This window comes from Pinus tabuliformis, chromosome Q (genome assembly GCF_031772625.1).
Source record: "Pinus tabuliformis cultivar Carrire ecotype Pingquan chromosome Q, CPIR1, whole genome shotgun sequence".
Lineage (NCBI taxonomy): Eukaryota > Viridiplantae > Streptophyta > Pinopsida > Pinales > Pinaceae > Pinus > Pinus tabuliformis.
In genome coordinates this window covers 1,210,454,022-1,210,742,379 of record NC_142296.1, presented here as the reverse complement: position 1 = coordinate 1,210,742,379, position 288,358 = coordinate 1,210,454,022, and the positions used below count along the sequence as shown (strand labels likewise).

Sequence of the window (288,358 nt, the reverse complement as noted above, 5' to 3'; positions counted from 1 at the left end):
CTATTGTGATAACACAAGTGCTATCAATCTCAGTAAAAATCTAGTGATTCACTCAAAGACCAAACATATACCAATCAAATATCATTTTCACCGTGAACAAGTGGATGAACAAAACATCAGGGTGGAATATATCAATGCAAAGGAGCAGATTGCAGACATTTTCACCAAACCCCTTCCTCGAGAAGCATTTGAACATCTTTACCAAAAGATGGGGGTTATTGCTCTAACATCACACTGAGCTGATTCTTAAGATGTCGCATGACAGGGGGAGCAGTTCGACAGGGGGATTCCTTGTGCACTCCTTTTCCATTGATGTCAAAGGGGAGAGAAGAAAAATATTGCCATCCAATGAAAAAGGGGGAGATTGTTAATCTAGTTGTCATTGATGTCAATATATTGAAGAAGGCAGGGACTTGGTGGCAATCAATGAAGGAACCAAACGATGAAGAAGCCCAACACTCAAAGACACTCTGCCCTGCCTCCATTTCTGCACTAATGATGATCAGTCACATTAAATAATATTTTTCTCCATCTTAGAGGAAGAATATCATCATGAGACCCAGACCATATTTTAGAGCATATTTTTAGCTTTCTAATGAGCTATCACATGCCTCAAAACTCCAAATATTTTAAGAGATATGAATTTTTAAAGATAAGGGTATAATTCTGGTCAGTGAGCCAACCAGAACTTGTCAAACTCATGTCGACTTAGCTAGGAGACACGTACCTTCATTTTTCATGCACAAAAGAGTACATATAAAAGGAACTCCGCACTTTTGACAAAAAGAAAAATTCGGTGAAAAAAAATAAGAGATATACATTTCACATCTCGTGAACTAAGGGACAGAGCTAGCCACCTTATGAACTGATCTGCGGATTGTTGTGATTGTGGCTTAAAAACTGGAGTGCGGATAAGGGTCTATGTTTAAAACTCTGTTGCAGTGCATCTACACTTGATAAGGGTCTGCATTAACTCTCTGTTGCGGTGACTTTATACTTGATCAGGGTTTGCACTTATACTTGATAAGGGTCTGTCAACCATACTTGACTGTGGGTCTTGTTAGTGTCAGTCTTTCCAGCCTTCCTCCAGTGATCAAATATGCTCTTACAAAGTGATTTTGAAGTGTCAAGGTCAAATTTTGTCATTTCAGTGAGTCTTCAAGTAAAATTTGGTCACTAGGCATTAGGTCTAGGGTTTGCTCTCACTCTTTTCAAAGTTGCCCAAATGCCAATCTATGTCACTATTCAGCTAAGTCTATCATCGTTCATAGGGTTTTCATTGTCATGTCAGTGTCTAATGAGTCATTTTACACCTTGTTCATGCTTCAGTTGCGCCCAGGCAAGGTCATTTTCCTCTCCTAAGGTTTTGAAGCCAATTTCTCTTGGATGGTCAAATCATTAGCAAAACTTGTATCCAGATGTTCATACAGCTTCCCCTATCCTTCATGTACTTTATCAAACACTTCCCATCCCTTAGATCCGCCAAATTCCTCATTTTTGCACAAACCCTAGTTTCTAGCTACAACTTGGCAATTTTCTAGGTTTGGCCTGTGTTTTGCCCTTTTGGACCCCTTCCCCTCGCTCAATCTCTAAGATTCCACTTTCCCCTGCTTCCTAACATCCCTCCCCACTCCCAAAAATTTCCCCAAGAATTTAGAAGCCCCCTATCCCCTTCATTTCGCTCCATTTCGACAAAATTCCTTGTTTCACACATCGGGATAAGTTTCACTCAAATGATGTTTCAGAGCAATAAAAGATGAATTTTGGAAAACTGAGAGAGGTTTTTGTCTACAACATGCCAAAGAAGAAAAACCTCCTTCACTTTTTGCACAGGTGTCATGGTTTTAGAGAAATGTCAAAATTACAATCCCTAGATCCAAGGAGGTTGGCCAAGGCACTAAAACGACGGAAAAGGCCCGATCCACTCCAAATTTTGGCCAAAGCCTCTTTGAATGAGCATGGTACTTGATTGGGGACTCCCAGCCCAAATTTCAAGAAATTTGGAGAAAATTTTGTCAATTGTGAATTTTTTGTGCCATACACAGGTTTTCTTCCCCAATGGGTCGCGCGCCGCGAGCGACCCTTTCGTTGGGCAACTCCATTTTGGGAAAACTCAGCATTTCTAGATTTTTCATGAAAAGTTACACTTGCTCAGCCATTGCCAAGAAATTTCACCAAGTTTTGGGCCTCCAGAAAGTCAAAAAACAAGCAAAAAATGACTTTCTGCCACATTTTTGACACACAGGAAGCAGTCTTGGGAGATTGCAATTTTGGAGGGGAAAATTACCACCAAATTTAGAAATTCCACTTGATTTGGAAAGTAGACATCCAGACCTTTCCAAAAGACCACTTTTGCCTCATTTGGACACCTGGAAGTGCCTCAAAGGTTCCTCCAAAGGTGCGTGACCCATTCAGGAATTGCGCGCGACCCATCAGGCAGTTTGCACAGGGATTCAACTTATAGCTCAGCAAAACGCAATTTTGAGTGGATTTGACTTTTTGGAGTTGATTTTCATCCTCCTTGTTGTAAATGATGTAATTTTATGATATTTTGACACTTATTTATCTCTTCTAGAAGATTCATTCATAAGATAGGCAAACATTTAATGAATGAATTGGTTTCCTAGCTTATAGAGGCAAGTTGTTTTGACTGCCTAGATTTTAGTGCTCAGTTTAGAATTGGTTGAAACAGCTCCTAGAAGGATGAGCTCGACCCCTAGAGGCAAGGAAAGGTGTTATCTTGCCTATATTATGTATTTTCTTAGTCATTTTCAGAGGTTGGAGAGTTGAACTCTTGAGGGATAAGCTCTATTGTATTACTCATTGTATCTCTGCAATTTTTGGCAAAGGAAGACGAGGGTTTTGCAGTCCTTTTTGGGATTCTTGTGGACACATGTATTGATGGTGTGTTTCTCTTTGTACTTGTAAGTGTGTTATGTGAATCATTTCCTTACTTTTCCTTCTGCAAATTAGGCAAATGAAGTGTTAAAGTAGAATTCATGACTGTCATGCTCTGCTTTTAAGTTTGCTTAATATCAATGTTTTCAACTGTTTAAGGGGAATTCAAGGTTATTGCTTGCTCTCCTTAACTCCTCACCGGTCATTCTCATCCATCCACCTCTATCAAAGGCATCAATACTGTCTCCTACCTCGCCCCAAAGAACCCCCTGCAGAAACTGTGTCCAATCCCCGCACCCAAAATTGCCATTCCCCAATTTTCCACCAAAAACCTAAAAATCCCAAATCAAACCTCTTGATCAGTTTACTAGCCTAAAATCAGTGTTTCCCTATTAGTTATCTCGCCCATTGAAGATCTTTACCGAGATAAACCGGAGAGAGCCCTCTCCTGCCCCGTAGGGCTAGCTACGAGGCTAAGTGGTTTGATGTTGCCTTGGAGTTTGCCTTTCTCAGCCTGAGGTGAAATTTCAAGCGCTAACATATTGGTGACCATACTGGGGAGAACAAACTTGTCTATTGATTGATGTGTTTGTTTCATAAGTCTTAGACGGAGCCTGAAATTATGCCAGGTAGCCTTCGAAACGCTTTTTCTTTGCATAAGCGGAAGTAGATAAACGCTGCTTCAGTCAATCTCCGTGAGCTTGTGAATACAGCACTTCGATTGCATTTTACCCCAGTACATGTATCAAGTTCAGATCTGATTGTTGATGGTGGACAACGATCAGACACTTGAAAGGCTGAAATCATTCACTTGGCGACTCTAAATCATTTTAGAGATCAGATCCAAAGACTCCACTGGAGGATGATCCCGACCAGCAAAAACATGAAAGGACAATATGGACAGATCAGGTACTCAAGCTGGAATTTCATCCAAGACATTTTGTTCTTTGTCATAAATTATTTCTTCTCTTTTCCCAAGAATGTCAAGAAGGCTTTGCAAAGTATACTATGCTTGAGAAGAGATCCTCGGTCTGCAGTTGATTCTTTCCCTTTGAAGATTGTGAATACCAAAGATTTGCATGCCTTTGAGCTTGATCAAGATCCTTTTTCCGAATTTTGTGATGACCATCTTCAAATTGATGCGCCTCAAGAGACCAAGACTGATCCTATACCTTCTGTACATACCCCTACACCTTGTAAAATTCCAGATCGGTATAAACCTCTTGTTTTACCTTCTGTTCTCCATGATTTCCCCAAAAACTGTGATCTATACTTGCCGAGGTTTGATGGCGAAAGTAAGAATGTCAACGCTGAGCAACATGTGCAGAATTTTGAGACTTTTCTAGATCTTTTTGAAGTTGATGATGAAGATGTTAGTATTAGGCTTTTTGCTCTTTCTTTGCAAGCCAAAGTGAAGAGTTGGTTCAAAGCCCTGCCTGATGCAAGCATTTCAGATTTCCAGCAGTTTGTCAAAGTTTTTCTCGACAGGTGGATGATCGGGCAGAACCTTCTCTTGATTGTAGAAGAGTATAACTAGCTGAAAAGACTACCAGGGGAGACAGTACAACAGTTTTCAGCCAGATTTAATCAAGTTTATTATTCGATGCCGGTTGATATAAGGCCTACTCCTAGATCCGCTCTCTTGCACTATCCAGGTGCCTTTGATCCGGAGATGGAGTTTCAGCTGAGAGAAAGGGATATTGCAACACTTCACGAGATGCAAAATAGTGCAGTAAATGTAGAAGCTCATCTGTTGATCCGAAGGGCAAGGATGAAGGAAGAAGAGATGAAAAACATAGATCCGGCTGAATCAACATCTCTAGAGGTGAAGCTCGACATTTTGGTAAGTGCAGTGGAAAAAATGATAGACAAGATCAACGCAAGGAATGATTACGATGTTCAAGTTCATGGCTCGCTGATTGAAGAAGAACAAGTTGCTGATCCAAAATATTTTGTTTCTTATCCTAGTTGTCATAGATTTGATAATGATTGTTTTGTAGATCACCTTGGAGAAGAGAGTGTAGAAATTTTGAATAATATGACACATATTCAATAGAGATTATCCTGATCATACAATTTAAGCGGAACATGTATAATACATAATCTCCTCTACGTTGATCATCAAATTACAGAAGCAGAAACATCCACAGGCACACATAGAAGCATCAATCAAACTCATAAACACAGTATGTATCCCGGGGAAAGCATCTCGCTAAAAACCCCACACTATCTGTATATTATATTGATTGAATCATGTAACAATACAAAGCATAATACTTCTCACAAGTATCTCCACCTGTTACACACAATACAGCTCAGATTTGATCTCCAAATCTCTCCCGCTGCTTGCCTGCCTCCACTGCTCAAACCTGCTCGAGAACTCATGAGAATAGCTTCCCAAACTCGTTTTTCACCTGCAAAATAGTCACTCACTCTTTGTGGACGTGAGAAAAGGCTAAAATGTGGGCCAACTCATTGGCATACTCAATCCTTTGATTGTGCAATCATCATGCACAGCTATAGTCACAACTGATAGCAATCTGATCCTCTAACACCTGTCCCTGCTGAACTGAACATGCACTGACATGCAACTGAGTTAACTGATGTATTCTATAGTTGCATTATGAGTTAATAACTTGTGAATTAATTAATAACTAATTCACCCAACTTATCTTTAGTCTATTGATCAGTTAGACTAAATACAACCAGTTTAACAAAGCTAAACTGAACACAACTCCATCAACTGTACCTCCAGTCCACTAAACTCAACTCACTTGAGTTCTAACTGAAGTCATGCATGCAACAACTCAACTGACTCATAAGAAAAACGAATTTCCTTCTGACAGCTGCATGTGCCACTTCCGTAGCTCAAACTGAAGTGCTCCAAGAGAATAAGATTAAGTTTATAGTCCAAATATTATTGTGAGATAATAATATTTGACTTTTCTATTTTTGACTTTGATCACTCACATTGTGATCACTCACACTGTAATCACTCACACTGTGATCACTCACACTTTCATCAAAAATAGAAGTCCATGTATTTTTCCCAACTTGATCAATCATCCATAGACATGATCCATATGTCTAAAAATAGACATAGTCTAAAAATAGACTTGCGCCAAAAATAGCCTGCGGGCCCACTTAGTGAAGGCGACTCTTTTCACTAAGCTCCATCATCTTGTTGCAATCTCAACAAGAATTTCTTGTTGCACACTTTTCAACAGAGAGATCTGGTGATATGACCTGCATGCTTGATGATATGTTTTATACCGATGATTTACCTCAGTTTGATCAGTATGATGATGATTGTGTTCTCCAAAAAGAAGCTAATCTTGCAGACGAATCAGCAGCTAGTTTGTGCGAGGAGGAAGTTCATTTTCAGCAGCTTGAATACAATGTTCAGCCCTCACATATCAGCTATGACATTGGTGAAGAAAGTGCAGAAAATATTGAAGTAAGTGAAGGATCTTTGCCTTTTTGTTTTGATTCGTTTCAGTTCATCAGAGATAACTACCATGCAATCAGAAATCAAATGTCAACAAGTCTTGATTTGAATCATCTTGAGAGCAAAGGAAATTTTGTTCAAGACTTCTCATATTCAGATTTGCAACCCTCGAAAGCCATTGATTGTCAAGTTGCAGATGAAGACTTGGAAGTGCACACACATGATTTAATGATTCAAGGTGACTCCGTACCATTCTGTTTTGAATCATTTCAGTTGTTGAAGGGTAGATTGCATAGTAAATCTTCAAATGAACAGCCTATCACAAATCAGCAATTTCTCAGTGTTAATGTTGAGGATGAGACAGATAACAAAATTCTTGAGCAGCCTGTAGCATCAGATTTGCAGCCACCAAATGAAATTGAAGGGTAGATTACAGATGAAGTTGTGGAAGACGAAATACATGATTTGATGATGCAGGAAGATTCTATACCCTTTTGTTTCGAAGCATTTCAGTTTATAAGGCAGAATCTTCATACTATCTCTAAAGAAAAAGATGAGCAGCCAGTAGGATGTCATACAGTTTCAATGGATACATTGCAGCAGTCTTTTCAAGTTTTTCATGATCCAATAGCTGATGTTTTGGATGAGGTTTGCAGTCAAAGTTTTTCTCCATTGTCTATATGTGAGCTTGAAACATGTGCTGATATGAACTTGATCCGGCAGCCGGTTTCTTTGTCATTTTCAGCAGAGGTCTCGTCACAAGGCTCAAATCAAAGTTTGCATTCATGGTATGAGGAAACAAGAAGTAATCCATTGGATGAGCTAAGTTCCAGTGTGATTGAATTTCATGATCCTTATGCAGTGTTTTTGGAGGCGGATAGAGAATTCATATCATTCAACGGATCTGTTTCCAAGTTGTCATGGGAGTTGCCTTTCAGTAGTTCTCTCTTGTTGGTCATAAGTGAGCACTTGCGGAGAATTCGAACAGCAGATGGGATACTTACTTGGTTGCATTGGTTGTTTCATTTCACTTGATCAGGTGATGAATGAAACTGTTAGAGTAGGTTTTGATGAATAAGCTCCCCTTTGAGCATCATTTCCAGATTGTCGGTTGTGTTTAAGTATTGAGTGAGAGTCAATTTGTGTTTTCAAGTCATCAGTTTTCAGTCATGCATTTCAGCTTGAGTTCTTGACTCCATTGCCCAATGGATGAAGGCACTGTCTAGCTCTTACAGAGATCTACGGTTCTTGGCACCTCCAAGGAGCTACCATCCCCATTGGAGCCAATGTTAGTGTCAGTCTTTCCAGCCTTCCTCCAGTGATCAAATATGCTCTTACAAAGTGATTTTGAAGTGTCAAGGTCAAATTTTGTCATTTCAGTGAGTCTTCAAGCAAAATTTGGTCACTAGGCATTAGGTCTAGGGTTTGCTCTCACTCTTTTCAAAGTTGCCCAAATGCCAATCTATGTCACTATTCAGCTGAGTCTATCATCGTTCATAGGGTTTTCATTGTCATGTCAGTGTCTAATGAGTCATTTTACACCTTGTTCATGCTTCAGTTGCGCCCAGGCAAGGTCATTTTCCTCTCCTAAGGTTTTGAAGCCAATTTCTCTTGGATGGTCAAATAATTAGAAAAACTTGTATCCAGATGTTCATACACCTTCCCCTATCCTTCATGTACCTTATCAAACAATTCCCATCCCTTAGATCCGCCAAATTCCTCATTTTTGCACAAACCCTAGTTTCTAGCTACAACTTGGCAATTTTCTAGGTTTGGCCTGTGTTTTTCCCTTTTGGACCCCTTCCCCTCGCTCAATCTCTGAGATTCCACTTTTCCCTGCTTCCTAACATCCCTCCCCACTCCCAAAAATTTCCCCAAGAATTTAGAAGCCCCCTATCCCCTTCATTTCGCTCCATTTCGACAAAATTCCTTGTTTCACACATCGGGATAAGTTTCACTCAAATGATGTTTCAGAGCAATAAAAGATGAATTTTGGAAAACTAAGAGAGGTTTTTGTCTACAACATGCCAAAGAAGAAAAACCTCCTTCACTTTTTGCACAGGTGTCATGGTTTTAGAGAAATGTCAAAATTACAATCGCTAGATCCAAGGAGGTTGGCCAAGGCACTAAAACAACGGAAAAGGCCCGATCCACTCCAAATTTTGGCCAAAGCCTCTTTGACTGAGCATGGTACTTGATTGGGGACTCCCAGCCCAAATTTCAAGAAATTTGGAGAAAATTTTGTCAATTGTGAATTTTTTGTGCCATACACAAGTTTTCTTCTCCAATGGGTCGCGCGCCGCGCGCGACCCTTTCGTTGGGCAACTCCATTTTGGGAAAACTCAGCATTTTTGGATTTTTCATGAAAAGTTACACTTGCTCAGCCATTGCCAAGAAATTTCACCAAGTTTTGGGCCTCCAGAAAGTCAAAAAACAAGCAAAAAATGACTTTCTGCCACATTTTTGACACACAGGAAGCAGTCTTGGGAGATTGCAATTTTGGAGGGGCAAATTACCACCAAATTTAGAAATTCCACTTGGGTGGGAAAGTAGACATCCAAACCTTTCCAACAAGCCCACTTTTGCCTCATTTGGACACCTGTAAGTGCCTCCAAAGGCGCGCGACCCATTCAAGAATTGCGCGCGACCCATTAGGCAGTTTGCACAGGAATTCAACTTACAGCTCAGCAAAACGCAGTTTTGACTGGATTTGACTTTTTGGAGTTGATTTTCATCCTCCTTGTTGTAAATGATGTAATTTTATGATATTTTGACACTTATTTATCTCTTCTAGAAGATTCATTCATAAGATAGGCAAACATTTAATGAATGAATTGGTTTCCTAGCTTATAGAGGCAAGTTGTTTTGACTGCCTAGATTTTAGTGCTCAGTTTAGAATTGGTTAAAACAGCTCCTAAAAGGATGAGTTCGACCCCTAGAGGCAAGGAAAGGTGTTAGCTTGCCTATATTATGTATTTTCTTAGTCATTTTCAGAGGTTGGAGAGTTGGACTCTTGAGGGATAAGCTCTATTGTATTACTCGTTGTATCTCTGCAATTTTTGGTAAAGGAAGACCAGGGTTTTGCAGTCCTTTTTGGGATTCTTGTGGACACATATATTGATGGTGTGTTTCTCTTTGTACTTGTAAGTGTGTTATGTGAATCATTTCCTTACTTTTCCTTCTGCAAATTAGGCAAATGAAGTGTTAAAGTAGAATTCATGACTGTCATGCTGTGCTTTTAAGTTTGCTTAATATCAGTGTTTTCAACTGTTTAAGGGGAATTCAAGGTTATTGCTTGCTCTCCTTAACTCCTCACCGGTCATTCTCATCCATCCACCTCTATCAAAGGCATCAATATTGTCTCCTACCTCGCCCCAAAGAACCCCCTCCAGAAACTGTGTCCAATCCCCGCACCCAAAATTGCCATTCCCCAATTTTCCACCAAAAACCTAAAAATCCAAAATCAAACCTCTTGATCAATTTACTAGCCTAAAATCAGTGTTTCCCTATTAGTTATCTCGCCCATTGAAGATCTTTACCGAGATAAACAGGAGAGAGCCCTCTCCTGCCCCGTAGGGCTAGCTACGAGGCTAAGTGGTTTGATGTTTCCTTGGAGTTTGCCTTTCTCAGCCTGAGGTGAAATTTCAAGCGCTAACAGGTCTGTCCAACTGCCGATTAGATCAATGAGTTGTGCACTGTGAAGAAGGTTGCGGAGAAGTATTTAAGGACTGCGGACAAAGTCATTATCTTAAAACAGAGCTATATATAGTTTAACGATGGACCATCTTATGGAATTCTAAGCTACAATTTCTCAAGTTTAGTGCCTTCCCCCATTGTAACCAGTGTTGTAAAAAAGTGTAGTGCCTATCAAACAGTGTAGTATCTTGTATTTGTATGTGTACTTTCATATACGCAATATGTTATGGACTGGTTCATAGTTGTTGCATGTATGTTTTGTTTTCGAATCTGTGTTTACTTATTTCTTGCCATGTCAGTGATCTATTGTGAACTATTTTGCAATTAACTTATGGCATGTACTTGTTTATGTATGTCTAATTAGGTTTTGGCTCACTAATCCCTCTCATGACATACCTCTTCTTATTGTTGTTGAGACTTGTTTGTACCTCTTTCTGCAGTTTGTCAATCTTGGGTTGATTTTGTTTCACTTTCTAGGCATTTCGTTCGTGTACCCACTCTGACACCTTCTCATTTGATAACCAAGAGTGAAAACATTCATGGTGGCATCTGGGGCCACATACCGGATGGGGCTCCTATCCCAAACGATGTGAGGTCTAATTGGGACTTCACACCAAGGAGACCCCCTAGTTGTTGGAGGTACATTTCATCCCGTCAACAAATTGGCGCTAGAAGGAGGGCCAAATGACAAGTTGAGCCCTTGGAGCCTGCAGTTTAGTCTCATATCTGTAAATGGCTCTGTCCCAAATCTCGCTCCTGGGGTGCTTCTCTGACTTATCCATTTTTCAATGTTCAATCCCCGATGAGCATCTCTATCACTTGTCTCAGTTAAAGTTTGATGGTGAGGATGGAACATCCATAACCAAGCACATTTTTTATTTCCTTAAGTTTTGTGAATCTTATGAGATCAACGATGAAGAGTTTGCTTGTGTGCTCTTCTCCCTCACCCTTGAAGGTCGTGTCAAGCGATGGTGCCACACATTTCCAGCAACTTCCATCCATTCGTTCGAGCAACTCATCGGTAAGCTCCAACAAGCACTTCATATGTACGATTTTCAAGATACGTTTAGAAGGATAAATAAGCTTAGGATGAAACCTGAAAAATCATTAGAGGATTTTTCTACTAGATTTGTTCATCTTTGTTTTGGATTTCATGAAGGAGATGTCGATTGGGTGTATCTGAGTGAAAAATTTCAACTGTTGGTTCTCGTTTATCTGCAACACCTTCAATTTGAAACAATTCTCTATGCTTATGAGTATCATGATAATCAGCAAGTTACAAGTTGCCCAGATCTTATCCCTAATATTATCTTGCCTATCTCTCTGAGTCGAGAACAACCTCAAGCCTCCGAGGAGGAAATTACTGCTTGTGAGAGTTCTCACCCTCCTCCTGATTTGTTACATAATGAAATTTTGGTCGTCAATAGTTCAAATGATGAAAAGCGCTTTCAGGGAAATGTATCAAATTGTCTTGCCTCCGAAGCTCTCGTACATCCTTTTGAATTTGAATTGGAAAATTATGTTGATGCAACATATTTCCCTGTTGATGAAACCTAGCTCGAGCCCGTTAAACATATGCCTAGGTCTATCCTTGGATTTCATTCACTTTTTGACAATGACTCAAGTCTTTTCTTAGATAAAGTTGATTGTCCTATCGAATCCTCGGGCCATGACATGCATGAAAACCAATTTCTCCCTCTAGCTGACACTAATGTGCAGGATGTGACTTCTGGTCTGACTAGTGCCCTTCATTTGACCATGTTTATCCATAATACCCCAACTTATTTCATGAGCCTACTACACCAGCGATTTCTGCAAATCATTCAAAACTTTATCCTGTTGTTTTTGGGTGCCATCGTGTACATGGGGATGATGTTCCACAGTCACGATATGGGGATCTTGAATCTCTTGTTCCTAACCCCTTCCATCCGCAGTCTTTAACAGGTGAAGAAGAAGGCCTTACATCTTGGCCAATCCAAGATGGTTTTCTCATTGATTCCTCTTCACTTTCAATCCAAGAAGAGCCTTATATGCCAGATACCCAACTTGATCAAACTGGTGGCTTCAATGATTATCATTCCATCGAAAACATATTCGCCCATACCTCTGATGATTGTCATTCGTATCCATATACTGATCTTACGAAGCCACTATAATTTGATGAATCGCCTTGTGAAGGTTCAGGGACTCGTCAAGAAGTTGAGGCACTTCAACTTCAGCTGATGGTTATGTTAGGTTCTCATGATCTTTATGAGACCCCTGAACCTAGTCAAATTAGGGTTTTTGCACATCACTCTCTTCTCAAAATCATCTTGTTGTATGCAAACTCATCCCAGAAATCCTCTGATTCGGGTGAGGTTTATTCGAAAACATATTTCCACCCCCTATCATTTGATATGCATCAACCTCTATAGCCTATTGTGTTTGTTGAAGGGAGTACTCTGGCCATTGTCTCAAATCTTTTTTATTGTTGCCCAACCAGTATGGATCGTGAACAAGTACAAGTAAGATGTATTACAATCCCATATATATGAAGCTACCAATCGCCTAACTTCTTCTTTGCCTTAGACTCTTTCGATTGATTCACCTCATTCTTGGGTTTCTAAAGAATCTGATTTGCTTAACTGCCAATCTATTAGTATTCAAACATCTAATCCAATCAACAATATATTCAATGATAATTGTCCTATTACAGCTAATGATGACCATATGCATTCACCTGTTAATCTTACGAAACTACAAATGTTTGATGGCTTGTCATTTGAAGGTTCATAGATTTGTTAAGATGGTGAGGCACTTTAGCTTTCGTTGATGGTTATGTCAGGTACCCATGACCTCGACCAAATTCATGGACAAATTCAAACTAAGGTTTCCGAAATTAGGGTTTTTGCAATTGAATCCTCTGGTATCTCAGTTACACCCGATGAAAACCCCTCTTTTCAAAGTCATCAAGTTAATCATCCTCCATATCATGATAGGTATGCTAATTGGCTTGAAGAATCTTATCTGACGGATTTCTCTACTAGTAGGGAACATCTTGCCTCACTTACATTGGATTTAGGGTTAAGCATGAATGGATATATGTCATGGTTAGATGATTATAAATTTCAACTTTGTGTTTCATTTTACCGGGATTGGATTGTAGTTTGGCTTGAATGGTCTTTTCTGGCACGTTTCCCTGTAAGTAGACGTGACTTTCTTGTTGTTGTGCATGATTCATAGGTGAGAATTTTGGATTTTGCACAATTCTTATTACAGATTCTAATCACTGACATATTTATTTTTGCAGGTTGAGAACTATTGCAGTGACTACATTGGAAATTTGATTTGCCCTGCCCTGACCTCCTCTCTGGTTAAATTAGGAATAAGGGTTTAGACTAGTTAGGTTTTAGGTTTTTCTTATTGATTTGTTGATTAAGGTTTTCTCCTTAGCATTTGCTTTATGTTTTAAATTTGTTATGTTTTGTTTTCCTTACTATAGGTAATTTAGTTTCCTACATTTTGATTTTCCACTAGCTTGCATTCATATTCTTGTACTACTCGTTGTTGCATAGCATGCATAAAATATTTGCATGGTTATTTTATCTGCAATTAGTTGATCTCTTCCACACATAGCATTGCATTTCATCATAAGCCCTGCTTGTTGCATTACATCATGTATTTGTCTTCTTGCATAGCATACATTGGTTGTTGACCCAACCTTGCATTTTCCCCTATGTTGCATGCCATTGCACGGGCCTTCACGAACCTAGAGCCTTTGATCCTTTGATGCTATGACTATCTTTCTTACACCTCTTCGCACATGCTGAAACCCTAGAAGAGCTTCCTTGGTCACCTTCCCCGAACGTTAAAACTCTAACCTTAATGGTTGTGTGTCGTTGTAATGGTTTCTCCGAGAGGTAGCCTCTCATAGAACCAGCAGTTGAAACTACGTCCGGAACATGTCTCCTATCAGTGTGTCTCATTAGCAAGGAAAATACGAACAAGTTGCATTTGGGGAACCCTAATCAGTTTGAATGGCCTATATCCATAACCTAAACCTTGTGTTCAGCATGGCCTTGAATAGTTCAATGAATTGTTTTCTTTGCTCACCTGTTAACTGGAGATGAGATGTGGAAGCTTGGCATGAGGGAAAACTTAGATTAGAATATCCTTTAGTTTTTGTTAAACAAGAAACAACCTCTCTTTCCTGTAAAATAAGTTTGGATCCCTCATCCACCCTGACATAATAAACGTCCAATAATAAGTGCTAATTTGCACATGAATGAAAATCAAATTAAATAAAGGGTAAAGGATTGAGAAAGGCATCTTGCGTAGAGAGGTAATCCAATGACTCTGCTAGGGTACTAACCAGGCTCGCTAGCACCAGAGAAATGTTTGTGATTTCTTGAAGTGACTCAACCAGGGTACTGTCCAGGCTTACTGGCAGCGAAGACCAGAGCCTATTTTACAATTATGAAAACAATAAGCCCTCTACCTTGTCCTTTGCATCATCATTAACCACTGACATGCGTGAACTTCTAATTGGGTGTTTACTAAGTAGCATGACCTATATGAGATACAAGGGAAAGACATATTTGTAAAGGTTAAGCTAATGCAAGAAGTACCCATAATGATTGTTCAATACTTCCCTACATCATTATCTAGACTCAAGTTGTTATAGGGACATAACCGACATGCTGGATTCCACCAATGGTTCATATTAGGGGATTTTTGAGGTCTAAAATGGGCCTCCTAAGAAAAATGTACAACCAAAATAAACTTTATAACAACCAATACGATTCAAGATGATGATGTCAACCATGAGGGATGATTCACCATTTTTGGAGTAAAAAAGAAAAAGATTAAAAAAATAATAAAATAATAAAACTACTTTTTCAACTTGTATTTTCAACTTATCTCCCTAAGGTTTTATTCAAATTTCAAGCGGGAGTACTCGTTGGATGAAAAAATTGATTCCTCATCCAAGGAGTACCTATGTTGCATACTTTCGATGGACTCTTCTACACGAAAAATGAGAAATACATGAAAAAACGTGATTGCAATCATGTTTTTCATGTATTTCTCATTTTTCATGTTGCGGGGTCCATCAAAAGTATGAATCATGGGTAATCCTTGGATGAGGAGTCAAATTTTGCATCCAACGAGTGTTTTTGCTCAAAATTTGAGCAAACCCATAGGGAGATAAGTTGAAAATATGAGCTGAAAAAGTAGTTTGTCATTTTTTCCCTCTAAAATTTGATGATGTAATCTAATATTATTTTATTATTTCCACTATTATTTTATAATTTCCTTAGGATGCCCATTTTAGACCTCAAAATTCCCCTAACGTCAATTGTTGTAGCTACTACAATAGGACCCAAAATCTTAGGCATATTCAAAATTTTGGGTCCCCCTCCGCTTGCTCAGCCCATTAGGGTTTTAATTGATTACTCTCCTTGCTACCCTTCCTATCAAACCCTATTGTTGTGCACATTCACGTGTTACATGTTTCACCCATGCATCATGTCATTGACTTTATGATTGCATTAGGGATTTGAAACTTTGTCACTTTAACGATGCACTAAAAGTCTCTCGTAACTTTGAAGCTTATCTTTCTATCATGAGCATTGCAATAAGCCATGGCATTGTGTATGGATAAGCAAGAGTTCAATCTCGCCTTCATTACGTTGACCATTTAAGGGTTTGAGTGAAACCCTAAATTGACAAAAGAATCTCAATATCACCGTTGGATTGGATGCTCCTGATGTTTTAACCTAATTTGTATGCCTCTACGGGCACATTCTCATGGGAATTGCATGGCATTATGGAAAGGGTCATTGCATTTCATATTCCCCTAGGATCATCATTGGTTCCCCATCCCAATGCATGCATTAGGGTTTGAGGTAATTACTATCTTTTTCAAAACCCTATGCCATCATGAGTACCTTTAGTGCCCTTTTCAAGGTTTAGGCTGGTGAAGAGAGTCCACTTGTATATCGCAAGCTAATTCTCGTAAGCCTTATGTTCTGGCTTGTATACTTGACTTAAAGAAACATTTGTGATATTTTATATATACACATTGATGGGATGAATCTCTTTGCGACCTTATGGGACTCACTTATACCAGTCTTCAAATTCCTTATTTTTATTTATTTATTTAGTTATTAAGGCTTTATGGTTGGGATGCATGTTATTGACTCCACTGACCTATATGTTATTTTGACATGCATGGAAATCGAAAGGATCACATCGTAAGCGCCAGAACAAACTATAGGAGCCATGGAAAATGTCTCATACACTTAAATTCCCCATTAATTATAATTTGCTTGGGAAAATGTATCGCTAGCATAGCGTTATACGAGATCAAATGGTGGGTTCCCTTCACATGCATACACATATACACTGCATAGGGGAGGGGATAGAACCTTGTTTCCAATTGAAGTGTGATATGGTAACTTTAATCAGGAACGCGTCATATCACAAGCATATTATGGGACAATGCAAGCTCATTGTGGAGTGGCCTATTAAACATGTGGTAGAGGGACGTTTAAAATTTATTCAAGTTGGAACACCATATCCATGGAATTTAATTCCATTGTAATAATTTGAAGGACGATGTTCCTTTGAGCTATCGTTCAGGAATCGAGCACTATTGGATGCATTGGCCCACAAAAGCAAAAGAGAGAGAGTGTACAGCAACACAAAAGAGGCAACGTCATGCCACAAATCACCAGCTCATGTTAACACTGGATGAAAGACGTTTAAAAATGCACATAAATGATGATGACACACTTCTCACAGGATTTGCTAAGGTCTTTCTTTCAACCATTAAGAGGGTACCACCAGTTAAAAAGGAATAAAGATGTTTTGGTCGACATACATGAGGGCTCTCGACCATATAGGTGACCTGAATTTTCTATATGTTTTGCTGCCATATAATTGCTCGGGTCCTACCCACGTTTTGAGAATACTACCCTGGATATAATTGGGTTTGGCCTGGGTCAGATTAGATCTGAACCAAATCATGACCATAAGGACCCAATGCGTAAGGAAAGGTTGTATGCCAACTTATATCCTTTCACAAAATAAAGAATAAATTGATAACCCATACATGCGGTTTGTCTACCAATCCCTCCGATGACATTTCTAACCATGAGGTAATAATGTGTTATCTCCTTCAGCCATAACATCTGCCTCATGGCAAAGTGGTCATTAGTTTGAGCAGTCGACGACAAAGTTGCCTCAGATAACCTGAACAACGATTTTCTTGTAGGTTAATCTGATTGTGAAACCTCAACAAACAACAGGGCCAACTTGATTTTGATGTAGAAGTAGAAAACCCCACTCACCAGCACAATGAAGACCATGATAGAGAAGGTCAATCAAGCTCAGGGTTGGAAACCCACCAACAATTTGCCTCACATAGTCACGAAATGGCTCGAGTTAAAAATGCAATGGTGCTATCACACCCTATATGGGAGGTTGAGCTATGAGCATGTTAACAAACCATCTTGGATCTTCAGTGGAAACATCACCAAATTATTGCATTCCAAAAGGAACACCAAAGGGAAGAAACGAAACAAGGAGAAAAGGTATTTAGTGTCACATTTACTTGTGGTTCTATGTGAAGTGGCATGCTCTCAAATGCGTATGAGGGAAACACGATGAAGGCGGTCAAGAGTATCGATAAAAGCAGGTGCCTGCAGGGAGTCAAGGGGCGAACTCCTCGAAAATACTAGAATTCCCCTCCAAGATTGATGGAGTGGAGGTGACTCAGCATCTAAAATATTTGGTGAAAGACGTGAGCCACCATCTAGAGTTTCGAAATGCGACCTTCCCAGAATCGTAGTTAAGCGATTTTCATAAGTCGCAGTGTCGCATCCCATTTCACTGGTCACCAGGTCGCACCCCATGGCTTCAACACTTAACCGAAAGATGAAATCCAACCCTCAATGTGACTATGCGACCTCTCCCAAGTCGCTGGATCACAAAATCGCACCCGAGAAAGCTCATAATGTGTGTGAATTTCCTTCTGTTCCAACTACGCGACCTCTCCCAAGTCGCTGGGTCACAAAATTGCGCCTGAGAAAGCTAATATCTGGTGCATCCCATCGTCTTCAGCCATTATGCGACCTCTCCCAGTGGGTAGACCGCAAAATCACACCTGGGGAAGCTAATAACTGGTGCGACCCATCTTCTTCAGTGACTTTGTGACAACGCAAGATCCTCTTGCCACTCTCTTCAAGAAGGAAGGATATAACGATGGATCAGTACAATGAGCAACTTGCCAAAGTGCAGGATGGTGTGAATTGGAGGAGGCATTCAATTCATAGCACCCATAATCATGTACGCCACAAGTTATATTAATGCAAGGACAGGTCGATATCACAAAATGGACATTGGATGTCGTGTGATATGCTATATTTATATTTTGACTCAAATTCAGGCGATGAAGCTTCCATCATTTATCAAGACATCAATCCATAAAAGGATTCTCCATTTCGAATGCATATAAAACTTCACAGCAGGGAGACCCTTGGACAAGACCGGGATTACTTCGAGGCAACAAGGCATGATACTTGTAACGTATATAGCAAGGATAATGATAGTTTTAGAAAGCTAAGGTCTAAGGAAGAAATGGATGTTTTTCTAAAAAAGTTCACGAAAGAGGTAATTATTTTGAACAAGGTTTTTATCTAGATGGGAAGGCCTATACTACCAATTCAATTAATGGGAATCTTATAAACTACCACAGTTGATTGAGAAAGCCACAAAATCAAGCCCACTGTCAAGCCAGGCAATAACTCTCCAAAGGCAGTAAAACTGATTCGTTTATTATTCCATAGGTAGGCTATTGTTATATACAATAGGAGTGATTGTTCAGTTCATCTCCCGATGATTGTTCACATTCCTAATTTATTTATTTACAAATTCCCCCAATCATGAAGATTAGGTGTCAACATTCCCCCCCTTAATCTGAAGGGATGTTGGTGAGTCCAAGCATCATTCTGAATCGTTCAAGCTTTTCCTTTCCAAGTGCTTTGGTGAAGATGTCTGCAATTTGCTCATTTGTGGAACAATGACGGAGATGGATTGTTTTGGCCTCAACATGATGTTGAATCAGATGATATTTAGTATTGATATGCTTTGTTCAATCATGGAACTTTGGGTTCTTGGCCAACTTTATTGCAGAGGTGTTATCAATCATGAGTGGAGTTGATTGTACTTGTTTTACCTGCAAATCTTCAAAAAATTTCCTGAGCCACACAATTTCTTTCGTTGCTTCAGCTGCTGCCACGTATTCTGCTTCTATTGTGGAATCTGCTGGAACTGATTGTTTGCGTGATCTCCAGGAGACAGCTCCTGATCCAAGACTCATATCATATCCTAAAGTAGATACCCCAGTTTCTTTGTCTCCATCGAAGTCTGAATCAGAGTATCCAATCAAGTTGAAGTCGTCCACCTGTGTATACTTGATTCCAAGGTCTTGAGTTCCCTTCAAGTACATTAGAACTCTTTTTGTAGCAGACCAATGTCCCTCACAAGGCTTTTGCATGAACCTGGAGAGGATTCCAACAGTAAATGAAATGTCTGGTCTGGTAGTAGTGAGGTAGATGAGACTTCCTACAAGTTGTCTATACTTTGTTGCATCCTCAAATTCCTTTCCTTCAACAGATGTGAGCTTTAAGTTTTGTTCCATTGGAGTAGAAAGAGGATTGCACTCTGTCATGCCAAATCTGTTTAACAAATCTCCAATGTATTTCTTTTGAGAAAGAAATATGGATTTTGGATGTTGGGTTACTTCAATGCCAAGATAGTAATGAACATAGCCCAAATCAGTCATTTCAAAACTTTTCCCCAATTCCTTCTTTATGGATGCAATGTAGCTTTCATTGTTCCCTGTCATTAAAAGATCATCTACATATACCACAAGATACACAACTGTTTTGCCAACTTTCTTGACAAATAAAGTTGCATCATCAAGATCAAAATGATTGAAGTTGAGTTTCAGAAGATGCTCAGTTAGTTTTTCATACCAGGCTCGCGGTGCTTGTTTGAGGCCATACAAGGACTTCACAAGTTTGCATACTTTATGTTTATGTCCTTTCACAGCAAATCCTTCAAGCTGGGACATAAAATCATTCTCTTTTAGATCTCCATTCAAGAATGCAGTTTTTACATCCATTTGATGGAATTTCCAACTGTTCTGAGCTGCTAGTGCAAAGAGTGTCTGGATGGTGACCCATTTTGTTGTGAGGGCAAAAGTTTCCTCATAATCGACCCCTTCCTTCTGTGAAAAACCTTTTGCCACAAGCCTAGCTTTATGCTTGTTAAGTGAGCCATCAGCGTTGTACTTGTTCTTGTAGACCCACTTGCAGCCAATTGGTTTGGTTCCAAATGGAGGATCAACCAGCTTCCAAGTGTCGTTCTTTATCAGGGCATCATACTCCTTTTGCATCGCTTCTTTCCATTCATCATGAGAAGCAGCTTCTTTGAAGGAAGTTGGTTCAAAATCTGTATACAAGTTCAATTCACAATCATAAGTAACATCCATATCAACAGGTGAATTAGAGTCATCTACATCACCTCCATTTTGTTGGTTTGAGTTTCTGGTTCCTATTTTCCCAATTTCATCAGGATGAACACTTTCAAGTGTCTTTGTCAGCCACTTCAGGGGACCTTTCTGAGATGGTCCAGGCTGCTGTGTTGATTGAGTTGGGACTGAATCAAGATTGAGTCTCCCAATTCTATCAATTACATCACTTAAAGCATCATCCGTTGTTGGAGTTTCATGCAGGGGAGATTGTTCTTCAGAAGAAGATTCCACATGTTGATCTAATATAGGAATCCCCCCTTCAAGATGTGGAATCTGATTATCAAACTCTTGAAATGATTTCATTTTTGAGAAACTATCCAAGCGATCAAGTTGCCGCTCAACAACATTGTCAGATTTGGATGATTCAAGAAAAATTACATCTCTAGATACAACAAACTTTTTATTTACTTCATCATAGAGGCGGTATGCTTTGGAGGTGTTTGAATACCCCAGGAAGATACACTTACGACTTCTAGCACCAAGTTTGTTTTTATGTACCTTTGGTATCAAAGCATAATAGGTGGAACCAAAAATCCTGAGATGTTTTACCGAAGGAACATGTCCATACCACAATTCATAAGGAGTCTTGTTTATTATAGCATTAGATGGACATCTACTCTTTATATATGTAGCACATAGAATAGCATCAGCCCAAAACATTATCTTTACATTTTTGAAGAAAAGCATGGATCGTACCATATTCAAAATTGTTCTATTCATTCTTTCAACTACACCATTCTGTTGGGGATTATAAGGCACAGTTGTTTGATGTTTGATCCCATGTTGGCGAAGATAGTTTTCAAATTCATTTGATGTATATTCTTTTCCATTATCAGTGCGAATAGACCCAATATGAGATTGTGCATCATTTTCAATCCATTGATGAAAATTCTTGAATGTTTGAAAGGCATCAGATTTGTTCTTCAATAAATAAACCCAACACATTCTGGTGTAATCATCAATAAATGTCATGATATATTTATTTCCATTTGCAGAAGGAACGGGCATTGGACCACATAAATCTGAATGAATGAGTTCAAGCTTCCTATGTGCTCTTGAATGTGAATCATGAAAAGACAGTTTGCTATGCTTTCCTAGAATGCAAGTATCACATTGCTTATGTTTCCTAGGAATTGTAGGCAAACCAGCAACACCATTTTTCTTCAATAAGCGGAGACTGTCATAGTTTAAATGTCCAAATCTAGCATGCCATAATAAACTTGATGGAAGTGTACCTTCTTCATGATGAGAAATATATGAGAAATGTTGTGCATGAGCAGAGGTTCCTTGCAGTTTGAGAAGTCTTTCTTATTCTATTCTCCTCATGACAAGTGAGTGGTCAAAAGCTTTTCTTACCTCAAGCTTACCATCAAACATATGAATGGAGTGACCTTGCTGGCGGATGTGGACCAAGGACAGCAAGTTTCTCTTGAGCTGTGGGAGATATAGAACATGATCCAGAAGAAAGTCTGGAAGACCGGGCAGTTTAAGCATGATTGTGCCAAACCCTGATGGCTTGATTTTTGATTGATCTGCAAAGTATACTGCTCCATCAACATTGTCAGTGAAATCTTCAAAAAAATCTTTTCTATGAGTCATATGACAAGTTGCTCCTGAATCAAGCAACCAATCATTTAGAAGGATAAATAAGCTTAGGATGAAACCTAAAAAAATGTTAGAGGATTTTTCTACTAGATTTATTCATCTTTGTTTTGATTTCCTGAAGGAGATGTCGATTGGGTGTATCTGAGTAAAAAATTTCAACGGTTGGTTCTCGTTTATCTGCAACACCTTCAATCTGAAACAAATCTTGATGCTTATGAGTATCATGATAATCAACAAGTTACAAGTTTCCCAGATCTTATCCCTAATATTATCTTGCCTATCTCTCTGAGTCGGGAACAACCTCAAGCCTCCGAGGAGGAAATTACTGCTTGTGAGAGTTCTCACCCTCCTCTTGATTTGTTACATAATGAAATTTTGGTCGTCAATAGTTCAAATGATGAAAAGCACTTTCAGGGAAATGAATCAAATTGTCTTGCCTTCGAAGTTCTCGTACATCCTTTTGAATTTGAATCTGAAAACTATGTTGATGCAACACCTTTCCCTGTTGATGAAACCCAGCTCGAGCCCGTTAAACATATGCCTAGGTCTATCCTTGGATTTCATTCACTTTTCAACAATGACTCAGGTCTTGTCTTAGATAAATTTGACTGTCCTATCAAATCCTCGGGCCATGACATGCATGAAAACCAATTTCTCCCTCTAGCTGACACTAATGTGCAGGATGTGACTCCTGGTCTGACTGGTGCCCTTCATCAGACCATGTTTATCCATAACACCCCAACTTATTTCATGAGCCTACTACACCAGCGGTTTCCGCAAATCATTCAAAACTTTATCCTGTTGTTTTTGGGTGACATCATGTACATGGGAATGAAGTTCCACAGTCACAATATGGGGATCTTGAATCTCTTGTTCATGACCCCTTCCATCCACAGTCTTTAACAGGTGAAGAAGGCGGCCTTGCATCTTGGCCAATCCAAGATGGTTTTCTAATTGATTCTTCTTCACTTTCAATCCAAGAACAACCTTATATTCCAGATACCCAACTTGATCAAACTGGTGGCTTCAGCAATTATCATTCCATCGAAAACATATTCGTCCATACCTCTGATGATTGTCATTTGTATCCATGTACTAATCTTACGAAGCCACTAGAATTTGATGAATCACCTTGTGAAGGTTCAGGGACTCATCAAGAAGTTGAGGCACTTCAACTTCAGCTAATGGTTATGTCAGGTTCTCATGATCTTTATGAGACCCCTTAACCTAGTCAAATTAGGGTTTTTGCACATCACTCTCTTCTCAAAATCATCTTGTCGTATGCAAGCTCATCCCAGAAATCCTCTGATTCGGGTGAGGTTTCTCCGAACACATATTTCCACCCCCTATCAGCTGATATGCATCAACCTCTATATCCTATTGTGTTTGTTGAAGGGAGTACTCTGGCCATTGTCTCAAATCTTCTTGATTGTTGCCCAACCAGTATGGATCATAAACAAGTACAAGTAAGATGTATTACAATCCCATATATGTGAAGCTACCAATCGCCTAACTCCTTCTTTGCCTGAGACCCTTTCGATTGATTCACCTCATTTTTGGGTTTCTAAAGAATCTGATTTTCTTAACTGCCAATCTATTAGTATTCAGACATCTAATCCAATCAACAATATATTCAATGATAATTGTCCGGTTACAGCTAATGATGACCATATGCATTCACCTGCTAATCTTACGAAACTACCAATGTTCGATAGCTTGTCATTTGAAGGTTCAGAGATTTGTTAGGATGGTGAGGCACTTCAGCTTTCGTTGATGGTTATGTCAGGTACTCATGCCCTCGACCAAATCCATGGACAACTTCAAACTAAGGTTTCTGAAATTAGGGTTTTTGCGATTGAATCCTCTGGTATCTCAGTTACACCCGGTGGAAACCCCTCTTTTCAAAGTCATCAAGTTAATCATCCTCCATATTGTGATAGGTTTGCTAATTGGCTTGAAGAATCTTATCTGACGGATTTCTCTGCTAGCAGGCAACATCTTGCCTCACTTACATTGGATTTAGGGTTAAGCATGAATGGATATATGTCATGGCTAGATGATTATAAATTTCAAGTTTGTGATTCATTTTACCGGGATTGGATTGCAGCTTGGCTTGAATGGTCTTTTCTGGCACGTTTCCTTGTAAGTAGACGTGACTTTCTTGTTGTTGTGCATGTTTCATAGGTGAGAATTTTGGATTTTGCACAATTATTATTACAGATTCTAATCACTGGCATCTTTGTTTTTGTAGGTTGAGAACTGTTACGGTGGCTACATTGGAAATTTGATTTGACCTGACCTGACCTCCTCTCTGGTTAAATTAGGGATAAGGGTTTAGACTAGTTAGGTTTTAGGTTTTTCTTATTGATTTGTTGATTAAGGTTTTCTCCTTAGCATTTGCTTTATGTTTTAAATTTGTTATGTTTTGTTTTCCTTACTGTAGGTAATTTAGTTTCTTGCATTTTGATTTTCCACTAGCTTGCATTCATATTTTTGTACTGCTCGTTGTTGCTAGCGTGTATAAAATATTTGCATGGTTATTTTATCTGCAATTAGTTGATCTCTTCCACACATAGCATTGCATTTCATCATAAGCCCTGCTTGTTGCATTACATCATGCATTTGTCTTCTTACATAGCATACATTGGTTGTTGACCCAACCTTGCATTTTCCCCTATGTTGCATGCCATTACACAGGCCTTCACGAACATAGAGCCTTTGATCCTTTGATGCTATGACTAGCTTTCTTACACCTCTTCACACATGCTGAAACCCTAGAAGAGCTTCCCTGGTCACCTTCCCCGAACGTTAAAACTCTAACCTTAATGGTTGTGTGTCGTTGTAATGGTTTCTCCGAGAGGCAGTGTCTCATAGAACTAGTAATTGAAACTACGTTTGGAACATGTCTCCTATCAGTGTGTCTCATTAGCAAGGAAAATACGAACAAGTTGCATTTGGGGAACCCTAATCAGTTTGAACGGCCTATATCCATAACCTGAACCTTGTGTTCGGCATGGCCTTGAATAGTTCAATGACTTGTTTTCTTTGCTCCCCTGTTAACTGGAGATGAGATGTGGAAGCTTGGCATGAGAGAAAACTTAGATCAAAATATCCTTTAGTTTCTGTTAAACAAGAAACAACCTCTCTTTCCCGTAAAACAAGTTTGGATCCCTCATCCGCCCTGACGTAATAAACGTCCAATAATAAGTGCTAATTTGTACATGAATGAAAATCAAATTAAATAAAGGGTGAAGGATTGAGAAAGACTTCTTGCGCAGAGAGGTAATGCAATGACTCTGCTAGGGTACTAACCAGGGTCGCTGGAACCAGAGCAATGTTTGTGATTTCTTGAAGTGACTCAACCAAGGTATTGTCCAGGCCTGCTGGCAGCAAAGACCTGAAACTTATTTTAAAATTCTGAAAACAATAAGACCTCTACCTCGTCCTTTGCATCATCATTAACTACTGACATGCATGAACTTCTAATTGGGTGTTTACTGACGAGCATGACCTAGCTGAGATACAAGGGAAAGGCATATTTGTAAAGGTTAAGCTAACGCAAGAAGTACCCATAATGATTGTTTAATACTTCCCTGCATTATTATCCAGACTCAAGTTGTTATAGGGACGTAATTAACATGCTGGATTCTACCAGTGGTTCATATTAGGGGATTTTTGAGGTCTAAAATGGACCTCCTAAGAAAAATTACAACCAAAATAAACTTTATAAGAACCAATACAATTCAAGATGATGATGTCAACCATGAGGATGATTCACCATTTTTGGAATAAAAAAGTAAAAAGATTAAAAAAATAAAAAAAATAATAAAACCACTTTTTCAGCTTGTATTTTCAACTTATCTCCCTAAGGTTTTACTCAAATTTTGAGCAGGAGTACTCGTTGGATGCAAAATTTAGTTCCTCATCCAAGGAGTACCCATGTTGCATACTTTCGATGGACCCTTCTACACAAAAAAATGAGAAATACATGAAAAAACATGATTACATTCACGTTTTTCATGTATTTCTCTTTTTTCATGTAGCAGGGTCCATCGAAAGTATGAATCATGGGTAATCCTTGGATGAAGAATCAAATTTTGCATCCAATGAGTGTTTCTACACAAAATTTGAGTAAACCCATAGGGAGATAAGTTGAAAATATGAGTTGAAAAAGTAGTTTGTCATTTTTTCCCTCTAAAATTTGATGATGTAATCTAATATTATTTTATTATTTCCACTATTATTTTATAATTTCCTTAGGAGGCCTATTTTAGACCTCCCCTAATGCCAATTGTTGTAACTACTACAATAGGACCCAAAATCTTAGGCATATTCAAAATTTTGGGTCCCCCTCCACTCGCTCAGCCCATTAGGGTTTCAATTGATTACTCTCCTTGCTACCCTTCCTATCAAACCCTGTTGATGTGCACATTCATGTGTTACATGTTGCACCCACGCATCATGTCATTGAATTTATGATTGCATTAGGGATTTGAAACTTTGTCACTTTAATGATGCACTAAAAGTCTCTCGTAACTTTGAAGCTTATCCTTCTATAATGAGCATTGCAATAAGCCATGGCATTGTGTATGGATAAGCAAGAGTTCAATCTCGCCTTCATTACGTTGACCATTTAAGGGTTTGGGTGAAACGTTAAATTGACAAAAGAATCTCAGTATCACTGTTGGATTGGATGCTCCTGATGTTTTAACCTAATTTGTATGCCTCTAGGGGCGCATTCTCATGGGCATTGCATGGCATTATGGAAAGGGTCATTGCATTTCATATTCCCCTAGGATCATCATTGGTTCCCCATCCTAATGCGTGCATTAGGGTTTGAGGTAATTACTATCTTTTTCAAAACCCTATGCCATCATGAGTGCCTTCGGTTCCCTTTTCAAGGTTTAGGCTGGTGAAGAGAATCCACTTGGATATCACAAGCTAATTCTCGTAAGCCTTATGTTGTGGCTTGTATACTTGACTTAAAGAAACATTTGTGATATTTTATGTATACACATTGATGGGATGAATCTCTTTGCGACCTTATGGGACTCACTTAGACTAGTCTTCAAATTCCTTAATTTTATTTATTTATTTAGTTATTAAGGCTTTATGGTTGGGATGCATGTTATTGACTCCACTGACCTATATGTTATTTTGACATGCAGGAAAATCGAAAGGATCACACCGTAAGCACCAGACCAAACCAAACTATAGGAGCCATGGAAAATGTCCCATACACTTAAATTCCCCATTAATTATAATTTGCTTGGGCAAATGTATCGCTACCATAGTGTTATACCAGATCAAATGGTGGGTTCCCCTCACATGCATACACATATACGCTCCATAGGGGAGGGGATAGAACCTTGTTGCCAATTGAAATGTGATGTGGTAATTTTAATTGGGAAAGCATCATATCACAAGCATATTATGGGACAATGCAAGCTCACGGTGGAGTGGCCTATTAAACATGTGGTAGAGGGACGTTTAAAGTTTATTCAAGCTGGAACACCATATACGTGGAATTTAATTCCATTGTAATAATTTGAAGAACGATGTTCCTTTGAGCTATCGTTCATGAATCGAGCACTCTTGGATGCATTGGCCCACCAAAGCAAAAGAGAGAGAGTGTACGGCAACACAAAAAGAGGCAACGTCATGCCACAAATCACCAGCTCATGTTAATAGTGGATGAAAGACGTTTAAAAATGCACATAAATGATGATGGCACACTTCTCACAGGATTTGCTAAGGTCTTTCTTTCAACCATTAAGAGGGTACCACCAGTTAAAAAGGAATAAAGATGTTTTGGTCGACATACATGAGGGCTCTCGACCATATAGTTGACCTGAATTTTCTGTATGTTTTGCTGCCATATAATTGCTCGGGTCCTGCCCACGTTTTGAGAATACTACCCTGGATCTAATCGGATATAATTGGGTTTGGCCTGGGTCAGATTAGATCTGAACCAAATCATGACCATAAGGACCCAATGCGTAAGGAAAGGTCGTATGCCAACTTATATCCTTTCACAAAATAAAGAATAAATTGATAACCCATACATGCGGTTTGTATACCAATCCCTCTGATGACATTTCTAACCATGAGGGAATAATGTGTTATCTCCTTCAGCCATAACATCTGCCTCGTAGCAAAGTGGTCATTAGTTTGAGCAGTCGACGAGAAAGTTGCCTCAGATAACCTGAACAACGATTTTCTTGTAGGTTAATCTGATTGTGAAACCTCAACAAACAACAGGGCCAACTTGGTTTCGATGTAGAAGCAGGAAACCCCACTCGCCAGCACAATGAAGACCATGATAGAGAAGGTCAAATCAGGCTCAGGGTTGGAAACCCACTAACAATTTGCCTCACATAGTCACGAAATGGCTCGAGTTAAAAATGCAATGGTGCTATCACAGCCTATATGGGAGGTTGAGCTATGAGCATGTTAACAAACCATTTTGAATCTTCAGTGGCAACATCACCAAATTACTGCATTCCAAAAAGAACACCAAAGGGAAGAAATCAAACAAGGAGAAAATGTATTTAGCATCGCATTTACTTGTGGTTCTATGTGAAGAGGCACACTCTCAAATGCACAAGCGTATGAGGGAAACACGATGAAGGCAGTCGAGTATCGATAAAAGCAGGTGCCTGCAGGGAGTCAAGGGGCGAACTGCTCGAAAATACTAGAATTCCCCGCCAAGATTGACGGGTGGAAGTGACACAGCATCTAAAAGATTTGGTGAAAGACGTGAGCCACCATCTAGAGTTTCGAAATGCGACCTTCCCAGAATCGTAGTTACGCGATTTTCATAAGTTACAGAGTCGCATCCCCTTCCACTGGTCACCAGGTCGCACCCCAGGGCTTCAACACTTAACCGGAAGATGCAATCCAACCCTCAATGCGACTATGCGACTTCTCCCAAGTCGCTGGATCACATAATCGCGCCCGAGAAAGCTCATAATGTGTGTGAATTTCCTTATGTTCCGACTACGCGACCTCTCCCAAGTCGCTGGGTCACAAAATTGCGCCTGAGAAAGCTAACATCTGGTGCATCCCATCTTCTTCAGCCACTATGCGACCTCTCCCAGTGGGTAGATCGCAAAATCACACCTGGGGAAGCTAATAACTGGTGCGACCCATCTTCTTCAGTGACTGTGTGACAACGCAAGATCCTCTTGCCACTCTCTTCAAAAAGGAAGGATATAACGATGGATCAGTACAATGAGCAACTTGCCAAAGTGCAGGATGGTGTGAATTGGAGGAGGCGTTCAATTCATAGCACCCATAATCATGTACGCCACAAGTTATATTAATGCAAGGACAGGTCGATATCACAAAATGGACATTGGATGTCGTGTGATATGCTATATTTATATTTTGACTCAAATTCAGGCGATGAAGCTTCCATCATTTATCAAGACATCAATCCATAAAAAGATTCTCCATTTCCAATGCATATAAAACTTCACAGCAGGGAGACCCTTGGACAAGAGCGGGATTACTTCGAGGCAACAAGGCATGATACTAGTAACGTATATAGCAAGGATAATGATAGTTTTGGAAAGCTAAGGTCTAAGGAAGAAATGGATGTTTTCCTGAAAAAGTTCACGAAAGAGGTAATTATTTTGAACAAGGTTTTTATCTAGATGGGAAGGCTTATATTACCAATTCAATCAATGGGGAATCTTATAAACTACCACAGTTGATTGACAAAGCCACAAAATCAAGCCCACGAGTTTTAATCAAAGTCAGCCTTCTTTCCATGATACATTGAGAAAGAGCCTTTCTCATCTTAACAATCATGGTTCTCAAATGATGCAGCAATTTCCGCGGTACAACAATAAAAGGGAAAGCTCTAAACCTACTCTAATTAAAATCCATGGATCTGGACGAGTTGGGATGACAAATAGAGAAGGCACTCTCCAAAGTTAATGCATTCCGGGTTGCGCAAAGACGGAGATTTCCCCCATTGGGGGATTATTCAATACCTTTACAAAAACAGCTGGAGGTAGAGCAAAATGGGTGTTCAACAAACTGAAAGGAAAAATGCCCAAATCATTACCGAATTTACTATGGGATTATGTGCTCCCAAAGAAAAGTTATATCACTCATAACACATTTATATATGTCACAAATTCAATAGTGGGGTTATATTATGGTTTCCAAACACCCTAACGCAACAGACAATTGATTTGTGGAATTATATTGCATGAAGAGAGTATGAGGACATGCTAGCTCAACTTGAGTGAAATCCATGCATTGTAATAATTTTATCAAGTGCCGTTTCCCCTAGTCGCATGAAGTAATTTGTTGAGTGACAAAACAATACCAGTGCCCATGAACAACCGTTAAAGACTAACATGTATCATCAGTGTGGTAACGGAACCAAAGAAGAATGAACCTAGCAGTAGCATATCAACTCCTCAGGACTTTAAACCCTCACTCTTTTAATGTTTAGTTGTGCTAATTGCTTTATATTTCATTAAGATGTATTCATTCTGGTTCCTGACTAATATATATATGTATGTTGTTTGCAGGATCGAAATATGGAAGAAGATGATTGTTATGCATGTGGATGCTCGACCAAAAGTGATGGAAAAGGAAATCAAGTGGAGAAAAGGGACGAGAATGTTGGTCTATGTGAAGAACCCAGGACTTCTCACTGGATTTGTGTGACTACCTAGGAATTATGTCAATCTCAATGGAAGATTGTAGAGAAAAGCGAGAGTCTCGACCTAGAAAAGGGAGCTAGAGTTTCCACAAAAGCTACATGATCAGGGTTTCAACGAGATCAAAACTGGAATCATTCAAGCTCCTAAAATGTGGTGGCAATGTTAGGAACATAATGACATAAGATGACTGGATGCAAGTGAGGCACAGTGGAAAGAATTTCAACTATTCATGCAGGTTTTCATGGTTTCACGACAATGTTGGAAACAAGAACCAACCCTAGGGTTTCTCGAGACTTCTCTTTTCTCCTCACATTTTGTCTTCAATGAGTGTGCAAATCTTCTCATCATGATGTCAGCGATTATGTTGGGATCAATTCAGCATGTACTAAACAATAGGCATGAGAGAGCAGTGAGGAAGTTCAAGAGTCATGAGGGGAGGTCAAAGGTCACAGTAGGTGAATAGTCACCTCATCTCTATAAATGTGCCCTCATGCCTCATGTTTAGGGGACTTTTAGCACTTTAGTTGAGGCTAGGATTAGATATTTGATTTATGCTTGAGAGCTAGAGGCACTCAACTCTTGGCAGCTAGTAGAGTGGAGTTGCAGTGAGGCTAGGGTTTTGCATTGGGCAATGGTATGAGTAACCCATGTTCCACTATTAGGTTTTGACCAATTGCAAGATATGTACTTGAAGTTGCAGCAGCATTAATAAGATTTTCTTCATGTTTGGCACTGATTCCCATGCTTATTCATGGTGGTTGTATTGGTTGTCTGGTATTTTCACTGTATTTTTATGTGTTATTTCATATACGCAATATGTTATGGACTGGTTCATAGTTGTTGCATGTATGTTTTGATTTCGAATCTGTGTTTACTTATTTCTTACCATGTCAGTGATTTATTGTGAACTATTTTGCAATTAACTTCTCGCATGTTCTTGTTTATGTATGTTTGATTAGGTTTTGGCTCACTGATCCCTCTCATGACATACCTCTTCTTATTGCTGTTGAGACTTGTTTGTACCTCTTTTTGCAATTTGTCAATCTTGGGCTGATTTTGTTTCATTGTATGGGCATTTCGTTCTTGTCCCCACTCTGACACCTTCTCATTTGGGAACCAAGGGCGGAAACATTCATGGTGACAATCGGGCCCACATACCGAATGGGGCTCCTATCCCAAATGGTGTGAGGTCTAATTGGGACTTCACACCAGGGAGACCCCCTAGTTGTTGGCGGTACATTTCAACCCATCAACAAATTGGCACTCGAAGGAGGGCCATATGACAAGCTGAGCCCTTGCAGCTTGCAGTTTAGCCCCATATCTGTAAATAGCTCTATCCATCTCGCTCCCGGGGTGCTTCTCTGACTTATCCATTTGTGAATGTTCAATCCTCGATGAGCATCTATCACTTGTCTCAGTTAAAGTCTGATGATGAGGATGGAACATCCATAACCAAGCACATTTTTTATTTCCTTAAGTTTTGTGAATCTTATGAGATCGACGATGATGAGTTCGCTTGTGTGCTCTTCTCCCTCACACTTGAAGGTCGCGTCAAGTGATGGTTCCACGCATTGCCAACAGCTTCCATCCATTCGTTTGACAACTTATCAGTAAGCTCTGACAAGCATTTCACAAGTGCCATTTTCAAGATGTGTTTAGAAGGATAAATAAGCTTAGGATGAAACCTAAAGAATCTTTAGAGGATTTTGCTACTAGATTTGTTCATCTTTGTTTTGGATTTCTTGAAGGAGATGTCAATTAGGTGTATCTGAGTGAAAATTTTCAACAATTGGTTCTCATTTCTCTACAACACCTTCAATCTGAAACAAATTTCTATTCTTATGAGTATCATGATAATCATCAAGTTATAAATTGCCCAAATCTTATCCCTGATATTGGCTTTCCTATCTCTTTGGGTCGAGAACAACCTCAAGCCTCTGAGGAGGAAATTACTGCTTGTGAGAGTTCTCACCCCCTCGTGATTTGTTACATAATGAATTTTTGGTCATAAATAGTTCAGATGATAAAAAGCGCTTTCATGGAAATGAATCAAATTGTCTTGCCTTCGAAGCTCTCATACATCCTTTTGAATTTGAATCTGAAAATTATGTTGATGCAACATCTTTCCCTGGTGATGAGACCCAGCGCGAGCCCATTAAACATATCCCTAGGTCTATTCTTGGATTTCATTCACTTTTCGACAATGAATCGGGTCATGTCTCAAATAAAGTTGACTGTCCTATCAAATCCTTGGGACATAACATGCATGAAAACCCATTTCTCCCTCTAGCTGACACTAATGTGCAGGATGTGACTCATAGTCCAATTGGTGCCTCTTCATCTAACCATGTTCATCTATTATACCCCGATTTATTTCATGAGCCTACTACACCAACGATTTCTGCAAATCATTCAAAACTTTATCATGTTGCTTTTGAGTGCAATCATGTACGTGGGGGTGATGTTCCATAGTCACAGTGTGAGGATCTTGAATATCTTGTTCCTGACCACTTCCATCTGCAGTCTTTAACAGGTGAAGAAGAAGGCCTTGCATCTAGGCCAATCCAAGATGGTGTTCTCATTGATTCCTCTTCAGTTTCAATCCAATAAGAGCCTTATATGTCAGATACCCAACCTGATCAAACTGGTGGCTTTAGTGATTTTCATTCCATCGAAAACATATTCGCCCATACCTCTGATGATTTTCATTACAATCCACCTACTGATCTTATGAAGCCACCAGAATTTGATGAATCACCTTGTGAAGGTTCAGGGACTCATCAAAAAGTTGAGGCACTTCAACTTCCGGTAATGGTTATGTTAGATTTTCATGATCCTGATGAGACCCTGAACCTAGTCAAATTAGGGTTTCCACACATCGCTCTCCTCTCAACAACATCTTGTCGGATGCAAGCTCATCCCGCATTCAGGTGAGGTTTCTTCGAACACATCTTTCCACCCCCTATCAGCTGATATGCATCAACCTTTATAACCTAATTTGTTTGTTGAAGGGAGTACTATGGCCATTGTCTCAAATCTTTTTTATTGTAGCCCAGCTAGTACGGATTGTGAAAAAGTACAAGCAAGTGATGTATTACAATCCCCTATATGTGAAGGTACCAATTTCCTAACTTCTATTAATCTAGTTGTCATTGATGTCAATAGATTGAAGAAGGCAGGGACTTGGTGAAAATCAATGAAGGAACCAAACGATGAAGAATCCCAACACTCAAAGACACTCTGCCATGCCTCCATTTCTGCACTAATGATGATCAGTCACATTAAATAATATTTTTCTCCATCTTAGAGGAAGAATATCATCATGAGACCCAAAACATATTTTAGAACATATTTTTAGCTTTCTAATGAGATATCACATGCCCCGAAACTCCAAATATTTTAAGAGATGTGAATTTTTAAAGATAATGGTATAATTCTGGTCAGTAAGCCGACTTGAACTTGTCAAACTCATCTCGGCTTATCTAGGAGACACGTCCCTTCGTTTTTCATGCACAAAAGAGTATATATAGAAGGAACACCGCACTTTTGGAGGAAAGAAAAATTCGGTGAAAAAAAAGATAAGAGATATACAATTCACATCTTGTGAACTAAGGGACATAGCTAGCCACCTTATGAACTGATCTGCTGATTGTTGTGATTATGGCTTAAAAACTGGAGTACGGATAAGGGTCTATGTTTAAACCTCTGTTGCGGTGCATCTACACTTGATAAGGGTCTGTGTTAACTCTCTGTTGCGGTGAATTATACTCGGTCAGGTTTTGCACTTATACTTGATAAAGGGTTTGTCAACCATACTTGGCTGTAGGTTTGTCCAACTACGCATTAGATCAATGAGATGTGCACTGTGAAGAAGGCTGCAGAGAAGTATATAAGGACTGCAAAAAAAGTCATTATCTTAAAACAGAGCTATATACAATTTAACGATGGACCATCTTATGGAATCCTGAGCTGCAGTTTCCCAAGTTTGGTGCCTTCCCCCATTGTAACCAGTGTTGTAAAAAAGTGCAATGCCTCTCAAACAATGTAGTATCTTCCTATGGTGCAGTACCTTCCTTGATTGTTGACTGAGATGAGTTCTATGTACATCTTCTAATTCAAAACTACAAGAGGATTGGTGTCCTTGGAGTTGGTTCTCCTAAATTCAAGGTTGGTGCCTTGGATAGATAGGGTCAAAGCCCTAGAGTTTGGAACCTCATCAAAACCAAGTTGGAGCTTGGGAACACATTTATATTGTACACAATTCCTTTTTCCAATTAGTAATACGATTATTATACATTGATTTGATTTAAATTGTGAAGAATCTAACTGGTAAAATAACAATTGAAAAGAAATATTGATTCACCCCCCTCTCAGTATTTCCAACAATTAGTTTCAGAGCCAATTTCTTCATAATCAGCCTAACAGCAGGAAGAAGGATTCTTAGTCACAATGAAAAATCAAGAAGTGACAGGAAGGATTCCTTTGTTCGATGGCACAAGTTTTGGTTTTTGGAAAAAAAGAATGTCCTACTACTTAATGTCCCTTCGACTTGAAGTTTGGCATTTGGTTTTCAATGGGTACACTGCTCCTTGCACTCTTCCAACTAACCAAGACAAAAGGAAAGCTTACATTACAAATGCCAAAGCCTTAAATTCCATCACTAGTGGAATCATTGATTTTGAATTCACAAAAGTCATGAATTGTGACTCGGCCAAAGAAGTATGGGATAAGTTGGTTAGCTTCTACGATGGGGACTCCAAAGTTAAGAAGGAAAAGATTCAAACTCATAGAAGGCAATTCGAAAGTATGAAAATGGATGATGAAGAAGATATTGCATCATACTTCCTCCAAGTAGTTGAAGTAGTCAACTCTCTTAAAGGATTGGAAGAAAAGATTGAAGAAAGCACTGTTGTTCAAAAGGTCTTAAGATCTCTCCCAGACAAATTTGACTCCAAAGTAAGTGCTATGGAAGAAATGAAGGACCTAGATACTCTCAGGATGAATGAACTTCATGGAATCCTCATTTCCTATGAGATGAAAAAAGGAATCCTAAGTTCCAAAGATGCAGCATTCAAGGCTTCAAAATCAAAAAAGGGGAAAGGATGGAATACCAACAGCGATGACTCTGATGTTGAATCCAAATTGGCGCAATTTGTACGAAGACTAAAGAAAGGATACAAGCTAAAAGGTAAGTACCCTCCTATTTGTTTCAAATGTGGAAGAATAGGTCATTATGCTGCAAAAAGTCCTCATAAGTATGATAGTGATGATGAGGAGGATTCTAAAAGGATGTTATACAAAAGAAAGAGTTTAACAAGAAGAATTTATTCTCTAAGCAAGATGAGTCTAATGAAGATGAATTTGTAGTCATAAAAAGAATTCAATTAATCATTTCTCTCATCACAAAGGAGGAAATGATGAATCAAATGACTATGTTGGAAGCCAAGAAGTATTATTCATGGCATTCACAAATGATGATGATTCAGGACTAGAAGAAAATGTAGATGAATTGTTAATAAGTGCCATTGTAGAAAATGAGAAATTATGAAATAAAATCATTTCTCTCAAGGTAGAAAAGAAGGGAAGCAAAAAGAAATGAAGACCTCTTCAAAAATAAGCTAAAAGAAAGGAAAAAATCTGTGAAAATCATGACGCTGAAATAGTATCTCTGAGGAAGGAATTGGAGCAAGTCAAAAAGAGTTGGGAAATCTCTCAAACACTTGACAATATCCTTAATGCTCAAAAACCTCAAAATGACAAATCCGAGATTGGTTTTAAAGGAGAATCATCAAGTACTAAGGATAATGCAAGAAGCTATGCCAACATACTTTCTAGCAATCCAAAAGAAGAAAAATCATCTCATCAAAGGCCCATCTCAAATCCAAAGAATGAAGAAAGAGTAACTCCAAGGAAGAATGTTGATTCAAATCATGGCTATTACAATAGGTACCAAACTATCTTCTCTGGGCATTGTTATTATTGTAAAAATTTTGGTCATCAAGCTAAACATTGCATGGCTCGTAAGAATGAAACACCAAGATTGAAGGATCAAATAGACAAACCATGTGGTCTCAAAGGGCAAGGACAAATCAAAACCTACAACTCTTTTGATCCTTTGGCCAAATTTGATCCAATTTGCTCATTATGTAATGATAATGGGCATAGTGAACAAAATTGCCCCCTCAAAAGAAGAGAAGCAAAAGATGAAAATCCCAATACAGATAAATGTGGCCTAGCTCTATGTGCTCAGAGTGATGAAAATCATTGGTTTGTGGATAGTGGGTGCTCTAGACATATGACAGGTGAAAAAAGGAAGTTTGTCTCATTGAACAAAAAGGAAGGAAATGTATCCTTTGGAAGTGGATTTGCTAAAATTGTTGGAAAAGGAACCGTTACCCTTATTAATGGAAAAGGAAAGGCTCAAAATGATTCGTTGGTAGACGAGCTCAAACACAATCTCTTGAGTGTTAGCCAAATCTGTGATCAAGGACATAATGTTGTCTTTAGCACTAAAGATTGTGAAATAAGGAACTCTTCCTCAAGAGAACTTGTGGCAAAAGGAGTTAGAACATCAAATAACATCTACATTCTGAACAAAATTCAAGAAGATAAATGTTATCTAAGTCAAACAAATGAAAGTAAATTTTGGCACAAGTGACTGAGGCATACAAGTTTTGATAACTTGATCAATATTAGCAAAATTAATGCAGCAAGGGACATTCCAAATATGTTCAAACCAGATCAAGTTGTATGTGGCCCATGTCAACATGGCAAGCAAACTAGAACCAGCCACAAGACTAAGGAGTTCTCAACATCAAAACCTCTGGAGATCATTCATGCATATTTATGTGGGCCGACTAGAACTCCAGCACTCCAAGGAGAAAGGTACTTTTTTTAATTTTTTGATGACTATACTAGAATGATGTGGGTATATTTCATAAAATGTAAATCCAAAGCATTTAAATGTTTTAAGAATCTTAAAGCTCTTGTAGAAAATGAAAAGGACTCTAAGATTAAATGTCTTAGAACGGATAGAGGGGGAGAATTCACATCACAATAATTTGATGAATTCTGTAAAATACATGGAATCAAAAGAGAAATATCCGCTACTAGAACACCCAAGCAAAATGGGGTAGTTGAAAGAAGAAACTGAACTATTTAAGAAATGACAAGAACAACGTTACTAGCAGCTGACTTGCAGCCAAAATTTTGGAGGGAAGCAGTTGGGACAATAGTTTATACCTTGAATCAAACTCAACTAAGACCAAATAATGAGAAGACTCCTTATGAATTATGCAAAGGAAGACCTGCTTCAGTAAAATACTTCAAGATTTTTGGAAGCAAATGCTTCATAAAGATCAATGATGACTCACCAGGAAAAATTTGATTCTCGGGTTGACGAAGGAATATTCCTTGGATATTCTACTGGAAGCAAAGCTTACAAGTGCTACAATAATCGACTATGGAAAATAGTAGAAAGCATTGATGTGAAGAACGATGAAGACCTTCCAGAAAAGGAAATTGAAGATCATGAAGTTGACCCCCTCATTGAAGAAAGCGAAGAAGAACCTAAAAAAGAGGAAAAAGATCAAGAAAAACAAAAGGAAAAAGAACCATCTAAAACTCCTTCAAAAGTAAAATTCCTCGAAAAATATCACCTAGAAGAGCATATTATTGGCAATGTAGATGAGGGGATACAAACCCGAAGAAGGATAACAAGTACACCAAGGAAAAATGATGTTGCTCTCCTATCTATGATAGAACTAGAAACTTTTACTCAAGCAAATAAGGATCCTCATTGGGTAGAAGCCATGGAAGAAGAAATGTCCTAGATCGAGAAAAATGAGACATGGGAGTTGGTATCTCGTCCAAAGGATAAAAATATAATTGGAACCAAGTGGGTGTTCAAAAACAAAATGAATGAAGATGGACAAATCATCAAAAATAAGGCAAGGTTTGTCTGTAAAGGTTATTCACAAATTGAAGGAATCAACTTTGAAGAAACCTTTGCACCGGTAGCTCGTATGGAAGCTATAAGGATGTTCTTGGCATTTGCTTGCTCAAAAGGATTCAAAGTCTATCAAATGGATGTAAAATCAGCATTTCTAAATGGGGAACTCAAGGAAGAAGTCTACATGAAGCAACCAAGGGTTTGGTCTAGCAGAAGTAAAAGACTTTGTATCTAAGTTGAAAAAGGCATTATATGGGTTGAAACAAGCTCCTACAGTGTGATACGCAAGATTGGATCACTATCTACAACAACAAAGCTTCAAAAAGGGGGTGGCAAGAAGTAATATCTACATGAAGATGGACGAGGATAAGTTACTAGTCACTCTTGTCTATGTTGATGATCTGATTTTTGCTAGTAATAATAATGAGATGAGCCATGTGTTTGCTAAAAATATGTCAAAATAGTTCAAAGTTTCAATGATCTGCAAGTTATCTTACTTCCTTGGACTACAAGTATCTCAAACCACAATAGGGATGTTCATATCTCAAGCAAAATATCTTAAAGACATGCTTAAAAGTTATGGGATGGAAGTTTTTGCACCCATGAGCACACTTATGACCACATATTGCAAATTAAGCAAAGACGATGACTCTCCTCCGGTGGATGCTACTCATTACAGGTCAATAATTGGTGCCCTTCTATACTTAACTGCTACTAGGCCAGATATTATGCATGCAGTAGGAATGGTGGCAAGATTTTAGTCAGCTCCTAAACAATCCCATCTTGCAGCTGTGAAGAGAATTCTAAGATACTTACAAGGAACCCTTGATTTTGGTCTTTGGTACCCTAAGAGCTCAACTCTTACTGTGACTGCATACACCGATGTTGATTGGGCCGGAAGTATCGATGATCGAAAAAGTACTAGTGGAAATGCATTCTTCATGGGAGATTGTCTAGTATCTTGGCTCAACAAAAAACAATCATCCATATCACTCTCTACAGCTGAAGCCGAGTATATAGCTGCTGCAGATTGTTGTACTCAAATATTATGGATGAAGGAAGCTTTGAAGGATGTCAATATAGATACCGACCAACCAATCACCATCTATTGTGATAACACAAGTGCTATCAGTCTCAGTAAAAATCTAGTGATGCACTCAAAGACCAAACATATACCAATCAAATATCATTTTCTCCGTGAACAAGTGGCTGAACAAAACATCAGGTTGGAATATATCAATACAAAGGAGCAGATTGCAGACATTTTCACCAAACCCCTTCCTCGAGAAGCATTTGAACATCTTTACCAAAAGATAGGGGTTATTTCTCTAACATCACACTGAGCTGATTCTTAAGATGCCGCATGACAGGGGGGAGCAGTTCGACAAGGGGATTCCTTGTGCACTCCTTTTCCATTGATTTCAAAGGGGAGAGAAGAAAAATATTGCCATCCAATGAAAAAGGGGGAGATTGTTAATCTAGTTGTCATTGATGTCAATATATTGAAGAAGGCAGGGACTTGGTGGCAATCAATGAAGGAACCAAACGATGAAGAAGCTCAACACTCAAAGACACTCTGCAATGCCTCCATTTCTGCACTAATGATGATCAGTCACATTAAATAATATTTTTCTCCATCTTAAAGGAAGAATATCATCATGAGACCCAGACCATATTTTAGAACATATTTTTAGCTTTCTAATGAGCTATCACATGCCTCAAAACTCCAAATATTTTAAGAGATATGAATTTTTAAAGATAAGGGTATAATTCTGGTCAGTGAGCCAACCTGAACTTGTCAAACTCATGTCAACTTAGCTAGGAGACACGTCCCTTCGTTTTTCATGCACAAAAGAGTACATATAAAAGGAACTCTGCACTTTTGACAGAAAGAAAAATTCGGTGAAAAAATATAAGAGATATACATTTCACATCTCGTGAACTAAGGGACAGAGCTAGCCACCTTATGAACTGATCTGCGGATTGTTGTGATTATGGCTTAAAAACTGGAGTGCGGATAAGGGTCTATGTTTAAACCTCTGTTGCGGTGCATCTACACTTGATAAGGGTCTGCATTAACTCTCTGTTGCGGTGAATTTATACTCGATCAGGGTTTGCACTTATACTTGATAAGGGTCTGTCAACCATACTTGACTATGGGTCTGTCCAACTGTCGATTAGATCAATGAGTTGTGCACTGTGAAGAAGGTTGCGGAGAAGTATTTAAGGACTGCGGACAGAGTCATTATCTTAAAACAGAGCTATATACAGTTTAACGATGGACCATCTTATGGAATTCTGAGCTACGGTTTCTCAAGTTTGGTGCCTTCCCCCATTGTAACCAGTGTTGTAAAGAAGTGTAGTGCCTCTCAAACAGTGTAGTATCTTCCTATGGTGCAGTACCTTCCTTGATTGCTGACTGAGATGAGTTCTATGTACATCTTCTAATTCAAAACTACAAGAGGATTGGTGTCCTTGGAGTTGGAGCTCCTAAACTCAAGGTTGGTGCCTTGGATAGATAGGGTCGAAACCCTAGAGGTCGAAGCCTCATCAAAACCAAGTTGGAGCTTGGGAACACATTTATATTGTACACAATTCCTTTTTCCCATTAGTAATACAATTATTATACATTGATTTTATTTAAATTGTGAAGACTCTAACTAGTAAAATAACAATTGAAAAGAAATATTGATTCACCCCCTCTCAGTATTTCCAACAACTTCTCCTTTGCCTAAGATTCTTCCGGTTGATTCACCTCATTCTTGGGTATCAAAAGAATATGATTTTCTTAACTGCCAATCTATCATTATTCATACATCTATTCCAATTAACATTATATTCGTTGATAATTGTCATGTCACAACTAATGATGACCATATGCATTCACCTATTAATCTTACAGAACTACCAATGTTTGATGGCTTGCCATTCGAAGGTTCAAAGATTTGTCAGGACGGTGAGGCACTTCAACTTCCATTGATGGTTATGTCAAGTCCTCATGGCCTCGGCGATATTCATCGCCAACTTCAAACTAGGGTTTCTAAAATTAGGGTTTATGTGATTGAATCCTCCAGTATCTCAATTACACCTAGCGAAAACCCTTCTTTTCAAAGTCATCAAGTTAATCATCCTACATATCATGAGAGGGTTGCTAACTGACTTGAAGAATCTTATCTAGCGGATTTCTCTGCCAGCAGGAAACATCTTGCCTCACTTACATTGGATTTAGGGTTAAGCATGGATGCATGTATGTCATGGTTGGATGATTATAAATTTCAAGTTTGTCATTTTGTTTACCAAGATTGGATTGCAATTTGACTTGAACAGTCTTTTCTGAAACGCTGAGGTCTAAGGAAGAAATGGATGTTTTCCTGAAAAGGTTCACAAGAGGTAGTTATTGTGAACGGGGTTTTTATCCAAATGGGAAGGCTTACATTACCAATTCAATCGATATGGAATCTTATAAACTACCACAATTGATTAAGAAAGCCACAAAATCAAGCCCACAAGTTTTAATCAAAGTCAACCTTCTTTCAGTGATACATCGAAAAAGAGCCTTTGTCATCTTGACAATCATGGTTCTCAAATGGTGCAGCAATTTCAACAGTCCAACAATAAAAGGGAAAGCTCTAAACCTGCTCTAATTAAAAGCCATATATCCAGACGAGTCAGGATGGCGAATAGAGAAGGCACTCTCCAAAGTTAGTGCATTTCAGGAAAGACAGAGACAGAGATTTCCACCATTGGGGGGTGATTTCAATCCCTTTACAAATATAGTTGGAGGCACAGTAAAATGGGTGTTCAACAAACTGAAAGGCGAAATGCCCAAATCATTACCGAATTTGCTATGGGATTATGTGCTCCAAATAAAAGTTATATCACTCATAACACATTTATATATGTCACAAATTTGATAGTGAGGTTATATTATGGTTTCCAAATGCCCTAACGCAACATACACAATTGATTTGTGGAATTATATTGCATGAAGAGAGTATGAGGACATGTTGGCTCAAGTTGCGTGAAATCCATGCGTTGGAAGAATTTTATCAAGCGCCATTTTCCCTAGTCACATGAAGTAATTTGTTGGGTGACAAAACAATACCAGTGCCCATGAAAAACCATTAAAGACTACCCTATATCGTCAGTGTGGTAACGAAACCAAAGAAGAATGATTCTAGCAGTAACATATCAACTCCTCACGACTAAAAACCCTCACTCTTTTAATGTTTATTTGTGGCAATTCCTTTACCACAAATAAACATTAAAAGAGTGATTTTCTCTATTGACAGTGGCTCGATAAACTGTAGCACAAAGGAGGAAAACCATAGGAGGATTCAAGGGCATATCCAGGGGGTCGAGACGCTGGAGATCACAAGGGTGAGTTGTTGAAGAGATGGAGGTTGGAGAAGTTGATTTGCTCAAGACTGAAATTCCTGAGGCACAAATGTAGCTTATATGGAAGGCACAGGGTCGATTTGCTAGCAAATTTTTGGGTCAAATTTCTCCTTGTTGAATTCCTTTAGAGACTAAATTCATCCAGTAGGGTCAAGTTATAGGTTCGAGTAAATATATTTTTCCTTGTAATACTCTGTGGATCGAAAACCTCGATCTTCCAGATTAATGAATGATGGAGAATTGTTGTGGGTATTTATTTGTTGCAATGTGTGATTGATCCCTCCTAATTCTTATTTTTTGTTGCATATATTTCTAAAGGTTAAAATACCAATGATTTTATTTTTTGATAGTTCAGAATTTATTTGGTTAAATTAATAAATTGTTGGGAATAACTAATTAATGTGAGAAAATAAATAAATATGGGTTGGTATTGGGAGATTTAACAACCTTAAGTTACCAAATAAAGCCCTCATGGAATTGAACCTTGGCCAATGGTGAAAACCTCTTCATTCTTCACCTTTGGATCCAACCCCTTTGGGCTTTGGTTTGTTATTTGACCCTCAAATGTTTTGGAGGCATAACCTCATCTCTCTCTCTCTCTCTCTCTCTCTCTCTCTCTCTCTCTCTCTATATATATATATATATATATATATTCGAAATACAAATTACAGAATGTTCAACAGGGTACAAATATATGGTTATTCAATGACACTAACAAATAGAATTTCTCCAAAACATTTGTTTATTATTACATCTTACGATTTATTGGCCATGACCATGAGATCCTTGAAATAGAAAAAGACCTACAATGAAAAACGAAAAACAATAGTAACATAAAATTTTAACTATTGGTGTGGAAGCATTTGATTATCTAAAAAGATCATTTACAACTCGAAAACATGTAAAATAGAATCACTTCTAGTACTTTTTCATGAAGCCCCATTGTGTGGAAAACACTAAACTAATTAGTTATTGAATAATGTGCAAGAGAATAGTTTACCACATCCAACATAAATTGACCATTAATGATCATTCTTATTAATAAAACATGTTCTCCTTTGAGAAAGAGAAAAAAAATCTTATCATGGGGAGACCTCTGCAACATCATATACAAATGCAAAGAAGAGAAAGAGGAGTCCATAGCCTAAAGAGAAACATTACATATGCTTAGAAGAAGATATCGTGCACCGAAAGAAGGAGATAATAAGCATTTACACAAGTTATTCGACTTCATTGAAAAATATATGAAAATGTATATGTACATATGAATATGAAAAATTAGTTGGTAACAAAGATAAGTTATGTATACCTATACTTCCAAAAGGTGATTCGTAATCTTACACGTAAGAGAGATGCATAGAAGGCAAGTGAGAGAAGCTTCCAAGGCAAGGAGAAACTCTTTTGTCACTAAGGTACAAAATCAAAGAGATGGTTCCCACTATTTTTTATCCTCATAACCAAAAGAATTTTATTTCAAAAAACACTCAGATCATCAACAGGGGTGGTGAGTTCCCCCACCAAGGTTTGATTCCCCTATTTTAGGCTAATGGGTCATCATGGCCATGCAAGCAGGTCAAACGTGGTGATGGACAAAATTCCTAATGAAGTGCAATTGGCTTTCCACTTCAGTGTTGATCGCAAGATACTCATACTCAAAGGATATTCGGAAAAAGCAAAACAAAAGAACACTTGGATCAGGAAACTAATCTTCACTAGAATTCAACACACTTATCAACATACCTGCTTGGATGGTTTCACCAAAGAGAAAACACTTAGGTACCAAAATATGCAATTTCTTTTTCTTTTCAATATAAAATGCATTCGACCTAAATACCATAATAGGTACCAAAATATGCAATTTCTTTTTCTCTTCCATATAAAATGTATTTGACCTCAATACCATAAAGGAGTTGAACAAGGAAAATGAGATGTTCAAGGTTTTGCAAGTTTTCTAAAACATATGCCCACGACTATTATTACAAGTATAGCTGTATGTTTTTTTCTATATTTTCATTGCATAAAAAGTGGAAGCTTCAAAATTGTTAAATCTCCAGCAACATAAAGTGCAAGCAATAAACATTAAAGACCACTAATCCAACTGAAATAGATCAAACGAAACCCAATAATTTCAAGCATTCTGATTGAACTTTGTTTAACAATTCCTTTTACAGCAATACGATCTAAAAAGGATGTTTGGTTCAAAAATTCTGTCCCTGTTTAAATTTGTTCATTACAGCCTACGAAATATGCATACCACATCTAGTATCCAATTCATTAGCCGCAATTTTATATCAATTCAACAGAGAAAAATCAAACAGAAAACTAATAATTACAAGCAAAACGACTGGAGTTTTTTAAACAATTCCTTCTACAGTAAGACAATCTAAGAAGGATGTTTGATTCAAATTTTGTCCCTGTTAAAATTTGTTAATTACAGCCTACAAAATATGCATACTAACTCTGGTATCAAATTCATTAGCAGAATTTCCATATCAATTCAACAAAGCAGAATCAAACATTTGGTGGTGGCCAGATCTTGGTTAAATATGCTTCCACACGCTTGCTTTGATTGATGTAGCCCTCCAAGCCAGCAGCTAAAAGCTCTTCAGCTGCAGGACGTATGGCTGATGCAAAGGTGGCTTGATCCCATTTTACTAGCTGCATTTTGGAATAAACATCAGCAGTTGCTACACGATATATATATATATATATATATATATATAAAGACTGCAAAGTCCAAAAATGAAGTATCTTGGAATGTCATCCACCTTATTACAGAATTTTATTCATCAATTAAAAAGATTAGAAAAATATATTGATTATCACTCACCTCTTCAGCAGTAAAGTGGTATGCCTGTGCTGTATTCGGAGATAGTCGCCTTATAAAGGAATATTTGTCATCTGGAAGTGTCTTCGAATCTTTAAGTGACTCTAATATTTTCAGTGGTACAATGATGTAGTCAATCCTACAAAGAATAATTTTGCATTAAGATGGATCATTGACAATTAAAAGTAAGGCCTAATCATCACATAATATAAAACACAAGCCTCTAAACAACACACAATAAAGAATGAAAATGCTTGGTATTTGGAGTCGAAGCCAATTTGAATGTTTCCATCCTGGGTGGAACGCTTGCATTCTCAAATCTGAATTCCCCCACAAAACACTGGCTAGAAAAGGTCTGTTCTTTTGGGAGGATTTGTAGAACCGTGATCACCAACAAATGGCAAACTTGGTGCAATCTTAACCATGCTCAAAAGGTAAATTGTTCAGACAAAGTTGTGTTAGAGGGCATCCACCTTATGATTCCAGAGAAGCTGTCTCTTTAAAATGCAGCTTCATGGGTCAGGAACATTTTCGAGGGGCTGGTGATGGTATGGGAAACCTACATGTGTTTGTGTGTGTGTGTGTGTGTGGAAGGGGGCCAAAGCACCTGGATCTGGTACAGGACACCTCTGACATTGTCCCACACCTGAACAAAAAGTGGGGATTGAGGAATCCGGAGGCCCACAATGGTTGTGAAAGTGCCAATGCATTTGGAAATCTCATTGGCATACTTCTTTCAAACACAAATTATGGGGATGGCTTCTACTTCATCAAGGATTGGCTGTCAAGACCAGACTTCATAAAGCCTGTGTTACAAATACTACATGCGCATTGTGCTGTAAGGATGAAACAGTTGAGCATATTTTTTGGAGATGTCCATTTGCCAAGATTTTTTGGGCATGGGTTCCGGCTGAACTCACTTCCTTTCTGTCATCCCACTTTCATGGAAAGGTGCTCTTCTAGGGGACACATGGATGATTCAGGATATCAGGCACACAGTGTGACAGCTCAACTGACCACAATTAGCTTTCGGTGAAAGAACTACCTTAAAGGAGGAATCAACCCTACTTAGCCTAGGGGAATCGAGGGTTTTAAAGCAGGAATTGGCTTTGCTTATCAAAGGTTAAGTTTAGTGTTTTCTGTCAAATATTGAGTCCCTTCCTCTTGGGGTACAGGTCCATATGCTTGCATTTTTGTCCTTTTTAAGGTAGCAACTTCCAGGTTCACTTGCTGTTTGTATGTTATAACTCTTTTTAGTCCATGATGTAGTTATTTGTTCTATGAAGAAATATATTACACATTTCCGCAAAAAATTATTATAACAAAAAAAAACTTCTAAGAACCTTACACAAGGAACATCATTGTTAAGTGCAGAAGAAAAATAGTTAAACAATAAAGCCTATAAGTCATCATAAATCTAGTAGGCAAAGCCTCACCCAAGAAGGCTGAAGAGATCTTGCTTGTTCCGAATTGCAGCTGCCATAAGTTTGGACTTGTGACCATGCTTATGGATGTAATTGAAGGCCTTAGTTGCCTGCAGAAAACAGTGAGCTGCTACACCAGTTATATCATAAAGATGAGAACACAAGGTTTGCAAGAGAATATAACATATTTTTCAGCTACAAGAAGCTTAAGTTCACTCTATTATTCAAGATAGTGGTTAGTGTGAAATAATCAAAATTATGTGAAAACAACCCATGTTACCCCTCATATAGCACAAGGATTTTGATCCAGGATAAAGAGCTCAAGCAGGCACAGAGTATGATGTTTTTCCAGCCATAATTTTTGCTATTTGGAGGCCTTTGCATCATGTTTCAGTTTTTTCATTCAGTTGCCATCTTCATCACACATCAGACAGATACAGGTTGATATGATGGATCATTTGGCTTGATGAGTAACATACCACTTGTGTACATGTTGTTAGACACTTCCCTTGTGACAATTTATCTGTTGATCACTATGTGGTGCTGTGGTGTTCCAGTGAGAGTTATTCACTTGGTTATTTGTTCATCTCATGATTGGTTCCTAAAGCACATGGATGATGTGACATGCTTTGTTTCTAGACCCATGGTGGAGTGAATTGACTAGAGGAGACTTCTTGGTTACAAATGTGGATTATGTATCTTAATCTATGGTTCATAAGGTGGAATGCTACTCTTCACACACAGTTCTAGGAGATCTAGCCTTCCAGACTCCAGTGGCTATTTCGATTGATTTATCATGTGATCTTTACCTTGATGGATGAGCATCCATGTTCCTATGAAGACTTCTAGTGCTGGGATGACCTCTTGATGATGTTTGACCCTTGCATGGTGGAGCTCTCCCTTGCTCATGGCTTCTTGGAACATTTATTTAGGAATGACTTGGTTCATATTTGTCTAGAGCACACTTGTTCTCTTGCCGATGGTTTGATCTGAATTGATGGTTTCAGTAAAAGGTTTCATGTGATGGCACATGGTTTTGATTAATTTATGATTACCTTGGGAAAACATGTCACCATTCAAACACACAATCCTAGGCCACTCCACTTTTGGGCTCATATTTTGTTGAGAATTGACGGTTTTACACGTGCTTCCACCTTGTAGCATGTGAGGAATCTTCTTGGAGATAATGTCATAGGCCATTTGCATTACTGTGGGCATCTTTTGGTCCCACTAGGGTGTTGACTCATCATATTAGTGGAGTGCTCCCCTTTTTATATTGTTTTGGCACACATATTGAGGGAAGGGCGGTTGTATTAACCTATTCTTCTATCATATCCTAGCCATTTGGACATTTTATGGCAATATATCCCTAGCTTGGTGGACTGCTTGTGGAGTGCTCCCCTATATGGAGTAATTTGGCACATTTTTGGAGGTTATCTTGGAGGACACACTCTTGGAGGTTAATCCATGTGGCATTGTAAAGAGTTATACATGGTCAAAATACCCAATTCAAGGAGCACTTGCTACGTATGTACTTTGAATACCACAAAAATGTGAATATTTTATGAATCTATCAACGACCACAAAAATAGAATCTTTATAAGGAGAGGCCTTCATTTATATTGCTCGAGGGCTGTCTATGAAGCCAACATAACCTGCCTTTTAGCCGACTTGAAGCCGACATGAACATTCATTTATAGATATATATTTATGCTGAAAAATACATTGCTTCCTTTTTGAATTCGTTTGGAGTCAGTTGTTAGCCTTTTGATCTTGATCTTGAAGGATGGAAAAAGTCGAAGTCGGGATTAATTCGGCAAGGGTCCAAAAGTTGAAAAACTCGTCAAAGTTGGGAGTTTTTTTAAAAAGTCGGCAAAAAGTCGGAAAAATTAAAAAAACACAAAATTATTATTATTATTATTATTATTATTTTTAACATCTAGAGTATCCACAACATCAAATAAATGCATTTTCACATAAACATGTAAAGAAAGCTAATATATAATATGTATATGAAGTCTAGTGCTACATCACATATCAAAATAGTGAATCAACTCCTGAATTTTGAAACCTGTCTAAGTCTCAACTCTCAAGAGTCAAAATATCAACAAAAAATATAATAAATGTATATTATGAGTCATCTAAAGTCATCAAGTAATCAGTCACTGAGATCCTCTTCCCCTTTTAATTTTTGTTTTCGCTAATTGTATTAAGAAATAAGTCATGCATTTATTCAGTAGATTGTAATCTGCTTGGGTAATAAGGTGTCAAGTGGTAGGTCCAATGAAAATTAACCGTGAGTATCACAGTAGATGTGAAAATTAATGCTTGGTGACTCCAAGCTGCTTATTTTCTGAGAAAACAGTAGATGTCAGATTACTAACCTAGCCTTGGCATCTATTATTCAAAAACTCTTGGAGGTAAAATCCACTTCTGATACATAACCTTTCCCCACATTTACAAGGAGTTCACCACTAAAGAAGATTCCCTTTCAAAACATGCTCTTATTGCAGGAAGGATCTTTGCTGTCACAAGATTTCACAGGTACCTTGTTCCTGTCTGAAAAATGGGTTCTTTTTTGAGGCACTGGTTTTGTTTTTTTTGGACAGGTTGTTGCTATTTGATCTTCATGACCTCCTCTTTGTTGTTTCTTCTGGAAGCATTCAACAACTGTAACAATGTTTTTGATGGTGTGGGGTTCTTTCTACGGAAGACTGTTGTATGCCTGTCCTTTTGGTACTTTTGTAATCTTTTGAAGGGGCAGTGACTGTTAGAGTCTGGATCATTGAAAGCTTGTAGGTTTAGCCAATGTATACTTTGCTTTCTAACTAGAAATATGATGTATAAAGATTTGTTTTTCCTTGGAAAACAAAAACATATCTTAACCTCAAAACTAACAGCTAACAAATGAGACTGCTATGCTCGCAAGAAGTATGACAAACAATACAATGCAATAACTTGAAAACGCATGGATGGAAGCTTCAATGTACAGTTTTTTCACCTTTGCGGCCTCTTTATCCATGGCCTAGGAAGGGAGGCAGACTTTTTGGGTCGACTCCCGATTAAATCAAGAGTATAAGGAAAAAATCGCGATTCTTTCCTTTGTGAAAAAGTCTCCAAAACGTCGGGGGATTAAATCGTTTAGTTCAAAAAATCGGGATTTTTTGCAGACTTTTTCCACATTGATGCTCTTGACACATGATTCTGCCCTTGATCTTGGAGTCATACATTGTACATTTTCAAGTGTAAACATCTACATCAATGACACAAACCTATCACCTAGCCTAGAGATCATAATGAGAGCTACTAAAACAAATACATTTTTGAGCATGAAACCCATGACTCAAATTCACAAAATATTTTGCTAGATACAATTTACATCATTTACATTTGAATGTGTCATTATGAAGACTGAACCTAGTTACACTTTTTTCAACACAAGTCCCTTCACTTCCTTGGGCCAACTTGAATTTCCTAGGCCGACTTGATGCTCCAAATATAATTTTTATTTTTATTTTCTTAGGCCGACTTCAAGACCTCTTTAGCCATTTGGGAATACCTCTCGATGCTACAAAAAATCAACAATCCCTCTTAGCAAAGGAGGTATTTTCCATGGCTGCAACAGATTTCTCCTTAGCGGAAATTTCTCCTCCACAAGAAAAATTCATGAGCTTGCTATGTTGATGTAGTATCTTTTCACATGCACATCTATAGATCACTCCATCTTGGAGTAGGCAATGTGACTCCTCACATGCACATCTATAGATCACTCCATCCTGGAGTAGGCAATGTGAATATCCTGGGCCATTTACCCCTGGCCAAATCAGCATGGCCCCTCAGGTAAATGTATCAATCTCCTCTAGTCAAATCAGCATGACCCAACCAAAGTCCTTCATGGCTTCTCAAGAGAGGATTTGCCCCTAGACCATTCATCCTTGGCCAAATCAGCATGGCCCAGCCAAAGTCCTTCATGGCTTCTCAGGTGAATTACATCAATCTCCTCTAGTCAAATTAGAATGACCCAACCAAATGAACGTGGCTTCTCAGGAGATGGTTTATTGAAGTTTCGCAGCTCAGGGAGAAATTCCCTCCATCGCGAACCCTTCCTCATCCAAAGAAGACCCTAATAGCCCTTGGAAAAATTTAATTTGGTAAAGGAAAAATATTATTTTTAATATGAAACTCACATGTGCACAAAAGTTCAAGTCGACATGAGCAAGAAAAAGCCACCTCATCAACCTCATATAAATACACATCACGTCACATCATTTGGAGACATCACATCCATCACATCATCTTCTCTCTCTTGATTTGATTGGTTCGTAAAGGTTTGAAATAGGAGGTATGAGCTCACACGTGTGAAGGGAAAGAAGCCTTTTCAGATTGATGTGTTGACTTTCTATTGGGACAATGTTGACTAGCCTTTCACTATCTTTGACTTGGGTTCGTTTGAATTGGAATTATCTCTGTTTTGGAAGGCCGAATTGATTGGACAAGAGGCCAAACTTTTCTAGGCTATTTGACCAAGGCTGACCACAGACTTTGACCACAGTTGACCATAGATTTGTTGAGGTTTGACTGCAGGTTCTATCTCTCCTTTGACTAAGTTTTTGGAGGCTACTTTGACAGGGTTTGACTAAGGCAAGAAGGCCGATTTTTTTTATTGTTTGACCGAGCCTTTTGAAGGTTGATTTGAGCATTGACCATCACTGTTTAGGGCACAACTGACTATTGTTGACTTTGACCAGAATTTGCAGAATTCAAGTTTGACTAGATTTGACTTTTGGGCTCATCTTTGATTGGATATTGGAAGGTTAAATTTGTCTAGTCAAGGATTTGACCTTTGCCTCTTTGTTGATGTACTTGGACATTGTATCTCTTGGTTGAACATTTGATGACAATCTAATAGAAGAAAAAATTGGAAAGGGTTTTCCCCCTTGTGGGGTTTTTCCCTAGTCTTTGACCAAATCTTGTGTCTCTATTGTTCTTGGTTGTCTTCTATTGTGCATTAAAATTATTGTTTATCTAAAATTGCTTATTGTTGTTGGAATATTGAATTCATTGGATAAAGTGATTTTTAACTAAAGAAGAATTGTAATAAGTGATTGTGTTGAGCATAGAACACTGGAAATTAACATTGTATCAAAGGTGAGTTGAAGAAAAGCCCAAGGAGACAAGAAACAAGCAATCCCTTTTTGAAAGGATTTGAAGAAAGCTTATTTGACTTGTTCAAGATGTCTACCTCATACTTCAAGGAGGGAGATAAGCTAAATGACTCATCAAATTTTGCTACTTGGAAAATCAGGTGACCTTGGATGAGAATGATGTCTTCGAATATGTGGAAGGAAAGGTGCTTGAGCCTCCGGAGAATGCTTCTGCTGCTATCAAGGTCAAGTACAAGAAAGGTGAGATCAAAGCAAAAGAAAATCATTATTGATTCTTTAAGAGATCATTTGCTTACTTATATTTCTAAGTTGAAGAAGTCTAAGGAAATCTATGATAAGTTGGTTGGGATGTATGAGGTCAACAATTTGAACCATATTCTCTCCTTGAAAAATCAACTCAAGGACATCAAAATGAACAAGGGAGAGACTGTGCAATCATACTTCATGAGGATATCCCAACTCAAGGATCAACTACTGACTGTCAGAGAACCTATGTCTGATAGAGAGTTGGTTCTCGTTGCACTTGGAGGCCTTCCTCCAATTTGGGAGACATTTATTACTACTATAAGCAACAATGACAAGTTCTCGACATTTGATGAGCTCGTTGGCAAGTGCACTCAAGAAGAGACCAGGATGATATCTAGAGGAAGGATTCAAAAGCATGAAGAAGGAGAACCCTCTGCATTTGCTGCACAGGACAAGAAGAGGAAAGGAAGAGGAAGACCATCTAATTCAAGAAGGTTAACACCAACATCCAGGGACTCTCAAAGAAGATTTAGAAAGGACAAAGTTGAATGTTTTAAATTCCATAAGTATGGTCACTTTGCCAAAGACTATCTGGAAAATGAAAATTTCTTAGGTCCTACAACAACAATCATGGCTTCAAAAACAGTAGGTTCAATAATAGAAGAAGAAGAGATGCTCCTGATGATCGTGAAGTAGGCCACCGTCCTCAAAAGAGATCCAAGAACTCAAGGTATGGAAATAATGCAGCTGCTACTCAATCTAAATATTTTCTTATTTTTGCTCTTTCTAGTTCCTCTCCTTCGGATTTGCTTGATAGCTGGTTGGTAGATAGTGGGGTCTCAAAACATTTCACTGGGTATCATGAAGTCCTCCCAAACCTGATTGAGAGGGAGACTAATTTGAAGATCATTCTTGGGGACAATTCTACTTATCCTGTGAAGGGCTTTGGTTCTGCTTCATTTCATTTGGACTATGGTGAAATAGTACACCTACGTGATGTTATGTACATATCGGGATTGAAGAATAACCTTGTATTTATATCTGCCTTAGAAGATAAAGGGATGAGAGTTGCCTTCATAAGAGGGAAGGTTCTTACTTGGCCTATGAAATCTCGCATGAGGGATGCATTCACTTTGGGATCAAGAATTGAAGGAATCTACAAAGTCAATGAGAGACCAATCCGAGCATTGGTACATGATAGCAATCATCAAAGTGAGCTATGACACTGAAGGTTAGCTCATCTTCACTATGAAGCTCTTCCTAAAGTAAGAAGGATGGTTTCCAGAATGCCTGAGGTTCAAGCAAATCATTATGGGGTCTGTCTGGGATGTGCAAGTGGAAAGAAATCAAAGCGACCATTCCCTTCTAGCAGGAGCAGGACCAGTGATATTTTACAACTCATACATTCTGATCTATGTGGAACCATGCCAATGAAATCTCTTAGTGGCTACCTATACTATATAATCTTTGTGGATGACTTCTCGTGAAATTCATGGATATTCTTCTTGAAGCATAAGGACGAGGCATTTGATATGTTCAAGGACTTCCATGTACTAATAGAAAATCAAACGGGGAAAAGAATCAAAGTCTTCAAGTCTAATAGGGGGAGAATTCATTTTAAATGAGTTCATTGACTTTTGCAAGAGAGTGGGAATCAAGAAGGAGACTATCATACCTTACAACCCTCAACAAAATGAAGTGGCTGAAAAAAAGAACAGGATCATCATGGAAGTTGCCCGAGCCATGTCACACGATCATAAGTTATCGAAATTTCTATGGGGAGAAGCTGCTAACATTGTGGTCTATGTTCAAAACAGGACCCCTCATCAAGCCTTGGGTGACAAGACCCCCGAAGAAGTCTTCACAAATGTGAAGCCTGATGTTGGACACTTGAGGATCTTTGGTTGCCCCGTATACTTTCATGTGCTGAAGGACAAGAGGAACAAGCTGGAAGCTTCAAGGAAGAAAGGTATGTTTGTTGGATATTGAAAAAATAAAGTTTTTAGAATATATGTGCCTACTCAAAGGAATATCGAGTTTAGTAGGGATGTAACATTCGATGAAGATGTTGCCCTTGGAAAAGCAGGGGACATTCCTCCTCCTCCTCCCAATGTTGAGAAAAAGGAGGATGACATGGACCTATTACCGCTCAAACTAGCAGGGGTTGTAAAAGGGGATCCTTGAAGGGTTACTACTATGCTAAGGGCAACAATGGAGCGATAGCCACTGTCACCTCGGCTAAGGCTCCCTACTCTTTACGGATTTTCACTGATGGGAGGAGACCCGTTATTACAAGGATCATGAAATGGATGGACCAATGATAGGACGACGGGTAATCCTTGAAGCCTATTCACATGAGAGGCTCAAATATGTGGCTTGCTTGTCTTGGAAGACAAGATGGAAGGCTCTCAAGGAAGGGCTTGGGGAATATTTCCAGGGTTAGGTTTTGAGTATGTGTCTTATAAAGGAGATCTCTAAGCCCTAGAATTCTTGTGGAAACTTGGGTTCCAGGTGATGTTTGAAGAATTAACCTTGATAGTGCATGGGACCACACGGGACCAAGTGAACCCGAGGTTCGATCAAAGGGATTGGATTTAGCAACCAATGATATGCTTGACCTAATTAGGAAGGGGAAAGGGATCAAGGAATCGATTTTCAATGAAAGGCAATGCAAGCATCCCAGTGAGGTTTCTAGCCTAAGGGAAACCAAGGCCATGAATTGATCTTCGAGCTAGGGCTTGTGATATCTCAAGATCCCAAGTTCGAATCTCATGAAATTTGGAGGGCTGCTTGAGGACACACTAACGCAATTGTGGACCAAAAATCGAAGTATTTGGATGGCTAAATCGTGAGATAATTAATGTCCTAGGTGACTTAGAGGACTAGACTTAGAGAACAAGAAAGGGGAGAAGGAAAATAGGTTTAGGGTGATCACTTTTGGGTGGACTAGTGCCTAATCCTTTGGGGAGTTTAGAGTCAGGTACAATTATGACTATGGACCTTTGAATTTTCTAGGTCAAGTAGGCCTCAAAGACAACTTTGATTGGCACTAGGGCAACAACAAAAGTAGCTTCAAAGACTTTATACTCCGTTTTGCAAGGTAAATGGCTTGTCGAGATGAATTTTAGTAATGAAACATCCATAGGAACATTCATTAATTATACATGATCCATACATGAAGCATTCACTATCCAGAAACAAAATTTCCACAACTTCGCATAAGAGATGCAGCGAATAAACCCTAGTATAGTGAAATCCCAGCAACAATGTATGTGACAAAATTAGAAAGAAAGAATAGCATTAAAATGTACTTACATGTATAAGAATATATCCAACCATCCAAAAACTTGCCATCAAGAAGCTCCAAGACATATGAAAATTATCCAAACATCAAAATTCATTCCATGCTCCAAAAATTTGTCCTCCAAGAAGGATAGTGAAAATCTCTAAAGAGATACTAGTTCCAAATCCAAGTGATGATGCTAAAATGAATTCACATCACTTGTATTTATACACTTCTAATGAGTTTGATTTATCTAATTAGGCATAAATTAGCCCCTAAAATAAAATAAAGTGCAAAACAACTAATTTTTGGTGACAAACCCACCAAACTAGCTCATAAACAAAAGAATAAGCCTTTCAAGACGTCGAATAATGAATGTGCATGTCGTTGGGCCTCGGAGGAGGCCTAATGTAGTCCATATGTGCCATAATGTGTAGTTGAACTCCCAAAAGGAGTGGACAAGGGGTTGGCTGCTTGTAATAACCTGTGGACCTGTGGTGGTCCAAATGACATGTGGGGGCACACAAGTGTCCTCATGGGTCTCCAAACAAATCGAAGATGCATGTAGATCGCCTGCAAGGGCTAGGATGATGGTGTAGGTGATGCCACATCATCGTGCAAGTCTTGGATCATCTGCCAAGTGTATGGTGCAACTTTGGGGCCAGCTGGGCATGATGGATCAGGTGCATCTTCCTCGTCCAATAAGTGAACCACGAGCAATCTTTGGAGGTTGTCGGGATCCATGGAGTGTTGTCTGCTGCTGTGGAGGCACATGGCTCTCTATACACACCCTACATGTGCCAATGTAGCCCTCTGGGGTCAGGACCCCGTATAGAGAGACCAAATGCAAATGGAAACCACCTGCAATCCTGCATAAGATCCAATGCGTCCTCGTGCCTTCCAGCACACCAAGTCATTAAAGAAATCAAGTAAAATAGTTTATAAACCATGGATAACAAGTGAGCACTTCATAATGGCATGCCCTTCCATAGTGGGCTTTGGCATGTGTTAATGTCTTCCAGCTCCAAATAGGGTTAACCAGGCATCTTATTAGGTGGTTTCTACCTCTAAAGGGGGTGGTATGTCTGTGGTACATCCTTCAAATGGTGGTGGCATGTGGCATAATGATGGAATGGAGTAGGGAATGAAAGGGGGCAACCTGGATCACATGCCATGGTACAAGGGTAGCTAATAAAAGGGAAGCCCACACTTGGGTAAATAATGTGTAGGAGGGAGCAATCGTGGTGCATGAGTTACCCTAGCCTTGATTTTTTGTTAATTTTAGGTATGTTCTATGCTTAGAGCAATTTATTTCAATTTTCACAGTTAGCTCAATATCTTTTCCAGATTAGCAATCACATCAACATTAAAGTAAACTGTAGATAGAACATAAACATAAATCACAGAGGACGAGCCAAGATAAGAGGACACAAGATGTGGCACTAGCCAGGGACAAACCCCAATGTGGGGAAACCCTTGATCAATTCTTCTTATATGTTCTTCAATAGTTCAGCAGAGAGAGAGAGATAGTACGTTTACAACAGAAGTCAACACTTTGACTTATCTAGATAAGAGCATAGATCATCTCTAAGAAGATGATACATGAGATCAGTTGAAGACATGCTGCTTCAACTGATTCTCCAAGGTGACTCCTTCACCTATCGTTGTGCTGCATTTCGTCATCATGTTGCACCTCACCACGCTGCACCATGTTGCACCCATCATCACTATGCTGCATCTCATCACGCTTCATTAATCATGATTGTACCCATCACTGTACTGCATTATGTGCCATTGCTACACCATGTTGTCGTACTAACCTATGCTCTGGCTACACCTTGCTTGCTTGTTGTACCTAGCATGCTTATTGTCCCTAGCATGCTTGTTGTCCTTAGCATGCTTGCTGCCGCATGCTAGTTGTCCCTTGCATGCTAGCTATAACATTGCATGCTTGGTGTATTTGTTGCTAAGTACCATACAACTGTCCGAATGTTATGCTTGGTGTATTCGCTGCTAAGTACCATACAACTGTCACAATGTTAGTTAGTTGTCCCTTGCATGTTGCTCTCCTTCGGAGATAGATGCTCCGACAATTCCCAGCAGTTCCAGTTGTTCCTGGCAGTTCCAGCAATTCCCGGTAGCTCCGGCAGTTCCCAACAGTTCTCGCAGTTCCGGTTGTTTTCGATAGTCCCCAACAGTTCTGGCAGTTCCGACTGATCCTGGTAGTTCTGGCAGTTCCCAACAGTTCTGACAATTCCTGACAATTCCGGCAGTTCTCAGCAGTCCCGGCAGTTTCCCACAGTTCGGGTAGTTCCCAATAGTTCCGCGTAGTTCCCGACAGTTCCTGGCAGTTCCGGCTTCTACCCTCTGGGTTAGGGCAGCGTTATCACTTAGGATCTCTCCTCCTCCTAAAACCCAAAGACAAGTAGAAAGGAAGAGATCCCAAGTGTGTTGAAAATGACTTGAAGGCCACCTCTATTTATACTAAAACATTGAGCACAAGTGGGGTTTATTTGGTTGCTGGCCGACCTTGATGAATTGTCCCATAACACAAATAAATTCATATCTCCATGAATACTTATCGGAATCGGATGATCTTTAGATCAATCCTACACCTCTCGATGAGAGGGATCCAAGAAAAATATCAGCTTCCATTAATAAGATGACCCACATGGAGTTTGGCCCTAGTTGCCAATTTTAACATTTTCCACCCTTCTTCATATGACTTTTGCCTTTTTATGATTTTCTTTGGTTAACTGCTCAGTTCTTTAGGTAATGAGAGCATGATGCGTAAAGTATAGCAGTGGATATCCACTTATAAGGTGGGGTAGTTCATCGCCCACCAAGGGTTGGGGCAATCATGGATTCTTGAATGATAAAGGAGACTCATCAAGGGCCATGTAGGAACCAAGGTGATAGCCATGGAATGGGTTAGAGCTCATGTCATGGATTTTTCCCACATGCTAATGCGTTTGTCCCGACCATATTTTGCATTTTGTGGTACAATTTCCTATTGAATGTGGCCAATTATGGTTGTTTCCTTTTTATTTTAGCTGCATCAACCTTCAGGCATCATTCCAGGCCCAACCCAAGATGTGGGGCAAGGCAAGGGGGTGGCTAATGTGAAAATTCCAAAACCCGGAATCCTACTGCAACAACTGATAATATTTCTTCTATTTGTTAAATTAATTAAACAAATTATTTGTAGTTTCCTACGGCAAATATCGAAACATATACACTGCAGCCTTCACAAAACAAATACCGCGGAAGAAAATAAATGTTGGAAAATTAGAGAAATTCTAGCACACACATAAAGATATTGACAGTTATTTTTGGACAATTGTTCCTGGACAAACCCAATGCGGGAAAACCAATGCAGCAGATGAGGGTTTCTTTATTAATTCTTCAGCACTAATTGAAGTACAAGAATTCGGACAACAAGACAAAGGAAAATACTGAGAGAAATTAAGAAACAAATTTCTCACTCTCCACAATGACTCCCTGACCCCAAGATGGACCCTCTGCCCATATGCAGGTGTTTCTGCGTCCCCCTCTACGCAGTGACTACGCAGTTCTCTAGTGGATTGTGTCTCTCCCTCTCTCCTCACGTTGTCTCCCCGTGAATTCATCCTGCACTTCCCAGACTACTACTGATGCCCTCTCTCTCTCCCTCCAACTCACCCACTGGCTCTATCTCCTCTGTTGAACTTCATCCACTGAGAAAATCAATCTGCCTGGGCAACTGAGTAACTACCTTGGTGTCTCAAGTGTGTTCTCTAACCCCCATCGAATTTCTTCTTATAATCTCTCGTTGAGACATCAACGGCCAAGATTAAAACATAATCGATGGGTAAGATTAACTAGAACTCGATCCATGTCTTCTTCTAGAAGATTCTCACCATGACTTAATTAATACCCTTTAATTAATCATATTTCCTAAGTTTACACTTAGGAAACACTAAAAAATGATTAGTTATTTTAATTAAGTAGTCTCTAGGTAGAATTTCCATAAACGATTTCTGGGTTTTGGAGAATACATGTATTCTAGCCTCTCCACCGAATTTCATGGTTAGAACACATCTGATGCTACAAAAACTAACACTCCCTCTTAGCGAGGAATGTGTTCTAGCACTGCAACCCACTGAAGCAACAACCTGTCTCTGTGCCACCTCTTGTCATGTTGTTGATGTCTGCCTACTGTTGCCCACCAACTACTGCGCAACTTTGATATGAGCTACATCTGTGTTGTTGTTGAGCCAATGTCAACTACTGCATCTACACTGCAACTCCCTCTCATCTACTGCTACTACAACTGAGAATCCATCTATTTATGCTATTAAAACGGGATTTCCACCATACCCATTTGTTCCCTAAACTGGATGAACTTAGCTCTCCCTAGAGCTTTCGTGAGTATGTCTACTACCTGATCTCCTGTGGGAACATACTGCAGTTGGACTGCCCAACGCTGAACATAGTCTCTAATGAAATGACATATGATATCAATGTGCTTCGACCTATCATGAAATATTGGATTCTCAGAGAGTTTTATGCAACTCTGATTATCATAGTAAACACTGGTCGCTCCCATCCTCTTCCTGAACAAACTCACGAGCAGCTTCCTAAGCCATATAGCTTCACACATAGCTATGTTGGCTACAATATATTCAGCTTTTGCTGAGCTCAGTGCTACTAACTTTTGCTTCCTGTTGCACCAAGAGACCATCCCTGATCCAAAACCCAAAGGTACTTTTCCTATCCACTGAACTACCTGCCCAATCTGCATCTGTGAGTCCACATAATCTGAGATCATCTCATTGAGTGTATTTCAACCCATATCCGACTGTTCCACGCACATATCTAAGAATGTGCCTAGCTATTGTCTAATGTACCCTGTTCGGTTCTACCATGAATTGACTAAGGGTATTGATAGCGAAACAAATGTTTCGCCTAGTGTTCACCAGATACATGAGCGACCCAACGAGTTGTTTGTACAAGGTGGGGCTTCCTTGTCCCCTGATGCATCTATCTTCTTCCAATTGGTGATCATGGGCGTCGTCATGGGCCAGCAATCCTATATTCTGAACCTCTTCAAAATATTTGTAACATACCTCCCTTGCCCAAGGAAAATCTCCCCATTCTTCTGCCATACTTCCAATCCTAGAAAATAGTGCATTAACCCCATATCCTTCATATCGAATTCTGCGTCAAGGTTCCTTTTGCAATCCTTTATAAGCCTTGATGATCCTGTCAGAAACAGGTCATCTACAAACAAAACCAAAATGAGAGGCTCATCTCCACCTTCAAATAGTAGAGATTGGGGTCTGCATCACTCTTGATGAATCCCGCCTTGGGTACCTGTTTGAGCCCAGATAGAGCTTTCTTCTACCTGCATACACAAGTGTGCTTCTCAAGAGTTTCGAAGCCTTCGAGCTTCCCTATATACACCTCTTCTTCTATCACCCCATTCAAAAATGTTGTCTTGACGTCCATCTGGTGAATCTCCCATCCTAACTGCGTTGCTAGGGATATAACAGATCTGATAGAAGTATATCTGGCAACTGGGGCAAAGGTCTCCTCATAGTCTATCCCTTCCTTTTGTGCATACCCCTTTGCCATGAATCTAGCCTTATACTTCTCTACACTACCATTTGCAGCGTACTTGATCTTGTAGATCCATTTGGAACCTACAATTGATTTGCCTTCTGATTTAGGCATTACCTCCTAAACATCATTTGTCATGACAGAATTGTATTCTTCTACCATGGCATCCACCCACACCTAATGTTGTGTTGCTTCTTGAAAGTTGGAGGGTTCTGTAACCTGAGCTACTAAAGCTTGATATTTGTCAGGTTGCCTGTGTTGTCTCTTGTCTGTCCTAGGAGCTCTGACAAACCCCTCTGCGTCCCTCAAGGTTTGACGCACTTCCCTACTGGCTCTACCATTGATGGTGGGAGGTTCAATCAGCTCCTCAACCTGTTCTTGCTACTCTATCTGTTGAGAACTACCTAGATCTCCTACCCCTGAGGAGACACTGTTACTGGTCACCGTACTCGATCCCTGTGACTGTCCTCCTACTTGTCCTACTTGCTGTCCCTGCTGCTTGACTAACTGAACTTTTGTTGACTGATCACCTATAGGCATTTCTCGAGACCTTTTGAAAGCTTTGTCTTCCATAAACTTTACATCTCGCCTCACTCCAATCTTCCTGCAACGAGGAATATAGATCCTATATGCCTTTGAGGTCTCGCTATACCCTACGAGGAATCCCTTTTCTGCAGTTTGATCCAATTTACTGCACTTTTCATCTGGTATGTGACAGTGAGCCTGATCCGGGTCCGGGTGTGACAAAGGACCCTTCCAAGACCTTTTACTTCCATGATGTGTTAAATTGCATTTTTAAAAGAACATAAATGAATACATCTGCATGCTATAAAGAAGAGGAACATGACAATCATCAGCGCATGAAATAACAAGATGTTGATAACGGAGTTCGTCCAGGAGGGACTACGTCTCCGAGCCCCAGTGTCAAGATGGTGTAGGCCGCTGCATTAAGTGTTGTCAATAGTGATGATGTACATAAGCGGTGATGTCGCTATCATACAAGGAAAATGCCCTCACGCAGGAGTGGCGCCAAGAGATGTTCCACTACAGGAACTCTTAGTCAAAAGGACTCCTATCAGTATGACATAAACTCATGTATGATGATCATGAGCATCCTGCCAACATGGCATAAAAGGAATCTCAATGCAAACATACATGGCAACACATGAGTATCCTAGCAACATACAACAAAGGGATCTCAAACACAACATGATGAATCATGACAACAAGTACCTCCCACAAATGATTCCGCATCACATCAAGCACGAATCACAGAAACAAGTAAGAAAACAAGATCCCACATCAAACATCAAACAGGGATCTATACAGCACAATGCATAGCAAAAAGAAGTACATGAACACACTACATATACCTCACATCCCGGGGCCATCTGAAGAAAAGGATGTCAAACTACTGAAGTTGGTCGTACCATCAATCTCGCGGCGTCGAATCTCATGGAATGGTTGCTCGCATGTTGAATGCTAACACCTGCACTCCACTTAGAAAAGTGACCGAAAAATGAAATGAGCAAATGGAAGATCTGAACACACCATTAGATTTGTGGCGTGGAATAGTGCAAAATAGACTGTCAAATTTCTGAATTCTGAGAAAGTGGAAATCTGGGGTTGAATGAATCTTTTAGATTCCCCCTAGATTCCTCAAAGATTCCCTCCTCCAGGTCCTCTGCAAATCTGCTGCTAAAATCAGAAAACTGACTGCGCCATCGGGTTCGTGTCGCTAAGAGGTGTAAGATCGACATAAACTTTGTCCAATTTGGACACTTGCAAAAATTTCACCCTCCTGAGAATTTTGCTCAATCATGGTTCCACCTACAATAAATTAATTAAAAAATTATAGTCTCGATTTCTGTGCCCGCTCCTGGTTCCTCCATGCCTATGGGTGCACTGAAAAATGAGGTTTATATAAATTTCAGGGCGAAGACTTCCAAAGAAACCGTTGACACATTGGTAAGTTTAGGAATTCGTTGAGGAGGGGTTGGGGGTCAAATTCTGCCCCTCCCGAATTAACCCACGCATAATCTTTTTTGGTTAAGTCTGGGGTGGCAGGTCCACTGTTTTGGGTGGCCCGCCCCCATTTCGCACTACACACTTGTTTAAACATTGAATGGCACACGGTTTGTTGGTATATGATTTAGGGGGTGCATTAAATGGGTGGTACATGGTTTGGTTGCCACCACATGCGGCCCCACCTTAATACTTGTGCACGTGTTGTTTGGTTGGGGGGGTGTGGGCCGGGTCCACCAGAGGTGGCCCGGCCACCCCATATAACAATATGGATTAATGTATAAGGGTAACGGGATTGGTTGGAGGGCTCGGCGGGGTAATGGCCACCGAGCCACATAAAATTTAACTTTTGTTGTTAAGTGGTTGAGGGAGGGCTGGCGGGGGTCATGGCCCGTCGGCCTATAATTAAAATTTTGTTTTGTAATGTGATGTGGTTTGGGGTGGCAGGGGTGGTGGCCTGCCACCTCACATATCTATTTTTTTTTTGTTATTTAAAAACAAGTAGTCTTTTTTGAAAATTCAAAAAATGACTGAAGGAGACAAATTAATCAGGCCACAAATTCACCCGGAATCTGGCCCAGGTTGGCCGAAATTCGGTGGCCGGATTTTGTCCAAAATGCTGCCTCCTTAAGTCTGCCCAGTCACCCAAGTCAACCTGAACTTTGACTGCTCCTAATTTTCGCATACGAACTCGGTTTGACAAACCGTTCACACCATCGCGATCAGGATGACGAGATCTACGCTCTGGTCCTGGTTCGAAACCATTCCGATCACTTTGATTTTTGAGCTCCCATAAGCCCTCTTTGTCCTGTGTGTGTCTCTGGAGCCACCTGGATCAAAGCCACACTCCCGAATATCCTCAAATGACTTACTTCAGGGTTCTTTCCTGTGAAGACCCCCTTTGGCGTTTTCTTCCCCAATGCTCTATGAGGCGTTCTATTTTGAATGTACACCGTCATGTTGCATGCTTCTGCCCATAAAAATCTAGGTAAATCCTGGTCATACATCATAGCCTTTGCAGCCCCAACTATTGTTCTGTTCTTTCGCTCTGCTACTCCATTCTGCTAAGGATTATATGGAGTTGTCCATTCTCTTTTGATGCCTTCCTTTGCGCAGAAGTCTGTGAAGTCTTTATCTGTGTATTCTCCACCATTATCTGAACGTATCACCTTGATCTTTTTCCCTGTCGTGTTCTCTACGAGAGCCTTGAACTCTCTAAACCAATCAAAGACCTCATCTTTGGTCTTTAAGAAATAGATCTAGGTTTTCTTGGAATGATCATCAATAAAGGTGAAGAAATATTCGCCATCGCTAAGAGCTCTAGTGGACATAGGACCACAAATATATGAGTGTATCAATCCCAAAACGCCATTTGCTCTACTATCACTTTTAGGAAATACTGCCTTTGCGTACTTCCTAAGTACGCATCCTCTACACACATCATCATGCTCTGTGCTGAGAACTGGAACTCCTGTTACAATTTATGTGAGCATCCTAAGTGCTCCATGGTGTAAATGCCCCATCCTCCTGTTTCATAGTTCGTTCAGCTCCTTCCCACTGCTATTCTCACTGCCTATCAGTGCCATTGGAGAATCGAGCTGCATCCTGTATAACCTGTTGCTCCGAGCTCCAATCTGTCTCACCCTCTTCCAACTAGAGTGTTTGACATACACTTTCTTCCCCACGAAGTGTACATCGTACCTCTTGTCCTGCAATTGGGACACTGAAATTAGGTTCATACCCAATCCTGACGCATGCAATACATTAGTAGCGTTGGTGCTGGTTCATGTTTCTGTCTGAAATTCTATGGTGCCTCTCCCTACCAAAGTACATTTAGTTTTGTTACCTATAGTGATCTAGAAGTCGATCTGCTCCTCCTGATAGCTAGAGAAATATTCTCTAACTCTTGTCATATGAGCTGAAGCTCCACTATCAATATACCAAACACTAGATGATGTTGAACCTGACAAGCACGCGAACTCATCCTCCAACCTGGAAGATAATTCTGAGGCTTCCTGACTGTTGATTTTGTCCATGATTTTCTGTGTTATTTCTCCTTTTCTTCCTGACGTTATTTTGTACGAGCAAACTGCTACAAAATAACTACATCCTAGCTGAAGATCTGCTCTGCAAGGAAAATATTGTTGCTCCCTCTACCTCTGGTAATCTTTGATCTGGAAAATTTATTCTCTATCAACTCTCTCAGAGAAATAATTTTTTCCTTAAAAAAAGACCATGACCAAAGGAACTGCGCTGCTTCTAAGGGCTTTGAACTGTAGCCTGCACAAAGCTTCGAAATTCCTCTTCCCTTCTACCACTGAGCTCTTCGGCTTCCAAGTTGTGCTCTGACACCATGTGAAAATCCCGAAACCCGAAATCCTATTGCAGCAACTGATAATATTTCTTCTATTTGTTATATTAATTAAACAAATTATTTGCAGTTTCCTACGGCAAATATCGAAACATATACACAGCGACCTTCACAAAACAAATATTGTGGAAGAAAATAAATGCTAGAAAATTAGAGAAATTCTAGCACACACATAAATATATTGACAGTTATTTTTGGACAATTGTCCCCGGAAAAACCCAATACAGGAAAACCGGTGCAACAGAGGAGGATTTCTTTATTAATTCATCAACAGTAATTCAAGTACAAGAATTCAGACAACAAAACAGAGGAAAATATTGAGAGAAATTTAGAAGCAAATTTCTCACACTCCACAGTGACTCCTTACCTCGAGATGGACCCTCTACCCATACACAGGTGTTTCTACATCACCCTCTGCGCAGTGCTCTAGTGGATTACGTCTCTCCCTCTCTCCTCATGTTGTCTCTTCCTGAATTCGTCTTGCACTTCCCATACTATTGCCGATGCACTCTCTCTCTCCCCTGCAACTCACCCACTGGCTCTATCTCCTCTGCTGAACTTCAGCCATTGAGAAAATCGATCTGCCTGGGCAACTGAATAACTGTCTTGGTGTCTCAAGTGTGTTCTCCAACCCCCATCTAATTTCTTCTTATAATCTCTCGTTGAGACATCAATGACCAACATTAAAACATAATCAATGGCTAAGATTAAATAGAACTCAATCCATGTCTTCTTCTAGAAGATTCTCACCATGACTTAATTAATACCCTTTAATTAATCATATTTCCTAAGTTTAGACTTAGGAAACATTAAAAAATAATTAATTATTTTAATTAAGTCGTCTCTAGGTGGAATTTCTAGAAACGATTTCTAGGTTTTGGAGAATACATGTATTCTAGCCTCTCCACTAAATTTCGTGGCTAGAACACATCCGATGCTACAAAAGCTAACAATTGGGCCTATGTGACCCAGTGGAGGGAAATGGACCCAGTTGGGAGGAGAAATGATTGGGGGTGTAATGAGTGGAAGGGGAATAATATATGTGAATCAGAGAGCAGGACCACGCAACCAAAATTAGGGTTTCTCATGTAGTACCATCCCTAAAACTAATGGGTGAGTAAAAGAGATCCCATGGGACTAGGGTGCAAGGTTAACATACCAAAAGAGACCTAGGGGACAAGAGCACAAACCTAGACCACTCTTTCTGCTGAATCCCCCCATTAATCCACGCCCAAAGTTTTCATGATAAATAAACTAGAATACTCAATTACCAAATAACAATGCATACCCTTAGGTTTTGGAAATCGACCTTCAAACATACGATCATCATAGATGGGTGAGGGACAACATGGCTGGCTCTAGTGGCGAAGAAATGGCACATCGAGCTAGTTGGTGGCTGCAAGGGGTTGCTCGCTGCCAGCTAAGGACCATCATGGAGAAAAAATTTCTCCTAGGGATATCACCCACAAAATGGTGGATAACATCTAGCTCCAACTAGGACATGATCTCTCAGAAAAGTGCGCAAAGCTACTCGAACGAGAGGTCATGAAAACACCAGTAATCTCTTGGTTACCGTAGACCTATTACCTGCACATATCAAAGACTAAACCCATGGCACAGCAAGTTTTCATGGTGTCTTATGATCACCCATGCTTAGTGTTAGGCCGTAAAATCATCAGAAAATAAAAATATGCAAATTTTAATCTAAATGCAGCGAATCTACCATGAGAAATATCATGTCATTAGTTCTAATGTGAAAATCAGCATGCAATGCATCCTACCCTAACATGCATATGGTACAAAGCTAATACTAAGTGTAATCATAAAGCTAGTGCAACCAACATATCATCAAATTAATATAAATATGTCGACCTATATGATTCCTCATGTAGCAAATGCCAAAGCGAATGTGAACAAAATCGCATGGATGATAAGGCGGGTGGGGGGTAGGAAAATAGAATGCCTACACATAGATGATCACGTGAGAAGAGGAAAGAAAAGGATGTAATCTAGTCCATGAGATCCTCTCTTCTAGCCAAAATATAGAGATGTCAATGATTAGGCTCATAAACTTTTGATAGATGGCAACCTCGAGCATATTATTTCCATTATGGTCCTTATCATTTATGTCATATTTTATGGCCTCTATAGGATTATGATTAGTAGGCAAGGGAGACCGATGAGATAGAAAAACACAAGTAGGTTGCCCATGGTGATCATACCGAAAAGGGGGGATTATAAATTGGTCGTGATCTTGAGGGTGTGTCAAATGAGAGAAAGTATAGTCAATCACTGATTCTTCCTTGACACCATACTCAGAAGGGGGAAAGGGCTTCTGGTTACTCGGGATGAATGTTACCAAACTCAGAATCGGCATTAAATCGGCAAGGCAAAAGAGCAGAGAGTTTTAATCAGATCAGGAAAAAAAGGAGAAAAAATCGGTGAATACAATAAACAAAGATATACACATTGAATTTAATTAAAAAAAAAAAACATTTTTCGTTGATATTCAATAAAGCCATGTCCAAACAATCCATAATATCAATAGATGTCCAAATATCATGAATGAATAAGTATCTCATATATGTTATGAGTCCAAACCTGATCCAAAGTACTGAGTCCTAACTCCTAACTAGTGACCACATAGAACCAGAAGCATCTGCTTCTAAAGTTTATAAAATATTGCATATTAATCAGTAAAAAAGCAGTAACTGAAATCTCTTGATTGTTGTTGAAAGGATACGATAATGGTTTGTTACTAAAATCTCTGACAGAGCACACGCTGAAGCACACTACACACTATGCCTCTATTACGCAGAGTAAACTGAAACTGAAACCATGCCTCTATTACCTTCCTGGCATATGAGTTGCCAGGTCTGAGCAGTGAGAAGTAAGTTACAGACCAACGTTTAATTTTTAACCTAACTAAACCACATGGCGAACAATGCAACAACCCTGAAAGTTAAAACTCGTGCTCATCGAGTAGAGGGCTGAAAATCACCTCAGTTGCCTAGATCGCAACTAATTGATGAGTCGAAAGTCAAACTTGGTCAACGTGAGTTTGACTCGCCTAGAGTTTAATCAGATCGTTTGAGGGAAGAGCAGAGTTTGACTCGTGATTAATCGTGAATGATCAGAGATTCATGTTTCACTGCTCATGATCATTTGAAAAGGGGCGAGGGAATCACTTATGGAAGACTTGAAGTGATGAACAAAAGGATAAGGCAATTCGACGGGTTTTTCCTCCTCAAAATCATCCTTTTCATGTAAAGGAAAATAATGACCCTTCTTCTCAAGGGTATCGATGGATATGTCATCATAAATAATGCCTGAGAAAAAGGGGATACCACTCTCAACCTCATCTTCCTTGTCGGTATCATAAATGGGAGCACAATCAAATTGAGCACCAACAATTTCCCATTTATCCTTCCAATGTTGAAGTAATCTTCAATGTCATCTTCCAAGGCGCTAATGGGGTCACCTTCTTCAAGGTTCTCAAAAGGAGATTCATCGAGAGTAATATCCTTGAGAAAGGTAAAGTTAGTCTCAACTTCACTTTCCATGGACTCATCCTTTCCAACACGTGTTCTCAAAATCATTCTTTTCATCTTTGTGGACCCAAGGAGGACTCATCTTCCCATTCGTCACTTAGATTCGCAAGGTCTTGATGATGCTCGATGAAGCCTTCCTCTTGAATACTCAATGCGGGGCATACTTGAAAATACCTAAGAAAGCCATCAATGAACTCCTCAATAGATGAGATTCTCCTAGGTTCGTGATCTTACAACCATAAGTTATGACCATAGAGAGAACTAAAGAATAACAACATAAGGACATCGCGGTGGACCACTTTCTCCTTTGAAGTATGTGCATTAAATCTTTCCACATGGTCAATTGCGGATCACGGGTCACCATCAAACATGGGTACCCCACATACCATCATTCTTATAACCTGATTTGAGTGTCCAGAGACGATAGCGATGTCCAAAACGGGAAAATCATCAAAGAAAGACACCCTACTTCGGGTATATATGTATATTTTGTAGGAGTCGCTAGAGTGATTTTAAAGATACCTAGAAAATCGCTTGCTTCACCCTACAAGTATCGACCTTAAAGTTCAATGAAGAACTAGGGCTTTGTTCTTTCAATGGAGTCGCCAATAATGATATGTCAATGTGCCGTATTGGGAACAAAACACACGTTTTGTGTCCCCGACAACGACGCCAAGAATGTTACCACTCAAACTACTAGGGGTCCTATATTTTGTAGGAGTCGCCAGAGTGATTTTAAAGATAGCTAGAAAATTGTTTGCTTCACCCTACAAGCATCGACCTTAAATTTCAATGAAGAACTAGGGCTTCGTTCTTTCAATCGAGTCGCCAATAATGATACGTCAATGTGTCGGTATTGGGAACAAAACACACGTTTTGTGTCCCCGATAACGGTGCTGCCAAAAATGTTACCACTCAAACTACCAGGGGTCCTAAAAGGGGATCCTTGAAGGGTTACTACTAGGTTAAGGGAAACAATGGAGCAATAGCCCACTGTCACCTCGACTAAGGCTCCCTACTCTTTACGAATTTTCACCGATGGGATGAGACTCATTATTACAAGGATCACGGAATGGATGGACCAATGATAGGGCGAGGGGAGATCCTGGAAGCCTATTCACAAGAGAGGCTCAGATATGCGGCTTGCTTGTCTTGGAAGACAAGATGGAAGGCTCTTGAGGAAGGCCTTGGGGAAAATTTCTAGGGTTAGGTTTTGAGCATGTCTTATAAAGGAGATCTCTAAGCCCTATAATTCTTGTGGAAACTTGGGTTCCAGGTGATGTTTGAAGAATTAACCTTGATAGAGCATGGGACCACATGGGACCAAGTGAACCCGAGGTTCGGTCAAGGGGGTAGGATTTAGCAACCAATGATATGCTTGACCTAATTAGAGGGGAAAGGGATCAAGGAATGAATTTTCAATGAAAGGAAATGCAAGGATCCCAGTGAGGTTTCTAGCTTAAAGGAAACCAAGGGCAAGAATTGGTCTTCGAGCTAGGGCTTGCGATATCTCAAGATCCCACCGTCGGAATCTCATGAAATTTGGAGGGCTTCTTGAGGACACACCAACGCAGTTGTGGACCAAAAATCAAAGTATTTGGATGGCTAGATCATGAGATAATTGATGCCCTAGGTGACCTAGAGGACTAGACCTAGAGAAGAAGGGGAGAAGGAAAATAGGTTTAAGGTGATCACCTTTGGGTGCACCAGTGCCTAATCCTTTGGGGAGATTAGAGTCAGGTATAATCATGACTATGGACCTTTGAATTTTCTAGGTCAAGGAGGCCTCAAAGACAACTTCGCTTGGCACTAGGGCAGCAACAAAAGCAGCTTCAAAGACTTTATACTTCGTTTTGCAAGGTAAATAGCTTATCAAGATGAATTTCAATAATGAAACATCCCTAGGAACATTCATTCATTATATATGGCCCATACATGAAGCATTCACTATCCAGAAACAAAATTTCCACAACTTTGCATAAGAGATGCAACAAATAAGCCCTAGTATAGTGAAATCCCAACAACAATGTATGTGACAAAATTAGAAAGAAAGAATAGCATTAAAATGTACTTACATGTATAAGAATATATCCAACCATCCAAAAACTTGCCATCAAGAAGCTCCAAGACATATGAAAATTATCCAAACACTAAAATTCATTCCATGCTCCAAAAATTTGTCCTCCAAGAAGGATAGTGAATATCTCTAGAGAGATACTAGTTCCAAATCCAAGTGATGATGCTAAAATGAATTCACATCACTTGTATTTATACACTTCTAATGAGTTTCATTTATCTAATTAGACCTACAGTAGCAAGAAAATAATGTGCAACTTAACTAACTTTTGGTGACAAGCCCACCAAACTAACTCATAAACAAAAAAATAAGCCTCTCAAGAGGTCGAATAATGAATAGGAGGTCTAATGGAGTCCATATGTGCCATAATGTGTAGTTGAACTCCCAAAAGCAGTGGACAAGGAGTTGGCACCTTGTAATAACTTGTGGTGCTCCAAATGACATGTGCGGGCACACAAGTGTCCTCATGGGTTTCCAAACAAATCGAAGATGCTTGTATATCACCTGCAAGGGCTAGGATGATGGTGTAGGTGATGCCACATCATCATGCAAGTCCTATATCATCTGCCAAGTGTATGGTGCAACTCTGGGGCCAACGGGGCAAGATGGATCAGGTGCATCTTCCTCGTCCAATAAATGAACCCCGAGGAATCTTTGGATGGCTGTGGGGATCCATGGAGTGTTGTCTGCTGCTATGGAGGCCCATGGTTCTCAATACACACCCTACACATGTCAATGTAGCCTTATGGGGTCAGGACCCTGTATAGGGAGACCAAACCCAAATGGAAACCACTTGCAATCCTCCATAAGATCTAATGTGTCCCTATGCCTTCCAACACACCAAATCATTAAATAAATTAAGTAAAAGAGTTTATAAACCATAGATAACAAGTGAGCACTTCATAATGGGCTTTGGCATGTGCTAATGTCTCCCAACTCCAAATAGGGTTAACCAAACATCCTATTAGGTGGTTTCTACCTCTAAAGGGGATGGTATGTCTATGGTACATCTTTCAAAATGTTGGTGGCATGTGGCATAATGATGGAATGGAGTAGGGAATGAAAGGGGGCAACCTGGATCACATGCCATTGTACAAGGGTAGCTAATAAAAGGGAAGCCCACACTTGGGTAAATAATGTGTAGGAGGGAGCAATCATGGTGCATGAGTTACCCCGACCTTGATTTTTCCACCCTTGTTCATATGTTTTTTTGCCTTTTTATAATTTTCTTTAGTTAACTACTCGGCGCTCTAGGTAATGAGAGCATGATGCATAAAATATAGCAATCGATATCTCCTTATAAGGTGGGGTAGTTCATCACCCACCAAGGGTTGGGACAATCATGGGTTCCTGAATGATAAAGGAGGCTCGTCAAGGGCCATGTAGGAACCAAGTTGATGGCCATGGAAGGGGTTAGAGCTCATGTCATGGTTTTTGCCCACGTGCTAAATGATTTTGTCTCAACCATCATTTGTATTTTCCAGTACAATTTCCTGTTGAATGTGGCCAATTATGCTTTTTCCTTTTTCTTTTAGCTGCATCAACCTCCGGGCATCATTCCAGGCCCGACCCAAGATGTGGGGCAAGGGGAGAGGGTGGCTGACCCTATGTGGACCTAGTGGAGGGATATGGACCCAGGTGGGACAAGAGATGATGGGGGTGTAATGAGCGGAAGGGGAGTAATATATGTGAATCGTGGAGCGGGACCACACAACCAAAATTAGGGTTTCCCATGTAGTACCATCCCTAAAACCAACAGGTCAGGTTAGCGGGACCACGCAACCAAAATTAGGGTTTCCCATGTAGTACCATCCCTAAAACCAGTAGGTTAGTAAAAGAGATGCCACAGGACTAGGGTGCAAGGTTACCATCCCCAAAGAGACCTAGGGGACAAGAGAAAAGACCTAGACCACTCTTTCCATTGAATCCCCCCATTAATCCATGCCCAAAGTTTCCATGATAAATAAACTAGAATACTCAATTACCAAATAACAATGCATACCTTTAGGTTTGGGAGGCCCACCTTCAAACATACAATCATGATAGATGGGTGAGGGACCACAAGGCTGGTTCAGGTGGCAGAGAAATGGCACATCAAGTGATCCGAATAGAAAATGGCATCAACCCATGGTATTGTAAGTGGCATCCACCCATGGTATTCATTCACCCATGGTATTTGCCCATGGTATTGTAACATCCACCCATCGTATTCATTCACCCATGGAATTTACCCGTGGTATTGTAACCAAAAAAGGTTATAAGTAACAAGTTGCATTTTGTAAAAGGACATATTGTCCACCACAATGTAGCTTTTACAATTATTCTCCGTTTTAATAAATAGTTTCTTTGTGGTTTTATTTACTGTGTGTTCTCTCATTTTCTTTCTAGCATTGCAATTTTTTAGATCTTGGGGGCCTCCCCCCAAAGATTCGGATCAGTGGTATCAAAGCAGGTTACGATTCCATGGGAATGAGGGTTTAATGCATATTTCATTTTCAAATTTTTGCAGCAATATTCAAAAAACTTCAACACGTGCTGCGACCTCCACACCGCAATTTCTTGGGCCAAGCAGGAAGAAATTTTATTTTTTTTATTTTTTTGCAGGAATTTGTTTTTGGGCGGCGAGTTTGCAGATCAGATCTGAAACATTTGGTACAAAATTTGCAAAAAAATAAAAACAAAAAAAACAAATCTGGATTCCTTGCGAAAAAATATCAAAATTCAAAAAAAAAATTCGCTGAATCGGAGTTTAGATGAGGGAGATATCGCGGATTTAAAATCAGCTATGTTGTAGAATTTTTTCTAACAACAACTAATGGACAAAGACTCTCCCATCATATTTTGTAGTTTTTCTGCATAATTTCAGAAGAATGATTACAGATCTGCGCTCCTCTTAAAAAATCACCCAATTTCAAAAAAAAAAGGGGTCGAATCGGAGTTCGGATGTGGGAGAATAGTTGCAGCGCGAATCTGAGATTCCAGAGTGTCCAGATAAGGATTTCCAACACATGAGAAGATGCAAAATGGTCATTTTGTTTCCAAAAACAGGTTATAATAAAGATTCTGAGTTATATTGATCAAGTTATGTCCATTTTAAATATGGAGCAGTATTCGGAGCAGTGTGTTCTCTCATTTTCTTTCTAGCATTGCAATTTTTCAGATCTTGGGGGGCCTCCCCCCAAGATCTGGATCATCAAGCTAGTTGGTTGTTGCAAGGGGTTGCTAGCTGTCGGATGAGAACCATCATGGAGAAAAATTTTCTCCTAGGGATATCACCCACAAAATGGTGGGTAACAGGACCTACTAGAAGGTCCTTCTGTGCCTGAACCCAAGACTGATGTTGTTGATGATCCCTTGGAACCCATGGACCCCTTGGATCCTTCTCCATGTGATCCTCCTGCTGGGAAGAGACTATTATGGCTTTGTGATATGTTACAAGATGTTAAAAGACATGTAGTTGCCAAAGGAACCTTTAGAGAAATTAAGAAGCCATGTCGATATCAAGGTTGTGTTGCGGCTATGAGCAACATCATACAAGCTAAACTACACACCTTTGAAGAAGCAATGAAAGAGCAGGTTTGGAAGGATATTATGGCTGAATATATGAATCTATAAAGAAAAATCATGTGTGGGAAGTAGTTGCGAGGCCCAAAGGGAAGTCTGTTGTGACTTCTAAATGGTTGTACAAGATCAAGCATAGAGCAAATGGAAGTATCGAGAAATATAAGGTTAGGTTCGTGGCTAGAGGTTTCTCCAAGGAAGAGGGAGAAGATTATGATGACATTTTTGCACTAGTTGCCCACTACACTACCATTAGATCTACTGTTGTTCTAGCTGCTAGCCAAGGATGGACTCTTCACAAAATGGATGTGAAGACCGCATTTCTTCATGGCATACTCCAGGAAGAAGTATATGTTGAGCAACCACTAGGACAGGAAGACTCATGTGAGCAGGCTGAAGAAGGCACTATATGGATTGAAGCAAGCCCCCAGGGCTTGGTATGCTCACATTGATAGCTACCTGATGAAGCATGGATTCACAAGAAATAATGTCAACCCAAACCTCTACTTCAAAGTTGTACAAGATATGCCCCTTATTTTGGTATTGTATGTTGATGACTTATTCTTGACAGGTGGAGAGCCTCTTATTCTCAAGTGTAAGAGGGAATTGGCCTCTGAGTTCGAAATGAAAGACCTTGGATTGATGCACTACTTCTTGGGGCTAGAGGTGTGGCAGAGACTTGGTAAGATTTTCCTTTCACAAGAAAATATGTTGTGAAACTATTGGAAATATTTGGAATGGTGAAATGTAAGTCTATGGCCACACTGATGGAAATGAACTTCAAGAAGTTATGTGGAGAAGTTGTTGGACCTGATTTGGCAAATCCCTCTGAGTATCGATAATTGATTGGGGCACTGATGTTCCTCGTGAACACTCGACCAGACATATGTTTTGCAGTCAACACTCTGAGTCAATTCATGACTGAGCCTCTACATGCACATTGGGTCGTTGCTAAGCATGTGTTGAGATATTTACATGGGATGATTAATCTTGGACTGAGATATACTGCCAAAGATGTGAGGCTACATGGATACACATATGTTGACTAGGCCGAAAATGTTATTGACAAGAAGAGCACATCAAGGTGTTGTTTTAGCCTAGGATTTGCCATGATATCTTGGATGAGCAGGAAGCAAAAATTCCTTGCCCTTAGCACGGCCGAGGCAAAGTAGATTGTTGCTAGCATGGCTAGTTGTGAGGCAGTATGGTTGAGGAAGCTCTTTGGAGAGTTATTTGAGCAAGTTTTAGATATGACAGTGATATATTGCGACAAGAAGATTGGGATCCGACTGGAAAAGAATCTTGTGTTCCATGACAAGTCCAAGCACATTGAGATTAGATACCAATACATCTGAGATATGGTGCAGAGAGGAGTTGTTAGACTCCATCGCATTTCGACTGACAAGCAGATAGCAGATATTCTTACCAAGGCTTTGCCAAAAGTAAAGTTCTTGGTCTTCAAAGAGAAGCTTGGACTGATGGATGTGACCCTCCCTAGAAAGGATCACAACTGATCAAGCACTGAGTTATGCTCTTCCCCCCTGTTTGAGCTCCAGGAAAAAGAATTGAGTCAGAGAGCTCCTAGGTTTGAGGGAACTCTAGACAATAGGATGTGCAATCCTTGTCATCTATGACATGTTGGGTATCCTTCCTATAATCATTATAGGGTGTATGTGATCCTTACAAGTTGGGTATCCTCCCCTACCATCTATTTGGGACTTGACAGAGTATACCCTAATATGCATCCTCGCACAAGTTGGACTTATCGAGATTGCCACCCATCTAGCCTATGGGTGAGGAGAGACTTGGGAGTGTGTGATCCTTACCTCTGGTAATTTGGGTGTCCTCCCTAAGTGAAAAGATGTAGGTGCTCTACCACTTGATTCTTGAGAGTCAAGGTGGGAAGATCGGCAAGCAATAGGATGTGTGATCTGTAGGAATTTACAGGATAAGTTCCTCAGATAGAACACCAAATGACACTGCTCACAAATAGATCACAGATCAGTACACCAGTATTCTTGACGTGGTTAAAACCCTCAAAGAGGGAAACGGTCCACGGCCTGAGCCAATGCGGCCACTTCGGGAAATTTATTAATGTAAAAGAAAGAAAAATTACATAAGCTTTTCTCATGAACGGTCACCTTACACATGACCCTCCATGTTCTTTAAATAGAGATCATGGACCAATCGGGTATTAAGCCACGGATCAAGTGTCAGTAATGCCGAGGAGAGAATGAACCGTCGGATCACTTCATGTCTAGAACATATTGTGACCGTTGGATTGTAAGTTACAAAACGTACATAGTAAAGAAACACACTTTACCTAACTATACACTAGACCAAGTTATACTTAACTATTTCCTATGTGTCGGAATATCCTAACATCCCCCCTTAAGAACAACTTGGGATAGGATTGAAGGAAGTACAAATATGACACAATAGGAGAAGGAAGGAGGCATTAGAGCCTATCCCCCCTTAGTGACAACTTCCTGAACTCCAACCATAAATCAAAGTGTAGTAAATTTTGTCTCTGTGAGAGCCTTTGTGAAGATGTCTGCAACTTGATCATCGGTTGAACAATATTGCACTTCAAGAACATGGTCATGAATGAGCTTTCTGATGAAGTGCATGTGTAGTTAAATGTGTTTGTTGCGCTGATGTTGGACTCGATCTTTGCATAGTTGAATGGCTCTTTGATTATCACACCAAAGCGCAGTCGGATGTTGCTGCTGAAAGCCAAACTCTGATAGGATCTGACGAAGCCATAGGGCTTCCTTACTAGCTTCTACGGCACCACGATACTATGCCTCTGCTGAAGAAAGAGAAATGGCACTTTGTTTCTTGCAAGCCCATGTAATAGGTCTAGAACCAAGAGTGAAGACATAACCTACAGTAGACTTCCGATCATCAGGGACACCAACCCAATCGGAATCAGTGAAACCAACCAATAGAGGAGATGCTTCTGTGCTGTAAAGAATCCCAAACTGAATTGTACCTCGAACATAACGAAATATACTTTTAGTTGCTTTCCAATGACTTTCATGTGGGTTTTGCATAAACCGAGCAATAACGCCAACAACAAAGGAAAGCTCAGGACGGGTATGGGTCAAATACAAAAGTTTTCCTACAAGTTGACAGTATAAGGTAGCATCAACTTCAGGGGAAGTACAAGTGACTGAAAGTTTGGCTCTAGACTGAAAGAGAGAAGGAGTTGGCTTACAGTCTTCCATGTGAAAGTGGCGTAGAAGATCACAGGCATACTTGGACTGGGAAAGGGAAATACCTTCCTTGGATTGCAAGACTTGAAGACCAAGAAAATGATGCAAGTGTTCTAAGTCTGTCATTTCAAACTGCTTTTTATGGTTGGACTTCACATGGTTTATAAGGTTGGGATCACTACCAGTAAGGATAAGCTCATCAACATAAAGAACAAGAATGATAAGAGACTTACCCACTTTCTTGGTGTAGACAGTATTATCAGAATGACACCTAGAAAAGCCAGTATCTAAAAGAAAGTTATCCATTTTGGCATATCAAGCCCGAGGGGCTTGCTTGAGACCATAAAAGGATTTCTTAAGCCGACATACAAGGCTGGAGTTTGTTTGTATAAAGCCAGGAGGTTGTTCCATATAGATTTCTTCATGCAAGTCCCCATGCAAGAAGGCAGGTTCAACATCCATCTGAAGGACTTCCCATTTGAAAGAGGTGGCAAGGGAAAGAACAAGGCGGATAGAGTTCATTTTGGCAACAGGGGAGAAGGTTTCAGTATAGTCAATTCCTTCAACTTGTGAAAAACCGTTAACAAGACGAGCTTTATGTTTATCAACTTTTCCATCTGGTCCAAACTTGGTTCTATAAACCCATTTGCATCTAACAAGTTTTTGTCCCTTTCGAAGAGGAACAAGATCCCATGTATCATTTGCCAATAATGAACGATATTCTTCATTCATAGCTGCATCCCAATTTGGATGCCCTGAAGCGTCTGCAAAGGTTGTCAGGATCATAATTCGTTGAAGCTTGAACCAATAAAGAAGAAGCTCTATCGAACTGAGAACGTGTATGCCATTGATCTATAGGATCACCTGCAAAAGCACCTGCTGCATCCCGAGTGGCATGGACCCATTTTGGAAGCTAAGGATCTAAAGGAGGATCTCAAGAAGGTGGGGGAGGATTGTCATCCTCGTTGTCATCATTTGAAGAAGAAATATTTTCAGAAGTAGAAGGGATAGAGAGAGGTGGCACATCCGCCAACCTAGGCTCGTAGGTTGATTTATTTTCAACAAACTTTATATCTCTTCTAATGATAACATTTTTGGATTTAGGTGGAAGAAGTCTATATCCTTTGACATTTTCAGAATATCCAACAAAAATACATTTTTCACTCTTAGGTTCTAAGGCTTTATGTTTCTCATCGGGAATATGGGCCCATGCTTCACTTCCAAAAACACGAAAGTGACTTACATCTGGTTTAATTGAACTCCATGCTTCTTCTAGAGTGATATTCTTTAAAACTTTAGTAGAAGTGCGATTTACTATGTAATTTGCACAGTTAATTGCTTCTGCCCAAAAATTAAGACTAAGCCCTTTAGATTGAAGCATACAATTAGTCATTTCCTTTAAAGTGCGATTTTTCCTTTCAGCTACACCATTTTGTTGTGGAGTATATGGAACAGTATGTTGCAATTGAATTCCATGCTCAGTGCAAAAGTTGATGAATTTATTGTTGACATATTCTTTGCCATTATCAGATCTTAGCTTAAGAATTTGATGTCCAGATTGTTTCTCAACAAAGGCCTTAAAAGCCAAGAACATATTAAATACTTCACTCTTGAGTCTTAAGAAGTATACCCAAGTGCATTTAGAGAAATCATCAATGAAAGTTAAGAAATAATTGTAGCCAGAGAATGAAACAACTAGAAGTGGACCACATAAAACATTGTGCACAAGCTATAAAGAGGCTGAGGCATGCCAAGAGGCACGTTTTTTAAAACTATCCCGATGATGTTTTCCGAGTTCACATCCATAACAAACACCATCTCTGCAAGATACCATAGGAAGACCTGTCACCATATTTTCCTTACATAGATTTTGAAGGGAGCGATAGTTTAAGTGACCAAATCGCTCATGCCAAAGTTTGTTCACTTCATCATTATGAGCAACAAATACCGAGGGAAGAGTTGATGACCCAAAGTTGTTAAACTTATACAACCTTGTAGAATCATCAGCAATGCTAGTAGCTAAAATCTGTCTAGGATCTCTTAGGTCCTTAATTACAACATCATGAGGTGAAAATTCAACGGTTTTACCTTCACCTGAATGAGTTATCTGATATACAGATAGAAGGTTGCAGGATAAGGTAGGAACACATAATACATCATTAAATTGACCATTGTCTAGATGAATAGTTCCAGTCCCTACAACACTGAGAGATCTATTATCACCAACATATATATTTTTGGTGTTATAATCATTTAAAGAAGAAAATATGGCTTTGTTTTTTGCCATGTGATAAGAAGCCCCAGAATAAATGAGCCACTCATGAGAATGAGAAGAAGAAGATACATTTAGTGCATAATCAGTGCAAGATGCTTGACAACCGCATGCAAAAAGTGTTATTCATGAAGATAAAGTTGAAGTTGAAGAGTGATCCAAATGGATGTTATGCTTCTTCATTGTTGCTTCCAAGGCTTCCATCTTTTTAAAGCATTTGGATTCTAAGGGGCCATCACAATTACAAAAGTTGCAATGTTTATCAGTGTTCTTCCCTTTGTTTTTATTTACCTTGTCATTTTGTTGAATTGATTTTTCATTTTGAGATTGAAATTGCTTAGGACCCATGTTTGGTTTAAAAGACCATTCCTTTTAGGATGTTGCTTCTTAGGATTCTTTGAATTTTGTTGTTGCTGGGCTGCTAAGGCTTTCTTAGAAGAGTTTCCAATATTAAGAAGACCATGATGTAATTGTTTTTCTTGTTCTCTTATTAAAGAATCATAAAAGGCATCAAAAGAGGGGGACTTGTAGTCTTGTCCTTGAAAAATAAAGGCTTCTTTTGTAAAATGGAAGGTGGAAACAAACACAGAGTAGGCTGGTCCCAACTTAATAAGAATGGAATAGATAAGGCTACCATTTTCTTTCTTAACCTTAACACCTTCCAAGAGAAGTCTAAGGGTCTTGAACTTGGACAAAAAATCTTCAATGGAAGAAAATTATTGGGGTCCAACATAAACAACTAATTTCCGAGTTGATGGGCTCTAATTTCATTTTTAGTTCCAAAAACTTTATTGAGCCATTTCATTGCTTCATCAAGGATATCAAGTTCTGCGATATGGAATCTAAGGTCTGGAGAAAAAGACATCCCTATCAACCCACATGCTTGATCTTGCCTATTTTCCCATTTGGCTTGCTTATTTTCATTTTTAGGTTTAGACTCTTGGCTTGAGGCTATTCTATAAAGAACTTTACTACTAAGTAAATCCCCCATGTAGGACAACCATTGGAAGTAGTTGGTGCTGTCAAGAATAACTTGGCATGGACTTTCCATTTTAACAGAAATTGAAGCTGTAGATGCTGAAACTAAGTATTACAACGGAAAAATCTCAAAAAATTACGCCGATTCAAAAAAAAATGGCTCTGAAAACAGCGTCCGAATGAAGAAGTTATGGCTTTTTGAAGAAAAGTTGTTTAAAATGTCGACGAAGCACGTGAATGTGTGGAAGTGAATGATAATGTTATATTTTAAAAGAAATCCACTCCCCCCTCCCCCCCGTCCCCACCCCTTCCAAACTTAATCTAATTAGCTCACTTTTTAAAAAAAAATTACATGACCCACTTTTATAAATAAGTGAAAGTCACTTTTACAATGGTACTTTATGAGCTATCCACTAAATTGTAACTTAAATAAAAAATAAAGAGATTTTAGAATTATAACTCACTCACTTTTTATAATGGGTGATAACACTTTTATATAAAATAACTTTCAAATATAAGTTACATGTGCTTTTTGAAAAAATAACTCAACCAAAAGAAAGACTTGAACCCAAGACCTCCATTCTCATAAAGTAATTTTGGACCAAGTGGGCTAGTTTAAAAGGTTAGTAATTTTTGGAAAAAAGAAAGGGTTTTTTTTTAGCGACTGAAGCTTTGGAGTGCGTACTTACTTGAGAAAGCCCTTTTTGCCTACAAAACAAAAAACCACACAACCCAAAATGGACATGCAAAAAATACCAAACCTTACTACTTGAAATTAGATTTCGCATGAAAATTAATATTTTCCTCAATGTTTCTGATTTTTCGAGATCACACTAAGGTGCGCCGGAAAAGAGCATATGCATGAGAAAAATCCTTCCTTTTTGTTTCTGATTTGCCTAGATCGCACAGAGTCACGGGGCAAAGAGCATACGCAAAAATGAAAGGTATGGATCCGATAATAAAAAACAGAGAGATAAATAAACCGAAATAAACAAAGAGATAAATAACTAAAACTGCAAATAAAGACTGTATATCTCCAGATCTTAAAAATGACGTAGCTAGGGATACCGGAAACCTTTTCGCGTGAAACAAAAGGGGTTTTTCACTGGAACAGATGCTCCTAACACAATAGAGCAGTCCTCTCGACCCGAAAGCGGTCAGAAACAGTAGATCTAGGAAACGACAGTCGAATGTAGTTGTACTGGCTTCGAATTTGGATCACCAACGGATGCGGCCCTCAAATAGCTCGATACCATGTATGAATTTACAGAGTAAGTTCTTCAGATAGAACACCAAATGACACCACTCACAAACAGATGACAGATCAGTACACCAATATTCTTGACATGGTTAAAACCCTCAAAGAGGTAAACAGTCCACGACTTGAGCCAACGTGGCCACTTCAGGCAATTTATTAATGTAAAAGAAAGAAATTTACATAAGCTTCTCTCATGAACGGTCACCTTACACATGACCCTCCATGCTCTTTAAATAGAGATCATGGACCAATCGAGTGTTAAGCCACAGATCAAGTGTCGGTAATACCGAGGAGAGAATCAACCGTCAGATCACTTCATGTCTAGAACATATTGTGACCGTCGGATTGTAAGTTACAAAAAGTACATAGTAAAGAAACACACTTTACCTAACTATATGCTAGACCAAGTTATACTTAACTATTTCCTATGTGTCGGAATATCCTAACATGATCCTTGTCTTTCATGATAAGTTGGGTATCCTGCCTATTGTCATTGGATATAAGGTCGTAGATTTATCTCCCCTATGATGATTCTTCTTCTTTAGATTTGAGAGTGTTCAGCAGATGAGCAGAGATGAGCAAGGACGAGACATGATATGTTACAACGATGATGATGACAGGACATTTGAGATGAGATTTATGATGTAGTCGGAAATTCCTCCCTAGCTGAGAGAGAATGTTGAAATTTGGTAGCTTAGGGAGAAATTCCCTCTATTGGGAAGCCTTCCTCATCCGAAGAAGACCCTATTGTTAGTTTTTGTAGCTTCAGATGTGTTCTAGCCACAAAATTTGGTGGAGGATAGAATACATGAAATATCCAAAACCCAAAAATCGTTTCTAGAAATTCCACTAGAGATGGATTAGTTAGATTATTACCTGTTTTTTAAATATTTCCTAAGTCTAAATTTAGGGAATATGGTTAATTAATCAGAATTAATTAAGTCAAGGTGAGAATTCTCTAGAAACTCACACAGATCGACTTTGATATGATCCTAGCTCTTGGTTAAGTTTTAATCTTGGTCGTTGGTGCCCCAACAGAGGATTATAAGAAGTCGATGGGCACTTGCAAAATACACCAGACACACCAGAGACACTTGGAGAATTCGATTTTCCAGAGTAGCAACGGCGAATTGTCAGAGAGTTCGAGCTTAAGCGAGGCAGCAGAGTTAGTGAAGGGCAAGGACAATGATCTGGAGGTATTTTTCCAGATCCAAAGACGTAGTAAGAAGAGGCCGAGTTATTCCCAATGAGGCAACGCAGAGGATTGTGCAGTTGCTTTAGAAGAGCAATTCGATTTCCCTGGAGGAAAATTGGATTTAGCTTCCAGAGGGTCGGAGAATCAATTTCCTTAGCAGAGATAGGCAGAACGATTTGATCAAAGGCAACTCTAGGCTAGACATCTAAGGGTCTACACAAGCACAGCGCAGAAGCTGACGCGGAGGATCCAGGAGGACGAGTTTTCCGAGATAGAGTTGTGTCGGGGTTGCTTGTGGAGGAAGGGAAATTCCCTTAGATAATTTTCACAAGATTTTCTTACTATTTGGATTGTCAGTGGGGTGTCCATGGATTGTACTTAGATTTCACTGTTGCATAATAATAAAACCCTTAGCTGTTGCACCAGTGTTCCCAAGTTGGCTTTTTCCAGGGACTTCTGTCCAAAAATCACGGTGTAAATTTTATGTGTGCGCTAGATTTTTTTCAGTTTCCAGCTTCTTCTGCACTTTATTTGTGAAAATCTCAGTGTGAATTATTTGGTATTTGTCGTAGCAAACTGCAAATAAATTGTTAAATGAATTAACAATTAGGAAAATAATTTCCAATTGTTGTGATAGATGAAATTTTCACATGGTATCAGAGCGTGAGTGATCAGTCGAGAAGCTCAAAAGCGGAGGAGAGAATTTCGTTTTTCAAAGGGAGCAGCAGGCCGAAATTCTCAGAGGTTGTGCATTACCCATACAGGCAGGCCGGAATTCTCAAAGGTTGTGCAATACCCAAACAGGCAAGTTGAATTATTTGGACAAGGGTTCGATTTTCATTTGCAGGTTGGCAAGAAAGTCAAGTTGCCTAAAATAGCGATTCCAGCAGTCAAAGGGAGCAGCGGCAACTCAGATTTTTGCTGAGCAGATTTCTGGTTGGACGCAGAGGGTTTTGCAGTAGCAAAACCAGCATCGAGTGGAAGAGAAAAGCACACATGGCAGAGGGAAAATTTCTCTCAGGGAACTTCGAGTTTCAAAAGTTCGATTTTCCAGTTGCAAATTCGCAGTAGCAACTAGCAGATCTGCGCATTCCATGAGGGAGTACAAGTAGCAGAGTAGCATCCAAGCAGAAGGAAAGAGGGAGTTTTCGATAGATCATAGATGGTCACAGCTAGACTTACAGATCATGATAGGTTGGAGGGTTCCTCCAACTATGTCATTTGGAAGGCCAGGAACTCCTTCCTGTTAAATGAATATGGCTTGAAGGTCTACATAGACAACATTGTGGCAGTTCCCCAGGATGCAGATCAGCTAAAAGAATACAGGAAGGAAATTGCAAAGACAAAGCAATTGATCCTGGATGGACTCCGGGACTGTATAGTCTCACACATAGTTGGCAAGGATACTGCCTAAGAGATGTGATATTCTCTCGCCCAACTGTATCAGGGTACTTCCAAGCAACGGAAGATGTTCCTGGAAGAGAAGCTAAGATGCATAAGGATGCAAAGGGGGGAGGCATAGATCCCTTCCTCACCAGAATTCAAAAGGTCCAAGACCAACTTGCAATTGTTGGGGCAGCGCCTCAACCAACAAAGCTAGTGTGATTAACACTAAACAATGCCTCCGATGAGTCGCAAGTCTTTGTCCAAAGTATATTGGGCAGCGGATCGAAGGGTGTGAAGGAGGAGGAGAATGTAGCCCTCACATCAAAGGGTCCCAATCAGGGGAAGGGGGAACAAAAGAAGAAGAAGAAGGACCTGTCAAAGGTCAAGTGCTTCAGGTGTGGGGAGTTTGGCCACTAAAGTACTCAGTGTCCTCTCAGAAAGAAGGACAAGCAGGAGAAGCAGGACAAGCTAGTAGCATCAGCCAAGATCAACAAGTTGTCCTCTAGGTTGGAGGAAGACTTCGCGATGATGGCAGTTATACCTCCAGGAGTGAGGTGAGGTAACTTGAAGTTGTAGCCCCAGAGAGATACAGTGATGAGCAAGGTCCTTGATGAGTCCACCTCATGGATCATTACCTGGCTACTGGGGCCCACAGTATTCAGTAGCAGGATGGATCAGTAACAGTGATGTAGTCAGAGACCAAGTGAGAGTTGCAGACTAGTAGCAATCAGACGCTGAGGAGCGCAATGCAGTGTTGATAGCAGAGCAAGTGGCTCAATGCAAAGTTGGCAGCAAAGCAGATTCTTCAGTGACAGTGCAATAGCCAGTAGCAGACAGATACTCGAGTAATAGATGCATTATACTAATCACAGATGATTCAATATTTAGGACGCTTCTCAGTTGCAGATGTTGCATTTGCAACAACAACAATTGAGAGGGAGTTGCAGTGCAGATGCAGTGTTGGCAATAGTACAACAGGGTCGGCAGAAGCACAGATGCAGCATCAGAGTTGCGCAATGGTTGGTGGGCAGCAGCAATCAGACATCAACAACATGACAAGAGATGATACAAAGGCAGAGTGTTGTTGCAGGGTGTGCAACACTAGAACACAGTCCTCAGTAAGAGGGACTATTAATTTTTGTAGCTTCGAATGTGTTCTAGCCACAAAATTTGGTGGAGAGGCTTGAATACATGAGATCTCCAAAACCCAGAAATCGTTTCTACAAATTACACCTAGAGATGGCTTATTAGATTATTAGTCGTTTTTTAAATATTTCCTTAGTCTAAACTTAAGGAATATGGTTAATTAATCAAAATTAATTAAGTCAAGGTGAAATTCTTTAGAAACTCACACGGGTCGACTCCGATATGATGCTAGCCCTTGATTAAGTTTTAATCTTGGTCAATGGTACTCCAATAGAGGATTACAAGAAGAAGTCAATGGGCACTAGGTGAATACACCAGAGACACTTGGAGAATTTAATTTTACAAAGTAGCAATAGTCAGTTGTGAAGAGTTCGAGCTTCAGTGAGGCAGTAGAGTAAGTGAGGGGCAAGGACAGTGATCCGAAGGAAGCTTTCCAGATCCAGAGAGGTAGCAGCAAGAGACCGAGTTATTCCCAGTGAGGCAACACAGAGGACTGCGTAGTTTCTTCAGAAGAGAAAATCAATTTAACTGGAGGAAAATTCGATTCAGCTTCCAGAGGCAAAGAAAATCTTCCAGAGGGTCGAAGAATCAGTTTCCTCAACAGAGATAGGCAGAACGACTTGATCAATGGCAGTTCCAGACTAGACATCCAAGGGTCTGCGTAAGCACTGCGCAAAAGGTGAAGCAGAGGGTCCAGGAGTACGAGTTTTCTGAGGTAGAGTTGTGTCGGGGTTGCTTGTGGAGGAAGGCAAATTCCCTTAGATAATTTTGGCCAGATTTTCTTGTTGTTTGGATTTCCAGTTGGGCATCAATAGATTGTACTTAGATTTCACTGCTGCATAATAATAAAACCCTCAATTGTTGCACCGGTTTTCCCAAGTTGGGTTTTTCCGGGGACTTTTGTCCAAAAATAACTATGTAATTTTTGTGTGTGCTAGATTTTATCAGTTTCCAGCACTATTTTTCTTCGGCAATTTATTTGTGAAAATCACAGTGTGAGTTATTTGGTAGTTGTCGTAGCAAACTGTAAATAAATTGTTAAATGAATTAATAATTAGGAAAAAAAATTCCAGATGTTGTGAAAGATGAAATTTTCACATAGCTCTTGAAAGAATTTGATTTGGTCAAGGAAAAATATTAAAAATAATATGAAACAGACATGTGCACAAAAGTTCAAGTCGGCCTAAGCAAGGAAAAGTTACCTCATCAACCTCATATAAATACACATGATGTCACATCATTTGGAGACATCACATCCATCACATCATCTTCTCTTTCTCGATTTGATTGGTTCGTACATGTCTAAAATAGGAGGTCCAAGCTCACACATGTGAAGGGAAGGAAGCCTTTTCTAATTGGTGCACTAACTTTATGTTGGGACAGTGTTGACCAACCTTTGATTATCTTTGACTTGGGTTCGTTTGACTTGGAATTATCTTTGTTTTGGAAGGTCGAATTGAATGGACAAGAGACCGAACTTTTTTCGGCTATTTGACAAAGGTTGACTGCAGAGTTTGACCACAATTCACTGCAGATTTGTTGAGGTTTGACTACAGGTTCTATCTCTCCTTTGACCAAGTTTTCAGAGGCTACTTTGACAAGGTTTGACTAAGGAAAGAAGGTCAAGTTCTTTGACTATTTGACCAAGTCTTTTTGAAGGCTAATTTGACCATTGACCAAGACTAGATAGGGCACAATTGGTTGTTGTTGACTTTTACCAGAATTTGCAGAATTCAAGTTTGACCAAATTTGACTTTTGGGCTCATCTTTGATTGGATATTGGAAGATTAAATTTGTCTAGTCAAGGCTTTGACCTTTGACTCTTTGTTGATGTGCTTGGACATTGTATCTCTCTGCTAAACATTTGATGACAATCTAATAGAAGAAGAATTTGGAAAGGGTTGTCCCACTTGTGGGGTTTTTCCCTGGTCTTTGACCAAATTTTGTGTCTCTATTGTTCTTGGTTGTCTTCTATTGTGCATTTATATTATTTTTCTATCTACAATTGCTTATTGTTGTTCGAAGATTGATTTATTGGATAAAGTGATTACTAACTGCAGAAGAATTGTAATAAGTGATTGTGTTAAGCATAGAACACTGGAAATTTAACATGTTCCACCCGATCTTGCAAAGACATCAACACTCCCTCTCAACAAGGGATACATTCTACATCACACCAAGCTTTTCTCTGAGGTATAGAAACTTCGCTCTAGACAGTGGCTTGGTGAGAATATCAACATTCTACTCATTTGTGGATATGTACTGGAGCTTCACTGCCACCTTCTACACCATGTCTCAGATGAAGTGACCTGATCAAATAGTCCTGCAAGAAGCTTCCAAAGCCACACTGCTTCACGACATACGACAATGGCGGCAATATACTCCAATTCTATTGTACTGAAGTCTGCTTCTATTAAACCAAGATATCATAGTCGATCCTAAGATGAAGCAACCCCCTAAGGTGCTCTTTTTTATCCTCTGCACTCCTAACCCAATCTAAATTAGTATATCCCTGCAACCTTACTTCATCACTTGAGACATATTTCAAACCATATCCAACTATACCACGCAGGTACCTCAACACATGCTTCGCTGCAACCTAATGTTCATGCCTCGACTCAACCATAAACTTGGCTCAGGGTGCTCATTACAAAGCAAATATCCAACTTGGTGTGAACCAGGGACATCGAGGATCCAATCAACTATCTGTACATCATGGGATCCACCAAATCTGAATTTGAAGCAGAATCACTCAACTTCTTCATATTGGTTACCATAACTGTAGCCATGGACCTGCAGTCCATCATACCGAATCTCTTCAAAATATTGACTATGTTCTTCCCATGTCTAAGGAAGATCTCATCTTGTCTCTTCCATACCTCCAATCCCAAGAAATAGTGCATCAAGCCAACATCCTTCATCACAAACTCCAAGGCCAACTCCCTCTGACACTGAAGCAAATCCTCCTGTGGTAAATCTAGTTGCTCCCTTTGTCACGGAAGAAAATCCTTCTACCACTGCTACTCCCTCTATCACTGAAGCATACTTTTTTGTCTGACATGGTCTTTGAGCATCTTATCTTACAATCTCAACCCATGACATCCTCTTTGAAGGTTGCTCCATCCATTCTGCCTGACTGTCTACTTCCTCGCAACTAGAAGCTCTTTCAGTCATTTGGCATAGTCCTAGATGTCCTAACAATCGTTACAATCCTCCCTCTTGAACATCAATCACTTCATGTTGTGTCTATGCTCGATCCCTTAAGCCATACAAGAACCTGGCCATCTGGCGACTGAAGAAAAAATCTCCTCATGGTCCACTTCATCTTTTTGGGAGAACCCTCTTGCCACAAAACTTGCTTGTATGCTACCATCTAATGCGTGAATCATCGCCTTGGCAGCCTCCACAATGGAATTGCTCTTCCTTTCCCCATTCAGAGGCTATGGTAAAGAAAAGAAAAAATCATAACCAAACAAAATACAAGGTCAAGACACTGACAAAAAAATAAAGTAATAATAATAATCAAAGGAGAAAACAATATAAAGTACTTACCTCTTGACTTGAGGATTGTAGGTGTTGAGAAATCAATAGGGCGGCACTTAGGGTGATTTCTCTTTACTTGATAATTGCTTGTGATGTTATATTAACTTCTTCTTTTGTTCTTATTATGTTCTTCTTCTTCTTCTCTTATTTTGTTCTTATCATCAAACAATTATCAAACCATAAACAACGAAGATCACAGAAAAACAATGAACACAAGATGTAGGCTCCAAGCCAGGGCAAAACCCCTCCAAGGGGAAAACCCAAAAAGGACTTTCTTCTCTTCTTATAGAATCAATTCAAATGAGAAATCCAAAACCCAAACCTCAAGAACAATACCTCCTCCAAGCACCAAGTCAACCCTCCAAAAATATCTTCCAATGAAGTCAAAGATCAACCAAGTCAACAAAGATCAAGCCTCCTCCAATCTACTCCAAATCACAGTTTCGGCCCTCTACCTCAGGTCTGAAATTCGGACCTGCAACTTCAGCCCCCAACAAACTGCAAAAACCCTAGCTTTCTCACACGTGTGAGCAGAAATGTGTTAAAAAGTCAAACTTCAGTTTCTTCTCGAGATTTCCTTCTCCTAGACCTTCGCTCCTTTTTCTTCTTGCTTCTCATTGCAGATCGAAGATGATTGTTGTGTTAACAAGGTCGAAGTTCCTTCTACATATATGCTTCTCATGAGGTCGAATAGGCCTCTTCTAGGCTGACTTTCTCTAGTAGGGCCGACTTGGTCTTGGAGGTTACAAATGACTTTCTAGACAAAAAAATAATATCTTTTACATGTTACAACTTGCCCAAATGGGTCTTCTACAAATGATAACGAATTTCTTGACTCATGGCAAATATTCTTTTGACTTGACAAACCCTAGAAGCATAAAATGCATGCTTGAACTAATTGACCAATTAAATGGATCATGAAACCCATGCTTGAAAAACAATATTTTTCTTTCTTCTTTTGTTTGATACATAAGATATACATAATAACATGAGAACAATGACAATTATGAAAGCCGAAACTACTTACATTTTCCAACACTCTCTCTTAACTAAGGAGGTATTCATAATTGTACAACCAGTACAAGGATACTCTCAAACTGAAAAGTTCTCATAAGAAGAGTCGAATTGATAAGCCATCTTTAAGCATCAACATCATAACCAACATTGTCAAATATTTACATAGCAAGGCCTTGACTAACAAGATCTAATTCTCCACAAGTTTAGAGCACAATGTTATGAGGCTTTACGTGAGACACCACACTACCTCTCAAGGCACATACCCCATCCTGATGTTCACTAGTTATGTCCTTCCAAGAGTAATCTTATCTTGGATTCCCAATCCTCAAAGAATATCGGCCCTCTTCGACCACTTTTGTCTTGGATACCCTTCACTAGTTATGTCCTTCTAGGAGTGTTCTTATCTTGGATTCCCAATCCTCAAAGAATATCGGCCCTCTTCGACCACTCTTGTCTTTGATACCCTGTCCAATCCTCAAAGAGTGTTGGTCCACGAGACTATTTCCTATCTCGGATTCCCAATCCTCAAGGAGTACCAGTCTCAGATGATTATCCAATTCTCCATTCTCCCTCCTAGTGCCTTCACTAGACTTATAGTTGTTAGTCCTAGCCTAGTGCATGACACATGGAGAATACAATGTCCCATATCACTTCCTCTTAATTAGGCAAGTGATCCTCATTCTCTCTCAAATAGGGAATATATCCAAGCTCCCTCTCAACTAGGGAATCAAGTCCATAATCTTCATCTGTGTCTTCATTCAAAAACTACTTTTTCTTCTTGTGGAGATCATGGTAGTAGCTTAGAAGGGCTCATCCTTTTGTATCACTATATCATATTTGAACTTCGACCTTCCTTGATATCAAGGAGCCAACCTCTTTTTCAATTCATCTTCATGACAGGGTTCGTGCCATCACTTTCCTTCAATCATCAATGACCTTCAATAGTATCTTCTCAAACTAATCAATATAGAGCTTAGCCATAACTTCCTCTAAACATCAAGAAAGTGATCTTCTTCATCATCAAAATATGACCATCAGGCTATCTCGAGACTTGCTACTTTTCCTACTAATGTGGTGTGCACTTTGCCACATTTCTATCATACATTCTTCTAAGCCATTATCAATATCACCCACTCAATCCATTTGTTATTTGAATTGAGTTGAAATCAAATAGTTCCCAACTGTCATATGTATTCCTGCAACATATCTTTCCAAGTAGCAAAGTCATATCCCAACCAAACCATCAATATTAGATCAATATCAAAGTTACCATGTCATGATAGCCTTTTTTCAAGATGCCATGTTTCTGCTAGTTTCTCTTTCTTATGTCAACATCCTTTAGTATGGTCCATCTTCATGCTAGAGTCTTTTCCATGCTTCTAGTCTTTCAATCATCCATCAACAAGATTTCTTCACATAATAAACCAAACAAGCTTCTATGTCATGTCCATCAGAGTTTCTACAGCTTCCTCTGAAATTATCAGTCTTTCATACTTCAAGAGACCATATTGGATGTTGTTCTCTATCTTCATTCTCATCTATCATGTCTTCAACCAGAAGAGTCCCAAAATTTATCCAAAACATACCATGCTCATGCTACCAAGCATATTTCTGCAACTAGCTCTTCCTACAACAATTCTAAAAACATGAATCTACTTTTCTAATGAAGAATTAAAAATATGCATACCTTTTTCTTTAGCCATCTAGTCCACTTCCTTTAGAACAAACTGCTTCTTATCTTGAAGGTAGGATTTCCTTCATGTTGCAACTGTTCCTTGCAAACTTCTAAGAAGCTTGCTTCCATAATTGTTGAGTATAGTGTACTCCTGCCATGTCATAATGATTCTTCTTCTACATATTGAAGAATCTCACAATTGTATTCTTATAGAGGATATTTGTGATCCTTTCTTGCCATGACATGATGACAAAGTGTTGTTGCATGAATGGGTCCAAATTCTTCTTCTCTTTGCCTTGCTAGATCACTGCTTCTAATGCAACCGGATTATGTTCACTTGAACACTTCCAAATTCATATGCTTCTTATGATGCCATAATCAAGACTTCTTCTACCAATGCATTTGAATGCTCTACTTCTAAATACCATCTACAAAGAAAGCAAATTGTACAACCTGAAAGAGATGAAGTTTCTCAATAATAGAGATCCTTGGGATTTTTTTTTGCACAAACTAGCAAGCCTAGTATATAGGCTAGAACTAGAGGGCATAACAACAATTTGGGACAAAGGCCCATTGTCACCACAGCCTATATCCCCTTCTCTTCTCGGATTTTCACCAACAGGAGTCCCAGTAACCCTCACCTTTGATTAATGTGTCTATACTATGGTTTGAAGTGAGGCAAGGATGGCTCATCCAATGGAAAGGCTCAATTGAGGTGTGAGCTTTGGGAGAAACTAGAATGGCTTTCCACAAAAAACCCCTTGAGAGGAAGACTATATTAGACATAGGTTGGAGTATGTGATGGGATAGGAGTTTATCCAAGGTCAATGTAGTCAACAGAAAAGGTTTTGAATGATATGCTACTAAATTACGAACCTTCAAGGAATCCCCAAGTTGAAGGATTAGTTTCTAGGGTTCCCTCTTGGTGTGATAGCTAAAACATCAATTTGTTTGAAATTCCACTGTCAAAATTCGTTCAAAACTGGAGGATGCCTAGAGGAGAGATAAATGAAGAAACTTGTCTGGGTAGAATCCCAAAATTCCTCCTCCCTAAAATTTTGCACCAAGCCCTAGAAAAACTCCTTATCCTTAAAGGGACGAAGAGAGAGAAAAGAGGTGAAAAGGATGATGTTTTGTTGAGTTGATGTGATCACCAAGGATGCAGAACCAGTGCCTAGCAATTGGGAAGATTGGAGTCAAAATGATCTTGAATCGGGAACCTCGTTTTCAAGGAGGCCTAAAGAAGTAGCTTCACTTTCTATGGATGTAGCTACACAACAACTTTAGAATTTTATACTATGATGGCAATTATTATGGAGTTTCAAGGATGCAAATGCAAATTTCCCTCTAGGAGCATTCATTCATTCTTTGTCCAATGAGTAACAACACATGCAAAAATTTCCAATGGCTACCATGCTTCCAACAATTTCCACTAATTAGGGCACATTATTTCACTATAAGAAAGTAATTCCATGCATTGGAAATTCATCAAAACAGAAATATAGCATTATATAGCACTTACAAGAAAATGAGTATATCCATCCACAAATTTTCCAACAAGAAGCTCCAAGAGAGATAACGAAATTTTTCCATACGTCAAAATGCATTTAATCATCCAAAATCCTCCACAAAGTTGCAAGCCGAAATTCTCTAATGAGAGGGTCGAAAATTTAAATTGTGATGATTGAAATGAGAGTGAGACACTCATATTTATACATGTTCTATGAGTTTGATTTTCTAAATAAGAAGCACATAATGTGCAAAACAAGTAACAAACCCTTGGTTACAAGCCAACCAAGATAGCTTACACATTAATTATTATTTTATTTGTCTTTTAGCCCACATAATTAACGTGAAGTGCTCTCCAATGCTAATTTTGAAGCCTTGTTACCCACCACCCATGGGTAGTGTATATAGGAGAAAAAATTTCTCCTAAATGGTCCTCAGTCGACAGGGAGCAACCCCTTGCAGCCATCAGATAGCTCAAAGTGCCATTGTTTCCGCCCCCTGATCCAACCATATGGTCCCTCAACCACTTGTCATGATTGTATGTTTGAAGGTGAGCCTCCCAACCCCAAAGGTATGGCTTTTCACTGGTATAGTTGAGTAACTTTCCTTGTCATGGGCACTTTTGGGCATGGATTGGTGGGGGGATTCGGCAGAAAGAGTGGGTTAGGTTTGAACTCTTGTCTCCACTGCCTAATTTCATGGTTATCATTGTATCCTAGTCCCATGGGATCTCCTTTACTGGCCATTAGCTTCAGGGTTGGCACTACATGGGAAATCCTGATTTTGGTTGCGTGGTTCCGCTTGCCGACACCATCTACATCACTCCTCTTCCACTCATTTAAACCCCATTCATCTCTTTTCCCATTCAAGTCCACTGGGTCCACATAGGGTTAGCCTCCCCTCTCCCCTTGTCCACACCTTGGGTCGGCCCTAGAACGATGCCTCGAAGGTTGATGCAGCTAAAAAGAAAAGAAAAAGCATAATTTGGCCACTCTCAACAAGAAATATACCACAAAATGCAAAAGATGTCTGCGACATACAAATTTAGCATGTGAAAGAAATCCAAACATGAGCTCTACCCCTTACCCATGGTCATCACCCTGGTTCCGTCGGGCCGTAGATGAGCCCACTCCATCATGAAGGAACCCATGATTGTCCTAACCCCAAGTGGGAGATGAATTGCCCCACCTTAAAGGGGGTATCCACTGCTACTTATTACACATCCTGCTCTCTCCCCTGGAGCTTTGAGCAGTTATGAAGAAAAACCAATCAAAGGCAAAAGGCATATGAAGAAGGGTGGAAAAACAAAGGCCTGGGTAACTCATCTACCACGATTTGCTCCCTCCTACACTCATATATCTAGGTGTGGGCTTCCCTTATTATAGCTACCCTTGTGCCATGACATATGGTCTGGATGATCCCCTTAATCCCCGCTCCATTCCATTATTATATCATTTGCCACCTACCTCTTGAGGGATGTACTATGGACATGTTACTCCCTTTTAAAGGTTGAAACCACCTAATAGGGTCCTTGATTAACCCCCTTATTGAGCTTAGAGACACTTGTACATGCCAAAGCCCACTATGGAAGGGCATGCCATCATGAAATGCCCCATTGGTTTTGTTGCACACATTTTGTCAAAGTTCCAAGGAAGCAATTGTACCATATTTTTCAAAGTCATAATCATCAGCCATCAGCATTTTGAGTCATTATAAAACCCATTCTGCAAAATTTGTAATGTAAATGATGCTAGTAAGACTGTGTATGTATATAACAACCTAAGTAAGCCTATTATTTTGGTGACGGATTTCATCCTAGGATATTTTTCGTCTCACTAGTTCATTTGTGTTTCTAAACACGGATGATTTGCGACGTTTTTCCTTCTAACCTCACCCCAAAGCTAGGGTGGAATTTATCGTCAAAGTCTTAAGTGAATCCTAGTGTTTTAGTCGAGTTTTATGTAAAAATGATTTGGAAATAATTTAAGTTAATTGACCAAATTATTTTATTACAAATCACTTGATCTACTAAATCATATTGTGTCACATAATTGGGTAATTATTTGAGGGTCTATATCGAACGGGTATTCCCCTTTGAGGGTTGAAATGCAATTATCTGATATAAAAATATTTTAGTGCATGGTCCCTCATACTTTGACACCATGGCTAAAATATTTGAGCGTGGAAAAATTAGTAATCCCCTGATGAATCAATTAATTAATTTTTCTAGAAAAAATAAATTAAATCCTAAGCTAGAAAATTAATTAATTTAGAATCAAAAATTAAAATGATAGAGAAATTAATTTCTCCAAATGGGAAAAATTCGTGGGTCTAAAAGAAATTAATTTTTGAAGGTCCTCCACCAAGGATATATTGGAAATTTCAAGAAAAATTGGACCCTTGAACCTTGGTGGTTAAGTCAAAGTCAATTTTTTGAGGAAATTAGTTCAAAATAATAATTTTCGAACTAATAAAAATGGGTTTTATAATAAATTCGAAAATTCCTCTAAAATAATTATTTTCGACGATGGAGATTAAAAGATGATCAAATATTTACAACGGTCGAGATTATTTTGACAGAGATCAAACCAACTAGCCATTATTTTCCACTTGAAGGATTTATCTATAAATTAGAGGACATTTTGTTTCTCAAGTCATGATGAAAGTTTTGTCTCTATGTAATTTTGTAACATTGGTTTTGTTCCACTGTTCTGTTGGAAACATTTGAAATATCATAATAAAAGACTTTGCGGTTCAATTCATGGTGTTCTTTGTCCAATGACCTCTATTATGTGTTGGATATGTGCTTTCCTATATTGTGCTTAAAATTTTAAAGTTTGTTTATTCATTAGATGGTGATAAGAACATTCTATTGGTAGATTTTGGGTCTATCTTAGGTGATCTGATTCGCCATATGTCTAACAAGTTTTCTTGAAGAAAATATATAGAGTTTGCAGGTTCTCCGACCCTTGGGCTCCAAGTTCACAGACTTTGGAGGAGAGCCGACCTTGTTTGGGCTCCGAGAATTTTGTTTGGTTTTCTTACTTCGCTAAGGTTGTGGGCAATACCATAACTTTCGAAACACATCTGATCTATGGTCATTATTCATCATTTAAAAAAATTATTTACTCAAAAATATTTATTTCCAAGCATTGTATATTTGTATATAACTTGTAAATATATTTTGTAGAATAATTTTTGTAAATAAAATTTCCTAACCCTTGTTTTGCAACTATTTGGGTTTGGGGTTTTATTTTAAATTTTATGTTTTGGAGTTTTTAACATACTTGTAAATATTCTTTATATTTATTTTATTTTATAAGTAATTTTTAGATTTCAAAATTGCAAATATTTATTTGATTTAAGTTTTAATTTTGTAGTTTAAATTTTTTCTTATTAAATTTAACTTTTAATTTGAAATTCAAAATTTACTTGTAAAGTTTTTATCCCACATTCAAAATTTGAAATTAGTTTTTCTAAATTGTGTCTATATATACTAACCTTTCACCTTATATTTTCTATTATGCAAATAATTTCACAAACCCTTTGCATTTTAATTTTTTCTTGTATATAATTTCTTGGCGTTTTTATTTTATTTTTGTATATATTGGGTTTTTTGGGGAAATTTTCTTTTTATTTGTACAGGTGAAATCTCTCAAGGGATCAAATAAAAGAGTAAACTTTTGAAGTCTCCAACCCTTAAAAACCCTAGACGTCTAGGGTTTTTGAGCCCATTTTTGCAAATTGTTTATTTTCAAATTGGGGAAGAAACCCACTGTCTGAAGATCCTAACCCTTACCCAACCTAAAAGGCTAGTGTTTAGGACCTATTTTGCAAGCATCAAGAAGGCCATAAGCCCTACAAAGGTTAGATCTCATTGCAAACAAGGGTTTCTTTAAGGGGTTGACATTTTATCTCTAATAATTTGTGATTGGAACAGTGATAAAGATTCGATCTTTGAGTTTTGAGCTAAAATTTTGTGAATGCAGGTGTTGAGGAGTGATTTCTCTCACAACTCCAAACTTGGCATAGGTCATTAGGCCTCGGGGTTTTCTTTTATTGCCTTCATCTCTCATTTTAATTGACTGCATAATTTATATCAGATTTGATATATTGATATAATCGTGGCATAATCATCATAATCCAAGCCTAAAGAACCCACATATTAAGCTACTAACTCATACAAGGCATCAAAATAAATTACGAGGGTTTGATCTATCAATTTTATTTTTTTAAGGGTGGTTCACGGACATTGGGTGGCCGCTAAATCCATGGGAAAATCCAGGCAAATCAACCCGAAGGGATCTACCCGTCGGCCAAGCAACCAAGGCCTAACCCCAAGGGCGTCAAGGAGATTTGACCCCGTGACCTCCCAACTAGTGAGGTACTTAGCAATGGGAACTCGACCAACTGAGCAAACCTTTGGGGCTTTGATCTATCAATTTAATTGTTTTATGTTGCTTGTCATATAATTTTCAAGGTCTGATTTGAAAGCTTCAGGTCTGATATAATTGTTACAGCGGTGTATTCAGGGCATAAACACACATAAAATAAGCCTAAATTCATTAACAAGTCACTTAAAGCATTGAACATTAATCTTGTGGTTAAATTGATTGCATATAAGTTATTTTTTTAGGACTGTTGGGCAATTTCCAGATCTAATATGTTTGCTACAGCCATTTATGTAGTCATATAAACTAAATAAGAATCATCAAAATTGACTAAAGATCATCTAAAAATCACTCAAATTGATTAGCTAATCATTGGAGCTTATTTGGCATTAATATTTAGGCACCTTGTTGGTTTATTAAAGACTGAATCACTGATTTTTTGAGTTATTACAAATTTGATATACATCATTTTGAGGTCTGATCTAAGCATAATAAATCTGATCTATAGTGTCTAAGTAGTCCTATAATCAAGTGAATATCATTGGAAGTTAAATGCATTGATTTTCTAGCTTATCTTTGGCATCTTGCATCACTTCTTGACTGTTGATATAAAATTGTAGACCTATGAATACAAGGTTGCAACGATAATAAATCACATATAAGTCTCTAAAATTGGGTAAAGAAATTTTACAATTCATAATCATTCATGGTTGAAGTGATTTGGGCTAAATTTTAGTCATTGGCATCTTGTATTGGAAATCATTGGCTAATTAGATAAGTGCTCTAAGTTTCCTAAATTGCTATCATTGTTATCACTTGTTGGTCAATATCTTTGTGGAATTATTGTAAGAAAATCTTTTGTTGGTTGTTAGCACTTGTATCATTGAGCACTTGGTCTTGTTTAAGATTGTCTTTCAATATATTGTTAAGTACTCTTGTTATAAGATAATCAACATCAAGTACTTGAATCAGATAAACAATCTTAAGTCGAGACTCACTCATAATCCTTCCATATCATTCTAGGAATATTCTTGTATCTAATAATTTACCTCCAAGCATAAGCTTGGTTGATAGACATTTAGGACAACCCTTTTCACCTAGCTTGAGGAGCCTAGCACCTCTTTAATGGTTAACACGATGACCTTGTCATCGTCAGAGCCACAGTCTCTGCAGCGCCGGAGGCATCGGGTGCTTAGAACACAAAGGGAGGTATCGTTAATCAAGCTTCTGCTTGCTTCCCGTTGGCTTGTATCCCACAACCTACTTTAGGGACTATTTCCAAAATAGTTAAGAGGAAGGAACCATCTAGAACAGGCATATAATTAAAAGTAACCAAGATTCTTGCATTTCATCTAAGTCTTAGGGTTTGCATAGTATGTAGGTTAGTTAAGCATTTAAGCAGCGGTTGTTCATCCGGTCATTTGGTCCTTAATTGATATAAAGCAAGTTGACTCCATAAGGCACAAGTCTCATTGATAATTAAATCTAATCTCTAAAAGCTTGATAAATCAACCAAGTGGCTAAGCCATTCAATCGTGTCTCCCGGATTCATTGGTTGCCAACTTGTCTTTCATTTCTATCTTCCATAGGGACTACACTCCATAGCCTGTTGTTGGGAGACAACTAGAACAGAATGGGCAGGGATCAAAGTGACAGCCCCTGCCCTGAGTCATTGTCGCACCAAGCCTCTACAATCTGAGCGACAACATGTTCCATGACTTGTAAGCTCTTTTACTTGATTATTCTGATGATTTGTTGTATTGGAGGGAAAGGGAGCACACTGGATCTTATCCAAGATTGCAGGTGGGTCTCCATTTGGGGCTTGGTCTCCCTATACAAGGTCCTATCCTTGCAGAGGGCCACATTGACATTTGTAGGGTCAACGTTGAGAGCCATGGGCATCCACCATAGCAGAGATTACTTCATGGATCCCCATCAGTGCTCATTGATTGCTCATGTTCCACCTTTCAGATGAGGATGATGTAATTGGTTCACCATGCCCAGCGAACTCCACACTTACACCATACACTTAGCAGATGTTTAAGGGTCCAAAGGATGTCTCCCGCTACAAAAGAAGGGCTTATATCATCATCCTAGCCCTTACAGATAGTCTACAAGCATTTTCAATCCACTTGGAGACCCATGAGGATGTCCTTGTGCCCCCACACCTACTTGCGAGCACCACAAGTTCTTGCTTGGAAAACAAGGGGCCAACCCCTTATCCACTATGTTTGGAGTCAATTTCTACACATGGCACCCCTTGGACTTCATTAGGCCTCCTCAAAGGACCAACGACTCACTTTGATGATCATTCGACGCTCTTGAGAGGCTTATTCTTGTATTATTGAGCTATTTGGTGGGCTTGTCACCAAAGTATTGTTATTATGCACATTATTTTATTTTAGGAGCATTATTAGTCCAAATTAGGCCATTCAAATCCCTTAGAGGATTGTCTAAATTGAAGAGGGACATTCTCTCTCATTCATCATCACTTGGATTGGGTTATTAGCTCTTGTGAGATTTTCGCCATCTCTTTTAGAGGACGAATTTGGATGATATGGATGAATTTTGATGTTTGAATATCTCTCTATTGTCTTGGAGCTTCATTATTGGCATAATATGATGATTGGATATACTCTTTCGTACATGTAAGTGTTTTTTCATGCTTATTCTTGTTATTTACTTTGTCACATGAATGTTATTGGGATTTTCGCTATACAAGCCTGAAATTTACTGCTTTTCTATATGAATTGGTGGAATTTGGGATCTTTTATAGCATTGCATCATGTCATGGGCCATGTATGAATGGGTGAATGTTCCTAGAGATAATTTATGTTAAATACATCTCGACAAGTCATCAATTATTGCAAATCGAAGTATTTAAGCAGCTACTCTCATGCCCTAATTCCATGCAAAGTTGTTAGAAGGCCTCCTTGATTGGGTGAACTCTTTCCAAACTATAAATTCTCCTTGACTCCATCTCTCCCAAAGGACAAGGCACTAATCCTCCATAGGTGATCATTTTTAAAGCTTATTTCTCTCACCTCTCCTTTTTCTAGGCCTGGCCATCATAGGTCGCCTAGGGCATCAAATATCTCGTGTTCTAGCCATCAAAAGACTTCGATCTCTTTCCCTCTACTGCACTAAGGTTTTCTTTAGAAGCCCTCCAAATTTCACGAAATTCCGACTGTGGGATCTCTAAATATTGCAAGCCCTAGCCTAAGGATCATCTCCTGCCCTGGGTTTCCCTTGGCTAGAAACCTCATTTGGATCATTGCACTTTATTTCAAGAAGATTTGTCCATTGATCCTCTTCTCTTCCACAATTAGGTCTAATTGAGTCTCTCTTGTGAATAGGACTAGGAATCACTTCTTTATCTTATCATTGACCATATATTCTCGTGATTCCATCATACCAGGTCTCCTCCCATCGGTGAAAGTCTGTAAAGAGGAGGGAGCCTTAGCTGAGGTGACAGTGGGTTGTCGCTCCATTGTTGCCCTTGACCTAGTAGTTTCCCTATAGGATCCTCTCCTAGGACCCTTGCTAGTTTGAGTAGTAACAGACCTCATGTGCTACTAATGAGGGTGAGGGCCTCAAAAATGATGGACAAGAGGGGAACGTCCGCTGCAAAACATCTCCAAACCCCAAATTGGGCTCTGTGGGCTCCAAATGGGCCTTGTGGGTCTCCAAATGGCTCAAGATCATGTCGATGCTCCATTAATGAGGGCTAGAAGACGACACATGCCCTCCCATGTCTCTTGGGAAGAGACAAAACCTCATCTGAGCCGTTGAACAGCTGCCAAGTGTTAGGTGCAAATGTGTGGCCGGCTGGGTAACATGGTCCAAGTGCATCAACATCTTTGTATGGTTGGGGCACAAACAAGCAATGTGTGGTGTTGAGGAGGCCCATGGTGTGGCAATTAATGATCTGCATGGCTAGAAGCCCATGGCTCTCAATGTTCACCCTAAAAGTGTAATTATGACCCTCTGGAGGGCTTGGACCCCATATAGGGAGACCAAGTCCAAGATGAAGACCCACCTGCAATCCTATATAAGATCCAATGCATCCCCTCACCTTCCAGTAAAATAATTCATTAGTATAATCGAGTAAATAAGCTTACTAATCCACGGCAAAGGTGGACACTTCGTACTGGCATGCCCTTCCAAATGGGCTTCAAAATGTAAAGGTGTTTCATTTCTCGACAAGAGAGGTTAGTAAAGGACCCTATTAGGGGGTTTCAATCTCTAAGGGAGTGACAGGTCCATGGTACATCCATCGAATTCCAAGTGTCTGTGAAATGAAGATGGAATAGAGTGGAGGAGTAAGAGGGAAGACACCAAGCCACATGCCATGGTACAAGGGTAGCTATGATGAAAGAAGCCCACACATTGGGTGTATAGGCGTAGTAGGGAGTAATCGTGGTACATGAGTTACCCCAGCCTTTGTTTTTCCACCCTTCTTCATATGCCTTTTGCCTTGTATTGATATTTCTTCCTTTTACTGCTCAGGGCTCCAAGGGATGAGAGCATGCCCCTCTTAAGGTTGGGTTGTTCATCACCCACCAAAGGTTGGGACAATCATGAGTTCCTTAATGATATAAGGGGCACTCATAGGGGCCCCAGGAACCAGGGTGATGGCCATGATGATGGGGGTAGAGCTCATGTTTGGCTTTTTCCCACGCACTAAATTTATATGTCTCAGCCATCTTTTGCATTTTGTGGTACATTTTCTGTTGTAAGTGGCCAAATTATGCTTTAACTTTCTTTTTAGCTGCATCAACCTCTGGGACATCGTTCCAGGCCTGACCCAAAGTGTGGACAAGGGGAGGGGGAGGCTAACACCTTGTGGACCCAATGAACAAATGTGGATCCAGATGGGAAAACTGTGAAAAGGGGTTATAATGAGCGGAGGGGAGTGAGATATATGGTGTCAAAAAGCAGGACCATACAACCAAAATTAGGGTTTCCCATATTGTGCCACTCCTAAAGCTAGTAGCCAATAGAGGAGATACCACAGGACTAGGATACAAGATTAACCACCAAGTTGGGACAAAGGAACAAGAGTACAATCCAAGCGATTCTTTCTTTTGAATCCCCCTACTAATCCATGTCCAAATGTGCCCATGAAAAGCAAGCATAAACACTCAATTACATAATGGAAAGTCATACCTTCAAGGTTAGAAGGCCCACCTTCAAACATATAATCATAACAGATGGGCAAGGGCACATAATTGCTAGCTCGGGTGGCGGAGAATGGTGGCACATCGAGCTATCTGGTGGCTGCAAGGGGTTGTTGGTTGTTGGCTTTAGAAAAATCTAGGAGGAAATTTCTCCTATAGGGGTCACCCACCGATGGTAGGTTATAGGCTTCTTCTCAAGTTCATTATTATCTTCAGCCATGTGAGCTCCATCCCTTTCATTTCTTTTATTGTTCATCTTATTTTGAGGATTCTTAGGACAATCCTTTTGAAATGTCCATATTCATTGCATCCAAAGCATTGAACTTTGGACATATCTAGTCTTCTCTTTTGATGAGGTTCAAACTTTCCAAACTTCCCTTTCTTCTTCTTCTTTACTTTAGTAGCAAAGGCTTGAGACATTCCATGAGTTTCGGTATCATCCTTTACCTTCAATCTAGTCTCTTCTAGAATGCATTGAGACCATAGTTCATTGAAGCTTGGAGTGTCCTTCCACTACTCCATTTAGGAGGTAGATCATTAAGTACGCAAGTTGTTAATTTTGTATTTAAAACAAATTCACCAAGTGCTATAAGTTGATCCTTTAATTGAGATATCTTTACAAGGTATGAGGATATGTCTTCAGCAAATGATAGTCTAGTCTTGTACAATCGACTCCTCAAAGATATCTTTTGTCCTAAAGTGCTAATTGCATACAATTTTGTCAACTTATCATAGATTACTTTTTATTTGCTCATTTCTGCAACAAATGGAATAAGATGATCCTTGATAGATTCAATAGGGATCCTTTGAGCCCTTATTTCTTCCTTAAAGTACTTGGTCCATTCTTGGGTTTTGCTTTTGTCTGGTTCTGCAACTTTTTCTTGAATGCAGTCCATGACATCATTCTGTATGAATATTAGATCTATCCTCTTCTTCCATGCTAGGAAGTTTGATGTCCCATCAGGTTTGTTTCTTTCCTTACAAAATAAAGTCATTTGATTTGTAGCTTGAGGCATGGAGAGCAATATAATATTTACATGTCAAGAGATAGAATTACTTGAAGATGAGATCTCCTTGATGCCTTCAAGAGTTCTTCAATGGTATCCTTTCAAGGTTGCATTAATGATACTCCCAAGGTGCTTTGACACTTTTTCAAGTTTCCTTCAATGATGGTCCCAAGATGCTTGTTACTTTTTCAAAGATGTCTTCCAATATCCACAAGGAGATCTTCCAAGATAGAGAGATATCGATGTCCCTTCCTAAGATGCTTTCTTTCAAAACAGAGAGATCTTCCAAAAATAGAGAGAGATCTTCTAAAGCAGAGAGAGAGATATTTTCCCAGGATGATTTCTAGCAATCAAGAGCCTTCAAAATGTCCTTTTCCAAGAGCCTTCAAATCTAATAGCCTTCCTTCAAGGTGAATGAGGATCCTTCTTTCCTTGAGCCTTTACTTATATCCTTCCTTGTGTTCTTCCTTGTATCCATGCTTTTGTCCTCTCTTATATCCTTCCAAGGTGACTAGAATGAATGTCCTTCTCTTATGTCTTCAAGAGTGATCTCCAAGTTGCCTCTTCCTTCACCTTAGCTCGGATACCATGTTGAGAAATCAATAGGACAGCACTTAGGGCGATTTCTCTTTACTTGATAATTGCTTGTGATGTTATATTAACTTCTTCTTTTGTTTTTATTATGTTCTTCTTCTTCTTCTCTTATTTGTTCTTATTATCAAACAATTACTAAACCATAAACAATGAAGATCACAAAAAAAACAATGAACACAAGATGTAGGCTCCAAACCAAGGCAAAACCCCCCCAAGGGGAAAACCCAAAAATAATTTTCTTCTCTTCTTATAGAATCAATTCAAATGAGAAATCCAAAACCCAAACCTCAAGACCAAGACCTCCTCCAAGCACCTAGTCAACCCTCAAAAAATCTCTTCCAAACAAGTCAAAGATCAACCAAGTCAACAAAGATCAAAACTCCTCCAATCTGCTCCAAATCACAGTTTTGACCCTCTACCTTAGGTCTAAAATTTGGACCTGCAACTTAGGCCCCCAATAGTTTGCAGAAACCCTAGCTTTCTTGCACCTATGAGCAAAAATGTGTAAAAAAGTCAAATTTCGGTTTCTTCTTAAGATTCTTCCTTCTCCTAGACCTTCGCTCCTTTTTCTTCTTGCTTCTTATTGCAGATCTAAGATGATTGTTTTGTTAATAAGGTCGAAGTTCCTTCTATATATATGCTTCTCATGAGGTCGAATAGGCCTCTTCTAGGTCGACTTTCTTTGGCAGGGTCGACTTGGTCTTGGGTTACAAGTGACTTTCTAGACACAAAAATAATATCTTCTACATCTTACAATGTGCTTTCTTGACTCATGACAATATTTTTTTGACTTGACAAACCCTAGAAGCATAAAATGTAGGCTTGACCTAACTGACCAATCAAATGGAGCATGAAACCCATGCTTGAAAAATAATATTTTTCTTTCTTCTTTTGCTTGATACATAAGATATACATAATGACATGAGCACAATGACAATTATGAAGACCGAAACTAGTTACATTTTCCAACAATAGGGAATTGTCAACTTCCTCTCTAGCAAATTTGTAAGAGAGTCTCAGAAACATGTGATATGCCTTGTCCACAAACCAAACATCACTACTTTTGGTAATAGTTTTTAAAGGAAAAATTCCTTCAACTTCTTCTATGGTGGATGCTTATCATCATCATCGTCAACATTGGTTGTTGATGCATGCTATTTTCCCTTCATTTTCTTCTCATGACACTGGGAAGCATAGTGTCCAAAATCATGACAAATGAAGCACTTAACCTTTGACATATCCTTCTTCCTATGATACTGAATAGGAGCGAGCCTTCTACCTGTATTCTTCTTATCAAACTTTCCAAAGTTCCTTCTTCCTTTTCCTTTCCTTGTGTGAGCTACAAGAACTTGAGTTTCTTCAACCTGTGGGTTGTTGATTTTTGGTAGCATCGGATGTGCTCCAGCCATGAAAATTGGTGGATAGGCTAAGGCACATGAGATCTCCAAGACCCAGAAATCATTTGGGGAAATTCCACCCGGATGGAGAGATATTAAAATAATTAATATTTTTAATGGGGTTCCCAAGTCTAAACTTAGGAAAATTAAAATATTAATGTGTATTAATATAATATGGGTAAGAAAGTTCTAAATAACAAGGATCAAGCCAAATCTAATCTTAGTCGTTGATTAAGAACTTAATCTCGTCTATTGAATCGTCAACAGGAAAAGTATAATAGGAGGCTTGAGGGTCAGTTGGAGATACACCAAGTTGATCAAGAATTCGATTTTCTAGGGCAGGGTTTGCTGAGAGAATCGAACTAGTGATCCGTTGCAGCGAGGGGCAGTTCGGCAGAAGGTCAAGAATACATATCAAAGAGGCAGAGAAAGTGTCGGAGAGACAACGCAGAGCCTAGAAAGGCTAACGCAAAGGCAACCAGGACTGACGTAGAGGCCAAGGAGGCCAGCGAAGAAGACACAGAGGGCCAAGAGGTTGACGCAGAGGGCCAAGAGGCTGACGCAGAGGCAGCAGAGGCTGGCAGAGCTAACGCTGGGCTGAAGAGGCAGTGCCGAGAAACTTTCGTGGGGCAGACTGGAAGCTGAGAGGCAGACGCAGAGCAGAAGAGGGTGACGCAGTTCCAGAGAGAAGCTTGGAGAAGCTTTCGTTGTCTAGTTAAGAAATTGTCGCAGTAGTTGTGGGATTAATCATCCGGTCGCTGATTAGCCAGAATATCTGTCTTCGAGAAGAGGTACTTTGCCAAGGAAATTCTTTGAAGGGTGAGTCATTTCTGGCACCCTAGTTGTATTCAGAAAATTGCATAATAATAAAACCCTCATATCTGCTGGACCGGTTTTCCCGCATTGGGTTTTTCCGGGGACGATTGTCCAAAAATAACAATGTCCCCTGTGTGATTGTCTCAGTTATTTCAGTTGTTGATCTGTATATGTGTTAAGGCGGCAATTGTGTTTATTTCGGTATTTATATCTATAATAACTTGTTAATAGAAAGAACAAGTAGGAGATAATAAACCAGATAATGCTTTAGGAATTTCTGATGTGTCAAACTTAGAAATTTCAACATGGTATCAGAGCATTGCAGATCACAGGGGGACAAAAAGCATGCACAAAAATCTGAAATTTGCAGCAGTAGTTGTTGTCCCGAGAGATAACGTTGTTCCAGAGCAGAAGGAGCAAGAGAAGAAGTGACACAGAGCTTGCGTCATCATTTCGAGCTAGGAGGAGGGCCAGCGTAGAGGCAGAGAGGGGTAGATCAGACCTACGCAATGCCCGATCATCTTTCTCGGCCAAGAACGATCGACATTATGGCCAGTAGGAGCAGATTTAGCCTTTGTCGAGATTGCACAGAGCCTGAAGGGCTCAGTTTCTTCAATTGTTGGAACTTGGGGCTTGGGGAGCTGTGGGCAGATTGTGATTTGAGGAGCTCGTGGGACATTGTTTCTGTCGAAGCAGAACAATGTCTAAGGAGACAGAACCAAGGTAGAGGGAATCACCACCTCGACGAATTCCTAGCCAAGGAATCAAGATCTGTGTTGCAGGGGCAAAGGAGGATTGGAGAGTAGTTCGACAGTTGGCCAGAGGATTTCCAGGAGAAAAATCAAGACTTAGAGGGAGATTTCTAGGAGGGGAGTCGAGACTCAGAGGGAGTCCAGAAGAGGAGCTGAAATGGAAACAAACAGATTAAGAGATCAGGACAGGTTGGACAAGGTTTCCAACTTTATCATCTGGAAGGCCAGGATCCTGGTAATCCTGGACAGACATCGCATCAAGGACTTCGCCTTGAAAATTGTAGTTGTCCCAGTTGACCCGAATGTTAATGAGAAGTATGAGGAGGCCGAGGCGAAGGCAAAATGCTTGATCCTAAATGGGGTCAAAGATCATGTCATTCCACATATTGCTGAGAAGAATACAGCAAGGGAGATGTGAGAAGCGTTGACCACCTTATACCAGGGCTCTTTCGTGCAAAGGAAGATGCTATTGAAGAATCAGTTGCGGTCATATCAGATGCAAAAGGGAGAGCAAATAGATCTGTTCCTTCTCAAGTTGCAGGAGATTCGTGACCAGCTTACTTTCGTGGGGTCTACATCGGATCCAGAGTTTATGGTTAGGACTGCCCTAAATGCAGTCTCCGAGGAGTGGGAGACATTTGTCCAAAGTGTTTTGGGCAGGGCTACTCTTCCCAGTTGGGAGGAGATGTGGGCAGCTCTACGCCAGGAAGAGATCAAGAGGATGACCAAGGCAGGGAGTGGTGGCAAAGGAGGTCGAATCAAGAAAGAGGAGGAGGATGCGACTCTAGTATCTACGGGACAACAGTGGAAGAGGAAGAAGAAGGACATCTCCAAGGTTAAGTGCTTCCATTGTGGGGAGCTGGGACATTATGCATCCCAGTGTCCCAGGAAGAAAAACAAGGGAGAGGCTTCTGATTCAAAGGTAGCTCCAACTAAGGCGAAGAAAGAGGTCGAGACTGATGATGATTGTGCCATGAGTGCTCATGTGCCTCTAGAGAAGAGGTGGGGAGACATCGCATTGTAGTCAAGAGGACTACATGCTAGGGGCAGGATCCTTGAGGTACCCAAACTCTTGGATCACGTCCGGCTATGGGAGCCCTTAACGACAGTAACATGATGACAGGTGTCGAGTGGAGCAAAGTGTAGTGAAGCACCAAGGCAGTGCTTGGGTGCAGAAGTCTAAGGCAGCACAATGGAGGTTGCAGTGGTGCGAGAGGCACAGAGGTGTATGCAGCAGCGTAGTGGCAACAGAAGGAGCACAAGATAGCAGCAGAGGCAGCTTCAGCATCACGAGGCTTCTAGACTGACTGGGATGTCAGTATTTGGGAGAAGTCAGTTACCTACTTCTCGGTAACTGAGTTGCAGTGCAACAGTTAGCAGTGGCAGTGCTAGGGGCAACATGGGCAACATGTTGAGAGGGAGTTGCAGTACAGATGTAGCAGTGGTAGTGGCAGTGGCAGTGTCATGGGCAGCAGTACAGGGAGCAACAGTGCAGGGGATGTGAGGCAGCAGGCCAAGCATCAGCACAGGTACCGGTGTGGAGGATCAGTGTGATGTTTCAGTGGTGGAGAATTACTAGAGCACATTCCTCGCTAAAAGGGAGTGTTAATTCTTGGTAGCATCGGATGTGCTCTAGCCATGAAAATTGGTGGATAGGCTAAGGCACACGAGATCTTCAAGACCCAGAAATCATTTGGGGAAATTCCACCCGGATGGAGAGATATTAAATAATTAATATTTTTAATGGGGTTCCCGAGTCTAAACTTAGGAAAATTAAAATATTAATGTGCATTGTGTATTAATATAATATGGGTGAGAAAGTTCTAAATAACGAGGATCAAGCCCAATCTAATCTAAGTTGTTGATTAGGGACTTAATCTCAATTGTTGAATCGTAAACAGGAAAAGTGTAAGAGGAAGCTTGAGGGTCAATTGGAGATCCACCAAGTTGATCAAAAATTCGATTTTCTAGGGCAGGTTTTGCTGAGAGAATCGAACTAGTGATCTGTTGTAGTGAGGGGCAGTGCGACAGAAGGCTGAGAATGCCTATCAAAAAGGCAGATAAAGTGTCGAAGAGAGAGCGCAGAGCCTAGGAAGGCTGATGCAGAGCAGAAGAGGGTGACACAATCCCTGGAGGGTGACGCAGTTCAAAGAGAAGCTTGGAGCAGCTTTCGCTGTCCAACTAAGGAACTGTCGAAGTTACTATGGGATCAATCATCCAGTTGCTGATCAGCCAGAATATCTGTCTCCGAGAAGAAGTACTTTTGCCAAGGAAATTCTCTGAAGGGTGAACCATTTCTAGCACCCTAGTTGTATTCAAAAAACTACATAATAATAAAACCCTCATATATGTTGCACTGGTTTTCCCGCATTGGGTTTTTCCGGGGACGATTGTCCAAAAATAACGGTGTCCCTTGTGTGATTGTCTCATTTATTTCAGTTGTTGATATGTATATGTGTTAAGGTTGCATTTGTTTTTATTTCAGTATTTATATCTATAAATAACTTGTTAATGGAAAGAACAAGTAGGAGATAATAAACCAAATAATGCAGTAGAGATTTCTGATGTGTCAGACTTAGAAATTTCAACATGGATTCTGCAAGTTATCCCTAGACAACAATCTAGTCTCCTCTTGGACACAATCAGTCCATAGCTTATCAAACTTGGGTTGTTTTTCTCATGCACAAATTCCCAGAATAAATGGCTCCCATCAGGAGGAAAATCCATTGAGAGTTATTGTAACAAGCTTTGTATCATTAATGGTATCTCCAATGGCTACAAGCTCATCTTTGATTTGGGAGACTCTCATAAGTTATGAGACAACAGAGTCTAATCTAGTCATCATGGCATTACAAAGACAATTTCTCAAGGTTAACTTCCTACTAGTGTTGTTGCTCTCATACAATCCTTCCAAAGCATCATATACTTCCTTGGTGATCTTCAATGCAACAACATGAGGAATGAAGTGGTCCTTTATTGAATCTACCAAGATTCCCTTCGCCTTGGCGTCATTTTTCTTATACTTGGCTTTCTCCTCAACTCCCTCTGGCTTTGGAATGACTTTGTCCACATGATCTTGAAGTTCATTCCCTTCTAAGATAAGGATTATTCTAGTCTTCCAAGATTTGAAGTTGATGGCACCATCTAACCTGTCTCCAACTATAAGACTTGGAGCCATAAGAGATCTCAAAACCAAGTTGTTGAACACTTGTCGTTGAATTTTCTACAAGATGCACAGTAGAATATAATTTTCTGCCAAATAATTACTTCTTAATGATTTTCACACAGTATTCTTATGCCACTAATATCATTGAGAAATTACACTTCAGAAAATATCAACAATAAATGCAGCAGAATCAGTAAAGATCATAGAAAGACAACTATGCACAATACAGACAACAATTTTACCCTAGGAAACCCAACCTTGGGAGAAAACCCAACATCTTTTCTTTAGGAGAAATTATTCTTCAACAAAGTTTACAAACCAACAATTTGTCTAGAAATCTAGAGCCAATAATCCAAGTACAAATACCAATCAAACATGGTCAAATATCAACAAGTCAATGTTGGTCAAGCTAGCCAAAATAACAAGAATTCGACGTTGGTCAAATAGTCAAGTTTGTGGTCAAACATTGACCCTTCTGTAAGACTTTGGCCTTGCGATCAACTCAGCCTTGTTACCGCTCAAACTAGCAGGGGGGATAAAAGGGACTCCTTAAGGGACAACTACTAGATCAAGGGCAAAAATAAAGATTTAGCCCATTGTCACCTCAACTAAGACTCCCTATTCTTTACGGACTTTCACTGATGGGAGGAGACCTGGTATATGGAAAGTCACTTGTGAAGGATGAATAAACAAATGGATGTGCAGGGACCTTAATGATCCTTTTCCTAAAAGGAGGTCAAGAATGGAGCTTGCTTGCTCTTTAAACACGGTACAAGGCTTTTTAGGAGGAGGTGAGGACTTAAGGGCTACATTGAGGGGATATGACTATTGAGGAGTTTCCCAATCCCTAAAATCCTTATTGGACTTGGTATCCCAAGTGGTTCTGGAAGACTTGACTTTTCAAAGGTATGGGACCACACAAGACCAAGTGGACCCAGCGTAGGTTAAGGGGAAGGAGTTTAGCAACTAATGATGATCTTTACCCAGAGAAGGAAGGGGAAAGGATCAAAACAAAATATTCCACTTAAAGATGTCAAATTGATCCTATGAGGTGCTAGCCTAGGGAACACCAGGGCAAAGTTTGGTCTCAGATCTAAGGCTTGGGATCTCTCACAATCCCACCATCAGAATTTCTTCAAATTTGGAGAAGACCTTGATGACACACCAGCGCAGTAGAGGCTAGGAGATTGAACTTTTTTTATGGCAACTTTGTCAGGAAAATGATGCCCTAGGTGACCCAACTTGACAAGACCTAGAAAAGAGGGGAAAAGGTGAAGAAAAATGTTCTTTGAGTGATCACCTATTGGTAGACCATTGCCTAATCCTTTTGGGAGAATCGAATCTAGGAGAATGATGAGAAAGGACTTCGTTTCTCAGTCAAGGAGGCCTTAAGGACTACTTCGCTTGGCTTTTAGGGCAAGAAGAAGTGACCTCAAAGCTTTTATACTTCGCTTTGCAAAAAGATATGGCTTATCAAGATAAATTCAATGGTAGAGATATCCCTAGGAGATTTCATTCAACATACATGGCCCATACAATGAGAGATGTTATATAGAAACAATAATTCCACAATTTCGCAATTATGCAATACAGCAATTAGCCCTAGTATAGAGAAAATCCCATTCAATGCATATGAAAAAGTAAAACAAGAATCGCATTAAATCTGTGTACTTACATGTAAGAGAACATATCCAACCATCAACAATTTGGCAATAAAGAAGATCCAAGATATTATACTCCAATCCAAACATCAAAATTCATCCATGCTCCAATTCATCCTCCAAGAAAAAGTGTGAAATTCTCAAGAGAGAAGAATGATCCAATCCAATGTGATGATACAAATGAATTCACATCTCTCCTATTCATACACTTATTAGGGGTTCGAATTACCTAATTTGAGCCTACATTAGCCCATCTATTGGTAACAAGCCCACCAGACTAGCTCATAAATAAAATAATAAGCCTCCCAAGAGGTCGAATGATCAATAATGCATGTCGTTGGGCTCTCTAAGAGGCCTACTGAAGTCCATAAGTGCCAAAATGATGAGTTGGAATTCCAAAAGTAATGGACAAGGGGTTGGCCCCTTATTCTCCACATAATAAACCTATGGTGCTCCCAAACCCTGTGGGGGCACACAAGTGACCTCATAGGTCTCCAAGTAAGTCAAAGATGCATATAGACCATGTGTAAGGTCTCAAATGATGGTGTAAGTGATGCCACATCAACATACAAGTCCTGGGTCATCTGCCAAGTGCATGGTACATTTGTGGGGCTGGTGAACCAGGTGCATCTTCCTCGTCCAATGGGTGAATCTCGAGCAATCTCTGAACATCTCTAGGAATCCATGGAGTGTTTTCTACTACGGTGGATGCCCATGGCTCTCAACATACACCCTACATGTGCCAATGTAGCCCTCTAGAGGGTTAGGACCCCATATAAGGAGACCAAACGCAAGATGGAGACCACATACAATCCTGCATAAGATCCAATGTGTCCCCTAGCTTTCTAATACAACAATTCATCAAGGAAATCGAGTAAAAGAGCTTACAAACCACGGACAATAGATGTGGACTTCATAATGGCCTGCCCTTCCATAATGGGCTTTGGCATGTGCTAATGTCTCCAAGCTCCAAATGGAGTTAACCAAGTATCCCATTAAATGGTTTCTACTCCTAAAGTGGATAATATGTCCAAGGTAGATCCTTTAAAATGTGGTGGCATCTAATAAAGAGATGAATGGAGTAGAGAATAAAAAGGGGCAGCCCTAGGCCACATGCTAGGGTACAAGGGTAGCTAGTAAAAAAGAAGCCCACACTTGGGTATATAGTGTATAGGAGAAGCAATCGTGGTACATTAGGTGCCCCGGCCTTGATTTTTCCACCCTTCTTTATATGCCTTTTGCCTTTTATGATTTTTCTTTAATTAACTTCTTGGGGCTCAAGGGGTAAGAGCATGATGTGTGAGATATAGCAATGGATATCCCATCTTAAGGTAGGGCGGTTCATTGCCCACTAGGGGTTGGGACAATCATGGGTTCCTATGTGGTGAAGGAGACTCATAGAACCTGTAGGAACTGTTGAAGGAAGTGTAACTAGGTTCGGCCTTCATGACATTGTAATTATGATTTTTGTAAACAAGAAAATGAATTTATTATTATTCCTTGCTGCATGGGTTTCATGAGAAAGAGGTTTATTTATTAGTAGCTCCCATGGAGAGCCTTAGGATGTCAAAAAGTCAATGTCATGCTCTTCTTGAGCCTATGTGTAATGTATACAAGTCAACCTAGTGTCTAGATCAACCCTCCAAGACAAGCAAAATCCTCTTGAAGATGGCAGCAAGAAAAATGATATAAAACATAGTCATGTCGGCCTGCATATGAATTAAAAGGACAATCATGTCAGCTTAATAAAAGACACGACGGTTCACACTTATGTCAACTTATTTATGGAGGCATAACAACTATAAATACCCCGCTAAGGTCACCACAGGATCACAGAAACTCGGACTTCTCTGCACCTTCGAATGAAGACAGAGGTATAGGACTTTGGATGAGTTCAGAACTCGGAGATCACTGTAATTTCGGATAAGTACAGACTTCAGATGGGTACAAGAAGGGTCATTCTCAAATGCCTATGTAATTTTGTGAACAATTACAGTCGAAAAGTTGCAGTCTCATCCTCCTCGGTGGTGGCAGCAAGGAAAGCAATCACTGTGAAAATTTGCTGCAGTAATTGATTTATTTCTCCTACTTATTTACAATAAGTTATTCACGAATGCTTCAGTAAATATCAAAATGAATTAAGTTGCAGACTTCACAAATTAAGAACTGAAAATTAGAAGGCAAGAGAAACATCAGCATATGAACAATCACATTGACACACTCGTTTTTGGACAATCGTCCCCGGATAAACCCAATGTGGGAAAACCGGTGCAGTGAATCTGAGGGTTTCTTTTATTGGCAGTAAGTATCTTAATACAATCTCAATGCCCTAGAGAAAATGGCAATCCACTCAGAGAAGATAATTGAGAATTTTCTCACACTAATTCTGGAGATTTTATCCTGTCCCCAGCTCCTGGATGACCCACTGTGTAGTCTCTGCGTAAGCCTACGCAGCCATTGCGTGATTTCTGTGTGGAGACTCCCTCTAACTGCGTCAACCTGGGCTGCGATTGCTTTTGCTGCTGAGAAATCGAGATTTCTCCTGCCAATCACTCACAGTGATTCCTAGCACTGATCTCTGCTTATCCCCAACACTTTTGTGTCAACCTCCTCTAGTTTCTATGTTGTCCCTCTGCGTCAATCTCCTTCAGCTGCTGTGTTGTCCCTCCTTGGCTCAGTGCTGGCTATAGTACCCTTCACTGTCTTCTCTAACGTATATTCACTGGAACTGGAAATCACTTCCTTCCAGTACTGCCTCTAAACCTCACTACTTGATCACTGGTTCGAATTCCTTAGCAAACCCTGCCCTAGGAAAATCGAACTAACTGATCAACTCTTTGTGTGTTTCTAACTGAACCCCAAGCCTCCTTATACTTTTCTCATTGAGACTTCAACAGCCGAGATTAAGTCTCTAATCAACGACTAAGGTTAAAACTTGATTTGATCTGCCTTCTAGATCATTCTCACCCATATTTTGATTAATACCCATTAATATTTTAATTTTCCTAAGTTTAGACTTAGGAACCCCATTAAAAATATTAATTATTTTAATAAAATACAATCCAAGTGGAATTTCACCAAATGGTTTCTAGGTTGTTTAGAACTCATGTGCCTTAGCCTTTCCACCAATGGCTAGAACACATTTGATGCTACCAAAAACTAACACTCCCTCTTAGCGAGGAAAGTCCTCTAGCAACAATGTCCAACTGCATGCTACTCTACCTCAAAAGCATCCTCTTTCCGCACTGTTGCTTCCACCAACACTGTGTTGCTACTGCTACTGTACTGCTGCCCATGACACTGCCACTGCCATTGCTGCATTTGCACTACAACTCCCTCTCAAATGCTACATCATGTCATTGAAAAGGATTTTCCAACATACCCATCTATTTCCGAAATTGAACAAACTTTGTTCTTCCTAGAACCTTGGTGAGTACATCTTCTACCTGATTTCATGTGGGAGTATACTCCAACTATACAGCCCCACGCTGAACACAGTCCCTGATAAAGTGACACCGAATATCAATGTGTTTGGAGCGATCATGCAACACTAGATTTTCAGAGAGCTTGATACAACTCTGATTATCACAGAAGATATTTGTTTCCATCCTTTTCCTGAATAGATTTACAAGCAGTTTCTTGAGCCATATAGCTTCACATGTTGCTTTGCTAGATGCCATATATTCAGCTTCAGCAGAGCTCAATGCTACAAATTTCAGCTTCTTACTGCACTAGGAGGTCATCCCAGATCCAATACCGAAGCAATACCCATTGGCACTTTTCCTGTCTACTAAACTTCCTGCCCAATCTGCATCAGTGAATCCACTCAATTCGATATCATCGCCCTTGGTGTATCTTAATCCAAAATTTATTGTTCCCCGCACATACCTGAGAATGTGCTTTGCTATTGTCCAGTGCGCCCTTTTTGGTTCCACCATGAACTGACTAAGGCTGTTGACAGCATAACATATGTCTGGTCTGGTTTTGACCAGATACATAAGCGACCCAATGAACTGTCTGTATAAGGTGGGGTCCAGTTCCTTGTCTCCAAAAGCATCTGTTTTCTTCCAATTGGTAGTCATAGGCGTAGCCATAGGTCGAAAATCCTGCATTCTAAATCTTTTGAGAATTTCTTATGCATATCTACCTTGGCCATGGAAGATCTCACCATCCTGCTGCCAAACTTCCAATCCCAAAAAATGGTGCACTAGCCCCAAATCCTTCATGTCAAATTTTGTTTCCGAGTTCTTCTTGCAATCCTCTATGAGTCTGGATGATCCTGTCAAAAATAGATCATCCACATACAATACCAGAATTAGCAGCTCACCTTCTACCAACAGTTAATAAAGATTGGGATTGGCATCGCTCTTGATGAATCCCAACTGCTATAAGTAGTTGTCAATTCGACCATACCATGTTGGAATTTCTAAGTAACCGTTAGAGATTCTTCCTGTACTATCTGATTTATTTCTTCATACTTGTTTAGTTACTTAAAAAGTTATTTACCATGTAAATACTGAAAATAAATACAAGTATAGTATCAACACATACAGATCATCAACTGAAAGAAACAAGCACACAAGTGACACCGTTGTTTTCGGACTAATGTCCCCGGAAAAACCCAATGCGAGAAAACCGGTGCAGCTATTCAAAGGGTTTTATTATTATGCAGTTTTCAGTATACAACTTGGGTGCCAGAAATGGCTCACCCAACAGAGAATGCCCTCAGCAGTAGTACCTCTCAGTCGGAGACAGATATTCCGACTAAATCACTGAATGAACGATCCCATAGCAACAATGCAGCTTCTGTTGCTCTGCGTCACTCCGATAGGGACTGCATCACCCTATCCAGCTCTCCAACTCCAATCTGTCCCACGAAAATCTCCCAAAGCTGCCTCTAGGGTCTGCATCAACCTCTCTGGCCCAACGTCAGCCTAGCATCAGCCTATCTGGCCCAACGTCAGACTCTAGAGCCTCTACGTCTCACACGCTGGCCCTCTCTGGCTCTGTGCAGCTCCTGGTTGCCTCTATGTGGCCTCTAGCTGGCGCTACGTCAACCTCTCCTGGCTTCTGCGCTGATCCTCCCGGTACTAACTCTGCCTCTCTGCTATGTATTCACTGCCCCTCAGCTGCAACTCAGATCACTTCACTCAATTTCCTCAACAAACCCTGCCCCAGAAAATCAAGTTCTTGATCTCTCTCGGTGTGTTCTCCAACTGACCCTCAAGCCTCCTCTTATACTTTTCTCGTTGGTCCATCAACGGCCGAGATTAAATCTCTAATCAACGGCTAAGATTAGATTTGGCTTGATCCATGACTTTTGGACCATTCTAACCCAGTTTTATATTAATTCACATTAATATTTTATTTTTCGTAAGTTTAGACTTAGGAACTCCATTTAAAATATTAATTATTTTAATATCTCCCAAACTAGTTAGATTCCGCCCAAACCATTTCTGGGTCTTGGAGATCTCTTGTTCTTTAGCCTCTCCACCAATTTTCGTGGCTAGATCACATCTGATGCTACCCCAAATCAACACTCCCTCTTACCGAGGATTGTGCTCTAGTAATACTCCTCATTGAGTATCACCCTGATCATCCAGCATCAGTTCTTGTGCTGATGCTAGGCCTCTCCGCCCAACATCCTCTGCACTATTGCATCATGTACGACTACCCATGGCCCTGCCATTTCCACTACTGCATCTGTAAGGTAGCTCCCTCTGCATCCGTGTTGCTGCCCATGGCCCTGCCACTATCACTGTTGCATCTGCACTGCATCCCCTCTCATCATGCTACATTGTGCTGCCCATAGCACTGCCACTGCTAACTACTACACTACAACTCAGTTACTGAGAAGTAAGTAACTGATCCTCCCAATTCTGACATCTCTTGTTAGGCTAGAAACACTCCCGATGCTGAAGCTCCCTCTGTCACTGATAAGTGCTCCCTCTACTGCCCTCTGCGCTGCTACAACAACTCCATGCATCTCGCGTTGCTGCCTCACGTTGTCTTGGGACTCCTGCACTGTAGCACCCTTTGTTGCTCCATCTGCATCTGTCTCTATTGACATCTACCAGTCCTGCTACTCCTCTTCGGGGCTCCCATAGCAAGGTATAAACCAAGAGGTTGGGTTTCTCGAGAATCCTGCCCTTCATCGCCTGTAGTCTATTTGACTACAACTCGATGTTCCCCACTTCCTCTCAAGTGGCGCATGAGCACTCATAGCACAACCGTCATCTGTCTCCACTTCTTTCTCCGCCCTTGCTAGCGCTGCCTTGGTCTCAAAAGCCTCTCCCTTGCTCTTCTTCCTTGGACATTGGTTCGCATAGTGACCCAGTTGCCCACAGTGGAAGCACTTGACCTTGGAGAGGTCCTTTTTCTTCTGTTTCTCCTGCTTTCCCGCAGATGCTAGAGCAGCATCCTCATCTTCCTCTTTCTTGATTCTAACCCCCTTACTGCTACTCCCTGCCTTGATTAGTTGTCTGATCTCTTCTTGACGAAGAGCCACCCACAATTCCTCCCAATCCGAGAGGTTCGACCTTCCTAGTAAGCTCTGGACAAATACCTCCCAGTCCTTTGAAACTACGTCCAATGTGGTCCTCACCAACATCTCCTCATCCAGCGTGGCCCCTATGGAAGTCAACTGGTCCCGGATCTCTATCAATCGCCCGAGGAAGATATCTATCTGCTCTCCCTTCTGCATCTGGTATGACTGCAGCTGATTTTCTAGAAGCATCTTCCTCTGCATGGAAGTATGCTGATACAACTTCTTCAGGGCATCCCACATCTCATTTGTCATGCCCTTCTCGGCAATATGTGGTACTACATGATCCTTGACCCCGTCAAGAATGATGAACTTAGCCCTGGCCATTGCCTCCTCGTACTTCTCATTTTCAACTAGGTCAACTGGGATCGCTATCGTTTTCAAGGCGAAGTGTTTGATGCGATACCTATCTAGGATGGACAAGATCCTGGCCTTCCAGACTACGAAGTTTGAAGCTTTGTCCAGTCTATCCTGATCTCTTAGCCCTTTCACTGCCATTTCACTGCTCCTCTTTCGACTTTTTCGAGTCTCTCTACTTCCCTTTTGGAAGTCCTCTGATTGACTCTTGCTGAGTCTCTCAACTTCCCGTCTGGAAGTTCTCGGTTTGACTCCCTCTGAGCCTCAATTTCCCTTCTGGAAATCCCTCTCCCAATGTCAAGATGCCCCACTCTGATCGTTTGTGCAGTTGCACCATTGATCCAGATTTCTTGGCTAGAAATCCTCAGCAACAACTCCCTCCTCCTTGGTCTTGCCCTGTTAGGTACTATTCTGACCACAGTACCCCACCAGCTTCGCTCTGCAACTTACCCGCAGCCTCTTATGCCCCAACAATCTGAAGGTTAGAGCCTCTAAACTCTGCGCAATCCCAACACCGGCACAATCTGCACCTCCTGGCCGCAGCGTCGATCCTTCCTGACTGAGAAAGATGACCAGGCACTGCGTAGGTCAGGTCTACTCCTCTCTGCCTCAGCGCTGATCCTCCTCCTCGCTTGAACTGATCACGCAGGCTCTCTGCGTCACCCCTTCCTTGTTGTTTTCCGCTAGGAACAGCTTCTGTCACTCGAGACAGCGGGTTCTACTGCTGCTGCTCTGCTCAGCTGATGCCTTCAGTTATCATGTGATCTGCAACCACGCTCTGATACCATGTTGGAATTTCTAAGTCTAACTGTTAGAGATTCTTCTTGTACTATCTGATTTATTTCTTCATACTTGTTCAGTTACTTAACAAGTTATTTACCATGTAAATACTGAAAATAAATACAAGTACAATATCAACACATACAGATCATCAATTGAAAGAAACAAGCACGCAAGTGACATCGTTGTTTTAGGACTAATGTCCCCAGAAAAACCAATGCAAGAAAATCGGTACAGCTATTCAGAGGGTTTTATTATTATGCAGTTTTCATAATACAACCTAGGTGCCAGAAATGGCTCACCCAACAGAGAATGCCCTTGGCAATAGCACCTCTCAGTCGGAGACAGATATTCCGGCTAAATCACTGAATGAACGATCCCATAGCAACAATGCAACTTCTGCTGCTCTACGTCACTCCGATAAGGACTGTGTCACCCTATCCAGCTCTCCAACTCCAATCTGTCCCACGAAAATCTCCCAATGCTGCCTCTAGGGCCTGCGTCAGCCTACCTGGCCCAACGTCAGCCCAGCGTCAACCTCTCAGGGCTCTGCATCAACATCTAGAGCCTTTGCGTCTCACACGCTGGCCCTCTCTGGCTCTGTGCAGCTCCTGGCTGCCTCTGCGTGGCCTCTGTCTGGCTCTGCGTCAACCTCTCCCCGCTTCTGCGCTGATCCTCTCAGTACTAACTCTGCCTCTGTGCTATGTATTCACTGCCCCTCAACTGCAACTTAGATAACTTCACTCAATTTCCTCAGCAAACCCTACCCCAGAAAATCGAGTTCTTGATCTCTCTCGGTTTGTTCTCCAACTAACCCTCAAGCCTCCTCTTATACTTTTCTCGTTGGTCCATCAACGGCCGAGATTAAATCTCTAATCAACGGCTAAGGTTAGATTTGGCTTGATCCATGACTTTTGGACCATTCTAACCCAGTTTTAAATTTAATTCACGTTAATATTTTATTTTTCCTAAGTTTAGACTTAGGAACTCCATTAAAAATATTAATTATTTAATATCTCCCAAACTGGTTAGATTCCGCCCAAACCATTTCTGGGTCTTGGAGATCTCATGTTCTTTAGCCTCTCCACCAATTTTTGTGGCTAGAGCACATCTGATGCTACCCCAAATGAACATACCAAGCTCTGGGTGATTGTTTCAGCCCATACAAGGCTTTCTTCAACCTACACACATGAGTTCTCTTTTCATGTGTTTCGAAACCTTCTGGTTGTTCGATATATATCTCTTCTTCTATCACTCCATTCAAGAACGTTATCTTGACATCCATTTGGTGAATTTCCCATCCCATCTGTGCTGTAAGGGATATAATGGATCTGATAGAGGTATATCGAGCCACTGGGGCAAAGGTTTCGTCATAGTCTATTCCTTCCTTTTGAGCATATCCTGTTATGAAACCAGCTCAAGAAAAGATAAAAAAGATAGATCAATGCCTTAGAATTTAGCCTCTTCGAGGAGGCAACCTCCTTTACATTACATAAATGAACAATTCTTGGATGATTCAAATGACAAAACCTCATTTCTATATGTAGGAGTCTAAGGAGTCACAATATAACCCAGCCGACCTAACAATAATAATATAAAGCCACAAAAATAACAATAGAGGGATTCTATGGGCCACAGTAATAACAATATGGGGATAATAGGGGCACAACAATATTAATAAGGGATGCAACTACAATAGTAATGGGATAATTACTAATATTATAGGGACCCAACATGCCCCTCCTTCAAAAAAAGTGTTGTCCTCAACACTTGAGTAGTTCTGGATGCTTCTGTATAAAATTCTCATCCTCCCATGTGGAATCTTCAGCGGATAAGTTCTTCCACTTGATAAGATACTCTGAAATTGATCGATTTCGTAGTTGTCGAGTTCTTGTTTCAGTGACTGCTTCCGGTTCCAATATAATTTTTCCTTCCTTGTCAAGTTCTGGCAATATTGTTTGAACTGGGAGCTTGTCGCCTATAACCTTCTTTAAACATGAAACATGGAAAACTGGGTCAATCGAGAAGCTGCAGGAAGCTCCAATTTGTATGTCATAGTACCAATCTTTTGCAACACCTTGTACGGACCATAATACTTTGGTGATAATTTATTATCCTTCTTAGCTTGCTTGAGGGACATTTGCTTATATGGTTGTAGCAGTAAGAATACCCAATCACCTACATCAAAACTTCTTTCGCTGCGATGTTGATCTGCCTGTTGTTTCATTCTATTATATGCTGTGTTGCACGGGTACCCGCACCCGGGGGTGGGGTTCTCGAACCCGCACCGGGTTCCCGCACCCAAGTCCCGGAAACGGGTACGGGTTCTTCTCAGACGCACCCAGAAGAACCGGGTTCTTCTGTGAAGAACCGGGTTCTTCAAAAAAAAAATTTGGGTTCTTCGCCTTTGACGGGTTCTTGGGTTCTTGGGTTCTTCGGGTGCTTGGGTTCTTGGGTTCTTCAAGTTGGGTTCTTCGGGGTTCTTCGGGGTTCTTTGGGTTCTTCGGGGTTCTTCGGGGTTCTTTGGGTTCTTCATTAAAAAATAATGGGTTCTTCCATAAAAAATAAAAAAAAAAAAAAAATTATTGAAACAATGAAATTTAAGAAATTATTTTTTACACCCTAAATCTTAAAGGGAAAGATCATTGTTTAAAAAATAAGTGAAACCGTAAACACTATACGCATTGTTCATTGTTCTTGGCGGCAGAGGTTCTTGGCGGCATAGCAGTTGGCAGCTTCAGCTTGGAGTCTGGACCGTGGGCAGCTTCCTTGGCGGCAGAGGTTCTTGGCGGCATAGCAGTTGGCAGCTTCAGCGTGGAGTCTGGACTGTGGGCAGCTTCCGGCAGCAGTGGGCGGACAGTTGCAGTGCGTATTTACTATTTAGTATTTACAGCGTGTGTTCTATTTAGTATTTACAGCGTGTGTTCTATTTAGTATTTTGTTTTTCTATCAGTACTTTAGATTTTTAACAGCAGCCTCTTGCATGGTCACCTGTTTTGAAAAGGTTTTAAACTTTATACTATTACTATTCTATGTCAATCTCGTTTGGCCCATAAATTGACTCGTGTACTCAGAAATCCACATATAATTTCATATAACTGTAACAACAGGCTGTTTATTATCTTACGCATTCAGCGATTTCAAAAAGCGTTTACTACATTTGTCTCTTCTGCCTTTCTTGCAAGACGGTGGGCTCTGGTTTCTGGGAATACAGGAGTTGGATATCTGTTACTCTCTAAATGTTGTGGTTGAAATAAAAATACATATAACGGAGAGTGGGTCACTACTGATTATCCCAGTTTTTCTCTTGGACCTGGTATCATTAGTTGGTAGCTGGCTCGATAAAGTATCTTACTATGTTTCACATTGGGCAGAGGATGGAGGAATGAGTTTTGGGATGGCTTGAGATATCCCCAAATTTCAGGGGTTGCCATCTTATGGTAATGGAAACCTGTCCCAAATAGAGAAAAAATATAGTAAACCTTAAGAAAAACATTTTTTGACAGCGTTACAAATGCTTGTCTCTACTCTTATTGTTCATGGCCTTTACTTGTAAAATGATTTTGAGGGCTCTGGAAAGAAATGCCTGTATTAATTGTATCCATAAAGAGGAAAGGAAAAAAAAAAGGAGAAAACCTTTTGTTTCTCACTGCTTTTTTCGAGTTCAGCCTCTCAGTAGAGGATGCTTGGGCATCCTGCACCAGGGACATGGGATGTGTCCTCAACATCCGGTGATGCATCCTCACAGGAATGCATGCCTGGGAAAATGATTTCTTTCTCTTAAGAGCTGCAAAACATCACATTTTTGTACCAGGTAAAAGAAGATAGATAAGGTTCACACTTCTTTCCCTAATGCTAGCAAGAGACCACAGTATCTAAAAATTCCAAATTTCAATGGCATTCTTTTTATTTGTGGGTTTCTTATTTAGTTTTCTTCTGCTGTGTATTTAGCTTTTATCATCACTGCCATAAGCAGTTTTCAAAACTTGGATTAGCTTTGCTACTTTGTCTCATGATGTTGCCTTCCTTGTGTGGTTTAATTTATAAAGTTTTTAACTTTTTCCATGCATTTTTCCACAATTTGTTCTTCTAGAATTAGGAGTGTAAGATTCTGTCCCACTACAATTTTCCAATTTTCTTGTTTAAAGTTGAAAAAATATACAAATTGTCAAATTCAAATTTCACATATATTATTAATTATAAATTATAATTTATAAATTTATAAAATATAAATTATAATTATTAAAATTTAATATTATTATATTACCCGACGAACCCACGCACCCTGTTTCCAAAAATGCCGTCCCCGTCCCCGTCCCCGCACCCACGTTTCCTGGCAACATAGATTCTATGCCAACACGAGGTTATCCTTTAAGAGTTGGAGGACTTGTTGTTGATGTTCGATGTGATGTTCCACTGGTTGAACCTTAAAATTTTCTCTTAAATATGATGTGATGGATGGTGGCTGATATCCATAAAGTGCCATAAATGGGGTCATTTTTGTTGTTGTATGGAAGGAAGTGTTATACCACCATTCAGCCATAGGCAACCATTTGACACATTGTGTCTGTTTATCCGATACAAAGCAACGAAGATATCCTTCCAAACATTTGTTTACTATCTCAGTTTGCCCATCAGATTGAGGATGATGAGATGAACTATAAGCTAGCTGAGTACCAAGACAAGAAAATAATTCTGTCCAAAAATTTCCAGTGAAAATGGGATCTCTGTCACTTACAATAATCTTTGGGTTTCCATGTAGCTTTTGAATTGTTTCCATAAATGCAGTAGAAACCGTATTGGCTTTAAATGGATGTGATAATGCACAAAAGTGTGCATACTTGGTAAGTCTGTCAACTACCACCATGATGACACTCTTTCCCTCAGACTTGGTAAACATATGATAAAATCCATTGAAACCTCCTCCCAACGTTGGCTTGGAATGGATAAAGGTTGTAATAGACCCGATGTCTTAATTGTTTCAACTTTATTTTGTTGGCAAACCAAACATTCTGCCACAAATTTTTGAATATCCGATTTAAGGCCATCCCAAAAAAATTCCTTCTTAACCCTATGGTAAGTTTTTAAAAATCCTGAGTGCCCTCCTAAGAGAGAAGTGTGCAATTCCATAAGAATTTTTTGTTTTAGTTGGGAATTCTTACAGAGGTATAAGCAATCTTTGTACCATAAAAAATCATTTTGCCAACTAAATGTATCAGACGTGCTGGAATCTTGTTGTAACTTTCGAATAAGTGCCCATACTTCTTCGTCATTCTTCCATTCCTCCCTTGCTTCGTTTATCCAATCTGGTTGGATAATATAAATGGCACACAACAATGCTTCCACATCCTCATCCTTTCTTGAGAGTGCATCTGCCACCACATTTTGCTTCCCTTTTTCGTAGATGATTTCAAAATCATAACCCAACATCTTTGTGACCCACTTTTGTTGCTCTTCAGAGGATAATCTTTGTTCTAAAAAGTATTTAAGGCTATCATGATCCGTTTTTACCTTGAAGTGTCTCCCCATTAGGTAGGGTCGCCATTTCTTAAGTGCATGGAGTATTGCCAACATTTCCTTCTCATAAATAGCTTTGTGTAAAAACTTTCCCTTGATTGGACGACTTTCAAAAGCAATGGATCTTTCATCTTCAATTAAAACAGCACCAATTCCATTCCTGAAGCATCGCATTCCACAATAAAGGTTTTTGTGAAGTCCGGTGTAGCTAAGACCGGTGCTTGGCACATTGCCTCTTTAAGATGTTCGAAGGCCTTTGTTGCTTCTGGAGTCCATGAAAATGCATCTTTCTTCAATAATGTTGTTAGAGGTGCTGCTATTCTCCCATAATCCTTAACAAACTTGCGATAATACCCTGTCAACCCGAGAAATCCTCGCAGATGCTTTATGGATGTGGGGATTTTCCATTCCTTAATGGCTTTAATTTTGCTAGGGTCTACCTTAACTCCTTCATGAGATACAATATGACCCAGATATTCCACCTCTTGTAATCCAAAGAAACATTTGGATCTTTTTGCATATAATTGTTTCTCCTCCAATAGTTGTAACACCCTATCAACATGTTCAACATGATCCTTCCAAGACTTGTTGTAGATTAGTATATCATCAAAAAATACTAAAACAAATTTTCTAAGGAATGGTTTGAAAATGGAATTCATCAAACCTTGAAATGTTGAAGGTGCATTGGTAAGGCCAAAAGGCATGACCAAAAATTCATAATGACCCTCATGAGTTCTAAATGTTGTTTTCGGAATGTCTTCAGTCTTCATTCTGATTTGATGATATCCTGAATGAAGATCCAACTTGGTGAAGTAAATTGATCCATGCAATTCATCCGGTAATTCATCAATGACGGGAATGGGAAACTTATCTTTAATAGTGAGCTTGTTGAGCTCCCTATAATCCGGAAACATGAGCCATGATCCATCCTTCTTGTGCACTAATACTACTGGAGCAAGAAAGAACTTTGACTCGGTTGAATTATACCAGCCTCTAGCATTTCTACAACCATACGTTCAATTTCACTCTTTTGGGCATAGGGATATCTGTATGGCCTGATGTTTGGAGGAACACTTCCTAGAATCAAATGAATAGCATGATCATGATCACGAATAGGTGGGAGACCTTTGGGAGTCTCAAATACCTTGGAATGATTGTCCAAGACTTTTTGGAGATCTGGAGAAATAGATGATTGCAATGGGGAAACATCTAGCGAACATAATTGTGCAATTACACCCCTTTGTTCCTTTTTTAGAAGCTTTGTCATACCATTAGAGCTAATTATCTTTCCCGGTTTCCTTGCAATACCCCTTAATTCAACTTCCTTTCCTTCCACGGAAAATTTCATGAAAAGTTCTTGAAAATTGAAAGCTATTGTACCCAAGGATTGTAGCCATTGTACTCCTAGTACAACATCAGCACCTCCCATTGGAATGGAAAGCATTGGGCTAGTCAATACATATTCTCCAATCGATAGCTTGATATTATGGCACTTTCCAGAGCAATTTATTGTTCCTCCATTTGCAACCATCACTTGACACTCTGGTGCTGGGTATAAGAAGCAATTCAATTCTTTTGCTACCTTACAATGAATAAAATTGCGGGTACTTCCTGAATCAATCAACACTAGTACCTTTTTCTTCTTGATTTGTCCTTCTATCTTGATGGTTTGAGGAGTGGTAATTCCCGCCAATGCATTACAAGATATGGTCGGATTCATTTCTTCTTTATCTAGGCTTTGTTCCTGGAGTACATCCTCTTCTTTTGACCTTTCTTGCTCCTTTTCTTCTTCCTCTTCACAATCTATGTAGAATAATTTCTTCTCAGCATACTTATGACCTTTAGTGTATTTGCTATCACAACTGTAACAAAGCCCTTTTGCTCTTTTTTCTTCCAATTGTTGTGGTGTCAACCTTATAGGTTGTGGAAGACTAGGAGCAACCACACTTCCATCTTTATAGTTGTGAGTGGTATGCTTCCTGGTTGCCATAAATTTGCTTTCCATTTTTCTTGCTAACCTAAATGTCTTCTCTAATGAATCAAGTTCCCAAAGGCGAACATCATGTTGGATATTATCCTTTAAAGTCCCTATGAACACATCAATCCTATGCTCCTCTGGAATATCTTTTACCCTTATGTTCAATTTTCGGAACTCCTCAATGTGATCCATTATTGAACCCTTTTGTTTGAGACTTATCAATTGGCTAAAAAAAGTGTTGCTTTTTGTATCCTCATAATGTGCTATCAATTCTTCCGTAAAAATTGCCCAAGTGATAATTTGTTTACGAGAGCAAAGCCATTGATACCATACAAACTGATTTGGTTCCAAATATAAAGTTGCAATACGTACCTTTTGTGTGTTTTGCACATTATTGAGATCGAAAAATTGCTCCATTTGTAATATCCATATTGCGGGATCCTTGCCATCAAACTTCCTCATATCGATTTTTGGAATATGGTGGGTTTTCGATCCCACATTAGAGTCTAAGAAATCATGATTAACATTTCTTTTGTTCACATCATGAGTTTCCTTTACTACCTTTTCACCATTGGTAAGTATTTCTTGTAGAAAATTTGTCAAATCTGTCTTCAAATCTGCCATGCCTGTCTTCAAATTTGTGTTCAAATCTATCTTCAAGTTGTCCATCTTACTTCCATGCCATTCATCTTATAGCTTCCACGCCATTTATCTTAGCTTCTGTTAGTTTTTGTGACAGTGACATTTGTTGCACTTGTTCTTGTAATTTTGATATATCATGTAGCATTTCTTCCTCTTCTTCATGAGTCATGCTAGAGCTTTCAGGTTGCTTACTAGGTGTTTGCATTTTCTTTCCTCGGGGCATCAGTTACCGATAATAATGCTCTACTATGCCCTTTGAATTCCTTCAAAATAAATTTTCAAACCAAGCTTAAGTAAAAATTTAAGAAAATCTACACACCTTTTTTCACTTTGTAGGAGCTCGATATTGCCTCTAATGTATCTCTGTACTTTCCGATCATCTAGTTCTGAATTTGTGACTTGCAGTAGCCCTCTGTGTCCTCTTTCCAATGCCACAAGTCTGACCCAAATTGGATTCTCCAAGGAATAGTTATGCGAAATCTCCCCTAGTGACTTGATTATAGACTAGTTCAGTAGAGCAAACTTGTACGACGTGCCACGAGTCACTGTTTCGACCTTCAGATCTGAAAATGCATACAAGAAACTACAGTCTGTCCTCTTTCTGTACCTTCTTACGAAATTTCAATCCAATCCCCAGAGAGAAAGTTATGACGATTTTACCCAGGTCACCTGTTTGGAATGTAATCCAGGAGTCTGCAAAAAGACCAACTTCCTCAGATCATATCTCCGCAAATATAGCGCGAAAAGTTCTGAAATTCAGACCCGAGGTTCAGTGCGATTTCTTCTCAAATGGGTTTTTTTTGCAACTTCTGAAACGTCACAGAAAAAAAGTTATAGCGAAAATGCCACGATGACCTGTTTGGAGCAGCGAAACTTTAGAATCCAAAGCTCTGGTACCAAATGTTATAAAACTAGCTCAAGAAAAGATAGAAAAGATAGATCAACGCCTTAGAATTTAGCCTCTTCGAGGGGGAAACCTCCTTTACATTACATAAATGAACAATTCTTGGATGATTCAAATGACAAAACCTCCTTTCTATATATAGGAGTCTAAGGAGTCACAATATAACCCAGCCGACCTAAAAATAATAATATAAAGCCACAAAAATAACAATAGAGGGATTCTATGGGGCACAGTAATAACAATATGGGGATAATAAGGGCACAACAATATTAATAAGGGATGCAACTACAATAGTAATGGGGTAATTACTAGTATTATAGGGACCCAACATATCCTTTTGCAACGAACCTAGCCTTGTACTTGTCTACGCTGCCATCTGCAGCATACCTGATCTTATAGATCCATCTCGAACCCACAAATGATTTGTTCTCTGGTCTTGGTACAATTTCCCAGGCATCATTTGTCATGATGGAACTGTACTCTTCTACCATGGCATCCACCCATACCTAGTGTTGTACGACTTCTCGAAAACTAGAAGGCTCTTCGACTTTGAGCTACCAATCCCTGGTACCTGTCAAGTTGTCTACGCTGCCTTTTCTAGGCTCTAGGAGCTCCAACAAATTCCTCTGCGTCCCTTAGAGTCTGTCATACTTCTCAGCTAGTCCTTCCACTAGTGGTGGGAGGCTCCATCTGTTTCTCTTCCTGTTGTTGTACCTGTTGTGACATTCCTAGCTCCTCTTCTCTTGAGGAGATGCTAGTACTGGTTACTGTGCTTGAACCATATACTTGTCTTCCTGCTAAATCTGATCCCTGTTGCTGGACCAGAGAAGCATCCTTAGCCCGTTCTTCAAATGGCATCTCTCGAGTTTTCCTAAAGGCTCTATCTCTTCCATGAACTTCACATCCCGCCTTATTACAATCTTCCTACTGCTCGAGATGTAGATTCGATACGCCTTTGATGTCTCACTATAACCCATGAGATACCCAACTTTGGCAGTCTGCTCTAACTTGCTTTGTTTCTCTTCTGGAATATGGCAATAAGCCACACTTCCAAATATCGTAAGATGACTAACTTTTGGCTTCTTTTCCGTGAAAACACCCCCTGGCGTCTTCTTTCCTAGAGCCTTGTGAAGAGTCCTGTTATGAATGTATACAGTTGTGTTGCATGCTTCTACCCATAAAAACTTGGGTAGATTCTAATCATATAACATTGCCTTTACAGCTCCAACAATAGTTTTGTTCTTCCTTTCTGTGACTCCATTCTGCTCTAAATTATAAGGTGTTGTCCATTCTCTTTGGATCCCTTCTCTTGCACAGAACTCTGTGAAGTCCTTATCCGTGTATTCTCCGCCATTGTCTAAGCACAATATATTGATCTTCCTTCCTATCAAGTTTTCCACTAGAGCCTTAAACTCCTTAAACCAATCAAAGACCTCATCCTTGGTTCTCAAAAAATAAATCCAAGTTTTCCTCGAATTGTCATCTATGAAGGTGACAAAATACTCAGCACCACTGATGGCTCTTGTAGACATTGGACCACAGATGTCTGAGTGTATTAAGCCTAATACACTCTTAGCTCTATTGTTGCTTCTGGAATAAGCTGCTTTGGCGTACTTGCCTAGTACGCAGCCTTTGCATGTATCATCATGCTTGGTAGTAAGCACTGGAACCCCTGTAACAGTTTCCTTGAGCATTCTTAACACCCCATGATGTAAGTGTCCCATCCTTCTATGCCACAATTCATTTAATTCTTTTTCTCCACTAACATTACTACTTATCAGTGCCATAGGAGACTCGAATTGCAACTTGTATAACCTGTTGCTTCGAGTTCCAATCTGGGCCCTATTTTTCCACTTAGGATGCTTGACATATACTCTATTACCAATGAAGTACACATCATATCCCTTATCTTGTAATTGAGATACAAAAATCAAATTCATTCCCATACCTAGCACATGCAATACGTTCATGGCCTGAAGACTATCTCCTGCTGTTGTCTGGAATGTAACGGTTCCCTTTCCTACTGGGGTGCATTTCATCTTGTTACCCATTGTGATTTGGAAGTTCATTTGTTCCTCCTGATAGCTCGAGAAATATTCTCGCTCTCCAGTCATATGAGTTGAAGCCCTGCTATCAATGTACCAATCCTCGGCTGATGCAGAACTTGATAAGCAAGCAAATTCCTCTTCCAACCTGGAAGCTAATTCGGAAATATTTTGATCCCTATTGTTCTCCATGCTCTTTTTCTTTGCTTCCATCTTGCCTGGACCTTGCTCTAATACCATGTGAAAATTTGCTGCAGTAATTGATTTATTTCTCCTACTTATTTACAATAAGTTATTCACTAATGCTTCAGTAAATATCAAAATAAATTCAACTACAGACTTCACAAATTAAGAACTATAAATTAAAAGGCAAGAGAAACATCAGCATATGAACAATCACATTGACACACTTGTTTTTGGACAATCGTCCTCGAAAAAACCCAATGTGGGAAAACCGGTGTAGCAAATCTAAGGGTTTCTATTATTGGCAGTAAGTATCTAAATACAATCTGGATGCCTAGAGAAAATGGCAATCCACTCAAAGAAGATAACTGAGAATTTTCTCACACCGATTCTGGAAATTTTATCCTATCCCCAGCGCCTGGATGACCCACTACACAGTCTCTGCATGAGCCTACACAGCCACTGCGTGATTTCTGTGTGGTGAATCCCTCTGACTGCGTCAACCTGGGCTGTTGCTGCTTCTGCTGCTAATAAATCAAGATTTCTCCTGCCAAGCACTCATAGTGATTCCTAGCACTAATCTCTGCTTATCCCCCAACACTTTTGCGTCAACCTGCTCCAGTTTCTACGTTGTCCCTCTGCGTCAATCTCCTTCAGCTACTGCGTTGTCCCTCCTTGGCTTAGTGCTGGCTATATTACTCTTCACTGTCTTCTCTGACATATATTCACTGGAACTGGAAATCACTTCCTTCCAATACTGCCTCTGATCCTCACTGCTTGATCACTGGTTCAAATTCCTTAGCAAACCCTGCCCTAGGAAAATCGAACTGACTGATCAACTCTGTGTGTGTTTCTAACTGAACCCCAAGCCTCCTTCTTATACTCTTCCCATTGAAACTTCAACGGCCGAGATTAAGTCTCTAATCAACTACTAAGATTAAAACTTGACTTGATCCCCCTTCTAGATCATTCTCACCCATATTTTGATTAATACACATTAATATTTTAAATTTTCCTAAGTTTAGACTTGGGAACCCCATTAAAAATATTAATTATTTTAATAAAATACAATCTGGGTGGAATTTCACCAAACGGTTTCTGAGTTCTTTAGAACTCATGTGCCTCAACCTCTCCACCAATTGAATGGCTAGAGCACATCCTACGCTACCAAAAACTAACAGTCACCATCTCGGTGTTGCAGTAATAATGAAGATCTCGGCGTACGAACATCGTGAAGCAGCCTCACTATCTCAACGTATCTAGAGAAGGATCATGAAATGATCTCAGTGTCATGGTGAAGGTATTAATGAAGGAGTAGCACTGATCTCAAAAGTGCAGCATTATTCTCGGTGAAGGTACAGCAAAGTGTCAAGATCTTAGTGATACAATGACGATGACTTCAGTGCAGCGGCAATGATGATTTTCTAGCAGTGATGATGATCTCATCTATGACGAAGAAGAGGATTGGTGTCTTGGTCTTGGAGTGGCCTAGTAGGTCAAGGGTCATGGTATTGGCATTCGTCAATTGGAATCTCTAAAAGAAGAATTTTGGGCGGGTTTTCCTCTCCAAGAGGGAGAGATTTTGGCCCTGGCAGAAAGCCAACATCGTGTGTTCTTGTCTCTTTCTTTTGATAGCTATTTGATGAAGTAAGAAATACACACACTAATGATATCAAGAAAAGATTTTGCTAATAAGCTAAAGATAAAATACCTCACAAATAGTTATCATGCTGAGAAGAATCTCATTAACTACATTAGCCCTAGATTCTTCAACAAGAACCAGGGTGATGGCCATGATGATGGGGTAGAGCTCATATATTGGCTTTTGCCCACGTGCTAAATGTGTTTGTCCCGGCCAACTTTTGCATTTTGTGATACATTTCCTGTTGAATGTGGCCAATTATGCTTTTACTTTTCTTTTTAGCCACATCAACCTCCAGGGCATCATTTCAGGCTTGACCAAAGGTGTTGACAAGGAGAGGGGGTAGGCTAACCCTATGTGGACCCAGTGGAAGAATGTGGACCCAAGTAGGAGAAATGGTGAATGGGGTTATAATGAGTGGAAAGTGGACAATATATGTGGAAGAGGGAGCGAGACCACACAACCAAAATCAAAATTTCCCATGAAATGTCATCCCTAAAGCCAAATGGTCAGTAAAAGAGATCCCACGAGGCTAGAATCCAAGGTTGATATCCAAAGGGTGCCTAGGGGACAAGACACAGACCTAGCCCATTCTTTCCGTCGAATCCCCCCATTAATACATGCCCAGAAGTGTCCATGATAAGCAAACTACAATACTTAATTACCAAATGACAAGGCATACATTTAGGTTCGGGAGGCCCACCTTCAAACATACGATCATGGCAGATGGGTGAAGGACCACAGGGTTGGCTCAAGTAGCAAAGAAGTGACACAACGAGCTACTTGGTGGCTGCAAGGGGCTGTTGGCTGTCAGCTAAGGACCATTAAATCCCCTCGTGTGTAAATTAATAATTTTTCTGGTAAAATAAAATTAAATCCTAAGCCAGAAAATTAATTAATTAGAGTCACGTTAAATTGTCTTAGAAAAATAAATTCTCCAAATGGAAAAATTCGTGAGTCTTAAAAGAGCCAAATTTTAAAGGTTCTCTACCATGGGAATATTGTATTTTTCAAGAAAATTTGGACCCTTGGACCTTGGTGGTTAAATCAAAGTCAAATTTTTGAGGAAATTAGCTCTAAATAATTAATTTTGAGCTAATTAAAATGGAATTAAATGATAAATTCAAAAATTCCTCAAAAATAAAAAATCAAGGGCCAAAATTAAAAGATCTTGAGGTATTTATCAATGGCCGAGATTATTTTGACAATGATCAAAGAAACTAGCCGTTATTTTTCCATTTGGAGGATTTATATATAATTTAGAGAGTCAATTGAATCTCTAGTCATCTTGATCTCTGGCTAGAATTGTTGCTGAAGCATTTTGTAAACTATTGTCCTGCTGGCAACTATTTTATCTACTATAATAAAAGACTTAGGGGTGCAACTCGAGGTGTTCTTGTCATTGATCTGTGGTATGTGTTGACAACGGGCTTCCTATTTGGTGCTTTATACTATTATTTTGAGATAATACATAGTGTGTGCAATTATCAATCCTTGGTCTCCAAGTTCATAGGCTGTGGACAAAGGTTACTTTGCTTGGATCTCTAGTTTTATATGGTGGATTGAATCTTTGCTTGGGCTATAATAAGCATTAATTTTTTTGAAGCGTTTTAGCCATTCTTTCAAGGAAAACTATCTTAAAAATTATTTTCTCAAGATCTAATTTAAAAACCCATGTATATTTTGTCATTTAAATTGTAAATTATTTTCTAACTTAGGTCAGGGTTTCTAGATTCATTTTGTATATATTTGGGGTTTGAGTGTTGTAAAATTTATTTTTGCAAGTTAGATCAAGGAGTCAAGTGGAAGAAGAGCTAGATCTAGGCCCTCGAGGGTAAGATCTAGACTCTTGGAAATTTTTGCAGGGTTTCCACAAAAAAAATTCATAAAATCAAAGAGTTGAAGCATAAAAATTTTGGAACAAGGGTTTCAAACTTTTCAAGGCTTCTAGCCCCGGTCCTTCCCTCCTTCTGCCCTCTGCGTCTTGGTTTTCAGCCTTCCTAAGGCTGGTCGTGACCCTTAGGGATGCAGTCTCCCTTCCTCTCCCTAGCCGCAGGCCTTATGACCTCCTTTTCGGCCCTCTGTCCCCTATCAGCCCTCCATCCAGCCCTCTCCTCCTCTGCTCCATCTCCTCTCGACCTCCTCTCCCACCTTCTTCCTCATTCCCTAAGCTGCAGCCCTCTAAGGGCTTGCGGCCCTTCCTTTGTGGCCTTAGGCCTTTCCTTAAGCCCCTAAACCACCCATACCCCTAACGCTAGCCTCAATGGGCATAGCGTTGCCTCATTGAGGCTTTATTCTTCATCCTTGGGCCCGAATCTATCATCCTAGCCCTTTTATCCCAGCAAATTCGCTTCCCTTAGCATTGTTCTCCATTTTCTTGGCCTATTTTGCCCTAAATTGACCTAAAACCCTAATCTGAAATTTTAAGGCTAAGAACTTGGGGGTTTTGCAGGCTTAAGGTCTCAAAATTCATATTTTACAAGCGGCAACGTGATCCCAATGTTTCAATGATTTTCATCAGTAGTATCTTCAAGACCTTGGGCCTAGGGTTTGACCTCTAAACCCTTGTTCTACTTCAATTTTATTACAGCAGTCAAATCACTAATATCTAAACCCTAAAATCAATTAGAATTGCAAAATCTAAATTTTCACAAGTTTTGGCCACTTCGACATCTCTAATTTGACCTAGATCTAACATTTTAGCTTGCTGGAATTTACTGCAAAACTGCGAAATTCAAGTCTGAAATATTTCTGAAGCATATTCTTGATAAAAATCAAAAAATTCGAATTCAGTTTCCGGTAAAAGCTTACTATTTTTAGACATTTTGGGCATCATCTTCAGTGTTTTTCAGTGTTGTTAAAATCGCGATAATATCGCAATATTATCGTTTTATCGCGATAATTTCCCGCTGCTGATATTATCGCGAGTAATATCCAAAATTATCGCCAGTTTTTTTTATACCCGAAAAAATCGCGATTTTTCCGTTTTTATCGCGGGCAATCGGGGCAGCAAGGTTTTATAAGGGATGCTAAATGTTCGAAATGCAATTTTTTTTAAAGAAACAAATAATTTTTGAGTGGCGCAGCGTAATGATCAAGTCTAGGCCCCAGTATTGATATGTTATTCATGGTAATGTTAAATTCTTAAAGTAAAAGTGACATTCTCCTTTTACTTAAATTTTTAACATTACCATGAAATGACTCAGGATGTTTGAGAGTGGTTCCGGCCTCATTGGATTTCATACGGAGAAAGTAGAATTTTAGATTTCATTCAAAATCCAGCAGACTTACCAGTTTTTCAAGATTTCAGGATTGGGAGATTGTAATGTTTCCAGGTGACACCACCTGCCCGGGCTACCCCTGTCACCAGTAGAGGACGTGGTCTACCTCTTATAGCTCCTACTTCTAGTTCTTCAGCTTCTAGAGCATAGCAGACTCCACTGCCAACTCCACCAGCACCAGCGTCTACATCTAGAGGGGAAGGGAACGCTGTGGCATTTTCTCGCAAGAGGGGCAAAGGAAATCAATAGGATTAGACTTTAGTTATTTTCTTCATTTTATTGTATATGACATGATGAGATACATTATTATATTTTTTGTTGATATTTTGAGGCTGAGTTGGGACTCAGCAGTCAGGACTTACTATTCAGGACATAATTCAATATTATGTGTGATTTCAGTACTAGAAATGATATTAAACATCTTATATATTAGTTCTTTTATCATATTTATGTGTCAATGTATTTACTTTATGTTGTAGATGGTTTAGATATTAAAAGGATCGAAAAAAAAATGAATATTGTTGTACCAAACGATTATTTCCCGATAATTACGATTTTTTCCTCGCGCCAATATTATCCCGATAACGATTAATGCAACATTGGTATTTTTGGATTGTTGATCTGTCATTAACTTACTGCCGTAATAAATTTATCAGTTCTGAAATTTCTGAATCACACTGCTTAAAAGCCCTAAAAATTAAAGTTTTCAAGTTCTAGTGCATTTTTACTATTTCTGGGAATATTGGCCGTCTATTTTTAGCATCTTTAGCTTGTTGATCTGTGATTTTTCACTGTTATAGTTATAAAATCAGATCTGAAATATCATTGAATACTCCGTCATAAAGTGTGCTAAAGAAGCTAATTTACATTGTTGGCCAAATTGGAAATTTTATGTTTCATGTGTTGGACAAATTTCATCATTTGAAGTGTTTTTCTCACTGCTGTCATAGCATTGATAAGGTATGAATTTTCTGAATTATTATCGCTGATATAAATTGTCATAAATCTGAAATTGGTTTATCTTATCTTGCTCTCAGAGATTGTTTAACTTTGCACTCAAAATCTGAGTTTAATCTTGTTGATAAATAGAGTTGATTTGGGCTTCTAAATTTTGGCATAATATCTTTTGTTAATAGTCATTGGTGGGTAAAGTTGGTTACTTGAAATTTACACTTGTATCTCTTAGCACTTATCTTGTTTAAGATTGCATCACAATATTGCTAACTACTCTTGCATTAAGATAAATCTCACATATTGCATCACAATATTGCTGACTACTCTTGCATTAAGATAAATCTCACATAAAGTACTTAAATAACTTACACAATTTTGACTCAAGATAGTCTCACCCATAATCTCTTGCATAAGCATACTAGATTTAGATTGCATTAATAATTTACCTCCTAGCATAAGCTAGGTTGATAGAGATATACAGCAACCCTTCTCACTTAGCTTGAGAGGCCTCGACGACTCTTAGGTGATTAACACGGTGACCTTGCAGTTATCATAGCCACGGTCTCTGCATCGCCAGAGGCATCGGATGACAGGAGCACAACAGAAGGTATCGTTAATCAGGCCCCAGCCTACTTCCTGTCTGCCTCCTTCCCACAGGCTACCTTGGAGCCCAGCTTCAAAATAGTTAAAGGAAGGTTACATCTAGATTAGGCATTTAATTAAAAAAAACCAAGATCTATGCATCACATATAGGCCATAGGTTTGCATATCATTCAGGTTAGCCAATCATCTTAAGCAACGGTGTCCATCCAGTCATTTGGTTCCATTTTATTATAAGCAAGACTTTGTGACTCCATTAAGGCACTAGTCTCATACTTTAAAATTTAATCTAATCAATAATCTTGCTCGAATTTAACCAATTGGCTAGGCCACTCATCCGTGTCTCCCAAACAAATTGGTTTCCAACTTTTTTTTTTTCATCTCATTCCATAGGGACTACCCCCATAGCTTGCTGTTGGGAGACAGCTCGAACGGAGTGGGCGGGGATCAAAGTGACAGCGCTCATCCTAAGCATTGTCGTTGTGCCTGTACAACCTGGGCAACAACAAGGTCGATTTCCATGGGGTTGGTTTGCTAACATGTTAAAAATATCAAACATGTTAAAAATTACAAACGTATTAAAAATATGGAAGCAAGCAAATTTGCAAAGCAACCCCCCTTAACCAAGCATTTAATCCTAGAAGCACTAACATATTTGATTAGGATATTTTAGTACACTAAAATTGAATATTTGCATGTTATATTTAATGCAATTTTGAATGTTTTAGCTTGATGTTATTTCCTTACTTGCAAATTTGTGAACTGTCAAACAAGACAGCAAGCAAAATTAAACGGTAACTCATCTAACCAAATAACAAATCGTAAAGTAAATCATATTTCCAATTAGTATATTTTAAGTACACTAAATTAAACTATTCATCTGCCATATTTTGTCAATATTTAGTTTTCATGTGTGCTCGTTTAGTTATCTTTATATTGCAGACTTTTACATTAAGCCTACGGGCCAGCAATATAAAACTCCTCCCTCCATCCATTAGACCCCATTATAAGGCATTGGTATTGTGTTGGTTTGAGCTAACTCATTGGAAGCCTTCCATAGCCTTGTGGTAGGAGTTTGGGCTTAAAGAGTGGGGATGTGGTGACCTTACCAAAACTAAATCCCTAAATTCTAACAATTGTAAATTAAACAGGAATCTATCAATTAAATAACACAGATACATACCTGGCTTCCACGTTTGAAGTCGATCTCGTGCTGTCGTAACTCCAAATTTGTTTCTGTTACCAAAATGACCAAATTCTTCCTACCAAACTGGGCACAATCTTGGTACCCAGCTCCAGAATACTTCAAAATTGAAGCACTCTGACCCCCGTGCCCAAAAGCTTCAAGAGCAATCGAAGCTTTACTCTCTGTTGTAAATTTCTCCTCTATCTCTCCAAAAAAACTCCAGAATGATTTCCCCAAAGCTCCTTGCTCTCCTTACTAGCAAAGGTTCCTTCACCTCTGCGTATTCGTTCAACATCTTATAAAAAGAATATTAATTTCTGTCAAATGGTGGTCACCTTTTTAGTGTTATAGAATTAATTTCGGGGTTTTCATAAGATCCACCGCCTCATCATGTTTCTTGCATTCAATCAAATCGGATGACATTATAACATAAGGTGAAGTCACTTTTAATTTTGACGGTTGGTGTTTTGATTTAATATAATGATATATAGTCATATAGTGTTTTAACATTATGATTTGAATACAATGTTTTAAATAATGTTTATTTTTATAACATATAAGATTTAATAATACAATTTTGGATTTAGCTTATGTAATCATTTAAAATATATTTTGGGTTATAAGTGTATTTGTGTAATACAATATAGTTATATATACTAGGTGGTAAACCTATGAATAAACTCAATATATTCACTATATATCTTAATATATATTCATTCTATTTATGAGAGTTAGGTATTTAATTAGCACCTTCGATAATTAATTCATTTATCCTATATTTAGACATTCTTCATGAGTAATTAGTATATATACTAGTGCAATGTATGTGATGCATGCATATGTAACTATCATATGCATACCTCACATGCATGCTAATATTGCTATGCTACTCGTGATTTGAGATGGGTCGTTACAGGGGACTTACGTCGAGGTGACAGTGGGCCTTTGTATTTTGTGTGCCAACCATAGCGAGTTGTACAGATCTTCAACAACTGCTAAACAGAGCGGTAATAATCTCACTTCCCTTTTCCTTGGAGTGCCTTCTAGAACTCAATATTCTAATTCTTCATTCATATTGCCTGGACTCCATTGCTATGCAAGAAGGGATTGTTTCAAGAATATAAGCAAATGTAATGGTCAATGGGAAAAATTGAGATAACGGCAGCCTGACCAATCTGAATTGCTTACTTGCATATCACTAATTTATGAATATTGTAGAATTGCATTTTCCTGGATTGCAGGGAAGACTGAAGATACATAAATGATTTCCAACAGATCACATAAATGGATGATGAAGCAAGCATAATGTCATTTAGTACGGCAGCCTGACCAATCTGAATTGCTTACTTGCATATCACTAATTTATGAATATTGTAGAATTGCATTTTCCTGGATTGCAGGGAAGACTGAAGATACATAAATGATTTCCAACAGATCACATAAATGGATGATGAAGCAAGCATAATGTCATTTAGGAAAAAGTTTAAAGTAATTTCCATTTATTATCAATAAAGTACTCGGAAAAAGAAGGTAAGAGTCAAGCAGTGATCAGGAATCTGTTAGCATTGACTGAATAAGGCCAAGCCCCTTACAGGGAAAATAGAATCCATCAACACAGATAAGTCGCAGTGCCTATCTACACCGAATCTATTATGATGTGAACAGGAATTGTTTCACTTTGATTGAGACTTTAAGCCGAATTATGAAATGAATATAATTTGATTTACAACATCGATACATTGCATATGGTAGTTTACTTTTGAGATAATAATATGATGTGATTCTGTCACATTATGATGTGAATATAATTTGATTTACAACATTAAAGCACCGCATATACGAGTTTACTTTTGAGCTTTAACATATTTACTAAATCATTTCTTCTATAATAAAATACATAATGTAAAAGAAGACTGCTTCTTATACCCAAAACCCTCTAACCTCTGTTTCTCATTCAGTTGTTTCACGCGTCTTATTTCTGGTAAAATAGTGTTATTCAACCTAGTTTTGATTCTTTCACTGGGAATATTTTCATGTATATTCAAATTTAAATTAAGTATCGTCTAACCCCTTTTCATCCAAATGAATGACAATCCAACAAGTCAGATGACACAATAAGAGGCAGAACTCATGAGTATTGTAAAAGAAGAATCCCTAGATAAGGAACTAGACACTTGTCATCTGTGAGATAAGTTGAAACTTCCAACTTTTAATCTACTGTCAGTACAGTGCTCTGTAAAAGTTAGCAATCAAGGATTATATAATGACAGCAACCAAGTTCTCAAAGAAGCTTTGGCATGTTTTCACAGCCTCTTGCTCCAAAAATACAATACATTATAATCACCAACTGGCAGGTTATTTGCCAAATTGAGAGAGTTTCTAGCATTTCTGGTCAACATGCTACAAGTATTCATCCTCTATGACAGGAATCACAATAGATGTCAAAGCACATGCACCATTAATTTTTGAACCTTACCAAAGCTATTCCAGGATCTTCTCCTCTTGAAAGGGCACTTTCTATCTCTGGATCACCAGAATGGTTACGAGCCCAATCCTGTGCAGGGAATAACATAAAGGTCAGAAAACTTTCATTAATTCCTAGAATACTCTAAAACATATCCTGGCTTTCGTCAAGGTCATTCAGTTCTACCCTGACACGACCAACAAAAATTTGTATGACAGATGAGCCTGCTTGAGCTGCAGCTGCTGCTTGAGGAAAACTGCCCAAAAATCATTGACAAGAAACATCAGACACAATATACAAACATGAGAAGTCCAACATATGCATGCCAAACAATTAAAAACCTCATCAGTATGCAAATCCTTATGGGAGTTTCTTAAGAAAGTACTGACAGAAATTCCAACTGAATCTGGTAAACATAAAAGTTTTATATGCATTTTCCATTCCTGCGTCAAGTATAAAAGTATTACTTGACTACATTTAAGCATAATTTTGTATTTTATTTTGTCATCAACATAGACAATATTCACTTACCAGTGTCCTATGACATCCTAAAATAAAGAATTTGAACAAAGAACAGAAGAATAAAATGGCACACAGCATATTGTACAAGAAAGTCACTAAAAAATTAAAACAAATTCTTTTGTCATGAGACCAGACTCCAGAGTAGCAAATGCCATGAGAACTCGAGTATTATAGTTGCTCATTTGTTTTCATGCATAAGGAATCAACAACTAATGTTTTGTAACATCAATCTTGAGATGGCACTCACCCTACCACTTTCACTTACAATTACCTGTAGACAAACGTTACATGAGTTTGGATGCCTTCGGCTTCCAGCAGTCTTGATGCTTCAATTCCCTGCAAGTCATAAATCAGTGATCAAACTTTTTGAAGACTTCCTTAAAAGGATTTGCATTGTTCTCTGTTTTCTGAAAGGAGAAAATACCCAAAGAATCTAAATGGCAGAGAATTTTGCAATAGAAGAATACGGGAAGGAAAAGCAAGCATACTTGCCAAGTTGCAGGAATTTTGAATAGTAGACGCTCCTGAGGTACCTCCACCTCCTCGTACAATTTCAAAAGTTCATGGACCTTTTCAAATAATTTAACAGCAAAATTTTAGGTTAGACTGCAAATCCTATTACATCATATATGAGAGCTTTTACGTTTACATCTTCGAATAGAAGTTCACAAAAAGCATTGCTCATGAAAGTTTGCAATAAATTTGTTTTGCAAATGTACCCATAAAATTATTGCTTAAAGCATTGGAAAGTTGTGTTTATGTTAGTCTCCTAGAATCAAAATTTTACAAAATTTTATTTCCTGATCCTTTGACTGTAGATTTGTGGAGTTCCATTTTTTATTTACAGCATAGAATGGTATTAAGTACTACTAATGTTGCGAATATTGGCATCGGGATAAAATCACCAAGGGTCCGGAAAACCAAAAAATCGTAAAAATCGGAAAACATCGGCTAGGCCAAAAAATCGTAATTTCAAGATAAAATCAGGATGTTATCAAGATGTTTGCAACACTTAGTTCAAAAAACATTATTTCCATTGCTAGAAAAATCTTATGTATCCCAGCTAGTATTAAGTTATTAACCACATAGAAGTGTAATCTGAGGCTCAGTTTTAAACATGGATGCATTAGAATTGAATGGGAAGGATGACAATACAAGCTCCATGAAGTTCTGACATTCCCAACCCACTTAGTATCTACTATCTCATGACATGGAAAATTTAATTTGAAAGGGGTATCTAGCGTTGATCACATGTTGCCTTTCCATGGAAGAGGAACCAAATGAACCACACCAACTAGGGATGTGGAAATTCTCCTGGACAAATAATCATTGGTGTTCTAAGATTTGCCAGTAAGTCTAGTACATGCCCAAATCATGGACGACATACTTGAATTAGAAACAAAAGCAGGGCCCATCAATATCAATCCCTGTTGTTATTCAGACAATCACGGTATGGAAATGGAGACTAGTTCACAACTACTGGACTAACTAATCCCACATAGTAATATGACCCCTGTTATTTTGGTAGAAAAGACAGATGTTCCATTCAACCTTGATAATGATTTGCATTCCTTGGCATCACGATATAAAAAAAAACGATTTATAATTGATGACACTATGACAAGTTACATTGAACCAAATGCTATACAACACTACAGCTACAATAGGTGTATTATCAAACAAGAATCTGAATCGAACATATACCCAAAAAATGTTTCAAACTTATAAAAGTCTTTACAAGTTCTAGGTCATGTTATTTGGCCTTACAAACACTTGCAGTATGTAACCTTTCAAACAGATACTAAAGGACTATTTCATCTATTCCTGTGCAGGTTAGTTCTGGTATTTTTGACAGAATTTTGATTTACAACAAAAATTGAAAATTGCATATAGAATCTGTCATAAAATCCTAAAAGATAACAAATTACACACTAAGAAATCCAAATATAGTTTAGAAAAGAAAGACATTGAGGATGTGTCTTCTTCGAAAAGACTCAAGAGAAGTAAAGCAGACACAGAAAAATCAGTATAATAACAGAATTGCCAACGCTCAAGACTTAAGTAGGATGAGCAAGCACAGATTTAACATTAGCCTTGGTTAACTGCTAAAGAAATAGATAATATTTTTGTTAAACCCTTGAAAGGTTGCAGATTGGAGGACAACTAAACCTCCACTCAACCTCAACCTCAACTGATTGTTAATTTAAATTTTTGTGAATAAAGGTGAAACCACAGGCCAACAAGTCGAAGGTTCAACCACTTTATTGAAAAGACCACTTACGTCAACCCAGCAGCTACAACATAATCAAAACCCTACAAGGGAGAAGGCCAGGTATGGCAAAGCCATCGTCCCCTTCCAGAATTTTACTCTGCCTTAGAAATCTACATAAAATGATTCAAAATTTCATTGTTTAACCATTAAATCTAAGCAATATGCAGAATTGCCACAATCCAAACCTGTTAAATTATGCCAGGTAGCACTCACAAATCAAACAGACCATAAATTTCCACCAATGCCCCATGCAAATAACAGTGAACAACTAAAAAATAAAAGCAACACACAATTGAATTGGCAAAAGATGGATCTGTTAACTATTATTGTTAAGAAATAGAACAAGCAAGACAAGAATTTGGCAGAGAAGGCTTTAAGCAATTCTCAACACCTGTATTCATATCATGACGTCAATAATATAGTACATGTATTTGACCACCTCTACATCTAGATCTCAATGACCAGTGACAACTCAAAAGAATGTGATCTTGAACTTTGTGATTGTCTAGGGACTAACAGTGTAATGACCCACCTATAAATAAAATACGAGTATTAGCATACATATGAGACCTCCATACGATAGCTACGTATGCATGGACCCGCATGCATCGCACTATATATAAGCTAGTTACTACAGGAGGAGATATAAATTAAGGTAATAAGTTAATACCTCACCAGAGTATCATATATATGATAAATCCTTAAAATCCACTGAAAATGTTAATTTTAATTTACAAATTAAAGTTTAAAATTTAAACTTCAAAATGAATAAACTAATAATATAAATTAATTAAAATTATAAACTAAATAAATCAAATTAATTCATCAAAATAATAAATAAACTTTATTAAATCAAATCTATGTATCCAAATAAAATCAACGAAATCAAATGAGATTTGATTTCATAAAGTTACACGCTATGAAACCGTATTCGCCGGAAATCCCTTGCGTGTCCGAATCCCACGAATCGGACACGATATGTTGGGGATTCGAATCCCAGAATGGGACACATTATAGCCCATGACTCATGAGTCAACAATCCTCATAGTCATCATCAGAATCAGCATCAATGTCCTCATCATCATGCTCCAAACCCTTAGCTCCTTGCCCACAGCTCAATGTATGCAAAATTGAAAGAGAGAAATGGTAAATGACTGAAAGAACAACGCCTTTTTAAGCCCGCGGGTTTCATTTTTTTGGGATTTGAATCCCAAAATCGGGACACGTTGTGTCCTAATGGGACACGTACATTTACCATTTCTCTCTTTCAATTTTGCATACATTGCGTTGTGGGCAAGGAGCTAAGGGTTTGGAGCATGATGATGAGGACATTGATGCTGATTCTGATGATGACTATGAGGATTGTTGACTCATGAGTCATGGGCTACCTATTGCCTTGAGGCTTGTATACCTGTAGTTGTTTTATATTTTCTATTTCTATTTGCCATTGCAGCATGGCCATTGCACTACATATGTAACACATTTTGATTTGATGACTTAATGAGAAAACTACAGTTGTCATTGTCTTTATCTTACTATCTTGTAACTATAAGTTGTCTTTCATTTATGAATCATGATTTATCATTTTATGTGACATGTATTTGAATTTTGTATGTACTATGCATGCTAATTGCTATAATGTTACTAACTTACTATTACTAACTTACTTTGTAAACAGTAAAACTAACATCTAGATGATCTATGTTTGAAATCAATGAATTTGTATCATTAATGAGAATTTGTGTAAGAAACATCTAATTTTTAATATATATATATAACGAATCCTACGTGTCTTGTTCCGGGGGGGTCAACGTGTCTGAATCCGACTCTTGAATCCCCGTATCCTACGAATCTTGAATCCCCGTGTTAGGTGGCTTAGGTTACACGTAACAAAATATTGACACGAAGATGGGAGGAAGGCGGTGGACAGGGAATTAAATAGAAGGAAGGAAATCTTGAGAAGGGGGAGGAGGAAAAACAAAGAACAATTTTAAGACAAAGATACAAACACCCTTGAGTCTTGATTGTACTGGAGTTTTTGGGCACGGGGGATCAGGTTGCTTCGATTGAAAAGCATTCTGAGACTCCTAGGTTGTACCCAGTTCGGCAGGGTGGTTTTGGCCGTTTTGGTAACGTAGCCGGGACAATAACTGCAGCCAGGAAAAAATTACAACAAAACAATTGCAATAGAGCAAGCAGGTTGGTATTCATTAGTTAAATTATTTAAATTCTGTGTTAAATCACATATTTTGATATTTGAATTTTAGGTTCTTACAAACAATCTAACATTCACCCCATCAATCACAAGTTTGAATAATTATATGAATAAGGCAACATGAACTAATGCATAAATTGGTATCATTCTTATCTTCAATTTGAAACTTCTGAACTAAGCTTCAATGAAGATATGCCTGAAAAACCATCAATATGAATGTTGAATGGTTCATTTGAACTGAACATTGAAAGGGAGTAGAATTTCTAGAAGTAAACCATTGCCATGTCTGAACATTCTGTAATGACTTAATCATTTGATCGTTTTCCAAGTAATTTGGCTAGAAGAAACTAGCATCTTCTGCTCATCTGGTGAACAAATGGGATCACCATTCTACTATCAGTGAACAAATAGGATCACTAAAGCTCTCTCTGTATTTAGACACAATTAGGTACCAAACAACATCCCAAGGAATAGTTGAAGAGCAATGAGAGGATTCTAGATTCCATGCTAGATCTTCCCAAATATGTCGATTTGAAGAGACGGATTGAAATTGATTGAATTCTAGATATCTTGTTGAGGAAACCAGTTGCTATGCTGAAATTTCCAAATGTTGATTGAATTTTGATATTATGATTGATAGGATTTCTAAACTTGAAGTTGTCGAAATTTCTAAGTATTATCCATTAGAAATTTATCTATATTCTTTGGTTTATTTCGCCTACTTGTTTAATTACTAACAAGTTAGTTAACCATATAAACACTGAAATAAACACAATACAGTCTCAACCATCTACAGATCAACAAGTTGAAAGAAATAGACAAACACACAAGGGACACCGTTATTTTTGGACAATCGTCCTCGGAAAAACCCAACTTGGGAAAATCGATGCAACTGTTCTGAGGGTTTTATTATTAAGCATCTTTTCTGGAGTGCACTGGGTGCCAAACTGGCTCACCCGAGAGAGATAAAAAATCTGGCAGTAATACCTCTCTTCGGAAGCAAATATTCTGAAAGTCCGCCCCACGAAACCCTCTCCAGCACAATCTAAAGCATTGCGTCAGCCTAAAACCCTCTACGTCAGCCCTCTGAGGCTCTGCGCAGCCTCTCTGTTCCTATGCGTCACTTTTGCAGCGCCTGCGTCACTTTTGCAGCCTCTGCGTGGATGACGCAGGCCCTTTTAGCCTCTGCGCAGTCACTGTTGGCCTCTACGTGGCTCCCTTTGGCTCTGCGTCTGCCTCTACCTCTGCGCTGATCTTCCAGCACTATCTCTGCCTCTCTGCCTCGTACTTACTGCCCCTCGCTGCAACTCTGATCACTGGTTCAATTTCTATTAGCAAACCCCGCTCTAGAAAATTGAACTAATTGATCACTCTGGTGTATCTCCAACTAACCCTCAAGCCTCCTCTTATACTTCTTCTGTTGAGTCTTCAAAGGTTGAGATTACATCTCCAATCAACGGCTAAGATTAGATTTGGCTTGATCCATGACTTTTGGAACCTTCTAACTCAGTTTTATATTAATACCCATTAATATTTTATTTTTCCTAAGTTTAGACTTAGGAACTCCATTAAAAATATTAATTATTTTAATATCTCCCAAACTGTTAGAATCTGCCCAAACCATTTCTGGGCCTTGGAGATCTCATGTGCTTTAACCTCTCCACCAATTTTCATGGCTAGAGCACATCCGATGCTACCCCAAATCAACACTCCCTTTTAGCGAGGAATGTGCTCTAGTAATACTCCACCACTGCGTATCACACTGACTATATGGCATCGGTACAGTGATGCTAGGCCTTCCTACCCAACATCCTCTGCACTATTGCATCCTGTATTGTTGCCCATGGCTCTGCCACTGCCACTACTACATCTGTACAACAGCTCCCTCTGCATCTGTGCTGCTACTGGTCCTTTCTCCCAACACTGCAGTTCTCTCTCATCATGTTGCATCGTGCCGACCATAGCACTACCACTGCTACTATTGCGCTGCAACTCAGTTACTGAGAAGTAAGTAATTGATCCACCCAACTACTGACATCTTTGTCAGGCTAGAAACCATCCTGATGCTAAAGCTCTCTCTATTGCTATCATGTGCTCCCTCTGTTGCCTTTGCGCTGTTGCAACAACCCTGTGCCTCTTGCACTACTGCAAACCTCTCTGTGCCATCATGCACTGTTGCAACCTCCTTTGTGCCTCTCGCACTGCTGCAAGCCTCTCTGCACTGCCAGGGACTACTGCACTCTAGCACTCTCTGTCACTTCATCCACATCCACATCTACCGACATCCGCCATCTTGAAACTGTCACTTCAGGGCTCCCGCAACTGGATATGTTCCAAGAGTTTGGGTACTTCAAGGATCCTGCCCCTCATCACCTGCAGTCTTCCTAACTACAGCTCGATGTCTCCCCACCTCTTCTCTAGAGGTATATGAGCACTCATGGCACAATCGTCATCATCCTCTACATCCTTTTCTGCCTTCACTGGCGCTGCCTTGGAGTCAAATGCCTCTCCCTTATTCTTCATCGGAAACTGGTTTGCATAATGCCCCAATTCCCCAAAGTTGAAGCACTTTATCTTGGAGAGGTCCTTTTTCTTCCTCTTCCCCTGTTGCCCCGCAAATGCCAGAGCTACATCCTCTTCCTCCTCTTTCTTAACCCGAGATCATTTGTTGCTACTTCCCGTCTTGGTCAGTCGTCTGATCTCTTCTTGGCGAAGAGCTGCCCATAGTTCTTCTCAATCTGGAAGATGCTCTCTGCCCAAAATGCTTTGGACAAACGTCTCCCACTCCTCGAAGACTGCGTTTAGGGCAGTCCTCACCATTAACTCCTGATCCGGCGTGGCCCCTATGGAAGTTAGTTGGTCCCGAATCTCCTTCAATCTGTTGAGGAAGTGATCTACCTGCTCCCCCTTTTGCATCTGATATGACCGCAATTGATTCTCCAGTAGCATCTTCCTCTGCACGGAAGTGCCCTGATACAATGTCGTCAAGGTGTCCCACATTTCCTTTGTCGTATTCTTCTCGGCAATATGCTAGACCACATGATCCTTGACCCCATCAAGGATTATGCATTTCGCCTTGGCCATTGCATCCTCATACCTTTCATTGTCAGCTTGGTCGACTGGGATAGCCACGGTTCTCAAGGCGAAGTCCTTGATGCATTTATCTCAATGTTTTAAAACTCCGACTCGGCCGAGGGTCGACTCCGACTCCGACTCTGACTCGGTATCGACTCGGCCGGCTCGATTGCAATGACTCGGTCGTTGTAAAAATATATTAAATATTTATTTTTTATAAAAACACATAATTTTAAAGATTTTCATTCATGTTTCCAAACACACAGCATTTAGATATAGATAGAAGACAACATATGATCAAAGTAGGCTCATGAATATATCCATTATATCAAAATGGCACCCAGTGCACTGTCCAATACATACACGATGATGATATAGAGATCAAAACAAAAACACATAACCAAGGAGGCTATAAATGGCCTCCACAACAAAAGTCTATGACCAGTACTACTGGCTACTGCTAGAGTTGCCAACATCATCTAGCTCAGTGTTACTTTGGAGTGAGAGCGAAAGTGGGGAGCGAGAGCGAAAACGGGAGCGGGAGCGATATTTTCAAAAGCTCCTGGTTTGGGAGCGAATCCCATAGGAGTTCGACAACCAATGTCACTAACATCAAGGTACATAGAGGGATTGGTGCTCTTGATTAAATACGAGTTCCATACCTTAATACATGACAAAATTCAATGGAAACATTGCAATCCTCCAATCCTGAAATCCTGAAAAACTGATAAGTCTGCTGGATTTTGAATGAAATTTAAAATTCTACTTTCTCCATATGAAATCCAATGAGGCCGGAACCACTCTCAAACATCCTGAGTCATTTCATGGTAATGTTAAAAATTTAAGTAAAAGGATGAAAATGAAAATTAAGGAGAATGTCACTTTTACTTTAAGAATTTAACATTACCATGAAATTTGAATAGCATATCAATACTAGGAGAGGGGAATGGACCCCAAATAGCATTTAACTAATTTAGAAAACACCTTGGAGTCCAAACCAATCAGCAAACACTTCAAAATTTCATTAAAAAAATGACAAATCGCTGTTTTGATGGGGTTATGGGCCGCAAGTTATGACTCGGCCGAGTTGGCTGACTCGGCCTCCCGAACCGTTTCCTCCACCGAGTCACAATTTTGGGCATTGAAACGGATCAACTCAGCCGTTTCCGTTTTGAATCGGCCGAATTTTAAAACTATGGTTTATCTAGAACAGACAGGATCCTGGCCTTCCAGATGACAAAGTTGGACGCCCCGTCCAGCCTGTCCTGATCCTTCAGTCCATTCATGGCCATCTCTTTTCTCTTCTTTTCGACTCCTCTGAGTCTCTACTTCCCACCTGGAAGTTCTTTCTTTGACTCCCTCTGAGTCTCTACTTCCCTCCTAGAAGTCCTGCCAACTGTCAAATTGCACCTCTCCGATCTCCTATGCACCTACAACACTGAACTAGATTTCTTGGCTAGAAATCTGTCTAGATAGCGACTCCCTCTACCTTGGTCTTGCCCCGTTAGGTACTCTTCTGTCTCGGCAGCAACAGCACCCCACCAGCTTCACTCCCCACAATCTGCCCATAGCTTCCTATGCCCCAGCCACTGAAGGACTGAGCCTCTAGGCTCTGCACAATCCCGGGAAGGTTGATTTGCTCCCTTGGCCAACTGCGTCAACCCTCCTGGTCTCTGCGTGGCTCTTCCTGAGCCTCTTCTGCCTTCCTCTACCTCTGCGCTGGCCTCTCTCTAGCTTGAACTGATGACACAGGCCCTCCGCATCAACCCTTCTCTGCTACTCTCTGCCTAGGAACAGCGTCTGTCACTAGGGACAATTATTTCTACTGTAAATTCTCTGATTCAACTGGCGCCTTCAGCTCTCCTGTGATCTACAACGCTCTGATACCATGTTGAAATTTCTAAGTATTACCTATTAGAAATTTTATCTATATTCTCTGGTTTATTTCGCCTACTTGTTTAATTACTAAAAAGTTATTTAACCATATAAACATTGAAATAAACACAATACAGTCTCAACCATCTACAGATCAATAGCTGAAAGAAATAGACAAACACACAAGGGACATCGTTATTTTTGGACAATCGTCCCCGGAAAAACCCAACTTGGGAAAACCGGTGCAGCAGTTCTGAGGGTTTTATTATTAAGCAGCTTTTCTTGAGTACACTAGGTGCCAAACTGGCTCACCTGACAGAGATAAAAAATTTGGCAGTAATACCTCTCTTCAAAAGCAGATATTCTAAAAGTTTGCCCCATGAAACCGTCTCCAACACAATTTGAAGCATTGCGTCAGCCCTCCTGGCCTCTGCGTCAACCCTCCTACCCCTCTATGTCACTTATGCAGCCTCTACGTGGATGACACATGCCCTTCTAGCTCTGCGCCTGCCTCTCTGCCTCTGCACTGGTCTTCCGGCACTATCTCTGCCTCTCCGCCTCGTACTCACTACCCCTCGCTACAACTTTGATCACTAGTTCGATTTCTCTTAGCAAACCCCGCTTTAGAAAATCGAAGTGACTGATCACTCTGGTGTATCTCCAACTGACCCTCAAGCCTCCTCTTATACTTTTTCTGTTGAGTCTTCAACGGCCGAGATTACATCTCTAATCAACGGCTAAGATTCGATTTGGCTTGATCCATGTCATTTAGAACCTTCTAACCGAGTTTTATACTAATACCCGTTAATATTTTTATTTTCCTAAGTTTAGACTTAAGAACCCATTAAAAATTAATTATTTTAATTTCTCCTCCACCGGGTAGAATTTCCCCAAACCATTTTTGGGTCTTGGAGATCTCATGTGCTTTAGCCTCTCCACCAATTTTCATGGCTAGAGCACATCTGATGCTACCCCAAATCAACAGAAGCTTGACTATCATCATTGATATTCCTCCCTATCAAGTGCAAGGCAAGAAGTATGTAGAAGTGATCCGGATTAGATCATTACACTGTTTGTCATCCATCTAAATGCTTTTAGAGTGGAAAAAGTGGAGGAATCATCTCACAAGACTGTTTTTACTGGCGGGACCTAGTTTGGCAAAACAGGGTTTGAAACCTTCCAAGAACGTTTTGAGGCATCAAATGACATTTTTTGTAGGTAAAACTTTGTTGCTTTAGCACCACACCTTCTCATGCTATTCTACACAAAGAGACCTTTCCATTGGCTCAAGAATTGCGTCAATTGGAGTCCATATGCGAAAGTTAAGTCACTCAGAAGTTGACCTTCCTATTTTCAGCACCATAATTCGAAAGGATGCCACGTCAGCCCCCATTATTCATGAAAAAGGGGCTAGCCACGTGATTATGATGTAGAAAACTCTAGAAGCCTCGATATTGTAACTTTAGCTGAGTTGAGGTAGTCAAACCTAACCACTAGTAGGCTATCAGGCTGTGTTATGACCGGGACACTAGGAGGAAAAAGGATTTCATTCTTTCGAGTGTATTTGTTCCATAGCTGAGCACAAATAGTCAAGAGGGATAGGAGATAAAACACACAGAAAGGATTTGTGCATTGTAGCATCCCATGGGCCACAAGCCATACTTCTTTGTACTCGTATCCATATTTCCATTCAGAGAAAGAGAGCGGAGCGACCTCACCTTCCAGTTGGGTTTTTCTCCCGAAAGGGTTTCCCAGAGCATATCTTGTGTGAGCTTTTATTTTGTCGTTCTTTATTTTCTGCATAATTTTAATTCGCATGCATGCACTATTAACAATAAGTCTGCAGATCTAGAAATCTAATAAAACTGTAGTAGTGTAGAACTTCATATTTTAAATATAATTTTATCAGATTTGTTGTGACGAACTGTCTAGTAGAATATCCACGACAGTTTACAGATCGTATTAGTATTAGAGCAGGGTTCTTTCGGTATTTTGTGGAGATTTGCAAGGGATCTAGAGCGGATGGGCAAAAACTTGAAAAATGCTAATCATCGCTGATGAATCTGTGAATAACCTTCGTGATCCTGCAAAGGAGAGGTTTTCGCGCGTTGGAACAAGAAGTCATTGATATAAACCATAATGTAAATCTCCTCATGGCAAACTTGAGCAATAAGCTTGGGATATTTGGAGAAGATGGGGGTTCAAATGCAGAAGGGGAATCAGGAGATCGGGAAGAAAAGGAGAACCAACCAAAGAAAGAACCAAGAAAAGATCAACCCAATTCGAGTGTCATTAATCCTTCACAGCCCCTGTTTAAAATGGAAGCAAAGGTCGATATCAAGTCGTACCACGGCAAGATCAACGCTCTGAAGCTGAATCAATGGTTGCAGTAACTAGAAGTGTATTTCAACATCCATCAAATTGAGGAATAACAGAAGATCTCATTTGCATGGCTGAAATTAGAGGGTCATGCACTGACTTGGTGGGAGAGCCACACAGAGACCCTGAGGTTGGAGGGAGAGCCTCTAGTGACTAAGTGGGAGGACTATAAAACCCTCATTAAGTCACAGTTTTATCCTATTGAGTACGTAGAGGACCAGTGGATCTGGTGGCACTACTTCAAGCAAAAGTCGAGGCAAAGCATGCAACAGTACACAACGGAGTTCAAAAAGATGGCCATAATGTTGGGTATCCCTAACGAACCCAGATGCACTCCTTAAGTATTTGGGGGTATATACACCGCCATCTGTGGGAGCAAGTGATGTTCAAGCCCAAATCAATGGACAAGGCTTGTGTACAAGCACAGTACCTGGAGAACATAGGCCTGGCGAGAGCACAATCAAGTGGATCGAAGCAAAAAGAGCAACAAGACTCTTCTAAGCAGGAAAGAAGAAGCAAAAAGGAGGAAAAGATAAAAAGACGACAACCACCACACACCAGTGGAAAGATCCCGGCAACCACTGCAACATTAACAGTCATACATATAAGTGTTGGAAGTTGCATCTAGAGCTAAACCCAAAGAACAAAAAGAAAGACAATAAGAATAAGAATCTCGTGGCCACTGATTCGAGCAACCAAGTTGAAAGCAACTCGGACATGGATGAGAAGATCGTTTGTACGTAAGTGCAGAAGGAGGTGAATTTAAGGTTTTTCTCTTTCAACAACAGAAAGAGAAAGTAATTACCAAACTCTTCAATATAAAGATACAAATCAAGAAGACAAAGATTGCTGCTCTATTTGCAGGCGAATCTCATTGCAACAAAGTTGGTCAAGAAGATGGGATTGGAAGTTCGTGATCATCCAAGTCCATATCCATTGGGATGGGTAAATGAGGATGCAGAGTTGAAGGTAACAAAACAGTGCAAAATTAGATTTGCTATTAGTGTTGATTTTATTGATGAGGTAGAACTAGATGTGGTTCCCCTTTATGTATGTGGAGTTGTGTTTGGGAGTCCCTACATGTACATGCGAGATGCAATATTCATGTAGAGAGCCAATCAATATCAGCTCATCAAGGATGGAAAATCGTTCATGATCAACACGCGCAAGGGCAAGTCGAACACTTCGCTGGTAAGTGCCAACCAAGCCAAGAAATTGATCAGTTCCAGCAAGAAGTATGTTTTGTTGTTTTTAAAAGAAAATCAGTCTGTAGAAGAGTCAGTAAGAAGCAAGGCATCCCTGGAGGGGTGTACTAAGAAACATAAAAAGAAACTAGAAGAATTGCTCTAGGCATATAGGGATGTGTTTCAAGAGCTTAAATGGTTACCATCAACGAGGGAAGCGGAGCACGAGATCTAGCTATGGTCGGATTCCCCATTACCAAACATATTGAAGAATGTAACTAGTGTCAGTCTTCATAATTGTATTTGTCAAAAGAAAGAAAAATATTTTTTTATTGTAAAAGAAATTGACTTATTAAAGCATGGGTTTCATGCTTGGGTCAATGGTCAATAGGTTAAAGCACCCATTGAGTACTCTAAGATTTTCTGAGTCAAAGTCAAAGTCATTATGTAAGAGACCCTTCTTGGGTTCATTGTGTCAAAGAAAGAAAATGCTTTAATGTCAAATATAAAGTCTTGTTTCTCCTCCATCAAGTTGGCCTTGTCTACTATCAAGTCGGCCTCTTCCACAGTGAAGTTTGTTGAAATGTAACTAACATCGGTCTTCATAATTGTACTTGAGTCATGACTTGATGTTATTATTGATGTATTTGTCAAAAAGAAAAAGAAAAGAAATATTATTTGTAAAAGAAATTATTTATTGTGAATTGGGCTTCTTGCCCATAGATTTATTGTCCTAGGTCCAAGCACCCATTAAGTGCTCTAGGGGTCATGGTAAAAGGTCAAAGAGTCAAGGTCATGATGTACTAGCCTTTGGAGGGCTCATGTATCAAGAAAGAAAAATAATTATTGTAATTCATTGTGTCTAGAAGCCTCCAAGAGATGGGTCGGCCTAAAGAGGCCGAATCCGCCCTCAAGGAAGCCTATACAAAGAGGAGCCTCCTCTCATTTGATACACATGTGCATCAAGATACATCTCTGATCCAAGCAAAGAAGATAGAAGAGGTCTGATCCAGCAAGAAGAGGAGTGAAGTTTTGAGGAGGTCAGCGAGGAAGTAGATGGAGCGATTTTTTGTCTCTGCCTACCCGCACGTGCGAGATTGTTGGAGGACCTAGGGTTTCCTCAGTCCAGATTTTACAGAGTTATTGTTTGGGGTTTGGCTAGCTCATCTCTTGGAAGGTTTGGTCTTGAGTCAAGGTCAAGGTCTAGCATTAAAATTTTATAAGAAGAGATTTTTGTGGGTTTTCCTCTCTGAGGTTTTGGCCCTAGCTAGCAGCCTACATCTGGTGTTCTTGTGTTTGCATTGTGATCTTCTTATTGGAATTTGTCTTGATGATGAACAGAATTAAATAATGATGAAAAATGTCCTAATATAAATCACAAGAAAATGTGAAGGATTAAAGAGAAATCAGTTAATAAATTCTCTCTCTGCTCTAGATTTCTCAACATGGTATCAGAGCTAAGGCTTTGATCAGAGGGCTGAAAGAAGATCAGTTTGGCGCCATTTCATCTCAAGGAAATCATCTACCATAGACAGAATTTGTGGAGGAAAATAGATCAAAGTTCTGGGCATGATTACCAGCACTAATTGTAGATACAAGGCTGCGGACCCATCTAGAAGAGCAAGGGCCTAAAGAGGCCTATTCATAAAGATCCAAAAGGCTAGACTAACAGATCAAGGGAGGCCGAACTTCATGGTGGAGGAGCAAAGGTAGAAAGAGACCTCACAAGGTCTGCAATCTCCGAATTTTCTGAACATCTCCTATCTCTGGTATGTTTGAGCTTTATTCAAGGTGTGTTCTGAGTTTTGTAAGGCATTTAAGGCCTATCTATTATCGACTTCAATAATCCTAGAAAGGCACCAAGCCTTCTATCAAAAGTGTGAAATTTTGGAGTATTGTTCTAGGCATAAATGTCACATTAATAGCCCTAGAACGACAGTCAATAAACGAACCAAAATTCTCACTCTACTTCTGTGCATAAGGAGATCCAAGGCAAAATTAAGGGTTTAGTACCAAAGTTTTGAAGCAAAGTCTCATTGAAAATGAAATCCTTACCCTACTTCTGTGCATTCAAAGAAAGATCTGATCACGTTTTGCAAAGTCAAATCCGAATTGGAGAAGCCGAGATTTTGAAGTCTCAAGTCTATCATTTTTTTAAAGAAATCGAAATTGTGAGCACGTTTGTGAAGGAGCCGAAAGCACTATTTGAAAGAGGATATACCTGTGCATTATAGAGATTCAAGAGCAAGGGTATTGTTGAGCTTAAGCCTTGTTCTACACTTGTGCATAAAGAATACCATAGTCCGAGTTATGTACAGGAAACATTGAATCTACCAAGTCATCGAAGTTCTGAGCACAAAAATAGAAGATCCGAAATTAAAAGGCTACAAGGGAGTCGAGACTCACTTCACCCACAGTCATAATCTTATCAGCATACTCCCATAACATGTATAGTGTTATAGATCCATGAAGAAATAACAAGTCTGTGAATAAAAGACGAGTTTTTGAGCATACATATAGAGTGAGTTGACCTGTGGAGTGACATAATAGACAAGGATCTGTGGTCCATAAAAGTATGGAAAATATGTAGTAAGCACATATATACAGTCCAAACCTAAACATCAGTTAGTGAGTCAACCTTAATTGGAAATGTACATCTATTTGATTTTGATCTTACGGTGGTGTTTTTGGAATTTTTGAATGTAGCCCTATAAAGTTATCAACAAGAACAAGGGTTTATAAATCAAGGGCATAGAAATTTAATTGGTCACATTGAGAAAGAAGCAAACTACAGGCTATGGTGAGGTCTCAACATTATGACAGTAAATTAGTGCTAGTTAATTTTGTTGATAGACACTCTAAGTCGACATTTTGAAGAAAACTCTTGGGCATTAGAAAAATTGTTGCACCTATAGCAGTCAGCTCTGTGGGACCTATGCATCACAAGGTTACAAGCAGAGTAGCAAGACGTTGGAAGCATCTTTTGAAGGAAGAAAATTTGTTCCATCATGGGAAAGGATTATTGTTACATCAGTGGTTGACAACAAGATAAGTTTTGTCGACAGCCATTGTCAACATCTTGGAAACTTCAAGAAGTTCTTGGGTAAATGGTATATCATTGCAGGCAGTTATCCAGATCTGTACATCACCAATGAACAAGCAAAAGAACTATAGTATATTGATCTTGAAGCAAGAAAAGATAAGCAGATAAATGCAGTAGAAAACACCTTGAGTTGATGTACATCTTGAGGAAAAACGATGAAGCAACCATGGAATCTGGAATAACAGGTCTTGTTGTTGCACAGATTGTACAGGCACCGCGATAACCGCTCAGAGCGGGGGCTGTCACTCTGATCCCCACCCACTCTGTTCTAGTTGTCTCCCAACAGCAGGCTGTTGATTTGGGGTAGCATTGGATGTGCTCTAGACCTCAAATTTTGCAGGGAAGCTTGGGCACATGCATTCCAAAGAACCCAGAGACGATTATATTAATATAATTCATATTATTAATAGGGCTCCTAAGTCTAAACTTAGGAAAAATAAATTATTAATGGGTATTAATCTAATGGTGGGTGTAACTTCTAGAAAAAGACGGAGATCAAGTCAAAATGGTCTAAGCCTTTGATTAGGAGTTAATCTAGGCTGTTGGTTATCCAACAGGAAGATATAAGAAGGGGCTTGAGGGTCATTTGGAAAACGCACCAAGACAGATCAAAAAATCGATTTTTTGAAGTGAGAAGTTCTCAGGAGGAAAATTCGAATGAGGAGATTTCTTACAGCAAAGGGGCAGAGATAGCTTCCGGAGAGAGTGATTTTCTCAGCCGAAGAATCATCAGTAGAGAGAGGCAGAGAGTAATCCAACAGTGGCAGCGCTGAGCCAGAGGGGCTGACATAGAGCCATGCAAAGGCAGCACAAAAGCCAGTAAGGATTCTGAAATTTGCAGAGGGAAATCAAGTTTTAGAAGCCAGGCGCTGGGGTGTGAGACAGGGAGGTAGAAATCGAATATCCTGGGTAGCAAATCGACCAGCTAGAGGAGTGATGCAGTCCCCAGAGAGCTTGATGTTGGGCTGACACAGATATTGCACAAAGGCAGCCAAAAAAGTCGGGGGCAATCAGTGTGGGGCTGGATCAGTCAGGATTTCCAGTGATAGTGTGAGGTAACCTCACAATTTTTTCTGCCAGTATTTCTCTCTGTAACTAAATAATCCTGTGAGGTATTTAGAGAAATATTCAAAATTTGCTACTGCTTAATAATAATAAACCCTCAAAATTGTTCCACCGGTTTTCCCGCATTGGGTTTTTCCGGGGATCTTTGTCCTAAAATAACAGTGTCCTATGTGTTTGTATTTCCTTGCTCAATTTCTATGTTTCAGAATCATATTTAATTTGGTGTAGGCTGCTTTAGTAATTTGTTTCAATATTCCAAGAAGAAATCTTAAATAAGTTTGTAATGTAATTTACAATTTAGGTGAAGTACATTCAGTTGGTTGCAGTAGGATTCCTGAGATTGTTACATCTAGGAAATTCCACATGGTATCAGAGGTTTTGATGTGAAACAGGAAGAGCAGATCTAGCACTGAAGTAAGGGCCAACTTGCTGCAGCAAGCAGCAGTTCGAATCCCCTGAGAGATTGCACAGTTCGAGCCAGGAGGGCTATATTTTCGAGGTTGTCTCTCTCTGAGTGAGTCAACAGAGAGGTAAGACTGCCAGATGAGAATTTGCCAAGGCAGAGGGAGCCACGCTGAGCCTCAGCGCAGAGCTAGAGGGACGCAGTCTTCTGCAAGCTGAGTGTTGGGCAGAAAAGTCGTTGAAGAAGGAAGCAGATCGCCTACTCAAGGAATACTTCCTCAGTGGTTTCTTACCGAGGAAATCAGTGTTTCTTATTTGGTAGGCAGCAAAGGAGAGCAGACTTACAAGCTCCATCAAGGAATACGTAAGCCATCCTAGAGGTTATGCAGTAGGGAGAAAGAGGGAGTTGTTCGACAGTTTTCGGAGGATATGACAACCAATGGCTTGAGGGATCAGTAAAAGTTGGACAGAGCATCCATCTACGTCATCTGGAAGGCTAGAATGTCTTTCCTTCTAGATGAGCATGCCCTCAACACGTACATAGACAATGTAGTGGCTAAACATGCAGATGCAGATCCGTTAAAGAAGTACAAGGCTGAGATGGCGAAGGCCAAGAGTATGATCCTAGATGGAGTCAAGGATCATGTGGTGTGCCACGTTGCTAGCAGAGCAATTGCCAAGGAAATGTGGGATGCCTTGGCCACGTTGTACCAGGGATCTTCCGAGTAGCGGAAGATGTACTTAGAGCAGAAGCTGAGATCTTCTCAGATGCAGAAGGGAGAGTGTGGATCCATTCCTCACGAAGCTGAAGGAGACCCGTGATGCATTGTCAACTACGGGGCATACACCTCAAGGTTCAGAGTTGGTTAGACTAGCCCTCAATTCTGTCTCGAATGAGTGGCAAGTCTTTTTCCATAGTATCTGTTATGTAAAAAATTAGTTAGTTTAGGTTTATTATTTGATTTTAGGTTAAATCAAACGAAAGAGCACAATCATAAGATCATGCCCTTTTCCCAAAGGGTGCCCATGGCGATATATAAGCCAAGAACCCCAATGTAAACAAGCATCATCTGTCTATTCATTTATTAAAAAAAAATATATATATATATATATATTTATGTTTATCAAGAAGTTTTCACTTCATCTGGTATCAGACCCGTCGAATCCTATCGCCTGTACTGGGTTCACGCATCTGTCCGCTGCCATACTTCACTGTGTGTATCACCATTCTGTCCGTTGTATTCCACGGACCCTTTCCGCCCACAGTTGTCGTCTACTGTCTGCTATCCCTGACCACCCGTCCACTGTTTTTTTCCACCACTCTCAGTTGCATAAGCCACCAATCCCTATCCACTCTCTTCTGTTGTCCCTGTCCCTGCCGCTCCTTTCCGTTATTGATATTCCCATTCCAATTAAATGTGTTCACATTCTATTAACCTCGAGTCATCAGTCAAATGTAACGATCCATTGTACCCCCGTCCACAGTCCTCTGCACTTGCCCGCAGTTTGTGGCATACCAGTCCCCATCTTCCGCGCTGTCCAGACTTACCCCCATCAGCTTCCGCCCTTCCGCCTGTCGTTTTTTTTGCTGCCGTCATTTAAGATCAAACCTGCAGCAAGTTCCGTGTGACCTGCGGCTGCGTGGAAAACATCTGCGGTGAGTTCGAAGTGTTACCTGCTCTAAGGAGGTGACCCGGCCAACAGACGTGACAGTCAGCGAAACTATATAATATATATACAACGTCCAATATATATTCAAATATAAATAACATTTCTTTGTATATATAACGTGAAATATATATAAAACGTTAATTTATATATAATATATATGACATATATATAATTATATTATATATTATATATAATACATATAATTTAATTAATTAAATTTATTTTAATTAATTAAAAGTTACATATATAAAAGTTAATTTAATTAATTAAATTTATTTTAATTAATTAAAAATAATAATAATAATTTAAGCTGGCAGATAAATACACGCCCCCACAAACTCGCTCAATGTCGACAATGACAATGGCGGATTTCCAAAAAAAATTGTTGGACGCGGAGCATAGGATAAATAACAACCACGACGAGGTCAGTAAAAGATTAAATGAATCCCAGATCAAGCTTGAGGGGCAGGCTGACAAAATAAAAATCTTCAGGATATGACAAATCGAATAGAAATAAAGATGGAAAATCAACATGTCCAAACAGAACTAGACATCAAAGAGGCCTTAACAATGCTGAAAATTCTGTGTTAAAAGGCGAATTGTACACCCGAACAACTACTAAAAGAAAATGAAGAGAATCAAGAACACATCTCATCAGATTCAACAAAGTCAACAGACTCTCATGAAAAAGTTGAATCCCCAAAAAAATCAGCGACACCCACCAAGAAGTGAGTAACGCAACCCTTACAAACAAGCAACTCTGGGATACATTTACCAATCAACACCCCTTTTTCGCTCAACCATTAGCAACATACCAGCGAAGGGCAAAAGTCGAGATGCCTAAATTTGATGGAAACGAAAAAAACAATGTTGCATGGATAAATAAAGCAAAAGAATACTTTGAGATATATGACATCAATGATGATGACGAAAAGCTCAGGCACGCATCCATGAAAATGGAAGGGGAAGCATATAATTGGTATATGTGGTGGAAAAAGACAACACACGTCATTAGCTGGAGAAAATTTAAGGATGCATTCTTTAAAAGATTCCAAGGTGTAAAAGAAGAAGAGTTCTTTTCAAAACTCATCAAATTACGACAAAAATGAAGTGTGGACAAATACACTAAAGAATGGGAGACCTTAGTAACACGAGTACCTGGGTTATCAGAATCTCGTCTAATTCAATCATACGTCTCAGGACTCAAAACCCATTTACAAGTAGAACTTGAGATGCATGACATTTCATTAATAGAAGTAGAAAGACGAAAAGCAAAAATAGCCGAAAAGAAATTCGAACAAATATTTTGGTCAAAATCCGAAAAAACATATTCAAGACGAAGAATATCTCAGTATGCGAACGCAAAAAATACAAGATATGTTCCACCATATCGTCGTGAAGATGAAAAATCTAATGTGGAAACGCAAAGGATAAAAGAGGGTAAATGCAAGCGCTGTGGTGAGAAGTGGGACCCCAAACATAGGTGTGCTAAAGGAAAAGAACCAAAGAACCTATATAATTGTGAAGCAACCAATGATTCAAATAGTGAAGATTCTGACATAGAAGAAACCGAAGATGCCCCAGAATTTTCACACCAGAATTAGGTGACGAAAGTATTCCGCAAGTGTCATTATCAACTATGACAGGTATATCACAACCTCAGACTTTAAAGTTAAAAGGACACATAAAGAAGAACAACGTGGTGGTTCTCATCGACTCTGGTAGCGCACACAATTTTTTAGATGCAACCGTGGCAAAGAAACTCAATATTTTTTCATTTCCCTTACCAAACATGAAGGTGATGGTAGCTGACGGTAAGAAGATTGAAAAGGTGGGGAAATGCCATAAGGTCAATTTGCAGATTCAAGACTTTAATTTAGAGTCTTCGTTCTTCACGGTACCATTAGGAGGAGTAGATGTAGTCTTAGGTATCCAATGGCTACGAACTTTAGGTACTTATGCCGCCAACCATCAAGTACAATTTATAAAATTCAAATGGGGAGGTCAGAAGTACAAATTACACGGATTCCAAGCACCAGAAAATCAAGTTGTATCATCATCTCAGAGGATGACGCTGAGTCGAAAAGGAGCACCCGCTTATGTTGTACAATGTCACCAATTAGAAATGTTATCTGCAAATATGACCAGAGAAGAGTCACCAGAGATACAAGATCTGATTCAGAAGCATAAGAAAGTATTTCAAGACCTACCTATGAAGATGTCGCCTAATAGGGAAATTCAGCGTACAATAGAAGTCAAGGCAGGGTCAGATCCCATCAACATCAAGCCATACCGATACCCACATCACCAAAAAACGGAAATTGAGAGATTAATCCAAGACCTTTTAAAGTGTGGGACCTTGATCAACTTGGAATATTTGATCAAGTGGAAGGACTTACGCGAAGAAGACGCTTTTTGGGAGAATGAAGCATTTTGTCAACAATATCCGTCGTTACGTATGCTTTGAGGACAAAGCATTCTTTCGAGAGGAAGGCAATGTTATGTAAAAAATTAGTTAGTTTAAGTTTATTATTTAATTTTAGGTTAAATCAGACGAAAGGGCACGATCATAAGATCATGCCCTTTCCCCAAAGAGTGCCCATGGCGATATATAAGCCAGGAACCCCAATGTAAACAAGCATCATCTGTTTATTCATTTATTAATAAAATATTTATATATATATATTTCTGTTTATCAAGAAGTTTTCACTTCAGTATCCTGAGCAGAGCAACGTTGCAAAATTGGGATGAGATGTGGCCAGCTCTAAAACAAGAGGAGCTGAGGAAAGACTTAGTCAAGGTCAACTTTGACAAAAGCAGCAACAGCAGTCGGTCGAAGCCCAAAGAGAAGGAGGATAATGCAGCCCTTGCATCGAAGGGACAGCAGGGGCAACTGAAACGAAAGAAAGACGTCTCCAAGGTGAAGTCTTTCAGATGTGGCGAGATGGACCACTATGCATCCCAGTGTCCTTTGAAGAAAAAGGACAAGGATGAGAAGCACAATCCTAAGGTTGCAGCTGTGAAGATCGAACAGGAGGAGTTCTCCATGACAGCCAAGATACCTCCAGGAAGGAGGTGGGTTGATTTGGAGTTGTAGTTCGAAAGAGCTACAGATGGGCAGGATCCTTGAGGAGTCCACCTCTTGGATCAATACCTTGATACAGGAGCCCATATCAGGACTAGCAGGAAGAACTAGTGTCGGTTGGTGCCAAGGAGTGTCGGGGAGACAATTGCAGTGGCCAGGAGCGTCAGAGACTAGATAGCGCAAAGCAGAGTTGGCAGCAGTGCAGATGGCACAGAGCAGAGATTAGCAGCGTCGCAGTAGATTCAGAGGGTCAGCGCATAGACTAGCAGCAGTCAGCTCCAGCATTCACGTGGTATCATACTGAACACAGTTAGTTCAGTAATTTCGGATGTTTTTTCAGTTTCTTCTCTCAGCAACTAAATTGCAGTACGGATGTAGTGTTAGCAGTGGTAGTGCTAGCAGCATAGTAGATGCAGCATTTGAGAGGGAGTTGTAGTACAGATGTAGCATTGGCAGTGGCAGTGTCAAAGGAAGTAGTACAGTTGCAGCAACAGCATAGTAGTTGGTGGACAGCATGTTAGACATCAACAGCGTCGAGGACAATGCTTCAGAGTTAGGGCCGTATGCAACAGCAGTATATTGCTAGAGCACATTCCTCACTAAGAAGGAGTGTTGATTTGGGGTAGCATCGGATGTGCTCTAGGCCTCAAATTTTGCAGGGAGGCTTGGGCACATGCATTCCAAAGAACCTAGAAACCATTTTGGGACATTCCACCAAGAGACGATTATATTAAAATAATTAATATTTTTAATGGGGCTCATAAGTCTAAACTTAGGAAAATTAAAATATTAATGGGTATTAATCTAATTGTGGGTGTAGCTTCTAGAAAAAGACAGAGATCAAGTCAAAACGATCTGAGTCTTCGATTAGGAATTGATCTAGTTCGTTGGTTGTCCAACAAGAAGATATAAGAAGGGGCTTAAGGGTCATTTGGAAAACACACCAAGAGAGATCAAGAAATCGATTTTCTGAAGTGAAAAGTTCTCAGGAGAAAAAATCGATTAAAGAGATTACTTGCAGCAGAGGGGCAAGGATAGCTTCCGGAGAGAGAGTGATTTTCTTAGCTGGAGAATCATCAGCAGAGAGAGGCGGAGAGTAATCCAGCAGTGGCAGCGCTAAGCCAGAGGGATTGACGAAGAGGCAGCATAGAAGCCAGTGAGGAGTCTGAAATTTGCAAAGGGAATTCGAGTTTCGGAAGGCGGGAGTCGGGGTGTGAGGCCGGGAGGCATAAATCGAATCTCTTGGGCAACAAATCGACCAGCCAGAGGAGTGACGCAATCCCCAGAGAGCTTGACATTGGGCTAATGCAGAGGCAGCCAAAAAAGTCGGGGGCAATAAGTCTGGGGTTGGATCAGTCAGGATTTCTAGTGATAGTGTCAGGTAACCTCACAATTCTTTTTGTCAGTATTTCTCTCTGTAACTGAATAACCCTGTGAGGTATTCATAGATGTATTCAGAATTTGCTACTACTTAATAATAATAAACCCTCAAAGATGTTGCACAGATTTTCCCGCATTGGGTTTTTCTGAGCACTTTTGTCCAAAAATAACGATGTCCTATGTGTTTGTATTTCCTTGCTCAATTTCTATGTTTCATAATCATATTTAATTTGGTATAGGTTGCTTCAGTAATTTGCTTCAATATTTCAAGAAGAAATCTGAAATAAGTTTGTAATGTAGTTTACAATCTAGGTGAAGTAGATTCAACTGATTGCAGTAGGATTCCTGAGATTGTTAGATCTAGGAATTTTCACACAGGCTATGGGGGGTAGTCCCTATGGAAGTGAGGTGAAAGAAAACAAGTTGGGAACCAACTTGTTTGGGAGACACAAATGAATGGCCTAGCTACTTGGTTAAATTTAGCAAGATTAATGATTAGACTAAATTTAAAGTATGAGACCAGTGCTTTATGGAGTCACAATTCTTGTTTAATGTAAATTAATGCCAAGTAACTGGATGAACACCCACTTCTTAATATGATAAACTAACCTATATGGGACGTGTTGACCCTGCCACCTACACCTACCTAAAGTTAGTGAGAAAAGTCTTCAACTCCACAAGGTGTGGTTGGTGGCAGGGAACTCAAAGAAGGGGTTGTCAAACTAATCCTGATTCTCTCCGTTTGAGCTATCTCCTAGGTTAGCTAAGGGGGGTGGTCCCTAATGAAAAGTTAAGTTAAAAAGGATGTGAGTTTAAAGGAGAATTGTTAGAGTTAAATAAATTATCTCTTTAAGATTTATAAGCAAAAACTGATATGAGCAATAACCATCATAAGATAAGCGTAAAATACATAAACAACCAGTGTCTTCCAAGTATTTGCTCTTTAGGAAATGAAATTGTATTTTGCTTAAAAATGAAGTGAAATGCCTTCAAATGGAAAACCAAAATAACCTTGAAAAGTGAAATAATAAATTGTTAGCACATGATATTATAAATGCTTTCGAGATGAATAATTCTACAAATCAAAGCACGGAAACTATCTTGCTCTAAAGAATACAAAAAGAACTCAAATGTTAGACCAAGATGACAACATGCAATTAAATTTGCAACCCAAAATAATAGTACTTGAAAGTGAAATCAACCATTCATGACAATAAGCAATTAAACCAAAAGATGAGTCAATTTCCAAGTACAAGAAAATTAAACTTGTTGCAAAATTAAAAGAGATTACAATGCTTGCATCCAAAGTGCCTCTTGAAATAAGATTTTCATGTGAGACTTTAAACCAAAGCAAATGTGATGGAATGTTTTTCTTGGTTCATTTTATTTGATTAGTGCTAAGGCAAAGTTACAATTGAACTCTAGTCCTCAGACCTCATTCTCGCCCAAATATTTGAATCTCGCAATGAGGAGTCAATAGAGGTGGAAGGTCCCTAAAAATCTATTCAACCAACTTAAGTTGGAGGTAAGTTTTAGTAAAGGCTTTGGGCCTGTTGTCGCGCAGATTGACACGACAACGCTCAGACCGGGGGCTGTCACTCTGATCCCCGATCCCTCCGTTTAAGCCTGTCTCCCGGGGCTAAGGGGGGTAGACCCTATGATATGACGAAAACCAACTGTCGACCAGCTGGTTGGGAGACACGATATGATAAGCACTAGATGGATTTAAAAGTTTAAAGACCAGTGCCTTATGGGTTTGAATTTTAAATGATCACTTAGTAAATATTTCGGAAATGTAAACCACGTGTAGCAATCATTTATCATTAAATGACTAGAACAGATGCAGGATATTCGATAAATACACAGAGTTCTTATAATGACCAGAGCGATATCCAGCAACTGAGAAATTTGAAAAGATGAATGCTTTAAACCACCACGAGAATCAGATACAGCTAATCTTTAAGATGATCATTCATGTACAGATTCGTCTAAAACATTTATCCCACAACAGTATTTTGAATCTCCAAATGATATTTTCCTGAAAACAACTGGATCTGGCAAAAAAGAAAATTTTCAATTTTTTTTTTTTTTTTTTTTTTTTTTTTTGTCTTTTTAAATAAAATGAAACTTAACTAAAGTAAATCTAAAACTCTAATAAGAAGCTATTAGAAAACAAAACCTAAAGTTAAACTTTAAACTAAAACAAAACTTGAATTTAAAAAAAAAAAAAATCTATTCAAAACATAACCTAAAACTACCAAAATTTTAAATCTAACATAAAACTAAAATCGAAAACTTTAAAATAACTAAAATCTAAATCAAAACTTTAAAACAAAAAATTACAAAATCTAATCTAAAATGAACCTTTTTATATTTTTTATAAAACTTTTATGATTTTAATTAAAAAAAAATAAACAACAAATCCAAAACCTAAACGTATTAAGCTATGACCTAAGTCAAAATAAAAATTAAATATAAATGAAAATAAACCTAAATCTAAAATAAACTGACGCATACAACCAAATCGTATATACAAAAATGAAACAAATGAATTTAACCCTAACGATAATGAAAAGAAAGTGACCAGGCGAATGATCGGGCTTCATACACAGTCGACGGCGGCAGCTTTTCTATGGAGGTGATACGCGGTGGAAACCATAACCGCAGGAGCATACGCCCAAACTGCTGAACGATTATATCTCAGCCACCGGAGGAAGGAGGTGCGTAAATGAAAATTTTGATACCGTGCGTGAATCGATGGCTTACCAGGCGAATTTCTGATGGAAGACCTTGACTGAGCTCGGATATTACAGGGAACCCTAGCCGTCAACTGAGCCTTTGAACGATCCACGCAGCAAAAAATTATGTTTTCAGATTATACGCTGAAGGCTCTCCTCGTTTGGGATTGAGCAGTTTTCCCCTGCGTGAAAGAATCCACGAATTTTTTGACTGACGGAATGTTTCAATGGCGTTTATCAAAAGTGCATAAATGACAGACATCGAAGTCTCCCAAAGAGACAGTCGACGGCGGCAATGCAGATCTTTCTGAGATTTAACGCGGACGTGCCACCGTTCTTTCACTTGAATGCTGGGCGCAGATCAAATGTTTTGCTGCTTGGCCCTCGGATCAATACCGTGTATGCGTTTGCAGGTTAAGGAGACGGCGGAGGCTAGAAATCGCAGATGTTCACGACGGCAATCAATCACACATACGCTCAGAATGCTGAAGAATAATATAATCAGAGCCGAAAATCGTAACCCTGAATGCTTTGACTGAGATTTGATTATCATGAGGGTTAAACGCTTTTCTCTGCGGTGAATGATCTTTGTCTGCGGATCAAATACCCTTGACGGTGGTGTATACACAGAAAATGCATGCGATCCGGGGCCACGAAACCGAGATATACTGGATTGGCGTTTATCATTACAGGTGCAGTGGGCGAGAAGATTGACGGTGGTCCTGCAATTGCAAAGAGACAAAACCCTATACCTGCAAACACAAAAGAAAACAAAACCCTAATGAAAAATCTGTGTAAAGCAAAAAAATTTAAACCCTAGATCAGTTAAATTAATTTACAGATTTTGGCCCCTTAACAGCCATATTTAGCAATAAGAACAGAAACATTTTAATGAATAAAAATTTCAGGTTTTCACTATGAAGCACTTCAGAAAGTCTCTCATGCAAATTAAAGAAAAATAAACTAAATGATAGACCCAAGATCAAATCCAACTGGGCTCAGCAAAAAATGCTTGCGGGAGTTCGCTGGTTCAACCGAGAACTTCCCCAAACGCCCACCAATCTTCTTCAGTAAGGGTTTTCTGCACAGCTCAGAACAACCATCAATAAAGGGAGCAAAAATGCTGCTAGATCTCAAAAAGTAATGGAGATATCTGCCATTACTTCAGAAACCCTAACAACACTCAAACCCTAGCAAGTGAACAAGATACCTGTGCTCACAATACTCTACAATAAGCTATTATTAATGCCTGAAAAGTAAAATATGCAGAAAATTAAACAATCTCACAGCATTTCCAGAGAGTAACACCAACTAAATTTGGACCCCAAAGTCTTCTTTTATTAACCAGAAAACAGATTACAAGAGAGCTTCTTCAGTACCAGACTCACAGATCCAATGATCTGAAATGACCCCTAGCACCCTATTTAAAGGAAATGATCCCAACGGCTAGTTCGAGTGATCCATGTCGAAATGATCTCGACCGTCGATGAGGATCAAGACATCTCTTAATCTCATCCGTCGAAATTGTTAACTTATTATTAAAAATAATATTTTGCATGCATTTACTCAAAATATTATTATTTTATTATTTAGGGTTTTTGCTTTATTTTATAATTTTTATATTTTTTAATTTTATATTTTATATTTTATTTTATATTTTTTTATTTTTTTTTAATTATTTTTTTAATTTTTAATTCATTTTAAAATGGATCCTCGAACTTAGCCTTTGGAAAAATCTCCTAGGACCTAGGACTTAGGACTCATGAGGGGTTTTAAAACATTTTCCAACCCTCAAGATACATTACATCATGACTTTTACAATTTACATCTTAAGGGGAAAAACCCCTTTATCATAGACCCTCATAAATCACCCAGTTTCTGCGACACGACTATAATCTAGCAGATTAACACACTAGGATTCTTCTAAAGTTCTAATAACAAAATGCATCTCGGCTTTGGAGTCAGGCTGAAGGAAAACTCTGCCGATCATGGATCGGTGAGACGAAAAACCTTCCGGGACGTAGATTACCACTAGAAAGTTAGGTCCACCTAGGCAATTTACATATACGACTCATATCTGCTAAGATTATTTACAATTCATACATGCAGACTGGGTTTACAATTAAAATGATTAAGCTGCTGATGACTGCAGGATGGCACGGACACGTCGATCAGGTGCTACCCCTTTCTGCCAAGAAAAGGGGGTGTACTGCATGGGTAGTTGACCGGTAGTGGTCAACAGGGCCTTCCTGTACTAAAATGTGTAAATGAAGTGCAAATTGTGTTAATTCCCCAAATTAAACTAATGCTTCATGCAAATAATTCAAAGAAAAATAGTTTGCAAAACTTGAAAGCATATGCATGTGGAAATTTAAATACAAGGTTAGCAAAAATTTGCATGTGGAGTGAAATGTATTGATATTAAGCATGCACAATATGAAATTTAAAAGCTAGAAAGCTAAGAAAAAAACTAAAAGCAAGATTAGGCCACCCACAAGAATCCCTCCTCTAAATGAGGAAGGGGGATGCCATGGGAAAATTCCCAAGCTCCCTCCAACAATAAATTTTATCTTTTATTAGCACTTAAAGTGAGTATAAATGTCTCTAAGAGGGCAACCCACAATATGAGAGAGATCTTTACAAAGATGGGACTCTAACAAAACTAGACTCTCTCCCCAAAAATATAACAACAACAAACTTGAAGATGGAAAAAAATATCCAAAAGAGATTCACAAGGCTCAAAAGGCCTAGATCAGTTTGCAACTCTCTCCCAAGTGCTTATGGCCTCCCTAGAAATCAATCTTTAGACAGCGTGAGGGGGTCCTGCATACACACGAGTGAGTAGTTTTCCAAAGCTTCTCCTCAAGCTCCTTGTTGCCCAATGCTCAAGCCTATGGGCTACAAAACACAAAAAAAATACCAATTGTCAGTGTGAAATTAGGAAAAAGAAACCAAAACTAAACTTAGAATTTAATTTACAAAGTACTACCTCAAGTAATGGGAGTGAACCCCCATGCTTGCCTACTTTTAGAAATGACTCTTGAATAGCAGATATAACTTTGAAAGAACTAGAACCAAAGAAGTATTTTGAATTTTAAATGGATGACAACTAGTTATAGACTAAGAAAACTCTCTTTTTCCCTTCGTTGGATGGAAAACTTGGAGTGAAAAAATGGCTGAGCCTTGGATCGTTGTGACTCTAGGAGTGAGTTGATCTAATTGAGATTTATCCCACTTCCAGATGGATTGCTACACACAATACAAAAGATCTTTCCTACACGCTTAAACACGTATTAGTTTGTACCTAAGTTGCAAGAAATGTTGCCCAGGGGTCCATTTCCGGTCGGAAACGAGGAAATTCGTACCGTACGGCCTAGAACTCGTTTCCGGCCATACTGGCCAGTTTCACGTTGGGGAAACGTGGCGAGTATAGTCAGAAACGAGTTTCTATGCCATATGGCAGAGTTTCCAGTTAACACCTTACGTTTTCTTTTTTTCTTTTTTTTTCGCTTCTAATTTTTTATTGGGCCACTAAAATATCTTCTGAATGCTTTTAGATGCCTCTCTCAAGTTATAAAAAAGAGGATTTTTTTGAATGGGGCAGCCTAATGTTCAAGCCTATGGCCCTAGTGTTGATATGCAATTCATGGTAATGTTAAATTCTTAAAGTAAAAGTGACATTCTCCTTTATCTTTCATTTTCATCATTTTACTTAAATTTTTAACATTACTATGAAATGACTCGAGATGTTTGAGAGCGGTTTCGCCCTCATTGGATTTCATATGGAGAAAGTAGAATTTTAGATCTCATTCAAAATCCAACAGACTTATCTGTTTTTCAGGATTTCAAGATTAAGGGGATTGCAATGTTTCCATTAGATTTTGTCATGTACTAGGATATGGAACTTGTATTTAATCAAGAGAACCAAGCCCTCTATGCAGGGGAGACTCCCAATAATCAAGAGCACTTAGGATACTAGAGTATGGAACTTGTATTTAATCAAGAGCACTAAGGTCGTTCGACTATGTAGGAGGAGACTCCCAATCAAGCATGAGACAAGTATTAGAAATTTCTCATGGCTGATTTTGGATATTGCTATTTTCATTATGTGATCATTCATGAGTAAATGTGATGTAAATTTAGAGACTTGTAGTTTAAGCATTGACAATTGACAATTTAATCATAACGTAATAAATTAGAATGTATCATGTATGCTTTATGATTGCACATATTTCTTAAATGTCCTAATATATATATATATATATATATATATATTGCGTTTCCCCATTTCCAAAATTTGGGGGGCAATGTTTCGTACCCGTTCCCATTTCGGAAACTCGTACTCGTTTCCCCGTATCGTGCAACTTAGGTTTGCACAATATTAGAGCAATATAATGAATACGATAAACCAAGCATTCCTACTAAAATGAATTGGCAAATTATCCCTAGAATACTACTCTAAATCAATGCTATGTGCAAAATAGCTTGCACACATCAATCCAAGAAAGATGGCAAGCATAAACTAATATTAATTCAACATGCGAAAGAATTAAACACAATAGCAGTAATATGAAAGGACATTACCTCATAGCATCAAGAGAACACCAGCCAGATAGCCCCAAAGTCTTGATTATATTAAGAAAGTATGCAAGTACAAAATGGCAGAGTTTCCTCAAGCCCAGTAGCTTATTACATGATACAAATGAGAGCTCAAGGCTCTATTATATAGAACTATGTAGCCAATCCCAATGTAGAAGGGATTAAACAAGTGGCATGAGGTGACAATCCCAAAGAGAACTTCAAATTTGTTGAATGAAACTCCAATGTCAAGTGTAAAAATCGAATTCTGACAAGCGGACAACATTTTTTTCTTCCCTTATGTGCCAAATTTGAATTTTATGATAAAATGACAAATGTATATGGGTGGTAACCCATGTGGGGACAATTTCCCACAAAAATATCCACCAAATATTCTCCTAAATCCTCCCAAATGTGCATTAACTTCACAAATTCGAATTTCCAAGTAAGCAGTTTTTCCTTTAATGTCAGAAATTCGATTTTATTTGAGCACGTCATTTTCTTGATTTTAGGAGTCCACATAACCTTGGAACTTCACTTTAATTCCCCCATAATTTTCCACCTCATTCCCACAACATTTAGCATGTGTGGATATTTATTTTTCTCCATTTATTTAATTTTTGGATTAATTAATTGCCAGATTTCCCACTAAACCTAGGAAAAGTGGGTTTTGAAAGTTCAAAACACATTTTTAACCCATCAAAGTGTGTCATAGTAGTAGGTTGAGGGTGAGAGGTGCAAATTTCAGTACTCATACCCCATACAACTTCTCTAGACATCACTTATTACATTACAAATACAATTTTATTAGCAATTTCTGCAGTGCGGAAAATCTAAAAATTAAAAAATGACTACCTATACCTAACCAAATTCCACGAAATTTTTTGTGTGATCTAGTATGGTAATATACATCGACTCTAGACACTAAGATGTATTAGGGGCTCAACCTTCAAACCGTCATCCCAGCGTTGGGGTAAAACGTGAGTGAAAAAACTCAGAAAATTATCCACCTTTGAAAAAAATGGATGATTAACCAGAGAAAAAAAACACTTCAAGGTGTACTCGTTTGTTATCAATTCCCAACATCCTAAGCCTGTTACAGACTCAAAAACTCATCATTACTAGTATCACTTATTACAATTCCCCGCAGGGTGTGGAATCTGGGTACAAGAAAGATGATGAAAAGATAGAAAGTAGAGTTAAAAAACTATGTTGACTTGATGATATCTAATGGTACAAGTGTCCTCTAGATCATCCTTGAGCATGGAGTCTTCATATAATCATCAGGTGCCACTCCAGTGGTCAATAGGACGCAAGTCCTAAGAGCTAGGTGTGATGCAAGAATGTTGGTAAATTTTAGATTAAATGTCTATTCTAAGTTGAACCTCTACCTTAACTGTTTTGAGATACAGTCTTCAAAGTAGGTTGTAGGATGGAAGCCAACAAGAAGCAGGCAAAGGTCTGATTAACGATACCTCCCCCTGTGTTCCAACCACCCAGTGCCTTCGACGCTGCGAAGGCTTTTTAACGACTGTAAGGTCACTATGTTAACCAGTAAGAAGGGATGAATCCCTCAAGCTAATTGGAAAAGGGTTGCCCTAGGAGTCTATCAACCTAGCTTACGCTAGGAGGTAAGTTTTTAGTGCAAGCTAGATCCTAGAATGCTCATGCGAAGATGATGAATGAAATTACTTGAGTTAAGATTGTGTAAGTGTTTAAGTACTGAAATTATAATTACTCCTTATGACAACAGTACTTAACAACAATTACAGGACAATCTCAATACAAGGCAAGTGCTTAAGGATAAAAGTGCCAATGAATCAATCCACAAGATACTTAGAATTAATTACATCAATTTATCTGCTTATGAATTAGCCACAAAGTTTGAGATGTCAATCACAATTATCAAAGATGTTTCCAAACAAGATTATGTGTGATCTTATTACTCAATGCCAATTATTAAGAGAAAATCAATCGGTTACACAAGATCCCAATATGCCCAAGAGAATTATCACCAAGATGATATATGGTCTAAGTGCTTTTAGTGAGTGACCCAATTTAGATGTGAAATATGAATAAACTCACAAGAAGAAAACAATGTTAGTCACTTCCACAATGTAAATGCTAGGAACAAGTAATAACAAAATGTAGATCCATGAAAACACTTACGTACTTTATGTTCCAATGACCATTTTATGAGCAATAAGTGACTATTATGACAACAATAAGGAAAACACCTTATATCTAAGGATAATAAGCCAAATAGTGACTAGATATGATCAGTGAGATGCCCAATAACTTGCCAAAGTAAAATAATGATTTTTAGCTCATTTTGAGATGCAGTATTCAGTGCTAGATCAGATCTGATATATCTTACAACAGCAGTAAACAAATCAGTAGATCAGCAAGATAATGATGTTAAAACCAATGCCCAAAATGCCGAAAAATAGGAAAATTATACCAAAACTGAAAAATCAAAAAAAAATTAGCCCTTTTGAAGTGTGTAATTCAGAAATTGCAGATCTAATTCAATGCCTTACGCAGAAAATTCCAGCAAACAAATATTTAGATCTAAGCTAGATCCTACATGCCCAAGTGGCCAAAATTTAGGAAAATTAAAATTTTACAATTTTTGGTGATTTTGACCAATTCAAATGTGTTAGGGCTATTATATCACTGTTGTAATAAAACAGAGAAAAAATAAGGGTTTAGAGAGCAAACCCTAGGCCTAAGGCCTTGAAAATGAACTTGCCCAAGTTGTCCAAAATTTTGGGATGAAGATGCCACTTAAAAATCAAACTTTTGAAGCGCAAAACATCTACAAAACCACTAAGTCTTCAGTCCTAAACACTTCAGAAATGGACAAGGGCCAAGCTATGGCTATAGAAGGCCAACACTTGGCCAAATAGGGCTAGCGTTGAGGCTTTGAGGCTAAAGCAAGGCAGATCAGGGGTCAAAAATGGCCAAAGAGGGAAAAACGAAGGGAAATGAGGAAAGGAAAGCCCCAAGGGTTGGATGCTGGAGGAAAAAGGGCCCTAAGGGCTGGATGACTAGGGTTAGGGGCTTGAAAGCCCATGGCAAGCCCTCTAGGGTTGTCGTCTAATCGGAAGAAGGGGGACCGAGGCCTCCTATGCGGGCCAGCCCTAATAAGGACCTAAACCCCTAACGCAGAGGGTTTGAGGGAGGGTCGAGGCCCTTAGAGGCTACTGCCTGCCTCCAAGGGGCCGAAAAAGATGACACAAAGGGGAAAAGGGTGACGCAAGGGCCTTAGAGGCTAATGTTGGGCTACAGGAGACTAGATTCGGTCCCAAGAAGGCTTAAAAATTGAAACTCTTGCTTCAAAGAAAAGATTCTCTTCCCGATCTGAATTTTGGTGCAAATTTCTCAATGGCTAGCCCTGCAAAAAAATTCTAGAGACTAGATCTTACCCTCAAGGGCCTAGATCTAGCTCTACTTCAGCCTCTTCTCTTGATTTCAATAGATCTCACCACTAAAAATGAAAATAAAACACCCAAACCCCAAATATATACAAAATTTTAAAATCCCAAAACCCCAATTAGCAAAAATAATTTACAAATTATTTTACAAATATACAAGGGTTTTGAAAATTAAATTTTTTGAGAAATAAAGATTTTCAATGGTTTTTTCTTTGATAAATGGCTAAAAATGTTCTAGAAACCCCATGCACACTATAGCCTTAGCAAAGATTTAATCCACCACATAAATATTCAGGATCCAAGCAAAGTTGATCCCTGCCCACAGTTTGTGAACTTGGAGACCAAGGACTGAAGTACCTGCAAACACTATGTATTTATCTCAAGACAATTTGTTAATCATATGGCGAATCAAATCACCTAAGATTAGCCCAAAACTATCAATAGAATGATTTTATCTCCATCTAATGAAAAAACAAATCTTACCATTTATCAGCACAACATAGGAAAGTTCGTAGTCAGTACATACCACAAATCAATGAACATGGACACCTCGAGTTGCACCCCAAAGTCTTTATTATGATAGAAAAAATAGTTCCCAGCGAGACAATAGTTTACACAAATGCTTCAGCAACAATTTCTTAGCTAGAAATCAGATGGCTAGAGACTCAAATGACTCTCTAATTTATAGATAAATCCTCCAAGTGAAAAATAACAGCTAATTTCCTTGATCCTTGTCAAAATAATCTTGGTCGTCGAAAAATACTTTATCATCTTTTAATCTTAGCCGTTGAATTTTTATTTTTGAGGAATTTTCGAATTTATCATTTAATTCCATTTTAATTAACTCAAAATTAATTATTTTGAGTTAATTTTCTCAAAAAATTGACTTTGACTTAACCACCAAAGCCCGAGAGTCCAATTTTTCTTAAAATATCCAATATTCCCTTGGTGGAGGACCTCCAAAAATTGATTCTTTTAAGACCCACGAATTTTTTACTTGGAGAATTTAATTTTCCTAAGACATTTTAATTTTGACTTTAATTAATTAAATTTCTGGCTTAGAATTTTAATTTAATGGTCAATTTAATTAATTGACACATGAAGGAATTAATTATTTTTTCCACCCTCTAATATTTTAACAATGGTGTCTAAGTACGAGGAACCATGCATTAAAATATTTTTTTACATAAGATTTACAATTTCAACCCTCAAAGGGGGAAACCCGTTCGGCTTAGACCCTCAAAAACATACTCAATTTGCGACACAACATGAGCTAGTAGACCAAGTAATTTGTAATAAAATAATTTAGCCAAATAGCTTAAATTATTCGCAAATCACTTTTACGTAAGACTCTGCTAGAACATTAGGACTCACCTAATATTTTGACGAAGAATTTCACCCTAATATTTTGACGAAGAATTTCACCCTAGCTTTGAAATGAGGTTGGAAGGAAAAACTTTGTCGACCATCCGTGTTTAAAAACACAAATGAATCAATGTGAATAAAAAACCTCCTAGGATGAAACTCTCGCCAAAATAATAGGCTTACCTAGGTTGCTACATACATTCAAGGTCTTACTAGCATAACCTTGCAAAATGGGTTTACAATGACATATGAACTGTTGATACATGATCTGATCTTGTTGAAATAATTTGGTACTTTCGTTTCCTTGGAAATTTGACAAAATGTGAGCAACATCTAGCTCCATATGGGGACATGTTGCTTCCATGAAGTACCATGAGAATCCCAGAATCTTACATCCAAGAAAACAGAAGTCCATCAAATAGATATCCATTCAAAATCGAAATCATCATGTATACATAATAAATTCGCTATAATAGAAAAATCTACTCTAACAAACTGAAATGTAAAATACATAATACAAATGGGAGAAATAAAACTATCTAATGACATGAAATAAAAGGGATTAGGGTCAGAGATACTATACAAACGATGCCTCATGGCATCAGATATCTTCGTCATAGAGCATACTGAGCATCTGCTGACTTTCCGATAAGCTTGTGGGTTGCTTCTCAGATGTAACACGTTGAATTCTGAAAATGCTAGGAGTTTGACTCATTTGAATATCGAGCTACTCTCTACCATCAAATGCCTCAAACTTCTTCCTTCTTCTCTTTTTCTTTTTACGCATGCTTTCGGCGGGATGTGATGTTGATGTTGATGCGATCGATGTGCAACTTTCTACATGATTCAAACAACACTCGTCTGGAAGATTTTGAATGTCTCTGGTTTTTGTGACCTACTCTTCTTCATTTTCGTGACCCTGCTTTGTCATCACTGTTGGATCCGTGTTGCAAACATCGATCTGATTTCCTTCGGTTTCTTTCCTCACTGGATCATATTCGTTTAACCATTTCTCAATGGAATCAATGACTTCTTCATAATAAGATGAAGGCTGCTCCAGCGAGCTGGGAAGTTCATGCACTGGATCCTTTGGTCTTGGTTGTAGTTCCTGAATGTTGCTTTGGGGTAGCATCGGATGTGCTCTAGGCTCAAAATTTGCAAGAAGGCTTAGACACATGCATTCTCTAACACCTAGAATCGTTTTGGGAAATTCCACCAGAAAACAATTTTATTAAAATAATTAATTATTTTCAATGGGACCCTAAGTCTAAACTTAGGAAATTGAAATAATTAATGGCTATTAATCTAAACTGTAGATAGAACTTCTAGAAGAAGGCAGAGATCAAGTCAAATGATCCTAACCATTGATTAGAATCTAATCTAGGTCGTTGATTGATCAACGAGAGGATTATAAGAGGAGACTTGATGGGCACATGGAGAACACACTAGAGGCAGATACTTAGTTATCCGAGTAAGATCAATTTTCTCACTGGTCGAAGTTCGGCAAGAGAAAATCGAATCAGAGCAAGAGTTGCAGGTGAGAAAGAGAGAGAGGGCATCAGCATATTCAGAGAGTGCAAGGCAGCAAGACACGGAGCGGGAAGGGTGATGCAGAAAGAGGTAGCGCAGAGGCAGTTTGACGCAAATCTTGCATGGGCAACTTGACGCTAAGCCTGGGAGAGCAGTTCGACGCAGAGAGGATCAGAATGATTCTGGGGAAGAAAAGTGCTTTACATGGGGTAGAACATGGTCGAGAAGTGTATAAAATTTCTCATTCCTATTTTGTTGGTTGTAACTTGTACAATAGAATTTGCTGAAGAATAATAAAAACCCTCATCTGTTGCACCGGTTTCCCACATTGGGTTTTTCCGGGGACAATTGTTCAAAAATAACTGTCATTGTGGTTATATTTGTGCTAGTATATTTCCTTACATTTTCTTTCTGCAATGTTTTAAATGTGAAGGCTAGAGTAGAATATATTTCGATATTTGTCGTAAGAATACTATGGATAATGTATTTCTGAGGTAATAAGTAAAAGAAATAATATTAATCACTGCAGTAGGATTTCAATTTAGAAAGTTTCACATGGTATCAGAGCTACAGGGAAGCAGAAGAAAGACGCTGGAGGACCCAACATTGAAAGGAGAAGGGAATTCGAAATTCCTATAAGGGCAGAAATTTGAATCTCCCAGAGGATTGCGCATTTCAAGCCAAGGAGATTGGATTTCGTGGGAAAACTCTCTCTGAGTGAGTCGACAGAGAGGTAAGTCTTTCCAATCGAAATTTGTCAGTGGTAGAAGGAACAGCGCAGCAGAAGATTCAGCAAGGAGGGTTGTCTTTAGGTGGGACGCAATTTTTCCTACAGCAATTGTTGGGACAAGTTAGTGTCAAAAATTAGCACAATATAGATACTCAAAGTGTCTCAGATTTATCTGCCAGATTAAATAAAGAATTCGCATGCCTAGCAAATTCAGCGTCAACGGATGTTTGGTACATTGATAGCGGGGCTTCAGCTCATATGACTGGAGTACGAGAACATTTCTCGAGCTATCAAGAAGAACAAATGGACTTCCAAATAACTATGGGAAATAGAACAAAATATACTCCAGTAGGAAGAGGCGCCATAGCTTTTCAGACGGAAGCAGGGACCAACATTTGAGCCACCAATTTTTGCATGTGCCAAGATTAGGAATGAACTTGATTTCAGTGTCTCAGTTACAAAACAAGGGATATGATGTATACTTCATGGGAAAGAAGGTATACGTCAAACATCCAAGCTGGAAGAAGAAAAAGAAAATTGGGGTTCAAAGCAACAAGTTGTATAGGTTGCAGCTCGAATTACCAATGGCACTGATAGGCAGCAACTATAATGGTGAGAAAGAGCGAAATGAATTATGGCACAGGCGAATGGGGCACTTACACCATGGAGCACTGAGGATGCTCAGAGAGACTGTTACAGGGATACCAATCCTTCGTTGTGAACATGATGACTTATGCAGAGGATGTGTGCTAGGAAAATATCCTAAAATAGCATTTTCCAAAAGTAACAATAGATCGGAATGTGTATTAGGATTAATACACTCAGATATCTGTGGTCCTATGTCCACAAGGGCTCTTAGTAGTGGCGAATACTTCGTCACCTTTATCGATGATCACTCCAGGAAAACTTGGATCTATTTCCTAAAGACCAAGGATGACGTCTTTGATCGTTTCCGAGAGTTTAAAGCTCTTGTTGAAAATATGATAGGGAAAAAGATAAAGGTATTGCGTTCAGATAATGGTGGAGAATATACAGACAAAGACTTCACAGATTTCTGCACAAAGGAGGGCATCAAAAGAGAGTGGACAGCTCCATATAATCCGGAGCAGAATGGAGTAGCAGAATGGAAAAACAGAACTATTGTTGGGGCAGCCAAAGCTATGTTGTATGATTAAGATCTACCTAGGTATCTATGGGCAGAAGCTTGCAACACAGCAATATATATCCAAAATAGAACTCCTCATAGAGCATTGGGGAAGAGAACGCCCGAAGGAGTTTTCACAGGGAAGAAGCCGAAAGTCAGTCATCTCAGGATATTCGGAAGTGTGGCTTATTGTCACATTCTAGACGAGAAGCGCAGTAAACTGGATCAGACTACAGAAAAGGGGTATCTCGTAGGATACAGCGAGACCTCAAAGGCATATAGAATCTACATTCCTGGCAGCAGGAAGATTGTAGTAAGACGGGATGCAAAGTTCATGGAGGACAGAGCTTTCAGAAAATCTCATGAGATGCCTGCAGAAGATAAGTCAGGAGATGTTCCATCAGTCCAAGAGCAACAAGGGAAGCAAGGAGGACAGGCAGGAGGACATACACCTAGATTGAGTACAGTGACCAACACCAATATCTCCTCAAAAGGAGGAAATGCAGATGATTCTCAACAAACGGAACGACAAGATCAAGAGGAAGAGTTGGTTGAGCCTCCCACCACTAGTGGTATAACCAGCAGAGAAGTACGACAAACACTGAGGGACGCAGAGGAGTTTGTTGGACATCCTAGAGCCGAGAAGAGGCAGCGTAGACAACCAAATAGATACCAGGCATTGGTAGCTCAAGTTGAAGAACCCTCTAGCTTTCAGGAAGTTGTTCAACACCAAGTATGGGTGGATGCCACGGTGGAAGAATACAACTCCATCACGACGAATGATGTCTGGGAAGTAGTACCTAGACCAGAAAATAGATCAGTTGTAGGATCACGATGGATCTATAAGATCAAGTATGTTGCAGACGGCAGTATAGAGAAGTACAAGGCAAGGTTCGTAGCAAAGGGGTATGCTCAGAAAGAAGGAATAGACTATGAAGAGACCTTCGCCCTAGTTGCTCGATACACCTCTATCAAATCTATTATATCCCTAGCATCTCAAATGGGATGGAAGGTTCACCAGATGGATGTCAAGACAACATTCTTGAACGGATTGATAGAAGAGGTGTATATAGAACAGCCCGAAGGCTTCAAAACTCATGTTTGCAGGGTAAAGAAAGCCCTGTACGAGCTCGAACAGACGCCCAAAGTATGGTATGGTCGGAATGATAGTTACTTGCAGCAGTTGGGATTTGTCAAGAATGATGTTGATCCCAATCTCTACTACTTGTTGGTAGAGAATGAGTCGCTTTTTCTGTATTGTATGTAGATGGCTTGTTCCTAACTGGGTCATCCAGGATCATCCAGGATTGCAAGAAGAATCTAGAAGCCAAATTCGACATGAAGGACTTGGGATTGATGCATTATTTTCTGGGGTTGGAAGTTTGGCAGAAGAATGGGGAGATCTTCCTTGGACAAGGAAGGTATGCTACAAAAATTATGAAGAGATTCAGAATGCAGGATTGCCGACCCATGGCTACTCCCATGATCACCAACTAGAAGAAAATAGATGCATCAGAAGACAAGGAAGTAGATCCCACCTTGTACAGGTAGCTCATTGGGTCACTTATGTATCTGGTCAACACTAGGCCAGACATTTGTTTTGCTGTCAACACTCTTAGTCAATTCATGGTGGAAAAAGAGTGCATTGGGCAGCAGCAAGACATATTCTTATGTATGTACGCGGAACAGTCGGATATGGGTTGAAGTACTCCCGAGGGGAGGACGTCAGTCTGAATGGGTTCACTAATGCAGATTGGGCAAGTAATTCAGTAGATCGTAAAAGTACCTCAAGGTACTGCTTCAGTGTTGGATCAGGGATGATACCTTGGTGCAGTAGGAAACAGAAATCGATAGCACTGAGCTCAGCAGAAGTAGAATATATGGCAGCTAGCACAACTACGTGCCAAGCCATATGGCTCAGAAAATTGCTTGTGAGCTTATTCAGAAAAAAAGATGGAAGCGACCAAGGTTTACTGCAATAATCAGAGTTGTATCAAACTCTCTGAGAATCCAATATTTCATGATCGGTCGAAATATATAAATATTCGTTGTCACTTTATCCGAGACTGCGTTCAGCGTGGGGCAGTACAGCTACAGTATGTCCCCACAAGAGAGCAGATGGTCGATAGACTCACAAAGGCTCTCGGAAGAGCTAAGTTCACTCAGTTCAGAGAGCAGATGGGTATGGTTGAAAATTCGTTTCAATAGCAGCAGCAATTTGCAGTGCAGGGACAGTTGGCAGTGGCAGTGCCAGCAGCAGCACAGATGCAAACATTCAGAGGGAGCTATAGTACAGATGTAGCATTGGCAGTGGTAATGTCAAAGGCAGCAGTACAATCACAGTAGCAGCGCAGTAGTTGGTGGACAACGTGTCAGACAGCAACAGCGCAGAGGACGATGCTTCAAAGTCAGAGTAATATGCAGTATCAGCATATTGCTAGAGCACATTCCTCACTAAGAGGGCGTGTTGATTTGGGGTAGCATCGGATGTGCTCTAGGCCTCAAAATTTGCAGGAAGGCTTAGACACATGCATTCTCCAATACCTAGAAATCGTTTTGGGAAATCCCACCCGAAAATAGTTTTATTAAAATAATTATCTATTTTTAATGGGACCCTAAGTCTAAACTTAGGAAATTAAAATAATTAACAGCTATTAATCTAAACTGTGGATGGAACTTCTAAAAGGCAGAGATCAAGTCAAATGATCCTAACCATTGATTAGAATCTAATCTGGGTCGTTGATTGATCAACGAGAGGATTATAAGAGGAGACTTGATGGGCACTTGGAGAACACACCAGAGGCAGATACTCAGTTACTCGAGTAGTATCGATTTTCTCACTGGTCGAAATTCGACAAGAGAAAATCGAATCAGAAGGAGAGTTGCAAGTGAGAAAGAGAGAGAGGGCATCAGCACATTCAAAGAGTGCAAGGCAGCAAGATGCAGAGCAAGAAGGGTGACGCAGAAAGAGCCAGCGCAAAGGCAGTTTGACGTAGAGCCTGCGTGGGCAGCTTGACATTGCGCCTGGGAGAGCAGTTTGACGTAGAAAGGATCAAAAGGATAAGTGCTTCACCTGGGGTAGAACTTGGTCAAGAAGTGTCCATAAAATTTCTCATTCCTATTTTGCTCATTGTAATTTGTAAAAGAGAATTTGCTGAAGAATAATAAAAACCCTCATTTGCTGCACCGTTTTCCCACATTGGGTTTTTCCGGGGACAATTGTCCAAAAATAACTGTCATTGTGGTTGTATTTGTACTAGTATATTTCCTTACATTTGCTTTCTGCAATGTTTTAATTGTGAAGGCTGTAGTAGAATATATTTCGATATTTGTCGTAAGAATACTGTGGATAACTTATTTCTGAGGTAATAAGTAGATGAAATAATATTAATCACTGTAACAGGATTTGGATTTAGAAATTTTCACACTGAACATGTGAACTTTCCATCTTTTGTAGCTTACTTTGAAGAGTGGTCCCTTCAATTCTTATGGCATTCATTTCGTCAACATGTATCGATTCCATAATTTTTATTTGTTGTATGTGAACAGCCTCCATGGTCGTAATCAAGTTTTGTAGCCTATCCTCAATGGCATTCATTTGGTTGGAATGTTCCTCCTTAACAGCGCTGATTTCCCTGGCATGATTTTTCTCCATGGTGATCATCTTATTAGAATGATTAGTCTCCATGATTTTTAGTTCCTTGGTGTTGACCACTCCATGTCAACTACCCCATAGCTGTACATTTTTTCGCACATGGATTTTCATCATGTCCGAGCACTCGGATGATCCACAGATTCATCATTATTAGCGATATGTACACTGGAGTTTTGTAAACCCATTCTGCATTTTGTAATGTAAATGATCCTAGTAAGATAAATGTATATAACAACCTAGGTAAATTTAACTTTCTGATGATGATTTCTATCCTAAGAGGTTTTTTGTCTCACTGATTCATGTGTGTTTCTAAACACGGACGATCGGCAGAGTTTTTCCCTCCAACCTCGCCCCAAAGCTAAGGTGGATTTTGTTGTCGGGATTTTAAATGAGTCCTAGCGTTATTTATCGACTCTGTAAAAGTGATTTGGGAATAATTCTAACTATTTGGTTAGATTATTTTATTACAAGTCACTTAGTCTAATAGAGCATATATTGTGTCGCAGAAATGGGTAATTGTTGAGGGTCTATAACGAACAGGTGTTCACCCTTCATGGGTTATAAACGTAATATTTCATGTAAATAATACTTTAGCTTTAATGCTAAAGTATTAGATGGTTGGAAAAATTAATAATCCCCAAATGAGTCAATTAATTAAATTTTCTGGCTAAAATAAATTAAAATGCTAAAGCCATAAATTTAATTAATTTAGGTCCTAGGAAAAATTAAATTCTCCAACATTTAAAATTCGTGGGTTTTTAAAGTTTTTAGTTTTTCAAGGTCCCCGCCCAAGGAAATATTGAAAATTTCAAAATATTTTTGACCCTTGGGCCATAGTAGTTAAGTCAAAGTCAACTTTTTGAGGCAATTAACACAAAATAATCATTTTTGAGTTAATTAAAAGTGAAATTCGAATTTCCTCAAAAAATAACTTTATTTCAACGGTCATGATTAAAAGATCATTTGATATTCATCAACGGTTGAGATTGCTTTGACAGAGATCAAGCCAACTAGACGTTGGAGAATTTTACTATAAATGAGAGGCCTCTCTCCATTATTTGGATCACATTTCTGAATCATGTACTTGCTCTAAGAAAGCTCTTGTAACATTTTTTCTGCTTAATAAAACACAAAGACAGACCATGGTGTTCCTCTTTCAAATTTATGGGGTAATATTTCTTAATACTCTGCTGTTTTTATTTGTATTTGTTGGATAATAGCCTTTGAGAATTGATCTGTGTAGAAGTATCTTGCACAGATTTCTGGGTTTTTTAAAATGTCATTTTGATTTGATAGAAGTAGCAGGTATCTCTATTTCTTGATGATTTCATAATCATTTTTGAATCTCTATTAATCTAACAAGCAGATCTAAGTGTGCAGAAGTTATCATTCAAGATTTGGGCGTTTGGGGAAGCCCTTAGTTGGACCAACTGACTCTCAATTTACAGAATCTAAAGATCCCACAGTTTTTAATTTATGAAGTCATTTTATAAAATATTTTACTTGCAAGGTTTTTCTTGGGCTTATGCCTCTTTAAAATTTCAAATTTATTTATAAATTTGTGCAAAATTGTTTATATCTGGCTAATAGAGGGCTTTAATCTGCAGATCTGCTAGATCTGTTATTATTGTAGATTTGTAAATATCAAACTTTTAATTCATTGGGGTTTTGGGTATTTCATATTTTTGTATATACATGCTCTGGGTTTTTTTAATCTTTTGTTTGTGCAGGGACAGACATGAAGATTGCAGGGAAATTTGTGTATTCTGGAGACAAATCTAGGCCCCGGAGGGCATCTCCATTTTGTTTGCAGGTTAAAGAGAAATTTCAAGAAGATCGTCGGCAAATTTTTTTTAGGTCCGTCAGGCCCTGCGTTGGCCATCTCGAGCCTCATTCACGGCCTCCCTTGCCTTCTCGGCCTCCCTTGTTTTTTCAGTCTCCGTCCCCTTCTCAACCCTCCTCTTCTCCTCTTGGCCTCCCTCTTTCTCCTTCGCTTCCTCTCATTCTCTTCTTGGCCTACTCCCTTCTCCTTTATCCCCTGCTCCTCCGTTCTTCCCGTACCTCCGCCTTTCTCAGCCTCCCTGCTCCACAGCATCCTCCCTCCTCCCTCTTCTCCCTCTCGGCCTACTCCTCGGCCCTCACTCCTCCTCCTCTACTACCCTGTCTCCCTCTCCTTGGCAGCCACTCCTCCTAATCGCTCCAGCCTTACGGCCCTCACTCTCGGCCTCCATTCCCTATCTCCCTTATGGCCTCCTCTTTCCCTCATCCCCTCGGCCCTCTACCAGCCTTACGACCTCCCTCTCCTCACCTTGAAGCCCTTTCTTCTTTCACTCCCTATCACCATAAATTCTTCCCATAAATTTTCCTAAAAAAATTTAAGAATTTTTTAACAAAAAAATTTGAATTGGCATTTGGAATTGGAGGATTTTCAGTGATTCAGGCAGCATATCTCCAAGTAGCTTCAAGCCCCTAAGGGCTGACTAGTGCACACCCTCTAACCTTTCCTCATTTCATTTATCTGATTGAAAGTAAAGCTAATACTAACATAAATTTGCAATTAGTTGGAGTTTAGTAGCAAATTTAATTTACATCTTTTACTGCAGTGCATTTCAGAAATAGAATTATTTTTAGAAACTTTCTTGCGTGCTAATTGACAAATTCTTGAACATTGTTTCACTGCTGTTCAGTAATTTATTTGAGTTTTTAAATCAAATGAATCAATAGATCAGAAATAATTAAACTCAGAAATTTTTTGAATTGTTAGTTATTAGTTTGTCATGTGAAGTTTCTATTGTTATACATAAAAAAAATTGAATATTGCATGATAATAGAAACACTGGTGTAAAATATATTGCTGGCATTGACATTTATTTTAAGAGCAGATTACTAGACTGATATTTTATTGAACGTGATCTGAGTTTAAGCACTTAGTTTAATTTCTGAAGTACTTTTGTTTTTACATGTTCATGCAAGTAAAACTAATCTAGTTTTACTTATGCATCTAATGGTCTTTGATTGAGTATTGTTGATTTTGGGTAGCATCGGATGTGCTCTAGCTCCGAAATTTTGTGGAGGGCTAGAATACATAAGATCTCCAAGACCCATAAATCGTTTGGAGAAATTCCACCCGGATTGTGAGTTATTAAAATAATTAATATTTTTAATGGGGTTCCTAAGTCTAAACTTAGGAAAATAAAAATATTAATGGGTATTAATAAAAATATGGGTGAGAAGCTTCTAAGAGACGAGGATCAAGTTTGTTTTAATCTTAGCCGTTGATTAGGGACTTAATCTCGGTTGTTGATTCATCAACAAGAAAAGTATAAGAGGAGGCTTGAGAATTAGTTGGAAATACACCGAGTGATCAAATTAGTTCGATTTTTCTGGGGTGTGGTTTGCTGAGAAAATCAAACTAGTGATCTGAGTTGCAATGAGGGGCAGAAGCAGAGAGTTGGATCGAGAAGGAGTTTTGAGCCAACGAATACCAAGCAGAGAGGCAACGCAGAGGCCTATGCAGCCCGAGAAGGGGCTCACGCAGAGCTGACGCAGGCCAAGAGGGTCTCTTGCAGTGGCAGTGCTGTATAATCGTCTGAAGTTCGAGATTTTGCCGGAGAAGCGAGGTTCTAAGCCGGGAGGGCCTAACAAAAGTCTTCCTCCAACAAATCGATCCAACAGAATGAGTGACGCAGTCTCCCAAAGGCAAGACGCTAGCCCAAGCAGAGATTGCGTTGAGATTTCGCAGTGCTTGCCAGAGTCAGGCCACTCAATGGATCACTTGTGACTTGGAGAACGAGGTAAACCCTCGTATGTATTTCTTGCTCTTTGAAAGCTTAGCCGGTGTGAGAGGCAACCTGTTGTACTCAGATTTTGCTTGCTTAATAATACAAACCCTCTATCTATTGCACCGATTTTCCCGCATTAGGTTTTTCTGGGGACATATTGTCCAAAAATCACAGTGTCCCTTGCGTGTTTGTCTCATATATTTTCAGTTTATGATCTGTATGTTAATGTAGTCTGCAGTAGTGTTTTTCATCACTGTTTATAAATTAAATAACTTGTTGAATGTAATAACAAGTAGGAGATAATAAACCAATGATTACAGTAGGATTTCTGATGTGTAAATTTAGAAATTTTCACAAGTATCTCATACAAATGGATTGCTAAATTTAAAGTGTTTTATTTCCAGCATTCTACATTGGTTTCTTATTGTATGTTTCAGTGATTATTTGTGCAGACTTCATATGTCACATTGTTGGTATAACTATTTGTTTTCACATTTAGATCATTTTTTTAGCCTTAAATAACTCATATTTTAGGCCCTCCTTCCGCCATCACATCATTTCACTTTGCATTTGCATACTAAGCTAGTATTTGCACAATAAATTTTACTTCCAAGCATAAGCTTGGTCGACAAAAACATTAAGGGATCAAACTTAAAACAGGCATTTAACTGAAATTAACTAGGTCTCTACATTTCACATAGCTTTAAGTTTTGCATTTGCATATAAGGTAGTCGAATCATTCAGCAACAGTTTCCCATCCATTATTTGGAATTTATTTCCTTTGCAAGATAGTTGACTCCACAAGGCACTGTATCATTTTTCTCAAAACTCATTGAATCCTTCAAAATCTTGCACAATCTAAAACAAGTAATGGTTGCTTAACTGCGTCTCCCAAATTGGTTGGTTCCTAACTAATCTTCCCTCATTCCATTTCAATAGGGTCTACCCCCCTTAGTCTACTATTCGGAGACAACTCAAACAGAGAGACTGGAGATCAGTGTGACAACCCTCGATCTAAGCAATTGTCGGGATGCCTAGACATTCTATGCGACAACACTCGACATGTTTTTCTTCTTTAGCTAATAACATGTTCTGAAGAGATATTTGATTAGTTTCCATGTCCTTTATCATTCTATTATGATTTTCTTGAATAGAATTTATTTCTTTCTTAAGATTTTCATTTATGGAACTTAGCTCCTCAACATCTTCTTCTTCTATGGTATCCATCATGTTCTGAAAATTGATCCTATGATTATATTGAGTAACTTCCATTGTCTGCAACCTGTTCCCCATGGAACTCATTTCTCTGGCGTGATCTGCCATTAATTTTTCCTATCTAGACTACATGTCTTTGATCATCTGCGTTAATTCCTTAACAAGATTGTTGGAAATAATACTGAGAGGGGGGGTGAATCAGTGTTAGCAAGTCAATAATTTTTCATTTCCATAATCAGATTCATATACGCTACTTCAGTTAATGGAAATTGCGTGTATACGCAACTGTGTTTAAGGCAGCTAGCGTATATCCTGCAAACTTATTATTCAGTTAATTCATCATATGTTGATCTTTAATCAGTGCATCAAAACCATATAAATAGTAACTAGGTGCAGTAAAAACAAAACAGACAAACACACACATGAACACAAGATATAAGGTGGAAACTTAACGTGGGTGAAAACCACCTGCTGCAATCATCTCTATCTTTTTTTAAATTAGAAACTTCTTTTTACAATTTTTGCACTGGTGCAGTCTTATACCAGTACATAGGCTTCTATCTGCAGAAGGCTACAACCTTCTCTCGTTCTCCAGCTTCTCTTGGAAGGGAGCTACAAGCCCCTAGCTCTTGTACTCGCTGATATGTTTACTATTACGTAGGTGCTGGCCTACAGAAGGCTACAACCTTCTCTTTTCTTCCAAGGACCACGTTTCATAAATTTTCAAACTAGATCCATCAATAACATCATTCAATCATCAAATATATCTGCATCAATCAATCTCCTTTGCACCAACTACAACTGAATCAATCAAACACTTTAACAACCCTTCAATCTGATCTTTCAGAATGTTGTAACTAGAATACAGTAACCAGAACTCAAGCCATAACCCAGAACACTACAACAGCAAACAGAAGCAGTTAAAACATATTTTATGAGGTATACGCTACTTCAATGTGTCGAACCTACATGCATATGCACTTTTCTCAAGGCGAACCTGCGTACAGATATGCAAATCAAATTTTAAGATGTATACGTTGTTTTGATATGCCGAACCAGCGTGTATACGCAACTTTTCTAAAGTGAACCTGCGTATAGATCTGTAAATGATGATTTAAACATTACAATAATTCTAGAGTTCAATTATACCCAAATCATCATATTTACAGACTGCAACATGCGCCAGTTATTCAGAGAAACGATCAAACCACATAAAGATACTTCCCTTCAAGCCTTAAGATCTTGACCCATCATTAGATCTTATCCTTCATCAAGCGCTAAGGTTCCTCCTTGGTTTAGATCCAACTATGCACCATAACCCAATAACCTATATATAAGATCTTACTCTTCATCAGATATTCAATACTTGAGTACATTTGCCTAATGATCTTCTCCTCCTTTTATAGTCTTAGGCCTTACTCAATACCATGGACCAAAACCACTTAGGACCAATACCTTCGACCAAATACCTGGGGTCAACACTTCGGACCAGATGCCTTGGACCAATACCATGGACCAAATACCACAAACCAAAACTTAGTTTTCCAACATGTACACGCCTTTCCTTCCGTGAAAATGCGTGTATACGTTATACGCACCTTTTGGTCTACGAACCCGCGTGTACACGCGGCTTTGTCAATGCGGAACTTGCGTATACCTCTTTTTCTTCATTCTGTGAGTCTGAACTGTGATCTGTCATCTGAGTGAGTTGCCATCAAGGACAACACCTGTGTCATAGTGCCAAATCTGTGTCATAATGCCAACAATCTCTCCCTTTGGACTTGATGGCAACCCCAAGTCAATCTCCCCCTTTGTCATCAAGGGCAAAGGGTTATGCCCCCCCTGGGTACATGTTGAATTCTCTGATATGCTGAAGTGTGCAGATTGAGCTCCATGATCGAGTCCATGCTCCCCCTGAATATAAGTAAGGTCTGCAAAAAGATGTTCTAAAAGAAGAACATGACTCATCCACCCAACCAAGTGGGGATATACCAATTGTTTATACATGACAAAACAAGAACATTACATCATCCATCCCATGCATAGTGGGGTAACAAAATAGGTCGTTTCATGACCTTTACATTAAAAGATATACATGACATATATAACAGAGACCAAATATCTTAGACAAGACCATGATAGTCATCAACAACTATCATCAGCAGCATCTGTCAATCAACATCCAGACTAGCAACCATGTTCTCCCCCTGAACCTGTTCCACCTGAATCAAAAACAACTGTGTGAATTTGTACCAAGATCTTCTAAGATAATGCCAACAATGCATTATTAGAAGTATATGCTCCCCCTAACCTGTGCCAGATGATCACTGTCAGATCTGATCATTTCATATAGTAGAAGAGTTATCAAGGCATCATCATCAATCAGATATACATCAAGTTATCAACAACTTATGAGAGCCAACATATTTCCACATGTCATCCACAGACTGTAACCATCATCAAGCAAAGCAGATAATTCACTTAACCATATTAGACCCCTTTCATCTTGAGTCTGGCCCACTGCTTTTCCTCAAACCAACATATACGCGACTGTATCCACAAAAACCAGCGTATGTACGCAATTATGCTTCATGAAACTCGCGTATAACCAACAGATAAGTTTTAACTGTAGGATGGTGCATCAACTACTCCCAGCTTCTGTCTGAGATATTCAAATGTCTCTATGGGCAGTGGTTTGGTGAATATATCAACGACATGTTCTTTGGAGGGAACATACTCCAATTTGACCTTTTGTTCAAGCACTTGTTCACGTAGAAAATGATATTTGATGGGTATGTGCTTGGTCTTGGAATGCATGACTGGATTCTTTGAAATACTGATGGCACTTGTATTATCACATAGAATGGGGATGGGTGGAGTACATGTGATCTGAATGTCTTGCAATGTTTGCATCATCCAAAGGAGTTGTGTGCAGCAAGATGCAGCAGCCACATATTTTGCTTTAGCTGTACATAATGCAATTGAACTTTGTTTCTTGCTGAACCAAGACATTAATCTGGAACCCATATAGAATGCACCACCACTAGTGCTTTCTCTGTCATCAACGCTCCCTGCCCAATCTGCATCTGTATATGCATGAAGTGTAAGATCTGTATCTCTAGGATACCATAAACCAAAATTCAGTGTCCCTTGAAGATATTTGAAAATCCTTTTGACTGCCTGAAGGTGTGATTCCTTTGGATTTGCTTGGAATCTTCCAACTGTTCCTACTGCATGCATGATGTCCGGTCAGGTACCTGTTAGATAAAGCAAACTGCCAATCATGGATCTGTAAGTTGGTTGATGTACTGCTACTGATCCATCATTTGAGCTAAGACTGCATCCTGTTACCATTGGGGTACACACTGATTTAGAATCTTCCATGCCATACTTTTTCAAGATCTGTTTGAGATATTTGGTTTGTGACAGAAAAAAACCATATTTATGTTGTAGACCAAGAAAATATGTAAGCTCACCAAGTAGAGACATTTTAAATTCTTGTTGCATTACCGAAGCAAAATTCCGACTCACGACTTCTTCATTGCTACCAAAAATGATATCATCAACATAAACAACAAGTATTAGCAATTTATTATTGTCAATCTTTGTATATAGATTGCTATCAGCTGATCCCCTTGAAAAACCTTGTTGATGGAGATATTTGTCAAGACGGTAATACCAGGCCCTTGGAGCTTGTTTTAGACCATAGAGAGCCTTTTTGAGTCTACATACAAGTTTTGCATCATTTCCAAGAATGAATCCGTCTGGTTGCTCAATATAGACTTTTTCTTCTAAGTCTCCATTAAGAAAGGCAGATTTTACATCCATTTGGTATACTTTGAATTTCTGAAAACTAGAAAGAGCAAGGAACATCCTTATGGCTTCAAGTTTGGCAACAGGTGCAAAAGTTTCTTCAAAATCTATACCTTCTTATTGAGCATATCCTTTACAAACAAGTTTGGCCTTGTTTCTAATAACTTCTCCATTTTAGCTTGTTTTTGAATATCCATTTAGTTCCTATGATATTCTTATCATCATGTCTAAGAACTAATTCCCAAGTATTATTCTTTTCAATTTGCTCAAGTTCTTCATTCATGGCCTTGACCCAACATTCATCTTTGCATGCTTCATTTACATTTTGAGGTTCAGTGGAGGATAGCAATGCTAGATAGCTTGAAGCTTCTGTAATAGTTCTTGTCTGCACACCTACCTCTTTCTGTCCTAAAATTTGAGTCTCTGGATGATTTTTTTGAACATGCCTGGATGGAGTCTTTTCTTTTACCGTTCTCTGTTCTCCTGGTGCTTCATTGGTTTCTTCTTTAGAATTAGTCTGATGTGATGTGGGAGGATAATCCTCATATTCTTCACAATTTTCGGTTTTTATTTGCTTTGGATTTTTGCATGCTTCATCAACCACAACATCAATACTTCAATAATTTTCCCAAATCTTTTATTATAACATTTATATACTTTACTTCGGGAAGAGTAACCAAGGAGAATGCCTTCATTTGCTCTGGGTTCAAACTTACCAAGTTTTTCATCAGTCCTTTTGATGTAACATTTGCTTCCAAAAACTTTGAAGTATTTTACAGTAGGAGTCTTACCATACCAAAGTTCATGTGGAGTTGAGTGTTGTTTGCCCGAACATTTGCTTGGTTGAGAATAGTGACGGCAGGGAATGCAGCTTCACCCTAGAAGGTTGCAGGTGTTCCAGACTCATCTAGCATAGCACGAGCCATTTATTGAACAGTTTTGTTCATCCTTTCTACCACTCCATTTCGCTGAGGAGTCCTTGCAGTGGAGAATTGCCTTTTTATTCCATGTTCTTCACAAAAGTCAACGAATTCATCCGAGGTAAATTCCCCTCCTCGATCAGATCTGAGGCATTTGATTTTGCAATCTGATTCATTTTCAACCAAAGCTTTGAAGGCTTTGAATTTTTCAAATGCTTTATCTTTATGCTTTAGAAGCCCTATCCAACAAATTCTGGAAAAATCATCAATGAATAAAATAAAGTATTCTTCTCCACGAGGTGACTTTTTCCTTGATGGTCCACATAAATCAGTATGAACAAGTTCAAGACGCTTACTAGTTGATCCTTCTTTTTTAGGGAAGTGCGCTCTGGTTTGCTTACCAAATTGACATGATTTGCATATTGTCTTTTCTGGGATGCTGATATCAGGAAGATCATGAACAGCCTGGAATCTGCATGCTTTTCTTATTTGAGAGCAGCTTAGATGACCCAATCTTCTATGCCATAGCCAGTGTTCATCATTTTTGCTTAGATAGCACTGTTGTTGTCCTCCCTTGAGTATGTATAAGTTGTTTGGATTTCTTATACCTTTGATCACGGTTTCTCCTGTATCAAGCTCACGAACAACACATCCATTTGATCGAAATACTACTTCATTTCCTTGATCACACATTTGACTGACACTCAACAAGTTATGTTTTAGACCATCAACATACATAACATTCCCAGCTTTAACTTTTTCTTTTAAGAGAACAGAACCTTCACCTTTTATGACTGCAGGAGTGTCATTTCCAAATGAGACCTCCTTTTCCTTTTCTAAGACATTATATGACTGGAGTTTTTCTTTGTCACCTGTCATGTGTTTTGAGCATCCACTGTCGATGTACCACTGATTTTCTTGTCCTTCTGCATACAAGGCTATACCACATCTTTCTGTTTGCGGTTCTTTCTTTCTCCATATTTTGGGACTTAATGAAGTTTGCTCCTTCTGAGATGGTTGTTGAAATTTACTCATGCATTCAGATTCTTCATGACCGAAGTTGTTGCAGATAGAGCATTCTATTTCCTTTTCAAGAAGAGAAAAGTTATTGTAGGTCCGTTTCTTATTTCTCAATAAGTTATATTATGAAATCCCTTCAGTAAATATTAAAATAAATTCTACTGTAGATATCACACCATTATACATAAACAAATATATGCACAAGAATCAAACACATTAACACAGTTATTTTTGGACAATTGTCCCCGGAAAAACCCAATGTGGGAAAACTAGTGCAGCAGAGGAAGGTTTTATTAATCTTCAGCAACAATCGCTTTTACAGAAAGATTTTACATAGACATTGCGAGAAAACACCTGAGACCTTTCTCTGAGACTTTCTGACACCCTGGAGGACTTCCTTCCTTAACTGCATCATCCTGCTTGGCTTTGCGTTGCTTCGTCCCTCACTCGTCATCCACTGCATCCCTGATCTGCGTTGTCTCTCAAAGCCCCTGCGTCACCCTTTCTGAGCTTCCTGACTGCTGCTAATCACCCCCTCTTCCTCCACCCTGCAACTCTCCCTTTGAAATTGATTTTTCTTCCTCTCTGAGAAAATCAATTTTCCTTGGGATACTGAGTATCTGCTAGTGTGTCTCCAAAATGACCCTCAAGTCTTCTCTTATACTTTTCCTGTTGATGAATCAATGATCAGGATTAAGTCCCTAATCAATGGCTAAGATTAAAATAGATTTGATCCTCATCTCTTAGAAGCTTCTCATCCTTATCCTTATTAATACCCATTAATATTTTTATTTTCCTAAGTTTAGACTTAGGAACCCATTAAAAATATTAATTATTTTAACAACTCGTCATCCGGATGAAATTTCCCAAAGCGATTTCTAGGTCTTGGAGATCTCATGTGCTTTAGCCTCTCCACCAATTTTCATGGCTAGAGCACATCCGATGCTACCCGAAATCAACAGAAGTATCAATGAAAAAAGTATAAGAAGGAGGCTTGGGGTTCATTTAGAAACACACACGGAGAGAATGAATTGATCTGGAGTTCGATTTCTGGGGCTAGGAAGCTGAGATTTCGAACTAAGTGATCATTCTGCAGCAGAGGGGCAAGGATAGTTCAGGAGTACTGACAGAGAGGCAGAGAGATGCTAGTGGAGGCAGCGCAGTAGCTAGAAGGACTGACGTTGGGCCAATCTAGGCCTAACACAGAGCCAGAAGGGCCAGCACAGAAGCAGAAGTTACCCTCACGCAGAAAGCTTGAACTATCAGGGAACTGTCGAAACAGTCGGGAAGGTTGACACAGAAGGTAGAAGAGACAGCACAAGGCTGACGCAAAGCCTATAAGGCTGACGCAAGGCCAGCGCAAAGATAGTCGAGGTTAGCCAGTTCTGCTGTTGGATCAATCAGAATCTGCCCGGTGAAGTGAGGTAAAACTCACTCAGTTTTCCGCCATTATTTTTCTTTGTCACTGGATTGCCGAGAAGGCATCCAACATTTGTATTCGAAATTACAGCTTCATAACAGAAAACCCTCAGAGCTGCTGCACCGGTTTTCCCACATTGGGTTTTTCCGAGGACTATTTTGTCCAAAAATAACTGTGTGCTATGTATCTTGTTCTTTGCTCAGTTTTTTGTTTCATGTAATCAAATTTAAAGTAGTGTAGGCTGCAAAAGTGATTTACTTCAGTATTCAGAAAAATAACTTGATAATGTATATTAAAATCAAGTAGGAGAAGTAAATTCAGTTTTGTTGCAATAGGTGTTCCTTGAGGATAGAAATTTACACATGGTATTAGAGCATTGATTTTGAAACAGGAAGAGCAAATCCATCGTTAAGCAGAGAGGCCAAACGCTGCACATGGCAGCAATTTGAATCCCCTTGAAGGGATTGCGCAGTCCTTACCGAGAAGTAGAGATTCCGAGGAAAACTCTCTCTGAGAGAGTCGACAGAGGTACGATTTCCAGTTCGTGAGTTGCAGAGGCAGAGGGAGTGACACAGAGCCTCAACGCAGTGCTTCAAAGGCACAGTTTCTGTCGCGACAGAAATCCGTCGGAAAAGAGCGAAGACACATAAAAGGGGAATTTTCTCCTCAAAGGACTTTTCTTGCCAAAAGTTCAAATTTTTCACTTGTTGGGCAGCAGATCAATGTTGACCAGTGACTAGAGGAGGCAATTCGACAGTTTGGGTTAGATGGCATCACATGGGCTTAGAGATCGGGATAGGTTGGAAGGAGCTTCCAACTATGTCATATGGAAGACTAGAATCTTAGTTGTTCTGGAGGACTATGATCTCGAAGCCTACATCAAGAGTGTTGTGGTTGTTCCCATGGACAATGATCAGAAGAAGAAGTACAAGGCCGAGTAAGGGAAGGCGAAGAGGTTCATACTCGATGGAGTTCGATATCATGTGGTCTCACGCTTGCAAGGCAAAGATACAGCCCGAGAAATGTGGGAAGCTTTGTCTTCACTGTATGAAGGTTCTTCCGAACAGAGGAATATGTACCTAGTAAAATAGTTGCAGCAGACATTGATGCAGAAGGGAGAAGGAGTTAACTCCTATCTTCAACGTCTTCAGGACACCAGAGACCCACTGGATGCAGTGGAGTGTACTCCTCAATCTATTGCGATTGTAAGGACGGCCCTGAATGGAGTCTCGGATGAATGGCAAGTCTTCGTCCAAAGTATATTGGGCAGGGAAAGACTACCTTCATGGGAGGAGATGTGGGCAGCCCTTCAACAGGAAGAACTAAGGAGGGACCTGGTAAAGGTCAACCTCAATGGCAGCAGTGGGAGTGACACGAAGATCAAGGAGGAAGAGGAGAACGCGGCTCTAGCATCAAAGGGCCGACAAAAGCAGAAGCAGAAGAAGGATATTTCAAAGGTGAAATGTTTCAGATGTGGCGAGATGGGCCACTTTGCATCCCATTGTCCTTTGAAGCAAAAGGATATGGATGAGAAACATGATCCTAAGGCTGCTCCAGCAAAAATTGATGAAGATGAGTTTGCCATGAGTACCCACGCATCTTCAGGAGGGAAATGGGGCGATATCGAGCGGTAGTCGGGAGGACTACATGTGGGCAGGATCCTTGAGGAGTCCACCTCTTGGATCAATTCCCTGCTATGGAAGCCCGAGAATCAGCAGTAGCGAGATGGACTTAGTGTCAAATGATGCAGTGGATTGTTTGGAGAGACAAATGCAGTTGCCCAAAACCAGAGACTGATCAGCGCAGAGCAATGTTGGCAACGATGCAGATGGCACAGTGCAGAAGTCAACGGCAACGCAGAAGATTCAGAGGATCAGAGACTAGTAGCAGTCAGATTCCAACATTCATGGTATTTTGCTGAACATAGTTAAGTTCAGTAATTTTGGATGTTTTTCAGTTGCTTTTCTCAGCAACTGAGTTGTAGTACAAATACAATGTTAGCAGTGGCAGTGCTAGCAACATAGCAGATGCAGTGTTTGAGAGGAAGTTGTAGTACAGATGCAGTGGCAGTGGCAGTATCATGGGCAGCATTACAGTAGCAGCAGCAGCACAGTGTTGGTGGCAACAACAGTGCGGAAAGGACATGTTTCAAAAACAGAGCAACATGCAGTTGAACATTGTTGCTAGAGCACATTCCTCGCTAAGAGGGAGTGTTAGTTTTTGGTAGCATCGAATGTGCTCTAACCATGAAAATTGGTGGAGAGGCTAAGGCACATGAGTTCTAAAGAACCCAGAAACCATTCAATGAAATTCCACCTAGATTGTGTTTTATTAAAATAATTAATATTTTCAATGGGGTTCCTAAGTCTAAACTTAGGAAAATTAAAGTATTAATGGGTATTAATCAAATATGGGTAAGAGTCAAGCTTTAATCTTAGCCGTTGATTAGAGACTTAATCTCGGCAATTGAAATCTCAACAAGAAAAGTATAAGGAGGCTTGGGGTTCATTTAGAAACACACACGAAGAGAACGAATTGATCTGGAGTTCGATTTTTGGGGCTAGGAAGCTAAGATTTCGAACTAAGTGATCATTCTACAGTAGAGGGGCAGGGATAGTTCAGGAGTACTGACAGAGAGGCAGAGAGACACTAGTGGAGGCAGCGCAACAGCTAGAAGGATTGACGTTGGGCCAATCTGGGCCCACCCAGAGCCAGAAGGGCCAGCGCAGAAGCAGTAGTGCCCTCACGCAAAAAGTCGAAACTGTCAAGGAACTATCAGAACAGTCGGGAAGGTTGACGCAGAAGGCAGAAGAGACAGTGTCAGGCTGACACAGAGCCTGTAAGGCTAACGCAGGGCCTACGCAAGGCCAACGCAGAGATAGCCAGGGTTAGCCAGATCAGCTGGAATCTCCCAGGTGAAGTGAGGTGAAACTCACTCAGTTTTCCGCCATTATTTTTCTCTATCACTGGATTGTCGGGAGGGCATCTAGCGTTTGTGTTCAGAATTACTGCTTAATAATAGAAAACCCTCAGAGCTGCTGCACCAGTTTTCCCGCATTGGGTTTTTCGAGGACTATTTTGTCCAAAAATAACTGTGTCCTATGTATCTTGTTCTTTGCTCAGTTTTCTATTTCATGTAACCAAAGTTAAAGTAGTGTAGGTTGCAGAAGTAATTTACTTCTGTATTCAGAAAAATAACTTGATAATGTATATTAAAATCAAGTAGGAGAAGTAAATTCAGTTTTGTTGCAATAGGGGTTCCTTGAGAATAGGAATTTTCACAACAGAGGGAGCTCATATCACATCTTGACTTCATTTGTTATCATGCCAACAAGATGTAGCCAGTCATGCAATATCAATCCAAACTTCATCAGGTCATTTTTATAATCATAACATAAGTCATTTATGTTGCTAGGTGCAAACGTATACACCAAGGATGAGTCATGCAGGTTTCAATTTCATGTTGAATATTAACTCAACCATTGTGCTATGAACAAGGAGGCCAATTTCTAAATACCCACATAAGTCATTGTGCCCACATAACATTGACATCAAGGCAAATCAACAATCGTCAAATCAAATAATTAGACATCATGTCAAGTCCAAATTCGCTATCATAGAGAGATCTATAGTCAAAACATATCTCAATCATTAATTCAAAATTCCAAGTTATTGTCAAGTATCATGACACAAAACTAAAGACTGCTCATCTATATCAATCAGCCAAATCATGCCAAACGCTTGTAGCACAAACATAGTGACATATCTATATGTATGTCCCAGTCACCTGCAAACACAAATTCAATATGCATGTTCATGTTATGGAAAACATTCAAGCTTTTCCTGCTTCCAGATCTTGTTATCTGCAACACATTTGTGGAACTAACATCTTCCAGGGGACCATCCGATTTCATGCACAATACTTCAATTTTATGAGATCAGCAATTTCACCCAAGAACTTCATAAATTAGATTACAGTGGCAGCGTATGTCAGAATATGTTAGAGACACCTTGATTCAGGGTTCAAACAACTTCAAAAAGCTTCAGATGATGGTCAATTGTAGTCAAACCCCTAGATGCTCCCTTCAGGTTAGCATGGGAGCGTCTTTAGCTACCTGGGCCATAGAATGTGTGCGTCCAAGGACGAGATTTCCGAGTTTAGTGCCTGCGTCTGGAGCAGAAACCCTAATTTATGTACAAGCTTCAAATCTGAGACTTTTCTGCAGATCAATTATGTCAGATGCACATAAATCATACTTCAACAGTATAGAATGCAAATAGTAATAAGAGTAAGAATCTTGAGAAGAGATTCTCCCTTTGACTGGGAATCTATGTCATCAACCTGTCTCTACTAGAGTCAAGCAACAACAAATTTGTTAGATCATAAACATATATCTATCATGGCTATCAGCGTCATGACATCAATATTTCATCAAAGGTTAGACTCAAAGCAGCAGATAGATGCAACATCATATCACAGAGATTATGAACACAATAACACTTTCTATCAAGTCACTCCATCAAGTCGGGACATTCAGTTTAACCATATGTCATCAAGATATGACCACAAGTAGTAAGAGATCTGGAATATCAATCTCATAGTTATACCTCTAACTTCATGCTTATCATGATCAATAGGATCAGGGAAGGTCATTCAATAAAGCTTTATCAAAACAATGAGTGTCAATCTCTCTTTCCATATGCTTTCATCATGCTTATCACAAGCATTATCAACAGACTCGTGTATAGGAGTCAATGAGCTATCCTTTTATATAAAATCCATCATGGCAAGTATCAAGTGTTGATTTGGGGTAGCATCGGATGTGCTCTAGCCATGAAAATTGGTGGAGAGGCTAAAGAACATGAGATCTCCAAGGCCCAGAAATGGTTTGGGCAGATTCTAACAGTTTGGGAGATATTAAAATAATTAATATTTTTAATGGAGTTCCTAAGTCTAAACTTAGGAAAAATAAAATATTAATGGGTATTAATATAAAACTGAGTTAGAAGGTTCCAAAAGTCATGGATCAAGCCAAAGCTAATCTTAGCCGTTGATTAGAGATTTAATCTCGGTCGTTGAAGGACCAACAGGAAAAGTATAAGAAGAGGCTTGAGGGTCAATTGGAGAACACACTGAGGGAGACCAATCAGTTCGATTTCTGGAGCGAGGTTAGCTGAGAAATTCGAACTAGTGGTTTGGGGAGCAGCAGGAGGCAGCGGGTACGAAACAGAGAGTCGAGATCAGCACCAGAAGCCCAGCGCAGAGGTTGGAAAGGCAGACACAGAGCTTCTCAGGTAGACACAGAGGCAGCAGACTGCGCAGTCACTGGAACGCCTGCATGGGTGATGCAGAGAGGCCCAATGCTGACGCAGAGAGGCAGGAGCTGACGCAGTAGGTCTGGGAGCTGTGTAGAGGCCAGTAGGCCTGACGCTGAGGTTGGGAGAAGTGCTGGAGAATTTTTTCTCTGTTGGGTAAGCCAATTCGGCACCCAATTGTATTGAAGATTTGTTGAATAATAAAATCCTCCTCTGCTGCATCAGTTTTCCCGCATTGGGTTTTTTCGGGGACATTTGTCCAAAATATCTGTGTTGATGTGTTGATTATTGTGCATGTGTTTGTTTCTGTATTATGGTGTGATATATGCAGCAGAATTTATTTTAATGTGTACTGAAGGGTTTTTGTAAATAACTTATTGGCAAATAAGTAGGTAAAATATATCAGTTGTTGCAGTGATAGAATTTTCACATCAAGAGTATCAATTACTAGAGTCAAGGTGCTAGCCTTCTTTATAGGATCAAGATGTCCAACGGATGGATGTTAGCCAAACATCAAGTGTATCAATGTATCAATATTAGATAGCCTCATAGAATTCAAGAAGATCAAAATGTTCAACACCAGGTGCATCATTTCATCATAGGAAACATAGATCCAAGTCACTTTCATATGCATGTATGAGCCATCAAAGAAAGAGACATTCTCATCATACCTTAGGGCTTACTGAGCCATCCAATGTTACAGTTGAAATACAACATACCATGCATACCTTGTGGTATTCAAATACCTATGCACCTTTTTCATTAGACATAGGCCGCTTTTGAAATCTTTTGATATAGTGCCTTTTAACCTTTTCCAACGCTAGCCATCCTTCTTGCATTTCAAATGATCTTCAAGAAGGATCTATCTCATCAAGGAGGTTAGAAACATCCATATACTCAAATACATATGCAAGAAGTATAAGTAATAAACATAATCATCATATCCCTCGGTCTAAACAAAAGTAAAAGGCATCATAAGTCAAGAAATACTTATCTTCAACGAGAGGTGATCCTCACCCTCTTGAACCAATCTTCAAGAGCTATCAATTTCCATGGTCCATATACCAATGTTGCCTTCAATTATCCAACCAGGTCTACTAGGGATTATCCCATCTAGGGCTTCATCAAATCTTTGTCAAGTGCTTTAGCATCTTCACATTGACCAGCTAGGTTCCATATCTCATATTGTTTCCATAAACCAGGGTTTTCTCTCCAACCCTAACCTCATAAAATCCATCAAACCCTAATAATCAAGCTGTGTAATATCCCTTATCAGGAATATTCCTCAAACACAAGCAAACTCCAACCAGAGATGGACTGGGAGGGCATTTACCAGATATGTCGCCTCTGAAAAGAGGACGAGATCTAGAGGCTACCTGGCCCTTTCCAGACTCTGTCTAAGAGTATAGGAGAAAACACACAAGTGGTATAGTAGCCGGGAAGCTCAAAGAGATAAAAATAACAATGGTGCAACATATAACAGTATAACCATAAGCAGATACTCAAGAAATGCAGAGAGAAATGCTAAGCCATTTTATTATACTGAGTAATGGAATGAGTACAAGAGGTGATCAGAAAGATGGCACCTCGACTTGCACAAGGCAAGTGAAGAAATACACTCAGAATAGAAAAGGAATGGCCTCTCTCTGAACTGCGTCCAAGCTGCCGGAGAACTGTCGTGCTGTTGTTGTTGCTAGAAATAAAATGAGGATTTGGGGTCGTTCCCCTCCTCAAGAAATGCTGAAACTCTGGAATTGGACTCTACTTAAGAAACCCAGAAAAACCCAGAAAGCTTTCCTGAAATAGCCGACCCCCGAAAATCGCCCCCTTGAGGACCCACACAATCCCTTAGGGCTCTGCGCTGCTACTGAAATAAACTCACCACAACTCTGCCTGAAACTCAACAAAAATCCTCCAATATGCAAGGGCTGATCCACTGCTCAACCTCCCAGCAAAAATCCACTTGCAAAACCTCAATCCAAAACTCTTGCCAAAAAGAACTACATCATCCCTCTCAACACTGCGCAGTCATCTAAAATGCTCAATCCTCCTGCCAAAATGTTGATAAAACTACCGCAAAAATACTGATGGAAATACCTTGCTCGAGCAGGCACTCGAAGTCCCCTGGGGCTAAGGGTGAGATCTCCGAACGAAGACACTCAATGCAGTGAACAATGCTGCAGACTAGCTAAACAGCCAGCGTGCTCTAAGTCGAAGTGACTAGCTCAAATGCTCATAATCGAATGCCAAAATGAGGAGGCTCCTCTCTCCTTTATAGCGTTGGCCTCTCTCGATCCCAAGGCTCACCTCCTCCAACGTAGCTTTCCTCTTGCCACATGTTTTTCACCATCTACGTAGTCACTCCAAGTGTCTACGTGGGCCCCTCCTATACGTGGTTCTTTGGCCCCCCTTGGCTCACCTTTTAAGTTACAACGTTGTGCTACTAGGGAGTGTCTTTATTCATGAAGTGAGTATGTCCCCCTCTCCTCACCTTTTTATTTATAAATAGCTATAGAAGGCAAAATTGAGCAAAATCGAATATTCCAATTAGCCATGGCTAATTAGGAATATTACAGTCTCCCCCAGCAAAATGTTGCTTGTCCTCAAGCAACTGAAGTGATGGATGCTGCAAAATTTTCTCACTCTCCCAAGTGGCATCCTCATCCGATAAATTCTTCCACCTCACCAAGAACTCCCGAACCATCCTGCTCCGTCGCTGCCTCTCCCCGGTATCAATAATAGCCTCTGGCTGCAACACCAAATGCCCCTCATCATCTGTGGGTGGTAGCTCATCTGTCACTATCACATGTTGTCCCAATGCCTTCTTCAGGCATGATACATGAAAAATGTTATGAATCTTGTTACCTTGGGGCAGCTCCAACTCATATGCAACCTGTCCAATCTTGCGTATCACCCTGTATGGCCCATAAAAGTGGGGCTTGAGCTTCTCAGCCCCCTTCTGCTTCAGTGACGACTGTCGGTATGGCTATAATCATAGGTAGACTAGGTCCCCTACCTCAAACTGTCTCTCCACCCGACCCCTGTCAGCATATAGCTTCTACTGGTTCTGCGCTGTAGCCATATTATCCTTGAGAACTCGGAGAATATCCTGACTCTCCTGGTTCCAAATCTTCGCTCTCAAAGCCTTGCTAGCACCAAACATCATGTCAGCAAAAGATAAGGGATGATATCCATACAAAGCATAGAATGGTGACATACTGATGGACATGTGATGTGTAGTGTTGTAGCAGTACTCCCCCAGATGCAGCCACTTCAGCCATGCTCTTTGCTGCCCACTGACATAGTTACGCAAGTAGCCCTCTAGCCACTTATTAACTATCTCTGTCTGCCCGTCCGTCTGTGGGTGATAACTGGTACTCGGTGTCAACTCCGTCCCCACCAACCGGAAAAGCTCCTGCCAAAACCCGCCCATGAAACAGGTGTCCCTGTCACTGATGATGGTCTTAGGAAGACCATGTAACCTGAAGACCTCTCTGAAGAACAGCTCGACCACCTGTGCTACTATGTGGTGTGCGGATATGGCGAAAAAATGTGCGTACTTTGTCAGTCGATCAACGACGACAAAGATACAATCCTTTGCCTGCACCATGGGTAACCCTGTGATGAAGAAATACTCTCCCATTTCCCCTCCGGAATGGGAAGAGGCTGCAATAATCCTGCAGGATGGCTCATCTCCCCCTTCTTCCTCTGGCAAACGTCGCAGTCCCGGACATGCTAGAGAACGTCCTCCTTGAGGCCCTTCCATGAGAACCTCTCTCTAATGGCCTTGTCGGTTTTGGTAAACCCCTGATGGCCTGCCAATGGTGAATCATGTGATGCCTGAAGTATCTTATTCTTGAGCTAAGATCTCTCAGTCAAGAAGATCCGGTCCCTGTAGTAGATGATCTCATCGACCACCCTGTACCTGTCATCCGCCACCTACCCATCCAAAACCTCACATGCAAATTTGTCCTTGGAGTACTCTACTAAGAGTCGAGCCCTCCAGTCTGCGTCCAAGCTCATAAGAGACAACGTGGCTGGTCTACGTGAAAGGGCATCCGCTACCACGTTGTTCTTACCCTTGACATACTCGATGTCGAAGTCATATGCTTGGGTCTTACTGATCAACTTCTGCTGCCTCTGTAGCTGCTTCTGCTCCAAAAAGAACCTGACGCTATTGTGATCAGTCCTCACCCTGAACCTGTTACCCACTAGATACCGCCGAAACTTGGCCAATGCATGCATGATGGCCAGCATCTCCTTGTCGTATATAGAATACAACCTCTCGTGCAGAAGGAGCTTCCGGCTCTCAAAGGCTATAGGGTGACCTCCCTGCATCAATACTGCGCCGATCCCCTCTCCCGACGCATCACACTCCAAAACAAATGGCTGCGAAAAATCTGGCAATACAAGCACCAGGCAACTGCTCATCACCTCCTTGAGCTTGTAAAAGGCTTGTTGCACTATATCCGACCAACTGAATGCTCCCTTCCTTGTCAAATCCGTCAGGGGTGCAGCAAGCTGTGAGAAACTCTTGACGAACTTCCGGTAGTAAGTACAAATACCAATGAATCCCCGAAGTTTCGTCACATTCCTCGGCTCCAGCCAATCTCTGATGGCCCTAATCTTCTCCTCGTGGACTCTCACTCCGTCCACCCCTATGATGTGTCCCAAGTACAACATCTCCGTCAATCCAAACTCACACTTGGAGAGCTTGGCATAGAACTGCTGCTCCTCCAAGATGTGCAACACTGTCTCAATGTGCTGGAGATGCTCCTCCCAAGTCCTGCTGTAAATGAGTATATCATCAAAGAATACCAACATAAACTTCCTCAAGTGACTGCGGAAGATGTGATTCATGCAAGACTGAAATGTAGCTGGGGCGTTGGTTAGCCCGAAGGACATCACCAAAAACTCAAAGTGCCCATAGTGACCCCTGAAGGCGGTCTTGGGAATGTCCTCTTCCCTCACGCGAATGATGGTACCCGGATCTCAAATCAATCTTTGAGAAGAACTAGGCTCCTCTCAACTCATCCATCAACTCATTGATCCTAGGTATGGGGTACCTGTTCTTCAGGGTCTTCTTGTTCAGGGCCCTTTAGTCAATGCACATCCTCAATGTGCCGTCCTTCTTCTTCACCAACACCACGGAAGAAGCAAAAGGACTCGTGCTCGACCGAATGTGCCCAAGAGCCAGCAATTCCTGAATGGCCCGCTCAATCTCATCCTAATAGGCCTTGGGATGCCTATAAGGGGTAGTAATCACTGCCTGTATGCCCTGCTCAAGCTCAATGGTGTGCTCAAACCCCCGATCCGGTGGCTGTCCTGACGGAATCTCCCCAAATACTATGGCATACCGGTCTAGGATGGGTTGTATTTCTGGGTGCATTGTCCGCCCTGTAGTCCCTGCCTCTGATGCACGCAGCTCCACTGCCCACTCTACGTCTCCCTTCCGGAAGACTGCCTCCATCCGATGAGCCGAAACAGTGTGAGGCGGATATGTGTGTTGTCCCCGTATTTTCTCATGCCTCCCTGTCTTCTCATCATCCCACTCCATCTCTAGGGTCTTCCAATCTGTTGTGACCTTCCCTAGAGTGATAAGCCACTGAACACCCAATATCATGTTGGTGTCCAGAATATCGACCACGAAAAAGTGGTCAGTCAGTGTGTAGGTGCCCATTGTCACTGATAACTCTAGAACATAACGAGCACACACCATGGTCTGATCTCCTGGGACCAAAACTGAAAAGCCATCGAAGCTCTTTGTCTGTATACCTCTCCGCTCAACCATCTGTGCATCGATGAAGTTGTGGGTTGCCCCACTGTCAACCAAGACTGATACCCGCTGGCCACATACTATCCCCCGTACGCGCAGCGTCAAATACTTGGGAACTCCTCGCAATGCTGCAAGGGCCCCTCTGGTAGGTGCAAAAGCTGCACCACCCGCTACTGGTGGTGGAGGTGGCAAACGATCCTGCGCGGCATGACTACCTCCTGCCTCCACATCATCCTCCTCATCCTCTTCCCCGCTTCTCTCGGAGAAGACCTCAATAAAATGTGCTTTGCCAGCAGCACATCTATGTCCCAGTGCCTACGGCTCCTGACAAGTGAAGCACAACCGCTTCTTCTTCAACTCCTTCCTGGCATCATCATCAAGTTGTACTCGTCCTGGATTCCCCTTCAGAGGTGGAATCCTCACATCCTTCCCCTTAGGCTAAAAAGCATGTCGCTAGGGGTAAGGTGTCTGGGTCCTGGGTAAGACATCCTGTAAGTCTCGGGTCCTGCTAATAGCATCCTAAAGGGTGGTTGGTCTAGCGGATCTGACTAGACCCCGAAGTGGCTCTGCTAACCCCTCAACATACATGTAGATCCTCCGTGTCGTGGATAGATCTGGCACCATTACTGAAACCCTCAAAAAGTCCGCAATGTAGGTCTCTGGGCTCCCTGTCTGTTTGAGCCTCGTCAGCTCAACAAAGTGTTGTTCCGGATCCCTCTGGTCAAACCTCTCCATCAACCTCCTGGTGAACTTAGCATACGTCGTCACTGTGGAATGCCCGAGTGTAACCATCCCATGGAACCACCAATCCTGGGCCTCACCATCCAAATGTAATGTCGCCACCTTGATGGCCTCTGTCTTCGACATCTGGTTAAGCTACAAGTAAATGTCCAGCTTCTCCACCCAAGACTTTGCTAAACTGTTTGATGAACAATCAAACGTAGGCAAGTGGAATCTACTAGCTGCACGGTGGGTGTCACCATCATGATAATGTCGGTACCCTCTGTGATGGTTGCGGGGTCTACTATCCCACTGGAGCTGAACAAAGTCTCTGAATGAGAGATCCTCCTTGAACTCCTGCCCATAGGCCTAGTATTCTGCAAAATAATCGCCCATATGACCAGGCTCTGCCTCTTGCTGGGCTCCGGCCCCGTGTCTGCTCCTAAGAAAGTGGGCATGGTAAAGCGTGTAGGGGCATGTGAGGCCACCTGCTAAGTAGTATCACGCTGCTCTAGCAAATGGTGGGATGCACCCGATCCCTCACCAACCTGGAAAACCCGTGGGCTCTCACATTGTATAGCCTCTACTGTCGTGAATGTCTGTCCCATCACCTCAATCTGCCTCGACAGATCCTGTACTGATTTGAGGAGCATGTCAGCAAATCTCTTCTCGTCATCATCTGCCATCGGATTCTCCTGCTCTGTGTCCACCACAGGCTCCTCCTGTTCGACATCCACCACCGAAACACAATCTCCCTCTCTGTAGGTGTTCTCCAACCTACGCCCAGCGTCTCTGTATCTCCTACCTCTATAACAGATATAGGGCTTTTCCCCTGATGTCATAGATTGCTAGTTCCACAGGCTAAGCCAAATCTATGCTATAATACCACTGTAATATCCCTTATCAGGAATATTCCTCAAACACAAGCAAACACCAACTAAAGATGGACTGGGAGGGCATTTACCAGATATGTCGCCTCTGAAAAGAGGATGAGATCTGGAGGCTACCTGGCCCTTTCCAGACTCTGTCTAAGAGTATAGGAGAAAACACACAAGTGGTATAGTAGCTGGGAAGCTCAAAGAGATAAAAATAACAATGGTGCAACATATAACAATATAACCATAAGCAGATACTCAAGAAATGCAGAGAGAAATGCTAAGCCATTTTATTATACTGAGTAATGGAATGAGTACAGGAGGTGATCAGAAATATGGCACCTCAACTTGCACAAGGCAAGTGAAGAAATACACTCAGAATAGCAAAGGAATGGCCTCTCTCTGAACTACGTCCAAGATGCCGGAGAACTGTCATGCTACTGCTGCTGCTAGAAATCAAATGAGGATTTGAGGCTGTTCCCCTCCTCAGAAAATGCTGAAACTCTGGAATCGGACTCTACTCAAGAAACCCAGGAAAACTCAAAAAGCTTTTCTGAAATAGCCGACCCCCGAAAATCACCCCCTTGAGGACCCACGCAATCCCTCAGGAATCTGCATTGCTACTGAAATAAACTCACCACAACTATGCCTGAAACTCAGCTAAAATCCTCCAATATGCAAGGGCTGATCCCCTGCTCAACCTCCCAGCACAAATCCCCTTGCAAAACCTCAATTCAGAACTCCTGCCAGAAAGAACTGCATCATCCCTCTCAAGACTGCGCAGTCATCTAAGATGCTCAATCCTCCTGCCAAAATGCTGATGAAACTACTGCAAAAATACCGAAGGAAATACCTTGCCCGAGCAAACACTCGAAGTCCCCCGAGGCTAAGGGTGAGATCTCCGAACGGAGACACTCAATGCACTAAACAGTGCTGCAGACTAGCTAAACAGCCAGCGTGCTCTAAGTCGAAGTGACTAGCTCAAATGCACATAATCGAATGCCAAAATGAGGAGGCTCCTCTCTCCTTTATAGCGTTGGCCTCTCTCAATCCCAAGGCTCACCTCCTCCAACGTAGCTTTCCTCTTGCCACGTGTTTCTCACCATCTGCGCAGTCACTCCAAGTGTCTACGTGGGCCCCTCCTCTACGTGGTTCTTTGGCCCCCCTTGGCTCACCTTTTAAGTTACAACGTTGTGCTACAAGGGAATGTCTTTATTCGTGAAGTGTGTATGTCCCCCTCTCCTCACCTTTTTATTTATAAATAGCTATAGAAGGCAAAATTGAGCAAAATCGAATATTCCAATTAGCCATGGCTAATTAGGAATATTACAAGTTGCCTAGGGTTTTCTTCAAAAAATAGAATTCTTTTATGTCTCCACCATCCTCTTCTTGCTTCCATCAAAAGTGACATCATCGGGGTGATCTCCACGGCTTTTCTTCAGCCCATCTCTGACACAATGATAATTTTTCATAGGGCTACATTGTTCTTTGCTTTGATAATTGCATTTCTTCATTAATACATTAAGTTCACCCCATATCATCATTACATTATTTAGATCTACACCATTATTCATCAACATATGCAATTATATAGAAAGAACAACATCATCATCATCATCATCAATGCAATGGAACATAAAGGAACAATAGAAGAAAAGCATGCACACATAGAGACACCAAGATTGGTCCGAGACCAGGGCAAAACCCACTATGGGGAAAACCCTTGCAAATCTTCTTCTTCTTAGATCGTCATCAAATGATTCAGCAAAAGAGAGTACAATGATCCATAACTTTATCTATGCAACAAAACAATTATGATATCCATGAAACAGATCTAATCATGCTTATAATCACAACCCTGATTCTGAGGACTGTAGTGTGTTGTCACTGACTGTAGTCAATTGCTGGATATTGTTGTTGATGTGCTGAACATTTTTGTCACTAAGCAAAATCTTTGGAACACTAAAATCTCATCTTTGAGTCTCAGACGCGTGGAGGAGTTGTGTGAGCGTCTATAGCAATCCTGGACGCTCTCTGCAGAACTGGAAGACTACATCCGAAGCAGATCTGGACGCTCCCAAGTGAACTAGATAAGGGCATTCGGGGTCAAACATACCCAGATCTGCCTCAAACCATGGATGCTCTCATAAGGCTTCTGTGCGAGCATCTATGGCAGCCCAGACGCTCTCAGGACCATACTATGCATGTGTCTGGGGACCAAACTAAGCAGCGGAAACCCTAGCCTCCCGGACACTCCCATAACACTCTGTGCCAACGTCCAAGGCTCCCAGGATGTTGTCAGGACCACTGTGTGCCAGCGTCCAAAGACTAAAATGCCCAGTTTTGTGCCAGCGTCCAAGAATCAATAAACCCTAAGTCATTGCAAGCTTCGACCCTGTAGATTCAGACCCTTTAACCGAGCTTTCCTCCATCAGACTTGTGTGAACCAAGACAATAAGAAAAGAGAAGATGGCTTGATCAATGTGTCCAAACGAGCTTGAGGTCTCTTCTATTTATAGGCTTTCATGAGGGTCCACTTGGGGTTGAGGCTAGCCTGTCCAATTTAACATGGGCTTAGGGCCGACCTAACCCAATATACATGGGTGAATAAATAAATTCAAAAACCAACTTTTGCTTGTCCAAATAAGGTGATCTTTAGGTTGATTTTGGTCCTCTCGAAAAGAGGAATCTAATGCAATCATTATCTCGGTCATCTAAGCTTTCCAAGGTGGAACTTGATCGCAGTTGCAAAAATTAACACTTCTTTCAAGATCTATCTGAGGGATCATTTGTCTTCCCACAATGAAGAAAAGAATGGAGATCAAAACATTGATTCTCCAAGTGATCAATTCAATGAAAATGTTGGCACTCAAACTTTTACTCAATATGTTTATCATCAACTATATCATTAACTCATTAGCCAATAATAAAAAATACATCACAAGCTACAAAAATAAGGAGGTCAAAATAATGGGGGGCTATGACTCCACAAAAGAGGAAAAAAAGGGGACTTAGGGCGCCCAAGAGGGCTAAAGAAAGATAATATTATTTTATTAATAAGCCCAAATCTTTAACCTTTTTTAATTAGTATTCCTTAATCCTTGGATTAGTTATAAGAGTGGATAAATGTACTTTCCATGTGGACACATGGTTTCTCACTCACGTGCAATTTTACCCTATGCATTTTTCAGCCATGTGGAGAGAAAGAGAGTTTGAATGCTTTTGAGGGAAATTTGAATTACCGAAGAGTTTGAATTATCAATGAGTTTGGAGTAACAAGAAGTTCGTGTGACCATGATGTTTGAACTACGATTCCAATTAGAATCATAATTCTGTTTGAATTACCATTTGGTGGAAAATTTCAAATTATAAATTATTGGGAGAGTTCAACTTGCCACTCCGCTAGGAAGTTTGGGAGAGCTTGAATTACCGTTATGTTATTGTGATATAGCAATGAACGAGTACTTCTATATAGGCTAGGTGTCAAGCATGCAGGAGAAGTCCAAGACTCTATAGGTACTTGCTCATGTTTTTTTGGTTGGCTTGAACCACAAGGGATTTGAACCTTGAATCTCTTGGTTTAAATAATACTTCATAGCATGGTGATCACCAATTGAGCTGCCCCTCATGGGCTAGGTACTTGCTCATGTTGAGCAAAGTGACTTTTATGATTTATTTCTTAAGTCTAACTTACAAAAAACACATAGATTCATTTATTAATTAATGTCTATGTTCCACCAAGACTTTGGAGCAGGGAGACGCAGGTGCGAGGAGACACATAGGGGGGACGTGTGGGAGTACCCTCAAATTTTAGGGAAATTTTGGGGGTGCAGGGGGACATCAGGGTATATAACTTTTAATTTTATATATATATATATATATAAAATTAAAAGTTATATACCCTGATGTCCCCCTATATATATATATATATATATATATAAAATTCAAGTTCATATTCAATAATGAAACCATAAATAGACTAATAGTAATACAGTGATCCACACATAAAATTTAAATTCGTAATTGAATTAAATAATAACATACATTGATCCATCCTCGTCATTCAATTTGATATATACGTCATTCATATGACATACTCATCATTCATCCATACCATGAGATCCAATAATGAAATATTCAAATACATTGATCCATATCATTCATCCTTCATCATTCTATAATCTACATTGATTTAAAAATTAAATTCATCATTCATCATCCTAGAGGAGCTCAATGGTGGGCAAGGGAGCAGAGCTAGACAACGGCAAGAGAGCAGAGCTCGACAGCAAGAAAGAGAACACAGCACGACTGCAGGCAAGAGAGCACAGCTCGACGGTGTCAAGAGAGCACTCAGTAGAGCTCGATGACAAGCAAGAGAATTTGGGAGATGAATAGGTAAGTTTTAAAATTTAATTTTTAGTTTTGTTTTAGTATTTATTTATTTTTAAGTATTTTAATATGTGAATTTTCAAATTTTTTTTATTAAGTGTTATTAGACAAATTTGAGGGGGGATGCACCAAAGGGGACGCCCAGAAGCACCCCTTTTAGGGATTTGTGCCCCCCAAAATGGAGAAACACACCCCCCTACGTCTCCCCGGGACTCCCCAAAAGGGGTGCATGGGGAAACGCACCCCCAGACGTCCCCTTGTCTCCAGCGTGGGGTGCGAAGGGTGCATGCACCCGAGCCTGGGGGACGCGTCCCCGTGGAACATTGATTAATGTTGGCTATTGGGATAAGGTTTTTTATGGAAAAGTGGTTTAATCACTTTAATGAATTACATCTAATCTCTATTGTTGATCTAAGTGGGTTGGGATTTAATCCTAGCCATCCATCACTTTGGAGATTGACAGTTCGGGTTTTGGCTCAGTGATAATTATAAAAGAGAGCCTAACAAGGAGAAAGTGTTAAAATTGGCAACCAGGGCCAAACTCCATGTGGGTCTTCTTATTTATGGCAGCTGATATTTTTCTTGGATTCTTCTCATCAAGAGGTGTAGGATTGATCTAAAGATCATCCAATTCCGACATGTATTCATGGAGATATGAATTTGTTTGTGTTATGCGACAATTCGTCAAGGTCGGCCAGCAACCAAATTACCCCCCACTTGTCCTCCACGTTTCATTATAAATAGAAGAGGTCTTCAAGTCATTTGGACGCACACACTCTTGTGATCTCTCTCTTCATTCTGTTTTGGGTTTTGATGAAAGAGAGATCTAGAGGGAGTGCCCTAGTCTAATACATTGTCCTAATGACGATCAAATCACAGCCATGGAAGTAAAGGCTATACACTGCCCTAGAAGAGATTCCCTAGACCCTAACGCTGTCATGGAGGAGTCCTATACACAGTTTCCTATACGCTGCCATGGAGTGCCCTAAATTACAGTCAGAGAGAAGCCCTAGACGTGGAGGAGAAAGGGTCTTTTAGGAGTGCCTACGCTGCCGTAAATTACAATTAGGGAGAGTACCCTAGATGCAGCAAAGGAGGATTCCATATCGTAGCAAGGAAAGGCCTAAACGCTGGTCTAATAGAGAAGCCCTATACGCTAAAGGAGACTCCTAGCCGCAGAGGAAGAAGATACCTAGCCGCTGTAAAAGGGAGCTTTTATAAGCAGCAAGAGGAGACCTGTCTACGCAGCAAGGAGATGTCTATGGGACCTTCCATCCGTTGTCAAGGGAAGCTCTAAATGAGCCCTTGTCACAGGTCTAAAAGTCACCTTAACTATACGTTGTCTGGTCGTAGTCAAAGAGGTTTATATGTAGCAAGAAAGTCACTCACACGCAGCAAAGAGGAGGCTTCTATACGTAGCATTTGAGGGTGCCTTAAGCCACAGTAAGGAAGCCTAGAAGAGGCCTTAATCACAGTCTAGAAGGTGACCTAATTTGCTGTCACAATTTGCCCTATTCACAGTCAATCAAGGCTACTGCCCACAGATAAGAAGAAGCCTTATCAATATGTCAAGGCCTAAAAGGACAGTGTGGAATTTGTGGCAGAGTGGTAAAAGAAGTATGAAGATAGCACTGTGTTAGAAGGATGTTCCTAGGACTATTTGCATGGTTGGTAAATCATAATGCTAACAGCAAAGTCAATACTACTTCATTGACATTTTTTATTGTTGCTTAACTTGCTGCTTGGCTAGGCCATAGGCCATAGCCAGCAGCTAAGGTTGTTGTGTCAGCCTTGACAGCATGGCAGAGGTGGTGTCCCACCTTGATACATTGTTCTACATTGTTGTCTGAGATGAGTTGATGGGTTGATGAAACAGTGACTGCTAGTACTGCAGGAGGAGGACAACATTCTAGAAAATGTTGCATGATGATTGGATGCAACATGGTGATGGAATCACCTTGGAGAATCAGTTGGAGAAGTATGCCTTCACCTGAGCTCAGATCTGTAGTCCTTGTCATCATATTTGCAACCTCATTATGTCATCTTCATGGTGAAGATCTCTACTCTTATTTTGACAAGTCAAAGTGTTGACTTCTAATGTATATGTACTATCTCTCTCTCTCTGCCGAACTATTGAAAAATATAAGAAGAATTGATCAAGAGTTTCCCCACATTGGGGTTTGTCCTTGGCTGGCGCCACATCTTGTGTCCTCTTGTCTTGGCATGTCTTCTGCAATTTATGTTTATGTTCTATCTGCATTTTACTATCATGCTAAATGTGATTGCTAATCTGGAATTGATATTGAGCTAATATGAAAATTCAAGTAAATTGCTCTAAGCATAGAACATACCTAAAATTAACAGAAAGACACATTGGGTCATTGAGAGGGTGATTTTCTCAAGTGGAATGAAAGACTCAAGGCTAAAGAGGAGGAGGAATTGCAGCAAGGAAATTCTAGTGAGAGAATTCTGAAGGGGCTGAGATATCAAAGAGAGGAGGTCGAATTTGTAGGGAAGTCGAAACTCAACTTGGAGGGTTGCACACGGGGGTGTACGACCTAGGTGAAGGATGAGTTGTTCTTCCAATGTGTCGGTCGTACAAAGCTAGGAGAGAGGAGACTGAATTGCAGGCTGGAGAAGTCGACTTTTTCTAGAGGTCAAAACTTCTAGAGGGGGCAAGATTCCCAGGTTCCACTTTGCTATATAATTTATGTAGTTCTCTGAGCGTCATTTTCCCTATTAAGGGAGCCCTTATTTTTCCTAAGCAATTTAATGAAGGATAAATTAGAGGGAAAAAATTTCTACTATGTTTCATGATTGATTTTCCACTTTGCTTTTGTTGCAAAAAATAATATATATATATATATATATAAGTTAAAATTCCAGTCTATGTTTATTCAGTAGTTTTTCATAAAATAATTTACTGGGGTAAATAAATTTTTTGGGAATAAAATAAGTTGCTAGGAATTTAAATCAAATCTAGTATTGGAAAATTAAAATGTGGCAGAAATTTGGGAGAGTTCTCTCTAAGCGTAGGTGGCCATATAATTGTTGTAGAAATTATGTCGAACTATAGTTGAGAATTATGAAGGAAATGAAAACTGATGATGAATGTCAATGAGCAATTTAACTACAATGAGAATCCCATTAGCTAAGTAACTGGATTTGTCCTATAGGCCCCACAAATCCCGTATCCATCGTGTCCGACGCGATTCTCTCCAAATTCGTGTCCAAAACCCATGACACGTCGTGTCCTTTTTTGACACGTCAAATCCGACTGCGTGTCACGATTTTCTCAGCGTGTCACGTTTTTGGGAATCGTGTCCTGTTTTCCAAGACTCGCTAGGCTCGAAAAGTGACCTGCGCGGGTATGAAAAGGCCGCATTTGGTCATTACAGCCATGCATATTTCATTTGGCAAGCGTTTTGGCAGCTTCATGATCAAGTCTAGGCCCTAGTATTGATATGCTATTCATGGTGATGTTAAATTCTTAAAGTAAAAGTGACATTTTCCTTAATCTTCATTTTCATCCTTTTACTTAAATTTTTAACATTACCATGAAATGGCTCAGGATGTTTGAGAGTGGTTCCGGCCTCATTGGATTTCATATGGAGAAAGTAGAATTTTAGATTTCATTCAAAATCCAGCAGACTTATCAGTTTTTCAGGATTTTAAGATTGGGGGATTGCAATGTTTCCATTGAATTTTGTCATGTATTAGGGTATGGAACTCGTATTTAATCAAGAGCACCAAACCAGGAGCTTCTGAAAATGTCGCTCCCGCTCCCGTTTTCGCTCCCGCTCCCCGCTTTTGCTCCCGCTCCCGTTTTCGCTCCCGCTACCCGCTTTTGCTCCCGCTCCCAAGTAACATTGTTCCTGATGATATGGGTCGAGACACCAATGTTGAGTTGGCATTGGCCAACATGGATCTCAATTATCCAGTGCTAGAGCCTATTAGATTTGATGACTTAGAGGGGTCATCCTCCACACCAGCAGATGCAGAGGCGACTATGGATACAAGGGAGGAGGAGGATGCAGAGGAGAGCAGTGGGGACCATGATGATGAGGACATTGATGTTGATTCTGATGCTGATTGATACCTTGAGGCTTGTATACCTGTAGTTGTTTTATATTTTCTATTTCTATTTGCCATTGGCATTGCACCAGCACTACCTATGTAACACATTTTGATTTGATGACTTAATGAGAAAACTATAGTTGTCAGCGTGTTTATCTTACTATCTTGTAGTTGTAAGTTGTCTTTCAGTTATGAATTATGAATCATGATTTATGTGACTAGTACCACTGACATGTATTTGAATTTTGTATGTACAATGCATGCTAATAGCTATAGATGAAGATCTATGTTTGAAATCAATAAATTTGTATCATTAATTAAAATTTGTGTAAGAAATATCTAATTTTATATATATATATATTAATAAAATAATATATAACGAATCCTACGTGTCCTGTTCCGAGGGGTCAACGTGTCCGAATCCGACACCACGAATCCCGAATCCTACGAATCCCGAATCCCCGTGTCAGGTGACTTAGCCCATTAGTGAAATTTCGCTAACAATCTTTGTTAGATCCTTAAAGGAAAGTGGGATACCTTGAGGCACTTTTGAGTAAAGAAGGGGATACCATTCCTTGAGTTATGCAAGTTAATGGCAAAAGAGGGTTGTGGATTCGGCCCTCTTGAGGATAAGCGGCTCAATTAGAGCTTGGAGCGAAGTTGCTAGGGAGAGGAATTTCTTGGTGTGGAAGGATTCAACAACAAGGCTTTATTGGGTTGCCTCAAAATCAACCTGCTTGGTGGCCCATTCATCCATTTTTCTCCATAATTTTCTTGCCCTAGTTATTTTTCCCTAGGAAAAACCCTAGTTTGGGTAAGCTTCAACTTGAAGGCTTCTTGAAAGTTTCATGTGCCATTGTGTTGCTAGAATATATTGTTGGAAACCTTTTCTTGGTACGTTGACTTTGGGTCATCCCATTTTCCACATTATTACTCAAACCCTAGGTCTAGCATGCCCTAGCTTGGCCTCTCTAAGGGAAGCGAATTGCCTCTTCACATCTTAAGCCTTGTACACAAGTTGTGTCATCCATTAGAAGCCTATTGTTTCACCTTATACCTTTAAGCCTAGAATATCTCTTAGGTGACCTATATATCAGGACTCCTCCCATTGATGGAAATACATAAAGGTAGTAGTTGTGGTGATAGTGGGCTACTACCTTATTGTTGTCACGTCGTCTAGTGATTGCCTTGTTGGGTGTTGACCATTCTATGTCAACTACCCTATAGCAGTAGTAAGTACACATTTTTTCAAAGCATTCCATCATGTTCGAGCAGTGAGACATCCAGAGATCATCATCACCTTTTAGCAATTTTGTCAAAGTTGTCAATCCAATTTTTGTAGCCCTGTGGGCCATCATTGTAAAAATGATTCTAGTATGTTTATAAAGCCATGTAACACACCTAGGTAAACTTAAGAATTTTCAGCGAAGAGTTTCACTCTAGGGAGTTTTTTAAATTTTAACCTCAACTAATTATTTATGTTTTTTTCCTAAACATCAAATAATTAGCGGAGTTTTTCTCCCAAGTATACCCAAAGCTAGAGTGGGGCTCGATGTTGATGTCTTAGGTGAGTCCTAGTGTATAGAGTCCATGTATAATGTCATACTAGATCATATCTAGATTCTAAAGTCTTGCAAAAAAATTTGGTTGAGTCTAAGTGTCTAATTTTAATTATTAAAATTTCCTACTGGTTGGGGTTTTGATAATTATTTTGATGTAAATTGTAAAATGTAATGTCTATAGAAGTTGATGGGGGTAGAGTACTCATAATTAGAACCTCTACATCTCAACTTTCTATTTTGACAAATTTTGAGGGTCAAAATTATGTCTATCCCCTCAAATTATTATTATTTCTATTTTCTCGCAAAAAATGGCTAAATAATTAACCGGAAATTGGTCAAAATTAAAAAATGAGAGAAAAATAAATTCTCTCCAAATGAAAAATAATAAATATTAAAAAAGGGAATGTGCACTTTCCAAGAAGGGAATCTCCACAAATCAAGCAAGCAAAAATTCAATAAAATATTTTTGGTCCAGAAAAGGGGAAAATCAAATTTATGGTCCAAGTTGGTTAGGTGAATGAGGATTTTTGGAGGATAAAAAGTCAGAAAAAATAGTTTTTGAACCAAGAAAAAAGCCATCATCAAGGAATTTGAATTTTTTCTTAAGCAATCAATAGTGGAGATTATTTTGACATGGATCAAGCATTTAATCAGCCAAAATCAAGTCAAATTTGTGCACCTTCATGGACCTAGCCGTTTTTCACTTGGAAGAGTCTCTAAAACTCTCATTTTTTCTATATAAGGAAGCATATGCTCCTCAATGTAACATCTCCTGATACTGTGCTCTGGCTTTTTGATCTCGAAGCTCTCTATTTTGAAGCTTAAGTTAACCAACTCTTGAGTGAGGAAGTGGGAGAATCCATTCTATTTCACTTGAAAGATTTATCTAACGAATTTTTTGTAGGGTTTTTGGGCCTTAGCTAGAGGATAGTTTTATTTATCTCAAATTTCTTTAAATTATTGTGCTTAGTAAAATAAATTTGCTAAATTAGAGCTATTATTAGCTGCTCAAGGAATGTTGTTGGACTCATACTCTGAGATGGCTCTTGTACGTTTGTAGATATCTTCATTTGTGATTAGATCTATTAATTTTGTATATATTTCTTTAGATTTTACTTTGTTTATCTTGCAGATCTGGAGAGGAGCAACAAAGTTTTGGCATAGGTTTATCTGGAATCTTTTGCAGGCAGACCTATCAAGAAAAATCGAAATTTTGAGAGCTCAAGTCCTCATCTACCCTTGCGGCTAGGGTTTAACTGCAAAGAGAAATTTTCTAGGAGGACCACGAGGGTTTTCACACGCCCCTTTTTACTCCAGAATAAAATTTCATAAAAGGGTTTTATTTTTTACAAATTTTTAGAAGCCTTTTCATTTGGGATCAACCATCTTTTGCAGGCCTTTTCTCCTTTCAAATTTAGTTGCAAAATTTATGTTGAAGCCACTAGGGTTGAGGAAGAAATTTTATTTGTTTTAATATTTTCTCACTAGTCCATGTGATTGCAGAAGGATCTGAACTTATTTGAAAAGGGTTTTACATATTTTTTGGAGACAGATTTTCAACTAATTAGCCCTGAATTATTTTCTGCATTTTTCAAGCTAGTTGCAAGGGTTTTATTGAGGGTTTTGAAATTTTTTGGATACTAATCTATCATGGCCGCAAGGGTTTGACATTTATAAATTTAAATTTTTATAACCCGTGTTCATTTTGCGGTTGAGATCGAAATTTTGAAAGGGTTCAGAAATTTGTTGCATATTTTATTGAGGGCCGCAACCCTTCAAGGCTTATCCCTCTTGCAATAATTTTATATCCACTAACACCTGGTAATTTTGTAGAGAATTAAATTGTTTTTGTTTGCAGGGGTATCTTATCAAATATTAGCTAAAGATTTATTATTTCAAATTTGCAAATTTCCTAGAAGAAGGTTGCGGGCCATTCGATCACTAATCTTATTGGCCATAGGCTTTTAAAGGTTTGACTTTGAGATTAAACATTAAGTTACTAACCCTTGTTTTGGCAGTGACCTAACAATTTTGTTTGAAGGGGTTTTTATCAAATCTTGGGGCAAAGAAATTGATTATGAGGGTCTGATTCATTTGCAATTCTTTTTCTGAAAGGCCGCGGCCAAATCTTCAACCCTTTTCCTCAAAGTCATGAGCTCTAGAGGAGCCTCTGTCCACTGGTGTGAAAAGCCAGATTGAAGGAGGGGTTTCTATCAACAAATTTTCAGATCTAAAACTTTAAGAAATTTACCCAGAAATTGAAATAAAATTTAAGATTAAACTTTAATTAATTTCCTGAGCTAGGCTGTAAGCCTTGGAGCCCCATTTCCTCCTAGGACTTGAGCCCTTTGGGATTTAATTTGTCTATTAAAAAAAAAAACTAGCACCTCATTTTTGCAGTGATCATCGAACTGATTTGAAGAGGGTTTTTGCTATTGTTGTGCCATCGAATTTTTTTTAATTTTTAAGCCTGTAATTTTTGTGCGATTTGTATTGTGGATCTGACTGTGATTTTGCAGTGAACAAAAGTGGTTTTGGAAGAGATTTTTATCGTTGTTTCAAAGAAAAAAATTTGAGGCTCGAAGGATTATTCCACAAGTGAAATTTTGGCATCAAGTCAACCCTTTGAAATCCTTTCTTACCTTAAGGCCGAGAAAGAGTCTGCCATTTCCAGATCTGGTGCAAAAGTTGGGTTATTCAGAAAAAATTTGATAAGCAAAATCTTGGAGGAGATAAAGACCTGTGAACCTTAATTGATTTTCGCTTACACACAATAAATTTTAATCTAAGTTTCTTGGGGTCATTTGGAGCAAGGCCAAGAGCCTGTTTTATAGCAGCATTTATCTTTGGATTGTAAGCTTTGGGGAGTGAAAATTTTGAATCCATTGTTCCCTGAAGTATTCTAATTTCATTATAAAAGGATCAGTCTTGTAAAGCTTGAAGAGAAGGTTGTATTGAACCTATTAATCATTTGAATATCTCTTCAAGTTAAGAAGGTCTTCCTTCTGTCTTGAAGGACTTCTTTCTCCTGTAACCTCTAATAATAAAACTAATCCTTTTTCTTTGGGAGCTTGGGACCTAGATCCCTTGACATCCTGTTTCTCCTTATTTAAAAGGGAGATCTTGTGGTTGGTTTTGTAACTCACTAGCTTGCTCTTGCATCTCATTTCTCTTCTGCATTCTTCATTATTTGCATTTCAATTTTGTCTACTTGATCTAAGTGTTTAGAATACATCTTGTCTCTATTTCTTGCAATTGTAGATTTATGTAGTATCTTAATTTCTTGTTAGCAATCTCATTTTCCATCTTGTAAGTGTGATCTCTCTATAATCTTTACTTGTTTCAACTGTCTAAATAAGTAAGGTACATCTTAAGAACACTATTGGCATTGTGAGATCTTGCTCTATTCATCATTGTTTCTTTGAGTATTTCCAATTTTTTCATTGACCATTGTCATTGGCTAGTATTGTGCTTTGAAGTATCTATCTACTTTGTGATTACAAGCATATTGACATTTTACTTCCCTTGGACCAATATTGACATCATTCTATCTCACGAAAGCATTACATTCTCATCTTGCATTTTAAAACCTACCTCCAAGCCTAAGCTTGGTTGTAAGAAGATAAGAACACCTTTTCCATTATTCAACTTGAGGAACTTGACCCTTAGGCAATGGTTAAAACAGGTGACCTTGCAATTCTCTTGCGGGCAATACCTTGTAGGAACGGAGGCACTTGGGTCGTTAAATGCAAGAGGAGGTATCGTTAATGAGGCTTTAACCTCCTTCCTCAGACCTTCTTTCTACAACCTTATTTAAGACTTGTTCCAAAACAATTGAGGAGAAGGATTTCATGTAGATTAGGCATTTAACTAAAATTAACCAAGATTCTTGCATTTCACCTAGATAAGTCTTGTATTCATCTTGCATTTTCTCATCTCATTCATCTCTCATTGGGTTATTGTAGTTGGAATTGTGAGTTGATCTATTTACTTGCAAGCTTTACTTACTTGTCAATTTCAATGCTTGTTGTATCTTGAACATAATTATCATTGAGAGGCATCTTTATTTGAAGTACAAGTTTTATCTTTTCTTGCAAAGAGATATTGCTCGTATTCTAGTTACTTATAAATCTTTTGATTTCTTATACTAACACTTCGCCTTGCAGCATTATTTGTCTTGTGACTTGAAATATTATTCTATCTTGCATGTGTTGAATCTCTACAAGGCAGCAATTTATCATTGTTTATCCAGTCATTGTCTTATTAATCTTATTGAAATTATCTCTTGAACATTTATATTACTCTTTTAATAATCAAACTTGCTAAATAATCTTTAATCAAGTTACCTAGATAAATATTAGCCTTGCCCTTAGATCTCCTAGACTTGTTGCAACAAGTTTTCCCTTTCCAACCACCCTTAGGGACTAGCCCCCTCAACTTACCTAGGAGAAAGCTTAAACGGAATGAGTAGGGAATAGATGACAGCCCCTACTCTGAGGGCTGCGCCATAAAGATTATGCGTTGCGGGGTTAGAAACTTTTTCCACACTTAGGTGCACATCTTAGGCGACAACATTGGGTACCCCTCTACAATGCCTACTAAAGTTTGCGGCAACAAGCTCTTCCATGCAGTTTTTCTTTAATAAGTAGAAGAAATGTTGCATGGGATGTAACTCGATCCATCCCATAGGTCATTTTGGCCTTGTAGATGTTTTAATAAAATTCCATTCTATTCTCTTCATACTAGGATAGACTCCATCGTCATTCCATCCCATAGGCCAGTTTGGCCTTGTAGATGTCTTAATAATATTCAATTATATTCTCTTCATTCCAAGTTAGCCTGCATTTCCAAACCACCGACTATGAGTTTGAGATGCATCATTCCAACTTCTGTAATGGATAGAGTCAGCTATATATTAGTTCACCTCTTGCTCAAAGAGTGTTTGACTCTTATTGTGAGAGGGACGCACCACTGGGAGAGACTCTCACGAGGAAGAATTGTCTCGTAACCTCTTTTTCATCTATTTGGTGACATTTTAAGTTATTTGGACTAGCAGAGCCTGCTACTTAAGTTGTGAACATGTACCTCCCTTGGCACATGTGGTGTGCAGTACTAGAATTTCAATTAATTACTTGAGAAGCATGTTTGGCACAAGTTGGCATATCATACTTATCCTAAGCACATGTGAGGTGCACTATCTGAAGAAAGGGTGCATTCTTTTGGGTTGAGGTTTGACCATATTAGAGGAATACCTCTTGGAAGGCACATGAGTTTGTTAGAGTGGGCTTGCCAAGATGGAACTTATAGTGGCTGCATTGCAAACCTGTTTTCTGGAAAAAATACTCATTATGTACATTGCCATTTATATTCATAGTTAAAGGTAGCCCAATCGGTTAGCTCATCCAGATGTTGCCAATGCAGCTTTGTATCTGCTGGTTATGTGCCAGCAGGTGTCCAGTTTGAACTTCGAATCCCCCCAGGTGAGGCGCATGAGTCTATGGTGTACACTTATGGGTTTACTAAGGATGCCATCCACGACTATGGGGAAGCATTCCTTAGGTTTCCCTGACAAGGTTTTCCTTGAAAAGAAGAAATTAATAGTTAAAAGCAGTATTTTCCTTAGGTTTTCCAGCAAGATTTTCCTTGTAGAAAAAAAGGAAGTAGTTAAAGGAAGTATTTATACAAAAACAACCTTAAAAAACATGAAAATTTGAAAACTCAAAATACAAAAGAAAATCAAAGTATCCGAAGACATATGATTGATTTTGACCTTGGACAAGCTCAGGGCTGAAATGTAAACCCAAGCTTATTAGGCACCCATGTTTTCACCATGGTTTGCCAGGTCTGCACTGGCAGCGAGACAAACATGTAAATATAGCAAAGAGTTTGCTTAGATTCTAAAGTTGTGGAGTTGACCAGAACATCCATTAGTACCTTTTTTAATGGTTAAATGAGTGCCTAGTAAGCCCAAGCTTATTAGGAACCCATGTTCCCACCATGGTCACCAGAGAAAAATGCCAATGTAGCAAGGAGTTCACTAAGATTCTACAATTCTGGAGTTGAGCAGGACGTTAGAACAGAACTTCCATTAGTACCTTTTTTATGGTTCCATGAGTGTCGTAGGCTAAGCGAGCATCTACTTCTGTAGATACTCGCCCCGGTACAACTTTTGCCAATTCAGCTCCAACATTCACCATAGCCTGTCAACAAAACAAACCAACAACTCTTAAAGCTACTATTTCCATGCCAGATACAAATGGGTAGCAAAACACAAACAAACCTTGTTAAAGATACACGACAACCGATCACTGCCTTCTTTACTGGCATAGCCTTCACTATCAACCATTGCATTTTCTATCACGCTCTGTGGCCAAAAATGAAGAGAGGCATCAATTAATCAATATGCAATGTATTCCCTCCAGGCTCCAATTGCCTACAACTAAAAGTTCACCCTCACTCTCAAATAAGATTGGGATTAGAGCTAACCCCAAATTTGGTCTCGGGAAGGCTGCAGATGCCAAGGAGGAGGGAGGAGCTGACAGTAGCTGCTGTTGGTGGAAACCTGCATTCCACCAATCACAGAATGAATCAAACTTACCAATATAAGATAACCACGCCTTCTAGCTCATGTAAGACTTTTCAGAATCAACCCGATGAAACTTTATAGCGACAGCAGATACTATAAATGAGTTGCTTGCCTTTCAAAGTCATCGAAAATCATAGTGTCCGGCACAATCTCACTCAACTCCTTGATCGCCTCCAGCTCTGTATTCTGATGGGCTGCATGTCAATGCCAACATCTTCATACACTAAACAGATCTACCTCACCACCATATCAGCAATCTTGTTTTACTGCTCTATATGGGATCCTCTAGTCTACAATATGTGTTTTCAGCTTTCCTAACTAATCGGTTTCCACATTTCACTAGTTGTTGAAGGTAAATGTTATGGCATGATGATATTTACAGTAAATATGATTTATACACATTTCACCTACCTGTGTTCAGTGATGATGACGAAGAGAAGGAAGAGGAGGCGCCACATAACAAATTTGCTTTTCGCACCCCTCTTGAATTCTGAAAACATTTGTAACCAGATGGAATCAAATCTAATCTATTGTATTGTACTCTAATCTAATCCAAATATGTACCACTGCATAAATACCTGGAACTGGAAATGATGAAGCCCCGTAGGCATGGAAATGGACATCTGCATTCTAATCGCCATGGATTTGCGCGTACCCACTATCCACTACGCTTCTGTTCTATAGAGTAATGAAGAGCATCTCAAATCCAAATATCAACATACATTTCCTATAAATCATCACCGTCTTATTTGATATTTCGATCAACGGTTCCCTTATTCGATTAAGTAATGAAAACCATCCCCAATCTGAATATCATAAGAGGTTCTCACAAATCATCACCCTCTTATTTAACATTTCCATCTCTTCTCTATAATTAATTTTATAATTAATTTTGTAACTGTTAGTTAGATTTATCTTAATTTTAAATTTATTAGTTAGGATTAGGTTTTTTTTCTTTAAGTTTGTATTTCAAGAGATTTGATCCTTCTTAATCCCTGATAAATTCGGGTTTAAGATGGATAGAGGTTGGTATTTAACATAACCCACGAGAGGTGGCTCAATTGACAATTCTCATGTTATTTGATCACTCTCAACGCTTAATAAATTCAAGTTTAAGATGGATCGAGGTTGATATTTAACATAACCAACGAGAGGTGGCTCAATTGACAATTGCCATGTTATTAAGTATTATATAGACCATGAGACTCAAGGTTCAAACACCCCATGGGTCAAGCCAACAAAAAAAACAGTATTTAATATGATTGTCTAAAAAATATTGTTTAAAGATATACTATTGTGTTTCAGCGGTTTTTTGGTGTAAATTTCTCCTCTATATTATATTTCATTTAAAGCATTATAAAAGAGCAGATATGTCATATCACTGGATTGTCACTAGGGAAACTAGACCATTAGTAAAGCAACAACTATTTTGTCTAAGTAAACACATATTCAAAAATAATTTTAAATTTCAGCTCATTGAGTATGAGGATGTATAAGTTTCGACTATCTATATTGAGACCATAACATACTAGGAGTGCAGAATTACTATTAATATAGAGCACAACAAAAATATATATTTTGATCATATCTAACATGAACAAGAGTGTTGCTATATTGCTACTAGCTAGCCTTCATTATCATATATTTCAAGGAAATCCGCACTGGCTATTTTCTTGGCTAGTTGTGGGACCTTTTAATCTAGCTTCTCGACTTTTAGTTGGAATGCATCAAGACATAGTAATATTTCTTATTGGGCCTCACTTTGTTCTACCAACACTTTTCTCATTATTGTTTTTATCTGCCAATAAGCATTGCGTTTTCACTTGTGCCTCTTTCTCCTTTTCTCCTTCTCTCTCTCCCCCTCCCCCCCTCCATCTCTATGTTTCCCTCCCTCTTCCCCTTCTCTCCCTCTCTCTCTCCTCTCCTTCTCTCTATCTTCCCTCATCTCCTCTCGCCCTCACTCTCTCTCCATTTCTCCCTGTTCACTCCCTCTCTCTATGTCATATATCTTCACTCCCTCTCTCTCCCCCTCCAACTACATCTCGCTCTCCCTCCCTCTCTCATTTTGTCCCTTCCCCCCCCCCCCTTCTCTATGTCACTATCTCTCTCCATCAATCCTTCTCTCTCCCCCCTTTCTGTGTGTGTGTGTGTCTATTTGTTTCTCTGTCTCTCTCTTTTTCCCTCTCTCTCCCCCTTACATGCATATGATCGATAATTTTCACCCTCTATATTCAATGATCAATGTAAGGTCTAATATATTTTACATTTTAATTTTTTATTGTGAAATGATTTGTGGTTTTTGGTATGTGGAATGTGGTATTGATAAGCCATGGTATTGGCCCATGATATTGTAACAAAAACTATTTACTGGTTAATAATATCCATGATTAAGAATCTTGTCATAATGTAAGTTTATTGTAAGTATTAAGTGATAATTATTAGTTTAGCATTGACCAATGCAAAATATAATGTTTAACTTTGAAAAATGAATGTTTGTTTTTAAATATATTAAAAAATTTAATTTCAAACATTTGATTGGACCATAACTTGAAGGTCTTTGAAGGTCTTATCATTGTCTTTGCACCATATATTGCCATGTGGATAATTTCCTTACATATTTTATGCCATAATTTATCGATATGGATGCAATATTCATGCATGATTTTTAGATATTTGTGTCGTGATTTTTTATTCTTAAACTTTGGAGGAAAACCATAAAAAACAAAATCATTGAAAATAGCTTATACTAAAGTAAATAACAAGTCTTCCCACCATAATTTATGGAAGTCTTTGCATAAAAAATGGATAGGAATACCATGTAAATAAATATGCTTATCAAGTTACTTCTCACCATTATTCATGTTTTCCTTAGCACTTATGTAGGAGTACAATTGTAAATGTGTATACTTACTAATGGTTACTATCGACCAAAATTTATGCAAGTTCTTCTTCCTAAATAAGTAATTTACTTATCAACTTCACATCTGACCTATTAATTCAGCATTGACCAATGTGAGTTATAATTATTTATGTAGCTTTTCCTAGAGCATAAGTTTTAACCTTAGTTGGAGGGACTAAGTTGCTTTTCAAAACAAAATTACAATATAACAAATTGAATTGTATTACTTTTATTACTTTTAACTTTTTATTATTAATTAAACCAAGATTTAAATATTTACACTCATTTACGGGCATTACAATATAAATGTAAAATGTTAAATATTTATGTCTACACATCTCCCCCTATAATGAATAATAAATAACAAGGATAAATCAACCAACACATGAGGTGTAAATCAATTAATTTGTATGAAAGTTTAGTTTAGTGAGGTTATTAATTCAAATTTATAGCAATCAAGGTGGGAGTGACTTTGTCACGTCCCCAAAGCATTCCCACGAGTCAAGGTGTGTCATGACCTTTAAGCGTGCAACACCAATGTGCTTCCTCAACAATGGCACGACTAACTTGTGAGTACAACAATTCGATTACGTCTCTACAATGTACTTATTAATATGTTTAGTTAATTTTTGTAGTCAAATTACAAGTAACTAGAAAGCAAACGACCATCAACATCATATGCAACATCCATTAACTTCCATTCAATGAAATCACATACCAACATTAATATAACCATGTAACAAATATACATAAGATATTTGGTGGAGGGTAGTAACCTCCAAATGCTTTTATTATAACTCAATATTCAATATTTTTTTGTTGCAACAATATGGGAGGAGACTTGGTCACTCCCCTAGCCTCACTAAGAAACAACACAAAATTGTAACAAATATAATAATAGATAACAATAATTTAACAAAAAAGTGTGTACTATTAAAGAGACACATCTCTTCATATGAAAAGGCATCCCACTTAGTATTTATAATAACGATCCTTCATTGTAGCATCAATCATCATTCTATCAATTATTTATATATCAATACATTTTATACAAATAAAAATATATTGTCTACACATAGAAATAGGAACAATTGTTACATTGGTGTCAGAGTCAACTCATGGTTAATGAGGTTGAATCTGCAATTAGAAAGGCATAGCCTACTCTATTGTTGTTGTACAAACATTCAAATTGTCACTGCCTCTATTAACTGCTCGTAGCCATTGTATAATTGTTGCGGTGCCAAATCTCACATGAATGGTACAAACATCAACATCGTATCACTATCGTACGACACCTGCTGCAAAGTTGGTTCAATCGTAGATTAAAAAAAAATCAAGTCATAATTCAGCTATCATGGAAACATTTGATTTTTGCATCCCATTTTGTCACTAGCCTATCTTGTCTCATCCGTCGTTGTCTATTACCGTTGTTGTTCTATACTGCTATCCATGAGTTTGTATGTTATTCTTCGTTTGGGTGTTGGCATTGCCTCCACACAATCCACACAGACGTCTGTACAACATTGAGAACTTTTGACAGCACCACCTCTACTCCATGCTAGTTGAGTCTCAACCCATGTGACATTGCCATATCCAACGGATTCAATTCTTTTTTAATTGGAATGTACACCCACGAATTGTACAATTGCGACCATACAATTCCCCACATTGACCATTATATATATAAGGATAAGGAAGTGAGGTTCGTAAGGAAAAAGTCCAATCCCAATATGGTTAATAGTGACAAGCTACATTTCGAAGTGAATTAATGTAGAGATGAGATCAATAGTGCACACCATTGTCTCTATAATGTTGAAAAGAAGCATATAGAATTGATTGAGAGGATCAGTCGATTAATAAAGAGCAAAGACAGTCAGTTTGCAAAATCTGAAGAGCGATGGGAAACTATGCTAAGAATGAGGAACAATGACAAAGATGAGGCTACCAATACACTTAACTACCATGATGAACAAATGAATCGGCTTATTGAGAGGGTAGATGCATTAATGGCACAACCCTTGACCCATTAAGGGCCAATACCAAGCCCACAATCATAAAATACAAGCAATCAAGAACAAGGAGAAACAACTGAAATAGTATTTTCAAGCAATGGGTATCACACTAAAGTGTCACACCTAAATAATCAAAGAATTAAATGGAATTACCAAAGTATGATGGTAAGGATCACCGGGGAGCAGTCATCTAAGTCAACAAGATGGCAGGAATTTTCAAATGAAACCCTCTGTTGGGTGAAAGAGAAAAAATAACGACAACTTCCAACAACTTAGAAGATGAAGCTTGTGGTTGGTTTTTATGGTGTACAAGGAAGTGTGATGTTCGTTCCTTTCATTAGCAAGGTTTCATGACATCATTATTAAAAAGGTTTCATAATGAAGAATACAATGATTTGTACATCTCAAATAGAAGGAAAACATAAATGAATATACGTATGCATGGGAAGTTTTGGTAACTAGACAAAATGGACTCACATACAAACAGTGGCTAAAAGTGTACATTGGTGGATGAAAAGATTGTATCTACAGTGAAATAAAACAGTGGAAGCCTAAAACAATTGAGGATGCCAAACATGCAACAAAATTGGTCGAACAAAGGAACAAGTTCAACAAGTGATCATTCATCAGAGAAGATGAAAATTGATATCAGGGCTCAGATAAGAAGGAAATATAGAAATGTAGATGTTGTGGTGTCACAAAACAGATATGCAACAATAAGAATCTATATACTTTTGAATCAAAAAATGACTCAAACACATCTAGCCATGTATGAGAGAGATGGACAAAGAAGAAAAACAAGTGTCATAAGTGTAGGAAGAATTGGACATTGATACATAGTTGTGAATATATGTCCTTAAACTACTATAAAATTGAGAATGGAAAGACAGTAGAAGTATAAAAGCCAAATGATGAAATAATGTTAGCATATAATGCAGATCCAGACCAAGGTGAAAACCCACAAAAAACACCACTAGCTTCAATCTCATGCATTCAACCAAATAGAAATGAAGATCACTAACTTCAAGGAAAGATAATTACTCCAAAAGACAAATTACAACCACCAATTACAAAATACATTCTATAACATCTCAAAATGTAAGGGGTCCAGTCCTTAAGGAGAGAAAGAAAGCAACTCTGCAACTCCACCAAAAACCATGATATGGCAACCCCAACCTAAGACCCCAAAGCTTAGAGGAGTCATAAAAAATAGAAATGTCACAGTACTCACATGGTCTGGAAATACTCACAATTGTATAGACATTGATGTTGCTAAACACCTAAACCATTTTGTGTACCCCACCAAAGACCTCATCATAAGGGTTAGTAACAAATAAAAGGTTGAAGAAGTAGCAAAATGTCATAAGATGTAAATTTAGGTACAAGAGTTGGAACTACAAACATAACTCAATGTTCTACCACTTGAAGAGATGGATATAGTGCTAGGTACAAAATGGTTGATGAAGTTGGGAAGTTATACTACAAACCTTGAAGAAGAGTTCATGGAGTTTAACTGGCAAGGACAACGCTATAAACTATATGGTGTTGAAGCTTCCACTCTAAAAAAAATGCAAAAAAATACACACAAACCTCACCAACACTCAAAACGTGAGCAAAGTCAAACCCACAAATGTAGATAAACTTGATTTAACCACAAAGACATGCTCACCTAGAGAAAATTATGCTTTTTATGCTTTGATGACAAAACATTCCTTAAGAGGGCGATAATGTAACAAATATAATAATAGATAATAATAAATTAATAAAAAGTGAGCCTTATTAAAGAGACACATCTCTTATAACAAATGTGGAGTTGCCTCTACAGAATCTTGCGATGGCTAGGGTTTCGCCCTAACCGACCATTCCTTCCCCTGGTGAGAACCTCCCCACGGACTCCTGTAGTGTGGTATCCGTAGCCCTCTGAACAATGGTGAATTGTCGTGATTCAGTGGAGAATTTGTTCTCTCTTGAAGGAATGGCAGTTGGTTCTGGAAATTCTTCCTCTCAAGCAGTTCAAGCCAAGGTTTCATACAGTGCCATGTTGAAATCCGGATATGTTCTTCTGATAGTTCAAGAAGCTCCTACCTTCAATGTTCCCTTGGAGGAGGAAGCCTTTAGCTGTGTGTTCTTTTTTCAAATCAAGATTTGGTCTGCAGATTTAATAGGTTTTGGTCACGATTGATTGATCTCTCCACAAGTGAATTTATGATTAGTGGAAATCTCTATTGTCTGGTGATCTAAATACTTACCCTCTCACTCGTGGTTTTTTTTTTCTTTGATAATCTCGAGAATAAAAATATTATTTGTGATTTTTGGCCCTAGTTCTGAGGTAGTGTTGGTCTCTTCATGCAACCCTAGACTCCTACTTTTGATCTGGTTACAGTGTCGATCTCCATAGCTCTAGTTTGGGTAAGGCTCTCGAACCTTCCCCTGCACTTTTGGAATCTCATCATTAACTTCTATTGGAAAAGCTATAGGGAAATTATATTGTCGTGGTCCATAAAATAATTTTTTTTAAGACCACTTATGCTTGAATATGTGTGGAGATGGATTTTAATAAGGGTTTTCCTGCCGAGATAAATCTAACAACTCCAAACTATGTATGGGTTAATAAGCTTGATTATGAAAATGTTTCATTTCAATGTTAAGCGTGTTATGAATTAGGGCATCTAATCAAAAATTTTATCCCAAGCGATTGCAGAATAATAAAGTCTGGGAAAGTAGTCGAAGGCCCAAATGGTGGGAAGGAGCTCAAAGCGAACATTATATGGTATACAAGGAAGAAGAGAATAAGGATAAGGAAGAGGCAAAAGATAACCAAGAAGAGATTCTTGTCAAAGAGGATTCACTAGAGGAAACAAAAATTAGTGAGGAAGACATTATTGTCAAAGAGGATTCATCAGAGGAAACAAAAATTAGTTAGGAAGATGTTCTTGTCAAAGAGGATTCACTGGAGGAAACAAAATTAGTTAGGAAGAAGTGCATCTTAAAGAGGATCCTTCAGACTCAGGGATAGAGGAAGCCCATATTCAACAAACCCTTGTGAACATTGGACCCCATCTAAATCTTCAAGGAATAAGGCTAGAAAAGTAATTTTTGGGGTTGATCAGGCATATTAGGAAGAACTTACTAAAAGAGACAAAGGCATCAAAGATCACGCACAAAAGGGTGACCCCTCAGATTTAGCTAAAAATATCGGTTGGATCCAAGTTGGGAAAAAGGCTAAACATATCTTACTAAGGGAAACACGAACTCAACCAAAGTTAAACAGACAAGCAATGAGAAATGGAATATAAATTTATTTGGATTTTAGGAGTAGTTTGGAAAATCTTTAGCTAGAAAGGGAATAAAATTTTTTGTATTATGGCGTTCCTACTTGAGAATTTGAATTGAGCCATCATGCTCATTCTCAAAGCCATAAGGAATATTGGCAACACTAAAGAAATGAGACAGTTATGGGCCAGATTCCAAATCCCTTTTCTAATATAAACTTCCATATTTGTCTCTTCGATATATATATATATATATATATATATAAAGAGACAGGTTTCTTCATATGAAAAGGTATGCCACATAGTATTTGTAAAGGGGGCCCCTCATTATCACAACAATCATCATTATATCAATTATTTATATATCAATAAATTTTATACAAATACAGATATATTGTCTACACACACAAACATGAATGGTTGTTACAAAAGATGACCTCCAAATAGTACTTGGGTCACCCCTCATGGGGGTCCTGTTGCACACTTTTTGTCAAAGTTCCAAGAAGTAGATATGCCAAAAAAAATTCAAAGGATCAGATCATCTGTCATCAGTTCATTTAGTCTTTGTAAACCCATTCTGAAAATTTATAATGTAAACGATGCTAGTAGGAACATGTATGTATGTAACAACCTAGTTAATGTTGGCATTATGAGATAAGTGTTGTCCTTGATGGCAACTCACTCACAGGTCAGTTCAGTTTTGATGAAAGGAAACCCATAGTGTAACAGGTCCATTCAGATGTAATAGGGCATTGGTACAGAAGAACAGGAAGATGGAACTAAAGTCTACTAATCAGAATGAAGAAGTTGAAGGTAAAGTATGGTGAAAAGCAGTTTAAGATGTAGACGCAGGTCCACTTATTCAAAATAGCGTATACATGCTGGTTCACAGAACAAAAAGAGTGTATATGTGTACACTCACTTTCACAAGAAGAAAAGTGCGTACATATTGGAAAATCAAGGAAATTCAAGAGGAGACAATACCAGGGGTCAGTACCATGGTATTAGCCCACAATATTGAGTGGAGTAATGACTATTTGATCTCGTCCAAGAATACCACGGGTCCTAAGTGGTTTTGGTCCGAGGTATTGAGAAAGGCCTAAAACTATATAAGGAGGAGAAGATCATAAGGCTAGTGTGTGCAAGTGAAAATGATTTTTAAGGAATACTTATATCTGAAGTATACTTTATATTGCAAGGGCTATGTTGGTGATTTAATCTGAAATTTGTGTGCACCTTGAATTCAATGTTGGATCAGGGTCATGAGACCTGAAATGACTTATCATTGAATGATCTGATATTGGTTGGGCTAGATCTGATTGTGTACACCAGTTTTATTCTTTAAATGTCATGATCTGGGCTATGTTGGGCGAAGTTATGAGTTAATATTTGTAGATCTGTACGTTGGTTCATCTTGGTAAAAGCGCATGTACACGCAGGTTTTACTCTTCCAAGTAGCATATACAAAGGAAAAGCCCTTTCTTCAGGTGTGAATAATCTATCTGATCAGTTATGTTCTTTTACTGTTGTCTACCAATGAAGTCTTCTTAGATCTGAATGTAAAACTAAATGCATAAGGAGCTTGATATCTGATTGATTGATTGTATAAGTGAGGAGGGTGATCTCTGCTGGTTAGTACAAACTTGATTCAAAAGTTTTATGTTTCAGTAGTTTTGAAGGTATACGTAGGTTTAATTAAAGGAAGTAGCGTATACACGCAGGTTGGGTTCAGGAAAGTAGCGTATATGTTCTGATGCATGTTTTTTTAGGTTGCAGTTGGCTCTGAATGATAATGCAGGATTCTGGGTTCAGCACAATGTTCTGACTATTCAGATTAACTAATTATTGGTTGATGCAGTTTGAAAGTTCTGATGGGTCCAGTATGAAAATTTGATGAAACGAGGCCTTCATGTGTATTGTTGTGTACTAGGAGCATCCAGTCTAAAAATTTATGAAACGTGGTCCCTAGAAGAAGAGAGAAGGTTGTAGCCTTCTGTAGGTCGGCGCCTACATACTAGTAAACACATTGGCTAGAACAAGAGCTAGGGGGTAGTAGCTCCCTTCTAGTACAAGATGGAAAATGAGAGAAGGTTGTAGCCTTCAGCAGGTGGGTGCTTGCATACTGGTATGAGTTTGCACCAGTACAAGAGTGTAAACAAATTTTCTTATTATTAAAAGAAGACAGAGATGATAGCAATAGGTGGTTTTCACCCACACTAGGTTTCCACCTTAAATCTTGGTGTTCATGTGTGTTGTTAATGTGTGATGGTTGATTCTGTTTTTATTGCACTATTTAATAAGTTACCGATGCACTAGTTAAAGATAAACACATGATAAATTGACTAAATCACAAGTTCTCTAGGTATACACTGGTTTCTCTAATAACAGTAGCGTGTACATGCTAGTTCACTTCACAAAAGTAGCATATAAGAATTTGTTTGGGAAATAAAAAATTATTGATCTAATAAAACTGATTCACCCCCCCCCCCCAATATTATTTCCAAGAGTTAAGCCTATTATTTTGGCAAGAGTTTCATCCTAAGAGGTTTTTCATCTCACTAACTCCTATGTGTTTCTAAACATGGATGGTCGACAAAGTTTTTCCCTCCAACATCACCCCAAAGCTAGGGTGGGATTCTTTGTCAAATTCTTAGGTGAGTCCTAGTATTTTAGTCGAGCCTTATGTAAAAGTGGTTTGCGAATAATTTAAGCTAATTAGATAAATTATTTTTATTACAAATCACTTGGTTTAGTAGATCATATTGTGTTGTAGAATTGGGTAAATTAATTGAGGGTCTATACCGAACAAGTGTTCCCCCTTTGAGGGTTGAATTGTAATTATCTTATGTAAAAAATATTTTAGTGCATGGTCCCCTATATTTAGACACCATGACTAAAATATTAGCAAATAAAATAATTTTTAGAAATTTCAAGAAAATTTGGACCCTTGGACCTAGGTGTTAAGTCAAATTCAATTTTTTGAGGAAATTAGCTCAAAATAATTAATTTTGAGCTAACAAAAAATGGGTTAAATGAGAAATTCGAAAATTACTCAAAAATAAATATTTTCAATGGTGGAGATTAAAAGATGATCAAATATTTTTCGACGGCCGAGATTATTTTGACGGGATTAAGATGACTAGCCATTATTTTCCACTTGGAGGATTTATCTATAAATTGAGTCATTTGTGTCTCAAGCCATCAAATGTTTGGCTAATGTAATTCTACAGAAAAGTTGATGTAACGCTATTGTCCCACTGAGAACGTTTTTTGAATCATAATAAAGATGTTGGGGTATAGTTCATGGTGTCTATTGTCTACCGATTTATGGTATGTGTTGGGTACGGGCATTCCTATATTGGATTGTAGATTTCTGTGGTTAGGTTTTTTAGAATCTGTACTCGGATATTCCACAGTTTCCTATTTTGTGTTTAAATTTTAATTAAATCGTTATTTCATTGTAGATGATAGGAATACACTTTTGATCAGTTTTGGGCTTACCTTAGATGATTTGATTCATTATTGTTCTAATGGTTTATATGTGAAGAATTATATAGTGTTTGCAGGTTCCCCAATCCTTAGGCTCCAAGTTCACAAACTATGGATGTAGGCTGACCTTGTTTGGACTTCAAATATTTTTATGCTTTATCTAACTTTGCTAAGGTTGTAGCTTGCATTTATTCTTCAAAGTACACTTTTGCCTTTTATAAAAAAATTCCTTAAAAAAATTGTTTCTGGAAATTCTTTTTAAAAACATTGTATATTTGTACATTTGTAAACAAATTTGTATAATATATTTTTTGAATTATTTTTTCTAACTAAGGTTTTGAGATTTTTGTATATATTAGGGTTTTGGGTATTTGTAAGTTCATTTGTGCAGGTGAAATCAAGTGAGAAGAGTTGGATTAGAGCTAGATCTAGGCCCTTGAGGTTAAGATCTAGTCTCCAAAAATTTTGCAGGGCTGGCCATTGAAGATTTTGCAGACAAATTGCAGATCTGAAGAAAATTTATTTTTTGGAGCAAGGGTTTCATTTTTTTTAGGGCTCTCCTAACACAACGTCCTCCTCCAAGAGCAACATCAGCCTTCCTTGGCCCAATTTCATCCCTTTCAGGGCTTACATCACCATTCCAAGCCTCTTTGAGGCTAGCCATTAGCCCCAAAGGGCCTCGAGTCTCCTTGATGTTGAGCATTGGAAAAGGTATGTAATTACCACTTATTTGTTTATCTTTTCCTTTAATTCATAACTTCTTTACATTCTAAGATGGTCATGTGTTAAACTAGAAACTAGTACATTGCATCCCGTGAGCCGCGCTGCAACCCTACTGAGCGTCCCTGCAAGCGCACCCCCTCATGGAGCCTGGAGGCGGCCCTGCGGCCCCTCCCCCCTTCCCTCCGGAGATCGAAGCCTTCAAGGCTCTGGTAAATGCATCAGGAAAACGTCAGGCCTCAGGCCCGCAGCAAAAATTCGTCAAAAAACTGGACAGTATTCCCAAGGTGGCCCTTCCAGAGGCGGAAATCTGCAAATCTGCACTGAATCTAGCAGAAAAAGGTCTGATCGGCCAGTTCACCGGTTTGTGGCCATCCCCTAGAGCTGTTGAAGAATGGGTCAAAAGGAACTGGCTACCTCTGGTAAATGAAGGAATCAAGATCTATTTTGTAGGCAAAGGATTATTTGTTTTCCTGTTTGATAGTTCAGAGGACAGAGGCCTGATTTTCAGAAACGGGCCATACTTCATGGGGCCCCAAGGACTCTACCTGAACAAATGGTCTACAGATTTTGACCCAGCGCAAGATGTGCCCAAGGCGGTTCCTGTTTGTGTGCGCCTCCCGCATCTTCCCCTGCATTGCTGGAATCAAAGCTCACTCCAGTCCATTGGAAATGCTCTTGGAAAATACATAGACCAAGCCCCAAGGAAGGACCAGTATTCCTGTGCCCGGATCTGCGTGGAGGTTGATTTGGAAACAGGATTACCCGAAGCGATTCAGCTATCGGTGGCAAACTGGACACACATACAAGAGCTTGATTACGAACAGTTGCCCTTCAAGTGTCGTTTCTGTCACGAGTATGGGCATTTTGCTAGATACTGCAAAAAAAGAAGCGTCGAGACAACAGAGAAGGAAAAAGAAGAACAATGGAAACAGGCAAAGAAGACAACATTCAACAGGCAGAGCAACAAAAACAAGGCTAAAGGGACAGAGAACATAGTAGAAAATGGAAGCACAAGCAACCAAAACGCTGGGAGCAGTGAAGCAAAAGGCAAAAAGGGGGATAAAAACCCCTTTGAAATCCTCACGCCTCCTTCGGATCCTCCGGAAGCAGGGGAAGAAGAACCACCACAGCAGGAGAATATTGAAACTCTAGAACCAGGTAATATCCCAATCTCCATCCCAAGCAACATTTCATCTCCATCATACGCAGATATAATCAAAAAAGAAGAAGAAAACAATAGAGAATATGGGATCATCGGATGATGAAACACTAGAAAGATCAACAAAAAGGGCAGGACGAAGATCAAACAAGGAAACTAGAGAAGAGGAGTCAGAAAGACAAAAAACCCTCGGCAGTCAAGCTACCATCGAAATGACACTAGGGAGGAATATCAGGCCTAGGGCCCCCAAAGGAGGAGGGCCAACCCCTTCAAGTGGTAAATGATGCAGTTGATCTCTTGGAACTGTAGGGGTCTGGGTAATCCCAACAAGGCAGAGGCTATCAGAGACTTATTGAAGATGGAGACCGCGGACATCCTTATGCTCCAAGAGACCAAAGTAGAAGGGGAAACCCTTCTAAACACCAGTGCTAAGAAATGGAAATTTGATTCAGGAAAGGCTGTTAGTGCAAGGGGCACAGCTGGAGGATTAGGCACTTTATGGACAAAAGACTTCTCACTAGAACGATTCCTAGCGACTCAACATTGGATTTTCACAGAGCTGCGTCACACTGTAAGTAATCTTACCCTCGCTTTGTTTAACTTGTATGTCCCTGTGCATTATGAAGAAAAGAGAGAGTGCTGGAGGTCACTTATAGATTATATAGCGCAAATCAGTCCCACAAATTTAGTTATAGGTGGAGATCTGAATATAACTCTAGATCCCAAAGAAAAAAAAGGAGGGATACTGTCTAGAGATCCTTTCATCAATACAGTGGGCAATTTGATTCTGCAGTGGGATCTGGTAGACTTCAAACCAGTGAAAGGCAAATATACCTGGTCAAACAATCGAACCGGTGAAAATCATATCTCAGCCAGATTGGATAGGTTTCTTATCAGCAGCTCTTTAATGATGGACAACAGAATAGTTTTTACCAAGATTCTTCCAAAGCTCACATCGGATCATAAACCTATCCTCTTATGTCTAAAAGAGGAAGAGGATTTAGGTCCACTTCCATTTCGTTTCAACCCTCTTTGGGCAGGCAAAGATGGGTTTTTAGAAACAGTTCAAGTAGCATGGAGGATAGATGTATTCGGTTCCCCTAGTTATGTGTGGGAGCAAAAAATGAAAAATACCAAAAAAGCACTTAAAGATTGGATAAATAAATCCATGCAATCTCCCAATAGGTAGAGGAAGGAGGCAGTAATTCATTTGGAAGGAATACAACTGGAAATGGAGGAGAAAGAACCCTCTTCCACAGATTTAGCCAATGAAAAAACTGCTCAAAGGATTGTATACTGTTCTTTCAGAAATGAAGAGGAATATTGGCGTTTAAAATCTCGAAGCCTATGGCTCAAATCCGGGGACAGAAATACCTCATATTTTCATAGACAGTGCAGGGCCCGTCTCTCACGCAATCACATAACAGAAATTACCAGCTCTAGTGGTCAGGTTTATAAAGGTTTCTCTCAAATCCAAGAAGCAGCTGTAAATCATTTTCAAAACCTTCTTAGTGCAGAAAGAAATGGGAATGAGGAGGATGAAGCAGAGTTCCTCACAACCATCCCAAATCTAGTCAGTGAGGAAGATAATGTCTCTTTGATGAGCCCAGTAACGGAAGAAGAAATAACTAGTATTGTATGGTCCATGGAACCAGATAAAGCCCCAGGCCCCGATGGTTTCACAATACACTTTTACAGAATTTGTTGGGAGATTATCAAAATTGATCTCTTCAGAATGATAAGAGGAGCCTTGAGGAAGGCAAAAATGGGAGGTGGAATAAAATCCACATTTCTAGCTTTAATCCCCAAGGAAACAAATCCAAAATCCTTCGACAGATACAGGCCGATTTCTCTTTGTAATTCATCATACAAGATCGTGGCCAAACTGCTGGCAAACAGAATCAAGCCACTTCTTCAAAAACTCATCTCTCCAGCCCAAGGAGGATTTGTTAAAGGCAGACAAATCTTAGATAATGTCATTCAAATCCAAGAGGCTCTTCATTCCAGCCACACACGGAAAGAACAAGGTATGATTATCAAACTAGATATGAGTAATGCTTTTGATCGTGTTAATCGTTCTTTCTTGCTCAGGGTTCTTGCAGCCTTTGGGTTCAGACAGGAATTCATAAACCTTATCAAAGCCTGCATCGAAAATATCTGGATCGCTCCAATGGTGAATGGGAGACCAACAAAGTTTTTTTCAGCCACCAGGGGACTGAGGCAAGGCTGCCCATTGTCTCCCTTCCTCTATATTTTGATGGCGGACTCATTAAGCAGAAAGTTGACACATGAGCAACAAAGAGGCACCATTCCTGGGATTAGAATCGTGCAAGGCGTTGCCCCAGTGAATCATGCGCTCTTTGCCGATGACTCACTCCTGCTCGGGGGCGCATCCATGAGAATCGCTAATTCCTTCAAGACAATTCTCCAAAAGTATTGTAGTGTTACGAGAGCACTAATCAGTGAGAGGAAAAGCGCAGTTTACGGATGGAATACCGATCAACAAACAATTGAAAGGATAGCCAGTGGACTCGGGTTCAAAGGCTATGCAGAGTGGGATAAAATAAAGTATCTCGGTCTTCCGCTGACGATGGGGTCCAACCGTAATAATTTGTGGGAGGAGGTGATCTCCAAGTTCAATAAGAAGATAGCAGCATGGGGCGGAATCTGGCTAACCACAGGAGGCAAGCTCACTCTCATCCACTCTGTACTTTCAGCTCTGCCTACTTTCCAAGCCTCTCTGCTGATGGCTCCAAGGCAAATCGCAGATCAGATCTCTAGTTTAATGCGGAACTTTTTGTGGAATGGTGGAAAGGGGAACAGTAACCGTTTTCACTTAGTTAATTGGGAAATGGTGAAGCGTCCAATTGCTGAGGGAGGACTTCAAATAAGAGACCCCCAACAAGCAAATCTAGCCCTGGGTTGTAAACTTCTGTGGCAGCTGATAACCGAGCCCAAGCACCCAATTAGCCAGCTCTTAAATCTCAAATATCTCAGAAATCGGTCGATTATCTCCTTCAATCCAGCGTCTTCTCCTAAAGGAACACAAGCTTGGAGGCTCTGTTGTAAAGGGATAGAATTTTTCAGAACACATTTGTACAAAATTCCAGGGAATGGCAAAAAAACATTGTTGTGGAGAGACCGAATCATGGGCCATCCACCACTCTCGGACATGAATGAAATCGCAGACTTAAGAGTTTAGTTGAGATCAAAAGGAGTCAGGAAAATCGAGGACATTTCAGAGTGGGATAATAAAGGCAATTGGCAGTGCTGGACATTGCCCAACACACCAGCGCACTTAAAAAATCAGTTAAATTATTTCATAGAAGAAATCACAGACTTTACTCCAGTGCATAAGGACGAGGAAGATTCATGGGGTTGGGGACCAACAGGGGTATACACAGCCAAACAAGGGTACATACAGATGCAAAGCAAAAAGGACTCTTTGCACCCGGAAGCAGTGTGGAAGCAGATCTGGGAAAGCTTCAGCATCCCGAAGATCAATTTCTTCTTCTGGACTTTGTTTCATAACAAAATCCTAACAGGAGACAATCTATGTAGAAGGAACATAGCTGGTCCACATCGCTGCGTGTTCTGTAAAAAAGCCTTGGAGACCTCAGCACATATTTTTATTGAATGTGAGTACGCACAGAAGGCCTGGACTAGCTTCTTGGCTGGACTGAATGTAAGACCCCCAGAGCAATGTTCGATATCAGACATGTTTTTGACCTGGAAAGCTAGGTATCCCTACAACATCGCAACCAAATCCCTTTGGTACAAGGTGTGGATAGCAGCGCCAAAATATGTGTGCTGGAAGTTGTGGCTCTCCCGGAACGAAACTGTTTTTAACCAAAAAGAAACGTCAGCTGGAAATGTCGCAGAAAAGGCCAAGAAACTTCTTATAGAAACACTAAGACAATCCAATGTTAGAGATAACTCCCTAAGAGATGAAGAGAGAGCATGGTTGGGTGATTTCACTCCTACAGCGAGTCTTTCATCAATCATTCGACCAAAGCACAAGGAAAACTGGCAGATTCGAGACAATTTGGAAAGCTTCCAGAAGTGGTGGAAATCTCAAGGAAAATGCACAATCTTCTTTGACGGAGCCTCGAAAGGTAATCCAGGCAGGTCAGGAGCCGGGGGGGTCATTTATCTCCCGAATGGAAGAAAAGAGGAATTCAGCTGGGGACTCGGAATTAAAACCAACAACCAGGCTGAAGCCCTTAGTCTTTTAAAAGCTGGCCAGCTGGCCAGAAAAGAAAATCCAAAGGAAATCTTAGTGTTTGGAGACTCAGAATTGCTGATAAAAGCTCTACTAAAAAAGAAAGGGCTTAAGGATCCAGTTCTGAACAAACAGATTATAAGAGTGAATAGACTCTTGAAGGACTTCTCTTCAGTTCAAATTTTTCATATCCTCAGAGAATTAAACTCAGAAGCAGACAGTCTGGCAAATATTGGATGCAATCTAGAAAAGAACATGATAAGTATAAATGCAGGAGAACCGAGCATGGCAGCCATCCCTTAAAAGGGCAAGTCGATCTTGTAAAAGCAGAAATTATTCTGTTAGAAACAGAAAATGTAATACTTGATATGGCTTAGGCCACTCTTAAATAAAATATCCGTTTCGGTTAAAAAAAAAGATGGTCATGTGTTAAAGGATTATGATAGAATTAAGTGGATTTGTGATTGATGTAAAATGATTAATTATTGTCTTTTTCTATGCAGAAAGTGAAGAAAATGGAAAATCACTATTTCGGAGGAAAAGACAAAGCAAAACCAACTGTTGTCCCTTTGACAGGAAACCGCATCCAGACGAGGAAATCAAGATCGGAGCGCATGGACCAGGAAAAGGAAGAAGAAACGCGGTATCAGCGCAAGAGGACGAAACGATAACTGAAGATTAAAGATATGGCGAATCCCTCAGGATCCTTTGATCCTGAGGGATTGCTACCTCAAGACTTATCTGTATTTTTGATATCTCCGCCTGGCCATTATAAAAAGGGACAGCGCTGCTAGCCCAGGGGGGCGAATATATTGTTGTTGATTTGCAGAAATTACTGTTGTAATCTAAACTTTGATCATCGACTCTCTTTAAAGAGTGATAGCTGTAACTTTTCCTTTATGATTAATATATAACTTTGTTGTTGTTCCGTCATCTGATCCTGGAGTAACTGCAGCAGTGCGTCCCTGGTGGCTAAGGGCCCGGCCCTAGTGGATCACTTGCTTTCTGTATCATTATTTTCTGATTACGGTCGTGTGTGGTTAGATTTCCTTTGCATTCCTTTAGTTTCGCTTTATTCAATAATCTTATGTTCCTTAACATTTCATTGACTTGCTCTGTTATATCGAATTCGTAATTGGAATAGCAGGACTATTATTTGCAACTGGAAATGTTATGTTGTTCATTCTAAGATAGTATCGCATTGTCTAATATTGGTGTTCATTTACAGATTGACATTGTTGTTCATCTACAGATTGGTATTGTTGTGCATTTAGCTACGGTTCACTTACAATTGCAGTTGTTGTTCCTTTAATTACTGTTCCATTATCATTGCAATTGTCGTTCCTTTATAACTGTGGTTAATACTCATTATGATAGAATAAGATTACTGATTCTACAATTGTTGTGTGTTTACATTTGATTAAGTTTGTTGTTCAATATTTCGCAGACTTACTTAGGTTTGTTGTTCCTTTCTAGATTGCTGTTCAAACTCCTTTATTAGTTAAAGGTCAATTCCTTTTAGTTAATATTACTGCTTGATTCATTCTTGTAGATTAAGCTTTGCTGTTCGATCTTGTCAATAGATTAATTGTTGTTCCTTTTCTGCAAATTGAATCGTTATTTCCAGTATTTGCTTTGGTGTGAATAAAAAGATCTACAATTGTAATGAACATTGATTACTGTTGTCTAGTTTTCATATTGGAGATCTTGTCTTTGATTGATTTTCATTTCCATCAGTTTACAAAGGAAAGAGTTATCATTATTGCATCCTTGACTAATGATTGTTGTAGTTTCTTGATTTAGTTACAAAGCATTTAAATTTCTTGCCATTTCAATTAGAGTTTGTTTCTAGTATTTATTTACTTTTGTGAAGCACTATATTGCTAGCATTACTCTTGAACAAGTGACCGCCTCAGACTAAGTACACTCTTGAGATAAAAAATCATACCTGGATTGATAATTAATGTAGGGTAAATAGAGGTTAAAAAGACCCTTTTTACTGCTCAACATTTTGGCGTTGTTGCCGCGGAGAGTGTGGCCATTTGTTTCTTTTGAAGATAAAGTATTGTAAGTACCTGTTAGGAGAGAGTTGGGTTTTAAAACGGAAGGTAAGAACCTACGTACGGATCATGTAACAACCCTGCTCCCTGCCCGCTTTCCTGCAAATTTGTTGGTTATTTTGGGTAGAAATAAGTATTTGATTTGTGTGCATGACTAAGCAGAAAAAGCCTGAAAAGAATCTTAAACCACTACCCAAGCCTGATAAAGCTAAGGGGCCAGTGACCCTTGGCCAATCAACCTTTATAGACGAAATCCTTAAAAAAGCAGAATCTCAGCCGTCAGTAGGACCTAGAAAAGCTGCTTCTAGACAACCTACTAGTTCCCTTCGAGCCACAGAATCACCATCTGTAGCTTTTGTTGAGGTGCACAGCGAAACAAAGGAGCAAGATATTCAAGAAATTGAGAATTCTAGCCCAAAATCATTACAAGAAGGGAACCCTAGTAATTTCTGCGAAGAAGGAGGAGAAACAAGGGAAACCAAAGAACCAGGATCTCCTCTTGGAATAGTTCAGCCATTAAGCAGCCCAGATAAGGGAAGCACTGTCAAAATCATCCAGAATCAAGTTAAAGAACTTGAAGAGCTAAGAGCCCCCCAGACATTAGTTCAGCAAGGAACTCTCATCATCCCAGACAAAGGAAGTGATGTTAAGGCCATTCCTGCTCCTTCTAACCAGCCTAGGAATACCCTCCTAGAAATCCCGGAAGGATATTGGCACATATTTGACCAAATGGCCCAGAACCAGCAAACCCCCCAAACCTCCACACTACAATATCCCATTGTAGATACTGTAGCTAATGCACCTATGAAGGCCATTCCTCTCCAGCATATCCCTACATTCCATGGCCTAACATCGGAAGATCCAAATGCATTTTTGTTTGAATTCAATGTGCTGTGTAGGGGGTATGACTATACCATTGATCCCCAAAAGCTAAAATTGTTTCCCTCTACATTAAAAGGGGCTGCTTTACGATGGTTTATGGGGTTAGGTGGAGGTGTCATAAATAACTGGGATTAGATGAAAGAGGCTTTCCTGAAGAAATATCAGGATTATTGTAGGTCTAGAGAGTTAAAGGATGAAATATTTCAGATGGTAGCTAGACCTAATGAGACACTAGAAGAATATGTTGAACGTTTTCAGTATAATCTTCAAAGATCTCTTTATGCATCATTACCCTTACCTGACAATGTATTAAAAATGACATTAATTAAAGGCATGAAGGAACAATGGGTTGAAACACTAAATATTATGGGAAAATGAGACATTTATCAAGAAAATTTTGCTGACATTATTGATTTATGTATCAGGAATTCACGAGGCAGCATGAGGCTAAAACCAGCGGAACGTGACAAGTTCACAAGGGACAACAAGATCGCCGGAGAAGGAGTAACCCACACAGAAATCAGGAATTTACTGGAGAATTTCAAAACTAATATATTGGGGACTCTGACAACGCAGCTCGATATTATGCAAGCTAAATAGAAACAAGCAGAAGCAGAGCAAAATCTGGCAATATTCTGCCCCAGATGCAGAAAGAAACACAGCCACAAGGAGTGCCCACTAGATGCAGTTCAAGTCTGCACTATCTGTACAAAAGATCACTCCACAGAGAACTGCCCCTCACTTCTGGGTTTGAAAGCAGTGTACAAAGAAGCGGAAGAAGAATCAGAACTAGTGTACCTACTCAATCAGCGTCGTTAATGGCAGCGGTAACAATCAGGTATGTCCTCTAATCTGTCTTCTTCTTTCCAGCCTTCACAATATCATGGTCAACAATATAATACAATGTGGCAAAATCAACCTCCCTTTTCAAACTGGTCACAACAACCATTTCCTTCATCATCACCATGGCCGAATCAAACAAGCCAACCTAATTGGCCAAATTTTCCCTACGCTCCACCATATTGGCAAAACAATGCATATCCAACACAATGGTCCCCTCCCACTTCGCAGAGTCAAGTCTGGCAGACAAATTGGCAAAGACCGATGAATCAGCTGGCAGGAACCATTCCACTCCCTCAACCTACACTGCCAGTGCCATATTCACTACAACAAAATCCCCAGTCCAACTTAAGGCCACAACTCCCAGCCCAACCCAACCTAAACCCAAATAATAGACTGGTTCAATCTGTTCAAATAATCGAAACACCAGAACTAGAAACCATTCTAAGGGAGTGAAACGACCTTCAATTAAGGTCTGGGCGCATTATAGAAATCGAGGGAGATAAAAATTTTCAAGTTGAAAATCAGTTACCCGCAGAACAACCATTACAAGAAGAAGATGTGGTCAGACAACAAATTCACGACCAAGAAACCACATCTTCTCCCCCATTCCCAGAATGATTAATCATATGCGCCCTATTGAACATCCTGACTTTGATATTCTAGGATAACTAAAAAATTTGTATATAAAAATCCCACTCCTCCAAGCTATCCAAGATATCCCTATATATGCAAAAACCATCAAAGAGCTATGTATAAAAAAACCAAGGAGGAGAATAACAAATAGCCCAACAGTCCAAGTAGTTGGCACCCTATCTGATCTATTATCAGGAAGAGAAGCATTTGTTAAATATGAAGACCCAGGAAATCCAATAGTGACAATGCAAATCAATGAACAAACCTTTTCAAATGCCCTAGTCGATTTAGGGGCTGCAATTAATTTTTTAACAACCACCACTTGTCAAAAACTGGGTATTACATTAGTGGAACCAACCTCTACATTATTAGAACTGGCTGACCGATTAGTAGCTAGGCCAGAAGGAACACTACACGATGTAATGGTATCCGTTGATTCTTGGGAATATCCTGCCAACTTTCTGATAATCAACCCCAAAAATTGACTTGATGGACACCCGTTAATTTTAGGTAGACCTTGGCTTGCGACTGCTGATGTTTACATTGGTTGCCGACAAGGAAGTATGACCATAACTAGAGGAAGTAATATCAAGAATCTATCCCTTTACCCTCCAGCCCAGCCAAGTGTAACAATAATAAAAACTAACAAACATCCTGTATCATACCTCACAGAAAACATTAGGTCCCCATTAACCATAGAAGATGCCCTCGATTTCAAAGATCAAACAGAGGATGATGTTATTAACAACTTCATTAACCAATCAAAATCTATGTCCCATGTACAATGTCACATGATAGAGGCAGCATTTGACAATGAACTAAAAGAAGATCCTCTCAAAGATACTCATGATCAAACAATACCCGCTACCTCTGTTTCAAACAGTGAAGCTATAGAGATTGAGCTAGGAAAAACCTTGAACATCAATAATAACTTGACTCCTGAACAAGAAGAAAAGTTGGTCCAACTACTGAGAAAATATAAGGAAGCTTTTACATGGGATTATCCAGACATGAAGGGAATCGATCCATAGTTGTGTACACACCACATTTATACAGAAAAAGATATTAGACTCGTGTGCCAACCCCAACGGAGACTCAACCCTCATCTGAAAGATATTGTGAAAGCTGAATTACAAAAACTTTTGGATGTAAACTTTATTTATCCAATGTTCGATAGCAAGTGGGTCTCTCCACTAGTAGTGGTACCAAAGAAGAATGGAAAGTGGAGGACTTGTGTAGATTACAGAGGATTAAACAAAGCGACGCAGAAAGACCACTTTCCCCTTCCATTCATTGATTAGGTATTAGACACATTAGTAGGAAAGAAATTCTTTTCTTTCCTGGATGGCTTCAATGGATACAATTAGATTCAGATTGCCCCTGAAGACCAAGACAAAACTACTTTTACTTGTCCTTGGGGAACATTTGCCCATAGAGTCCTACCCTTTGGCCTATGCAATGCCCCTGTGACATTTCAGAGAGCCATCCTCAACATCTTTTCAGATTTAATAAATGAAGGGCTCAGAGTATATATGGATGATTTCACACCATATGGAGATGATTTTGAGCCAGCACTAGACACATTGGAAAAGGTGCTGCAACGATGTATTACCACCAGGCTCTGCTTGAGCCATGGATAGTGCTATATGATGATGACCGAAGGGTTCATCCTACGTCATTATATCTCAGAAGTTGGAATACAGGTAGATCTGGCCAAAATTCAAATGATTTTGTTAATACCTACTCCTACCACACAAACAAAGGTATGCAGTTTTCTTGGATTTTCTGGTTATTATAGTAGATTCATAGAACATTTTTCTCAAATAGTTGCACCTCTATACACACTGACAGGGAATGTTGATTTTGTTTGCACAGATAAATGTGATCGTGCTTTTGAGGATCTGAAAAAGCTTGTGTCAACAGCCCTAGTGCTCAGAGGCCCAAATTGGGACCTGCCATTCCAAATTTCATCAGATGCTTCGGACACAGCGATTGGAGCAGTCCTTGGGCAGGAAGAAGACAAAAAACCATATGCAATCTATTATATTAGCAAGAATTTGTCTTCTGCTAAGATAAACTATACTGTTACTGAAAAATATTTTTTTAGCTGTAATACATGCTGTAAATAAATTTAGGCATTATATCATTGGATATCCTGTTGTCTTATATACAAATCACTCTGCCATAAAATATTTAGCAAATAAACCTATTACAAATGGTAGAGTAACAAGATGGTTGATCTTATTGCAGGAATTTGACATCACAATAAAGGATCGCCCTGGGAAAGATAATCCTGTAGTTGATTTCCTCTCACGAATGTCGAAGCCAGCAGACGCAGCAGCAGTCGAAGATCAATTCCCAGATGAACATTTATTTGTTGTTACTGTCAAGACACCCTGGTATGTTGATGTTGCGAATTATTTAGCAGTAGGCAAATTACCAAAGCATCTGACCCCCAATGAACGAAAATAGATTATGCAACGTAGTACCCGATTTTCTTGGATTGGGGGCTACCTATTTCATACAGGGGCAGATATGCACATCAGAAGATGCGTCTGTGAAGACGAAATATTTGACATTCTAAAAACCTGTCATGACGGACCGTGTGGCGGACATTTTGCAGATCGAATGACTGGTCACAAGGTTTTGCAAAAAGGTTATTACTTGCCCACAATCTTTAAAGACGCTAAAATTTTTGTGCAAGACTGTGACAGTTGCCAAAGAGCAGGATGCCTTGGACAGTTCGACGAAATGCCTTTAAATCCACAGCTAGTGATCGAACCATTTGAGCGTTGGGTGCTCGATTTTGTTGGTCTGATCAACCCATCATCAAATCAAAAAACATATATTCTAGTAGCAACAGAGTATGTTACCAAATGGGTTGAAGCAGAGGCACTCCCAAGATCTATAGAGGACTCTGTGATTCATTTCCTGTTCCAAATATTTGTGCGATATGGCCTCCCAAGGGATATAATCACGGATGAAGGACCACAATTTGCAAGTAATAAAATCACTGCAACACCAAAGAATTATCACATTCGGCACAAAATTGCCACTCTGTATCACCCACAGGAAAATGGACAAGTAGAGAGCACAAATAAAGTCATAGAGGCAATATTGACAAAAACCATTGCATCACACAGGTGTGATTGGGCTTCAAGATTACTAGAAGCCTTGTGGGCATACCGAACAACGTGGAGAAACACCACCGGTTATTCACCATATTAGCTGGTATTTGGAAAGGAACCCATCTTTCCAATAGAGTTTGAAATACAAACATTAAGAACAGCACAGGAGGTCGGTCAGAATTTAAATGAGGCCTAGATTAATAGATTACAACAAATTAATGAGCTAGATGAAATTAGGCTCTTGGCTCTTCAACGCACTGCATTAATCCAACAATAGAGAGCAAAATGGCATGATGCCCTGATCAAAAAGAAAATCTTCCACGAAGGAGACTGGGCACTCCTATACAATTCCAGGTTTCAGGATTTTCTGGGAAAACTTCAGACTCGATGGCTTGGACCGTATGAAATCCAAAAAGTGCATGACAATGGCACCATTACTTTGACTACTATTGATGGATCTGGACATACCTTCAAAGCAAATGGCCACCGAGTGCGACTGTACCATAAACCGCTTACTCGGGAATCCTTCTACCAGCAGCTCTGGGAAGATTCTGAGATGCAGATTCTTGCTGAGGAAAATAATTCTTCCTCGGCATTGGTTCACTAAATAACTTCATTGTTTTTAAACTTTGTACATAAGTATTTCTTTTCTACCTGTATAAATTACTTCCTGTACAATTTTTTGGCATTTATGCATTTTTTTTCATTTTAAGGAACAACATTTCTGTTGTTTTGCTGTTCCTTTTCAAAGGAACAACACTTTTGCATTTTGTTGTTCCTTTTCGAAGGAAAAGCATTTTCGTCGTTTTGTTGTTCCTTTTCGAAGGAATAACACTTTTTCATTTTGTTGTTCCTTTCCAAAGGAACAACATTTCCGCCTTTTCGTTGTTCCTTTCTGAAGGAACAACACTTTCGCATTTTTGTTGTTCCTTTCCGAAGGAACAAAACTTTCGTTTTCTGCTGTTCCTTTCTGAAGGAACAACATTTCTGCCTTTTTGTTGTTCCTTTCCGAAGGAACAACACTTTCGCATTTTTGATGTTCCTTTCCGAAGGAACAACACTTTCGTTTTCTGTTGTTCCTTTCCGAAGGAACAACATTTCCGCATTTTTGCTGTTCCTTTTCGAAGGAACATCATTTTCGTTTTCTGCTGTTCCTTTTCGAAGGAACAACATTTCTACATTTTTGTTGTTCCTTTCCGAAGGAACAACACTTCTATTTTCTGTTGTTCCTTTCCAAAGGAACAACATTTCTTCATTTTTGTTGTTCCTTTCCGAAGGAACAACACTTTCGTTTTCTGTTGTTCCTTTCTAAAGGAACAACATTTTTTCATTTTTGTTGTTCCTTTCCGAAGGAACAACACTTCTGTTTTCTGCTGCTCCTTTCCGAAGGAACAACACTTTCATTTTCTGTTGTTCCTTTCCGAAGGAACAACATTTCTGCATCCGTCAGATTGTTTTGTTTCCTTTTAAAAGAATAGCCCTCTTTCACATTTTTTTCTTTTCTGTTGTTCCTTCCGAAGGAACAACAGTTTCGATTTCGAATGATCTTAGGCCGTTCCACTAAAGGAGCGATATTTTATTTTGCGCTTGCTTTATTTGCTGTTTCGATTAAGGAACAACGGTTGTTCCTCCTAAAGAACAACAATTTCGAGTATGTTTTTTTTTTTCTTTTACTTGTTCCTCTTAAATGAACAACACTTTTTGAGTGCATTCTTTTTTGTTGTTTTTGCATGTGTGTGTGTTTCATCATTTAGAGGATTTTTATGAATAATGGGTCATCTAAGGCACAAATATACATTTATGCAAGAATACAAAAACTAGAGGATATTGAAATCAACAAAACAAAGAAAAATCGTTATCTTTAGAGAAATTGCTTTGAATCGATAAGAAAAAAGAGGAAAGGACACAACTATTTATATCACTTTGTTGTCTTTATTTTCACTAAAACCAATTTAATTGATTATTTTTATCATGTTGGTTCTTTCTTAAATCTTCATAATTCTCTTTGATCATTATTATTGAATAAGAATAAGGGCATATTTTCCACTATTGAGATGTTCAGACTTCTTCCACCATCCCTACTCTTAATTAGTGTTGAGCCACCCTCTATATACAAATAGGAAAGTGCTATATAAAAGAAAAGAAAAAAAGAAAAATATATATCGATATGATTACTAACATGATTTGTTAGATGAAGGATAGGGGGTCTCATCAAGAGCCAGCCTACCATGATCATAAGGAAGAAAGTGAAGTGGCACTCCCACTATGGCCACCACACTAGGGATATGATCCAAGAGGCACATCAGAAAAATAAAAAGTCCTTGGAACAAGGGGTCTCATCACAAACTGGCCTTCCCACCTTTCACTTCTTCCTAGTGAACGACATTGTGATTCATCTAGTTACCAAGCCAGCACAATGGCCTCCATTCTGACATCGCATAGCACTTTCTTAGGCATACACAAAGGATTATGGTTCCAAGGGTGAAATAAGCAACTCTGTCAATGTTATGGACACCTGTGGGCAATAGAGCTCTGCTGATGGCATTGAAGTCATATTTTTCATACACCAATAGTCATTATAAACCCTTCTTCTTATATCTCTATATTGATTTCAAATGAGATTATGTTATATAACCCTTTCGAACCTTTTATACATGAAAATCATTTATAAATCAATCATAATGGTTAAAGTGGATAATGGTCGTATAAGAACTTTTACTTACGTCAGCCGTTCTATCCTCTATTTTTCACATCATATCACGACATTTCCATATTTATTTGCGATTTGCATCATAAACCTCGATTTCAGTGATCTGCCCATTTTTGTAAACATGTCATGGATCTATACGCCATTCCTTTATTTTCCTGTACGACTGCAGTTCTGCATGCTGCTCCTTTATTTGATGCCCGAGGACGGCCTATCACATTTCAGGGGGCGCAAGTGATCTCCATAATTCATTGGCATACGTGTCAACTCATTACTTGGAGGTATTATGACTTCCTCAAAACTCGGGAATAGCAAGTTTAACGATATTGTATTTCCCAATATGCATGGCTTGCTTTTCCAACAACATTTTTGTTTTTGGTTCTATAAAAATTAACAGTGAGCTAAAGTTTGAACAGCTTGTTGTTCCATTGTCATCTCTGTGTTTTTTAACAGTGAGCTAAAGTTTGAACAACTTGTTGTTCCATCGTCATCTCTGTGTTTTTTTAATAGTGTGCTAAGCTTGAACAAAATGGGAGGCAGATCAATTCGCAGCGAACCGCAGGTGTTAATGGTCTCTGACGCTGCACGTGAAATCTTAGTAAGGGCAGGATGGATTGCCTACCTTAATCGTCTACAGTAGTCTAACGAGACAACAACCATTGAATTTCTGCAAAATCTGTAGGAAGATCATTCCATGGTGAGGGGGAGACAAATAGCAGTAACAGATGCGATAATTGCTGAAGTTTCGGGACTGCCAGCCATTGGACCAGTATGGACCCTAAAAAAGATGAGACTGCAAGACGCTATAACCATCTTTCGGGACGAAGGACAGAACCTTACTGTCAAAGGAAAAGGAGTCTTGCCAGCAACCCTGGGAGAGCCTTGGGCAGAATTGGCCAGAATCGTCCAAAGCTACATCACTTGCGATGGCAGAAAAGATGTGGTAAGACCATGCCATCTCAAACTGTTAGCTGTATTAAAACAAAAATGTGCTGTGAATTTTCCCGTGTACTTAAATTTTTTATTGCATGATGTTGCCCGAAGTATAATAAAATCTTGTCATTTAGAATCAGTAGTAAGTCATCACGGCCTAATCCAGCTAATAGTTAGTTACAGTCTTTCCCAATAGCAGAGTAGTTGGGAAGAATTGATTTTCTCAATAGATGGGGGATTGGCCTTGCCAGCCCCAAAACGAAAAAACATCGCTAGCACATCAATTAGACCGCTGAAACGAAGACAGTCCGTCAGATTGGGGAGAAGCAGAGGAATGCTAGGGAATTCCCAAGGAAATAGTAGCCAGCCTGTAGACATACATGAATCGGATGGCGAGCAACCCCCACAACTTGAAGGAGGGGAAATTAAGAAGAAGAATTAGAAGAGAATGAAGAAGAGGAACCAGAAGAGGAAACTGAGCACTCCGATGAAGAAGAAGGGGAGGAAGCAGAGCAACCCAGCGAAAGCCCATTGCAAAACCCTCTGCAAGAAGACGAATTGGCACAAATTTTGGCCAATATGGGTGAATATGTCTAGCCCCACAGCCCACTCAACCCTGATATCGAAGAAGGACTGCAGGAACACTCTGCTCACAATAAGAGTGCATCTGAAGAAATGAACGATGAGGAAGAGGAGGAAAGACAATCACAGGAGCACTCTGCTCACAGTAAGAGTGCATCTAAGGAGATGAGTGATGAGGAAGAAGAAGAAGGACAATCTCAGGAACACTCTGCTCCCAGTCAGAGTACACCCAAAGAAATGCAGGATGAAGAAGAAGTAGAAGAAGAAGCTGCCCGGGAAACAGTAGATCAAACCAGGGTTTCCTCCCCTGAAAAACCTAATCAGGAGGATGAGAACACTGAAGAAGTGTTCCAGGTAGAAAACATGGAAATTGGCCAAGGTGAGGGTACAACCCCTGGAGAACAAAACCCAAGCCCAAGAAAATAAACAGTTGTTCCTTCGAAGAAAACAAATGAAATCAAAAAGTTGCGAAAGGAACAATAAAGATTGCTTAATGTAATTAAACAACTTCGACAACAAATAAGGGTTCTAAAACTAGGGAAAAGCTCAAAAAGAACCTCTGGAGCAAAGCATGCAACCACCTAGGCGAAACCCCATAAAAAGAAGACCAAAAAAACTCAAACCAAACCCATTATCATTCAGGACCGCAAGGAACAACATGTGGCTGTTATGAATGTAGAAGCCCAAACAGAAAGCACACCAGTCTGTAATAAGGATGTCCGGATAGATGCATTGCCCTCTAGCATCATGATCAACCAGACAGTTCATGAGAAGGGAACACAGAGTATAAAAACCAGATGTCGCAATAAGGAGATCCAGGTAGATCTCCAGCCCAAAAATGTCATGATGGATAATGATCCGAGGATAGTGAAACTTCAAAAAGATTTGGCACAGGCCCAAAAAATGATAGAAAAGCTCACAGAGGAAACTATTCCTCAGGAGAAATATTAGAAGTTACAGCAGCAGGTAAAGAACATCAATTCATCGGAAAGCGAGGCCTTCGATAGATGGCGAAGGGCAGAGGAAAAAGTTAAAAGGGTAACCAATAGACTAGACACATTTATGAGTCAAATGGATACTTTATGTTCTCTACATACTGACGTTCTAGCATGTAGGGCACCTGCCAAAAACTATGCTTTGTTTTTTATGGAAAGATATTCACAATTGAAAATTAAGGCTGTCAAGGTAGGGGTGCCTATAGAGATAAAAACTATTGATGATTTCATAAATTGCTGTAAGCATTATGGGGTGAAACTCTAGCGGTTGCTATGTGAGTTTTATTTGCATAATCTTGTGTTGGACGGTGAAATAGAAGAGAACCCTAGCCCTTTTGTGGGTGATATCCGCTTCAGGCATTCATCTCTTTTGTTGTTAATTAGTTAAAGTGGCTTAAAGCCCACAATACCTTCCAAAGACAGGAGAACGGGTTAGATATGTGGGTAAGGAGTGAACCTAGAAACCCATTGCAACTATGGAATAAGCATAGAAGCTTAATGAGAAAGAAGGGTGTGATCCAGACACTTGGACCCATTCACAAAGCAGTTGTCCAGCAAGGGTAGAATACTTCCTAGCTATCAAAGACCTTGCCATAGTAGCAGCCAAATTCCGATACAAGACTTCCAATCAGAATATCTAAGATAGAGAGCCTTTCAATTACGAGAACTTTAAGCTAGCTGCTGATCGTCTGGTTACCTATGGTGACCTCATCTTGAGAGAAAGCCCGTCTTGGTTAGGCTGTAGGTTTCAGAGTCCAATCATCTGGTATCCTGCACCAGGGTATAGAGCCCTATATGAATTTCCTGAAGGTCAAACAGGGCATATTTTTGAAGTCTTAGGTAGAAATCATGGTTTTAGATCACTGCATGAAAAGCCTTCTCTAGACTATTCCCTAACTGCCTTATATGTCAATTATAATGTTTTCATGAGGGCATGAAAAAGGGTAAGCAAGGGGGTGTGTTGAGCATTGGACATGTATGTAATTACCACTTATTTCTTTATCTTTTCCTTTAATTCATAACTTCTTTACATTTTAAGATGGTGTTATCGGGAAAACTAGTGTCTATTTAGAGCTGCTAGTCCCACTAAGATGGGTAGCTATCTTAGAAACAAACAAACTAAAGTCACTTGTGTTTTCCTTTACGAGAGATAGATGAGAAAGAAGCAGAGAGTACCAACCTCAGTCTTTCTCTTGGCTCCTTGCTTGCTTCCTTTCCCCTTTGACAAAATCTCGACACTCCTTCCTTACTTGTCCCGCTTCAAAGAGCACCTCTAGAGTCAAAGCAGCATAATACCATCAAAGCATAGAGATCTATAACCATAAACAATATAGGATCATATATATATTGACCATACAAACACATATATCAACACAATATTCAGAGATATACAAGAATATGGAGGAAAACTCAAATAGCTTTATTGATAGAAGTAGTAGAAGAGAGGATTACAACCACTTGGTCTGACCCAACGCCATCCTCCCAGCATGAAAGCCCTCTTCACCTCATACAAAGCAAGATCACCCAACAATGTCTTCAAAGAGAAACCAACAACACTTCCTTGCAAATTACAAAATTATAGCCTTTGGATCTCTGGGATGAGGGATCCTTATATAGATGTTTGCAAGGGGGTGAGTCAGCTTCTGGGATTTTGATTAGTGTCATCTCTCTGATAGTTCTTGGTTGCACTTGGATATTTCATGATCTCTTACTCATCCTTGGATGAATTTAAAGAGGAAAGTGTCAAATGAGCAGCTTCTAGAAGATTCTCAGGGTCTCCACCTAGCAAATTGCTTGTGCCATTTTTTTGCTCTTGCTCATCGCACCCTTAGCACTGGGCAGTCTGTATGGTCCTGCTTTGAACAGTTTTGAGTAGTTTTTCATGGAGAACTTCTGGGAGATGATGTAATCAGCTGACCTTGCTCCGTTAGGGTATGAAACAACACTTTTAGGGACTTAGAAGCCCTTGGTTTATGTACATATATGATTGGGGTTGCAATGCCCAAATATGTCTATAACAGTTGCCCCCTAAAGTATGAGGTCGTAAATCTTCTGATGTCGGGTGAAATGCTTTATAATGAGGACCCGAGGTTTTTCGAACTAGAAGGTGACCTGTAATAAGATATAATACAATACATTATCTTCATAATATTTTCATGATCTAGGTGAGGCGGGCATTCCCATGCTCAGCTTTATAAATTCATTTTCATGTACATAGGACAGACAATTGTCTGTGTAGCAGACCGATGATTCTCGTAGAGCCATCATCCTTTGGTTTGGATGATTATCTGTGCAGCAATGATGTACATTTGATGTCTTTATTTTCTTGAATATATCGCAGCTCGGATGGATGAAACTAGATCCGGGGTCTTCAAAACTCGTTCAATCTTCGCCCGAAAGTTCAAGTCGGTCCATGTGAAAAGATATTCTGATGCCGAACATGGAATCGCCTGATTACCAGCCAATGATGTAAGCTGTTAACAGGCGCGAGAGGAATCACCGATGATGATGATGACCCTCAAGGTACTGCAGTACAATTCACGTGGTGTGAATACATGAGTCGATGTCGAACACCACACAAAATCTTTTAGTCGAAGGCCATTAATGTAAACCTGTCACCGGAAGTGAGAAACTTGCCATTGAGGCATGCGAGCTTCAAAGTACTGAAAGGGTTGTTCCTAGGTCGACTTCTTGGATAATGAGCTGATGTCGACAAGAAGTGACCCATCGTAGCAGGGCATTAATGAATCCCACATCTACGACACGGAACGGAGCAAATGATTTTGTGGAGGTGAAAATGATTTGATGATACAAGGTTCAGGGTGGAGGTCATGAAAGAATGAAGCGTGAAGGTATTGCAGCGGATGAGACACAAGCTGGGTAGGTGAATTCACTGAGCGACTTCTCTTGAAAATATCGACGACACTGAAATGGATTGGTAGCGTTAACCCCAAAAGTGGATGGTACAATGGACCAATGGTGATATGACCGGCGAATGGAATAACCCAATTCGACTCAATCATGGTGATGTAGTGAAAGTGTCATGTTCAAGAGCGACCTGCTACCAATAAAGTTTCTTCAAGTTTTCTTCCCAATTTTCCCCAGTCATTTCTGACTAGTACCTCTTTATTTTTGTCAAGCTTGAGGAGGATAACATATGCTTGTTTTATAAATTTCCCTTTGGGAAAACCCATCGCTATGTTTTAATGAGCCTAGCAACAGTGAAACTCACTCTTGTCTGAATGGACAAGTTTGTCGCTATTGCTTTAACGATTTTAACGACAAGGATAACTCGGTTCTTTTCAGTTTTAGAGAGTTTGAAAAGAGATGGAAACGAAACTCCAATATTCCTTTTTCGTAATATAATCCCTTAATTCCAAAAAAGTATAAAACAATGCGAAAGGGATGACTTTTTGATAGTTTTAACAAGCCGAACAAGACAAACGCTCGATATTTTTATGTAATAATCCCTCAAGTCCAAAAAGATTAAAATCTAGAGGAGGGATGGCACTTCCAATCACTTTAACGAGTTGGAGAGGCCAATTGCTCGACAATCTTTTCATATTTTACGAGTCAGATGAAAAGAGCTTAAAGGAGACTCGTTTTTTGAGGAACGAGTGATGTTTTCGGATAGCAGTTGGTTCCAGGTAATGTTTGGAACTTTTCAATCACAGCGGTGTAAAGAAGGTGGCTAATAGGATCACTCGTCGCAGTTGTTCCTCAAAAATGGGTAAACAATCAGATGGAGGCGTATGATTGGCTAAAAAAGAGTGGAGGTGATGGTAAGAACACGACCAAGGCTCAGAAGTGGATAATAATGCGATCGCAATGGTTATTTACCGAAGGTGGGTTCATTTTTTAACGAGCTTAAACTCTGGTGGAACATATGCTCATTGCTAGGTTTATTTTTTAACGAGCTTGAACTTCACGTAAAACTGCTCGTGCCAGTCGTATAATAAGGATGTCTCATCGATAGGTTCATGTTTTAGGGAGCTTGCACCATTCGAAATTTTTCTCTGACTCCTTTTATTATGTAAGCTAGGAACGACCAATCCTACAAGTTTAAAGGGTTAAGAATCTACAAACTAAGAAAATAAATGATCGCTTTTCACTTTCATGCAAAAAGGTTTGCATGCCCCTAGGTATAACGAAGTAGAGTTTCCAGGTTACCCTTCAATTTGCATACAAAACATTTGTTCTGTTGGGAAAGGCATACCTTCTGACGGCGGTATCTTATTCCAGTCTAATCCCATTTTCCTAAACGGATGGGTGTGTCAGACTAGTCATATATCCTCCACGGAAACCCACCCTATACCTGGAGTTTTCCTGCCGAAGCAAACCAGGGTGCATGCCCCCTTGGTTTCAGTCACCACCACCGAATCACTCGCGCTCATCAGGTGGACGGACTGGATATTGATGAGACATTCCTTGCGCAAAAAGAGCTGTTAGGGATGGCATTTGACTATTAGCTATGTGTGAACCGAGGAATGAAAGTTGGTCTACGAGCTGGACCAATTTTCCTTCATGGGGAAAACACATCACTCGAAAGAGTGAGGAAACAATAGCTCCTATGCTATAAATGTAGTCGCGCCCAAGGAGTAGATTGTAATCTAAAGGTCCTTGGACTACCATTACATTCAGATAAACGGTTTTCCTTCTCAAAGTTATAGGCAAATTTGGAAGGATCCCTAACGGTCGACTGGTTCCTTTGTCGAAGCCTGTCAGATTTCGCATCTCAGGCAAAAGCGATGGTGAACCAAGCGCTTTCCAAGCAGTTGAGGAAAGGATACTCACAGAAGCCCCTTCATCTATGATGGTATCAACCATGACCATTCTGTAATTTTGCACTATGATTCAGAATGGTACATTAGATGGTAGACGGGGTCTGCCTAGTAGATTCCAATTGAAGGAGACGACTAGGTTGCTTGGAGGTGGGACCGAATAAACGGCCAGATACATCTCTGACGAACTTCCTTCCTGCAATAAAGGAACGGGTAGATTTCCCCCATGTTCATCGGAGTCTGTGTTTACGAAAAGAATTTGAACAGTGTCGTTCTCATTCTCTTTGGTGACTGTATCATCTGAAGGTAAATCTTCTGAAGACAAGATGGGGTCGACTGCCGTCTCGACCTGTTGACTTTGGTCCGATGTGGACTCAGAGGGTTTATCTTCAATGATAGGTGCTTCAACCGACAAAAAAGGTGTGTCAGTCATATTTTCAACTAGCAATGAAATCGGCAAGAGTTTCTTATATCCAGGAGGAAGTCGTTGTGGTGATGCAGGACGGTTATCCAAGACTCTTTTAGCTTCGTCCAGGAAGGGACAACGGTGGAGGGCATGATCGCCTTCACACAGTCTGCAAGGAAATTTAGATTTTCCTTTCTGTTCGGTGACTTCATTTTCACTAGTTGACGATGTACTCTCAACATGATCATCAGAGGTTGACGACACCAGATTGTGCAAGCAGGGAGACCAGTCCCTTAAGATCCGTGGGATGTGTTAGTGTCGGCCTTGAAAGCCCTCCATTAGTGATCAAATCTCTTTGCATTTGCATTGGTAGGTGTCTCATCAGTGTCAAAATTTGCATCCCGTTAGGCATGCCATAACCCTGATGGAGGAGCTGGTCTATTCATATCCCTTTTGGCTTTGCTGGATCAGGTCATATCAGGTCATTGAGTTTGTCAAAATGCTCTTGTTTGGTCTTAATGTCAAAATTCTAGGTCTAGGGTTTTGGTCAGTTGTCTTAGCAAGGTTAGCAAGGTCATGTTTCTGAGAGTCCTTGAGTGACCAACAAGCCAGAGGGAGGATGGTAAACATGTTCCTTTGAAATTTTCATCATGTATAGCTCATTTTTAACCTTGGATTTAAAAACCCTGTTTTTAAGGCCAAGGTCATGATAATTTTTGTAAAAAGAATAAGTGTCCAAGAAATCTTCAGAAAGGCAGCAACAACCCTGGTCCCCTTGCCACAGTCCTTCAGATGATTTCCCTGCAAAAAGAATCAGGTCAAAGCACTCAAAAAATCAACTTCAGGATAAAGGAAACCAAGAAAATCAGTGTTTTTAAAAAGTGACCAAATAGACTTTATAAAGTGGGTTTTGGATGATTTTTTTTTTTTAAAAGTGAGATTATAAAAGGTAATTCTCCCTCCTTTAACTCTCATTGTGCATTTCGAGCTTCTAAGAGTGATTGTGAGAGCGTGCAAGGAGAAGAAGGCGAAAATATAAGGGTTTCGGGCAGTTTACAGGTGCGCGACCCGTCCAGGCTCGTGCGCGACCTGTTGGGCGGTGCGCGACCCGTCCAGCAGCCTCCGGCAGTGCAAAAACACAACGGGCGCGACCCGTTGAGCTGTGCGCGACCCGTCCAGGGGTGTGCGCGACCCGTTCAGCTGCCAGCTTCCAAAACTGCAAACAAATTCCCTCATTCCTCTTCAAACTTGCTTGATCGGTCGAGGTAGGCTCCTAATCCATGGTTGATGGTATGGATGATGAAAATAATGATGTATGCTATGGTTTTATCTTTTAAATTTGCAAATGAATGGATTAATGTGGCTGTTGCTAATGTTTGTAAAATGCTAGGGTTTTGTGACTGTTTCAAGTGTTTTTTGTCCCATTGATCCCTTCCTTTTTCCCTCTTTCATTCATAGTCATGCTTGCATCTCTGTCCCATTTAATTTGCACATAAAATGTTGCCTTTTTCCCCCATCCCTAAGTTATAAACCCTACCCCTCTCACAAGCACTCAAACCCTAATTCCCTCTACCATACACATGCAAAACTAAAACAGAAAAAAGAAAAGATACATTTGAAAATAAAGAAAAGAGTCATGTGAAATTAAAATGTTGTTGTATATCAAAAGGCATGTACATAACTCCTATATATCCTTGACATCCCCTTGTACATGAAACACTTTCCCTTGATGTGAAAATGATGAGTATGTACCCCTTAATGTGCATGCACTCCTTAAGAACATAAAAAGAGCAAAATTTGCCTTATGCCACACATGAACTCCTGCAAGCAAATTTGTGTATGGTGTCCCTATGTCCCTATTGATTCATGTATGCCTCTTCATATTCATTATCATACATGTTTTGTCCCATATGAGATGTTCTTTGCAAATGATTTCCCAATGTTAAAATTGTTCCTATATGCATGACAATTTGTAAAATTTCCCTTGAAAAATTCCCTGTTATTATCATATATTCCCATTCCTTGTTAAGAAGTTCCCTCCCCTAACATTCCCCTCATGTTTTTCCCCTTGAAACAGCATAGAGTTCAGTACTTTTGCAGGCAGAGGCAGCAGTTCAATTTGTCCTTCAGTTTGCCCACCTTGCTCCAAAACCATGTCAGATACTGAGACTTATGAGCAAGGTGATGACCATTCATCATCTACAGAGATTGAGGAACAGAGGAGGCCTCGTAGAGGGGGTAAAGGAGGTCACCATAAGAGGGAGGAGCCCACTTCATTGGCAGAGTTACAGGCTTGTCCTTTGGCACTGAGTTGTTTCCAGTACATGTCATGCTATCAGTTTTGTGAGAGGCTCTCTCAAATTCAGCATCATAGAGAGTTGGCTCGCTTGTTTGTCTTACACCTCCATGATGGACATGTCACTCTTGCAGGGGTGAATTTCATATTGACACCCGAGGTGATCTCAGAGGCTACAGGTATACCGAATGTGGGAGAAGTGTGGTCTAAGCGCAAACTACTTGATTTTGTTCACTTTGAGCCCTATGTCCGGCCATCATTTGTGAAACTGTTGGTAGGTGTTTTCCCATTCAGATTCCTTCGGAGTGAGTATGCCCCCCTCATGAGACTCATCATGCATTACTTCACATGTGAGGGCAGATTTTCACAGGTGTATTCATATCACATTCGCCTGTTGATGCATTTCACCCGGGTGAGGATGATGAACCTCCCAGTCTTTCTGTTTCAGAACATCCAGAGGATGGTACCTATGTTGCAGAGGAAGACCCCGGCCCAGCAGTACAGGAGTCTTTGTCACTATGGTTTGATTCAGCTCATTGTTTTGCATCAGTTGACTCAGCAGGGCATCTCATGGGAGGAGTTCATCTCCCGTGAGTTTTTCACAGTGCCACCTCAGCCACATCAGGAGGCTATTCATGAGGAGGGAGGACCATCTCAGCAGCCCGATGCTCCCATCACCAGACATGTCAGCTCTACTCCTATGGTCACCTATCAGAAAGGCCCAAGGGCCTTATTTGCAGCAGCTAGGCGAGTACTATCTCCACAGCAGGTGGAAGGGGTCTCGCCTTCATCGTCAGAGCAGTGAGTGTTATCTCCACAGCATGTGGAAGGGGCCTCGCTTTCTTCACCAGCAGATGTATTGCAGAGGGGCAAAGAGCCCATGGTTCATGAGGATCCAGTGATCGATCTTGAGGTCAGTTCTCCTAGCCAGGAGGCAAAGGAGATCATTCAGCAGCTCAAGGCCGAGAATGAGACTTTGCAGCGGAGACTTGAGGGTGCTCAGTGGACCATCACATATTTAGAGTAGCGAAACACTCAACTGGAGGAGGAGAAGGCCCTTGATGAGATTTGGAGGATTCGAAGTGATCGAGTCCTAAACCGTAGGAGGCCCGGTGATCCATTGCCTGTTGACCGGGAGTCTTTGCTTATTCAGGAGAATGCCCACTTGGAGAGGCTGTTGGCTAAGGCCAACCAAGACAAAAGGCTGCTAAGGAACATGAAAAACCACTATTGGGCTAGGATGCACGTTTGTAAAACAAAGATGAAAGTGTTTCAAAGAAGATTGACCGAGGCTCTTGGGAGGAAGAAGAAGGCCAACCCACTCCGCATCTTGGCCGAGGTTTCTCTCACTCATCATGACACTCACTAGCCTCTTCACAGCGTCAAGCACAAAATTTTTTGGAAGTTTTGGCTCATTTTTGGCATTTTTGGACAATTTACAGGTTTTGGCTTCTCAACGGGTCTCACCCCCGGTGAGACCCTTTGTCATCGTAGCTCCGTTTTGCGGAAACTCAGCATTGGTGGATTTTTCATGCAAAGTTACATATGCCCATCCATTACCTTGAGTTTTCATGGAGTTTTGGGCCTCCAAAAGGTCAAAATACAGTCAAATTTTGACTTTCTGCCCCTTTTTTGACTTGCAGAAGTAGTCTTGGGAGAATTGACTTTTGACTAAGGAAATACCTCCAAATCCAAAAATTATAGTTGGGTTGGAAAGTAGACTCAGATACCTTTCCAACGAGCTATCCTGCACCTCATTCTGACACCGGGAAGGCCTCCAAACAGGGCTTCAAAGTGCGCGACCCGTTGAGCAGTATGTGCGCGACCCGTTGAGCAGATTTGGCCAGATTTGACCAGTTCAGCCCAGAATTTGCAGATTAGCACCAGTTTGACTTGCTGAGGTCGATGATGATCCTTTTGACTGTACTTGTGGCACTTTTTGGGTACTTTTACTCTTGTTTTACTCTTCTAGAAGTTTCTCTCATGTAAAAGGGTAAAATTGACTGTATGAACTGGTTTCCAAGTTTTTAGAGGCAAGTTGTTTTGACTGCCTATTTTGTAGTGCTTAGTTTAGGAGTTGTTCAAACAGCTCCTAGGATAGTGAGCTCGACCCCTAGAGGTGGGGAAGAGGTTAGATCATCTATATTATGTACTTTCATGCTCATTTTCATGGTTGGACTCTTGAGGGAGGAACTATCATTGTATATTTTGCTTGTATCTCTGCAATTTTTGGCTAAGGAAGACCAGGGTTTTGCAGTCATCATTGGGATTCTTGTGAACTCATTGTGTTGATGGTGTGTCTCTTCATGTTATTGTAAGCTTTGTTATGTGATTCATTTCCTTTCTATACTGCTGCATATTAAACAAATGAAGTGATAAAGTTAGAATTCATGCTTGCATGCTCTGCTTTCAAATTTGTTTAATTTCTATGTTTTCTACTGTCTAAAGAGAATTCAAATCCATTGTTTGCTCTCTTTAGCCTTCTTATCTTTCTTCCACATCATCCATTTCAGCTAAAGACATCTACACAATCTCCTACCTTTCCCCAAAGACTCCCCTGCAGAAACTGTGTCAAATCCCCGCACCCTAAATTGCAGATCCTCAATTTGCCACCAAAAACCCAAAAAACCCCAAATCAACCTTCAAATCAGTTTACTAGCCTAATATCTGTGTTACCTTGATTGGTCATCTCTTCCCATTGAAAATTTAACGAGATTGACCGGAGAGAGCCTTCTCCTGCCCCGTAGGGCTAGCTACGAGGCTGAATGGTTTGATGTAGCTTTGAGATTTGCCTTTTCAGCCTGAGGTGAAATTTCAAGTGCTAACATACTGGCGACCATACTGGGGAGAACAAACCGATCTTTTGTTCATTGACGTGTTATTTCATAGGTCTTAGACGGAGCCTGAAGTTACACCAGGTAGCCTTCGAAAACGCTCTTGTTTTACATCAGCGCAAGTAGATAAACGCTGCTTCAGTCAATCTCCGTGAGCTTGTGAATATAGCGCTGCTTTGACATCTTATCCCCATGTATTTGTTAACTCTGAGCCGTGGATGATAGGTTGAGGGTTTTCACAGGCTGAAACGCTTTTTCTTTCCTAGTTATTCTAAGAAAACAAGCTGGCTACAGCTCCTAAACCCATTTTCAGATCTCATTCATGCCCAACTATTTTTGAGTATCTTGAAGATTTAGATTTTGACGAAAGCTTTGAGTTGTCTCTGTTCAAAACTAAATCTGAAAGTGCACTTGCAACTCTAGTTCCTAATCCTGATTTTGCAGCTGCTATTGAATTTGAGAGGCATAATAAATTAGTTGAAAACTTCATTTTGAGAAATCTCCAAACACGTGTACAAGCTACTACTCTTGCTGATTTCCTTGAAAATATCTCTGGTCATATTGGATCTTCTATCACGGCGCATGAACAGACAAATCCTCCTTTCATTGCTATCTCTCCCATAGTTACTCATCCTCCATCTACAGTTGTTTCGCCTTCAGCTTAACATTTTGCTTCTCCTCCTCTTACTCCTCATACCGCTACACCTACCCCGCCTGCTACTCCAAGACCTACCTTACCTAGAAAAATGGCAGCCCGGTTTGCCCCACTTGCATTGCCTGCTAATCTTCATGATATGCCTGCTGATTACCAAAGTAAAATCCCCATGTTTGATGGCACTCCACAAAGTATTACAGCTCAGCAACATATCGATAAAATGTCTACTTTCTTTGATCTATATGAGTTAGATGAAGAAGATGTTACCATGCGGTTGTTCGTGCAAACATTTGCCGGAGAAGTAAGAAAATGGTTCAGAGGGTTGGCAGCTAACAACATCACTACCTTGGAAGCACTTCAGAATCAATTCTTAGATCGGTGGGAAATCAGAAAGGATCCGCTTCAAATCAATGCCGAATATAACAACCTCAAGCGTAATCCGGGTGAGTCAGTTCAAGATTATATAATCATATTCAATTCAGTTTATAATGCTATTCCCGATGATTTGAGGCCATCTAGAAAATCAGCACTTCTCAAGTTCTCGGATGGTTTTGATCCGGAGATGGCTTATTCACTGAGAGACCGAGATCCCCCTACCTTGGAGGATATGCAGAAAATTGCTGTCAGCGTTGAGGAAAATTTGAATGACAAAAGAGCAAGGATGAAGGCAGAAAAGCGAGTTACAATCAAGGAGGAAGCATCCACATCAAATCAGGTTCTTCAGTCAGTTGAACAGGTGAAGAGGTTACTTGAAAGGGTCACAATTGACAAGCCGGAACCTCAGATTCGTAACCCAAATTTCAGAGGTCAGCAGCAACAATATAGGATCAAGCAGCGTGAAACAAAGGCACAAGACAAGCAGTTCAGCAACAAATAAAACCACCTTTTCAACAGAACTTTGTTAGTCAAGAATCTGAAGATGAGGGTGATAATGTTGGCGAGGAAAATCATTTCTTTACCCCTGATGATATGCCTACATATATCACGGAAGAAGATGAGTTGGTAAGTAATTCCGTCTTTCCACAAGATGAGCATTATATTTTGTCAAATGATATGATACTAGAAGAAGAATCTGAAGAATATCAAAGAGGGTACTTGAATGCATTATCAGCTCAGCAAGGACAACAAAGGAAATTGAGAGGTCGGACTATTCCTATAAATCCTGTGCAGAAGAAGAAAGACATAGCAGCAAAAAATGATTCAGTTTCTTCAAAAGGTAAAGACATAGTTGGTCCCTCAACTATCCCATCATCATCAGCAACTAAAGTGGACCAGCCATCAAATGCACCAAAGGATAAAGCTGAGAAGAGAGATAATCCGGCAAAGGAAGGTGAGAAGTTTCCAGTTTTCAGTTTGGAGAATGAAATTGCAAAGGTGAAGATACCCATTCCTTTAACGGAGGTTATGAAGAACGCTACTTACCGAGGCCAAATTTCCAAATTGCTGAATTTTGACCCAATGCTAGACATGGTGAATGTACAAGATGATTAGCCGGAGTTAATCTTTGGGCCAGCTTTGAATGGTGAGTCTCCCGAGAGTGACATTCCTCCATTTTATATTAGTTTGCGATTGCATGAGTTTGTGCTGCACAATGCTATGTTTGACTCGGGAGCTTCACATAATTTGATGCCGAAAACAATCATGGAGAAGCTGGGGCTTGATATTACAAGGAAGTACCATGATTTGTATTCGTTTGATTCCAGCCGGGTAAGATGCATTGGTTTGATCAAAGACTTAGTGGTGAGTCTAGATCAAATTCCAGCGAAGAATGTTTTAATGGATGTGGTGGTGGCGGACATTCCTCCACGATTTGGCATGTTGTTGTCGAGGTCATGGGGAGCCAAACTCAAAGGTACGATTCAGCTTGATTTTTCATATGCTTCAATTCCAGTTTTCGGTCAAATGAGGAAGTTATATCGGGAACAGAAGATGAAATACATGATCACTAGTAAGGAAAAGCCCGTGAATCATCCTGTAAATTATGTACAAACAGATTTAGAATCTTTTGTTTTGTTTGCGGAAAATTTCAATGATATAGATAGTCAGTTAGTTCAAGTAGAAGATATACTAGACATTTCAGAAAATTTCAGGGATGTTTTGAGAAAGGAAAGGGAAGAAAGGTCTGCTGTCATAAGGCCAATTGCAGAAATAAATGGGAAGCAAACAGAACATGAAACAAAATCGGACTTTCAGCACCTAGAAGATGATGAAGAGGGTCTTTGGACAATGGATTTTGATGGTGCAGTGGGCAGCGATGGTGCTGGTATAGGTGTATGGATTTGAAGCCCATTTTCAGTCCAAGATCAAGTCCCAATCAAGGTACGGGTATGTTCTTATAAATTAGCATTTGATTGCTCGAATAATGAGGCAGAATATGAAGCTCTTATTGCTGGTTTGAAAATCCTTCTGAAATTAAAGGCAAAGAAAATAGCAGTATATGGCGACTCCGAACTAGTTATCAAGCAAGTGAAAGGTGAATTTCAGGCCAAACATCCTCGCATGAGAGCTTATAGAAATGCTGTTTTAGATATCCTGAAAAGATTTTCTGAACATACCTTGACATGTGTGCCCCGGATTCAAAATGGTGTTGCGGATGCATTAGCTAAGGCAGCAAGTAATCTGAAAATACCCATGAATTCCAGCAATAAGTTTGAGATATATGTGAAGCATCGTCCTACAGTTCCAGATAACCAAAGGTGTTGGCAAGTGTTCCAAGATGACGAAGAAATTGAAGATTTTCTGCAAGTTAAGGGTAAGTTTGAAGACATCTCAATAGATACGGAAGCTGAAGGAGTGAATCAGATGGATATATTGCAGCTCAAAGACAATCACATTCCAAAAGGATTGATTCCTTTAGAGGAATTGTTTGATCAGGATGATGTGGCCCGCAAGCCAACTTTGAGGCCAACGGACGAAGGAGTTGAAGATGTGAACCTTGGGACAGCTGCAAATCCAAAGATGGTGAGGCTTTCAAAAGCGTTGCCGCCTAAGGTAAAGCAAGAGTATATCAGATTATTGTCTCTGTATTCTAATGTTTTTGCATGGGATTATTCAGATTTGAAAACTTATGACACAAGCATTATTCAGCATACCATTCCCATAAATCCAAATCAAAAGCCTTTCCGGCAAAAGTTGAGAAGAATTAATCCTAAATTGCTGCCATTGATTGAGAAGGAGGTCAACAGGTTGTATAAGTCCGGGATCATAGTGCCAATCCGGTTTTCCGATTGGATCTCAAACTTGGTGCCCGTGAGGAAGAAAACCGGTGAGATTCGCTTGTGTATAGACTTTAGAAATCTGAACAAAGTGTCATTAAAGGACAATTATCCGCTGCCCAAGATGGATCACATATTGCAGCGGGTTGTGGGGGCATCCAGAATGTCATTGCTTGATGGTTACTCCGGGTATAATCAGATTTTAGTGCACGAAGATGACCGTGACAAGACAACATTTACTACTCCATGGGGTACATTTCATTATGCCAAGATGCCGTTTGGATTGAAGAATGCAGGTGCCACATTTCAGCGAGCAATGGACATGGCCTTTGCAAATGAGAAGGATGTCTTTTTAGTAGTTTATCTTGATGATTTGACCGTGTTTTCCAAATCAGATGAAGAGCATCTGTTTCATTTGACTAAGGTGTTTGAAAAGTGCAGAAAATATGGCATCTCATTGAATCCGAAGAAGAGTCTTTTTGCTATGAGTGAAGGCAAGCTGCTGGGCCATATCATTTCTAAAGATGGCATTCGTATAGACCCTGCACGAGTAAAATCAATTCAGCAATTGGAGCAGCCCCGTAGCAAGAAAGAAATTCAGTCCTTCAATGGTAAGTTGAATTTTCTGCGTCGTTTCATTCCCAATCTTGCTGAACATCTCAGAGAAATAACCAATATGCTCAAGAAGGACAGCGAACTAAGATGGACCGAAGGGGCGGTGAAATCGTTTAATTTGATAAAGGTAATCTTATCTTCAGCTCCAACATTGATTAGCCCGGATTATACACAGGATTTTATTTTGTTTTCATTCGCCTCTGAGCATACATTGGCAGCTGTGTTGATGCAAAAGAGAGATGGAGTTGAGAGGCCCATAGCCTTTTTCAGCCGCATCATAAGAGATGGAGCATTGAATTATAATATCATTGAGAAGCAAGCATTGGCCCTGATCAAAGCATTGAAAGATTTTCGAGTTTACATATTGAATTCTCATGTTCTAGCATATGTTCCTAATGCAGCTGTGAAGGATGTTCTAGTGCAAATGGAACCGGAAGGAAGAAGGGGTAAGTGGATTGCTGCACTCTTAGAATATGATGTTGAAATTAAGCCTACCAAGTTGATTAAAGGCCAAGGCTTAGCTAAGTTGATGGCTGAGGCAAACCTTCATGTCCTTGATATAAATTTGATTGCTGCCTTGTCCGATGAAGATGAAGAAAATTCAGTTCTACAGGTGTCCGATATCTTCGTGTCTTCTCCTTGGTATGCTGATATAGTTTATGTGCTGCAAAACTTATCTGCACCTCCTGGCATGCCTAGAAACAAAGCTAGAACATTGAAGCTTAAGGCTGCCAAATTTTGCATCATCAAATCTGCACTTTATTGGAAGGATCCCGGTGGCATCTTGCTGAACTGTTTGGTCGAAGAGAAAGCAAAAACAACAGTAGATGACTTCCATAAAGGTGACTGTGGGGGTCACTTATTTTGGAAGACCACGGCTAATAAGATCTTGAGAGCTGGTTTCTATTGGCCTTCTTTATTTTCAGATGTATATAAAGCGGTAAAGAGCTGTCATGAATGTCAAATATTTCAAGGAAAACAAAAATTACAGCCCTTGCCTCTCAAACCGGTGGAAATCAGTGCGCCATTTCAGCAATGGGGCTTGGATTTTATTGGCGAGATCCACCCAGCATCTTCCGGGCAGCATCGATGGATCTTGACAGCTACAGATTACTTCACAAAATGGATTGAAGCTATTCCCACCCGGCAGGCCACAGATTTGGTAATTATTTCCTTTCTTGAAAATAATATCTTGTCACGTTTTGGCTGTCCACAAAAGTTGATTACTGACAATGCAGCTGCATTCAAATCAAAGAAGTTGGTTGATTTTTGCTTTAACATCAGTTTGGGGCATTCAACCGCTTATCATCCACAAGGTAATGGGCTGACCGAATCTTCAAAGAAATCCCTTGTGAATATTATCAAGAAATTGCTGGAAATAAACAAGAAGAGCTGGCATAAGAAGTTAATAAATGCACTATGGGCTGATCGGGTAAGTCAAAAGAAGTCAATTGGTATGTCACCTTTTGAAATTGTTTACAGAGTAGATGCAGTGTTTCCTACTTCACTTAGTGTCCCGGTAGCCAAGTTGTTTCAAGAAGCTAGTGGTGAAGAGGATCCTATGCAACGACGGATCAGTCAAATGATTCATTTGCAGCAGACACGAGAAGAAGTTCACCATAATTCCCTTAAGTTGCAGGAGCGCATAAAGAGAATCTATGACAAAAAGGCCAAGGCAGATGAGTTTCAGATTGATGATGTTGTGTTACGGTGGGATGCCCGCAATGAGGATAAAGGGAAGCATGGAAAATTCAACAACTTATGGAAGGGTCCTTACAAAATTGCAGCATACCGTGGTCCAAATGCTTTCCTTCTCAAAGAAATGAACGGAGATGAATGTCTTGGAGGGTCGTTGAATGGCCGGCTGCTCAAAAGGTATCATGCTTGAGCATTTTCTGCTCTCATCACTCTCATTGTAAATACCATGTCATTTTCTTTCTGCAGCAAGTGTGAAGCTGATTTCCATCTTCAGTTTGGGGCCCGCGGTGAAGGCTATAATTCTGAAAATGGTGATTAGTTGGTGTGAGTTTGACAAAGTTGTTTCATGTCAGTTCATTTTCTGTATAGAGTTAGTGAGTTAATGTCCAAGATAGTTTTGAGTTTCAGTTAATTGTCTAAGTCAAGTAGAGTTGTTTTCAAGTTGGTCACATGTGAAATAAGTTGACTCCATTGCCCAATGATAAAAGCACTGATCTGCTCTCCCAGAGGTCTGAGGTTCTTGGTACCTCCAAGGAGCTACCATCCCCATTGGAGCCAATGTTAGTGTCGGTCTTGAAAGCCCTCCATCAGTGATCAAAGCTCTTTGCATTTGCATTGGTAGGTGTCTCATCAGTGTCAAAATTTGCATCCCGTTAGGCATGCCATAACCCTGATGGAGGAGCTGGTCTATTCATATCCCTTTTGGCTTTGCTGGATCAGGTCATATCAGGTCATTGAGTTTGTCAAAATGCTCTTGTTTGGTCTTAATGTCAAAATTCTAGGTCTAGGGTTTTGGTCACTTGTCTTAGCAAGGTTAGCAAGGTCATGTTTCTGAGAGTCCTTGAGTGACCAGCAAGCCAGAGGGAGGATGGTAAACATGTTCCTTTGAAATTTTCATCATGTATAGCTCATTTTTAACCTTGGATTTAAAAACCCTGTTTTTAAGGCCAAGGTCATGATAATTTTTGTAAAAAGAATAAGTGTCCAAGAAATCTTCAGAAAGGCAGCAACAACCCTGGTCCCCTTGCCACAGTCCTTCAGATGATTTCCCTGCAAAAAGAATCAGGTCAAAGCACTCAAAAAATCAACTTCAGGATAAAGGAAACCAAGAAAATCAGTGTTTTTAAAAAGTGACCAAATAGACTTTATAAAGTGGGTTTTGGATGAATTTTTTTTTAAAAGTGAGATTATAAAAGGTAATTCTCCCTCCTTTAACTCTCATTGTGCATTTCGAGCTTCTAAGAGTGATTGTGAGAGCGTGCAAGGAGAAGAAGGCGAAAATATAAGGGTTTCGGGCAGTTTACAGGTGCGCGACCCGTCCAGGCTCGTGCGCGACCTGTTGGGCGGTGCGCGACCCGTCCAGCAGCCTCCGGCAGTGCAAAAACACAACGGGCGCGACCCGTTGAGCTGTGCGCGACCCGTCTAGGGGTGTGCGCGACCCGTTCAGCTACCATCTTCCAAAACTGCAAACAAATTCCCTCATTCCTCTTCAAACTTGCTTGATCGGTCGAGGTAGGCTCCTAATCCATGGTTGATGGTATGGATGATGAAAATAATGATGTATGCTATGGTTTTATCTTTTAAATTTGCAAATGAATGGATTAATGTGGCTGTTGCTAATGTTTGTAAAATGCTAGGGTTTTGTGACTGTTTCAAGTGTTTTTTGTCCCATTGATCCCTTCCTTTTTCCCTCTTTCATTCATAGTCATGCTTGCATCTCTGTCCCATTTCATTTGCACATAAAATGTTGCCTTTTTCCCCCATCCCTAAGTTATAAACCCTACCCCTCTCACAAGCACTCAAACCCTAATTGCCTCTACCATACACATGCAAAACTAAAACAGAAAAAAGAAAAGATACATTTGAAAATAAAGAAAAGAGTCATGTGAAATTAAAATGTTGTTGTATATCAAAAGGCATGTACATAACTCCTATATATCCTTGACATCCCCTTGTACATGAAACACTTTCCCTTGATGTGAAAATGATGAGTATGTACCCCTTAATGTGCATGCACTCCTTAAGAACAGAAAAAGAGCAAAATTTGCCTTATGCCACACATGAACTCCTGCAAGCAAATTTGTGTATGGTGTCCCTATGTATTGATTCATGTATGCCTCTTCATATTCATTATCATACATGTTTTGTCCCATATGAGATGTTCTTTGCAAATGATTTCCCAATGTTAAAATTATTCCTATATGCATGACAATTTGTAAAATTTCCCTTGAAAATTTCCCTGTTATTATCATATATTCCCATTCCTTGTTAAGAAGTTCCCTCCCCTAACATTCCCCTCATGTTTTTCCCCTTGAAACAGCATAGAGTTCAGTACTTTTGCAGGCAGAGGCAGCAGTTCAATTTGTCCTTCAGTTTGCCCACCTTGCTCCAAAACCATGTCAGATACTGAGACTTATGAGCAAGGTGATGACCATTCATCATCTACAGAGATTGAGGAACAGAGGAGGCCTCGTAGAGGGGGTAAAGGAGGTCACCATAAGAGGGAGGAGCCCACTTCATTGGCAGAGTTACAAGCTTGTCCTTTGGCACTGAGTTGTTTCCAGTACATGTCATGCTATCAGTTTTGTGAGAGGCTCTCTCAAATTCAGCATCATAGAGAGTTGGCCCGCTTGTTTGTCTTACACCTCCATGATGGACATGTCACTCTTGCAGGGGTGAATTTCATATTGACACCCGAGGTGATCTCAGAGGCTACAGGTATACCGAATGTGGGAGAAGTGTGGTCTAAGCGCAGACTACTTGATTTTGTTCACTTTGAGCCCTATGTCCGTCCATCATTTGTGAAACTGTTGGCAGGTGTTTTCCCATTCAGATTCCTTCGGAGTGAGTATGCCCCCCTCATGAGACTCATCATGCATTACTTCACATGTGAGGGCAGATTTTCACAGGTGTATTCATATCACATTTGCCTGTTGATGCATTTCACCCGGGTGAGGATGATGAACCTCCCAGTCTTTCTGTTTCAGAACATTCAGAGGATGGTACCTATGTTGCAGAGGAAGACCCCGGCCCAGCAGTACAGGAGTCTTTGTCACTATGGTTTGATTCAGCTCATTGTTTTGCATCAGTTGACTCAGCAGGGCATCTCATGGGAGGAGTTCATCTCCCGTGAGTTTTTCACAGTGCCACCTCAGCCACATCAGGAGGCTATTCATGAGGAGGGAGGACCATCTCAGCAGCCCGATGCTCCCATCACCAGACATGTCAGCTCTACTCCTATGGTGACCTATCAGAAAGGCCCAAGGGCCTTATTTGCAGCAGCTAGGCGAGTACTATCTCCACAGCAGGTGGAAGGGGTCTCGCCTTCATCGTCAGAGCAGCGAGTGTTATCTCCACAGCATGTGGAAGGGGCCTCGCTTTCTTCACCAGCAGATGTATTGCAGAGGGGCAAAGAGCCCATGGTTCATGAGGATCCAGTGATCGATCTTGAGGTCAGTTCTCCTAGCCAGGAGGCAAAGGAGATCATTCAGCAGCTCAGGGCCGAGAATGAGACTTTGCAGCGGAGACTTGAGGGTGCTCAGTGGACCATCACATATTTAGAGCAGCGGAACACTCAGCTGGAGGAGGAGAAGGCCCTTGATGAGATTTGGAGGATTCGAAGTGATCGAGTCCTAAACCGTAGGAGGCCCGGTGATCCATTGCCTGTTGACCGGGAGTCTTTGCTTATTCAGGAGAATTCCCACTTGGAGAGGCTGTTGGCTAAGTCCAACCAAGACAAAAGGCTGCTAAGGAACATGAAAAACCACTATTGGGCTAGGATGCACGTTTGTAAAACAAAGATGAAAGTGTTTCAAAGAAGATTGACCGAGGCTCTTGGGAGGAAGAAGAAGGCCAACCCACTCCGCATCTTGGCCGAGGCTTCTCTCACTCATCATGACACTCACTAGCCTCTTCACAGCGTGAAGCACAAATTTTTTTGGAAGTTTTGGCTCATTTTTGGCATTTTTGGACAATTTACAGGTTTTGGCTTCTCAACGGGTCTCACCCCCGGTGAGACCCTTTGTCATCGTAGCTCCGTTTTGCGGAAACTCAGCATTGGTGGATTTTTCATGCAAAGTTACATATGCCCATCCATTGCCTTGAGTTTTCATGGAGTTTTGGGCCTCCAAAAGGTCAAAATACAGTCAAATTTTGACTTTCTGCCCCTTTTTTGAGCTGCAGAAGTAGTCTTGGGATAATTGACTTTTGACTTGGCAAATAACCTCCAAATCCAAAAATTCTGGTTGGGTTGGAAAGTAGACTCAGATACCTTTCCAACGAGCTATCCTGTACCTCATTCTGACACCGGGAAGGACTCCAAACAGGGCTTCAAAGTGCGCGACCCGTTGAGCAGTATGTGCGCGACCCGTTGAGCAGATTTGGCCAGATTTGACCAGTTCAGCCCAGAATTTGCAGATTAGCACCAGTTTGACTTGCTGAGGTCGATGATGATCCTTTTGAATGTACTTGTGGCACTTTTTGGGTACTTTTACTCTTGTTTTACTCTTCTAGAAGTTTCTCTCATGTAAAAGGGTAAAATTGACTGTATGAACTTGTTTCCAAGTTTTTAGAGGCAAGTTGTTTTGACTGCCTATTTTGTAGTGCTTAGTTTAGGAGTTGTTCAAACAGCTCCTAGGATAGTGAGCTCGACCCCTAGAGGTGGGGAAGAGGTTAGATCATCTATATTATGTACTTTCATGCTCATTTTCATGGTTGGACTCTTGAGGGAGGAACTATCATTGTATATTTTGCTTGTATCTCTGCAATTTTTGGCTAAGGAAGACCAGGGTTTTGCAGTCATCATTGGGATTCTTGTGGACTCATTGTGTTGATGGTGTGTCTCTTCATGTTATTGTAAGCTTTGTTATGTGATTCATTTCCTTTTTATACTGCTGCATATTAAACAAATGAAGTGATAAAGTTAGAATTCATGCTTGCATGCTATGCTTTCAAATTTGTTTAATTTCTATGTTTTCTACTGTCTAAAGAGAATTCAAATCCATTGTTTGCTCTCTTTAGCCTTCTTATCTTTCTTCCACATCATCCATTTCAGCTAAAGACATCTACACAATCTCCTACCTTGCCCCAAAGACTCCCCTGCAGAAACTGTGTCAAATCCCCGCACCCTAAATTGCAGATCCTCAATTTGCCACCAAAAACCCAAAAAACCCCAAATCAACCTTCAAATCAGTTTACTAGCCTAATATCTGTGTTACCTTGATTGGTCATCTCTTCCCATTGAAAATTTAACGAGATTGACCGGAGAGAGCCTTCTCCTGCCCCGTAGGGCTAGCTACGAGGCTGAATGGTTTGATGTAGCTTTGAGATTTGCCTTTTCAGCCTGAGGTGAAATTTCAAGTGCTAACAGGATGCAAGGACAATCTCGATGATAGTGGTCCCCTTTGCAGATGACACATGGAGATTTAGGTTTGGATGGTGCAGTGTGTGGATTTTCGCTAGATGATGTACGGTTGCCCCTTTTTGTCGTTGGCTCCTTCTGCTTCTTCTCCTTCCCTTTCTTCTTCTTCTCAGTTACTTGGTTTTTAGTTTTACTAGCTTCACCAAGCGAAGAGGAAGAAGGAGAGGGAGAAAAAAATGAAGTAGAAGGTTGGGGGGTAACTCTAGTATCATCTAATTGCTGATTTGATTGCTCAGGAATCACAGTGCTTTGAACGACAGAGGTCGAGAAAAGCCATATTGGCAGGCCAATTGTCAATCCTGGAAGGGACAATGTGGCCATATGAGGTGCACCAACATCTCCCCAAGAGGAGAAAGGACTAGGATTCCCCCCAATGGGAAATCCTTGATTGGTGGACTCCATTTTCTCAACCTAAGATCAATGAGGGAACAATGACGTTATTCCATTTAAAATAAATTTTAGACGCTTTGACACAACTTTCTTTTTCAATTTTTAAGAGTTGAGAGAAAGCTAAAGATGACTCTAGTCACCTTCGATTTTTAATGAGCTTGAAGTGACAAGTGCCCAGATGGACCTTTTCCTTTAAGGAATCTAAAAAGGAACGAAAGAGACTACTCTGGAAATCTAGACAGAGGGATTACCAAACCATTCGCAAAACTACATAATACTTTTTACGGTACGACAGTCAATCTTCCCGAATGCTGTGTTCAGTGCATTGCGATCGATAGGGCAGCAAACACGGCTTCCTAAGGATAAAGGATATAGCCTATTGTGGTCTCCCAATATATACTCGACGGTATGTGGGAGCACAAGTCCGTACTGGCACTTGTCGTCTCAAAGAGGAGGAATCACCCAACCTACGATGAAAGCGACAGTTACCGGGCTTTACAACGCCGGAATACGTCTCTAGCCTAGACTTCTAGATGTTGTGCATTAGGTTCCAAAGCATTTTTATGTTCATTGAATTTATTTTACAGTTGATCTTTCTTAAGAAGTTTGCCTTTAAGGTTCACCGCGTGATGTAGATATACAACTCGTAAATATGCAATCTAAGATGATAAACAATCGTTTACTCTTCTTTTTGCAATGAAAATCCTAGCTAGTAAGGGCAGAGAAGCGAAATCCTTTCAACATAGAGCAGAGAGCACACACTAGATGCATTGTCCTAAATCAAAATCAACAAGCAATCTAAATGCAAATGCACATGCATGTATTTGTTTTCCGCTTTGTTAATGTGTGAATGACAAAAAGAATGCTAAATACAAATCTGAATCATCTCTTCTTTCAAAGTGACGGTACTAACGATTTTCTTTTAAAAAATGAAAGGAAGATAAGACGACACTTTGCGATTTTGAATTGAAAACTGCTTTCGACACTTGAAATACTATAAATTTAGATCAAATACAAGAGTAATAGTGTAATCAACTATAAAAAAGAGAAGGATTCTTTTCTTTGACTGAAAACGACACTTGCGACACTTTCAAATCAAAAGACGATAGTTCTATTAAGCTACTATTTTGTAAAGGAAAACTGTAAATGGCGAAAAATACATAAAAACATTCACAATTCTTTGTATACTGGAGGCTAAATAATGCAAAGGAAGGGGGTTTCCATAGTGGTATACTGATCACATACAACAAAACTCCTGAATAAAGCTGAAGACAGCGAAGAAAAGACCAAAATCTGGAGGCAGAAATAGTCTTACTTGATCATCGCACCTGTAACACAGGGAAACAGGGATGCATCCCACCTACTACACACGGGAGGTGTGATGCATCTAGTTTGCCAAAAGGAGACAGTGCAATGGTCCAGGGACGAGACTTTAACTTGGTTTTTGGTCACAGTTTGCAGCTTAGTTTAGGGATTTAGGCTGAGCTAATGATAGTCAGTAAATACAAAGTATAGGGGCTGATCTAATGAGGTTACTTGAGCTACCTCTAGGGCACTTATGATGTTTGCAAGTTAGTTGTTTAGTTCATAAACAAACCTGGAGATTGACTGAAGCATCATTGATCTACTTTGCACTTGCATAGAAAATGCAGTTCAAAGGCTAGCTAGCTTAACTTCAGGCTCCGTCTGTGGTTGATGAATCAAACAAATAGAGACAAGTAATCAAACTATTCACTTCCCAGCGGAGTCGCCATTTTGTTATCGGGAAAACTAGTGTCTATTCAGAGCTGCTAGTCCCACTAACACGGGTAGCTATCTTAGAAACAAACAAACTAAAGTCAGTTGTGTTTTCCTTTACGAGAGATAGATGAGAAAGAAGCAGAGAGTACCAACCTCAGTCTTTCGCTTGGCTCCTTGCTTGTTTCCTTTCCCCTTTGACAGAATCTCGCCACTCCTTCCTTGTTTGTCCCGCTTCAAAGAGCACATGTAGAGTCAAAGTAGCATAATACCATCAAAGCATAAAGATCTATCACCATAAACAATATAGGATCAGATATATATTGACCATACAAACACATATATCAACACAATATTCAGAGATATACAAGAATATGGAGGAAAACTCAAATAGCTTTATTGATAGAAGTAGTAGAAGAGAGGATTACAACCACTTGGTCTGACCCAACGCGATCCTCCCAGCACGAAATCCCTCTTCATCTCATACAAAGCAAGATCACCCAACAATGTCTTCAAAGAGAGACCAACAACACTTCCTTGAAAATTACAAAATTCCAGCCTTTGGATCTCTGGGATGAGGGATCCATATATAGATGTTTAAAGGGGGGTGAGTCAGCTTCTAGGATTTTTATTAGTTTCATCTCTCTGATAGTTCTTGGTTCCACTTGGAGATTTCATGATCTCTTACTCATCCTTCGGTGAATTCAGAGAGGCAAGTGTCAAATGAGAAACTTCTAGAATATTCTTAGGGTCTCCACCTAGTAAACTGTTTGTGCCATTTGTCTGATCTCGCTCATCGCACCCTACATAAGGGCTTTACAGTATGCATCACACCTTTTGCATGTGGTAGGTGAGATGCATCACACCCTTAGCACTGGGCAGTCTGTATGGTCTTGCTTTGACTAGTTCTGAGTAGTTTTTCATGGAGAACTTCTGGGAGATGATGTAATCAGCTGACCTTGCTCCTTTAGGGTATGAAACAAAACTTTTAGGGACTTAGAAGCCCTTGGTTTATGGACATATATGATTGGGGTTGCAGTTCCCAAATATGTCTATAACAGATGGTCATATGTTAAAGAATTATGATAGAATTAAGGGGATTTGTGATTGATGTAAAATTATTAATTATTGTCTTTTTCTATGCAGAAGTGAAGAAAATGGAAAACCAATATTCTGAAGGAAAAGAAAAAGCAAAACCAACTGTTGTCCCTTTGATAGGAAACCGCATCCAGACAAGGAAATCAAGATCGGAGCGCATGGACTAGGAAAAGGAAGAAGAAACGCGGTATCAACGCAAGAGGATGAAACAATAACTGAAGATTAAAGATATGGCGAATCCCTCATGATCCTTTGATCCTAAGGGATCACTACCACAAGACTTATCTGTATTTTTAATATCTCTGCCTAACCATTATAAAAAGGGACAACATTGCTAGCCCAGGGGGCGAATATATTGTTGTTGATTTGCAGAAATTACTGTTGTAATCTAAATTTTGATCATCGACTCTCTTTAAAGAGAGATAGATGTAACTTTACCTTTACGATTAATATATAACTTTGTTGTTGTTCCGTCATCTGATCCTGGAGTAACTGCAGCAGTGCATCCCTTGTGGCTAAGGGATCGGCCCTAGTGGATCAATTGCTTTCTGTATCATTATTTTCTGGATACGGTTGTGTGTGGTTTGATTTCCTTTGCATTCCTTTAAGTTCGCTTTATTCAGTAATCTTTTGTTCCTTAACATTTCATTGACTTGCTCTGTTATATCGAATTCGTAATTGGAATAGCAGGACTATTATTTGCAACTGGAAATGTTATGATGTTCATTCTAAGATAGTATCACATTGTCTAATATTGTTGTTCATTTACAGATTGACATTGCCGTTCATCTACAGATTGGTATTGCTGTGCATTTAGCTATGGTTCACTTACAATTGCGATTGTTGTTCCTTTGAATACTGTTCCATTATCATTGCAATTGTCGTTCGTTTATAACTGTGGTTAATGTTAGCGCTTGAAATTTCACCTCAGGCTGAGAAAGGTAAACCTGAAGGCAACATCAAACCATTTAGCCTCGTAGCTAGCCCTACGGGGCAGGAGAAGGCTCTCTCCGGTCTATCTCGGTAAAATATTCAATATATGAGATGACCAATAAGGTAACACTGATATTAGGCTAGTAAACCGATCAAAGAGTTTGATTTGGGTTTTTGGTGGCAAATTGAGGAGAGGGCAATTTTGGGTGCGGGGATTGGACACAGTTTCTGCAGGGGGTTCCTTGGGGCGAGGTAGGAGACAGTGTTGATGGCTTTGATTGAGGTGGATGGTCAGGAATGAAAGGTGAAGAGCTAAAGAGAGCAAACAATAACTTTGAATTCTCTTTAGAAGTAGAAAACATTGAAATTAAACAAACTTAAAAGCAGAGCATGGCAAGCATGAATTCTTACTTTAACACTTCATTTGTTTAATGTGCAGAAGTAAAAGAAAGGAAATGAGTCACATAACAAGATTACAAGTACATTGAGAAACACACCATCAACACATGAGTCCACAAGAATCCCAAAGAGGACTGCAAAACCCTGGTCTTCCTTAGCCAAAAATTGCAGAGATACAGTGAATAATACAATGATAGCTTCTCCCTCAAGAGTCCAACCATGAAAATGAGCAAGAAAGTACATAATATAGATGATCTAACCTCTTTCCCTGCCTCCATGGGTCGAGCTCACTATCCTAGGAGCTGTTTCAACCACTTCTAAACTAAGCACTACAAACTAGGCAGTCAAAACAACTTGCCTCTATAAGCTAGGAAACCAATTCATTCATTTAATATTTACCCTTTTCATGAATGAATCTTCTGGAAATGTTACATAAGAGTAAAAGTGTCTAAAAAGTACAATAATTAAATCAAAGAGGATCATAATTCACCCCAAAAAGTCAAACTGGGTCAAACTGCGCTTTTCTGAGTTGTACAGTGCATTTTTGGAAAAATCTGCTTGACGGGTCGCGCGCCTTTGGAGCCACTTTTGGGGCACTTGCAGGTGGCCAAATGGAGCAAAAGTAGGCTTGTTGGAAAGGTCTGTGAGTCTACTTTCCAACCCAACTGGAATTTTTGAATTTGGAGTTCATTTTACATGTCAAAAATCAAATCTCCCAATACTGCTTTCTGCAATTCAAAAAAGTGGCAGAAAGTCAATTTTTACTAGTTTTTTGACTTTCTGGAGGCCGAAAACTTCACCAAATCTCAAGTCCATCCATGAGCATATGTAAATTTGCATGAAAAATCTAGAAATGCTGAGTTTTTGTCAAATGGAGTTGCCATGATGAAGGGTCGCGCGGGGGGTGAGACCCGTTAATGGGAAAAACCTGCAAATTGCCTGAAAATGCCAAAATTCACCCAAAATTCTCAAATTTTTTTGGGATTTGTGCTGTGGCTAGGCTATTTAGTGCCTTTATCCTTGAGTGAAGCCTCAGCCAAGATACGGAGGGGATTGGGCCTCTTTCTCCGTTTTAGTGCCTCGGTCAACCGCCTTTGAAACATCTTCATCTTTGCCTTGCACACATGCATTCTTGCCCAGTAATGGTTCTTCATGTTCCTCAAAATTTCTTCTCTTGGTTGGCCTTAGCCAATAGCCTCTCCAAGTGTGCATTTACCCGGATGAGCATGGACTCTCGGTCAGCGGGCAATGGATCACCGGGTCTTCTTCGGTTCAAGATTCGGTCACTACGAATCCTCCACAACTCATCAAGTGCCTGCTCATCTTCCAACTGTTTGTTGCGCTGCTCCAGGTATGTGATGGTCCATTGTGCACCCTCTAACCTCCTCTGCAAGGCATCATTTTCAGCTCTGAGATGCTGAATGATCTCCTTTGCCTCTCGGCTAGGAGAACTGGCCTCAAGATCAACAAGCTCAATATCTGGAACTCCTGATGGCCCCTCATCAATCATGGGCTGTTTGCCCCTCCCTGGTACCTATGCTGGTGAAGAAAGCGAGGCCCCTTCCACCTGATGTGGAGATAACACTCGCTGAGCTGATGACGAAGGCGAGACCCCTTCCACCTGCTGTGGGGATAGTACTCGCCGAGCTGCTGCAAATAAGGCCCTCGGGCCTTTCTGATAGGTAACCAAAGGTGAGGAGCTGACATGTCTAGTGACAGGGATGTCATGTTGCTGTGATGGTCCTCCCTCCTCGTGAACAACCTCAGGATGTGGCGAGGGTGGTGCTGTGAAAAACTCACGAGAGATGAACTCCTCCCATGAGATGCCCTGCTGAGCCAACTGATGCAATACTACAAGCTGAATCAAACCATAATGGTACAGGCTCCTATACTGCTGTGCCAGGCTCTTCCTCTGCAACATGGGCACCATCCTCTGAATGTTCTGATAGAAGAAAACAGGGATGTTCATCATCCTCACTCGGGTGAAGTGCATCAAGAGGCGAATATGGTATGAATATACCTGTGAAAATCTACCCTCACTGGTAAAATAGTGCATGATGAGCCTCATCATGGGAGCATACTCGCTCCTGAGAAACCTAAATGGAAACACACCTGCCAAATGTCTCATGAATGGTGGCCAGACAAAAGGCTCAAAGTGAACATTATCCAGCACCTTGCGCTTATTCCACACCTCCCCAACATTAGGTATCCCTGTGGCATGTGAGATCACCTCGGGTGTCAATGTGAAGTTCACCCCTGCAAGGTTGACATGTCCATCATGCAAGTGTAAAACAAATAGGCGAGCCAACTCTCTGTGGTGCTGAATTCGAGAGATCCTCTCACAAAACTCATAGCAAGACATATACTGGAAACATGTGACTGCCATAGGACAAGCTTGTAACTCTGCTAAAGAGGTGGGCTCCTCTCGCTTATGATGTCCACCCTTACCACCCTTATGAGGCCTTCTCTGTACCTCAATCTCTGAAGCTGATGACTAGTCATCACTTTGCTCATAGGTTTCGGTTTCTGACATTGTTTAAAGAGCAAAGTGGACAAACTGTGCTGCTGTTTCTGCCTGTAAAAAGCTAATTTATATGATGTTTCAAGGGGACAAGGAACATGAGGGAAATGTTAGGGGAGGGACATTTTTACAAGGAAAATGGGAATACAAGTATAAAACAGGGAATTTAGGGAAAAACACTGCAAATATTACTGCATATGCATCATTAAATACATGTGTTTACATGGGTATTATAAGGGGTAGGGTTAGGGCTTGCTTTTTTATTTTTTAGGGAAAAGGGGTAGGGTTTATTTTCTTTACAAATTTAAAAGGGAAATTTATATGGACATACAGGGAAAATGAAATGGGAATGAGGAAAAATGATTACAAGGGAAAAAACCATTGAAACAGCAACAAACCCTAGCAAATTTTTACAAATTTAACATACATCCATATGGAGCGTTCTCTCTTGCACAATTTGATCATTAAAAACACAATCATGATGTCCTTCAAACATAACCAGCAATCATTTCCAAGTTTGGAGAACCTACCTCAAGCAATTTTATGATTTGGAGGGTGCTTGAACGAATTTGGAAAGAGTTTGGAAGGGAGGTCGTTGACGGGTCGCGCACGCCTGACGGGTCGCGCCCGTTATGAAAATACACTGCAGGTTGAGCTCTGACGGGTCACGCGCCTGGCCTGACGGGTCGCGCGCCTGTCCTGCTCCTAATTTCGACCAGTCTTTACTCAAAAACACTTGGATGCTCGCCCAATCTCTCTTGCAAGTGTCTTGGATGCACAATGAGAGTAAAAGGAGGGAGATTGGGTCTTTATAAGTTTCATTTGAATAAATTTCATGCTCAAATCCACTTTCTAATGTTTCTCTTTGACACTTTATAAAACTGACTTTTTGGTTTCCTTTGTCCTGAAATTGACTCATTTAGTGCTTTGGCTTGATTCTTTTTGCAGGGAGATCATCTGAGGGATCTTGGCAAGGGGACCAGGGTTACATGCTGTCCACTGAAGTCTTTTGAAATTTCATCACTTTTTAGAAAATTTTGAAAAATGACCTTGGCTTTAAAAACAGAGTTTTTAAATCCAAGGTGAAAATTAACTGTACCAGATAAAAAATTTTGAAGAAACACCTTTACAATCATCCCTCTGGCTTGCTGAACACTTATTGACCTTCAGACACATGACCTTGTAAACATATTTGACCAAAACCCTAGACCTAGGAAATTGACCTCAAGACAAGACAAGACAAGTTTGAAAGAGCTTAATAACTGAAATGACCTGATCCAGCAATGCCAAGAGAGGTATAAACACACCAGCTCCTCCA

The 288,358-nt window shown here is 39.7% G+C and overlaps 1 protein-coding gene across 1 annotated transcript; it reads right to left on the bottom strand.

Moving 5' to 3' along the window:
* Nucleotides 1-45,373: 45,373 nt before the first annotated feature.
* Nucleotides 45,374-228,319, bottom strand: LOC149224134 (Aldolase superfamily protein). The gene is made up of 13 exons (XM_089386011.1): nucleotides 228,083-228,319; nucleotides 227,916-227,994; nucleotides 227,617-227,698; nucleotides 227,405-227,480; nucleotides 227,199-227,282; nucleotides 227,014-227,118; nucleotides 143,639-143,719; nucleotides 143,422-143,486; nucleotides 142,815-142,884; nucleotides 142,641-142,718; nucleotides 47,523-47,620; nucleotides 46,090-46,225; nucleotides 45,374-45,917 (listed from the first exon to the last, which is right to left on the bottom strand). The coding sequence occupies exons 1-13, from the start codon at nucleotides 228,143-228,145 to the stop codon at nucleotides 45,771-45,773; spliced, it is 1,164 nt and encodes a 387-aa protein (XP_089242137.1). The 5' UTR covers nucleotides 228,146-228,319; the 3' UTR covers nucleotides 45,374-45,770.
* Between the last annotated feature and the right edge of the window lie 60,039 nt (nucleotides 228,320-288,358).

Excerpts from the sequence above, each read along its gene's own strand:
- LOC149224134 (XM_089386011.1), bottom strand. The coding sequence starts at position 228,145 with ATGGCGATTAGAATGCAGATGTCCATTTCCATGCCTACGGGGCTTCAT. Across the intron at positions 227,119-227,198 it reads TGTCGTGTATCTTTAACAAG|GCTATGGTGAATGTTGGAGC; the intron begins GTTTGTTTGTGT and ends TTTTGTTGACAG. Across the intron at positions 47,621-142,640 it reads AAGATCCTGGAATAGCTTTG|GCAACTAAGGCCTTCAATTA; the intron begins GTAAGGTTCAAA and ends TGTTTTCTGCAG.